General features: G+C 45.1%; 1 long non-coding RNA gene across 1 annotated transcript; it reads left to right on the top strand.

Annotated features, from left to right (window-relative positions):
• The first annotated feature begins 68047 nt into the window (after positions 1 to 68047).
• Positions 68048 to 170664, top strand: LOC147698769 (uncharacterized). The gene is made up of 3 exons (XR_015299225.1): positions 68048 to 68076; positions 78760 to 78916; positions 170037 to 170664. It is a non-coding gene; the product is annotated as an uncharacterized LOC147698769 (long non-coding RNA).
• The last annotated feature ends 117694 nt before the right edge of the window (positions 170665 to 288358 follow it).

The following is a 288358-nucleotide window of genomic DNA, read 5'->3' as shown; positions in this document are numbered from 1 at the left end:
CTAAAGTAAAGTCTAGAGACAATGTTAAAAGACATAGTAACGTTTTAAAAGAATATTCAAAATATGTATATGTTAAATGTTACTCAGGTTCATTTCATATATTCATTTTAGATATAGAAAAAAATATATAAATATGCCACAGCACTATTAACATAATGTTAATTTAAATATGTAATATTAGATTAAATTAACATCATTTTCCAAAGATTTATATTAAAAATCACTTCTAAAGTAAAATGTTTATATTTATATATTATGATTTAAAAATTACAAAATTGGACTATAGAAAGAATGTAATTTTTTTAAATAGTTACATGTGTTTTACTTTAAAAGGTATTAACATTTTTCATTATAAAGTATATCTTTTTAGAGTTATTAACATCACATTTATTATCTCTCTCTCTCTCTCTCTCTCTCTCTCTCTCTCTCTCTCTCTCTCTCTCTCTCTATATATATATATATATATATATATATATATATATATATATATATATATATATATATACATATATATATATATATATATATCCACACTAATATAATAAAGAGAGAGCCCAAACCTTTGGCGTGGGTAATCTCAGGAAACACAGCACCAATCAAAACACTCAATACAGCGTTAGAAAGGGCAATTGCAGCAGAAGGACATAGGCTATGCAGACGCCTACCATATACATTTAAAAGGTAAAAGAACCGTGCCAGCAAAGTAGTCCCTTGTGGGCGTGTCTTTGTTGTGCTGTGGGCGTGTGCTGGGGGTGTGACAAACGCTGGGGGCGTGTGGCACGTTCCGCCCTTCATGCAATGTCTCATATTGTGTGCTAATCCCACCCAGCTCCCTTTAAATACCCTTGCACCCCATAATCATAACCCACCCTTACTCCTTAAAATACCCCAACACCCTTAAACACTAACCCATCTTAACCCTATAAATATACCCTGTACCCCAAAACCCAAACCTATCCCTAAACTCTAAAAATACCACTGTACCCCAAAACCCAAACCTAGCCCTGAACCCTATAAATACCCCTGTACCTCAAACCTCAAACCTAGCCTGAAACCTAAAAATACCCCTGTACCCCAAAACCCAAACCTAGCCCTAAACCCTTAAAATACCCCTATACCCCAAAACCCAGACCTACCCCTGAACCCTAAAAATAACCCTGTACCCCAAAACCCACACCTACCCCTGAACCCTAAAATACCCCTGTACCCCAAACCCCAACCTAGCCCTGAACCATAAAAATACCCCTGTACCCCAAAACCCAAACCTAGCCCTAAACCCTTAAAATACCCCTGTACCCCAAAACCCAAACCTACCCCTGAACCCTAAAAATAACCCTGTACCCCAAAACCCACACCTACCCCTGAACCCTAAAATACCCCTGTACCCCAAAACCCAAACCTAGCCCTGAACCCTAAATATACTCCTGTACCCCAAAACCCGAACCTAGCCCTGAACCCTTAAAATACTCCTGTACCCCAAAACCCAAACATACCCCTGAACTCTGAAAATACCCCTATTCCCCGAAACCTAGCCCTGAACCCAAAAAATAAATACCCCTGTACCCCAAAACCCATACCTATCCCTAAGCCCTAAAACTACCCCTGTACCCCATAACCCAAAACTATATCTGAACCATTAAAATACCCAAACACCCCAACACATATACCTCAGTACCCCAAAACATATACCCCTATACCCATACTTACCTTATCCAAACATTAAAAAAACATGCTTTTACCATTCATGCATTTACAACGAATTTCGTTGTAAATGTATGCGTGGTAAAAGCATATAAAATGCAATGCCATTTGTTATAATGGCATTGCGGAGTCATGGTACTTTCGTAATGAAAGTATGCAGAGTGATGGTATGCAGAAAGAAAGTTGCAGAATAATGGGTGTTTACCCTCCCCGGTGAGTACATTGGTGGGACGGCGGCCCACATCTCCAGCAACATACTCATATTTTTTCACCACCCATTTGAAAAATGCACAGGTCTTTCTCATTGATGGCCAGCACAGACATACACTTTTAGGCACACCTCCCGCCACAAGTTCTAGAATTGCGAACTTTAGAGCTGGGGAGCTACGTTCGAATCTTGGCATCAGCTCAACATCCTGTGATTCCAGGCAAATTGCTTTGTCTCCCCGTGTCTACCACAAATGAATGTGTTCTTCTGTAATGTAAATTGTGCTCATGCCATGTTGTCGAGTTCGCGCTATATAATATTGCGCGGAAAAATAAAGTAGGGAAACTTGAGTTCACAGTGCATCAGCAGTGCACTGTGAATCGGAGCGTTTCACAGGCCTGTCACAGATAAGAAATGCTATCTAAACGAAATCCTACAAAACAATATACTACTGTCCGGCAGCAATTCATACCTGGACAACGTCGGGACGGGCTGCTATATATATATATATATATATATATATATATATATATATATATATACTACTGCTGGCCGGCAGCAATTCATACCTGGACAACGTCGGGACGGGCTGCTAGTATACATGGCGGACTGGTGCTGGGCTAAAAACTAAAATAAAAATATTTGCACCAATTTATGGGTCTTGCTGGTTCCTGTGTCTGCTGATCAGCTGAACTGCTGTGTTGGTTCACTTGCGGGAGCGCCACGTACCTCATATATATATATATATATATATATATATATATATATATATATATATATATATATATATATATATATATATATATATATATATATATATATATATATATATATATTAAAAAGTCAAAATAAAATATAATTGAACGTCATTTCCTATGGGATTCTATTTTAAGTCCCTGGCTCCATTATTTTCTATGCGGGAGGTCGTTGCAGAATCAGGGGTTGGACAAGTTGCCTGTGTAATAGCCTGGTCAGTTTTTTGCATCTGTTTAAATGGTCACAAACCATTTATATAGGTCCTATCATTTCACAAGGAGGGAAGACTCGGCCCTTTACCATCCCCCTTGTCTTACAATTTCACTTCAGTAAATAGTGTTTTGTAACTTTAAGTTTTCAAAGCCTACTATTATGAGGAATACCTGCTTTACAAATGCAAAATCCCTTTAGCAATGCACCCTATCTGTCATCCTTGCTAGTTGCTGCTCCTTGTCCTTTTTCTCAACATCAGAGTTCTTTGCATTACATAAAATATTTTTCACAAACGGGCAGTTTCACGGCTGTGACTTTGGGCGGATCTTGTTGCACTGATGACAAGCTCCCGGGCTAGTTATGAGCTATATATGTGAGCTGCACAATATTCTTATTTGAGAACATTTCCACATAAACGTAAATAGAAAACATGAAAAGGTTATTGACCTGTAATCAAATGCTATACACAAACATTGCCACATGGTGTCACTCCAGTGCCACTGTAACGGCACAATTCACCCAACTGGAACTTAATGATGTCCTGTCGAACTGCGTAAACACGTATGAAAGAAAAGGTAAAAGTATATTAAGCCACTTCAAAGTGACATCTCCAGGATGTTGACCAAGACTTCACGTTTAGTGATGACATTATTACTTGTATGCGCTTGTCTCCTTATTTACACATTGCTTACTAGTGATGCACTAAAACTGTACACAATGTAAACGTGATATGAAACGTACCTGGGTTTTCCCTTTAAGAGACCCAGAAACAGAAGGGTTTTGATTCTAGTTTTGGTGGTTCCTAAAATATGTGACTAGCAAGGCCCACATTTATTTTGTAGCACACTTTGGAGCCTGGCTATTGGGGTATCACAAATGGCACAAAACAGCAGGGGCAATGCAATGCGCAAAACACATTGAAGAGAATGACCGCGCTTAAGATCGCAATGCATAGAATACATAAGGGTATAAAAGATGTACCTTTCCCATAAAGCTCAAGAGCATGGGGAGAAATATCTAAATTATAAACAGAATAGTAAATCATGTATTTTGGGGCTTGGGTAAGAGGACATAGCTAAGCAGCATTTTCAAGAGTTAAAGCTAGGGCCCTCGATTCAAACCAGATGTGCATAAAATTCAGTATTAATTTTGCAGTTAAATGGAAGGGTGCCTAAAATGCACGTGGACGTATAAGCACTTTCCAATAGCAAGTTAAGTGTGGAGCAGAATTGAGGAGTGTGTGAAATGTAGGTGACTTGGAGACTCATTAGAAGAAGGATATGATGCCGAATACTAACAAAGGTGCATGAAATGTAAGTGTACCTGGGAGTACAATTTATGGATGTGAAATATAGGACATGGTTTGGAGTGCAAATCAGGAGTATGAAATGAACAGTGGGCTTTGGAGTAAACTATTGAAGTGTGTGAAATGTAGGGTAGGATTGGGAATAGAAGCAGAGGTGCATACAATGCAAGTTATCCTGGGAGTACAATTTATGGGTGAAAGAAATATCGCATATGCTTTGGGGTGCCCATCAGACGTGTGTGAAATGTATTATGGGGTTTGGAGTAAACTACAGGCGTGATTGAAATGTAGAGTGGGATTGGGAATAAAAGCAGAGCAGAGGTGCATAAAATGTAGGGTGTGCTGGAAAGCGGAGGCAGGAACAGCTTTAGTGCTGGTGGCGCCCAGTGCGACAATCATGATTGGTGCCCCCACACACTGTGACCGCCTCCTTGGATTCTCTCACTACCACAGGGCAAAAGTGCCCTTCAGCTCTACAATCGTAACTTATCACTATACACAGTGCCACCCCCCCCCCTCCCCCTCCCGCTCTGAGGTCACAGTCAGCGCCCGGTGCAGCCACACCGGTTGCACTACCTTAAACCTGGCCCTGGGCGGAGGTGCTTGACATGCAATGTGTACTCAATGGTACAATTGATGGGTGTGTAAAATATAGTGCATTCTTGAGTACATTTCAGGAGTGTGTAAAATGTACAGTGGGCTGTGAAGTAAAATTCAAGAGTGTGTGAAATATAAGGTGCCTGAAATGCAGTGTGTACTGGAAAGTACAAGGAGGGATGCTTGAAAAGGGGAAACATCGTTTACAACTCGGGGACTACATCACGATGCTATTACATCGTGGTTTTCACAACGCAAGTCGTTACAACGGCTTGCCCTGGAGGGCGCTCTAGGACAAGGAATAGTATAATTTACTATCCAACACCTTCCCTACTGTATGTAGACTGGAGTTGGAATAGTAAATTATACTACTCCTAACTCCAGCGCCCTCCAACGCAAGTCGTTGTAACGACTTGCGTTGTAAAAACTGTGATGTAATGTACCCCGATGTAAATGTATGCGTTGTAACGTCATACATCCCTTGAAAACAATGAGTGCATTTGAGTACAACTTAGGGATGTGTGAAATATACCATATGTCTGGGACTATTGGCCACATGTATCAACCTATTTTGCATTCGCAAATGGTGCATATTGCTAAATTTGACCGTTTGCGAATGCAAAATAGCCTTTTATTTATTTTATTTATTAAATAAAAATAAACCTATTTTGCATTCTCAAATGGTGCATATCGCTAAATTTGACCGTTTGCGAATGCAAAATAGCCTTTCAAAATGTATGAAATGCTTTGGCAGTGCATTTTAGGTAATCGCAATTGTGACTACGAATAGGGAATCGCAATTTGTGATTCTCTAAGCACATGTAACAAGCATTTTTCTAAATGCAAACTGTGCGTTTAAGAAATGCTATTACCATCGATTCCAAGTCCATGGTAACCATGTGCAATTTTTTTAATGGCTCAAAGGGAAACATTGAGCAGTATTATACAGTACACTTGGCGGTACATGCATAGGTGCGTGGAATGCTGGGTGTGCCGGGTGAACACGAGCAGGGGTGCATTAAATGCAAGGCATGCTTGGGAGTTAAATTCACAAGTGTGTGACATTTGGGATGGGGCTGGGAGTGCAAGCTGAGGTGCATAAAATGCAAGGTGTGCGGTAGAGCAGAAGCAAGGGTGCATGAAAGGGCGGGTGTGATTGGAGTATAATTCAGCAGGGTGGGTTTAGGAATGCAAGCAGAGGTGCGTACTGTTTGTTTTTTTATCTAAATGTTTCTTCAGTAGTAAGTTTGTAATTATTGGCATATATAATTAATTCGTTGTAGTCTTGATTTCAAGTAATGCAGCCTCGTGATCACATGGCCCATGCTGTGTATTGTGAGTCCTCTGATTATGACAATACTGTGAAGGGAGGTACCCAGATAAAATAAGCCCCCTCCCCCCTGTTGTGTCGGGGCAGTGGACAAGCAGGTTGCTTGTGGGGCGATCTACACTCAGGGGGCACCTGAGTGCTAACAGGCCTAACAAGTGGCTTCCACTATAAATAAGCTACACGGACACTGGGGAACTGTTGGTGGCTCTTCACGTCATTGCCAACTGGCGTACGTGCGTGCGGAGACTCCTTTTATTAGACAGGTCACGTGAGGGCTACGCTGCGCACCTGTTGGGCCACAGGCGTGCATAAGCTGGAACACAACAACCCCCCCCCCCCCCCCCACCCCCCACACACACACTTGAAACAACACCCTGAATACACATGGGAAAGCGAGGGAGCCTTTTTCTCTAAAAGCGACCTGTGGGTGTTAGGCTCCCCTCGAGAATTTTTTTTTATACAGTGAGGCCGATGGCTGCATTTTGCAGCACAACTTTAATAGAATTGGGGCACAAAAGACAGGCTTTTCCTCGTGGTCACTCATGTAATAATCCAAAAATTAAGGGTCTACTTACTGAGGATTGCCTTCTCCGGAGGTTTTGAGTGATTCCTTCCAAGACAAAAATGTGCCGGACAATGTTTCTACAGTAAAATTTCGCTGAGAAACTTGCTAAAATTACCCACTGCTTTGCAATTTGGGTTAGACATATTTATTCAGTGTTGAACCTATCTTCCCTCATTTGTACCTGGCACTTCCTCTCACCATTCACAAATGGTCCGACTGGTATGTGGTGAAATGCCATAATCATGCCACCGCACTGCCATCAGAGGGCGGTAACAAGGTCCTCTACTTTTATGATAGTTTCTATCTTGGAGAGGCCATCCAGTGTACAGAACAACTGTTTACATTCTCAGTTGTGCTTCTCTAACATGCTTTGTTTTATGACTTCAGCTTGGGTGTACAGATGAGGTAGTGTGGCTCACTGGTTAGAGGCGGCAGACCCGAGAGCAGAGGACGGCCCGGGACCAGGGTTCGATTCCCGGCGCGGCAGGTTTCTGGACCAGGGTCAGCGGACTTGATAATTCTCTCGCCTCGGTGCCCACTCTGATCAGCGATCACACTCTGGGCATTAGCTTGCCTCATCTTCACTAACGGCCCCACCAGACCGCCGGGGATGCCTGGTCTCACCCTGGAGATACCCTTTAAGGGACCATCTCTCAGGGAAGCCAGGAAGGGTTTCGCAGCGGTCGAGGCGCCTTGGGACCCTCCGGGTAAGTAGTGCACTATATAAATGCCTATACATTTACATTTACATTACAGATGTAGTGTGACGTCATGCCCCAGGTGGCCTTTTTAATTCAAACTGAGCATCTCATTCCCTCTAGTAGCTCAAATGGTCCGACTGGTATGTGGTGAAATGCCATAATCATGCCACCGCACTGCCATCAGAGGGCGGTAACAAGGTCCTCTACTTTTATTATAGTTTCTATCTTGGAGAGGCCATCCAGTGTACAGAACAACTGTTTACATGGGACCAAGAAAGTATTAGCCGAGGCTAATACTTTCTTGATATTGTGTGGAGAGAGGAGCTAATGTATGAGTTGAATAGAATGAATTGACAACACTGTCTTCCTTTAATTCTTCCAGTGACAGTGCAGGTGATAAGGTCCTGCATGAATCCAACTGTCAAGCCATATGACCACAGTGCTGCAGACACGCCTTGTACACGCGGGTACCATGTATAGAAAGCATGACCTAAATTGTCTATTCTCCCTCCCTCATAGACCCAAGCAAAGAAAGTCATTTCTACAGCTGACCTGTCTGACAGGACCTCTGCTTACACTACTGACTGCAGTTGCAGACAATAGTAAATAGAGAAGGGGAAAGTGAATGAAAAAAAATAGGAAGAGAGCGAAGTGGACAGAAGAATTAGGGCAGAGATAAATAACAGGATAGAGTGGCGATAGAAAGGGGCTTGCATGCAGGAGAGGACGACAGAGAGTGCTCAAGTACCCAGTCCCATGTGTAAGGCGCACTTCAAGTCCTGGTAATTTCTTTGCATTCTGGGATTTGTAGTCCTGGTCATCCAATTATAAATTCAGCACTTTAAATCCTAGAATGTAAAGATAAACCATGAACTAGATAATATACTCACTATTAACCTGGAACACATGAGAGCTCTGGAGATAGTCACAAACAATGGGCAACAAAAAAAAGGTAGAGGAAGAGGTATAATAATGAGGTAGGTATACCGTTCTTTACAGGTGCATTCAACTGTTCATGTGTGGGCACTAAAACGAGATGCATAGGTAGCAGGTGTCCCTGGAACTAAGTAAAACCCATTACATATAATTGTTTGGAACCATCTGGCGAACAGCCAGCCACAGGGCAGGCTCCTGAAGGCTTTACACTGGAATCACAGTGCCACACTACAAAGGTAGAGCCAAGAATTGCCCTCAAGAGGCCAGATTAGATATACATTGGGTGACTTCTCACCGACAGTGCTAAATGCTTATAGCATCTGAACACTACTCTTGTATTTCTGGTATTTGTACTGAAGAGAAAAGGAAGAGATATGGCCTAATGTCCAGAGTTGCCAACTTTGGAGCTGGCCAACCCTGTTTGAGTCGTTGTGCCCAAAAGAAGATAAAAATAAAACCTGACCTTATTTAACGTAATCTCTTGGAGAGTCCTCCAGGGCCCTCTGGGCAGAGTTTGTCTTATATAAAACTGCAAAACAAACATAAAGTCACTGTGACATATGGTTTTCATCTGAGGCCTCTCCACACTGAGTGACTGAGGCCGCAGCGAGCAGAAAGGTATCTCTTATGCCATTGCTCTCGGCTTCATATGCTCTTGGAAAAGCCCTCGGGAGTCGTAGTCTGAAAGATCCCAATCACCAGCAAATTGAATAGGCCTGTGGACTGCAATCCCCATGATGCCACAGTGCATTAAGTGTCACAGTTACTTGCAATCTGAACAACTGTTGTCTGTCAGTGTCAACTCTGACAAGAGAAGTAGAAGTGGATTTGCTGCCTACTGTTCTTGACTCAGTGGGTCTGGGAACCCCCCCCTCCCTCCAGCTAACGTTGCGGGGGTTGACATCCCCACTGGTACTGTGCTCTAAGTTCTACATTAGAAAGGATGATCATTGGGCAGTTGGAGTAGATGCTCTTATTACCAGCACACGTTGGGCTGTGCTCCTATAAATTTTTCTAAGAAACTTATCATTCTTACATGTACCACTTTGCATCTACATAGGCTATGCAACAATTTGCCAATGAGATCGGGATCCTGTTTGTTGGCCGGCACAGCTGGTGGTTTAGTTGGAATGCAGTGTTCAGGAGCACATCGTTGGTTTCTTGCCTGAATATTTTTCTGTTGCTTCACGCTGTTCGAAGCTGTTTGCTTGATTTAGAGTTGAGCAAACCTGTAGTTTCAAGTTGGAGGATATTAAGGTTAAGTCGGAGTCAGAAAAGGGCTCAAGACCTGGCTGTTCAATTGAGCCCCCTGCAGCAACTCTCACAGCATCCGGCTACCCTCACAGGTGTTTTCAGGGGGAAACATCCTTTACTGCGCAACTTTTACAACGCTGTGCCTTTAAAACGCGGTATTTACACCGACAACCATCACAACGCATTGCGCTGGGGGGCGCTCTAGGATAGGGAATACGTTTAATTTACTATCCAACACCTTCCTAGTGTCCACAGGGCTGGAGTTGGAATAGTAAATTAAACTATTCACTATCCAGCACCCCAAAGCACTATGCGTTGTAAAGGTTTTCGTTGTAAATACCGCGTTGTAAAGGCATGCGTGGTAAAAGTATGCATTGTAATGTCATACATCCGTTTTCATGCTATAGAAATCCTGATTGATTGAAAGAGTGCTGGATCCCAGCAGTTGAGTTGCAGCACCATTACTATTGGAGATGCACAATCTCGAGTTCCTTCCTATACGTCACTAAGGAGCAAAACTGACATTCATTTGCACAATATATCTACTGTGCACCTTAACCTTATTAGTGTAAAGTAAAGCACCAAACACACTGCTGGAGTGTATTCACTGTACAAAGTAGTCATTCATATAAGTGTGTGCTCTAACTCATTCATTATAATGTTACAAATTGTAGTTCTCGTTGTTTGTTTGCAGATTTATATAGCGTGACTTATCACCCCTGAAGGTATCCAGGAGCCGCCAGGGGCACAGGGACATTATGTGATTTGCCCAGAATTCACAGTACGTTTCGTTCATATTTAAACTTGTGCATTTCGAGTTACATTGCTTTTACTGATATTTCTTTCATATGTACTCGCATTAAATTGTTAATGATTTGCATTTACTCTGTAATCATAGGTGCATATATCATTATGTATTTACGGTCTACACTGACAGTTTTATTAAGTTAGCTTAACCAAAGTCCTTAAGCATTTTATCTTCAATGTTAACCTTCAACTTGAAAGTTTTGCTTGTAATGCACTGTTCTTTCTTTTGCAGGTGCCTTCATTTGATTTCACAGTTAGTGAAAGGCATATTGTGTATTAGAGATAGTGGGATCTGGGAGGAGAACTTTTTGCAAGCATGAGAGGTGCTAACGAACTGAGATAAGAATCCCATTCATGTTCTATCAGGTCCAGGGAGCTATCCATGGTAATCCTGAAGTTCAAACCGTAGGATGGGAAAATCGAGTGAAGTTGCAGATTTCTACAGAGAAAAGGAGGAAAACTACTGGAGTTGATGACGTGGAATTTGTGAATGTTCTATGGGTTTAATTGGTGTTCAAACTTTAGTCTTTAGAGCAGAGACCCTTTGGACTCGGAGGTACAGATCTCTCTGCTCATATTTTCATTGTGTAGTTTTATGTTTATGTTATACTTTGCCACAATTTGGAGAACTTCTCCTGAAGTCTCCACTCTGCTGACACCTTCTTGCTTTCCCTGATTTAACTAGGTTTCCCTACTTATTTCAATGTTAGTTTACAACTAGTTTAGGCAACTTTAGATTTATTTATGCATAGATGGGAGGATCAAAACCTGTACACTGATCACATTTTATTTCTTATCTGTTGTATTCCCGCAACTGAGTTTCTGCTATGTCTTATGCTACTACGACTTAATTTTCAATTCAATGTTTCAGTCTACCTTTGGTGATTTTGTGTATCTTCACAAACTCCTCTTGAGATTCATATATATCAGTTTGGCCCTTAATATGTAATGAAACTCATTTAACTTTACTTAGCCCTTTCTGGTCATTTATGTGGGGCCAAAGTGGGTTACATTGTAAATTGAATTGTATGATGTTAAATCCCCTTTATCTCTCAGGCAACTATAAATGGTTCATCACAAGATCAATGGTAAGATTAGCCCAGTGCTCCATCGCTATATATGTGTGCCGCCATCTTTGTTCTTTGGGAACTAATCATAAGCATTCACAGGGAAAAGAGCACTGTGGTGAAATTTAAGCTGCTGAAGCCTGAAGCAATGTCACAAGTAGGTAGAACTTCATATGTAATTATAAAAAAAATGTATGGATGTAATATTTAATGTTCTACTTGTATTGTAGAACTCCCAGGAGCTGTGTCTTTAAGAAAGGATTCAAGTTCTGATGTAGGCAGTTGGATGGGAGACTGCTGTAGGACAGCAGCACTTGGGAGTTGCTTAATAAATTTACTTCTAAATGTATACTATGTTCTGGATTGTGTCTTTAAGCAGCAGCGGATTCTCTGCTATGGCATAGGAGCACCCCTCCCCCTTGCTAGCTGTCTCAAAATAGCAGGAATGGTAAATAAAGCAGTAATAAACACATTTTATTATCCTTTTAATTTTCCTTTCCTACTGAGTCTTTGTAGACAGGACCATGGGGATAACAAGCTAGAGAAGGAGTGGTAAGTGCACTGGGGTGAGTGTGCATGATGGTTTGGCTGGCCTGATTCATGTCGGTTTGGCCAGTCGTCTCAGGCCGGCCAAACCGTCAGGCTCACTGAAGCTGTCTCCAACCTGAGCTGTGTTGCTGGGTTCGAAACAGCAGGCACAGGCTCCCAGTCTCACTGGGAGCACAAATTCACAGCACCCAGGCCAATCCTGACGCTGCTTCCAGCAGCATGAGCACAGCGTCAGGATGAGCGGCAGTAGAGTCTGCAAGCCTCTGCCTGCAGAGGAGAGGTGCCGAAGTGCGTGATCAGCCGGCTGCAGGTAAGTTATTTATTTATTTATTTTGTCATTCGTCGTCTGTCCACTCTCTCCTCAACCTGCCGTCCCTCAACAACACAAGCCGCTGTTGCTTTTAAGAAGAGATCTTAACCCCTAAGCGCTAAGGGGGTGGGGCGGCCGCGCAGCGGTTCCGTGCTTGTGACGGAACCGGTCCGTCACGGCTCGCGGGTGAGTTGTGCTTGTGACGAAACGGTTCCGTCACGAACCCGCCCGCCCATTAAAACCTCAGCGCAGGCGCAGAATTCGCGCCGTGCAGGCGCGGCGAGCGGGCTGTGACACAACCGTTCCGTCACAAGCACAGCTCACCCGAGGCTTGTGACGGAACGGTTCCGTCACAAGCATGCAAGGGGTTAACAATGGACCTAGCTATGAGAGAAGAAATTTTTGTTTGTCATTTGTTATTCTTTGTCAACTGTCATCACGACCTTGGTGTGTGAGCCATTGGCACGGTATGCCAACCATCCCAAGAGCAAGAGTAGATTGATTTTTTAGCAAAATGAGTCAGCTATAGTTACGTTTTACTAACAGTTGTGTTTTGCTTGAAGTTTTCTTTGCATTGACAGTATTGAGACATTGTGTCCATTATAGCAAGTAACTGTGGGGTAGAGAAACCAAATTACTTTTTTCACTGTCCATTAAAACCTGCAAACATGAAGCAGTGGCTTCCTGTTTTTGACAGTTACTTAATAGCAATAGATGTTATAAAAAATCCATGCGGAAAGAAGCCTGGCTATCTTATACCACTATTCACGCACAGACGCACAAAGAATATTTGGCCAACTACCTCAGATACAACCTACCACAAATGCTTTTTGGTAGGTTGGATGTCTATTAGGGCGCAATTGAAAGAGTTAAATTACATTTCTGTAAGGAGCCACACATTGTTGCAAGGAGTATGGTAAAAAGTAGAAACGGCCTTTATGTGAAGTATTGTTTTATATTTTGTTACTTCATACTTTATAAAGCACAACTGCAACCGGGGAATGCATCCTGGCACTGGCTAAAGGAAAATACAAGTAGTAAAAGAAGTTCGGGCTGAGACTACTTTGTGTAGAGCCCGGATTTAGGGTCATTTCAAAAGCTACGATGATCGTGATTGGCTCTGAGAGTGGGAGGTAGGCTATTCTAGTACTGAACTGCATGCACCGAGCAGGCTCTGTTTACTCATGCCTTATTGAACAGAGAGGCCTTTAGAAGGTTAGCATTGGTAGGGCTTAGAGATCCTTGAGGGAGGGAGGGAGGGAGGGAGGGAGGGAGTTGCAGGGAGGGACTGAGGGAGGGAGGGAGGGAGGGAGGGAGTTGCAGGGAGGGACTGAGGGAGGGAGGGAGGGAGGGAGGGAGGGAGGGAGGGAGGAAGGAAGGGAGGAAGGAAGGAAGGAAGGAAGGAAGGAAGGAAGGAAGGAAGGAAGGAAGGAAGGAAGGAAGGAAGGAAGGAAGGAAGGAAGGAAGGAAGGAAGGAAGGAAGGAAGGAAGGAAGGAAGGAAGGAAGGAAGGAAGGAAGGAAGGAAGGAAGGAAGGAAGGAAGGAAGGAAGGAAGGAAGGAAGGAAGGAAGGAAGGAAGGAAGGAAGGTAGGTATTTGAATGAAATTTTCCTGAAATACAACTGAGACTTCTGCAGAGTCATCGCCAGACTTTTTGCCTCCCCCCCCCCATCTATTTTTGTGCTGCATTTCTTTTTGCTGGTCTTAGGACTTTGCATATACAAGTGCTAAGGTGATTGTGCTCTCCCGATAAAAATTGTTTAATAGGCTTATACTAAATTGGGATATTTAATTTACATGTAAGTCAATCAATCAACTCCGCAGCTTATTACCCATGAGGCCATCCTGGTGCTAGGTTTTTGCTTGGATCAGTCGAAAAGCGGGTCTTGAGTCCCTTTCCGAATTCCAGGAGAAAGAATGATGTTTGGAGGTGAAGGGGAAGGTCATTCAAGGACTTGGCAGTGAGTTAGGAGAAGGATCTTCCTCCACTGTAGCTTCGGATGATGCAGAGAATGTCTGGAGGGTTGGTGGAATTTCAGGCAGTGGTTGGTGTATGTTGGTCCTTGGTCATGAAGGGCCTCATAGGCGCGTATCAGCACATTGGATTAGCCTGGTTTCAGGATAGGGAGCCAGGGGAGGTTCTTGAGGAGTAGGGTGATGTGGGTCAGTTTGGGAAGGTTGAGGATGAGCCTGGCAGCTGAGTTCTGTATCGTCTGAAATCTCTTCAGGAGTTCGGCGATTCCTGCATTGAGAATGTTGCTGTAGTCTAGCCGGCTGGCGACTAGGGCTTGAAGGATGGTTTTTCTAGTCTGACGAGAGCCATCTGAAGATCTTTCTGAGCATGTGGAGGGTGTGGTACCAGGCGGAGGAGACTGCATTGATCTGACATCTCATGGTGAGTTTGCTGTCCAGGATGATGTGAATGTGGTCTGTCGGTGTGGGTCCGAGTTTGGAGGGCCACTAGGTGTTGTTCCATCGGAGGTGCTGTTCCCAAAAAACAGCACTTCTGTTTTGTCCGTGTTGAGCTTCAGGCAGTTGGTTTTCATCCAGTCAGCAACACTCGTCATGCAGTTGAGGAAGTTGGTCCTAATGGTGGGGGGATCTGGTGAGAGAGAGAGGATGAGCTTGGTGTTGTCTGCGTTGGATATGATGTTGCGGTCATGGAATCTGACGATGTTGACCAAAGGCATCATGTAAGTGTCGAACAGGGTGGGGCTGAGGGATGAAACTTGAGGGATGCTGCAAGTGGTGGATGGTGACTTTTCAAAGTGGTGGGGCGTTAATGTTGATGACAAGTTACACAAAGCGATTGGGCACATCTGTAAACATGGGCACATCTGTAAACACGATTTTAACAGCCATTCGTATATTAAAGACTAATTTAGCTAGGTACGAGCAGACTAAAAACAATGTACCATAAAAGAGAGAACAGGGTTAAGCAAATATTAAACACAAAAGCAGTGGAAAAAGAATTCCACAAAGCGAAGCAAGCAGATAGAATGCACAGAGCACACAAGACCCCACAACACTGAGAAACATAAATAAAACTAGCTCCCTCACCACCTAACAAGAACTCGCCAAACGAATGAACTCACACTCCCAAATCCACCTCCTTTTAAATAAATTGCCAGTCCCATCTGATCTTTATGAGTTCCACAGAACCCCTATTCATCCCAGATGAGGCATATTCATTATTCCTTGGATGACGATAGCAAGCTTTTAAAGAGGTAGCTTAATACGCTCCACATCCAGGTGCTGTTGTTAAAATATGGGGTGGAGCAGGTGGTCACAGCAGGGACAGCCTCGACTAAGTGATAGCAAGATATTGGTAACTTTATGGATTAATGGGCTGCATCTGGGACTTTCCAGGTACCCAGAAGAGCAACAGTCAGTCTTCGGAGAACACATTCCAACTTGTTCCAGGTAGTCTATGTTTACAGCACAGAGAGTCCTTTACACTTAATGCATTGTGGGAGTTGTAGTCTTGAATCTCTGTGTGAGTTAATTGTGCCAACGCCTTATTTCTCAACAGTTTTGCAAAAACAAAGGACAGGGCAGGCATCATGGTGAGGTGGAATCATCCCATCAGCAGCCGAGCGGTTGGTAAAACATCAGTAATCAAAATTTTAAAAAGAACACACAAATCCTTTGTGCAACCTATTAAGATCTATTCTTAATGGTTTTATACCTGCCTGTAAACATGGCTCACACATAATTAGACCTCCTTCACTAAATAAGCGTACTTCCTGTTTATAAGAGACCTGCTATGCCAACCTGGGAGGTGTTTTCTAGATCCTAAATTATAATTCTAAACTGTTGCGTTCTCTCGAGTCTGTCTTCACAGTGGACTTTGGCAGGGAAGGGGAGCAGAGAGATTGGGTGGTAGTTCATGAGTTTGCTGAGTTCAGTGGAGGGTTTCTTGAAGAGTAGTCTGACATCTGTCAGGGAAGGCGGCTGGGGTGATGGATGTGTTGACAATGAAGGTGAGTGTGCAGCTGATTTCCTTGCTCCTAAGGGTAAGGAAGTGGTGGGGGCAGGGGTCCGTGGGTGCTCTGGAGAGGATGGAGTTCAAGATGGCAGTGGTGCTGTGTGTTGTAATCTGTTACCATGCAGTGAGCAGGTGGTTGTGGGTGGCAACAGTTGGTGTGAGGAGGTTGTAGAGGTCAGTTGGTCAGGGTTCAAAGTTACTGTAGATGGTGGATATTGTGTGGAAATAGTCCAACAGGGTATCACAGAGTTTCTGGGCAGAGGAGATCATGTTCTATGTATCCGAAGGGCAGGAGAACTCTCTGATGATGCTGAAGAGTTCCTTGCTGTGGTTGGAGTTTGCTGCAATGCAGTCTGACAGGGTACCTCTTTATGTCTCTTTTTGGCGTTGATGGTATTTGTTGAGGTTAACTTGAAGGTGGCTTGGTCTGGGAGATCTCTGCTGGTGCGCCATCTTCTTCCTAGCTTTTTACAGTTGCGTTTCATTGTCCTGAGTTCTGGTGTATACCAACTGGTTTGTTTGGTGGATCTACTGGTCTTGTCCGGCTTGATGGGGACAACTTTGTCAGCGAAGTTGGTGATCCAAGCGGAAATGTTCTGGATGGCCGGTTCAAAATTAGTTGCAGAGTCAAGATGGGTGGTGTTGAGGGCGTCCATATATTGGGTCTCTGTCACATTGTTCTAACTGTGGTGGGAGGAGCTGGGGGCCTAGCGATTGTGCATGGGGATCCTGCATTGGTGACATGGACAATGATGTGGTCGCTCCAAGCACGTTCGGTGACATGAATGTACTTGACTCTGTCGCTGGGAGTCTGTGGGGTTGGTGACTAGTTGGGTGAGGCCAATGCTGCTCATGCTGTCCAGGAGTTTGGCTAAGTTTGTGTCCTTGGTGCTGTCAAGGTGTAAGTTGAGGTCACCTAGGTAGATGTAGTGCTTGGAGTCTATGGTGAGTGGGGTGATAAATTTGGGGATGGTATTGCAGCAGCCCGGGTGTGGTCCTGGTGGTCTGTAGGTAAGGGTGCCTCTGATGGTAGTTTTGTCATCATTTGGAGTTTGAAGTTGATGGTGTTCCATGATCGGTGTGGTATCATGTTCATTGGTGGTGCAATGGATGGTTTCTTTGTGGATGATATTGCGATGCCTCCTCTGTGTTTGTTGGTACGGTCCCAGTGTATCCCCTTGTAGCCGTTGGGAATCCCAGTGGCAAAGTCGGGGGTGCAAGAGGAGTTGAGCCAGGTTTCTGTGATGAAGATAACATTGGGGGTGAAGGTGGTGATGGTGTCCCGGATTTTGGTGGCATGTTGGCAGTGTTTTCGGGAGTTGAGTAAGAGGCAGTGGGGTAGTTCGTGGTCAGTGAGGTGGGTGTGACAAGGGTTTCTGTGAGGGTGGGTGGTCCTGAGTTGCAGGTGAAGTGGTAGTGGTGGCAGGTAAATAGTCATAGCATTGATCAAGGAGATGCAATGCAGCAGTTGTTGTTGCTGCATCTTGGGTCCAGGGCTCAGAGCTCTACAGCGCAATATCTTTAGGTGGCAGGAGGACCAGGGTTCTTGGAGCTGGGCATGGTGCAGGCGTGGACGGGTGCAGATGGGCACCCAGGGCAGAGTCATACTGCGACCTCCATTTATAGATTCTGGGAGGTGGGAGTGTTGCTGGGAGGCAGTGGGCGGGGCAGGCAGGCCACAGGAAGCGTGAGGGAGAACAAGAAGCACGCGGTCTGCAGGGCAGCAGAAAAACAACAAAAATCAGGAAAAAAGGGAGCAATGGGCAATGGGCAAAAGGTAATCAAGGCAATAATACAGGCAAAGAAAAGCAAGCAGGCAGCAGGGCAACAGAAAATCAACAAAGGAAATCAAGCAAACAGGAGCAATGGGCATGAGACAATTAGTAGGCAACAATACAGTAATAAAGGGTGAGTGTGTGGCGGGGCAACAGACAATCAGCAAAAGGAATCAGGCAAACAAGTAGCAATGTCAAAGAGAGTCAGCAGGCAACAATACAGGCAAGACTGTGATGCAGCAAGTGGGAGCAGACATGAGGAAGAGGGACCAGACATAAGGTCCCTAGTAAAGTGGCACTAAGCCCAGGGCCTGTAAATAAATGCTTCTGATGGGTCTTTAGAACTGATTGTGCCATCCATTTCACTAGTCCTTCAAACATGCATCAGGCCTGCAATTGCAGCCTGTGTATGTGTGCTGTTTTCAACTGCCATTTTGAACTGGCAAAATAAACCTTTTTCCAGCCAACCCTTCCTTTATAATACATATTTATCCCATCGGGTAGACTCTGGACACACCAGAGGGCTGGGTACAGTGTATTTAAAATGTAGAACACGTACCTTTAAGTTTAACATGTCCTGGTGGTGAAAAACTCTTACATTTGTTATTTCACTACTGCAAGGCCTACCTCTCCCATAATATAACATTGGAATAACGTAATTTTATTTTTAAAGTGTAATTTCCAAATGGGAAAAGGTAACTGGTTCATATTTGGTTTCTCTGGCATTCTAATTTAAAATACTAACATGGTGAGGATTTTAAATTACAGTTCTGAAAATACCACTTTTAGAAAGTTGGCCTTTTTTGCCTTAGCATTTGGTGCCTGCAGCCTGACTCTGGGTCATATGACTGGGTATGGCTGATAGTTGGGCTTTGTGAATGCCTCGCAGGCAGCCACACACAATTGGAGCTTAGGTGTGACTAGATAGGCCATCACTGGCAGGATGGTAGTGAGGAGCTGGGTACAGCCCCAATTACACTTGCTTAGACTGTGTCCTGCCTCCACACCAAGGGCTTCATGCCCCCTGTAGTTATTCAGAAACCAGGGCCAAGAAGGCAGTGCATTTTTAATCTCAAACACCTTACCCAACATATGTTTGATTGGAGTGGAATACTAGATTTACTCCCTTCAATGTCCAACACCTTCCACAATGTCGCTTACCTTGGAGTGGCAATAGTAAATATAGTAAGTAAACCCACTTTAGAGTGTGATGCTTTCAACTTCTAGGTAATACTGTAGTTTTGTTGCATTAATGTTTAAGCATTTTGTATTTAATGTCCGCTTTATCTTCACACAATTAGACATAGTTTTATATACACTTTCAAATTTCACCTACTATTAAAGTTTTTGTGTATGTGTTCTACACACTTTTTAACATATATTGTAATAAATGCACATTAATACATTTGGCTTATTATTTTTGTAACATGTTTATATTTTTATGTTTTCAACAAAAACGTTTCACATTTACATTTTACATTTCACTAGATGATCATGTTTCAACATATATTTAAGCAATATGCTTTAAATGTCTTATATATAACAGTTGTACACTTTAGTGGAAAACATAGGCATATTAATTTTGTAGTAATAAGTTGTGTAAAACTAAAACAATATTTTGTATCATTTTCTATACAACCTCATTTTTCAAAGTGTATGGCATTTACATACATTTAAAAAACATTTTTCTTCTCATCTTTTAACTATTTTTTATATCACAATTATTTTTAGAGTGTATTTATTTATTCCCATTTTTTATGGATAGTGGTCTTTTTTGTTTTCATTAAGCAGCCATTTATTTACCACTACCTTACTTTTGTAGTCTATTCACCAAATCTTTAGGTGGTTTGAGGTTCCTATCGGTCGCAGTTTTCTGCTGGTTCTCTATCAATCAGGTAAGACTTCTTTTAGTTACTTTTTGGGAATTTGGTGATTGGGGAATGTGTTTATGATTAGTATAGTTAGGGTAGGTTACTTTTGTGTTGTGATTTAGTGTTTAAGTGTTAGGTTGTAGTTAAGGGTTTTTGTGGTGTACTGTGATAGGCCGTACTATATTATGTATGACTAATTGTAAGTTATGCTTTTTCAGTTATATTTCTATTTATTTATTGTTAATGTTATGTCATTTGTAATGTGTATTGGGTATTTGTTTTCTGTGGGTGGGTATTTCATGATTTTTTACAGATGTTTTTGCTGGATTGGACGACTTTCCCTTTTTTTTGGATTCAATATTTTATAAGATTGGTTATACTATTGTTGCTTTTTAATTTCCATGTTGACATTTCAATCACAAGTAGTAATTCATTGTATGGGTTTTCCCTGAGATTGCTGTTTTTCTTGTCTTTTTCCCTTTGCTTGTATCTTCTTTGTGCTCTAATCTTGACATGAGAGCCACCTCCTCTTGAGTCTCCTCTTTGTGATGAAGCATTTCTAGCCATTCCTTCTTCTCCGTTGCTGATTTTACTTGGTCACAAAGTTGACAGGATTATTGACCTCCTTGGATGTGATTCCAAATGGTCAAAGTTCGTTGTGGTTGGCTTACACTTTTCTTTGGAGTGTAGCAGTTGTAACATCTTGGTATAGCTGGCATGGATAGTCTTAAAAATTACTTCCTCTTTGCCTATGGCCAAACGTATCTTTTTCAGTGTAGTAATAGAATATTGCCAACATATCTATGGGCAGCAGCTCATAGACTTGCCTCTTGGGGCCCACTCTATGAACACTGTTCACTTTTACTGCAGTGCGTTCATCTCCCAGGAGAAAAAAGAACGTCGGCCAGGACAGGCCCCTCTGATCCCTCTGTTTGCCTCAAATTCTAATGTTTTCACACTAATTGGTAAATTAATAGAGAAACATGTAAATGGAGCGCTAACAGCGTTTCTGCAAATCAACCAATGCCTCCATCCCACGTATATGGGCTTCCTTTCACAGCACAGTATGGAATCAGCAATCTTAGTAGTGGCAGAAGAATAAAAAATTACCCTGGAACAAGGTAGTTCAGCCGCTATACTACTTCTTGACTTGGTGCGGCATTCAACAACGTGGACCACTCTATTCTACTAAACAGATTGCTGGCTATCGGCATCCAAGATAAAGTCTTGGAGTGGCTTTCATCTTTTTTGAAGGGCAGAACTTTTCCAGTCATGGAAGCTAACCTTTTCTCTAATATCATGCCACTGACTTGTGGGGTGCAACATTACTCCTCGCTTAGCTCCACATTGTTTAATATCTACCTGAGACCAATAGCAAGGATAGTCCAGGAGTTCGGTATCTCTATGATATCTTATGCAGATGACACAGCTGGTGGTCTCTCTGGACCCCAGAACCAATGGTGAGTCAGATATTTTAGCACTCTGCCTTGAAAGAATTGTAGGATGGTTGACAAGCAGCTGACAAAACGGAGCTGATGGTCCTTGGAAAATTGTTGTTCCCTGGCCTCTGATCAGCTGGCCTAACTGTCTAGGTAGTCCACCAGTCCTGAACGCGACTATTAAAAATCTTGGCTTTTGGCTCGACAGGGAATTAACAATGGAGACCCAAGCTAAGAAACTAGCAAGGTACTTGTTTTGGGTTACTCAGAATGCTCCGCAAAATCCTGGAACATAACCCAGTACAGCTTAGAAAGACAGTAACCATTGCCTGGTTACATCACATCGTGACTATGGAAACTCCCTCTATCTGGGGACACCAAAATATGTCATCAAAAAACTTCAGGTCGTCCAGAATGCTGCAGTAAGACTACTGTGTAAGGTCCCAATACAGGAACCAGCTGGGAAGCATATTAAACCTCTCCACTGGCTCCCGATCAAGACTAGAGTTAAATTCAAGTCATTTTGTCTAACACACAAAGCCATACATAACAAGGGTCCCAGCAAAATCAGAGACTTGGTGAGCCTTTATGTCCCCAACAGAAGCCTTAGATCATGCTCTGAACTTGTTACTAAAAACGACCAGAATCAAGAGAGCCAGATGGGGTGGTAGATCCTTTGCTCATCTGGCACCCAAGCTGTGGAATTCTCTTCCACATCAATTTAGATTCCTGAAAACTGAAGCAATTTTCTGCAAAAAAACTAAAACCGGGCTTTTCCATCAGTACCACTAAACCCCCCTCTAACTTCTGTATCATACGTGTAAGCCTGCGCAGGGAAGCCCTTGGGCAGCTGCACGGTCCATAAATCCCTTAAACATAAACATAAATATCGGGAGCAGCTCTCAAGTTCTTCAAAATTTTTGTGGCCTGTTTGAGCCATTGCGTGAAGTGCTTCATGTTTTTGGGAGACTGAAGTTCCTAGTGCCACAATTTAGTAAACCTTAAATAATAGGTCTAACACAGTGATGCTCCAGGAGTCCCCTTCCTTTATCAGGTTCTCTATTTTAGGTCCTAGATCTTCTTTAAGTTCTTCTAACCCTTTCACGAGACCTCTGTTTCTGTCTTTTCTGAGCTCTTTCTTAAAATTGGCTACGTCTTACATCAGCTCCATATTCGTGAGTGCCATGGCTGACTACTGAGAGTTCTCTTTTGTCTTAGTCCCCATGGGGAAAGTCAATCAACGTCGAAGTGGCTGCATAACTGCAAAAACCCTTAGTAAGCCTTTCTGTGCGTGCTTTTTCAGCACTATTTGATCCTTATCTGAAGAGACTTGATGGCCAGTCCCAGTGAGGCCTTTGTTGTCTTGCAATTGAACAATCGAAATTTTAGTAAGCAAGTTCTTGATTTTCAGAAGGGATTTCTATTTAGCATGATTTTTGTGGAATATTCATTTTTATTTTCTAATTTCGTGTATGCGCTTTAGTCAGCCTTCAGGTCAATATTTTATCATCTGGCCACTACGATATATATCTCCGGCATTACCACCATTACCATCATTGCTGCGTTACATCATGTGGTTCATAGCCGTAGTAGAACTTGGTTCTTTGTTAACTGTGAAGATTCCCCAAAGGGTAATTGTCACAAAGTGTGGTATGCCAATGGTCTCAGTAAATTGACTCAGTGGGATCTTTCCACTTACCACCTCCCGTAGAGTGTACATTATTTTGTCTTGCAGAGCATTCACAAGTGCCCCCTCCTGAAGCAAGCTGTCTCACCCTTTTGGATGAGGGCTCTCCCCACTTCCCTACAGACCGTGGAGAAGCTGGTGATGGTTTAAAATGGCAAACTGAAGTTCAGAAGGGTAACTAATGGTGATATGTGTAGCTCCTGGGTAACTTTGAGATGTTTGTGGACATTCAGCAGAGCAATGATGTGGACTGGTTGGAAGCCTGTCTTTTAGTATCGAGTTGATTTTTTGGAACTGAAATCTTGGAATTGTTTTGTGACAAGGTATTCTTTCATTTTGGTGAAGCAGTGAAGATTAGGCCTGGGTGGTGAACTCTGCTCCATTCGTGGAGTTTGCAGAGTTTTTTCCTTGTTCGCCAATGTTACACAAGCAAGGGAAATCCAATGCCGGACCACCTCCCAGCGAGATTTCTCAACGTGGACGATCGTGGATGGTCGTGACTGCTCGCGTTGAGAAACCTTCCATTCGTGTTGAGGAAGTTGCTGCTTGAGAATAAAATCTACTGGAACATAAGAAAGAAGCAGCACCCTCATGCGGTGCGCATGGTGCAGTTCACGCTAATTTCCCAGCGTGCAACAAACACCTGGCACAAAAAATCTGCGTGAACGGCACAAACTAACACACTCAGCCGCTAGGGGAACTCCGCGTATCACAGAGGAGATTTTTTGTCACTTCGCAGAGTTCCGTAGTGCGGAACTCTGCAAACTCCGCTCAGGCCTAGTGAAGATTAAGGACAGGCTGTAATTACAATTGTGTCTATATGTAATGTAGTGATTGGGCTTGATTGAAGACCATTGGGTACTGAGTACTGGGTAAACAAGGCATTTACAATTCTTGCCTACTATGAAAAGATAGCGGTTTTCTTAAGCAAATGTGTGAAATGAGATACTTGCTTTTAGGAGCGAAGAATGCCAATATGCACTCTGTATGCTCTAGAATGTTGTGTCTTGGGCTTCACTCATTTCCATCATATTGTCTGTCTTGGAACTGAAATGGTTAAAAATGTTATCATGCTCAAGAGAAGGCCGTGGGATGGTTCGACCTGGGTCATGTCGGAGAGCTGAAGATTTTAAATATAATAGTTGTTTTGTTTAAGGCGTATTTAATTTTCAGAGCATAGTCGGAAATTGTCTTTCTGATGAATACTGTGCGGTAGCCCCTGGCAGAATATCTGCAGAGAATTTGTCGTTATGGTTTTCAGACATATGTCATTTTCTTTCTCAAGCTTTTCCTTTTTTCAGTGCAGATAATTCCCTTGGGAACGGTGCTTTTTTATTGCGTTTATATGGTCTGGGAAAAAAGGGTGGGATAATCTGAATGTTTATTTGAGATGATAGATAGGGAATATCGACTATTCCTGCAAGAAAGAAATGTGTCTCATATTATAGCCCAGAAAAGGATGCCTGGTTGAATATTAAGGCCAGCTATTACAGCTCTGGCCATTTCTCAACAGCGTTATGCAAAAAGAGTTTATTTATATTCAGTAGTGCTCCTGTTCATCCACAATATTTAGGGCGATTGCACAATTTTCTCTTGTAGTAGTTCAGTAGAAATGGCTTATATGAAAAGAGATGGTTGGAACACATCATTGTTAGATTTATGAGAAAATAAGAACATCATTACCTGTTCAGCCATTTGTTGGTTTTAAAAGGTTGATAAAAATGATTTCTAGCAGAACAGCACCCTCAAAGCCAAGCAAATTGGCTGCCGCATGTAGTCACAATTGATTTGATTTATCATTTTATAGAGCGCGCGAATGCCCATGGGCTTCTTGGCGCTATGACAGTCAGAGAGATTGTGGGCCGAACGTACAGTCTAGAAGGCAGTGAAAAGCCAAGTTTTCACTGCTTTTCTAAAAGAGAGCAGGGAAAGACTGTTTTTTATAGAGATTGAGAGAAGGTACCATACCTTTGCTGTGTGTAGTAGGAAACTTCTGCCTCCCCATCTGGAACGCCTGTGTTTTGGAACCATGATTAGTTTGGCTTGGCTGGATCTAAGAAGCCTAGTAGGTTCGTACAGTTTCAGATGGGTTTTTAAGAACTGTGATCCTGATCCGTGAAGCGCCTTATAAGCCAGGCATAGCGATTTTAACTGCACTCTTTTGGCAATAGGGAGCCAATGAGGGGTTTATAGTTGATGGGCGATTGGCTCATATTTGATAATGTCCAGCACCAGCCTTGCGGCTGCATTCTGCAAGCGTTGTAATTTTGATAGAATTTGTACCTTGGTTTCAGCGTACAGGGCATTCCCATAGTCTATCCTTGACAAGGCCAGGGCAGTCACCACTATTTTCTGAATGTCTGCTGGAATGTAGGGCAGCAGTTTTCTAATCATTTTCAGAATGTACCAAACTGATGAAGCCAATTTACTGGCCTGAGCATCAAATGAGAGTTTGCTGTCTAGAGTCATACCCAGATTCTATGGCAGGACCGGAGGCTTCTGATTATGCTTTCTCATTTCTTTACTGCAACAACAGCAGCCAATGAAAATGAAAGTACACATGTAAGAAATAACATTTCTCATGAGGCTTTGAACCACGCCTCTCTTACAACAACCAATCACAAAGGTATCATGTCTATAAATCCTGGAGACACTACTCCGGCCTCCTCTTTCTTTGCTGCTCCTCAGCCCAGATAAGTGCTCTTTCCTTTCATATTTGCTCTATTACTTGTGCTTTATGCCTTTTACATTGGTTGATGCCATTGACTATTGTTTCTTATTATTCATGTATATTGCATGGTTTAATTGATCGCTTCACGCTCTCTTGGCACTGTTTATTCATACATTGTCCGCTTTGCTCTTAGATTGGGGCCGGAGCTTCGCTTCGTTCCCCGCTTCCCCGTGGTGGCGCGTGTTGCGCACCTAGGCCCGTCCGATCCTTCCCCCCGACTTCCAGTCGTCGCTGCCCACGGCGCACGCTTCGGCTAGCCGCACTGGTGAGGGGTTAGCCCCCGACTCGGGGACGAGCGTACGTAGGTGCCGTTGAGGCCTTATGCACGGCTCGGGGAGCCCGCGCACGCCGTGTTGGCATGCGCAGTTCTCGAAGGTGCCAGATCTACGCTCTGCCCCCGGCTGAAGTGGGGATCGACGCAGCTTGGGCCAGGAGCCGTGGGCGATTTCCGTGCTTTTGGGCAGCTTATATTGGTTCAGGCGACACCCCTTTTTCCTCCATTAGTCCTAGAGTGGGACTAGGCCTTGCTCTTGTTTTTTCCTGGTATTTCCGGCTCCTGCGCCTGGCACCCCCACCCTCGACGCCCTTGCTCGGGCTGGTCTTTGCTTCCCGCTGGGGATTAGAGTTGGAATTTCGGATTCCTGATTGCGATGGCAGACGCTGAGTACTGCGAAGAGGAGGATGCTGCGTATGGTTATCAGGGACAGCAGGAATTCTATGAAGGGGACTCCATGGAGGAGATCATAGACAAAAAACTCGATGCCAAATTGGATAAAGCCCTTTCCTCTGCCCTCTCCCCTTTAGCTAAGAAGTTGGACCTGCTGGTCCCGGGTAAGCCGATACCCGCTCCGGGCAAATATCCCCTTCACCCCCCTCCCCCGAAGAAGGCGGCTCTTGACCTTTCCTGGCCAGCATGCATAGTCTTACGACAAACTTTATAAGTCCCAGGAGTCTCGATCCCAAGACAAACCTGTTATCCCTTCCCCCCACTTCCCCCCTGGTTATCACCACGACGGATACTGGCACCGATACCGATTCCTCGGATGCCGCTCCGCGCAAACGCACTAAAAAGCGTAAGCACACTTCACCGGTCATTCCCACTCCCTTTTTATTTGATCCGACGGACATTGTCCACCCCAGATCATCCGACTGGGTTCCCCCTCCGGCGGTGGCGACCTATCTGGAGACTCATCTCCGCAAGGGATTCGACAAGGAGGTTCGTGCCCGCCTGAAATCTAAATGCCCGCGCCCTGATTTGCCCCACAAAGTGGCTCTCACACCAGACATCGATCCTTCCATGACCACTTTTCTTAAAAAGTATAAAAAGGACCCAAGAAAGGGATTGATCGCGCGCTCAGAGCGTGCCAAGATAAGGTCCTCGACCTTTCGGGCCTGTAGGCCAAGATCCTGGAATTGGCCCTGCAGGCGCAAGAGACTGGTGCCGCCATACACCCTGAGGTTCTGGCGGGTTGGGCTCAGAGGGCCATTTGTATGCTGGGCAACGCAAATTGCGCCCTTGCCTCGGAACGGCGGAAGACCGTCCTTCTCCGGATCGACCCTCAACTGGTGGAACTGGCTTCCTCGGAGCCGGGTCCTTTGGCGGAAGGACAGTTGTTTGGGGACAATTTCGTTAAAGATATTGCAAAATTTGTGAACACTTTTGCTTCTTTAGACAAGTCTCAGGCATCGCTGAAACGTGTTCTGCAGGTCCCTGGTAGGGCCGGGCGTGGCAGAGGACGCTCGACCGGCCGCTACTCAAATCCCAGTCCTCAAAGAGGCTACGCCCCTAGACGGGGAAGAGGGTACACGCAAGAACCGGATCAAGCCGGATTTTACCCGTCCTGATCACGCGGCTTCAGGGGCCGCTATAACAAAGGAATCAACCGAGGCTACAAGAACTTCGATAACCAATCTTCCGGTCTCTCTCTTCCTTTACTTCCGTTAGGGGGAAGATTGCGCCATTTTGTCAAGAATTGGGCAGCTCTCACTTCAGATGTGTGGGTCCTTCGGACCCTCCAGGGTTACGAGATAGAGATGGTGTCTTGCCCCATTCAGCCCTTCCCCCCCCGTCCTCTCCTTTTTTCCCATCTCGAACAGAGTTTTATAGACTCAGAACTAGACGAGCTTTTGGCAAAACAGGCCATTGCTGTAGGACCCTTCCTTCCGGGAGGCTTCTGCAGCAACGTCTTTCTTGTTCAAAAGAAGGGAGGCGGTCAGCGCCTCGTGTTAAACTTGAGGGATTTCAACCCCTTTGTCACGTGTAGACATTTCAAGATGGAGGGCATCCATCTTTTGCGAGACCTTCTCTTGGAGAACGACTGGATGGTCAGACTGGACCTGAAAGATGCCTACTTGACGGTCCCAGTCTGCCCATCACATCAAAAGTTTTTGCAGTTCCCCTGGAAAGGGCGTTGGTTTTGTTACGAGGTACTTCCTTTCGGGCTGTCCTCGGCCCCTTGGGTGTTCACCAAACTACTCAAGCCGGTGGTCTCCCGTCTACAGGAGATGGGAGTTCGGTTGATTGTCTATCTAGACGATATGCTGATCCTGGCACAGGACCAGTCCCTCCTTCTCACGCATTTGGAGTGGACGACGTCCTTATTGCAGAATCTGGGATTCGTGATCAACACCAAGAAATCGGTGCTGATACCGGATCGGCAGATGGAATTCCTAGGCTTCCTGATAGACTCGGTCTCGGCCCAGCTTCTCCTTCCTCTGCCGAAGATCAGGTCGATCAAGAGAGAGATCGCAGCTACCCTGGCCAAAGAAAAGATTTCTTTGAGGGTTCTGGCACGGATTGTGGGCCTTCTGGCCTCGTCGATTCAGGCCATTTTTCCCGGACCTTTGCATTACAGAGCCCTGCAGAGGCTCAAGATCTTCTACCTACAGAGAAACTTTCACTACGATCATTTGATCCCTCTCTCCTCCGAGTCCAGGGAGGAGCTTCAGTGGTGGTTGGACCACATGTCAGCCTGGAACGGCCGAGCTATATTCGGCACAGCCCCGGATGTGGTGGTGGAATCCGATGGCAGCCAGTGGGGCTGGGGCGCTCGCTGCGGCGAGTTTGCCACAGGAGGACGTTGGTCTGCAGACGAACTATCACTTCACATCAATTGTCTAGAGCTTCTGGCAGGGTCCTTTGCCATCAGATCTATCTCGCCGCTGAAGAGCAATTGTTGTATCCTCCTTTGGATGGACAATGTCTCCGCGGTGCGATACATCAATCGATTGGGCGGGACGAAGTCCCGGATGCTGGTGCACATTGCGAAGGAATTCTGGCACTTCTGCCTGGATCGCAAGATCTCCGTGGTGGCGGAATACCTTCCCGGGAAACTCAATCAAGTAGCGGATTGGCATTCCCGATTTCTCCAGGACTCCAGCGATTGGAGACTCCATCCATCGCTGTTTTCCCGGATCATGTCAGTACGAGGCCCATGTCGGATAGACCTGTTTGCCTCGCGCCTCAATGCCCACCTTCCTCTGTTTTACAGTTGGAGACCGGACCCGATGGCACTGGGGACGGATGCGTTCCTTCATCATTGGGGACATCAGAGGAATTATGCGTTTCCACCGTTTGCACTGATCCCGAGAGTAGCGGCATTGCTGCGCCGACAGGAAGCGACGGTGGTGCTAGTAACGCCTTATTGGTCGACTCAGTCGTGGTTTCCCACACTGTTGGAATTGTCCATAGACCTCCCCTTCCGGCTCCCAGTCTTTACAACGCTTCTGCAGGACCCAGTGCGAGCGTGCCATCCCCTGGTCCTGCAGAACCAGCTGTCATTGATGGTATGGACGCTTTCCGGAGACATGAACGCCTTGCAGGCCTTTCACGAGAAGGCTTCCAGCTTTATGCAGCAAGCGTGGGCTCCTTCCACCCGAAAACGATACTCTGCTTCGTGGAAGAAGTGGGTGGGTTGGTGCCTTTCAAAACAGGTGGATCCCGTGGGATCAAATATAACAGAGGTACTGAACTTTTTGTCAGAGTGTGCGACTTCTGGCCTGGCCTACAGGTCGGTTAACAATTTCAGGTCTGCTATTTCTGCTGGTCACGACCACATAGATGGTAAACCTGTGGGGATGCATCCCTTGGTATGTAAGTTACTTAAAGGTGTGAGTGTGGCCAACCCTCCTCGGCCCAGGTATTCCACCATGTGGGATGTTACTAAGGTTCTGAATTTGTTGGAATCCTGGCCCGATAATGGTGATTTGTCTCTGAAACAGCTTTCTGCCAAGCTTACTATGCTATTGTGCCTTATTTCATGTCGGAGGGTTTCAGATGTCAGGGCTTTGGATTTGGCTGGAAGGATGTTTTCACCCCAAGGTGTATCCTTTGTCATTACTAGACGTACTAAGACCATGTCCCGTTCAGTTGATTACCCTGACTTTCCTCATAACGGCAGGCTGTGTGTTCTTCAGTGTCTTAAATGTTAAGAGGAGCGTACTAGTGTACACAGGGCAGATCCTCTGGGACAGTTATTGATATCCATTCAAAACCGTTCAAGCCAGTCTCTGCTGCTACTTTAGCCAGATGGGTCAGGTGGATCATGTCGGAGGCCGGCATTGATATTTCTGCTTATGGGGCACACTCTGCGAGGGGTGCGATGGCTTCTAAGGCTTACTTATTGGGTTCCCGCTTGGAGGATATTCTGAAGGCAGCTGACTGGTCCTCAGACTCAATGTTTAAGGTGTTTTATTACAAACCGATTCCTCATGTTTCTGATGCTGTGATTGACGAGCTTTAATGTGAGCTTTGAACCAGCATAATCAGAAGCCTCCGGTCCTGCCATAGAATACAACATTTTCTAGCTATCGCAACAAGAATTTTAGATTCTATTATGGACACGGAGGCGAGGATTATCCCACCCGTTGGGACTGTTACACAACTGTTGTTGTTTACGTGGTTTTATCTAACTGTTTTGCCCACCCTTACAACGATCTAGGTTGTGGTGGAAAATTTTCTCAAACTTCCTTTTCTGTTCTAGGGAACGACTCCAACAAGAGTTGAAGACCGCCTGTGGTTTGGCTGCCGCTCCTTCCGGATGGAGGATTTCCTTTTTCGATTCAAGATTTCTCCGTTGGGACTTCTGATGGATCTGTTTTCCGTTGCAGTATTAATCTTTTCAGTGTGATGAGACTGTTATTGACTGTTCGCGCAAAGAAAGAGGAGGCCGGAGTAGTGTCTCCAGGATTTATAGACATGATACCTTTGTGATTGGTTGTTGTAAGAGAGGCGTGGTTCAAAGCCTCATGAGAAATGTTATTTTTTACATGTGTACTTTCATTTTCATTGGCTGCTGTTGTTGCAGTAAAGAAATGAGAAAGCATAATCCTCGCCTCCGTGTCCTTAATAGAATCTAAAATTCTTGTCGCGATAGCTAGAAAATTTTGTATTATTCACCTTTTCTACTGGAGCCGGACAGTTGCCAAGGCTGTCAGGCCACCACTCTGGGGACCAAATGTTTGGATCGCCCCCCAGCACCAGTACTTCGCTTTTCTTGTCATGTGAAAGGATGACAAAAACATGCCATACCTACTTCATGTTGCCATTAAAAGCTGACCCTCATGACACCCATTTTAGTATTAATGTGTCACTGTTGGGTGAATGGCTAGCAATTTCATGCAGGATAAAGGGTTTCATACAAGCAATGAATACACTATGTAATAGTTGTGCCAGCCATCCACCCTGCTGAAATTTCCCTATGGTGTGATTGTATAAGTCAACACTGTGCAAAAAAGTGCATTGAAGTTCAGTATTGCCTCTATTTGGTGTTCTCCACACACTTAGAGTGGCAGGTTATCTTCTAGCAAGGCCGGACTGGGAACCAAAAGAAGCCATTGCAAAATCATTCATTGCAGCCACTCTAAAATCAGGACCCACCCACTTCCTTCCTGACTCGTTCTTCTCTATCTCTTTCTATTTCTTTTTCTCCATCTCTTTCTCTCGCTCTCTTTGTGCTTGCTGTGCATGCTGCTGTAAACCGCAGGGAGATGTATAGAGTGGAGTAGGACTGGGGGTAGCGGGTGCGGGCTGCCCCAGGTTTCATCACTGAGGGTGGTGACAAAATTGCAAAAATATGTGTTTTAAACCCATATGTTTGTCATTTTGTTAAACCAGGGTTGACAAGAAATGTTCTCCACCAGGTAGCACCTGACCTTGCTACGCCACTGGATGTATACCCAGATAGCAACCCACAGCCTACAAAAACTGGATACAGCCCCTAGGGAAAATGCAAGACAAAATAAAGGGCCAACCATCCCCGGTTGCCAGAATGTGGAGAACAGACAAGGGATCTTTTCCCAACACACGTTTAACTGTTATATGTGTAGGCATTAATCTTATTCAGATCACCAGGTTGCCAGATCTAGTCTTGAAATATGGAGGAGACATGCATGCAAGAGAGGCTTGGTCTGTGTATAAAGTAAATGTGTATGTAAGTACTTGCTACTTTCACATAGAATTACTATGATGCCAGTGCTTCAAAAGCTGAAGCTGAAGTCCTCAAAAGATCCCAAGTGCAGCACAAAATGGCCTCCATGACAACACTTGGCTCTCAGGATCGCCCTTCAACAAAGATTCAAGCCGCCTCATTTATGAGGTCCCTTGCGCCGCCAGAACCTCACTGTTTGTGATGTTCCATGGCACAGGAGCCTGCTCCATATTTACAAGGCAGCATGTTATACCTGCTGCTCAGCCAGTGTGACTGTGGTCTGGCGTGTAACACCCATAGGACTTAAAGGGCTTCAGCCGGTCCCCGTCGTGTGTGTCAGCCTGGGCTGAGACAGCTTCCCGGGCTGAAACATAGACTTTCCGCAGCCGCTCTCGAGTACTTCACTGGTCTTTAAAAGACCATTTACGTGTCAATGAGGCTTTGTTGTTTTTTCAACCCTTCATCTCCACTCTGCCTATGAACGCCCCGAATTTTTAGTAGCCGCCCCCGAAATGTCGCTCTCGTTGCGCTTCTGGCTGTGGTGGTTGAATATTAGTGTGTGAGGATGCTGTGGAATGTTTGTGAGCGAGAGAATCAGTTGGAGGATGGGCTGAGCAGCAAGAAGGCAGATCCTGGCGGGGCTCTTCATAATATCTTGCCTAATAAACCAACCTGTCTATTCTACCTTGTAACCAGACTACATTCTTCTGAAACATATTTTAGAGATGATTTTTTAAAAGAACCTGCGAGTGAGAACTGGATGTTGGAAGCTAAGTCTAATTGAAACATAACCTACTGGAAGTGAAGCCTGAAGCAAATTCATCATGCAGAACCTTCTATGAAACTAAGCACAATGTGTGTGTAACAGCAATCTGGCAGCTCTGAGCTCCTCCAGTAACCTCAAGACCAGTCAGCCCCAACCAGACGTGCCAGATCCTGCTGTGTCTACCTGGATTTGTTGGAGTAGACGTGTGCTGAATTAAGCTGCCCACTTTTGATTTTCTTTTACTGGTCTGCCGCAGCCGCAATGTAGGACAGCCTGCTGTGACATTTCCAGCTTTGTGTGTGTGTTTGTGAAACTGACCTACGTCCTTGGGAAGTTGTTTCAACTATTTGTAGCTGTTTGTAACTTCCCCAGAGTACGTGTTGAGAAGAGCGGCAATGAAGAGGGGTGTTACCCCCCACCATTGTGTTTCCTGAACAAGCTGTGAGGTGAAAGTGGTGCAGTGGGTGGTGCTAATGAGGAAATCGTTCTCTCCTCCTGAGGAAGAGAGGTTTGCTCACCTGTCTTCAACTGTCTTTTCTCGAGTGATGTGCCCAGCGCGAGCCTTTGCATCGGGAGCTCACGGAGGGGTGAGAAGCCTCACGATGTACGGCAAGTGCATGCTTAGAGCCACCCAGTGCTCCTTAAGAGTGTTTACTGAAATTTTCTATCTGGCACTCTATACCGAGGAAGTTTTTGTCTGTGTTCCCTGTGGCCAGTAAGTGTCCCTTCTCATTATTTGAAAAGTTGGCGACATGATGTTTACGTTATGGAACAACAACATGGTTTCAGCATATTATAGGTAATTCAGTGGATCCAGTACTGAACAAGTGAAGGAAATCTATCTACTGATCGTTACCTCTGTGCACACATGAGTAAGGGCTACGAAGATGCTATACAACCCAGAGGATTTACCCTGAGCTAACATTGTTCTCTGTGGGGATGTGTATCCTGTTTGCATCTGAGGTAGTGCCTATAGGTAAAGACAAGTCAGTTTTGGTGAAAAGCCACAAGTTGGGAATGAGGAAAAGTAATCTTCAGACAATGACCGACATCGCAGGGAGGTTATTAACGTGCTAGAAACTGTTGAGCATTATTTTGATTTGGTGGAGTATGGGTGGATCTTCATCCTTGTTTTTGGAGCTTCTTTCCTAGGAATTATGCCTACGCTGACTTGTGGGGAAAGTTACTGAAATGTTTGTTTTTCTCCAAGAGGCTCTATTGAATTTTGGTTCTTAAAGCAAAATCATTTTTCACCTGTTTGGGGTTCGTGGCCAGTTCATCATCTAAAGGTAAACAGGAGAGGCAGTCCGCTCTGAAATGTTTACCTCCTTGTATATACTTGATGGTAAAATTATATTCTTGTCGTTTAAATAACATACGTACAAGATGAGCAGAGGCTTTGCCTAAACCATCACCTTGCAATAAATAAACAAGGGTTTTGTGATCTGTGAAAATAACATCATGAGTACCCCAGAGATAGGTTTTACATTTCTGAACTGCCCAGAGACAAGCAAAAGCTTCTCTCTCAATGGTACTGTATTTGGATTCAGCAACAGACAAACACTTGGAAGCAAAAGCTACTGTAAGATCTTTGTTATTTACTTTTTGTCCAAAAATTGCTCCAACACCTTTCAAGCTGCATCAACAGAAACAGTACATAGATGACCAGGAACAAAGGGACTCAAAGCGGGAGCATTAACCACAAGTATTTTGATTCCAGTGAAAGCAGTGTTGACTCCATCAGTCCATGTAAAATTAGTACCTTTCTTGAGTATATTTCTTAAAGGTTGACCATAGGAGGCGTAATCAGGAACAAATCGGGCATAATATTCGCAGAGACCTAAGAAGGATCTCTAGGCGTCCTTATCAAGAGGAGGAGCTTGAACAATAGCTTCCACTTTATGAAATTTAGGTTTAATATCTTCAGGGGTAATGATGTGCTCTAAATAATCAATTTGTTCAACTAAAAAGTTTAACTTTTCCGGTTCAAAGGTAACACCTCTGGCATTGAGAATAGAGAAAACATTGTGCAAAGGTTCTGAATATAGTGCTTTGGTTCCAGTGAAGACAAGAATGTCATCTTGAAATGCTTGGAGGTGGGGAATGTCCTTGAATAGAATATCCATTACTTTTTGGAAGACTGAGGCTGCCGAAGACAATCCAAAAAGTAGCCTTAAGTACTTATAAGCTCCAAAGGGTGTGACAAAATTGATGAGCTCTTGGGATTCAGTACTTAAGGCTATCTGATGTTATGCAGAAAACAAGTCAATCATAGAAAAATATTTAGAATGGCCAATATTAGCGACCATTTCCTGAATGTGGTGAGGGGGATGAATATCCACAATGATATTATGGTTCAGAGACCTCAAATCAACACAAAGGTGAAGACACCACTTTTCTTTTTATCAAGTACAATGGGAGAAACCCATTCTGAGGAGTCAGTTTCTGCAATAATGCCATCATTAGTTAATGTCTCTAAAGAAATTCTAGATCAGACCTGATATTGATAGGAACAGATCTATCTTTGTGAGTGACTGGTAAAGCATTAGCTTTCAATCTAATAGTGTGCTTGAAACCTTTAATAGTACCAATGCTATTACTAAAAACAGAAGAAAAATTACTTTTAAGAGTGGCGAGAAGGTCAATCTCCTTGAGACTACATTGAGGGGTATTATTGATTGAGACTAGAGGAGGCTCTCCTAACACAATGGGATTCTTGTGACCGTGTTTCAAAATGATTCCTAATTTGGCTAAATCCTTCCAACCAACCAAATCTTTACCCTTAATGGCCACGTAAATCTTGGTATTGGTGCTTTTACCTAAAATTTGCAGAGAAGCAATGAAGAAACCCAGAAGATCAATATCCTTCTCACCAAAGACTTTGAGAGATATATCCGGAGATTGTGCAGTAATGGAATGAGACCATAAATAAAATAAAGTGGTGTCTGCTAAAACAGTGATGGGGGCTCCTGATTCAGCCATAATTTCTAGAGACTTGCCGTCAAGAAAGGTTTGGCAAAAAGGACGCTCTATTTCAATGGATTCAAAAGGTTCATCAATAGTGAGAAGAAGATTAGAAAACTTTTGTGTACAAACAGAGGTATTAGCATCCCTAGATGGAACCTGCAAATCCAAATTGTGAATTCTGACATTTTTACCGGTACGTTGAGATGTAGCCACTGCTTGAAAATGTCCCATTTTCTTACATTTTGAGCATCTCTTGCCTAAGGCAGGACTGGAGGGATTGTTGCCAATGTAGGTTTTAGAACCACAACTACAACAAATATTTCAATGTTTGTTTGTCCTAATAGCAGAAATGGCGGCAATATCCGTATTGTCAGAAACATAGATACTGGAGAATGTTCTTCTTGTCCAGACATGGCTTGGAAAGAAATGATGGAGCGTTCAGTGCTCTTGCTAATGTCAATGGCTTCAGAAAGAGAGGGATTCCTACAACTAAGAAGACTTTCTTGCATCTTTTTTGAAAAGCAGTTAAAAACAAATTGATTTCCAAATGCAAACTTTCGATATCAAAGAGGGAGGGAAGAGGAAATGGAGTCCATTCAGTTCCCCTACGTGAGTAATTGGTAATCAAAAGGAGAATGGACACTGGTATCTGCAAAAACCAAATAGTTTTTTATCGAGAACCCTCATAGACTTCCTGGAATCGTGTCGTAGCGGTATATCTTTTATCCGCCCCCTCAGGAGTCATGGCATAGTCATTGGGTTAACGATTAACGTGCAGGGTGCCTGCCTCACCAGAGGCTACTTCCGGTATTTACAGAAGTGTCCAGAAATAAAAAGTGGGTAGAAAGACTGTTAAAATTAATGAGTAGATCAAAAAAGTGAATTTTATTTGCAAAGTCTAATCACTAAGCTAAAAAACATTGTGATATTAAGTAGTCGAGTTATTGAACTACTATATCGTATTCAAAAAGGTGTCGACATGTTTCAGCTCTCGGGGCCCTACAGGGTCAGGGGAGCTTTCGTCAGGACAAGGACAAGAAACAAATATACATGGAGATACACACACTATTTGTGTGGTATGAATGCTGATGGCATGGAATTTCCAAGCTGTATTGAAAGACAAAGAGAAAACACCAACAAATCGTGAGTTGGATAGTGTGTGAGGTACGGCACTATCGGGCACACATTATGTACAGCGCATAATTAATGCTATAACAGATTATTCTGATTGTAGAAATAATCCCAGAAAAAGTTAAAAAATGGAGAAAATAACAGGTCCGAGGTAACTCAGGGGAGTGGGAACAGCCAAAACGCTGTCTAGTTATCAATGTCTTAGAGACGGGTATCATGCAGAAGTCTTTACATGATGACAAGCAGGACATGGATTAGTGCACTAGAATCATGTCTCTGCTATTAGGGACCACATCAAACAGCAGTCAGTGTTTGTCATACATGTATCCGAAGGATACCCAATCATTCATTAAAGATTACCTTTCTGATTGAGTTATTAGGCATCAACAGGGACTCGGAGTCGCTCCTGGAGTTTCACTATGGGGGAAACAACAGCGGGTCTATGGTTATTAGTAGAGGCGTTCTTACCTGGATAGCTGTGTGGAATATCAGGAAACGCCATTCTTACCCATGCGGCCCGGATTTCGTGCCTAGTGCTGACTCTGCCCCTGGTTCAAGGTAGGTCAGAGCTCACTGCACTTATATGCTGGTTGTAGACACTAAAAAAGGACTACTGTTCGGACATGTAATTGACATTCTAAGATGGTGGACTCGCTGGTGGGGTATCTAGGTATGATTAGCTCAACTGATGCCAAGGGATATGGTCATTCATACCTATTACGTCAGTTCTTAAGCGGTCAACCCATCTCTGTTCTTTGTTGAACAAGACTTGTTCAGCATTGTGATCTTTAAAGTCGAGCATTTCCAAAACTGTCCATTTGAGATCATCACACGTATGACCGGCTTCTACAAAATGGGCACATAGTTTGGTCGTGTTCTTTTTCAGCCTCACATTGCTTCGGTGTTCTCCTATACGGAGTTTGACTTTACGGCAGGTCATGCCAATGTATTGTTTTTGGCAAGGACATGTGATCAGGTATAGGAGAACACCGAAGCAATGTGAGGCTGAAAAAGAACACGACCAAACTATGTGCCCATTTTGTAGAAGCCGGTCATACGTGTGATGATCTCAAATGGACAGTTTTGGAAATGCTCGACTTTAAAGATCACAATGCTGAACAAGTCTTGTTCAACAAAGAACAGAGATGGGTTGACCGCTTAAGAACTGACGTAATAGGTATGAATGACCATATCCCTTGGCATCAGTTGAACTAATCGTACTTAGATACCCCACCAGCGAGTCCACCATCTTAGAATGTCAATTACATGTCCGAACAGTAGTCCTTTTTTAGTGTCTACAACCAGCATATAAGTGCAGTGAGCTCTGACCTACCTTGAACCAGGGGCAGAGTCAGCACTAGGCACGAAATCCGGGCCGCATGGGTAAGAATGGCGTTTCCTGATATTCCACACAGCTATCCAGGTAAGAACGCCTCTACTAATAACCATAGACCCGCTGTTGTTTCCCCCATAGTGAAACTCCAGGAGCGACTCCGAGTCCCTCTTGATGCCTAATAACTCAATCAGAAAGGTAATCTTTAATGAATGATTGGGTATCCTTCGGATACATGTATGACAAACACTGACTGCTGTTTGATGTGGTCCCTAATAGCAGAGACATGATTCTAGTGCACTAATCCATGTCCTGCTTGTCATCATGTAAAGACTTCTGCATGATACCCGTCTCTAAGACATTGATAACTAGACGGCGTTTTGGCTGTTCCCACTCCCCTGAGTTACCTCGGACCTGTTATTTTCTCAATTTTTTAACTTTTTCTGGGATTATTTCTACAATCAGAATAATCTGTTATAGCATTAATTATGCGCTGTACATAATGTGTGCCCGATAGTGCCGTACCTCACACACTATCCAACTCACGATTTGTTGGTGTTTTCTCTTTGTCTTTCAATACAGCTTGGAAATTCCATGCCATCAGCATTCATACCACACAAATAGTGTGTGTATCTCCATGTATATTTGTTTCTTGTCCTTGTCCTGACGAAAGCTCCCCTGACCCTGTAGGGCCCCGAGAGCTGAAACATGTCGACACCTTTTTGAATACGATATAGTAGTTCAATAACTCGACTACTTAATATCACAATGTTTTTTAGCTTAGTGATTAGACTTTGCAAATAAAATTCACTTTTTTGATCTACTCATTAATTTTAACAGTCTTTCTACCCACTTTTTATTTCTGGACACTTCTGTAAATACCGGAAGTAGCCTCTGGTGAGGCAGGCACCCTGCACGTTAATCGTTAACCCAATGACTATGCCATGACTCCTGAGGGGGCGGATAAAAGATATACCGCTACGACACGATTCCAGGAAGTCTATGAGGGTTCTCGATAAAAAACTATTTGGTTTTTGCAGATACCAGTGTCCATTCTCCTTTTGATTACCAATTACTCCAAATGCAAACATCAACAGAATTCTGAAAATCACATGTGGAGGCTAGTACACGCAAAGCAGCTACATATTCTTCAACTGACTCATCGCTGGCTTGCTTACGTTTGAAGAAACTATACCTTTTTAATGAAACATTGGGCTCTTCTGAAAATAGTTTTTCAAGTCTTTCTTTAGCATCAATGTAAACATTCTGAACACCATCACCTGGAGGTTGTGGAATGGGAGGTAAGTTATTAAAAATATTCTGTGCAGCAATACCTAAATGGTTGTATAAAAGTGAATTTTTCCTTCCTGCAGTGTATTCTAAGCCATCAATACCCATAAGAAAATTTTCAAAAATTTGAATCCATTGTCTCAACAAAATTTCAGGTTTACCTGGTTTTTGTAGAAACGTGGAGGGTGTAGATCATTGTCCGAGGAAGACATACTGAAGAGAAGCACAGCCTGAAAGGAAAAAGTTGAACACAAGAAATAGTTAAGAATAAGGGAGGAAATAATTATTAGCAGAGTCAAATGGTTGAAAAGGATTTCTGCAAATCAGAAAAAGCTTGCAACAACTGGAGCCGAGCTCCTACAGTAGTGATGGTGAGTAGAAACCTGAAAAAGAAAGAGTTAAAAGTGAACCGAAAGGCTAAAGCTGGAGCTGAGCTCCCACAGCCAAAACGTTCAAATAGTACAGTGTTTATAAGACTGGAGTGGAGCTCCCACAGTCAAAATGCTGAAAGAAATGTTGTTGTGTTAAAAATAGATGTAGAATAACTTTGTTGAGAACCCATGTTTAAATAGTGCTGAACAACACGGTGCGGTTGGAGTGAAACTCCCGCAACCGGAATCCCTTGGGGTTGAAGTGAATAAACAATTTGTTGTGAGGAAACAGAGAGCGGTGTGGCTAGAAATTAATTAGTGCAAGGAAACAGCAACCGGTGCGGCTGGAGCGGAGCTCCCACAGCCGAAATAGGGCAACAGGTTGCTGTGGCAGCGATTGAAGATGTCACAGTAGAAAAGTTAGCTGCGGCAATAAGCGAGAGGTCATTAGGCGTGTGGGAAATCCAGACAATGGAAAACGTTGTTATTGAAACCTGACGCAGCCAGGAACACAAAAGAAGTCAAAGGTTTCTAAAGCAACCAGAAGCGTCAGAAGGAAGGGACGCGTACAAGCGCGAGGATGCACAAGCAGCAAAGTAGAAGATTGTCTGCAGTAACAGTAGCGTGCCATTAATAGAAAGCAGTTGAGGCTTTAGGAAGAGACAAAGTCTTTAGAGAGACTTTGAGGCCCGCACCTTTATGCTTGTGGGTCCTGTCGGAAGCATTCAGCAAAGTCCTTGTTGCTATGTACAACACCGCAATGTAGCCAAGAATTAAATAGCGGTGAAAAGAAATGTTGCTTTCGCCCCAGTTCTGGTACCAAAATGTAGCATGGGGAAAGCAAAGCAAATGATGACAGCTGCGGATGTATCAGTCAGTAATATGTATTCAATATAAAAATAGGATACGAAGGAAGCAGGACCCACAGCAGGGAGAACTGCACAGCCCAAGAGTTAAGGACAGAATGCTCCTTGATACAAAAGGAAACACATTCTAAGAAGGAATGGGGCAGAGAAAAGAACATAGGGATTAAAGGGAAAGAGACAGAGAAAGGAAATATGGCAAAGACAGGATATTACACACTCTTACACGGAGTCTTGTAAACAAATCTATGTTCTGGTGGCCTCTCTGGGGGATCTATGAACAGGGCCGAACTAGGAATCGAAATCGGCCCTGCAAACTGCTTGGCCGGCCCTTCTGGTGGGGTGGGTGAGGATGTGGCCAAGCTGTTTGCCAGGGTTGTTTTCTGCTGATTTTTTTACAGGGGGGCCGAAATTGCTGGCCCCAGGTAACAACGATGACCCCCAGGAGCCCAAAACCTGCCCCCAACATGGCAGCCCACCGGGGAAATGCTAGTGCCCGCTACGGCCAATCTGGCCCTGTCTACGAATGACACACACTGGAGGTTCAGGTGCCAGCACCAGTGTCTCTGATTGTTTTAATCTTACACTGTGTGCTGCACCCACCTAGGCAAGTGATTGCCCCTGAGTGGACAATGGCAGGTGTTTAGAGACGAGAGTTGGCCCTTGGGCTCGGCTGAGGATATTTACCGGCATTGGAGAGCAATCACATATCAAATCAAATCAAATCAACAACATTTAGCTCTCTACTCTCGTAGCCACCAGTTTCCCCCTGGATTTCACCAGTCAGATTCAGTTGTTGTCTTAGCAACAACATGATGGTATTACATGTACTCAGTGTAGAGTACCACCCGGCTTCTATTTTACTTTTTTGCAGTTTTCACACCAAGATCTGGGGGTGGCCTGAGGTAATAAATAAACAAGCACGCAGTCACTCATGGCACCTGCTGACACTGTTACTGTGTGTGTCTAATCATTGGATGTGCAGCGAGTAAGCATACTATTGCCACGTGTTCATGAGGTCAAGGAATCAACACTAGAGACGAGGCAGCGACTGCCCACCGTGGGCTACTCACCCTGCTGCCCTGCTGTGTCATGCCATTGTCTCAGGCGGGCATACCAGATCATGTTACTGACAATGTACGCATGCAGCACGCAAGAAGGGAGAGTAGGCCGCAGTGTTTCCCTAGCGATTGGCTGGCGGCGGAGAAGATCACTCCTGCCTGCCAGTGAGGATCTTCTGCCTGCCCATGTACTGCTCTTGCCCCCCTTCTCGGCGACCGTGCTTCACCTCTGTCGCATCCAAGGCCTGGCCTGTAGTGTGTGTGCTCATCCGCGCACTGTCATCGGGAACTGCAGCACCACCTAGCGCCCGACCCGCGGTACACACCCCAGGCCGCCGCACAGGTGTCAGAGGGATGTTTGAGGAGAAGAGGCTGTTCTGACAGGAATATCTTAACGTGCCAAGCGTAGAGAGGAAATAATTATCTGGTGCTTCAAAAGAAATAAACAAATAAAAGGGAAAAAAATGAAAAAATAGAGAACTAATAAACAACAGTGGAAGGAAGCAGGTGATGGAGAGGTATGATCAATATCTACATGGCACCACTCGCCCACGTCGCACGACAACACAGCCTCAACATCATCTCCTACGCCGACGACACCCAGCTGATCATATCCCTCATCGAAGACCCCTACACTGCCAAAGCCAACCTCCACAGCAGGCTGAAATGGAACTCAGACAAGACTGAGGTCATCATCCTCGGCCCCACCCCCTCAGCCTGGGACGACACCTGGTGGCCGACATCACTGGGAACAGCCCCAGAACCCACCGACCACGCACGCAACTTGGGGATCATCCTCAACTCTGCCCTCTCCATGACCAAGCAGGTCAACGCCGTCTCCGCTTCCTGCTTCCACACCCTCCGAATGCTCCGTAGGATCTTCAAATGGATTCCCTCCGACACGAGGAAAACGGTCACCCAGGCCCTAGTCATCAGCAGACTGGACTAGGGGAACGCCCTCTACGCAGGAACTACAACCAAGTTCCTGAGACGGCTGCAACACATCCAGAACACCTAGGCACAATTGATCCTCAAAGTCCCCCGACGCAGCCACATCACACCCCACCTGAGAGGCCTGCATTGGCTCCCCGTCAACAACAGGATCACCTTCAAACTCCTCATCCACGCACACAAGGCCCTACACAATGCTGGACCAGTATTCCTCAACGACAGACTCAGCTTCTACACACCCACCAGCAGACTCCGCTCGGCCAACCTCACCCTCGCCACAGTCCCACGCGTCCGTAAAACCACCGCCGGCGGCATATCCGTTTCCTACCTCGCCGCCAAGACCTGGAACACTCTCCCTACCGGCCTACGACAGACCCAGGACCTACTGGCCTTCAGAAGACTTCTCAAGACCTGGCTCTTTGATCAGTAGCAGTCCCCCTCTTCCCCCTCTTCCCCCTCCCCCCACCCCCAGCACCTTGAGACCCTCACAGGTATGTAGCGCGTTTTACAAATGGGTTGATTTGATTTGATTTGATCATCATCACAGTAGGGGAACAAGGTCAGCATACACACGAGTGCTAGGGTGATGTAGTAAGCTGGCTGTGCATATACTACACCAAAAAGAGATTTAGGGCCTGATTACGATGTCGGTCGGCAACAGTGCTGTAGATTGGTAACCGGCTAACCCCAGGTAGGTGGTTCTGAATGCATTATTTGGATGCGACTGCACATAGTGCGGCCACAAACTCCCATTTCACAGTGGGAGCTTGTCTGCCCGTTGGACAAGCTCCCATTGAGAAATGGGAGTTTATGAACCATAGGTGGCCCCCAAGCCCAGATTCAGAGGGCCAGGGGGCTCTTCTAGGGGCCCTCAATGTCCTGAAGGAGGAATTGCCATTCTTAAGGAATTATGAGGCCTTTCGGACTGCTGCCTCCAACTGAACGCATCGTAATGCAACAATCATACTGCAGTAGTAGAAGCTGTTGGTTGCGGTCCGAACCTCATAGTAATCAGGCCCATAGTGTGCACAGAGTCCAGTGAGTCCCTAAAGGTATGGCAGAGGTTAAAGTAGATAATACCTTACTCATAATTTAGTAGTAGCTGCAATTAGGCTTATCAGAGGGTAGTGTTAAGCATTTGTTGTACACACTCAGGCAAGAAATTATGTCACACACTCAAAGACTGAATCCAGACCAATTGTAAGTATAAAAAGTTTATACTTTGTATTTTATTAAATAAGGTTTACTTAGTGCAGGTAAATTTGCCGTATCCCAAAGTAACAATACTTTTCAGGAAATGCAGTACTGGTTGAAGAATGTCAAAATATATTTTTACAATCTATTATTACTTTTGTTAATGCCGAACAATAACAGTTTAGGATTTGCAATGCAAAGATAAGCAATGTAAGGTACTGGTTTGAGTTCAATGCAATCCTATGGAGGAAGACAAGGTTAGTAACAAGCAGGTAAGTACTTGACTTAAGAGTTGTCTCAGGTTTTGTGGAACTTACAATGGTCATGAAGACACAAAGGGTGCACCATCAGTGGCACAGGGGTGGCTGGTTGCAGAGGTCAAAGGGGAGGTCAGTGACCAATGCAAGGCTATGGAGACAGGGGGTACTCTGGAGAGCACTGGTTGCAGGTAGGTACCTGCGCTTTCTGGGCCAGGCCATAGGGATCAATGGCTAGCACAAAGGGGCCACAAGTTGGCACCAAGAGTGCACCTTCAGTAGCACATGGGCAGCAGGTTGCAGAGTGTAAAATAGGTGTTGAGCTCCCAATGGAGACCAATAGAGATTGTTGGTCGAGGCAAAAGGCTGCAGGGTTGACCCAGAAGACTGGATGAAGTGAACCGACTGGAGGGTGAAGTTGGAGAGTTACGGGACACCAGGACATTATCCCTAGGGGAAATTAGCCATTGAGTATCATCATAACAGATTAAGAATTTTGAAAGTCCCAATGTAAACCTAGCTTTCAATAAAAACGTTAAAATACACAGATAATCACTTACTCACATAAATAAATATATACATTTCTAAATACTTTATTTACAGTTTCTTTTTTCTTTTCTTTTTTTATATAATGAAGAAAAAAGACCATACCAGATTGGGATGAAAGGCCTCTGTGTCTTTAATGAAATTCGAATTCTCTTGCCATTTTATTTGGAGAATCACTATTTCATTACAAGACCGGAGGCTACCATTTTGCATGTTGGTAGCCCTCAAATACCACATCAGACATGTGTTGAACTGGCATTAGACCAATCGGTTCCCATAATATCTTCCAGACTTCCACCTCTCCAGAAGGTTTGAGTAGCCAAAGAGAATGAGTATGAACCTTTTGCAAATTACCACCAGTCTCCTGCACAGAACCTTTCAACCATCTTGTGAAAGAAACTGTAGTAGCTGCTTAAAAAGGTTTAAGAAATTAAATCAGAAATTGGTCAACATCATCGGGCCGAAACTCACAAATTATATTCTCTCATGCAATCCACTACATACAATTTCTTGCATGAACCAACACTTGGATAAAGTTATCCCAAAGGGGTCATAGCACATGTTCCTTACGTACAATGCCAAAATATCTGAAGCTCTACGATAAGAGGTTAGACATAAACTCTAGTAAGTTTTTTCTAATCTAAATATCTTTTACCTGCCCATCTAGTATATAAGGACAAGAACCAAAATAACATTTCACAGGGTTTCATATCTTGGTCTAGGAGGTCTTCCTAAACTGATGCTCCTATGGACTCTGCAAACCAAAACCATTAATCCGACTGTGACCCACAGAGACTACTGATCTGTCGTAGATAAAGGTTCTATAACTTAGGCCCCTTACAAACTGATGTACCAGGAAGATATCTACTTTAGCTATAGGACCTTCCACTGGATCCACGTTCATGCAACAAGTTAACCACATTTTTCAAATTCTTATATACAAGTAACAGGTTCTGGCCCTGACATCTGGGAACATCTACTGATACTTTCCATGCAAGATAGTTCAAAGTCTCAGACTGTACCAGAGAATGTTCCTCTCTCTCCACGTCTTTCAACAGACCCTCCATAGCAGGAAAACGATAAGCGGAATGCCACAAGCGAGTTTTAAATGGATTGGAAACAGCACTCGAGCAGTCTAAAACGGCGTTATCAGTATAAATGAGCATATCTCTTGTCTCACCTTCTGAAGGACTTTCTGAGGTATTGTGAAGGGTAGGAATGCGTAACCGTTCGTTCCCTTCAAACTGTGAATGAATGCATCCAACGCTAGGGTTCCTGGATCTGGCATCCAACCATAATGCTTGTTCAGTCGAAATGTCAGTCTGCTTTAAAAAGGGGTATACCTTAAGAGGACCCCAAACAGATCTGGGCCTAGATGTATCAAGCCTTTTGCGATTCCTTAAGGCCGAAATTTTGCGAATTTCGGCCTTAAGGAATCGCAAACGGACATTTAGCATCTTTTGGGATGTATCACACATTAGCAAAATAAGGAATCGCAAAAAATTGCGATTCCTTATTTTGCTTATGCATTTAAGGAATCGCAATTTTGCAATTCCTTAAATGGCATGTATGAAACTTTTTTAAATTGCGAATTTGAGTTAAGGAATCGCAAATTAACACCAATTTGAGGTTCGTGTTAATTTGCGAAATCCTTTTAAAAAACTAAATATGACTATTTTGAAGGTGGCATGTGACACACATACATGCCCATAGGGCATGTATGTGTGCCATATGCACACACATGTAAGTTTCAGGGGTGCAGCAGGGTGTCCATGAGACACCCCTGCACCCTTGAAATAATTCGCAAATTGCGATTAGCAAATTGCGAATTCGCAATTTGAGAATTACTGCACAATCATTCCTATGGGCCTCCTGGCCCATAGAAATGAATGGCCCATAGAAATGAATGGGAAAATTATTCCTTAATTGCGATTAGCAATTTGCTAATTGCAATTAAGGAATTTTAAGGAATCGCTAAAAAATAGCGAAATTCTACATACATACCATTTTGCACTTCTCAAATAGCGATTCCTTAACAATCGCTATTAGAGAAGTGCAAAATGGTTTCTTGATACATCTGCCCCCAAATTCCCTGAGACAAACCATGTTCAGGCTTCACTCGCTGTAATCCCTTAAAATTCTTGAAATCTAGTCCAGAGATATGTTCACCTTTCCAAGCAATTACTCTGCCCACAAACTGATTTTGAGTTCTGAGCTAACAAATCCAAGGTTTCTTGGCCAAATATGAAAGATCCAAGGATTATGAGCCTCCTAAGTGATCTTCATAAGCCACCGCACCAGCATAGATGATTCACAAAAATACTGCTCTGCCTTGTAAACAATGTCTGAAACTCTAGAGAGGATAAGAACCTGCTGTTAATTCCAAATAGTTTAAATGATGCTATTTTTGTGAATTTGACCATAATCCACAGGTTTTCTGTACACCAACTGCATGCACCCCAACCAGTTAAATGCGCACCAAATTACAGAATGAAGTCTGGTGAACATCCAAAGATTGCCTATCCTATGTATCTAAATTCTCTAACCACCAAACCAGTTCCTCCTTTGCCTCCTGATATAGATATCTTGTCTCCATACCATAAATCTCACCGAAGGGCCCTTGCCTTATCCTTTGCAATACATGATAGTGTAACAGATCACAAAATATTGCCTGAACTGAAGAGGATAGTAGATCTAGTAGCCTTGCAAGTTCTCCTAGAGTTGTAGCCTGAAGCAGAACCATGTTGACCGTATCTATTGTGAACCCTAAAAACCTCTAGATCGTGTGAAGGAATGAGGAGGATTGATTTCTCTGTGTTCACTATGTACCCCTGACTTACCTGAAAGCTTTCATACAATGATTAAGATCGACACTGAGACAAACAGCATATTGTCCAATTAAGAAACAACATGCATATGCCCCATTCTCTCTCTCTCATAACTTTGGTTAAACACCATGGTGCTAAAGGAAGGCTAAATGGGAGTGAACAAAATTGGTTAATTCCATTTCCTCTAGTGAACTGAAAATGAGGTCGTAAAACTTTTCCATGGGGATTGTGAATAAAGACATCCCTCAGATCCTATTTACCAACAAATTGTCTCTTCAGCAACATATCTCTTAAAAAATGGATCCTTTCCATCTTGTTAAGTCTGTACACAAGGAATCTATATAAATACCTTAGGTTTAAAACAGATCTTCTTCCCCTGTCATTATTCTCTACTTTGAAGAGTGTACTCACGAAAACTCTTCTTTCTTTGCACACTTCTAAAATCACTCCCTTTAATAACATAGATTTTACCTCCTTGTGTACTAATTTATTTTTAATCTGCATTCAAAACCAACTCCCTTGGAGGAGTGTACTGAAAACAAGGGGTTTCTGAGAATTCCAATCTGAAACCTTGGATGGTTTCTGAAAACCCAAGGATCCTGTACAATTGTTTCCCTCACTTGGGTAAAATATTAGAGGCCACCACCCAATCATCCCTGAGAAGAAGAAGAAGGAGAAACATAGTACTCTCCCTGGTATCATGGTGTGACCTTGGCCCCTTGCCCAGGGTTTTCACCATGTCTCCACTGAAAACGAGCCCCTTAGGGTTCTAGGTGATCTCTCTTTCTCTGCTAAATCTCCCAACTTGGGTTTGGTTTTCTTTCGGGTCACCTATCGCTTTCGACCTTTATTCCTGCGTTGGCATTCCTATGAGAACCATAGTGCGCAGGCACCAGCCTACAGCCTCCAAGTCTAATAGAAGCCCCAAAAATATTCCTCTTCGGACATATCAATGATCCTTGTCAATGAGCCGACAACCTCAAGGAGGCTATCTTCACATTTATTTAGGAATCTCTCAAGACCCTTCCTGGGGTCCTTGCCAATTGGGCGTTAGGTCTAATTGTCATGAATGTCTGGCCTAGAACACTCCACCTTGAGGAAATTCCTCCTTTCTTTCTCTAGTGGAGGAGCAGCCATAAGCTGGACTCCCAGGTGGTGACCAGAGGAGCTGGGCACAGCCCCTTCTCCTAAAGAAGTGAGTAAGAATTTAGGAATCCGGATCAACCAGAATCTCACACTCGATGCTCATGCCACTACCACTGCTGGCACCTGCTTCTGCACACAGTTTAATCAGAAGAGTCTTCCCTCTGCTACCTTCCTCTACAAAAAAACATTGATGCAAGCCCTAGTATTAAGCCACCTGGACTATTGTAATGCACTATTAGCCTTGGCTAACAAGGCTTCCTTAAAAAAGTTACAAGTTGTACAGAATATGTCTGCCTGACTAGTAGCAAACACCCCACAGAACTGCTTCTATTCCACTTCTTAACAAACTCCACTGGCTCCCAGTGAGAAAGCGGCTGAAATTCAAGATCGGCTGCATTGTTTATAAAGCCCTTAAGGGTCAAGGGCCCTCCAACTTGTTTGACATACTTAAAAAGTATGCTCCCCGCAGCCCCGCCGATCAGGATCCAAGCTACTTCTTTGCACTCCTAGAATTAAAAAGGCTCGGAAGGGTGGCAAAGCATTTGCATATCTTACCCCAACTTTCTGGAACCAACTGCCCCACCAGCTTCGCGATTGCCAGAGCCTATCTCAATTCACAAAGCTTTTAAAAAACATCCTTTTCTGAGTCCCTTGGTTCTGGCTGCAGTAAACCGTCCGAAGCGCAGAGATACCCCTTTGGGGTGATTCAGGGGTATAGAAATTAATCAATATGAAATATCAAATAGTGGAAATCTGATACAACACTCAATGAATTTGCCCACATGTTCAGCCAGCCATCTTTCAGCACTTCTAGGATGTTTAATATCGTGGGGCGAGAACATTTGCTCTCCTAACAAATTCCTGAGGTAGAAGGAACTTGAGCTTGATTTTCACTGAAGAGGTCATCTCCCTCAACATTCCCTTGGAGGTCGAGTACATACTCCTCATAAAGCTCACAATCGTCTCTCTGGAGCTCCTCCTCCTCATACTCAATTTCTGTGTCTGTGTCTTCTGTATCACTCAGGATACCCATCTCCATTGTGCTGCTTCGGATGCCTCTCTTTTTTGTGCCGCATAGGACACCATTCTTTTTCAGGTACATGGACATCCTTTTTAAGCTAATAGACCCTTTCTCAATATGATTGATCTTCTTTCTTTCATACCTCCTTTATTCCTACTCCCTCCAAAAGAGACCACCATTCACAGTCAGAACCACTCTTAGCTTTCTTATTGAGCTTAATCTGCCATTGGTCTTTTATACACAGGTACACTTCCTATGTTGGAATAATTACTTAAATATCTCCTCATTAACTTTCCCCTCTGGGATCTCAGGATATGCCCTTTCCTTCTCGGGCATACAGTAAAGAAGGCGTAAGCTTATAGGCTGTCCTTACCGGCCATAATGTAAATAAGGCGCATGATTATAAAAAATAGGTGGAAGTTATAGGCGTAAGGTAAACCTAAATTAATAAACTCTCCAACATAGAAAGGGGCTTTAACTGAAAGCTTAAAAAGATAAAATTGGCTTTATTGTAATCCCTGATTTATTCTAAAGAAGTAAAGCGAGACTATTCCCCTATTGAAACAAAGTTACAGAATGTACCCTGCGATGCTGCCGGATGATTACCTGCTTGCCGACATAGCTTGATATGAAGGGAAGTTTTGGGGCTTTTCGAGCTTTTCATGTAAGAGGTATGCATGAGCTAAAGGAAGCCATTCAAAAAATGGGGTTAACCCTATAAGTCAAAGGACCTGGGAATCAATTGGTATAAGTGAACAAAGTGGTCCTAGACATATTTCAAAAAACACAAATCAATGTTTGAATTCTTATTTACACTTGAAGGAACAAATCCTGTTGGAAATAAGGGGAGATAAAGAGACAATAGCCAGCCAGATACATATATTAGTATTTCATAGTACTCAACATCCTTATTGAAGAATGAATCTTTTCATCATACACAATATTTCAATTTATTTACATTATATATAAAACATATGTACACAACTAATATTGAATAAAAATGAAAGAGAACTGACAGGTGCAGTAAGTTCGTGAAAAGAAGATGCTCAAGTGAATTGAGAAGAAGAGTTGAAGGGGAAATTTCAGATAATTTTAATTCAACTAAAATGTCATTCTTCCAGTTGAACTATAGAAGAGGCCTGCCTAAACAATGTTCAAAAAACCAATTATACAGGGGCTAGAATTTGGAAGGTGACAGGGACAAGGAAATATGGAAACAAGGTGCAGGCCTCAATATGGCGGGGGAAAAAAAACGTTGACGTTTCGACCCTGGCGCAATATAGGGTAAATTGACACCTCTGCTGTGGGTCTTCTTCAGGACTGGACAATGGGGAAGAAGGGTAGGGGTGTACCTAAAAGGATTAACAATATAATCAATATACCATCCATTAAAAATTACAAGAATTCAATAATACCAATTTAATTGGTTGGGTACATTACCAAGGTTGGAATGGAAGACAAGAGTCCAAGCAATGGATGAGGACAACCTGTAACCACAAGAAATAATCTGGCTTAGTGCCCATCTCGACGGCACAGTGACAATTTATTTATCACAAACATGAATCAAAGGTCAAAAAAGTATCATGCAAGGCACTCACCCATCTATGGTGTGCCAGATACTAATCCAATGTTCTTTTATTTATTGAAATCAACTGAAAGGAGTTAATCCTGAAATTAATCTATAACGTGGAACAAAGAAACACAAAGGAAACACTAAGTACAACACAAAGACTCGCACAAAGGTTTGAACTAAGAGACTCAAAAAAAATTTAAAAACAAATAAACTCACCCCAAGCGTCAACCACTCGTGGCCAAAACGATTAGAAGATGGTTGGACGACGGAGGGCGGTGTAACAATGCAATTCGCAACTCCACCGGCACAAAAATGAAAACCCTTTCAGAAACATCTCCCTACTAATGCTTTTTTCAACTATTTTTGTATTGACTTTACCATATGATCTAATTTTATTGTCTGTTTGTTATATGATATTTCGATGTTCATTCCTTGTCTATGGATATTTTTGTAAGAAATTGTCATTGTACCAATTAATGTTATATGATATTTAATGTTCAATCCTTGTCCATGTATATCATTTTTGTACGAAATTGTTATTGTGTCATTTAATGTTACCTTCCCTCTCTTTCTGTCACTTTTTTTAATTCATGCTCCTTACACTGATCCTCAACATCACTACGAGATTGATATGCACCAGTGTGAGCAGCATAATTATGTCTATCAAGGTAGTGTGGATGACATTCCATTTTCAGTCGTATTTGTATCCACCGAGTACTTATGCTATTCCTTATACACACTGCTCGTTCAATGGATATACTTTGGTAGGGTTAATTATGTTATCGAGGTACTCGTGGTAGTGCTTTCTTTATTATGCAGACACCCTCGCTTTTTTTAGAGACCATTTGTCATCATGGGACGTGGCTTGTCCATGGTTTGAGTAGGGACACATTTGTCGTTTGCTACGCATTGGGATTCATTTTTATTTTCCCTTGTGCCTAATATTGCTCGCTAATACAAGATTCTTTGGTGGGCTGGTGGATTTCATCGAGATGCTCGGTGCCTGGGCTTCCTAAGTGTTTTTTCTATCTTTAACGGGACAGACGTCCTCCTTAATAGATCACGTGACTTTACGTAACATGCTTGTTTGAATTGCCCGTGAATGTAGTGGGAACCGATTTGGTGCTTGGAAACTTAGTTTTCTGACCCAAGGAATAGATCCGGTATTCAGGTAACAATGATTAACAACTCTTTGTTTTTGCTCGAGGGATCTTTTGGGTGCTTGAGCAAGATACGGCAACACACGTTTCCATTAATGTGTAGCCGGTTTTCATTTTAGTGCCGGTGGAGTTGCGAATTGCATTGTTACACCGCCCTCCGTCCTCCAACCATCTTCTAATCATTTTGGTCACGAGTGTTTGATGCTTGGGGTGAGTTTATTTGTTTTGATAACATTTTTGAGCCTCTTAGTTCAAACCTTTGTGCGAGTCTTTGTGTTGTACTTAGTGTTTCCTTTGTGTTCCTTTGTTCCACGTTATAGATTTATTTCAGGATTAACTCCTTTCGGTTGATTTCAATGAATAAAAGAACATTTGATTAGTATCTGGCACACCATAGACGGGTGAGTGCCTTGCATGATACTTTTTTGACCTTTAATTCATGTTTGTGATAAATACATTGTCACTGTGCCGTGGAGATGGGCACTAAGCCAGATTATTTCTTGTGGTTACAGTTTGTCCTCATCCATTGCTTGGACTCTTGTCTTACATTCCAACCTTGGTAATGTACTCAACCAATTAAATTGGTATTATTGAACCCTTGTAATTTTTAATGGACGGTATATTGATTATATTGTTAATACTTTTAGGTACACCCCTACCCTTCTTCCCCATTGTCCAGTCCTGAAGAATACCCACAGCAGAGGTGTCAATTTACCCTATATTGCGCCAGGGTCGAAATGTCGATGTTTTTTCCCCCCGACATATTGAGGCCTGCACCTTGTTTCCATATTTCCTTGTCCCTGTCACCTTCCAAATTCTAGCCCCTGCATAATTGGTTTTTTTAACATAGTTTGGGCAGGCCTCTTCTATAGTTCAACTGGAAGAATTGCATTTTAGTTAAATTAAAATTATCTGAAATTTCCCCTTCAACTCTTCTTCTCAATTCACTTGAGAACCTTCTTTTCAATAACTTACTGCACCTGTCAGTTCTCTTTCATTTTTATTTAATTGTAGTTGTGTAAATAAATTGAAATATTGTGTATGATGAAAAGATTCATTCTTCAATAAGGATGTTGGGTACTATGAAATATTAACATATGTATCTGGCTGGCTATTGTCTCTTTATCTCCCCTTATTTCCAACAGGATTTGTTCCTTCAAGTGTAAATAAGAATTCAAACATTGATTTGTGTTTTTTGAAATATGTCTAGGACCACTTTGAGCTAAAGGAAGGTCACATATATCTGTCTATATGAGTAATTACACAAATAACCATTTCTCTAGCACTTACTGAGAAGTACTTATTACCATCTAAAGGAACCATTTTTAGTAACCTCAGAATAAAGGAAGATTAAGGAAAAAACTGTAGGTTTCTACTCCTAAGCCTTATGGTTTTCATGCAGCACTTTCATGTTGGTTCATAACTCACTGAGCTATATTACAAGAATGATAACATATGAACGGAAGGTAACACACTCATTTCTGGAGCAAAAGTTGCAGACTCCTGAGCTGTCTACATAAAATACAAACCATTGACCTGCATGTTGCACGTTGTGCATTGCAACAGGCTCATTACTGCTCAATGCAATTTTCATGTAACATCATAACTACTGGGAATTAATGGGAAGATGTTACCATGGATTGGAAACCATAGTAATGGTAAATAAACTAAGATAATATCAATAACAATATGAAAAGCGAGGGAGGAGCTACGACACCAACCAAGATGGCCGCATAGTCTCCCGGCTCCGCTGACCTCCGTCCTTTGCTCTATCATCCTGTTGCTTATCCTGATTACCTGCACCGGATCTGTGTGTGTGATCCGACCCGCACTCCAGTGGTGCAATCCCGGAGTTTCTCCGCCGTTGTGGAGCGGAGCTACGTCGATGGTCGCATTGAGGCCTAACCCAGCAGAGAAGCCGGGGTCTCGAGTGCTGGCTCTGCCGGGTCCGAGTTGAATAACAACGGACTGCTGAAGGTGGTTGGGTCCGGTCTCTGGAACACTCGGACGTTTTTAATTGTTTTGCCTCCATCAGCTGCCTGGTGCCCTACAGAAGGTGAGGTGACGAGTGACGCACGGTGCTGTGTCGCCGGGGTCCCTGACCGGGGGTCAGGCATTCATATCGCCGTTCCCCCAGGTCGGTGCCTCGCTGCGTACTACTGCTCGCTAACCGTCAGTCCCTCATGGCTTCCTCCTGCTCCGCCTAATTTTGCCCTGGAGGAGGCGCCTCTCCGTGGGGTCCACCATGTTGGAGGACGAAACGAATCTAGCGGAACAGGCTCGAAATGGCCCGTCACTGCGTACGGTGCTGGAGGCACTCACGGCACTTAAGGGAACTATTGAAGTCCAGACTTGCAGTTTGTTGTCTGCGACGGACGGACTCACAGGCATGAGACCGGATCTTGACTCGACGCCCGCAACCCGGCAGCCAGCCCGCTTTTCAATGGATGTCTCGGAGGTGTATCTTGACCCGGCGATGGAAGCAGTGTTTGCCCCTATTGAATTGGATCTACCTGACTGTACTGTGCCTGGTCACCCCACGGAACCATTGGAACCCCCGATTGTGTACCCCCCGGAACATTTACATGTCGTCGCCATTTTGGATCCTTCCACTTTCTATCCTTTGCTGTTTCGGACCGTGTCGACTCCCCTCCCCTGTCGGTCTTTCAAGATGGCGGATGGGGTAAAACTTGTCTTCGGAGGCGGGGAGGGTCAACATTGGTACCAGCCATCCACATCGGGCCCTGCCGTTCTTTTCTCATCCGTGTACTCCTGTTCGGTAGACTTTGACAGTACTTTGTGGGAAGTGCTTTCCTTAATTGATGACTTCAGTGAATTTGATCGACGGGGCCAGGGTTGAGGTTCTTCTCCGAGTCTCTCATTGTGGCACTATGTTTAACGGGATTGATTATTATTGACCTAACGGAGTCCGGGGCGGGGCTGGCTACGACGGGGAAAGGAGACCGGGAGCCCGTAGAACTATGCCCTCCTCCGATTTCCTTCATTGTGTGGGGTTCTTTGTCTTTTCCTTTCTTTCCCTTTCTACTATATTTCGGGTTCTGGTTACTGGGCGACAGGCACGCTGCGATGGGGGTGGCCGTAGTCATCAGCAGGGGTGCAGGGTGGGGGGGTGTGGGGGTGGGTGTTTCGTTTTTATTTTTGTTCTATGGCCTCTTTTCTTCCTTCTCTTCCCTTGCCTTTTCTTTCTTTTTCCTTTTCCGGGTTAGTGTAGTGGGTTCGGCTTTCCTTACATCCTTGTTTCTACATCTGTACCTTGACTTTTCTGAGGTTCTGGTGCTGTGGGGCAGACAATAATGATGGCGTAGACGAATAATAGTGTGCTACTTATCCTGATGTCGTATGTCTTAACGCCGCTGACCTACATGATAGCAAACTTACTTTGGACACGTTGTTCTTTTGCTCGCCCCCTTTTGTGATCCGAGACACTGTACGACACCTGATCCTTTCAACTTTTTATATGTAAAATGAAAACCTCTTATCCTGTTTCCGAGTTGAACTGCTTTTGCAACCGATGTGCTTTGTGGATGGAGTTCCTATGCTCCCCAGGGAGGATGGGTCTGACGTTGGATTGTAATAACGTACTGAAATGCCTAGCGGCCAGCCCTGGGGGTTGTAGGCCAGTGTCTGTATTTGATTGCAAATGTTAAATAAAGGTTTAAAAAAAAAAAAAAACAATATGAAAAGCTTGTTAAGAGAAATAAGTACTTATCTGAGAGGAGATCAACATTTAAAAGAGGAAGATTGTTCAGTGCAGGGATTACTCATACTGTGTGGATGCCTAATCGAAATTGCTTTTGTTTTATGATGCAAGGTTCAAGTGCTGCGTGGAGTGGCATTAAAGGACTACTACATACTGGTAGCCTCCGGTATTGTAATGCCATTTTTAATTGTGGGCTTCACCTGTGCTCCTGGCAACCCTAGTGGTGTGCCAGGCTAAGGTGGCCACTCATACTCTGCTTACTAATTTTCCAGCCTGTCGTGCCTCCAAAAGTGGGGCTGGAACAGAGGGATGGACATCTCCACTGGTTGGAGGCCCAAATCAGCTTAACACAAGGTGAGAGCCTTTGAGGCTCACCGCCAAGTGTTGCTTCTCCTGCCAGGGGGAGGTGTGAAGCACCTCCACTCAGAGCAGGCTTTGTCCCTGACCTTCAAGAGCACCAAGACTCCCACCCCACGAGGTCAGAAACCTGCCTGGTGGTGGCTGGCTGGAGGCAATACACTAGAAGTTGGTCATTTTCCAGGGGGCAGCTCTAAGATGCCTATTGAGTGCATTTTAAAATAAATCCAAAAATGGCCTCAGTCTGGGTTTATTATGCAATCTTCAGTAAGGTTATGATGGAGCTGTGGAGTTTGTGTTGACAAACTCCCAGCCCATGTACTCAAAATGGCTTCACTGCATAGCGTCCAAGAATAGACTCAGACACTGTAGGGGCATACTGTTCATGTAGCTATGCCCTCACCTGTGGTATAGTGCACCCTGCCTTGAGAGCTGTGAGGCCTGCTAGAGGGGTGGCTTACATATGCCACAGGCAATGTTGTGTATGCTTGGCACCCAGGAAGGTGTGCCATGTCGACTCTTTCAGTTTAGCCACACCACAATACATAGCCTGCAATGGCAGTGTGTATGTGTTTGGTGTGGGGCCCTTTTGGGTGGCACAAAACATGCTGCAGCCCCAGGGGACACTCTCTGGTTCCAAGGCCCTTGGGACTACTGGTACTTTTTTATAAGGGACCAGAGATGTGCCAATTGTAGAAACAATGGTACCGTTTAGGGGAAAAACACAGGTGCTAGAGCTTGATTTGCAGGATCCCAGCACACACTCAGTCAAAGTGAATCAGAAATCTGGCAAAAAGTGGGGGGTTACTGCAACAGAAACTCACTTTTCTTCCGGTGAATAGTGAATAGGAAGCATGACTGACCAGGCACAGGACCAGGTCTGTCAGCCACACACCTGCACTGTGTGCTCATGCCTCTGTAGCGCTGCTACCCCCATTCGGTGAGCTGGCTGACCCTGTCACCACAGCTCTGAGATGGCAAGCTTGGATTGGATGCCTTCAACACTATTTCTGCACCTGCTGAGAGACCAACAGAGCTGTAAAGAGATCACTACTGGTGCACTTTGGCGGGACTGAACTTTATAATCTGTTTGAGACTCTCGCGAACACAGGTCGGGACACATACTTCGACACCACGGCAGCGGCCCTCAAAAGACATTTTGTTTGACCTGCAGCTCAGTGTGGATTATGAGCATTTCAACCTGCACCAGGCCAAGGAAACAGAATCAGAATCAGACCTGAGAAAACTAGCCAGCACTGCTCCACACGTGAGAAACCTAGCCAGCACGTGTGTGTTCATCAACCAACCAGAGTAATCCATGCCGAGATGACACAGGGGTGTAGGGCAGAGGTGCTACGGTGTCAAGCCCTGCTGCTTCCAGGCATATCTTTGGATGAAGTTCTAGTTCTAGCCCGGTCTATGAAATATTGAATAGCACAGCAGCATACATGGAAGCTGCTCTAAGTCAGGGCATTGCCATGAGTGGGCACCCAAAGAGCACAAAGATAAAGGAAGAATGAGTTGATGCGTTTCAGTGGCACCTGGCTCCCTCTCATCCAATGGGTACCACAAGGACATCTAGCAGTGGATGTGGTAATTGTGGACTGGAACACAAAGTCCCAAACTACTGTCTGGCTCAAGCTCACACCTGCTCAAAATGTGGGAAAGCAAATGACTTTGCCAAGTTATGCTGAAGCAGGAAACAGGGGTACAACACTGGGTACCCGAAGAAGATAGTCAATGTGCTACAGCAGCTGTCCCTAGGTGATCCAGCGGACGAGGATACACAATGCAGTGGACAGGCAAGCACCCACCTAGAAGATGATGAAGACTATGTCTTTGTGGTATTTTTTGCCAGGAGGGATCGCAACTGGAAGAACCCGCCCACCCATGTGCACGGTCGAGGTGGGAGGCACAGCCATCGAGGCCCTCATCGACACCCACTCCTCAATAAATGTAACAGTCTCTGAACAGTGCAACAGGATCACACCGTTCTCTGTGCTTTCCACAATCAAGGCACAAATCTACATGTACGGGGCTACAGAACCACTGCCCCTGAAAGGCACGATTGTAATCAATGTCAATGTCGTAAGTGAGGACCGAAAATCCTTGGTGAGGTTTTACATCACGAAGGGTGCACTGACACGCTGTTGGAGAGCTACATGGCCAAAGACCTTAAACTAGTATTCTTTGCAAAGCAGGTGCACGAGTAACATGCCAAGACAATGTTGGCCAAGTTTCCCCAACTGTTCACTGGTGTGGGCAGGTTGAAAGGAAAACCGCCTTGGCTGCGCATTGGCAAATTATTGAGACCCTTAGCACTATGGCATCCAATTGTCCCTTTTCACATATGGCCGCAAGTGAAACAAGAGTTGCATAATCTGGAGAAGAAAGGGGTCCTCGAGAAGGTGAGAGGGCATACACTGTGGGTGTCTCCGTTGGTTACAGCACCAAAGCAGCCTAAGGCCATCAGACTGTGCATTGATATGACACTCCCGAACCGTGCCATCTGGAGGGTGTGTCACATCCCGCCCATGATGGATGGCATTGTGGCGGACCTGAATGGCACCCAATGGTTTTCCAAGTTGGGTCTAAATGCCAGTATACCATCAGTTAGAGCTTTATAAGGAGAGCTGGTACATCACCACGTTCTTCATGCACGTTGGTCTCCAGAGCAATTGCAGGCTCAATTTTGGCATCTCATCTGCCACAGATGTGTTAATAAACACCATCAGAGAGACCCTTTCAGGACTAATCAGCATCCTCTATATATGTAATGACATTTTGATTTTTTCGGACACCCTTGAAGTGCACCATGTGTGACTGAGAGCCTCCCTGCAATGACTGGCCTGGCGCTACACAAACAAAAATGCTCATTTTAGTTCTTTGGATACATCTTCTCACAAGCTGGCCTAAAGGTGGGCCAGAGGAAGGCAGACAGCATCAGCAGCATGCCCATACTCCAGAACCCAACTGTCAGAACCGCTGAGGGCACTAATGAAAATGGACACCCTGTGGGAATGGGGGCCAAAGGCTGACAAAGCGCTCCGCAAAGTCAAAAAGGCCCTCCTGGACAATGCCACAATGGCATACTTCAGCCTGCAGCACAAAACAGAACTGGTGATTGATATTAGCCCTGTCGGGTTATGACCAGTGCTCTTGCAAGAAAGACAGGAAGGAGATTGGATCCCTATCACCTATAGAAGCAGATGGCTCTCCGACACCGAGACCAGATAAACTCAATTTGTGTGAGGTGTCACCATTCCCACCTGTACGTACTGGAAGCAGTGGTTCTGAGTGGGCACCGACCAAAAGCCATTGGTCCCATTGTTCATGGGGTTGGCCCGACTGCTCCACCAAGGATTGAAAGGTGGACCATGCAGCTGCATCCCTACTCATTCAACATCGTCTACCAACCAGGAGTTACCAACCCAGCAGATTACTTCTCAAGACAGCCTCCACCTCTGACGAAAAGCACCCAGCCAAGGATGAGGCTGTAGCTGAGGAGTTTGTGGAGGTGGTTGTTCAGGAGGCATGCGTTAAGGCACTCACCATTCAAGAAATACAGGAAGTGACAGAGAAAGATGAGTAACAAAAAGTGAGCGACCCAAATAAACCCTTTTCAGAGAAAGATGAGAGCATCTCCTAAGCTAAGGAGGCCCTCAACAGGAGGCAGTGGAACACTTCCTTGAAGGGTGTTGATCACTAACACACCTAAGCAAGCTGCAAGGTTTCCGCTCTGGGAGTATGACATGAGTGATGAGCGCAAATGAAGAAGGCCAGCTGCTCCAAGAGTGGCAAATGTTGATACCGCTGAGTCTGTGGACCCTGTTGATCAACCTGCCCCACCAAAGCCACCAGAGCATCATCAGGATGAAAGCCAAACTCAGCAACAAGGTGTGGTTCCCCGGGATGGACACTCAAGTGGACGACAGTGCGCAGCTGATACTCATGTGTCATCACCAGCAGGGACTTACCGCCAGTCCCAGTTATACAGAGAAACCCAACCTATAGCAATGGTGAAAGATAAGGAAGGATTTTAGGAGCTTCCCAGATGAACATCTCGCTGTAGTCCTCATGGACTCCCATACCAACTTCCTAGTGTTGGAGCTAGTTGAATCGACCGTCTTTGCAAAAGTGAAGTAGCAGGACTTTGCCCTCTTTGGCCTGCTAAATGAAATAAAGTCATACAGTCCCCTATTCCAGGGGCAAGAGTTCCAGGATTACTTTTTGTCCCTAGCCATTCTCCATTGAAAAGTACCCACCAGTGGCCTCAAGCAAATGGGGAGGTTGAAAGATTTATGAGGACTCTGAACCGAGCATTAAGCTCGGCATTGAGCAAGGTGAGGATGCGGAAAGCTGTCTACATTGGTCCTGGAGGGCATAGTACAGCACTACCAACTGTGCCCCAGCCAATCTCATGTGTTGTAGGCAGGGCCACAAGAGACTGCATCCCCGCAGGTCCAGAGTGGCAGCTCGCAGTCTTAGATGTACTGGCCGCCCACGAAAAGAGATAGGTTACCAACATCCAGGCCAGCCTACAAAGGATAGCGGTTATTCCGACCTTCCAGGTAGGGGATCACGTCATCATGCGAGAACGTTACCCGGGGTGGAAGTTCTGATCCCGTTTTGAGGCAGAAACCTGGCAAGTCGTGAAGGTCAATGGTACCATGGTCATGATGCAGCGGGGACCTAACACTGCTGCAAGAAAACTATCCTGGTTCAAGAATGTCCATGGTCCTGCTGGGGACCCTGGTGACCAGCCTGATGAAGAGGGCGACATCGGTTGTGAAGGACCATTTGCACACATCTCCCCATGGGCGAGCAGCCCAGTGGACAACTCCATTGCCATGTCTCACTCTGATAACCACCCTTCAACATCTCTGAAAAAACATGGGCCGTCAGACACCCTGGTGGAGGAGGCCTGAGGTGCACCTCATCTGGGGAGCAGGTATGAAGAAGGCGTACAGAGTCAGGGGTATGATTTCCACCTCAGCCCTGCTTCCAGCCAGAGACTACATTCATGTGTGCGCAGTATGGACTGCCGAACGACTGGCAGCTGTCCAGTAAAAGTTGGAATGGATGTATAGTGCTCACAGGCCGCTACTATACCTTAATGCAGTGTTCACACCGATGGCCTATAGTGGCCCGAGGTGATAAATAAATGGGCAAGTGGTCACTTGTGCCCACTGCTGACACTTTTACTGTGAGTGTGTGTCTAATCATTGCCTGTGCAGTGAGTAACAAAAGGGGGTGGTGATGAACAGAGTGTCTGAATTGAGCAGACCACTCTTACCCAGTCCAAAGATCAGGGCTTGATCCATCACCGTTATTTATCTCACTGCCCCATCCCAGCTCAGAACCTGGCTATATGCAAATCAGTCTGTCCCTGGCCCAGTGCATCATGGGAACAGGGCAGACTAAACTACCAAGCCAATTCTTTACCAGAAAGGAGACAAGCTACCGGGGACCGGTTTCTGGCATTTCAGCCTCTTCGGCCCAGCATCAGGATTCAAGCAAACCGGGCCGAAGACGGCTGTAATGCCAGAAACCGGTCCCCGGGAGCTTGTTTCCTTCCCAGTGTAAGAATTGGCTTTTGTAGTTTGGTTTGCCCTGTTCCCATCATGCACTGGGACAGAAACAGACTAATTTGCATACAGCCAGGTTCTGAAACTGGGATGGTGCAGTGAGCTAAAAAACGGTGTTGGATCTAGCCCTGATCTCTTGACTGGGTGAGAGCTTTCTGCTTAATTCAGAGACTCTGTCCCTCACCACCCCTTGTTGTAAATATTTTTGTCCACCCTAAGCGTGGAAGGGTATTCTCAGATGTGAGACCCTTGCTCATTGCACCATCAGGATTCAAGCAAACCGGGCCGAAGACGGCTGTAATGCCAGAAACCGGTCCCCGGGAGCTTGTTTCCTTCCCAGTGTAAGAATTGGCTTTTGTAGTTTGGTTTGCCCTGTTCCCATCATGCACTGGGACAGAAACAGACTAATTTGCATACAGCCAGGTTCTGAAACTGGGATGGTGCAGTGAGCTAAAAAACGGTGTTGGATCTAGCCCTGATCTCTTGACTGGGTGAGAGATTTCTGCTTAATTCAGAGACTCTGTCCCTCACCACCCCTTGTTGTAAATATTTTTGTCCACCCTAAGCGTGGAAGGGTATTCTCAGATGTGAGACCCTTGCTCATTGCACCATCAGGATTCAAGCAAACCGGGCCGAAGACGGCTGTAATGCCAGAAACCGGTCCCCGGGAGCTTGTTTCCTTCCCAGTGTAAGAATTGGCTTTTGTAGTTTGGTTTGCCCTGTTCCCATCATGCACTGGGACAGAAACAGACTAATTTGCATACAGCCAGGTTCTGAAACTGGGATGGTGCAGTGAGCTAAAAAACGGTGTTGGATCTAGCCCTGATCTCTTGACTGGGTGAGAGCTTTCTGCTTAATTCAGAGACTCTGTCCCTCACCACCCCTTGTTGTAAATATTTTTGTCCACCCTAAGCGTGGAAGGGTATTCTCAGATGTGAGACCCTTGCTCATTGCACCATCAGGATTCAAGCAAACCGGGCCGAAGACGGCTGTAATGCCAGAAACCGGTCCCCGGGAGCTTGTTTCCTTCCCAGTGTAAGAATTGGCTTTTGTAGTTTGGTTTGCCCTGTTCCCATCATGCACTGGGACAGAAACAGACTAATTTGCATACAGCCAGGTTCTGAAACTGGGATGGTGCAGTGAGCTAAAAAACGGTGTTGGATCTAGCCCTGATCTCTTGACTGGGTGAGAGCTTTCTGCTTAATTCAGAGACTCTGTCCCTCACCACCCCTTGTTGTAAATATTTTTGTCCACCCTAAGCGTGGAAGGGTATTCTCAGATGTGGGACCCTTGCTCATTGCACCATCAGGATTCAAGCAAACCGGGCCGAAGACGGCTGTAATGCCAGAAACCGGTCCCCGGGAGCTTGTTTCCTTCCCAGTGTAAGAATTGGCTTTTGTAGTTTGGTTTGCCCTGTTCCCATCATGCACTGGGACAGAAACAGACTAATTTGCATACCGCCAGGTTCTGAAACTGGGATGGTGCAGTGAGCTAAAAAACGGTGTTGGATCTAGCCCTGATCTCTTGACTGGGTGAGAGCTTTCTGCTTAATTCAGAGACTCTGTCCCTCACCACCCCTTGTTGTAAATATTTTTGTCCACCCTAAGCGTGGAAGGGTATTCTCAGATGTGAGACCCTTGCTCATTGCACCATCAGGATTCAAGCAAACCGGGCCGAAGACGGCTGTAATGCCAGAAACCGGTCCCCGGGAGCTTGTTTCCTTCCCAGTGTAAGAATTGGCTTTTGTAGTTTGGTTTGCCCTGTTCCCATCATGCACTGGGACAGAAACAGACTAATTTGCATACAGCCAGGTTCTGAAACTGGGATGGTGCAGTGAGCTAAAAAACGGTGTTGGATCTAGCCCTGATCTCTTGACTGGGTGAGAGCTTTCTGCTTAATTCAGAGACTCTGTCCCTCACCACCCCTTGTTGTAAATATTTTTGTCCACCCTAAGCGTGGAAGGGTATTCTCAGATGTGAGACCCTTGCTCATTGCACCATCAGGATTCAAGCAAACCGGGCCGAAGACGGCTGTAATGCCAGAAACCGGTCCCCGGGAGCTTGTTTCCTTCCCAGTGTAAGAATTGGCTTTTGTAGTTTGGTTTGCCCTGTTCCCATCATGCACTGGGACAGAAACAGACTAATTTGCATACAGCCAGGTTCTGAAACTGGGATGGTGCAGTGAGCTAAAAAACGGTGTTGGATCTAGCCCTGATCTCTTGACTGGGTGAGAGCTTTCTGCTTAATTCAGAGACTCTGTCCCTCACCACCCCTTGTTGTAAATATGTGCAGTGAGTAAGCATACTATTTCCCCTGGACCTGACACTCTGCACCTGTGCGGGCAGGGGTGCATGGTAATATTCCCTCTCCTGTATGGCTGGGGTGGGGGGCTGGGTGAACATTTGCACACATCGCTTCTGAAAGCACCAGCAGCTTCGGGGAGCCAGACACAGCTGACGGACAGATATGACTCAGATCAGGATTTCAACCCTCAGCTTCCATGACAGCTTTAGCCTCTAAGAACTGCAGTAGCCTGGTGATTAGTCCCCCTTCCCTGAACCCGGCCAAACACACTCTTTAAGTACTCTGGACTGCCAGCCAAGTCAGGGGGACCATGCACTCTCTCCAATGAAGTTTGTATAAAAAACTAGTGAACTTACAACATGAGCATAGAGGTTTGCACATACAGCAACAAACTACCATGCTTCTTCCTTCCCACCATATGGACTTATAGTGAGTGCAAATGTTTAAATCAAACATTATGAACATAATTTATTAAACTAAAAGCAATTACACCAACAGAATAGCACATTATCGGTTTTAATTTATCATGGGTTTGCAAATGTTGTTCCTTCTTTCCTAAAATTATAATGTTGTTAAGAGTTGCCAAAGATAGTTTTGTTTAAAGATGGTCTTCTAAACACACAAACTCCCAAAGTGTCCTTTATTGTCAAATGTAGCAGCCACCTCGCTGAGCAGCGAAAAACATGTTCATGGTCCGATAGCAGGCGTGATATGTTCATCAGTTCTTGCTTTTTCGTCTACATCACGTAACTTGTCTGTATGTTTAAACTTCAAACTAATAACAATGTGTTGTAAGGTAAATTCCAAAGATGACCAGAGGTAGCCAGGAGGTATATTTCATGTAGAATGTTTATTGGTAGTTCAGTAGAAGTAAATTACAGGTTTCAAAGAGATCTTAAGGAGGTCCCACCAGGAGCAGCATGATTGCTGCTCAGCCCACTCTCTTCAACTGTCATTCTCTCCACACAAGCAGACACACTAACATTCCACTATCTCTGTCATCAGGCATTCTAACATTCCACACAGTCATCACATTCATTCATTCTGGCTGAACAGCTGAGGAGATGAACTTGTAGGAATCAAGGTATGACACATCCCCTTCTCTTGGACAACAATAAACTACAATAATTTGCAACATTGCAACAAGAACATAAAAATGATTATACTTGCAACATTGAGCACAATTGATATTAGAGGAAGAATAAAAGTACAGTGATAGGGAAGAAAGAGATGAATAAGTAGTGAAAAGTGACTTGAATGAAGGGATGATGAAACAGTGCAATCAGGTGCAAATAGCTACAAGATAGCACATCCCCTCCCCTTGGAGAAAAAACAATTAATAGCAATAAATGAAACATTACATGTAAAACATTCTAGTATAGCATCATAAGAGTGAAGGAAGAAGAGAAACAAAATAGAAACAGAACATTTAATGTAAGTAAAAGGTGCAAGTTAGTAGCGTAACTCAAGGCTGAGAAAAATAGACACGCACCCATGTTTCTACACCCAGCACAATAGAGGAAATAGTGCAGGGCCCTGGAGAGTGAAGGACATAAGGGTGATAAAAATACCCAGACGCTCACTCTCTTCTGCACACCTCAGTAACTATAAAGGGTAGACAACCCATTGCACATAGGCACAAAAGTATTGAGTAAATGACTCATCGCACAAAGGCACAAGAGTATAGGGTAAATAACCCATCACACAGAGGCACAAGGGCACAAAGGCACAAAAGTATAGGGTAGATAAACCATTGCACCAAGGCACAAAAGTATAGGGTAGATAACCAATCGCACAGAGGCACAAGAGCACAAAGGAAGAAAAGTATAGGGTAGATAACCCATTGCACAAAGGCATAAAAGTATAGGGTAGATAACCCATCGCACAAAGGCACAAAAATATAAAAGTATAGGATAAATAACCCTTAGCACAAAGACACAAAGGCATAAAAGCATAGGTAGATAACCCATTGCACAAAGGTACAAGAGTTGGAGGACCTTCCTGCACATTAACAATCATAGGAAATTTGCTGTTTCTATGTGTTCTGCACAAGGAAGCACACTTGGAAACAGCAAAACAAGGACAAATAAAGCATTTCTCCTCGTTTTGCGTGTTTAAGATCAGGTTTTTTCTGGTCTTAATTTTGCCTCTGCCTCCTATTTACGCTGCCCTTGTAAATCGAGGGCAGCGTCAAAATCAATGGGTTTTGCGGTGGAACTCCCACCACAACACCCATTGCTCTCCCCTTTCACATTAAACACAGCATGAAAGGGTGCCTTATTTACAAGGCATTGTTAAACCACGTGAAGTGGCTTAGAGCTCCCTTGTAAAGGCGAGACCCCTATTGCCATCACAACGTCACTGTGACGTTTTGGTGGAGATAGGGGCTTGTAAATATGCCTGTCAGTTTTTATATTAGTAGTGCTGTCACTGACTCTGGGGTACAAAAGGGGGTGGTGATGGACGGAGCATCTGAATCAATCAAACACTCACACCCAGTCAAAAGATCTGGGTTTAATCCATCACCGTTCTTTAGCCCACTCTGCCACCCCAGTTCAGACATGGCTATATGCAAATCAGTCTGACCCTGTGCCTCATGGGAACAGTCCAGCCCGAACTGCCAAGCCATGTCTTCCCTGGACCGGAAACAAGCTTCCGAGGACCGGTTTCTGGCATTCCAGCCGTCTTCAGCCCGGCTTGCTTGAATCCAGTGGCAAAGTGAGCAAGGGACTCACGTCTGAGCATACCCTGCCACGCTTATGGCGGCCAAAAGCGCTACAAAAGGGGGTGGTGATGGACGGAGCATGTGCATTAACCGTACTAGGCTGCCATTCCAGTTACAAAAAGTTATACTGACAAGAGCGATATTTTTCTTTTGAGACATGCAAAAAATACAATTTCAGGTGTTTTGCAGCAGTTTGAACATATTTTTATTGCTTCTCAGTGCTCAAAGGGGTGCAATTTCTGATATTCATCGCTTTCCCTGCACTTCATTGCTTGGTTTGATTCGCGAGAAAATGTCACTCAAAGTGTCTCACATTGGATAGTTGAATGTCACGCATGACTGCACTGAAACCGTGGATATGTCACACATAAGCAATCTGAAAATTTGGCAGCTATGATTACACAAAATAAATTTCACTCACTCATGTGTTTTTTAATATTAGTACTGAAGGTTAAACAAGATCACCGATTGAAGAGTTCAAAGGAAGGTTTTCAAAGAACAGCTCGCTATCTTGTGCCCAGTACAGTGCGTCCAACCCATAAGCTACAATGACAGCAGTGATCAGCTTCCCTGAAATAACTTTGGCCAACATGCAGGCAGTGGAGAAATCACACGACTGTGGAAATGCGTCATCAGAAACAGCTGCCATTACAAAAACACGCATTTTGGGCGGACAGCAGACTGTTTGGCACGGGACTTCAAACTGGTAAGTGTGTCAGAAAATTCTAAACTTGTTTAAAGTTACTCCTGTTTGCCCTGGTTCTTTTGTTTTTTTTATTTCTTGGATTATCTATAGTTTCAAATGATTTATACATGGTGAAAAATTGAAGCCCCCGGCTTACTCTTTGTTCTTTTTTTAAAACCATTGTGTTGTTAAAAAAAAGGGCGAACATAACAAATATAAAATATAAAAGGTACATGTTTGTATGAAAAGAAATAACCACATATAAGTTTTCCATATTCACAGTTATAGGTGGGTAAAGGCATAAATTAGTAAAAAGACAATACGTCTATGAATTAAAAACTTGTGAATATAAAATACATGTATGCGCCAGTAATACAGTTATAATTTCGCCGAAAGGAGAACCAGCCGCCCAGAGGATGTTCTAATTGAATCAGTGCTGCCTAGTACTCATAGATATCTCTCAAGGATAACATAGCTCTATTTTCAAATGGCGTAGGAGTTACTAGAGACTTTACTGCACAGGTGCAATCTTTGATCGCATCAGTGGAATACTGACTACTTGAATTCACTGTAAGTGTATCCATGGAGTCAAAGATAACAAAGTGTGCAAGTCAATCAATATTTGCAAGAGGTGAATATGAGCCCAAATTAGAACCCAAGTGCAGGGGAGTAATTAATGATGGGAGCTGGGGAGGTCTATAAGTTGAATGCCAGAGGGAGTGGGAGAGCTTGTTCTAGCTTCAAGAGCTATCAAATCGTGGGCCATATTCCCATCTGCGAGATAAAGTTCTATATAGTCTAGATGGGTATTGGGGCCGGTTATCCTTTTAGCACCCAAAACGTCATCCCTTATTACTGAACAACATCCCCTCACATGGCAAATTCAATGTATGATTTTGTTAATTAGGGATTCTTTGCCTTTGTTTTTGGTATGGGAAGCAACTTTGGAGACATTGGTCATGAAGACACAGGGGCGTAGGAGACACTAAAATTCTGGGGGGGGGGGACAGGGACAACCTTATGGACTTTCCAGTGACCCTATACAAATCACTGCCCGTTAAACAAATACAATCGCATGCTTTCGAAGTGAAATATTGAGAAAAGCAGGCATGTTGTCACAGTTTTCATGTATGCTTTATTGTTATTTACATTCATATAGTAATCAGACCAAATGTTAAAGAAACATGTATATGAATCTTGCTGCACCACGCAAACATAGGTCGCTGACTTAGGTTGGGGGCATCGTATTTGCAAGTGCATTATGATTTGAAAAGTACCTGCTGCTGCATTCCTGGTCTCAAGCAATTTTCAGGCAACAATAAAAATGTGAAGATAACTTTGCTGATTAATGTTCTTTATTGAGAGAGATCGGAGGTTTGTCCAGTGAAAATTTTGACTCTTGGTAAGGTATTTGCAGTTTATAAGTTAAAATCTTAACATTGAACAGTGAGCTATTAACCGTCATCAAAGAGCTGCATGAAAACTTCAAGATATAGATTAGAACATTATGATTTTTCCCCAGTCTTTCTTTATCCTAAAGTTGGAAAATGGGTTCATTAGGATAGAAATCAATTCTGATTATTAAAGAGAACCCCCCAACCATGGTGTTATGTTTTAAATTGAGTTTGTGCTTCTTTAGTGTTGCAAAGGCATCCTGTGCTCTCCCCAACGTTTTGCTGACTGGTACTAGTGCTACCTGACTCTGACTGACCCTGGCCTCTGCCTGAACAGGCAAAGGGCCAGTGCTATTCTGAAAGAGACACTTAAAGATACTGGGAAACACCTACATACACTAGGGTGCACTATGGATTAGGGTACCCCTATGATTGGCATGGCCTCTTCTGTAAGGCCCTAGTTCATAATAGGGCAGAGAGATTGGAACTACCTTTAAGTCCCTAGAATAGGGCATGGCAGTTTAGAAGCCAGCAGCCCTTTCTGCGTTTGCATGTGTGCACTGCTGAAGCCTGAGGTCAGTTTAAAAGTTGCCACATAATACATCATCTGCTGCATAATCTAACAATTTGACCCAAAACAATTTTGTAGCTCAAACGGATCAAAAATTACTAAAAGAAATGTGACTTATGTTCTGTGAAGTACAGGGCCCTTTGCAAAGGTTGACTGGTCACCTTTCCCTCTTCTGCATTTGTATGTTACACAGGTACTAATGAGGCAAAAGCTTTGCAGAGGCTGTTAGTATGTATAAATATGTTAAAATAATAAAGTATCATAAAATGCACCGCATCACACTACAGCCTTTTCATTGTTGCATCATTTAGTCAACACTGCAACATAATTTTGGCCTCCATTGCTGCATAACTCCAGTGGCCCGAAAGAAGGCTGCACATGTTAAAAGTGTTTGTGCATGAAGCAGAGACCACGAAGTTTGCAAACTTAGGGGCTGATTACGAAGGCAGGCGGACTTCAGTCCGTCCGCCATCGAATCGTGGAATGGGACCGCTGGCCTTCAAGGTGGAGAAGTGTGGCTCACTGGTTAGAGCAGCCAGACCCTGAAGCAGAGGTCAGACCCGGGACCAGGGTTCAATTCCCGACGCGGCAGGGTCTTGAGCTCAAATGTCCACGGACTCGATAATTCTCGCTCCGGTGCCTGTCCTAATCATAGATTCACACTCTGCAACTCTGGGCATTAAGCTTGCTTAACCTCCCCCGCGGCCCCCCGCGGCGGGATGCCTGGCTTTCACCTTGGGGATGCCCTGTAGGGGCTATCTCACAGGGAAAAGCCAGGACGGGTTCCCAAGGCAAGCGCCGAGATGCCTCCCCGGTGATTCGAGCGCTATATAAGAACATGCAAAAAAATAAAAAGTGGCGGCCCCACGATAGGCATTACAATGCGACCGCCACTATGACGTTCGCCGTGCCTATCTTTTACATTGCAGCAGGTGCTGCTGGCTGCATCATCTGCCGCAATGTAAAAACTGACATGTTACATATATCACTGCACTACGTGGCATGCAAAATGTGGTGCATGCCAAACGGTGCAGTGATATATAGGGGGACTTCTTAGATGCCCCCCAGGTCGCATGTCTGGAGGCTGGGGGAAAGGGGCCCGCTATGGGCCTCCAATGTCCCTTTCCACCAAAATGTCATGGTGGGTGTAGGAAGGTGGATACCTGACAATGGTTACCCCAGATTTTTTGCCTAGTGTTTAGCTGGTTTTCAACTTAGTTGGCCTGGGACCCTGCTAATCAGGGCCCCAGGCTATCTGCTCTCTCTGTAAAATGGACTCCATGTACCCTAGGTACATCTCCAATTGGATATTGGGTCACCTTATCAGCCCCTGTACAGTGTACTGTAGGTACCCAGGGCATAGGTGCATCCAAGGCCTACCAGGGGCTGCAGCATATCTTTTGCCACCCCTGGCTGGCTATCCAAACTGACACAACTGGCTGATCACTCAGCTGGGGCAAGGTTGTGTAATCACCCCTTGCTTAGATATAGTATACCTATATCTAAACCTATATCTGGACACATATACACCTATAAGTCACTCCTATGGCAGGCCTTATCAATCCTGGAGGCAGAGTGCTTGGTTGTATGTGAGATGGTGCTCTAGCATGAGCTGAGCCTGTCTGCAGCTTTCGGTACCAACTCCCTTAGCTGTCCTGGGATATTGCCATACCATATACTCTTAAGTGCATTATAATCCTTGCGGTTACTTGCTAACTTTGGTTTGGCTTTATCAAAACATGTCGTGTAAGGTGTCATACGCTTTGGAATACTACCCCCTCACCAGTACTGGCGACAGGGGTAGCATTCCACCCTTCTAGAGGGAGAAGACATGTTACTTTGCTTAAACGCCGTTAAATCTAACCAGAGCCCCAGCATCACAAAATAGATGCTGCTGCCACAGACACAAGTCTGGCCTCCTGCTGCTGACCGAAACTCCGGCCGGGGAGGCCTGGACAAATGATATCCTGTCACAGGGAGGTGTTACACCACCTCAGACAGGAGATAGTGGATTGTAGCAGGGAGGGTTGAATGAAACTAGACACTGCCTGGAGCGCACAAGGCGTCCCATGCATGGCCCAGTTCAAACCGGTTCTGGGGCACTCCAGCCCCAGCTCTGGCGCGAAACTGGACAAAGGGAAAGCGGTGTAACCACCCCCTTCCTGGGTCCCACCCATAGGAGGGACCTAGCAGGTGATCCTGCCCCTTGATTTGGAATAAAGGTAGGAGCTGTGCCAATGCAATTTAGATCATCCTGACTGAAACTTTGAAATTAAACTCTGGACCCTTCGACATCCTACTCGACGTAGAAGACTGAAGAATCTCCCTTGTGGTCAAGGAGTGGCCCCCCTGTGCAAGTAGGCACCATCAGCACGACAAGACTTTCTTTGCCATTGCTCCCGCCGGAGCTCGAATGACAGAGACCAACAAGACCTGGACTCCCAGACTTCCAACAGCCCGATCCACAGTCCTAGCAAAGCTTAGACCCGTGGAGGTGACAAGAGACGTGGGAGCGGCCATCCTGAAAAGTCGACAAAGTGCTTCCTGTACAGCCCCCGAGGTTCTCTCGACGCTGTGCTTTGGGGTTTGAGAAGCCCCAGCCCCGAGCAGCCTGTGCTCCAACGATCATTCTCCACACTCTCCGAGTGCTGCATGGGGCCCTATTGCACTTTTCCTGCTCGACGCGTTGTACGGTCGCTTCCCCGTTGGCGAGTGGCCTCTGTGACGACGAAACATTGAAACTACACTGCTGATCTGGTTGCTCCAGACTGGCCCCAGCTCCCCTGAAAAGGAGCCATCAATCTGACCTCCCCGATCCGATCAAGGAGATATCTTCGAATCCTGCGTGGGTTGCCTTTGCCAAGGCTTGGTGACTTCGAATCGAGTACCGACACCGCCGACAGCAAGAGCCTTTGTGGGACAGCTCGTGTTCACCAGCTGGTCATCCTCGATCCTTCCTGATCCACGTAGCAGCGGAGACAAACACCTCAACATCACCTGATTGCAACCCGACATCTCCTGGTTCCTCGCTGGTCACTGGCTAGTGACCTGAACTCTGTTCCTTCTGCTTTCAGGTACTCTACATCTTCGATCCACCCTTGGATCCAACCGGACTCTTCTCTCCTGGTCGCCTGCAGCATCTTCATCTCCAGGCTCCATAGAACTTCACGACGAAACCCGACACACTTTGGCACCTATGCACCCGCTTCCTGTGGGTGAGGTAACGATCTAACTCCGGTGCTCCTATAGTGGATTACACCTCTAGTGTCCTAGTTTTAAGTGGCTAAGTTCTAGTCCAGTCGGAAGTCTCCGAAACCTATAACTTTCTGATTTTTACGCACCATTGACTTGTATGGTAAACGCCGTTGCCTATAGACACTGCACCCGTATCCTGTGGGCCTCTCCTGACCTAACCTTCATTAGTCCAGTGTAGGCCCAGCGATTCCCAAGGCCCTAGGCCTGTTCATTGTTCGTGACATGGTACTTATATCACTTTCCTAATATATGGTTTGAGTGGCCACCTGACCTATCCATAATTGTGCAGCTTATTGTATGTTATACTGTGTTCTTTGTTTACCGCTTGTGCTCCTGTGCTCATAAAGAGTTAAGGGGATTAGTCTAGAAATAAATACATATATTTTGTAATATATAACTTGTGTGGTGTCCTTTCATTTGGTATTAAAAGGGATTGCATACGGTAAAACAGCTGGATTCACATGCCCTCTTGAGTTTATCCTAAGACTGCTTTGTCCACGCTACCATTAGGATAGCTGGTCTATAAGGTTGACTTACAACCAATCACCATAAGGGTCGTTTGGACTGGTACAGGGTGCTCACTAGAATTAGTGGTCATCATATACCAGGCCAACTTCTCACAGTGGGTGAACTACTGGATAGGCTGGTGGGTAAGGGGTATCGTAATCCTTACTGTGGTGCCTGGTAGGTACCACCAGCATTGTAGGAACCACGAGCCCCTCCGCCGCACTGGCGGGCTCAAGGTTGTCAGTCGGGTGCGTGGCGGTTGGTCTAACTACCACCAGGGAATCACCCGCCATTGTTTATATGGTTGGCATAGATGCAGTCACCGATGGCGGTGGGACCGCCACTGACGAGGTGATGTGACGGTTCCACCTCCATTATAATCACCCCCTAAGTTTGGTGTGCATGCAAATCCTACATTGCAAACCCCTGGTAAGTTGCACCACTACTGCTGAAAAAGGCCAATGGATGCGATGGACTGGCCTCAAGGATCTTGTGACCTCAGTGACAGTCACTGTCAATCTAGGGTGTGCTTCTTCGTATGCCTGCTCGCAAGACTGGAGGTGAACTGCAGTATGGATTGTGGTGGACAGGCCTTAAAGGTTAACTCACACTTGCCACCGTTAGGGTCCACCTGCGGATGCTAAGACACCAGGGCTTCTAAGGTCTATCGGTCCTTGTAAGGTGTAACATCGAATGAGCTCGCTCAGGAGTGCGGTCTGGTGGACTGGTCATGAAGGCTGAAAATGGTGCGCCAAATCCAAATTCAGCAGCTCTGGCCAGAGTGCAACATCCTCTCCCACACTGAACACCATCGTGCGCCACTGAGAGAAACTTGCACTGCCTTCAGCTACAACTCAATTGTGGTGCAACTAAATTCAAATTATGCTCTAGACAACAGTAAAATGCTGCCTGAAAAAAATGAAGAACACCCTGAAAAAAGCAAACACTCTTAAGGAATGCAAGAATAAGCAAATCATGTGAAATGTATTCAGGAACAACATTGTTAGCTTAACAGTTTTAAACTCATTATTCAGAAATTTAAGTGATTTTTCCTGAAAAATTCAGGACATGGCTACAGGACCAGGAAGGACCCGTTTCAATGTCCATTGCTTACATCCTTTCAAAATGTAAGCAGGTTGGATAAAAAAAAATCACATCCCCGAACACAGAGCCGCAGTACACATTTTATAAGCTAAAATAATTAAAACAGTTGAAAACAATTGTATTAAACATTTCCACTTCACCCATCAACCAGGTATTGCAGTCCCTTTATGAATGGTGCACTTCCCCACCCTGGGAAAAATGTTGTTCAAAGAAAGAAGAAAAGAAAGTGCTTTCACTGGCAAACTCTGTAAAGTGGTTCTAATATGTGTGGATGTAAATAACAATCTGGCCTGTCTGCTTACCACTCTGTATTGCTTAATTTAGGTATTTCATTTTTTTTCTCTCCATCCCGAGGTTTTTCTTTGGATTATAAAACATTCAGTAAATGAGGAAATATCCAGCCAAAGTGTCCGCCCAATTTTGGATCCATTTCACAGAGAAACAAATAAAGAAAAGGCGATGCAAGAGAGAGAGTACATAAGAGCTCTTGAAATCAGAACTTGAGCAGGAGCGAGACAGAGACAGAAATGGGTATGAAGGAAAAGAGACAGTTTTTTCCCCCTTCTCTGCCCTTCCCAGAACACCGAGCCTTCCTGCAGCGGGCGGGTGGCCTCTTCGACTCCAGGCAGGTCAAGTGCAGGGCCATTAGGTAGCGCTTTCACGCGCGAATGGCCCTGCCACAGACAGGAGAGAGAGGGGAAATTCTTTTGTCCCCTCGTCCCCCCCACCCTTGTCCCCGTGTCCCCCATCTCCAAAATCTGGAGGGGATATATCCCCCGCGTCCCCCACACTTCCTACGCCCATGAGGAGGCAGTTGAGTCTGCCCGTACTGTTGTTTGCAGGTGATCAGGAAAATAGCCGAGTTTGGAGGTTGGGGGGAGGGTTCATGACTTATGCACAGCCCATACTGTTCATGATGGCTCGTTCCGGCTTGCGGCCATGCTTCACGGGTCCCCCTGGCAGCTTTACAGGTATCAAATAGCAGGGGATGTTCCCTGATGGCAGTATATAAGAGCTGGTGGCAGTTTACTGGCATAGAAAGGATTGGGCAATTTTCAACTTGGGGCAGATTTGGTTGCTCAACAGCTGCCTTTTTGGGGGGTTGAGCTGATGGGGCTCCTCTAGCTGTTAGGAGTCAAACTTGTTCATTAAGGGTTAGAACAGTCGACTTTAGTAAGTCGACTTCCCTCCTCAGATCATTCATGATCCTACGGGTTTCCCCCTGTTGAACTTTCTACTGCATCCTCTGCTCCTGCCTCTATCTCTACTCTTGCCTCTCCGACCAGTCCCTCTACCATATCACCCTTTTGCCCCCTGGTCCCCTTTCCTCCTTATTAGACACAACTCATGTTCTAGAGTGGTAAAAATCTGTTGGATAAGATAATTTCAGAGTCAACAACATCAATAAGGCCCTGGTCCAGTTCCGTGATGGACAATATGACGGACCTCGGCTCAGTTTCATCGTCAATGGGGGACAGTAAAGGATGGTTGCGAGAGGAATTGGTGAAGTATTGTGAACTACGTGTAGCAGGTTTGCTAAACCTCTGGGGGATGCATTTTTGCGTTTTGACTTTTGTGGTAGTTGAAGTATTGATCATATTAGGAAGGGTAGGGGATTCAAACGAGGTGGGATGGGATGATGGTGCAAGAATTTCCCTGCATTCATTAAAAGATCATCAATGGGGTCTAAAACGCAGTTGTTCGCTATAGACTTGCAGAACTGCTTCGCCTTGAGGGTCTTTTACTGAACAACCCACTCCCATTCTTTTTCCCATAGCTTCCCTTAAACTCACTGGGAAGCAGATATACGAATGGGCGAAATCACAGCCAATCAATACCGGACAGCTATAGCCACACTGTATCCCTCAGTAGATTAGTCAAAAGCAGGTATACTTCTCTCCTCGTTTTTTAGGCAAAAAGAGCCGGTCCTTGATCCTGAATGTGTATAGCAGGGGCCCACTGTACCAATTTTCAACAATAAATAAAATAATTTTAAAAATTTGGTAAGTCACTGGAAAACGACAGCACTGGAGATTTTAGGCACAGCAAAACAAGGCATACGCAGAGCAAAATAGGGGGACCAGGTGGAAGGAGAAACAATACATAAGGTGGCTCACTGTTACATAACTGGCATTGCTTTGTCTTCATGTAGTCTTGCCGCACTAGAAGGACCAAAGGGGACTGGTTTTATGCGCCTAATGGCGCTAGCGCTGTTGCTGATGAGCAGGTGAGCGGGGCAGTCTGGGGGCTGGGGTTCTGTGCCCAGCCTCTGTGAAAATCGGGTCTCCTATATAGGTTTTAGGTGGGTGGAGAATGGGGACACAGCAGGAAGTGGGAATGCTGCATACCTCACTAAAGTAGCAACAGCAATGTACAACGTTAGAGATCATGGCAACATGAGGGTATGTAACTGTTACCACGGATTTTTTAGCACGCAGTACCGTTACCACGGATCCATTACCACGCAGGATCCATTACCACGGATACCTTTACAACGCATTTTTTTACAACGCAGGTACTTTTACAACGCATACCATTACATCGTACATTTAGGTAAGTTTAAAGGTAAGTATTGGGGTATTGGGTTTGGGTTTTGGGGTACAGGGGTATTTTTAGGTTTTAGGGTTGGGTATGGGTTTTGGGGTACAGGGGTATTTTAGGTTTTAGGGCTGGGTTTGGGTTTTGAGGTACAGGGGTATTTTTAGGTTTTAGGGCTGGGTTTGGGTTTTGGGCTACAGGGGTATTTTTAGGTTTTAGGGTTGGGTATGGGTTTTGGGGTACAGGGGTATTTTTAGGTTTTAGGGCTGGGTTTGGGTTTTGGGGTACAGGGGTATTTTTAGGTTTTAGGGCTGGGTATGGGTTTTGGGGTACAGGGGTATTTTTAGGTTTTAGGGCTGGGTTTGGGTTTTGGGGTACAGGGGTATTTTTAGGTTTTAGGGCTGGGTTTGGGTTTTGGGGTACAGGGGTATTTTTAGGTTTTAGGGTTGGGTATGGGTTTTGGGGTACAGGGGTATTTTTAGGTTTTAGGGTTGGGTGTGGGTTTTGGGGTACAGGGGTATTTTTAGGTTTTAGGGCTGGGTTTGGGTTTTGGGGTACAGGGGTATTTTTAGGTTTTAGGGCTGGGTTTGGGTTTTGGGGTACAGGGGTATTTTTAGGTTTTAGGGTTGGGTATGGGTTTTGGGGTACAGGGGTATTTTTAGTTTTTAGGGTTGGGTATGGGTTTTGGGGTACAGGGGTATTTTTAGGTTTTAGGGCTGGGTTTGGGTTTTGGGGTACAGGGGTATTTTTAGGTTTTAGGGTTGGGGCTGGGTTTTGGGGTACAGGGGTATTTTTAGGTTTTAGGGTTGGGTATGGGTTTTGGGGTACAGGGGTATTTTTAATATATATTTTAAAAATTTACCATTAAAAATAATTTCATTAATATAAATATTTAATGATTAAATAATAAATAATTAAATTAAATATTTAAAAAATAATTATTTTATATATATTAATGAATAATTAAATTAAATATTACAAAAATATTTTTAAATAAAATATATATACTTACCTATACTTACGTTGTAATGGTATGCGTTGTAATAGTATGTGCGTTGTAGTGTATTGCGTTGTAATGGAATCCGTTGTAGCATGACCTGCGTCGTAAAAAATCTGTGGTAATGGTATGCGTGCTAAAAGTACGCGTGGTAACATGGGGAAAGGCAAATAAACTGGAGATGGAGAGCACCATATCCTCTGAATCACCACATCCTAATTCCTAACGGCCCATATGGCCAGTTTGTTGTCTGTTCTTAATATGAGTTTTGAAAGGGGTCAATACCTTTTTAAGTGTTCCCACCATAACCGCTAATGTGGCTGTTTATCTCTCCATAGAACATTTGCTCCACCAGATCCCAACTGATAATACATAAGGATTTTTTCAAATGTGAGCCACTGCCAATGAAGAATTGAGTGATGAACCTTTCAATAATTGTCGACAGAGTCTACATTCTCCATCAACCAAATCAATGGAACTAGTGGAAGAGCTATGGTAAGGATATCCTTAACGCGTATCAAGACTCTTGTCCAAAATGTGATCATTATCAGACAATCCCACCACATATGAATCATCCAGTCAGAGTATAAATATGCCCTCCAATAGAGATCAGAATTGCCAAACATAGCGTACATTTGATGCGGAGTGAAAAACCTTCTAAGGATAATCTTATATGTTTTTTGTTTGAATTGTAAATATATAGCAGCAGACGCCACTGAGGATCACATACCACTTTGGACCAGATGTTGACCGAGAGTCCTCATTCTTGTAGTCATGTATGAGATCACTGACTCTCCCACCACCCCCTCTACCATATCAACCTTTTGCACGCCCCGTCCCCTCTCCTCCCTTTTGCACACAACACGTGTTCTAGAGTGGTAAATATCTGTTGGATAAGACAAGGTCGGAGTCAACAATATCAATAAGGCCCTGGTCTACTGCCATAGTAGACAATATGATGGACTTCGGCTCAGTTTCATCGACAATTGGGGACAGTGCAGGATGGCTGCGAGACGAATTGGTGCAGCTGCGTGAACTATGTGTAGCAGGTTTGCTAAACATCTGGGAGATGCGCTTTCGCGTTTTGAGTGTTGTGGTAGTTGAAGGATCGATCATATTAGGAAGGGTAGGGGATTCAGACGAGGCGGGGTGGGCCGATGGTGCAAGAATTTCTCTGCATTCAATTAAAAAATCATCAATGTGGTCGAAAACGCAGTTGTCCGCTATAGACCTGCGGACCTACTTAGCCTTGATGGTCTTTGGCTAAACCCCCCACTCCCATTCTCTCCCCCAAACACACTGGATTTTCTTTTTCCCATAGCTTCCCTTAAACTCACTGGTAAGCAGAGATACGAATGGGTGAAAATACAACCAATTAATACTGGACGGCTATAGCCACACTGTAAAACCTCAGCAGACCAGTCAACAGCAGGTATACTTCTCACCTAGTTTCTTAGGCGAAAAGAGCTGGTCCTTGATCCTGAATTTGTACAGCAGGGTCCCACTGTACCACTGTATCAATTTTCAACAATAAAAAAATTATTTTAAAAACATTGATAAGTCACTGGAACATAACAGCACTGGAGATTTTAGGCACAGCAAAACAAGGCATTTGCAGAGCAAAATGGGGGGACCAGGTGCAAGGAGAAACAATACGTAAGGTGACTCATTGTTAAATAACTGGCATTGCTTTGTCTTTGTGTAGTCTTGTCGCACTAAATGGACCAAAGAGGATTGCTTTATGATCCTCCTGGCGCTAGCGCTGATGAGCAGGTGAGCGGGGCATTCTGGAGGCTGTTGTTCTGTGCCCGGCCTCTGAGAAAATCTGGTCCCCTACATAGGTTTTAGGTGGGTGGAGAATGGGAACACAGCAGGAGGAGGGAATGCTGCATACCTCACTAAAGTAGCAACAGCAATGTACAAATTCATAGATCATGGCAACATGAGGAAAGGCAAATAAACTGGAGATGGAGAGGACCATACCCTGTATATCTCCACATCCTAATTCATAATTGCCCATATGGCCAGTTTGTTTTCTGTTCTTAATATAAGTTTTGAAAGGGGTCAATACCTTTTTAAAAGTTCCCACATAACTGTTAATGTGGCTGTTAATCTCTCCATAGAACATTTGCTCCACCAGAACCCAACTGATAATACTTAAGGAATTTTTCAAATGTGAGCTACTGCCAATGAAGAGTTGAGTGATTATCCTGTCAATAATTGTGGACAGAGTCTACATTCTCCATCAACCAAATCAATGGAATTAGTGGAAGAGCTACGCTAAGGATATCCTTAACGGGTATCTTGACTCCTTTCCAAAATGTGATCATCGTCAGACAATCCCACCACATATGAATCATCCAGCCAGGTTATACGTATGCCCTCCAATAGAGATCAGAATTGCCAAACATAGCTTATAGTTGATGCGGTGTGTAACAACTTCTAAGGATAATCTTATACGCATTTTGGTTGAATTGTAAACATATAGAATCAGATGCCACTGAGGATCACATACCACTTTGGAAAAGATGTTGATTCGAGAGGCCTCATTCTTGTAGTCGTATATGAGGACATTGTGATTTGCACCTTAAGTCTATGTAAATAGGAAACCTTCTTTTAGCCAGATTTAGCACACTCAATGTGTAGTAGTTGCTGCCAGTGGAGAAACTGGTGAATTCTAATGCTATAATTCTCAGGAAACTAAAGCCTGTCCCTTACCTTTTTTGGGACCACACCAATAGGGGACACAATCAACTTTAGCATGGGCCAATCGTCAAATGGGCCAGCCATCCAGCCCTCCTATATCTCTTTCAATAACTTATCCTTCATCACTTGTTTGTGAGCACCTACCAATTTGAGATTGTTCACCCACCTATGCACCCTGGGGCCTTCATATCCCAGTTTGAACTCCCATCTGAACCCTTCCATCAAGAGACTGGCATCGTCCTGCGGTCGTGCTGCGTGAGTCAGAATTCAAGCCACTCTAACTTAATTGGCGTATGAGCCTTTTCCCCCAGTTCTGTGTGAACCCTTCACAACCCTGAAACCCGTCATCTGACTGGGCTGTTGAAAACCTGTGGGCCCCTGCTGTTGTTGCCACTGCCCTGAATAGGAACCAGAGTGTCTGCCTGCCCCATAGCAATGGATAAGGGCATGTCGTCCAGCATCTTTGGATCATTCATACTGGAATTTGGAATATTCACTGGTGCTCAGGTCTTTATTAAAGTCCCAGCATGCTCCTGTCTGACTCCCCTGGCCTTTGCCTGTCACACCAACCCCCTCATGGGTGGGGTGCCCCTGAAAGTGCTGATTCCCTATGGGTAACCCACTGGCAGTGAAGATAGTCTTCCCAAATTTGGAGGGCCCCATTGTATGTTGCCAAATGTTAGAATTGATCTCACCCCATTGTGCCTCAGAATCCAGAGTCATGCAGGGTTGAAACTGGTCATATTGGGCCCAAGCATATACCCCCATAATTAATCTGTACCTTTTTGATAACATCCATATATTAAAGAGTGCTACAAATCTCTCTGGATACTTTCCAAAATACATACTGGCATAAATTAGAAAGGCCACAGTCCAGTTTTCTATGGTCAAGGGCACTTTAGGCTGTTTGGGGAATTCATATTCCCCCTCTTTAGTTCCCTCTTTTGCACCCAACTCTCTATGTAGCAGCTTCAGCATTTCCACATACTCTCCCTTCCATATTTTCTCTCTGGTTCCAAGCATTAGATGTGCTCTGAAAAGCTTTGACACCCCTATGTGAAGTAGCTTTTTAATCTTCAATTCTTTGCTCTCTGGCCCATCAGACTTACCCTCCGCTTCCCTCCTCTACGTCCCTCCCTGCACTCTCAACAGCCTCCTTGCTCGATGCTCCTTCCTTCCCTCTGTCTTGGCCTTTTGCTCCATCAGTAGGTGCGGAAACACTTTGCTTACTGCCTCCCAGCACTGTCACTGTGTCAACCTTCCCCCTGTGCTTGTTTCCCCTGTGTCAACCTCTGTGTCCTCAAGTATAAAGCTTTTGTCAATCTGGTCTCCCTGTAATCTTATGAATCCCTCGCATCCACACCAATTGACACCATTGTGGTGGCATTAGCCCTTCCCTGCATGCCCTTACCTGGTGCCAAGATCAGTGCCCTCTCCTGGGTCCACCTCCTCACCAGCTGTCCCTTTTCTTCTGTCACACCGTGGCCTTCATGTCGCTGCCTACCAGCGGCTGAAATCTGTTAAACAATAAGCACAGACTGGTTAACATCTTTACCCTGTACCTTCCCCATCACCTGTTCTCAGCACCTCGTCTCTGCTACATGTGGCACGTCATTATCATCTGACAATTCACCCTCTTCCAAACTCTCCTCATCATAGTCCAGCATGGTCTCCTCTAAGATCTCTGTTCCCTCTGCCCTTTGGTCATCCTTTCTCCCTCACCACTGTGAAATAGCATCACGCTTTGCAAACAAACTCTGGTCCATACTGTGCTAAGGGGCTGTACCTTGCCCTCCCAACCTCTACGCCGATGTGGGGTGCCGCAAGCCATGCTGTGAATCCTCTTACTTTTTGCACCACTGAGGCCACTCTGGACCTTAATCGGGCAGTGATCATGTCGTCCAACACCATCATCCTGCTGGTCACACCGGGCCTTATCTACTCTTCTCCTTGGGGTAGCAGAGCCACACTGTGCTCTCTCTCACTTGTTCCCCTGTGACAGAATAAGGCTGGTGTACTGATAAGTATATTCCATGTGGATTGGGTTGTCCCGATGTCTGGTAACCAACACCCACTGCCCTGCCCTTCACCCTGCCCTGCTTGTGCCTCCCATATGCCTTTCACCCTGGTACTTCCCCCGCCACGCCCCTTGAGTCCCTCAACCTATACCTGATAGCCCTGCTTGCACATGCAGACCCCTGCTCAGGCCTGCTCTGGAGTATACCTTCAAAGACTTCCCTCATTGTGCCCCTGCCCCTGCCCTGGTCAGCTCCTGACTCTATGTCCCTCCTTTTATCTTCCCTGTCACTCAATTCTAACAAGGCTGCCACTAAAGCAGAGGCTGGCCCCTAGGGGCCCACTGCATTGTTGCCTGTGGAACCCTCGCTCCTGCCCCTGCCTAATGCCTGCTCTCATACGCCCCAGCAGCTGTTCCTTCGTCCTCTACGTTACTACTGTGACCACACCCTGTCTCACTTCATCGCAGGTGCCTGTTCCATAATGCCCAATACTTCCTCTACTTCCACTTTCTGCACTGCCATTTCCTTCCCCCTATCTGCCTCCCAGCTCATGTCTGTTGTTCCCAGCAGCCCCATCCCCCAGGTATCTGCACTTGCCGCTTTCTTTTAACCTACGTGACCCTTGCAGACATTCCAGAGTGTTTCCCCAGCCCCCTTCCTCTGCCACACATGTGTTATCGGCTGCCCGCCATGCCCACGGCCCCTTCAAACAAGGTCGTGTTGCAGGGATTCTGCACATACACAGAACTATGCACAGGAAACCAAGACCTTGATGGATAGTGGTGTAACAACCTATCACCTCCGTCCCCAAAATCCCAAAAACCGACTAGCAATAGAGTCTCATTCGTTCTCCGACTAACAGAGAAGCTACCAATGATTAGAAAACCCAGTACACAACACTCCCAACTCTTTCAGGAATCTTGGGAGCAACTCTTTGGCTCACTCACTCATAATTGTCCACAATAAGAGTATTCAGAGTCTGGGTATTGTTTAAAATGTTTATTGTAACTAAGGATCCTGTTTAGGGGGGTACTGGACATAGTCTAAACTCACCATGTGGGGCCTTACATCTGCCCACGACCTCTAGCTATTCCCTCTAAAGCACTTAGAGACCCGGTGATTAGCGCTATATAAATATCAATTACAATTACAATTACAACGCACTCTATGGTACAGTATACGTGCAATTACTAGCAGTGAAATGCATAGAAACAATATTGTCAGCATTGCCACAAGTCCATAGAATACAAAAGGCGATATCATTTTATAAAGACAGAGGAAAAGGGCTAAAGTGCCTAACCATCCTCCCCAGCTAAGTTATAGTTCAATATTAAAAAGAAAACCTCTGGGCTTTGTGAGCAGACCCCATACCTCAAGGCCTAGATGAAAGGTTTACATCGCAGGACAAGCACAGCTCTTCTCTCTGGAAAGGTCCCTCTCCAAGTGTGTGAACATCATGCTTGGCTTGCAAAATTAAAGCATACGTTTTTCAGCAGTGCAGCTGTGTGTCATGTTATGTCTAGGAGCAAGGGACTGACCAGAACAGAATAACAAGGGGCATTGTTTATCGACATTGTACATCGTGTGCAGACTAAACCTCAGAGCACAGCAGAGAACGCGAAAAGCAGACCGTTCTCATGTGAAAAGGGCACCAACAAAGTCTTGCAAAATAAATGTATGTAGTGCCCGATTCACAGAACAAACTTAAGACTCAATCCTAAACTTACTACTATTTTGGTTATCTTGCAAAATAAAGGTATGTCGTGTCGTGCGCAAAAGCAGCCTATGGCAGTAAAGCTCATGCTAACTTAGCAATGTCGACAATGAACCCACCATCCATACTACACCCTCCCCCTGGTAAGTCCATAGCATGTAGACATTAGGACAAAAACAGAGTTCAATCCAGTACGAGCAGAGTTCAAAAGCGTCTTCATTTGTAAAAATAATATATAAGAAAGAGCGGAAAGAAGGGGAAAGAACTTTTATGGAGATTTTTTTTTTAAAATACTTCCGGAATGTAAGAACCTGCAAGATGCTTGTGGTGCATTAACAAGGTTAATCCATCAGAGTATATGATCAAAAGAATGCAACACCCTCCAAAAGGACATCATTGTCGTTTGTAGAAAAAGGGATGCTATCCAATTCAGTAAGCTGAATGAACAAGTGTGCTCCTCACAGTCTGTGGCCCCCTGGAGCATCGTCGGATAACTTGTGTGATATTTGATGTAACTCTGAAGTAGGTGGTTCTGCGTAGCCTCACAGATATCCAATTGAGACAAGACTCCAAGTGCAGCCACACGCGCCATAAGACCAATCCCAGAACAGTCCTGCTCATGGGCCAATATGGGGCCCAAAAACTGTTTGAAATCCGGGTCTGAACATGACGTATTGGAGAGGCATAAATCCAATGCCCATGTAAACGGACATCGTAAGCATTAAAATACTGCTTGCACGAAGGTGAAGTATGCAAAGCGGAAGGACAACCGATAAGACACACTGAGAGTAGCCATTGGTAGTGTACCAAAGCATCCATGCATATGGTCACGGAGCAATTGCAGCTGGCCTAGTCTGTGCAGCACTACAAGAGGAGCAGCCATTGTGCAGCAGGCACAGGAGAAGCAGGCTTCCCGCAGCTAATGCCAGTATCAAAGGGAATCCTCCAAAGACACTGGAAAAGATAGAATGAATGAAGGCAAGTTTAACACCAAATATTGTCTGAAAAGAAGACATAAGGCCAGAGCCGACAGCTTTAAAAAAATATGCTAGGCCTTGAGTATTAGACGCATTAAAGTGCGGTGTCTAAGCTCCCCAAAATGTAGTGGGAGGTTAGTGTTCAAAAGCGTTTGAATTTCGCTAGCATTGCTCGCCACCTGCAGATTGAAGGTCTTGCGCGTGGAAATAAGTAGGGCTTCTTGTTGGAATAAAAGCGCTTTTAGTCTCCTCAACTTGTTGAAATCTGTTTTCAAAGTTGGTATGGAATTCCAAATTGAGGTATTGAGATTCACACGGGGGGGAGAGTTCATTTTTACAGCAAACAAAGCTCTGTGAAACCATTACAATGTACGTTATTCCAGCAAGCTAACCACAGCATTCTGGGTTATTTAAAATAAGATAACTACTGTTAGTAAGCAGAATGAATGTGGGAGTTATTGCGGGAACTGGAATACCTTTTATAACACAAGCAAGGTTCGGAGTGGACATATTACAAGCCCTGTGCAACTTTATGTTTTTACAAACAAGGGAATGGCCTACTGAAGAATTACAGTCTTCCCCCGTAAGGTATACTTCCTTCTCATCCCTTAAACATCTGTATGTGAAAGGCAAGGACCACAATTCATACAGAAAACCTCTACCCAGGGTTTCAAAGTGGCCTAGCTGGTAATGTTTCATACAAGAGCTGAATTGAAACAAAGAGAAAAGTAAAGATATAACTCCATGGATGAGCCAGACAGCAGGGTAAGTCTCCGCCGCAGAAAAAGGCAAAGGGTCTATTTTTTCCATGTGTAGAAGAGTGTAGATTGCATCTTTCATGAACATAAACTGCTTTTTTTCAGTTAAATTAAATGACAAAAATAAAGCAGATGCATTTAAATAATCCCATGGTTCTTTTCCCATTTTCAGAGTGTGCAAAGTCCATGCGAATTGCATCACAGAACGCAATTGATTTTGACCATGATACAACAAAGACACAATATCAATAAGAGAAGAAACAATGTTATCCAACTTTGTGAGCAACATGCTTAGCTTGCAATATTAAAGCATACGATTTTCAGTAGTGCAGCTGTGTGTCATGTTATGTATAGTGCGAGGGACTGACCAGACAGAAAAACAAAGGGCATTGTTTATCGACCTTGTACAATATGTGCAGACTAAACCTCAGAGCACAGCAGAGAACGTGAAAAGCAGACAGCTCTCATGTGAAAAGGGCACAAACAAAGTCTTGCAAAATAAACGCATGTAGGGCCCGATTCACAGAAAAAACTTAAGACTCAATCCTAAAGTTACTACTATTTTGGTTTTCACAGAATGCACTTACTACTTTTGTCATTCAGTGAATGAACGTACTACTTTCGGTATTCACAGAATGAACTTACTACTTTTGGAATTCACAGAATAGACTTACGACTACTAACTTTACGTCCGCTGCCGGGCTGTAAATTCTGCTCCCGGGCCAGAATTTATGACACAGAGGCGGATTTTGTGAATCTGGCCTGATATTTCGGGCTCTGAGTCGGAATTTCCGATTCCCGGCCGGAATTTCCGATCCCGGGTCGGACGATACGATTTATGGCAGTTGATCATGTTAGATAAGGGTAAACACCTGTCCAAGTGCCTCCCATCCTCCACCATGGATCAGCTGACACTGCAGCCAGTCCTAGCCCTGCAGCATGTATAAATGCAGAGCAGACACAAACAAACCCTTTCAAGATGTCACTGAATGTGTTTGTAGCACTGCCCCTTGCCATGCAGCAAAACTACTTTAGGAGGAGGAGGAGAACAGAGAGGATCTTCAGACAGAGGATCAACCTATTTGGAATGTCCAGCCAAGATGTAAGGCCCAGGTACCGTTTCCCTCCAGAAGTCATCTTGGATATGGAATGTGAGTGGGAGCAGGAACTTGACTCTGTGACCTGCTGCTCACATGCAATACCAGCATATCTCAAGATCCTTTCTGCCCTCAATTGTTTTGCCACTGGGTCTTTCCAAAGGGTCTCTAGTGACCATGTGGGCATTTCCCAGGCAAGCCAGTCACGGTGCCTGCATCAGGTACTGAGATGCATCACTGCTAGAACCCCCAACCACTTACAAATGCCACATACACTGGCCATGAGACAAAGGACAGCAAGAGATTTCTATCTCCTTGTACAATTCCCACGTGTGCTGGGTGCATTTGATTGCACCCATGTGGCTCTTCAGCCACCCTGCCACATTGCCCACATCTTCTGCAACAGACACAGATGGTATTCCATCAATGTGCAAGCTGTCTGTGATGCCAGTGGGAGGTTCATCAATGTGCATGCAGTGTTCCCAGGCAGTACCCATGACAGCTTCATATTCCGCATGTCACCTCCTGCACGGCGGATGGCTGCTGGAGAATTTGGCAACATGTGGATATTGGGTAAGTACCCAGCACTAAAAATGAGTGATATGTGTCATTGAAATGTCTGAATGCCCCCCAATATTAACCACTGTACAATAAAAATCATGGCCCAACAGACACTGCATGTACTAACGTATAGATCATGTTCTGTGCAAGTCAAAGAGGGAAATGTAAACAACTGCCCTTCCTTTCCTCCTCAGGCGACGCTGGATATGCACTCTCCCCACATCTCCTCACCCCTTACAGGCATGCAAACACTGTACCTCAGCGTAGGTACAAAAGGGCACACATACAGACTCGAGCCATCATAGAGCGCACCTTTGGTCCGTTGAAGTCGCAAATCAGATGTCTCGACCATACAGGGGGGTCTGCTGCTGTACTGCACAGAAGTCGTGTGCAAGATCATATTAGCCTGTTGTGTTTTGCACAACATTGCTTTAACGCATGGCTTACACATACCTCTGGAACCTCGGCTAGCCTATGAAAACTGGAGAAGTGTAAAAATGTATTGCGATCTGTTTTTTTTGTGATGCGTCAGAGAAGTTGAGGAATTGTCTCCTACTACGTCCTCTGTAGGTCCTTAAAGCACCTATGTTGGATGTCCTTTTGCACCGGAGATGGCCATAATGTTTATGGCGCTCTATGAAGACAGATGGATATACAACAACAATCCATATGAAGGACATATCAAAATTTGGCGTCAATACATCAACGATATTTTCTTATTGTGAAGAGGACAAGAAGAACAACTGAATGAATTTGTAATCTGGCTAAACAACAGGAATCCAGATATGCAGTTTACATCAAACACAAGCACAACTGAAATGAACTTTCTAGATCTCCTCATAAAACATGAAGAAGATCACCTATATACTACATTGTACACAAAAAAAACAGATTGGAATAAATTTTTACACTTCTCCAGTTTTCATCAGAGAAACCTTCGAGAAAATTTACCCCTGAGCCAATTCCTTAGAATAAGGAGAAATTGCTCAAAGAAGGATGATTATTTCGACAACGCGAAAGAATTAATAAAAAAATTGTTGGAGAGAAAATACCCAAAGAAGCTTCTCAAATGGGCTATGAAGAGGGCGTGGTAAACTCCCCGCAAGTCTTTGTTGAGCCCCAGAATAAAACAAGGAAATACACCCCTTGTGTGTGTCTGGTCACCTTAAAGACCTCCACTGGCTACCCGTCAATAAGAGGATCACTTTCCGACTGCTTACCCACGCACACAAATCACTCTACGACATCGGACCAGATTGCCTCAACTCTCGACTGTCCTTCTACACCCCCTCCCGCCAACTTCGCTCTTCCAGCCAAGCCTTCGCCACTGTACCTAGCATCAACAAGACCACCATGGGAGGCAGATCCTTTTCATACCTGGCTGCCAAAACATGGAACTCACTCCCCGCTTACCTTCGCCTCACCCAGAATCACCTAGCGTTCAGAAAGCAGCTTAAAACGTGGATATTTGACAAATAATCCTCCTCCCCTTCCTAAGCGCCTTGAAACCCTCTGGGTATGTAGTGCGCTATACAAATTTTATGACTTGACTTGACTTGACTTTTCAGGTATAACTAACGAAGTACAAAAAATAGTGAGAAAGAACTGGAATACGGTCAAAGGCTTAAAACCCTTTACAAAAACTCCCATTTTTGCACTCAAAAAGAATAAGAGCATAAGGGACAAATTCGTCAGGGCAAACACGACAACCAAAAACAAGACAGATCACTGAGAATGATGTTGACCTTGCCACCAATAAAAGGACACAGGAAATGTGGGAACTGTGTGTCCTGTGACAGTACCCTGGAGGGTGCGCTCTTTACATATGGCAAAAAATATTTGAGACACAAAGACTTCACGAATTGCAACACGCATAATGTGATTTATTGAATTATTTGCCCGTGTAAAAAAGCCTATGTAGGAAAAACGAGCCAACCAGTCAAGAACCGCATCTCGCAACATCGTTCACGCATTAGATGCAAAACATCGATTGCACCAATGGTGGCACATTGTGTAGAGATGGGACATGGCCCTAATGACATAAAATGGACTGTGTTACGCCATATAGCTGGAAACAACATTGAAAACATAATGACCAAAATAGAGGCAAGAACCATCATGTTCCTGAGCACAACAGCAAATGCCCTAAATGAAATGTCTGAATTAATGAACTGTAGTTAATTCACCTGTGAGTCCAATATGTAAGAAACTATTGTGGAAACGGATGAATGTTTTTTTTTTTAAAGTGGGAAGATCTCCATACATAGAGAAATTTGAGGGTAACATCAATAACTAGTAAATCATGCCTTCGCCACGTGGTAAATATGGAAAATGAATAAACACAACTGAAAAGTGGAGGATAGGAGTAAGAGACGAGCCTCCTTGTTATGTGAAGTGAAACTATCCAGCCATTCTGCCATATCAACAAAGCAAATTAAGAACTTCAATAAAAGGTGCCAACTTGAGGATAATATTAAATAAACCAACCTTTTTGTCTGCAACATATTAATAAAGTACATTTAAAATCTGAGGGAGTTAAAATGGAAGCAAGTCGCCAGGTAACGATGACAACGAAAGGTCTGTAGCAGTGCGAGAAGTAATTTAAGATATTAAGTATGTTACAAAAATAGACTGAGAATCTTAATCTACAGCACACTGTAAGGCATGCAAAAGAAATGGGATATACCAAGCAGGAAGAATTGAGGCACTTTGGATCTCGTGGGTGCTCCATGGCAACGGAGCATATAAACAAAGTGGAGATCGGCGTTGATCGAAAGGTCCGCAGCAGTGCGAGTTGGAACTTAAGATATTGCGGGTGCGACAAAAAACAGACTGAGTACCTGAACCTACAGCATATTGTCATGGAAAAGAAATGGTACACAATAAATGTAAAGTATGAAGATTAGAGGAAATTTGGGATCACGTGGTAGCCCCTTGGCAATGGAGGACATAAACACAGTGGAGATTGACGTTGAACGCTTCGCATCATTTCAATTTCTCGAGAAGGACTGAAAGAACACAGAGGATGAGGGAAAACAGGAGATAAAATTGGTGCATAACAGCGAAAGCAAAAAGAATAACAACGGTATGAGAGAGATATATGTTTACCGGACATTTGCCCTTTTAAATAAAAGTAGACCCGATAGTAACTACGGCATGTTGACTGTCTATCTTTGAAAGGAACACGAGCGCTCTATCGCAAATTAAAATAATTTGTTAACCACGCTGGGTAAAAAAAAACGCGAACACGCTCACCGTTTAACAGGTCACAATTAGTTTTACATGAGTGGGGAGCTCGACTTTATGTGAGACTACATATGAATGAATATGGTCGATATTCAAAATACTAAAATGTGGATATTTTATGTCAGGCAGACAAAATTGGTAAAGAAGCGAGAGCCAAGGAAGGAAAGAGTGTCTCCGTTTCCTCCTCCTTGACCTTTGTAGTAGGCATGTGAGCTACAGATATAGAGAAACCGAGGAACTCGGGTAGGTTCCATGAACGTGAGATAATAACAATATGAGCAAAGGCATAACATGCTGGTGGCAGGGCTCTTAGACTTTATACATTTGTGTTTGCTTCCAATAGGTATCAAACAGTGGAATAGGCGCCTTGCAGCATCAGTTCCTGATACGTAAGTACCTTTCCTTAGAAACATGATTGTACAGCTAAGGTACCAAAGAAAGACACATACTAAAACCAATCCATTACCATTATAGGTATATAAGACGTCCTATCAAAAAGTTCCCCCATAACATCTTGTAGAACTAGATCTCCAACCCTATACAGGACCTAGAAATTAGGATATCATGAGGACCAAAGGCAGTTTAGGTCCCAGGAAAGGTTATCAAGAAATATAGGACTAAAAAATCTAATTCTATATGTGTCAAAAAACTGGTAGTGAACTGTAAATACTTTGTGAGTATTGTAAAATACTGTGCAATAATACCTTCGAGAGTTTAATCACATGTGGTCTGTTTTCTAATGTAATAATGTTATATATGTTGTATATATAAGTGTATTTGTATATAATTGCTTTCATGTACTGAAAAGAAAGAAATATCCGCTGTGTAAATAACGCCAAACAAAAAAAAGGTTTTGAAGGAAGAAAACATAAATGATTTGTTGCCCTAAGTCAATAAAAAGGACTGTCTGAGGCAAAGGAAGAATAGTGTGATGAATGGTACTCAGAGGTATTCTGTGTTTATGAATGTTGGAACGCCCAACTGTGGCGTAGGGCTTTACAATGTGACACATCTCCCAGATGCGTCACGTTGAAAATACCCCACAGCATGGCGCTGGCTTTGCGCTGCCGCTGCGTCACAAAAGGGACGCAACTGTGGCACAAATGTGGCATACGGGGCTTGTAAATCTGCCCCCATGTGTCTGTGATATATCCACACTGCTCCACCCCAATGCTACGTAACACATCACACAACTCTGATAATGAGCACTCAATATGGACTACATGTACCATAATGCAAAGTAGGAGAAAATAAAACTGGGGTTTGATGTTGTGTCAGGCAGAAATGTCATTAAATGGTCTGTTTCCCCTTTTGTTACATATTCTTGATTCTCACCTGCACTGTCATTTCCGCTTTTTCTACAACGAAACAGTAGGATGGCAGTGGATTTGATTACTGATTGAGGATGGATCAGGATGAATACAAAATTGCTGCCAACTACTTCCTGTGATGTATTTCCTGTCTCCCACTCCCTGTATAACATTTCCTGTATTAAATTATGTGTTCCGGGTCATATTCGGAGGTTACGGGCCAAAAACGTAATTTCCGGTTTTGCAGCGTAATGCGCGTGCGCGGAAACGACGCTCCGGATCTGGAAACTATGCTTTCGGGCCGTAAAATCCGAAAATAAACTGGAACACATCATTTCATACAGGCAATGTAGACAGCGAGGTCCTTGTTTCAAGTACTGTAATTAGGTTACATATTCTCCTTGCCTCATTCACAATTTTAATGAATGACTAAGATTTAAAAACAAAGTTAACAAGGTAATTCATTATGAGAAGTGACAATTAAATGTCTTTGCGAATTTGAATTGAGAGATGTACTTCACTGTCTTGTGCATGGTTCCCCTACTGCCATATCTTCTTTGCATTATGAGAAGTGGTTCTCAAAAATATCAAATCAAACGCTCATTTTATAGCATGACTCCCAGTCACCAAAGTTAAAGATTTGTTATATTTATGACTTCTGTTTGATTCTGCAGTAAACGGGGGCTATTTACTGAATATAAGAGCACAGCAACTTCATAGGATTTATGTACGGAATATGTTTTCCGCTTTGCATCGATAAGGAGACCAGATAGATAGCTCAGGGCTCTTTGTTATTCTCTGATTGAGGTCATAAATTCTGACCGCAGCCCTGACCCAATCTTCTGCTGTCGGGGGCAGAGTTCCTCCATTTGAGACAGATTCCTCTCCTAGCAATAAGTATAAATAAAAGAGCTACCTTCTATGAGGCCGCCTTAAGAACAAAATTGGTGCTCCATCGTCTCCCAGAAGAATAAGAACTGTATTTAATTTAATCTCATGATCGAAAATCCCTGTAAGTGCTAGTCCTACAAAGTCCCAAAAATTCTTCAAACATGTACAATCAACGAAAATGTGAACATCTTTGGCTCCTATACAGCCACACTTCACACACTCGGGGGGAGGTTGAGGTGCAAACTTAGATATTTTATGTGGAGTCCAATAAAGACGATTAATAGTAAACAGGAGGTTTTGCTTCAAGTTAGCAGGTTTAACCGTTGAGTAGAGAGTCTTCAATGAGCTGTCCCAAATTGACTCGATACCCTCCTCTGGGAGGTTTCCTCTCCATACCGCATAAGGGGGTAATAACTTTCTCTCTTCAGCCACTAAAAGTCCTTCATTCCACCATGCCACTTCCTTGTTCTTAAATCTAATGTCTTGAAGAGACAGCTCTAATTCATAGTCACCCCAATATCCTTTTTTGATGCCAAAATCCAGGAGGATAATTGGATGAACTTAAATCTGGACAGCTCATTGTTGGTTTTGATGTTCAATACTGCCCTGGGGTGCACTCCTTCCGATGAGATCACGTACAAACAAGTTGAGACCCCTGCCCTTCTGAGTGGTACACTGAGGGCATCCTTTAAACATTCTGGTGTTCCTGGGGAATCCCAAACCGGGGCGAAATCAGAAAAATATCCAATACCCCACCTCCTCCTGAATCTATACCAAAGGTCCAAGGCAGCTCTCAATACCTTTAACCAAACCTTCTTAAAGAACTCAGGAGCACCAAATATATATAGAAATCCCTCTACACTCCAAAGCCTTACCATTTTCCCCAAAAGTTTTTCCCAAGTGGAATCATCCATTTTTGCCAGAATCATTTGAATATTTTTACACTGAAAGGCAACTCAATACCAATTAAAATCAGGTAAAGCCAATCCCCCTTTATTCAATTTGCATCTGAGTTTATTACAAGACATCCTAGTTCCTTTCTGGGCCCAAATAAAACTCGACACCCTCCCCTGGATTTTATCAATGCCTTGTTTGGGGAATCCAAGAGGGATAGCATTAAAAAGATAAGTTAGTTTGGGAAGGATAACCATTTTTATCAAATTAACCCATCCATGGATTGTCAACTGAAGGTTTCTCTACCTGAACCACGTTCAATCTCTTTAGAGACCCTGGATAGTTTCAAATGTGAGATTTTCTCTATATCCCTTACTATTGTGATACCTAGATATCTAAACTTGAGATTTACTTCTCTCTCCCATGCACTGAAGTTCCAACACATAACCTCAGTTTTGGCAGTGTTGACTAAATAACCAGAGAGAGAGCAAAATTCCCCCAGTATTTCTTCTACTCTTGGAACCGAAGTTAAAGGGTCTACAGTATAAATTAATAAATCATTAGCATAAAGAGCGACTTTGCAGCTATAAGGCGAGCAGCTAAATGTAACCAATAAGGAATCCAATAGCAACTTTTGGGCAAGAGGCTCTATATAGACATCAAAAAGAAAAAGAGATAAAATAGCACCCATGCCGTGTACCTCTTAGGATATTGAAAATGGAGGACAATGTACCATTAAGAAAAATCCTGGCCGAAGCCGCAGCAAATATCGCCTTAATTGTATTAATAAATTTAGGGCTGAACCCATTAAGCTCAAGACCTTCCAGAAATAGACCCAGCATACTCGATTGAATACCTTAGCGGCATCTAACGCCATTACGGCCAGAGGGACAGATTTTCCCATGGCAAGATCTATCATGCCAATTAACTGCTGGGTCTGATCCTGTATATAGTTCTTGGGGATAAAGCCCTTCTGATCAGAATGGATAAGCTGAGGCACTAGCTTGGCCAATCTCCCCACTAAAATGCTCATAAAGATCTTATAATCCGCATTGAGCAGAGAGATTGGCCGATACGAGTCCGCCCTACCAGGGTCCTTAGACGGCTTTAGAATAATGATGTGAGAGGCCTCTTTCCAGGATTTAGGGACCTTGCCGCCCTGTCTATATATGGACAGGGCTTCCAGGAATTATATCAGCTCAACAATCAAAAGGGTAAATACTTAATTTGGAATGGCATCAGTGCCCGCGGTTTTACCCTTCCTGCCCTTGCCTATGCTCAAACAAATCTCCTCCTTAGTGATTGGATCACCGAGAGCCTTGCAGCTTACATCTGTTAAATTAGGGAGCTGCAACTCCCTCAACCAGCTCTTAATGTACTCCTGATCAGGAGAGATCTCTTCTCAATATAAGCTGGAAAAAAGAGACAATAAACAGGCCTGCATATCCTCCTGCTTCCTTGAGGTGTCACCCCTATCAATGACAACCAGCTCTTCGATAAAGTTCCTTGACCTGTCTGCCGGACCTTCCAAGTGAGTAGTGCACCTGCTTGTTCCCCATATTCAAAATTCTTCATGGACTTTATATCCCACTGGGCTCTACATTTTGTAACAGGAAATACCATATATTTCATCCTTGCATCCTCAAGTTGCTTCCACAACCTTACCTGGACATCAGGGGACTGCATTCCAGCTTGAAACAGGCTGCCTTCTAGTAGGCCTACGCTGTCCTCTAAGGCTTTAAGAGTTGAACGTTCAGCCCTTTTCTGAGCAGAAGTCTGACTTTGCAATTCCCCTCTAAGAAAGGCCTTAAACATGTCCCATGCAAAATCTAAGGAGGCAGAACCAATGTTGCCCCGAAAGAACAACCTACATACGTGTTTTCACACTCCACCTATCTCAGGATCAGATAAAGTGGCTGTCCTTAGAGTCCATCTAGATCTCACAGGGCTAGAATACCCAACCAAAGAGAAAATCTATCTGCATGGTCAGAAATATGAGCTGTATAGATGATATTTTTTCCACCATGATCCTTTCAACAAAGAAATAGTCCAGTCTAGAGAAGTGGCCATGGTTCTTACTATGAAAAGTAAAGCCTGCCTTGTACCCATCTTGTGTCTCCAGACGACCAACAGGCTCAATTCTAACAAGATGTTTTTTAGCATCCTCCTGTCTCAAGGGGTGTTATCATATCGACTATCATTTGATCTATCCTGAACAGGGTCCAGCAAGACATTGAAATCTCCCCCTATTATAACAGGGGCCCTGACCTCCATTAAGTTCCATTTTAGATTAGATAAGTGAGAGGGATCGTCACTATTAGGCCCATAAAATACCACACCAACTAACTGCTGGCGTGAGAGGCTGCTGAGGCTTCGTGTGCTCTGTATTTTAATGACTGCTTTTAAAATTGTACTTTTCTGTTAGAGTGAGCGCTTTTCAGCGCTGTGCTCTCTCGTGTATTTGTTCGTATTTTAAATACGCTTGCTCACCTGCTCTGATCGCCGCCTCCGGCGCAATGCCTGTTTTTGATCGCCACCTTGGCGCAACGTGTTGTACTAGCAATTGTTATTGCTCCTTGCTCCTGGCACCGATCCGCCACGGCTTGTGCCGTTTGTAGCGGCGGTGGCCACACAAGCGCACTCTGACCCCCGCCCTCCATCCTCACTTCCGCCCTGCTGCCCAATTCGCAGGTTAGCGGTGCAGTGATTGAAATAGACAGCAGTATTTAAACCCGGCACTAACGTTAGTTCTATGCTAACTGCTGGCGTGAGAGGCTGCTGAGGCTTCGTGTGCTCTGTAATTTTAATGACTGCTTTTAAAATTGTACTTTTCTGTTAGAGTGAGCGCTTTTCAGCGCTGTGCTCTCTCGTGTATTTGTTCGTATTTTAAATACGCTTGCTCACCTGCTCTGATTGCCGCCTCCGGCGCAACGCCTGTTTTTGATCGCCACCTTGGCGCAACGTGTTGTACTAGCAATTGTTATTGCTCCTTGCTCCTGGCACCGATCCGCCACGGCTTGTGCCGTTTGTAGCGGCGGTGGCCACACGAGCGCACTCTGACCCCCGCCCTCCATCCTCACTTCCGCCCTGCTGCCCAATTCGCAGGTTAGCGGTGCAGTGATTGAAATAGACGGCAGTATTTAAACACGGCACTAACGTTAGTTCTATGCTAACTGCTGGCGTGAGAGGCTGCTGAGGCTTCGTGTGCTCTGTAATTTTAATGACTGCTTTTAAAATTGTACTTTTCTGTTAGAGTGAGCGCTTTTCAGCGCTGTGCTCTCTCGTGTATTTTTTTCGTATTTTAAATACGCTTGCTCACCTGCTCTGATCGCCGCCTCCGGCGCAACGCCTGTTTTTGATCGCCACCTTGGCGCAACGTGTTGTACTAGCAATTGTTATTGCTCCTTGCTCCTGGCACCGATCCGCCACGGCTTGTGCCGTTTGTAGCGGCGGTGGCCACACGAGCGCACTCTGACCCCCGCCCTCCATCCTCACTTCCGCCCTGCTGCCCAAATCGCAGGTTAGCGGTGCAGTGATTATCTCCCTTGGTGTATTTAATGCCTCTATGGCGGAAGCGCAGCGGACGAGCGCAGCGGGAGCGCCGACTTCGCGCCGAAGTCGTGCCAAAGTCCTGCCCGTCTGCGCCCGTCCGCGCCAGCACGGGCCGAGGGCCTAGTCCCTCTGCACATATTCCTACCTCCTACTCACGCTCCACCCTACTGCAGCTGCGGGGACCTTTGTGCCTCTCGCATACCGTTTTAAACTGCCAAAATGCTCCGATATCCTGTTCCCACTGCTCCCTTGCCTTGGACTCCCTCGATTCATGCGTTGACAGTAAGTCATCCACGTTCTGGAATTTCCCCTCCCCTATGCGCTCCCTCCCTCCCACTTTGCACAATTCCTCACCCGCTCTGAGCTTCATTAGCATTAACTGTCGGTCGCTCTCAAAACACAAGAGAGACATTTTCGACCTTTTGGAGACAGTTAGTCCTGCTGCCATGTTTGTCACCGAAACTTGGCTAAATGATAGCTCTGGCCCTGATCTCGCCATGGCTCTCCCCCATGATTACACCTATGTGGGGCGAAATCGAGCGCTTAAAGACGGCGGGGTAATTGCTATCATCTTCAAGAGAGAATTCTCTTGTAAATGGGAAGACCTTGACTTTCCTAACTGTGAAGCGGGCCTGTTTAAATTAACTCTCTCTCCTCAGTTTACCTTAACCGGCTCCCTGATTTACCGCCCGCCTGGCTCAGCTAGCCTTTGGGCTGCTTCACTTCCTGAACTGATTGCCCCTTTCTTAGCACTATCTACCAACTTCATTATTGTTGGGGATTTAAATATTCATTTCAATTCTGCTTCTTGTGCTATTGCTAAACGCCTTATACAGGATCTTGAAGCCCTAGACTTGCATCTCCTCCATTCCGACCCTACTCATAAGGCCGGTAATCTTCTAGATCCCATCATTTCCAACTTGACTGGCATTTCATATCAATCCTCTACCCCGGTTCTCTGGTCAGATCATTTTATTGTTAATTTCTCTATTAAAGCGTGCGTAGTTGACTCTTTCAAGCCAGACCCCCCTCACAAAGCTAGCAGGAACTGGAAACGTCTAGATCTTAACAAATTAAACTCTCTCCTTGCCAATTCTAAACCTTCGATTTCCAACATGACTATCAAAGAGCTACCTGCTGTTAGATCATGGTTAACTACTGCTTGGATTCTTGTCTCCCTACCCAAAAAAACAAATTTCAAATTCCTCACCCCCCGGCACCCTGGTTTAACGACTCCCTCCGTCTTGAAAAATCTAACTGCAAAAAACTGGAACGGATCTGGCGTTCTAATTATAACCCTGAGCATAAAGCAAAATATAGGTCCGCTCTTAAAATCTACCATGAGGCATGTGACTCCGCTAGAGCTAACTTTGCCAACAGCACCATAATGACAGCTCAAAATAGACCCAAGGCCCTGTTTAAAATAGTCAAGGAGCTCTCAGGTGCTTCCTCTGTTCCTAAGGATCCCTGTCTAGACACTGCCCAGTGTAACGCCCTAGCCAATTTCTTCCTTGAAAAAATTAACAAAATCTATGCCATTTTTAATTCTACTCCAGCCGCCCCAACTTATGCTGCTCAAGATCCTTGTAACTCTCCCCCAGTTACTACTCCCTGCTCTCTGCTTCAGCCACACGAGATTACCACCCCCCCACTTCATGCTTGGGATCCTATCTCCCCCACGCTTCTAAAAAAATATCTTCAGGACATCAAATCTGGCTCCCCCCTCGACCCTCTGCCCCCTCAAGTTCTGAGTTCCCTTGACCCCGCCCTACTCCACATTATTTTGGATGTCCTAAACGCTTCCCTAACAGAAGCGACTGTCCCAAATGAATGGAAGCACGCAATGGTGGTACCTTTACTAAAAAAGCCCAACGCAGACCCCAACAATCCTTCCAATTTTCGCCCTATTTCTTTGCTTCCCTGCTTCTCCAAGATTTTGGAGAAACATGTTAATTGTTTGCTTAATTCCTTTGTTGAATCCGCGAATTTTCTTCATGGTTCGCAATCCGGGTTCAGGGCTGGCTTTTCCACGGAAACAACTCTCCTCGGCGTGTCAGAAACCATCAGACGCCAAGTGGATAATGGTGAGATGGTGGCACTCATCCTGCTTGACTTGAGTGCCGCTTTTGATACCGTCTCCCATTCCATTTTATTGTCCACCTTGGAGGCAGTTGGTGTCGGTGGTACCGCCCTGGCCTGGATCGCTAATTTTCTTTCTGACCGCACGTTTCAAGTTTTTTCTTCCACATCCGCTTCATCTATCCTCCCTTCTTCTCACGGTGTTCCCCAGGGATCTATCCTTAGTCCCCTCTTTTTTAACCTTTATGTGAGGCCTCTTGCTTTCCTAGCGGAGCAAGCTGGTCTCACAATTTATTCCTATGCTGATGACACTCAAGTCATCTACTCACTTTCCACTAATAAAAACCTCCCATTTTCCTCTCTCCAAATTGGGCTGAAACACATATCGGACTGGATGCTGAAGCACAAACTAAAACTAAACGGGGACAAAACTGAGCTGCTCCTGTTTGGCCCAGACACCTCCATCTGGGGCCCACATCATTGGCCTCCGGAGATGGGTCCTCTACCCATTCCATCAGTGTCTGCTCGCAATCTTGGTGTGATCTTCGACAACCAACTCACTTTCAAACAACACGCTGTGAAAGTCTCAGCCACCTGTACTACCATCATCAGGTGGCTGAGAAAGATCACCTAGATGCTGCCTGCGGACACCTTGAGGACCATAGTCCAGGCTCTTGTCATCTCTCGCCTGGACTATGGGAACATCCTTCTCTTAGGTGCCGCCAAAGAGGTAACCAGGAAGTATCAGGTGGTACAGAATATGGCAGTCCGCCTGATCTGCCACCTTCCCGCCAGATCCTCGGTTACTCACCATATGCGGAACCTACACTGGTTGCGGATTGAAAGCAGAGTCAATTTTAAAGCACTTTGCTACATGCATAAAATCATGACGGGTAGAGCCCCCCGCTAACTCTCTGCTCTGGTGCAGCAATATATCCCCCCCCGTACACTCAGGTCCTCGACGCAGAATTAATTTAAGATCCCGCGCATCAACAGAGCCAAGATGGGAGGTCGCTCGTTTTCTCTGTTGGCCCCATCCTTATGGAATTCTCTTCCTCAATCTTTGCGCACTGAATCGTGCTTTCTGAAATTCCGTAAGGGAATAAAAACGTGGCTTTTCAACAAGTAATGTTTGATCTTACGTTCCTCCCTCTCTCTCATCATTCAGTTTGCCCTAGCGCCGGGAAACCTCCGGGTAGCTGCGCGCTCAATAAATGTAATTATAAATACCCCCCACCACCCACAGTCTAGAGTAGCTATCATCCACCTCCCAGATTTATCAGACTTGGAGGCCTTGATAGCACAACCTTCCTCTGTTTAAACATCATCACACTTCACCAGACCTCCCCTGCTTTTTCTGTCCACAAAGCGCCAAGATGCTCCTTGGAGTGAACGTTTGTGCTATACAAAAACCCCTTTCATTCATTCAACCTGCTCCTCTCCTACTTAAAATTGCAACTCCCCTACAATGTGCAGATAGTTCGGAAACTAACAAAATGGTCCATCCATCGCCACTTGGAGAATACTGTGTTTCCTTATAGGGTGTCTAGATGGGTCTCCTATATTAGACAGATATGGGCACAGCTCTCCTCCAAATACTTCAATGCCAACCTCTGTCTATGTTTACACCAGAGCCTGTTAACATTCCAGGTTAGGATTTTTAATTAATTAAGTCATCGTAATCACTTATAATACTAGGATGATAGAGGGAAAACAAATTATTTTCTTTTTTCCCCACTGCTCCCCACCTTGTGACCCCACTTAACCTCCCACCCCGTCACCCTCACCCTCACCCTCCGTGCCCTCTGTGCCCCTCCACCCTCCCCAGGGAAACCCCCCAAACTGGAATAGGCATGAAGCCTAGCGGTCTCCAAGTCTGCAAAAGAAACTCAATACATCTGAACTCTCCTCACTCCCCCCCAAACCTACACCCCTTTATTTGTAGACTCCCTTCTTAACTTCCTCAATCAACAAATCAGCTTCCTCCACAGAACGATGAATGTACAATCGATTGTTCCACATTGTGCGGAGAGAAGCTGGGAACTTTACCTGAACTTTTGCACCAAGTTTATTCAGCTCTTCCGCCCTTTTCCCCTGGTCCCACTGCCTTAATGAGGTAGATTGGCACAAACCTGACCTAATCAAAAAGGAGTAGGAGCCTGCTGAGAAAGATTTTTTTTTTAAAGTGGGGGACAGAACCACCTCCTTAGTAGTGAAAGTGAGGAAATTAATTAAAATTCGCCTTGGCATTTGCCTTCCAGGATTTGTTTTAAATGGACCTCGATGTACCCACTAGTTTTAATTTGAGAGGCCAATATCTGGCTGATTTCTTAAGGCTGCATCTTGTAGTAGTTTGATCACAAAGGCCTTAATGTCCGGACCTTCCACATCCTCAGGTATATTAATAAGTCTGAGGTTGTTCCTCTGGCTGTGGTTCTCAAGGCTTTCCAGATCCTCCTTCATCTCCTTATTTTAGCAGGTTAATCGGCTCACCTCAACTGACGTCTTATCAATGGTTTGCTTTAACTTAGGTACCTCATGTTCTAAAACCTCAGTTCTCAGACAAACCTCCTCAAGTTTCTACGCCAACGCAGCGCAGGATGCCGGTATGGCAAGCTGATTCTGCTCCGAGACTGCAAATCTGCCCTTCATTTATTCTTTAAAAGCTAGAAGAATGCCCACCAATGCTTCTGAACTTGTATGCAAGGATTAACTAGCCACAGGTATTACTGGTATAGATCGTGGAGACTCCAACCCAACATGAAAATCTTCTACAGATGCCCCTACTCCCTCGCCTACCTCTAAGGCCTGAAACCGATTTGATGTAGGAATAGAAATTAAAGATGAAGCAACATCTTGGGGTGAATCTAGCAAAGGAGCGTGGACAAGACTTGTCGCGTTAGGGCCTTGAACTGCTCCAACTGGTGATTCCATTCTGGGGGGTCCAGAAGCTTCAGAAGTAGTAGCAGCAGGGGAGGCCAAAACTTCATTGAAGGACTTCAGGGAGGGGGGACCTTGACCTTGGATACAGCAGCAGTGGCTCGTCCATATGGGCTGAGGGGCCTGTCCCTCCACCTTTTACATGACAAGGAGAGTGTTTGTCAGGCTGAAAAAAGTATGTGACGTGTGTGATCTCCGCCCCTTCCCTGCTAAAATTACCAGGCACCACTGCCAAGCAGTCCCTGTTTACATTTCATTTAAACTTCATCTTGCATTCCGAGGGCAGTATTGGTTTTTTCCATATGTTTTTTTTCTTGTCATGAAATCTGGGGGCTTACCAGAATTCATACACAGAGGCTTCCCTCAACCCCCCACAAAAGGCACTTCAGACCCAAATTAACTCAATTTGAATCACAAATACCCAAGGAGAAAGGCAATGGAATAAGAGACAAGAAATACCTGGTGCAAGGCTTTCTTCAAATCAGACAGATTTTGGGAAACACACCTTTCGTATTATGGTCTACAAAAGCAAATATAGTTTTCTTTTGACTACTATCATAAGCTAGTTTCTAATATCACATTGTTTTCAAGCAAACTAATATCTTAGTTTACAAACACTTCTTTCTCATCTACTCTCCTAAAATGTATTATAACGTGTAAGTTTATAGCTAAACAAAAATATCGCAGAGATCGCTTTTTATGCTGACATTCTCTACAGAGAGGAATATGGGGGCACGTTAACAGCATTCAAAATACAGGAATGGTCAAAAGATATGCAGGAAGTTCATTCTTTTACTTTTTAAAAATTGAACAATGTTCTACAGGGTGAATAGAATCACAAAAAATCTTTGGAAGAGATTATTAAAGTTCAGGAAAATACTGTCATCTGTGAAAATACACTCTCCGACCAGAGTCCCAAGACCGGTAGTAGAGACAAGAGAAGCAGACATCCAAGGCAACATAATGAACAAATCGTGGCTCCAAAAACTCCAAGGTTTGCAATACTCCAGCGGCAAGTTTGGGAAGTGATTTGATTAACTCCTCCTTTTCCTTAATACTTAAGATTCAAAACGGCCGCTACCATGAAATTTCAAGAGGAAATTTCCCAGTCTTGCAATATTGTATTTTAGTTTCACTTTCACTTTGTGACACCCTTGTCGACCGTGGCCGCTGTCTTTTCATGAGGCCTCACTACAAACAAATTCCTGCAATGGAAGCGTGTTAAGGAATTTTACAGTACGATTCCATTTCCTTTTAGTATGTGTGCCCCCCTCTGTATTCCTCTTTAATCTTATCTACTATCATGATATTTCTGTAGTTTTTAATGCCACATACGCAAATTGTTTATGTGAACCAAGTTGCCTCCAGGCATCTGGGTGAGTTCTGTTTGTGAGTGAGCTTTTACGGTGGGGCACAAGTGAGAGTTCTGGAGATGATCCTGAAGGCAGAGTGAATTTCTCACAGTGCCTTTTATTAGGTCATAAAGGTGCACATACTTCATGCACATGCAGTCCTTGGCTTCTCTGCAGAGCACACAGAAAAATGATCACATATGTTGCAATTATATTTTTAATGTTATGGAAAAGTGTGTGAATGAGGTACATAGGTATTAAACTATTGTAATGCTAAAAGGACTAAAATGAGGTGCTTAAAGCGGATTTGGTGGATTGTGTGTCAGAAGGAGGGGTGGATGGTGTAGTGTAAAAAGAAGAACAGAAGCATAATCAGAAGAACAGTGTTGCAAAATGTAGGTAAATGATGATGTGTTAAACATGCAGATGAAAGACTTCAGAAACAGTGGGGATAAACAGGGAGTAGGAGTCTAACAGGATGAGAGACGCAGAAAAAAGTGTGCAGAAGGGGAACAAAAGTGATGCAGACACTCTAAAGACCTTCTCCCCTTCAACAGATCTTAGCAATGTGGAATTTAGACTCAAATTCTCTGAAAAGAAACATTTTCATTTCAAATTATACCCAACAAAATTATTGTTCATACTCATTTATGTGATACTGCTAGCAAACAATGGAAAAGCCAATAGGTCTGTCTACTTCTTTAGGCAGATGTCAGTTGTGCTATGTATCTGGATGCCATAACATATATTTCAGAGAGGCAACCAAATGCTGGCCATGTGGCATGCTTTGTGAAGCACAGAATTTTAGTTTTCATGTTTTAAAGCCACACACTTAATTACGTAGACCAAGCCTTTTCGAAGGGATTCCTAGTTGCACTTCTTTGCCAATGCCTATTTTAGGGACTCCCTACCTTAAAGACTAGTGGGTGGTGACCACAGTGACCCGTTCAATGTGCAGCATTGGAGCTCCAAGTCCCGCTGGGAGCTTTTGTGTGCTGCTTTTATACTTGGGGGGCAGTGCTTCAGAAATTGAAATTGGCTCTTGCATTATGTGTTCCGTCCTGTAGCATCGGATTCCTCTCTCTGAATCCTGTTGTTTATATGAGAAGTATCAGACATAGGATCTGCATGCCTGTGATTTTATCTTCTGTTGTTAGGTTCCAACAAAATCCAGCTTTGTTCACTTTCCCATGGTTCAAGTCGGGTCTTCAAAGCCCCCAGCACTTCACCACTCGCTTTCATTAGGCTCTGTGAGGACTGTCGCCCATCTGTCTCTGCAGCATGAAAGCGAGTCCCAGGGCCAGTCTTTGAGGTGGTTCCATAGCTACTCGCTACTAGAATAGCAGCACAAACAGACACACGTTACTGACAGCCTGCGTCACATCTGATAGCGCTTCATTGTGTGTCATTCTTAAAGTGCTGTAAATACTTAATTTTCTGATAAACTGGGGCACATGGTTAACACAATTGCTGGAGACACAATTGCATGTGTTATCTTAGGAGAGAACGTACATGTCGTCAACAACATGTTCTATGTCACTCTGACAAAGCTTGCTGTTATTCTTTCTGTTGGAAGCTGCTCTTATAGCCAGCAGTGGCCAAGTCAAAGTGTCATATCAAAGACATCACAGTTTTTGCTGTAGAATCTTAAATTACTGGAGCATGACTCCTGAGTGCATACACGGCAGCTCTCAGTCACTGTGCAGTAGCAGGATTCATTGGTGAGATTCCCTATCCCTAGACACGGTCGCTCCTCCTCACGCTGCTCCCTAACCTGACTCCAGACTGGTATCGTTATTACAACCCCTCCGCCTGCATTGTAGACGCATATTATAATATTGTAATCAGCATCGTACGCCAGATCGCTAGACATCGCCTTTAAACCTGTTACATCTGACTAATTAGCATATCACCGTAGCGCGAGTCGCCCATAGCGCGCTGCAACGCTCTTGTAATCTGTGCTGCCTTTATTTTCACTGTGTGCCTGACTGTGTCATTATATTGGCGTTTTTACCATCTTGTGTCCCAACCCTGCATCGCTTTTGGCTGTCTGCCATTTTACTTTGTTTGTTGTTGTTTTGCCCTCCCCGGCTCTCCACCCCGCCTCCCTCCTCCCAGCTGCTCCTACCTCGGACCTCCCCTTCCACTGTCCACATATGACAGATGCTTTTTTTGCGCATCGTTGACGCGCAGCGATCGCGCCTCATGCTCACGGAAGGTGCGCCAAAGGTAAGCCCGTCTACGCCCGTCTACGCCCGTCCGCGCCTGGACCGCGCCCAGCGCCAGACCCCCTGGTCCTCGCAAACCGCACTCATCCCGCATAACGTACGACACCGCCACCCTCCTAGCCCTTAACCCCGGACGCACATCACAATGCTACGAAGCTGCCCCAGGACGTACCCACGGCTACTTTGCCTGCCACTCCTGCAAGTTCGCCTGCATCAAGACCCCCACCAAATCCACTAACTCCAAACACAGCTCCGACCCTAATCACCTGAAGTGCATCATGCTAAACACCCGCTCCATCCACAGACACGCCACAGAACTCTGGGACCTACTCGACACTACTTCACCGGACATCGCCTTCCTTACAGAAACCTGGATGAACGCCTCTTCAGCACCCGACATTGCCATAGCCATCCCGGACGCTTACAAGATCCTCCGAAAAGACAGCACCAACCAAACAGGAGGAGGCATCGCCATCGTCCATAAGAACACCATCCGAATCACGACCAGCTCCGACGATAACCTCGCGACCGCTAAACACCTTCATTTCCAGTTCCACACCGACCCCAGGACCACGCTTAGAGGCACCCTCATCTACAGACCACCAGGAACCCACACACAATTCAACGAAGACATCACCGACTTCATCAGCCCACATGCCCTCGCCTCCGAGAACTACATTCTACTGGGAGACCTCAACTTCCACCTGGAAAAGAAAAACGACAGCAACACCACCACCCTTCTGGACAACCTGGCCAATCTCAGACTCAAACAACTTGTTGACACCCCCACCCATATAGCCGGACATACGCCCGACCCAATCTTCACCTCCAGTAAGCACATCTCCTTCGATCACACCACAGCTCTCCACTGGACGGACCACAGCTGTGTTCACTTCAATTACAAAACCACCTCGACCCACAACCCCCACAACCTACTCCACGAAGAAACTGGAACAAAATCACCACCGAGCAACTCCTCACATCGCTCAATCAAAACCCTCCCGCCCTCTCATCGGACCCAAACCAAGCGGCCACCAAACTCAAACAATGGATCACTCACAGCGCTAACGAACTAGCACCCTTGAAAAACCACCAAACCAAACAGGGTAACAAAAAAGCCCCCTGTTTCAACGAGGACCTTAAAAAATCCAAGAAACTATGCCGTACTCTCGAGAAAACATGGAGAAAAAACCCAACCACTGACAACCTTACCACCTTCAAGACAGCCACCCGCAAACACCACCAACTGATCAGATCCACCAATAAATCAGCATTCAAGGATCGACTCGACAACAACGCCCAAAACAGCAAGGAACTATTCAACATCTTCAAAGAATTTACCAACCCCACCGCAGCCTCAAACGACATCCCTCCCTCCCAAGAACTCTGCGACTCCCTATCCTCTTTCTTCTATAACAAAATCGCCGACATACATAACAGCTTTGAGAACATTTCCAAAGAACAGTCCACTCCAACCACCTCCGAACCTAAACCGCCCCCTAACATCCTTAACGCCTGGAACCCAATCACCACTGAAGACACCACCCGCCTAATGATCTCCATCCATTCAGGCTCGCCAACCAACCCCTGTCCCCACTACATCTTCAACAAAGCAGATTCCATCATTGCACCCTATCTCCGTGATGTCATCAACTGCTCCTTCAACTCCGCTACCTTCCCGGAAAGCTGGAAACACGCTGAACTCAACGCCCTCTTGAAGAAACCCACAGCGGACCCCTCTGAACTCAAGAACTACCGCCCCAACTCCCTCCTCCCATTCCCTGCCAAAGTCATTGAGAAAGCCGTCAATAGACAGCTCGCCGCCTTCCTTGAATCCAACAACTCCCTCGACTCCTCACAGTCCGGCTTTCGAGCCAAACACAGCACCGAAACCGCCCTTATTGCAGCGACATACGACATCCGAACACTATTGGACAACGGAGAAACAGTTGCCCTCATCCTATTCGACCTCTCCGCCGCCTTCGACGCGGTCAGTCATAGCACCCGGAGGTTACGGGCCAAAAACGTAATTTCCGGTTTTGCAGCATAATGCGCGTGCGCGGAAACGACGCTCCGGATCTGGAAACTATGCTTTCGGGCCGTAAAATCCGAAAATAAACTGGAACACATCATTTCATACAGGCAATGTAGACAGCGAGGTCCTTGTTTCAAGTACTGTAATTAGGTTACATATTCTCCTTGCCTCATTCACAATTTTAATGAATGACTAAGATTTAAAAACAAAGTTAACAAGGTAATTCATTATGAGAAGTGACAATTAAATGTCTTTGCGAATTTGAATTGAGAGATGTACTTCACTGTCTTGTGCATGGTTCCCCTACTGCCATATCTTCTTTGCATTATGAGAAGTGGTTCTCAAAAATATCAAATCAAACGCTCATTTTATAGCATGACTCCCAGTCACCAAAGTTAAAGATTTGTTATATTTATGACTTCTGTTTGATTCTGCAGTAAACGGGGGCTATTTACTGAATATAAGAGCACAGCAACTTCATAGGACTTATGTACGGAATATGTTTTCCGCTTTGCATCGATAAGGAGACCAGATAGATAGCTCAGGGCTCTTTGTTATTCTCTGATTGAGGTCATAAATTCTGACCGCAGCCCTGACCCAATCTTCTGCTGTCGGGGGCAGAGTTCCTCCATTTGAGACAGATTCCTCTCCTAGCAATAAGTATAAATAAAAGAGCTACCTTCTATGAGGCCGCCTTAAGAACAAAATTGGTGCTCCATCGTCTCCCAGAAGAATAAGAACTGTATTTAATTTAATCTCATGATCGAAAATCCCTGTAAGTGCTAGTCCTACAAAGTCCCAAAAATTCTTCAAACATGTACAATCAACGAAAATGTGAACATCTTTGGCTCCTATACAGCCACACTTCACACACTCGGGGGGAGGTTGAGGTGCAAACTTAGATATTTTATGTGGAGTCCAATAAAGACGATTAATAGTAAACAGGAGGTTTTGCTTCAAGTTAGCAGGTTTAACCGTTGAGTAGAGAGTCTTCAATGAGCTGTCCCAAATTGACTCGATACCCTCCTCTGGGAGGTTTCCTCTCCATACCGCATAAGGGGGTAATAACTTTCTCTCTTCAGCCACTAAAAGTCCTTCATTCCACCATGCCACTTCCTTGTTCTTAAATCTAATGTCTTGAAGAGACAGCTCTAATTCATAGTCACCCCAATATCCTTTTTTGATGCCAAAATCCAGGAGGATAATTGGATGAACTTAAATCTGGACAGCTCATTGTTGGTTTTGATGTTCAATACTGCCCAGGGGTGCACTCCTTCCGATGAGATCACGTACAAACAAGTTGAGACCCCTGCCCTTCTGAGTGGTACACTGAGGGCATCCTTTAAACATTCTGGTGTTCCTGGGGAATCCCAAACCGGGGCGAAATCAGAAAAATATCCAATACCCCACCTCCTCCTGAATCTATACCAAAGGTCCAAGGCAGCTCTCAATACCTTTAACCAAACCTTCTTAATGAACTCAGGAGCACCAAATATATATAGAAATCCCTCTACACTCCAAAGCCTTACCATTTTCCCCAAAAGTTTTTCCCAAGTGGAATCATCCATTTTTGCCAGAATCATTTGAATATTTTTACACTGAAAGGCAACTCAATACCAATTAAAATCAGGTAAAGCCAATCCCCCTTTATTCAATTTGCATCTGAGTTTATTACAAGACATCCTAGTTCCTTTCTGGGCCCAAATAAAACTCGACACCCTCCCCTGGATTTTATCAATGCCTTGTTTGGGGAATCCAAGAGGGATAGCATTAAAAAGATAAGTTAGTTTGGGAAGGATAACCATTTTTATCAAATTAACCCATCCATGGATTGTCAACTGAAGGTTTCTCTACCTGAACCACGTTCAATCTCTTTAGAGACCCTGGATAGTTTCAAATGTGAGATTTTCTCTATATCCCTTACTATTGTGATACCTAGATATCTAAACTTGAGATTTACTTCTCTCTCCCATGCACTGAAGTTCCAACACATAACCTCAGTTTTGGCAGTGTTGACTAAATAACCAGAGAGAGAGCAAAATTCCCCCAGTATTTCTTCTACTCTTGGAACCGAAGTTAAAGGGTCTACAGTATAAATTAATAAATCATTAGCATAAAGAGCGACTTTGCAGCTATAAGGCGAGCAGCTAAATGGAACCAATAAGGAATCCAATAGCAACTTTTGGGCAAGAGGCTCTATATAGACATCAAAAAGAAAAAGAGATAAAATAGCACCCATGCCGTGTACCTCTTAGGATATTGAAAATGGAGGACAATGTACCATTAAGAAAAATCCTGGCCGAAGCCGCAGCAAATATCGCCTTAATTGTATTAATAAATTTAGGGCTGAACCCATTAAGCTCAAGACCTTCCAGAAATAGACCCAGCATACTCGATTGAATACCTTAGCGGCATCTAACGCCATTACGGCCAGAGGGACAGATTTTCCCATGGCAAGATCTATCATGCCAATTAACTGCTGGGTCTGATCCTGTATATAGTTCTTGGGGATAAAGCCCTTCTGATCAGAATGGATAAGCTGAGGCACTAGCTTGGCCAATCTCCCCACTAAAATGCTCATAAAGATCTTATAATCCGCATTGAGCAGAGAGATTGGCCGATACGAGTCCGCCCTACCAGGGTCCTTAGACGGCTTTAGAATAATGATGTGAGAGGCCTCTTTCCAGGATTTAGGGACCTTGCCGCCCTGTCTATATATGGACAGGGCTTCCAGGAATTATATCAGCTCAACAATCAAAAGGGTAAATACTTAATTTGGAATGGCATCAGTGCCCGCGGTTTTACCCTTCCTGCCCTTGCCTATGCTCAAACAAATCTCCTCCTTAGTGATTGGATCAAAGAGAGCCTTGCAGCTTACATCTGTTAAATTAGGGAGCTGCAACTCCCTCAACCAGCTCTTAATGTACTCCTGATCAGGAGAGATCTCTTCTCAATATAAGCTGGAAAAAAGAGACAATAAACAGGCCTGCATATCCTCCTGCTTCCTTGAGGTGTCACCCCTATCAATGACAACCAGCTCTTCGATAAAGTTCCTTGACCTGTCTGCCGGACCTTCCAAGTGAGTAGTGCACCTGCTTGTTCCCCATATTCAAAATTCTTCATGGACTTTATATCCCACTGGGCTCTACATTTTGTAACAGGAAATACCATATATTTCATCCTTGCATCCTCAAGTTGCTTCCACAACCTTACCTGGACATCAGGGGACTGCATTCCAGCTTGAAACAGGCTGCCTTCTAGTAGGCCTACGCTGTCCTCTAAGGCTTTAAGAGTTGAACGTTCAGCCCTTTTCTGAGCAGAAGTCTGACTTTGCAATTCCCCTCTAAGAAAGGCCTTAAACATGTCCCATGCAAAATCTAAGGAGGCAGAACCAATGTTGCCCCGAAAGAACAACCTACATACGTGTTTTCACACTCCACCTATCTCAGGATCAGATAAAGTGGCTGTCCTTAGAGTCCATCTAGATCTCACAGGGCTAGAATACCCAACCAAAGAGAAAATCTATCTGCATGGTCAGAAATATGAGCTGTATAGATGATATTTTTTCCACCATGATCCTTTCAACAAAGAAATAGTCCAGTCTAGAGAAGTGGCCATGGTTCTTACTATGAAAAGTAAAGCCTGCCTTGTACCCATCTTGTGTCTCCAGACGACCAACAGGCTCAATTCTAACAAGATGTTTTTTAGCATCCTCCTGTCTCAAGGGGTGTTATCATATCGACTATCATTTGATCTATCCTGAACAGGGTCCAGCAAGACATTGAAATCTCCCCCTATTATAACAGGGGCCCTGACCTCCATTAAGTTCCATTTTAGATTAGATAAGTGAGAGGGATCGTCACTATTAGGCCCATAAAATACCACACCAACTAACTGCTGGCGTGAGAGGCTGCTGAGGCTTTGTGTGCTCTGTATTTTAATGACTGCTTTTAAAATTGTACTTTTCTGTTAGAGTGAGCGCTTTTCAGCGCTGTGCTCTCTCGTGTATTTGTTCGTATTTTAAATACGCTTGCTCACCTGCTCTGATCGCCGCCTCCGGCGCAATGCCTGTTTTTGATCGCCACCTTGGCGCAACGTGTTGTACTAGCAATTGTTATTGCTCCTTGCTCCTGGCACCGATCCGCCACGGCTTGTGCCGTTTGTAGCGGCGGTGGCCACACAAGCGCACTCTGACCCCCGCCCTCCATCCTCACTTCCGCCCTGCTGCCCAATTCGCAGGTTAGCGGTGCAGTGATTGAAATAGACGGCAGTATTTAAACCCGGCACTAACGTTAGTTCTATGCTAACTGCTGGCGTGAGAGGCTGCTGAGGCTTCGTGTGCTCTGTAATTTTAATGACTGCTTTTAAAATTGTACTTTTCTGTTAGAGTGAGCGCTTTTCAGCGCTGTGCTCTCTCGTGTATTTGTTCGTATTTTAAATACGCTTGCTCACCTGCTCTGATCGCCGCCTCCGGCGCAACGCCTGTTTTTGATCGCCACCTTGGCGCAACGTGTTGTACTAGCAATTGTTATTGCTCCTTGCTCCTGGCACCGATCCGCCACGGCTTGTGCCGTTTGTAGCGGCGGTGGCCACACGAGCGCACTCTGACCCCCGCCCTCCATCCTCACTTCCGCCCTGCTGCCCAATTCGCAGGTTAGCGGTGCAGTGATTGAAATAGACGGCAGTATTTAAACACGGCACTAACGTTAGTTCTATGCTAACTGCTGGCGTGAGAGGCTGCTGAGGCTTCGTGTGCTCTGTAATTTTAATGACTGCTTTTAAAATTGTACTTTTCTGTTAGAGTGAGCGCTTTTCAGCGCTGTGCTCTCTCGTGTATTTTTTTCGTATTTTAAATACGCTTGCTCACCTGCTCTGATCGCCGCCTCCGGCGCAACGCCTGTTTTTGATCGCCACCTTGGCGCAACGTGTTGTACTAGCAATTGTTATTGCTCCTTGCTCCTGGCACCGATCCGCCACGGCTTGTGCCGTTTGTAGCGGCGGTGGCCACACGAGCGCACTCTGACCCCCGCCCTCCATCCTCACTTCCGCCCTGCTGCCCAAATCGCAGGTTAGCGGTGCAGTGATTATCTCCCTTGGTGTATTTAATGCCTCTATGGCGGAAGCGCAGCGGACGAGCGCAGCGGGAGCGCCGACTTCGCGCCGAAGTCGTGCCAAAGTCCTGCCCGTCTGCGCCCGTCCGCGCCAGCACGGGCCGAGGGCCTAGTCCCTCTGCACATATTCCTACCTCCTACTCACGCTCCACCCTACTGCAGCTGCGGGGACCTTTGTGCCTCTCGCATACCGTTTTAAACTGCCAAAATGCTCCGATATCCTGTTCCCACTGCTCCCTTGCCTTGGACTCCCTCGATTCATGCGTTGACAGTAAGTCATCCACGTTCTGGAATTTCCCCTCCCCTATGCGCTCCCTCCCTCCCACTTTGCACAATTCCTCACCCGCTCTGAGCTTCATTAGCATTAACTGTCGGTCGCTCTCAAAACACAAGAGAGACATTTTCGACCTTTTGGAGACAGTTAGTCCTGCTGCCATGTTTGTCACCGAAACTTGGCTAAATGATAGCTCTGGCCCTGATCTCGCCATGGCTCTCCCCCATGATTACACCTATGTGGGGCGAAATCGAGCGCTTAAAGACGGCGGGGTAATTGCTATCATCTTCAAGAGAGAATTCTCTTGTAAATGGGAAGACCTTGACTTTCCTAACTGTGAAGCGGGCCTGTTTAAATTAACTCTCTCTCCTCAGTTTACCTTAACCGGCTCCCTGATTTACCGCCCGCCTGGCTCAGCTAGCCTTTGGGCTGCTTCACTTCCTGAACTGATTGCCCCTTTCTTAGCACTATCTACCAACTTCATTATTGTTGGGGATTTAAATATTCATTTCAATTCTGCTTCTTGTGCTATTGCTAAACGCCTTATACAGGATCTTGAAGCCCTAGACTTGCATCTCCTCCATTCCGACCCTACTCATAAGGCCGGTAATCTTCTAGATCCCATCATTTCCAACTTGACTGGCATTTCATATCAATCCTCTACCCCGGTTCTCTGGTCAGATCATTTTATTGTTAATTTCTCTATTAAAGCGTGCGTAGTTGACTCTTTCAAGCCAGACCCCCCTCACAAAGCTAGCAGGAACTGGAAACGTCTAGATCTTAACAAATTAAACTCTCTCCTTGCCAATTCTAAACCTTCGATTTCCAACATGACTATCAAAGAGCTACCTGCTGTTAGATCATGGTTAACTACTGCTTGGATTCTTGTCTCCCTACCCAAAAAAACAAATTTCAAATTCCTCACCCCCCGGCACCCTGGTTTAACGACTCCCTCCGTCTTGAAAAATCTAACTGCAAAAAACTGGAACGGATCTGGCGTTCTAATTATAACCCTGAGCATAAAGCAAAATATAGGTCCGCTCTTAAAATCTACCATGAGGCATGTGACTCCGCTAGAGCTAACTTTGCCAACAGCACCATAATGACAGCTCAAAATAGACCCAAGGCCCTGTTTAAAATAGTCAAGGAGCTCTCAGGTGCTTCCTCTGTTCCTAAGGATCCCTGTCTAGACACTGCCCAGTGTAACGCCCTAGCCAATTTCTTCCTTGAAAAAATTAACAAAATCTATGCCATTTTTAATTCTACTCCAGCCGCCCCAACTTATGCTGCTCAAGATCCTTGTAACTCTCCCCCAGTTACTACTCCCTGCTCTCTGCTTCAGCCACACGAGATTACCACCCCCCCACTTCATGCTTGGGATCCTATCTCCCCCACGCTTCTAAAAAAATATCTTCAGGACATCAAATCTGGCTCCCCCCTCGACCCTCTGCCCCCTCAAGTTCTGAGTTCCCTTGACCCCGCCCTACTCCACATTATTTTGGATGTCCTAAACGCTTCCCTAACAGAAGCGACTGTCCCAAATGAATGGAAGCACGCAATGGTGGTACCTTTACTAAAAAAGCCCAACGCAGACCCCAACAATCCTTCCAATTTTCGCCCTATTTCTTTGCTTCCCTGCTTCTCCAAGATTTTGGAGAAACATGTTAATTGTTTGCTTAATTCCTTTGTTGAATCCGCGAATTTTCTTCATGGTTCGCAATCCGGGTTCAGGGCTGGCTTTTCCACGGAAACAACTCTCCTCGGCGTGTCAGAAACCATCAGACGCCAAGTGGATAATGGTGAGATGGTGGCACTCATCCTGCTTGACTTGAGTGCCGCTTTTGATACCGTCTCCCATTCCATTTTATTGTCCACCTTGGAGGCAGTTGGTGTCGGTGGTACCGCCCTGGCCTGGATCGCTAATTTTCTTTCTGACCGCACGTTTCAAGTTTTTTCTTCCACATCCGCTTCATCTATCCTCCCTTCTTCTCACGGTGTTCCCCAGGGATCTATCCTTAGTCCCCTCTTTTTTAACCTTTATGTGAGGCCTCTTGCTTTCCTAGCGGAGCAAGCTGGTCTCACAATTTATTCCTATGCTGATGACACTCAAGTCATCTACTCACTTTCCACTAATAAAAACCTCCCATTTTCCTCTCTCCAAATTGGGCTGAAACACATATCGGACTGGATGCTGAAGCACAAACTAAAACTAAACGGGGACAAAACTGAGCTGCTCCTGTTTGGCCCAGACACCTCCATCTGGGGCCCACATCATTGGCCTCCGGAGATGGGTCCTCTACCCATTCCATCAGTGTCTGCTCGCAATCTTGGTGTGATCTTCGACAACCAACTCACTTTCAAACAACACGCTGTGAAAGTCTCAGCCACCTGTACTACCATCATCAGGTGGCTGAGAAAGATCACCTAGATGCTGCCTGCGGACACCTTGAGGACCATAGTCCAGGCTCTTGTCATCTCTCGCCTGGACTATGGGAACATCCTTCTCTTAGGTGCCGCCAAAGAGGTAACCAGGAAGTATCAGGTGGTACAGAATATGGCAGTCCGCCTGATCTGCCACCTTCCCGCCAGATCCTCGGTTACTCACCATATGCGGAACCTACACTGGTTGCGGATTGAAAGCAGAGTCAATTTTAAAGCACTTTGCTACATGCATAAAATCATGACGGGTAGAGCCCCCCGCTAACTCTCTGCTCTGGTGCAGCAATATATCCCCCCCCGTACACTCAGGTCCTCGACGCAGAATTAATTTAAGATCCCGCGCATCAACAGAGCCAAGATGGGAGGTCGCTCGTTTTCTCTGTTGGCCCCATCCTTATGGAATTCTCTTCCTCAATCTTTGCGCACTGAATCGTGCTTTCTGAAATTCCGTAAGGGAATAAAAACGTGGCTTTTCAACAAGTAATGTTTGATCTTACGTTCCTCCCTCTCTCTCATCATTCAGTTTGCCCTAGCGCCGGGAAACCTCCGGGTAGCTGCGCGCTCAATAAATGTAATTATAAATACCCCCCACCACCCACAGTCTAGAGTAGCTATCATCCACCTCCCAGATTTATCAGACTTGGAGGCCTTGATAGCACAACCTTCCTCTGTTTAAACATCATCACACTTCACCAGACCTCCCCTGCTTTTTCTGTCCACAAAGCGCCAAGATGCTCCTTGGAGTGAACGTTTGTGCTATACAAAAACCCCTTTCATTCATTCAACCTGCTCCTCTCCTACTTAAAATTGCAACTCCCCTACAATGTGCAGATAGTTCGGAAACTAACAAAATGGTCCATCCATCGCCACTTGGAGAATACTGTGTTTCCTTATAGGGTGTCTAGATGGGTCTCCTATATTAGACAGATATGGGCACAGCTCTCCTCCAAATACTTCAATGCCAACCTCTGTCTATGTTTACACCAGAGCCTGTTAACATTCCAGGTTAGGATTTTTAATTAATTAAGTCATCGTAATCACTTATAATACTAGGATGATAGAGGGAAAACAAATTATTTTCTTTTTTCCCCACTGCTCCCCACCTTGTGACCCCACTTAACCTCCCACCCCGTCACCCTCACCCTCACCCTCCGTGCCCTCTGTGCCCCTCCACCCTCCCCAGGGAAACCCCCCAAACTGGAATAGGCATGAAGCCTAGCGGTCTCCAAGTCTGCAAAAGAAACTCAATACATCTGAACTCTCCTCACTCCCCCCCAAACCTACACCCCTTTATTTGTAGACTCCCTTCTTAACTTCCTCAATCAACAAATCAGCTTCCTCCACAGAACGATGAATGTACAATCGATTGTTCCACATTGTGCGGAGAGAAGCTGGGAACTTTACCTGAACTTTTGCACCAAGTTTATTCAGCTCTTCCGCCCTTTTCCCCTGGTCCCACTGCCTTAATGAGGTAGATTGGCACAAACCTGACCTAATCAAAAAGGAGTAGGAGCCTGCTGAGAAAGATTTTTTTTTTAAAGTGGGGGACAGAACCACCTCCTTAGTAGTGAAAGTGAGGAAATTAATTAAAATTCGCCTTGGCATTTGCCTTCCAGGATTTGTTTTAAATGGACCTCGATGTACCCACTAGTTTTAATTTGAGAGGCCAATATCTGGCTGATTTCTTAAGGCTGCATCTTGTAGTAGTTTGATCACAAAGGCCTTAATGTCCGGACCTTCCACATCCTCAGGTATATTAATAAGTCTGAGGTTGTTCCTCTGGCTGTGGTTCTCAAGGCTTTCCAGATCCTCCTTCATCTCCTTATTTTAGCAGGTTAATCGGCTCACCTCAACTGACGTCTTATCAATGGTTTGCTTTAACTTAGGTACCTCATGTTCTAAAACCTCAGTTCTCAGACAAACCTCCTCAAGTTTCTACGCCAACGCAGCGCAGGATGCCGGTATGGCAAGCTGATTCTGCTCCGAGACTGCAAATCTGCCCTTCATTTATTCTTTAAAAGCTAGAAGAATGCCCACCAATGCTTCTGAACTTGTATGCAAGGATTAACTAGCCACAGGTATTACTGGTATAGATCGTGGAGACTCCAACCCAACATGAAAATCTTCTACAGATGCCCCTACTCCCTCGCCTACCTCTAAGGCCTGAAACCGATTTGATGTAGGAATAGAAATTAAAGATGAAGCAACATCTTGGGGTGAATCTAGCAAAGGAGCGTGGACAAGACTTGTCGCGTTAGGGCCTTGAACTGCTCCAACTGGTGATTCCATTCTGGGGGGTCCAGAAGCTTCAGAAGTAGTAGCAGCAGGGGAGGCCAAAACTTCATTGAAGGACTTCAGGGAGGGGGGACCTTGACCTTGGATACAGCAGCAGTGGCTCGTCCATATGGGCTGAGGGGCCTGTCCCTCCACCTTTTACATGACAAGGAGAGTGTTTGTCAGGCTGAAAAAAGTATGTGACGTGTGTGATCTCCGCCCCTTCCCTGCTAAAATTACCAGGCACCACTGCCAAGCAGTCCCTGTTTACATTTCATTTAAACTTCATCTTGCATTCCGAGGGCAGTATTGGTTTTTTCCATATGTTTTTTTTCTTGTCATGAAATCTGGGGGCTTACCAGAATTCATACACAGAGGCTTCCCTCAACCCCCCACAAAAGGCACTTCAGACCCAAATTAACTCAATTTGAATCACAAATACCCAAGGAGAAAGGCAATGGAATAAGAGACAAGAAATACCTGGTGCAAGGCTTTCTTCAAATCAGACAGATTTTGGGAAACACACCTTTCGTATTATGGTCTACAAAAGCAAATATAGTTTTCTTTTGACTACTATCATAAGCTAGTTTCTAATATCACATTGTTTTCAAGCAAACTAATATCTTAGTTTACAAACACTTCTTTCTCATCTACTCTCCTAAAATGTATTATAACGTGTAAGTTTATAGCTAAACAAAAATATCGCAGAGATCGCTTTTTATGCTGACATTCTCTACAGAGAGGAATATGGGGGCACGTTAACAGCATTCAAAATACAGGAATGGTCAAAAGATATGCAGGAAGTTCATTCTTTTACTTTTTAAAAATTGAACAATGTTCTACAGGGTGAATAGAATCACAAAAAATCTTTGGAAGAGATTATTAAAGTTCAGGAAAATACTGTCATCTGTGAAAATACACTCTCCGACCAGAGTCCCAAGACCGGTAGTAGAGACAAGAGAAGCAGACATCCAAGGCAACATAATGAACAAATCGTGGCTCCAAAAACTCCAAGGTTTGCAATACTCCAGCGGCAAGTTTGGGAAGTGATTTGATTAACTCCTCCTTTTCCTTAATACTTAAGATTCAAAACGGCCGCTACCATGAAATTTCAAGAGGAAATTTCCCAGTCTTGCAATATTGTATTTTAGTTTCACTTTCACTTTGTGACACCCTTGTCGACCGTGGCCGCTGTCTTTTCATGAGGCCTCACTACAAACAAATTCCTGCAATGGAAGCGTGTTAAGGAATTTTACAGTACGATTCCATTTCCTTTTAGTATGTGTGCCCCCCTCTGTATTCCTCTTTAATCTTATCTACTATCATGATATTTCTGTAGTTTTTAATGCCACATACGCAAATTGTTTATGTGAACCAAGTTGCCTCCAGGCATCTGGGTGAGTTCTGTTTGTGAGTGAGCTTTTACGGTGGGGCACAAGTGAGAGTTCTGGAGATGATCCTGAAGGCAGAGTGAATTTCTCACAGTGCCTTTTATTAGGTCATAAAGGTGCACATACTTCATGCACATGCAGTCCTTGGCTTCTCTGCAGAGCACACAGAAAAATGATCACATATGTTGCAATTATATTTTTAATGTTATGGAAAAGTGTGTGAATGAGGTACATAGGTATTAAACTATTGTAATGCTAAAAGGACTAAAATGAGGTGCTTAAAGCGGATTTGGTGGATTGTGTGTCAGAAGGAGGGGTGGATGGTGTAGTGTAAAAAGAAGAACAGAAGCATAATCAGAAGAACAGTGTTGCAAAATGTAGGTAAATGATGATGTGTTAAACATGCAGATGAAAGACTTCAGAAACAGTGGGGATAAACAGGGAGTAGGAGTCTAACAGGATGAGAGACGCAGAAAAAAGTGTGCAGAAGGGGAACAAAAGTGATGCAGACACTCTAAAGACCTTCTCCCCTTCAACAGATCTTAGCAATGTGGAATTTAGACTCAAATTCTCTGAAATGAAACATTTTCATTTCAAATTATACCCAACAAAATTATTGTTCATACTCATTTATGTGATACTGCTAGCAAACAATGGAAAAGCCAATAGGTCTGTCTACTTCTTTAGGCAGATGTCAGTTGTGCTATGTATCTGGATGCCATAACATATATTTCAGAGAGGCAACCAAATGCTGGCCATGTGGCATGCTTTGTGAAGCACAGAATTTTAGTTTTCATGTTTTAAAGCCACACACTTAATTACGTAGACCAAGCCTTTTCGAAGGGATTCCTAGTTGCACTTCTTTGCCAATGCCTATTTTAGGGACTCCCTACCTTAAAGACTAGTGGGTGGTGACCACAGTGACCCGTTCAATGTGCAGCATTGGAGCTCCAAGTCCCGCTGGGAGCTTTTGTGTGCTGCTTTTATACTTGGGGGGCAGTGCTTCAGAAATTGAAATTGGCTCTTGCATTATGTGTTCCGTCCTGTAGCATCGGATTCCTCTCTCTGAATCCTGTTGTTTATATGAGAAGTATCAGACATAGGATCTGCATGCCTGTGATTTTATCTTCTGTTGTTAGGTTCCAACAAAATCCAGCTTTGTTCACTTTCCCATGGTTCAAGTCGGGTCTTCAAAGCCCCCAGCACTTCACCACTCGCTTTCATTAGGCTCTGTGAGGACTGTCGCCCATCTGTCTCTGCAGCATGAAAGCGAGTCCCAGGGCCAGTCTTTGAGGTGGTTCCATAGCTACTCGCTACTAGAATAGCAGCACAAACAGACACACGTTACTGACAGCCTGCGTCACATCTGATAGCGCTTCATTGTGTGTCATTCTTAAAGTGCTGTAAATACTTAATTTTCTGATAAACTGGGGCACATGGTTAACACAATTGCTGGAGACACAATTGCATGTGTTATCTTAGGAGAGAACGTACATGTCGTCAACAACATGTTCTATGTCACTCTGACAAAGCTTGCTGTTATTCTTTCTGTTGGAAGCTGCTCTTATAGCCAGCAGTGGCCAAGTCAAAGTGTCATATCAAAGACATCACAGTTTTTGCTGTAGAATCTTAAATTACTGGAGCATGACTCCTGAGTGCATACACGGCAGCTCTCAGTCACTGTGCAGTAGCAGGATTCATTGGTGAGATTCCCTATCCCTAGACACGGTCGCTCCTCCTCACGCTGCTCCCTAACCTGACTCCAGACTGGTATCGTTATTACAACCCCTCCGCCTGCATTGTAGACGCATATTATAATATTGTAATCAGCATCGTACGCCAGATCGCTAGACATCGCCTTTAAACCTGTTACATCTGACTAATTAGCATATCACCGTAGCGCGAGTCGCCCATAGCGCGCTGCAACGCTCTTGTAATCTGTGCTGCCTTTATTTTCACTGTGTGCCTGACTGTGTCATTATATTGGCGTTTTTACCATCTTGTGTCCCAACCCTGCATCGCTTTTGGCTGTCTGCCATTTTACTTTGTTTGTTGTTGTTTTGCCCTCCCCGGCTCTCCACCCCGCCTCCCTCCTCCCAGCTGCTCCTACCTCGGACCTCCCCTTCCACTGTCCACATATGACAGATGCTTTTTTTGCGCATCGTTGACGCGCAGCGATCGCGCCTCATGCTCACGGAAGGTGCGCCAAAGGTAAGCCCGTCTACGCCCGTCTACGCCCGTCCGCGCCTGGACCGCGCCCAGCGCCAGACCCCCTGGTCCTCGCAAACCGCACTCATCCCGCATAACGTACGACACCGCCACCCTCCTAGCCCTTAACCCCGGACGCACATCACAATGCTACGAAGCTGCCCCAGGACGTACCCACGGCTACTTTGCCTGCCACTCCTGCAAGTTCGCCTGCATCAAGACCCCCACCAAATCCACTAACTCCAAACACAGCTCCGACCCTAATCACCTGAAGTGCATCATGCTAAACACCCGCTCCATCCACAGACACGCCACAGAACTCTGGGACCTACTCGACACTACTTCACCGGACATCGCCTTCCTTACAGAAACCTGGATGAACGCCTCTTCAGCACCCGACATTGCCATAGCCATCCCGGACGCTTACAAGATCCTCCGAAAAGACAGCACCAACCAAACAGGAGGAGGCATCGCCATCGTCCATAAGAACACCATCCGAATCACGACCAGCTCCGACGATAACCTCGCGACCGCTAAACACCTTCATTTCCAGTTCCACACCGACCCCAGGACCACGCTTAGAGGCACCCTCATCTACAGACCACCAGGAACCCACACACAATTCAACGAAGACATCACCGACTTCATCAGCCCACATGCCCTCGCCTCCGAGAACTACATTCTACTGGGAGACCTCAACTTCCACCTGGAAAAGAAAAACGACAGCAACACCACCACCCTTCTGGACAACCTGGCCAATCTCAGACTCAAACAACTTGTTGACACCCCCACCCATATAGCCGGACATACGCCCGACCCAATCTTCACCTCCAGTAAGCACATCTCCTTCGATCACACCACAGCTCTCCACTGGACGGACCACAGCTGTGTTCACTTCAATTACAAAACCACCTCGACCCACAACCCCCACAACCTACTCCACGAAGAAACTGGAACAAAATCACCACCGAGCAACTCCTCACATCGCTCAATCAAAACCCTCCCGCCCTCTCATCGGACCCAAACCAAGCGGCCACCAAACTCAAACAATGGATCACTCACAGCGCTAACGAACTAGCACCCTTGAAAAACCACCAAACCAAACAGGGTAACAAAAAAGCCCCCTGTTTCAACGAGGACCTTAAAAAATCCAAGAAACTATGCCGTACTCTCGAGAAAACATGGAGAAAAAACCCAACCACTGACAACCTTACCACCTTCAAGACAGCCACCCGCAAACACCACCAACTGATCAGATCCACCAATAAATCAGCATTCAAGGATCGACTCGACAACAACGCCCAAAACAGCAAGGAACTATTCAACATCTTCAAAGAATTTACCAACCCCACCGCAGCCTCAAACGACATCCCTCCCTCCCAAGAACTCTGCGACTCCCTATCCTCTTTCTTCTATAACAAAATCGCCGACATACATAACAGCTTTGAGAACATTTCCAAAGAACAGTCCACTCCAACCACCTCCGAACCTAAACCGCCCCCTAACATCCTTAACGCCTGGAACCCAATCACCACTGAAGACACCACCCGCCTAATGATCTCCATCCATTCAGGCTCGCCAACCAACCCCTGTCCCCACTACATCTTCAACAAAGCAGATTCCATCATTGCACCCTATCTCCGTGATGTCATCAACTGCTCCTTCAACTCCGCTACCTTCCCGGAAAGCTGGAAACACGCTGAACTCAACGCCCTCTTGAAGAAACCCACAGCGGACCCCTCTGAACTCAAGAACTACCGCCCCAACTCCCTCCTCCCATTCCCTGCCAAAGTCATTGAGAAAGCCGTCAATAGACAGCTCGCCGCCTTCCTTGAATCCAACAACTCCCTCGACTCCTCACAGTCCGGCTTTCGAGCCAAACACAGCACCGAAACCGCCCTTATTGCAGCGACATACGACATCCGAACACTATTGGACAACGGAGAAACAGTTGCCCTCATCCTATTCGACCTCTCCGCCGCCTTCGACGCGGTCAGTCATAGCACCCTCATACAACGCCTCAGCAACATCGGCATACAAGGAAAACCTTTAGACTGGATCATCTCGTTCCTCGCCGGAAGAACCCAGAGAGTCCGACTCCCCCCATTCAAATCAGAAGGCACCGAAGTCATCTGCGGAGTACCACAAGGATCATCACTCAGTCCCACCCTCTTCAACGTCTACATGAGCCCCCTCGCATCCATCGCGCGACAACACAACCTCAACATCATCTCTTACGCTGACGACACCCAGCTGATCCTTTCCCTTACCAAAGACCCTAACACCGCCAAAACCAATCTTCATGAAGGCATGAAAGAAGTAGCCGAATGGATGAAACACAGCCGCCTAAAACTTAACTCAGACAAAACGGAAGTCCTCGTCCTAGGATCATCCCCATCTGCCTGGGACGACTCATGGTGGCCATCGGCCCTGGGCACGGCACCCATACCCACAGACCACGCACGTAACCTAGGCTTCATCCTAGACTCCTCCCTCTCGATGACCAGACAAGTCAACGCCGTCTCATCCTCTTGCTTTAACATACTTCGTATGCTCAAAGAAATCTTTCGTTGGATCCCCACCGAAACAAGAAAGACTGTCACCCACGCTCTGGTCACTAGCCGACTGGACTATGGAAACACCCTCTACGCCGGAACCACTTCCAAATTACAGAAAAAACTCCACTGCATCCAAAACGCATCAGCCAGACTCATATTGGACATCCCGCGCAAAGCTCACATTACCGGTCACCTGAAAGACCTCCACTGGCTTCCCGTCAACAAGAGAATAACGTTCCGTCTCCTCACCCACGCACACAAGGCCCTTTACAAACTAGGACCCAAATGCCTCAACACACGAATGTCCTTCTACACACCGACCCGCCAACTAAGATCCTCCAAACAAGCCCTCGCTGCAGTTCCACGCATCCAAAGATCCACCATGGGAGGAAGATCCTTCTCCTACTTGGCGGCCAAGACCTGGAATTCTCTCCCCACTCACCTCCGCCTTACCCAGAACCACATTTCCTTCAGGAAGGAACTTAAAACCTGGCTATTCGATAAATAATGCACCCCCCTCCCCCAAGCGCCTTGAGACCCTCTGGGTGAGTAGTGCGCTATACAAATTCCTGAACTTGAACTTGAACTATCACAGAAATGTCTCATGCCTCGTTGCCCAGCAAGTAGACGTGCATGTCCTTCAAAGTCACCAGCCCCTTTTAACAACGTACCATGTGCACAAAAGGACCAGCACCAATGCAGATGCCTCAAGGTAACTTAAACACATCTATCCACATATACATCCACTGGACTCACGTGCACACTCTAATACAAGACACACCTAAAGGTGCACACATCCATACACAAACTGCAGGAAAACACATACATCACATACACAAAGTGACCTTTAATCTACTAACACACACTAATTAACCATCAAACATCCTTGCACCAAAAAATCCATCCACATATGCATTCTCCATTGATCTACTCACCCATTTGTTAACACAAATTCAGCATTCATCGAAACATAAATGCATGAGTTAGCCAGTCACCCACTCACCCAAATTGTCCAAAAACTGACACACTATCCACTTCTCCATCCATTTACTCATGTATCAGTACAGCTATTTGCCCGTCCACAGATTTTTGACATGACAAATGTATTTTTTAAGCACACGTTCAAGCACTGGACATCTTGTCACCGACATACCATTAGTTTGTACTCAAACACCCATAGTTAACCATTTTACTAGGTCAACCATCCAGGCACCTACCCTACCACCCGTACAGAGAGGTACATATCAAATAGGCATAGGTGTTTGCACTGATTGTTTTTACCATGCTGTACTTTTATTTATTTATTTATTTGCATGTTTATAGGGCGCTGCGAATCGACTCCCGGAGGAGTATCTCCGCGCCTTTGGCAGCAACTAAAGAACAGCAACTCGTCGTGAATTAATTCAAAGCCCTAAACCAGCTAGTAGTTAAAAAGGAGCGTTTTGAGTTTCTTCCTAAAAGGGAAATGTTCCCTGCATACTCTGATTTCCTTCGGGAGTTGGTTCCACAACTTAGGGCCGGCTACAGAAAGGGCCCTACCCCCCTTTCTAGCTTTTATGGCCCTAGGAACACAAAGCAATTCCTGATCTCCTGATCTCAAGGATCTAGATGGGACATAAGGAATGAATTTTTCAGTGAGGTAGCCAGGACCCTTACCCATAAGGCATTTATGGATGACACAGCAGATCTTAAACATCACCCTCTGCCTTAACGGGAGCCAGTGCAGTTTGGCCAACAATGGTTTTGAGGGAGTACGAGGCGGGACGTTTAAAACTAGTCGTGCAGCAGTGTTTTGCACAACTTGCAATCTAGCCAAGATACCCTCATTGGCACCCAGCAACAGACCATTGCAGTAGTCCAGCCTACTTAACACTAGTGACTGGACCAACGTTCTCCTGGTGAAATCCGGTAGCAGAGGGAATACTCTCCTGAGAAGACCAATAACATGAAAACACGAACCCACCACTTGATTAGTTTGTTGTGTTAGGGTGAGCTCATGATCCAGTTTCACTCCCAGATCTTTTACCACTGTTTTGGGCTCAGGGACGGGGCCAAGATCTTGGGGCCACCAGTCCGGAGTCCATAAACGTTTAGCCTCTCCGAAGAGCATCACCTCGGTCTTGGAGACGTTGCACTGCAGGAAGTTGGCTGCCATCCAGCGTGCCACCTCCTTCATCCCCCGGGCAAAGGAGTCACGCACCTCGGGAGTCATGATTTTAAAAGGGAAGAGGAGTTGAGTATCATCTGCGTATGATACTGGAATGAACCCGTGGGATCTCATGATGTTAGCTAGGGGTGCCACGTAGATATTAAATAGCGTAGGGCTCAAACACGAGCCCTGTGGCACCCCCTTTGAGATCGCCACCACCTCTGATTGGTATGGTCCCAAAATGACTCTCTGGGTGCGTTCACTGAGGAAACTCCTTAGCCAGGCCAGAGCCTTGCCTTCCAGACCGATGTCAACTAGTCTGGAGGTCATGATGTCATGTGACACAGTGTCAAACGCCGCTGACAAATCCAGAAGCACCAGGACGACGGAGTAACCCTTGTCCTGTAGCATCTGAAGATTGTCAGCGACGGACAGCAAGGCGGTCTCCGTACTGTGCCTGGGCCTGAAACCCGACTGAGAGGGGTCGAGTCCACCCGTTTGTTCAATAAAGTTTGACAAATATTGATTCACGTATCTCTCAGCAAGCTTCCCTAAAAAAGGGAGAAGAGAGATCGGTCTCAGATTTGACAAATCCGACCAGGGGATTGAATTGTTTTTACGAAGAGGTCTCACCTGAGCCTGTTTCCAGGCTGAAGGGACTTCCCCGGTACACAAAGACAGGTTGACTATATGTCATACTTGAGCCTAGAACCAGCGAAGCTTGCATTCCTGCCCATAATGTACCTGTTCCATGTGAAATGGATGTCTGCACTGCTGATACCCATTGGTACCCATTGGTACCTGTTGTGTGAGGGATCCTGTGATGTGCTTCTTCCAGGGCTGAGATTGAAGAAGGCTGTGCCAAGCATAAGACCTCGGAGCTGGCCTCCTGCTAGCAGGAGGCAAGGGACAAGCAATCAGCAAAAGAGCTGCAGGACAAACTGGCAGCCACAGCACTGAAGGAGAAGAAACTTACATTGGAGGCTGGCCTTGTGTAAGGGTATAAGGCCAAATTAGGACTGTTAGGGCGTGACAGATATGGTAGGAGAAATGGTGAGGTATCATTAGAGGGGCCACACCCCACTCACTTGAGTAAGGGTATTGTGCCTAGCTTTCTGGCGGGGGACGATGCTGACAAATGGTGTACCTCCTATGAAAGAGCATTACGGATGTGCAGAGTGGGTCGGCAGCAGTGCGGAGCCTTAGTGTGGAAGTTAGTAGAATAACTGGGGAGGGCTATACTCCTAGCTCTAGAAAAGGGGGTAGCTGACTCCTATACTCACATGAAGGAGGCCCTTGTGTAGAAGTTTAGTCTCACACCTGAGAAGTCCTAGGAGAGATTGCGAGACATACTCAAAGACACAGAATAATCCTGGGTTGACTTTGTAAATGTCTCTATAAAAGCACTAGAAGGCTGGATAGAAAGCTATACAGTCACCACTTTGTCTAAAAAAAATGTTTTATTGGCATTCCAACATAACCACAAACATGAACAGTAGACAGTCAGTACGGTAGGATCATAGAGTTGCAAAGGATACAGTAGTAGTCTTGCCCATGTTCAACCACCCAACCCACTCCCCCCCGCCCAAGCTTCCAAATCATAAGTAGGAATCATTCGTAGGCCAGCAGAACAGTGCAGAATGTCAGTTGACCCTACGAGATCTATATCTCGGGAAGCCCCAAACATTAGGATTAGTCCCATTGTGTACAGGTAGGAGTTTAATTACCCCGGGCCCTCCCCCGACCAACCAGTGCTAATGAGACTTGTGTTTTTACTGAGAATGGTCTCCATCTGTGGAGTCTATTAGGGTTTGAGTCATAGCACTCCAGGCCAACACATTGTCCCAACTCTTACATCCCTTCGGGACTTTCGCATATGTACCTCCTCCGCTCCAGACCATTCTAACATGTCCCTCCTCTAATTTGCCAGTGTGAGGGCTTTAGTTATGTTATGTTATGTTATATTTGTTTTTGTATAGCGCACGGCTACTCAAAAAGAGTGTCCCGGCGCTTTAAATAAGGAGACCTACAGCAGAATAACACAACACAGTAATAAAAAACAAGGTGAAATGCAGAAAGAAAACAGAGAGGACAGCAGAACAGCCTAAACCTTTAGTGCTCACCCAACCAACAGCAAGTTGGCATTTGGCTACCACAAGACCCAGCATTGCGAAGCATCTGCTCAGTTTCAATTTGGGGTTATTAGGAAGGAGGTCCAAAATTCATTGATTAATATTGTGTGGGATGCCCATCCGGACGAGTGCTCAAAAAGTTTCAGCACAGTGTTTCAGTATTCTCCACCAACTGATCAATACCAGACTATATGTACAAAGTCTACTACTGGGCCCGACATTGCACACATTCATATGACCTGTCAGGATATATTGTGTGGACCTGTTTAGGAGAGAGGTATGCCATAAGTACCATGTAGTAATGTGTAAGCTTGAATCTCGTGCACAGTGCCACTTTACATACCTCTGTTTGTATTTCTAGCCAATCGTTAGGGGAAAGGTGTTCATCACACACCTGCTACCAGGAGTCTTCAAGTGGGAAGGAGTCATACTGTATATCCGCTCGTAGAGCACGATATAAATGGGTTATGAGCTTACGACTCCCATCCACTGAAAGCATAGTCAATGTTGTTTGTGTGGACGCAGAGACCTCTGGAATATAGGCCACAACCGTTGTGCTATCACTGCAATCTTAGCATATTATATAGTCACTACTTATGATGTCGATGTACAACATTACAAATGCATGCAATTACCATGCATGCCTTTACCTTGCACTCTTTACAACACATGCCTTTAGCACTCATATGCCTTTAACATGCAGGTAAGTATAAATAAGGTAAGTAAAAAAAAATATATATATATATATATATATATCACCAGCCCCCTTCCCGCTTGGAAAACAGGCCCCAGCACTCTTGAGATATGTGAACATTTTTGTATACCATTAATAAAGAATTTTGAACACACAACAAGTTTGAAGCAACCCTAATGAATATGAGACATTCTGAAGTAAATTTGGCAAATTGAACAAGTTTCAGAACCAGTGCTGTATTTGAGTAATTGTTGTTGGGACAGAACAGATTACTTTTGAGAACATTGACAAAAAGTGGGTGCTGATCTTTTTTGCATATAGAGAAAACAGTGTCAACAGTACCCACATTTCTTCTTATACTCACTTTTTTGTCAATGTAGATTCAGTGACTGTCAGGGGTTTTATACAGTTAAAGTCTGTCTTTGGTAGAGCATTAGTTATTTATCAGGGCTTCAGTATCTGGAGGAACTTGGTTTTTCCTGAACTGTTGTATTCAGATTGAATGTGCAGGATAAGTTACCCTTTCATCTGTGGTTCATAGTCAACATGATATCGGCTACCCATAAAGTGTATGGTCAATGTTGCACATAGAAGAAAGCTTTCTTTACCTATGAGGGTCGAATGCATGATAGCAGTATTGACACTTCATATTACTCTGAGCTACTTTGCACTTTCATAGCTCTAATGAAAGGTTTTGAGATGTCATCAATGATGTCAAAAATGAAGTTATAGAACATATCATGAGTGTTGTAATATGTGAGGTCATAAGCAGTGCACAGCAAGGAGGCAAGTTATAGTTAGCTCTGCTTACTATAATTGGGGAATTTCTGTGTTTTTTAGCTCTAAAGCTGAATGTTGTCACAGACCCATTCACCTAACAGCAACGTTATTTTAACCTTTGTTTTTTTGAGTGAACATATATATATATATATATATATATATATATATATTTCACAGCAGTTCGCTCCTTCTGACAACCCCTCGCCTTCAGCTGGGGTGGCTCGTTCCCGGCGGAGCCACCGGCACAATATCCCTTCACAAACGGCGTTCCTTAGCGAGCACTCGGGCGTCGTCAAACAAAACACAGTCCACGCACAAGTCCAAAGAAGTTGGATTTATTACTCCATAAATCAAACGGTGTCATGTCATGAGTGATGTCACTGACCATGTCATGAGTGATGTAATATGTGACGTCATCAGCAGTGCATTGCGGGGGCGCGAGTTATAGTTAGCTGAACTAACTATGACGGGGGAATTTCAATGGTTTTGTATGAGAGAAATGTCCAGCTAACTATAACATGTGTGAAACCTACGGTTTTTTCACTGAATTTCTAAGGTTTTTTAAATGCTAATTCCTACTATAACATGTGTGAAACCTATGTTTTTTTCAATTAATTTGCAAGGTTTTTTAAATGCTAATTCCTAACTATAACATGCCTAAAACCTATGGTTTTTTCAGTGTTTTCAGTGTATATATGTGTATATATATATATATATATATATATATATATATATATATATATATATATATATATATATATATGCATATTTATATATATATATATATATGCATATATATATATATATATATATATATATATATATATATATATATATATATATATATACATGTGACCAAGGCCGCTGGGACGGCCGAAACGCGTTATGACTATCTGTCTAATGGCTAAATAAAATAAGAATGCTGAAAAAAGATGGTCCTTGCCTCGTGTTTCGCTAAGGAAGCGCCGCTGCTGCGAGGTATTTGCATATATATATATATATATATATATATATATATATATATATATATATATATATATATATATATATATATATCGAAGCTCCAGCTTGGTCCCAACAGTTGAGAGGCACACTAATGAACAACACGGAGCTTTCAAGCTTAAACTCCATTATTTCTGGTAGGGAGGAGAAACGTCCAGCTGATCTCTTTCACAGCCTAAATCACTGCTGCCTGACGCGTTTTGAAAATTAATTTCTTCCTCAGAGGCTGCTGGTGACAAGGATGAAACACAGTCCGGTCCCCGCCTCTTAAGTACGTGTGATTGCGCGCCCTTGGATGGGCGGTTCACTATGACCCTGCGCAAGTACTTCTGGGAGTTGGAGTGCCGGCAGGAAATGTGTTCCTTTCGTAGTGTTTTATTTTCATACTGCTGACACATTCAAAACCCACAGTTGGGTCTCAGCGGGGCGGGTCTCCTCCTAAATCCTGTGTTGTCACTCCACGCTGTTGGAGATCGTGGCTCAAACCCCAGAACTCTAGGGGGCCATGGGGGTTTTGAATGTATATATATATATATATATAACGTGTGAACAAGGCATTTCGGTGCTGAAACGCGTAGCGTGACTTTGGAAATAAACCTTCACCAGCTGTACCTTTCTGAGTGTGTGTGATACTTACTACGGTAAAACTTGTAATTTATTGAACTTACTCGGCGGTGGGGGCCGCCGGGCTCGACACGCCACCTGACTACGGGAATTGGATCCCAGGAAGCAACCCTCTTGCAGTACTTCTATATATATATATTAGCAGCCTGTCCCAACGTCCGGGTATGAATTGCTGCCGGTCAGTAGTATATTGTTTTGTAGGATTTCGTTTAGATAGCATTTCTTATCTGTGACAGGCCTGTAAAACGCTCCGATTCACAGTGCACTGCTGATGCACGTAAGAGTGCGCGTTCAGTAGTGTGTGAACTCAAGTTTCCTTACTTTATTTTTCCTTGCAATATTATATAGCGTGAACTCGACAACATGGCATGAGCACACTTTACATAACAGAAGAACACATTCATTTGTGGTGGGCACGAGGAGACAAAGCGATTTGCCTGGAATCACAGGATGTTGAGCTGATGCCGAGATTCAAACGTAGCTCCCCAGCTTTAAAGTTCGCAATTCTAGAACTTGTGGCGGGAGGTGTGTCTAAAAGTGTGTGTCGGTGCTGGCCATCAATGAGAGAGACCTGTGCATTTTTCAAATGGGTGGTGAAAAAATATGAGTATGTTGCTGGAGATGTGGGCCACTGTGCCACCAATGTACTTACCGGGGGAGGGTAAACACCCATTATTCCACAACTTTCTTTCCGCATACCATCACTCCGCATAATTTCATTACGAAAGTACCATGACTTCGCAATGCCATTATAACGCATGGCATTACACTTTATATGCTTTTATCACGCATACATTTACAACGAAATTCGTTGTAAATGCATGAATGGTAAAAGCATGTTTTTTTAAAATGTTTGGATAAGGTAAGTATGGGTATAGGGGTATATGTTTTGGGGTACTGAGGTATATGTTTTGGGGTGTTTGGGTATTTTAAGGGTTCAGATATAGTTTTGGGTTATGTGGTACAGGGGTAGTTTTAGGGTTTAGGGATAGGTATGGGTTTTCGGGTACAGGGGTATTTTTAGGGTTCAGGGGTAGGTTTGGGTTTTGGGGTACAGGGGTATTTTAAGGGTTCAGGACTAGGTTTGGGTTTTGGGGTACATGGGTATTTTGGGGTTCAGGGCTAGGTTTGGGTTTTGGGGTACAGGGGTATTTTTAGAGTTCAGGGGTAGGTTTGGGTTTTGAGGTACAGGGCTATTTATAGGGTTCAGGGCTAGGTTTGGGTTTTGGGGTACAGGGGTATTTTTAGGGTTTAGGGATAGGTTAGGGATAGGTTTGGGTTTTGGTGTACAGGGTATATTTATAGGGTTAAGATGGGTTAGTGTTTAAGGGTGTTGGGGTATTTTAAGGAGTAAGGGTGGGTTATAATTATGGGGTGCAGGGGTATTTAAAGGGAGCAGGGTGGGATTAGCACACGATATGAAGGGCAGGAACGTACTACATGCCCCCAGTGTTTGTCACGCCCCCAGCACACACCCACAGCACAACGAAGACACTCCCACAAGGGACTACTTTGCTGGCACGGTTCTTTTACCTTTTAAATGTATATGGTGGGCGTCTGCATAGCCTATGTCCTTCTGCTGCAACTGCCCTTTCCAATGCTGTATTGGGTGTTGTGATTGGTGCAGTGGTTCCTGAGATTACCCGCCTCAAAGGTTTGGGCTCTCTCTTTATTATATTAGTATGGATATATATATATATATATATATATATATATATATATATATATATATATATATATATATATATATATATATATATATATACATATACATAGAATTTTCAAAGGTTTTTTAAATGCTATTTCCTAACTATATATGGTCTATAGCCTATGGTTTTTCAGTGAATATATATATATATATATATATATATATATATATATATATATATATATATATATATATATATATATATATATATATATATTCACTGAAAAAACCATATATATATATATATATATATATTCACTGAAAAACCATAGGTTATAGACCAGGGGTCTCCAACCTTTTGTGTAGTGAGAGCTACTTCTGGTTCATGAAATTTGTCGTGAGCTACTATACCCCAAGCATCTCGCGCATTTGTCCGAGAGACCCCCCCACGCCAAATCTAATAGCTAAAAAGTGGGCAATATTTGCAAATTTGGTTTTAAACTGTAATGCAAAGACATTTTGAATAGTAAGAGGTGTTTTTCAAGGTATGAAGACTAGCCTATTTGTGCTTGCAACACACAATGTTTGGCAATATCAGAAAAATTAACAATAAAACCCAGCCAATGAAATCAGCCCACAAATAGCCAAAAAAAACTACAGTCAAGCATTGGCACAGCTCACCAGCCAAAAAGATCAGCCCACAAACAGCTAGTGGTAAGAAAGTAAAATGCTATAAAACACAACACAAAATGAATTTTACTTTAGAAATAAATTGACTATTCGTAGAGTAGACAGTTTTTGAGGCAGACCTTGCTTTGATAGCATGTGTGTATTTTAACCCCGTCGCACTGGATGCCTGACTAATTTACTTTATATCCCATTTCCAAATTTTATTGCATGGGACACCCTGCCCGTTGACAAATGTAAACAATCACACATTAAAGTTAAACCATTTGATAGCACTGCACAGTAAAAGAATTGGAAAAATTGTAGGCATGGTTTTTCATCTACTTTTCTACAAAAATCACTTTTAAGCAGCTATAACAAAAAAGTGAAACTGTCAACATCACAAACCTAAAACAAATGTTAATGCAGAAATTAATGCATAGGCACGGTTGGCAAGAGGCCATATTCTGTGTGATATTTCCCTTCTGTATTTCAGCCAACAGAACCTGAGGTGTACCTTTTACCATTTTAAGTACTAACTAGCATAAAAACCACAGCATGCAAAACAATAAGACTGACCAATTGGCAGCTCCGTTTGTGTGTTTATATGCGAGTTGTGTGTAACTGTGCGAATTGAGCCCTCTCCTGCCCTCTGCTCATGTCCGCTGATCTGCTGTTGCTAGTGTTCCTGCCTTCACTTGGCTAGATGCCAGCTCTGGGCTGCAGTTTCATTGTGATTGCGTCCTTTACCTGCAGGGGTGTTTCTTTCCTCTGTGTTATGGCCACTCATGAGAGCACCTTGCAAGATGAATGGTGGTGGCCCATAGTGGCTGTGTGCGCGGGTTACTATCACCTCAGAAGCAACATCTATTGGTGTTACAAGCATCTGCATGAGTACCGTCATAGAAAAGAGTAGGTAAGAGCTGCATTTCTTGTGGGGAATCACTCTACCGCTAAAAATATCTGGTAGGCTGACTAAGCTGGAGGTCAGGCAGCGACCCACTGTAGGGAGCAGTGCAAGAACATTTGATGTGCGTCTGGTACGCCTCTAACAGTCTCATGCAACAGAAGCAAAAACGAACACTGACTTTGCAATGGAAAAGGTCATCTGCAAGACAAAGTGCGACACAGGAGCAGGGCAGAATTGGCCTATCACGATACAAATCAATCAAAATCGAGTGCCCAAATAAAAACCAAATATAGCCAAAAGAAAGATGGGCAAAGTCATGGTTAACACTGGGTGCCCACACTACAAAACTGGAGAGGAAAACTAAAGCTGGAAGACACACAACTGAAGGTGAAAATAAATCAAATAACCAGTTATCAGTAAGATTAAAGCCAATTCCGTAGGACATCTGTAATACAATATTTTCCAAATATTTTAATACAATTGTATATGTGCTGCGAGTTGAATGAAACCATTAATTTGTATTGTTTTGCCAAAAAACCAGAAAGCCACTAGACAGCAAACTACATTTGAAGTCGAAAACGAGAATACCACCATATGCGAAATCACGTTACATTTTTCTCCCTTTTCAAAATGGACTAGACGAGTTTAACTTTAGAATATTACTGTGTTGAGCAGGAATTTGTTCATCATTTCAGATTCTGCCCTTTTATTTTGCCCTTACCTAGTGCATGTACAGCAGGCTTCTTTCAGCTGGAAGAACAACTGTTCCGTCAGTCCCCGGTCACCCCGGGGCCTCTGCCTCCTTTCACAGATCACCAACTGCAGACCTGCCTCCTTAGACCTGGCAGGCACAGAAGAGGGCTCCACCTGGATGGGAGATCGCACTAATGATGTGAAGCTAATTGTTGTCGCGCTGCGATAATTGCAGCATCTGAGGTGGATTAAAATGGAGTGGGAGCTCGAGAGGCATTTTCCTGCGTGCGGTACAGGAGCACTGCCAGAGGGTTAACTTCAAAACCAGGGCATGACTGAGGTGTTTATTAGGCAACCACATGGAAAGAAGCCCGAAGTATTCCACGTCTGAGTAAAATCATGTATCTGGTGTTGTATGTAAAGTGTACTCTTGCCGGCATAAGTGTTGAGGGTCCAGGCCCCACGGTGTGCTCTCACGGCTGGCCGCAGGTCTGATGAAAGATAAGGTGGCAGCCGGCTGTACTGCTGTAATCAGCAGATGGCGTGGCAGTTTTGTACTGCTTCCGTGACCTGGAAACTAGCTGGTCTGCCATGCCTGCTTTCACTCCACACTAGCACCTTTAGCGCTCGTGATTCAAACAATGAACAGCGCGGTGCTAGTGAGGAAAAGGCAGAGTGCTCATAGTCGAGACGCTGATCTCCACGTAGAAGAGGAACGTCATCCTCTTCAGCCCAACCCACCCCATCTAACTCAAAGCCAATCAGAGCTGCTGGTTTGGGTGAGGGCGGGCAACGCAGGCTGAAAAAAAGCCTAAAAAGCCCAAACAACACCAAAGGGCTACTAAATTCAGCAGCGTGTCACGAGCTACTTACAGGGTGTCGGCGAGCTACCGGTAGCTCGCGATCGACCGGTTGGAGACCCCTGTTATAGACCATATATAGTTAGGAATTAGCATTTACAAAACCTTATTTTACTCACACAAAACCATTGAAGTTCTCATGTATAGTTAGTTGCACTAACTATATATCGCCTACCCGCAATCCACTGCTGATCATGTCACATATTACATCATTCATGACATGGTCAGTGACATCACTGATGACATCACTGATGACATCTCAAATGACATCACTGATGACATCACTGATGACATCTCAAATGACATCACTGATGACATCACTGATGACATCTCATTTGACATTACTGATCACATCACTGATGACATCATTCATGTGATAATACGATGAACCTCTTCAGACTCTAATATAACCTTAGATACACTCAGTGTAAACAGACACTCACAGACTGTCACTCATCCATGGTGTTACTCACACACCTAGTCAGTCATGCAAAGAATCAATCCTCAACTATACAGTTATACACACCTTACTTATTCAAACATATACTAACACATATTTACTCTCTTATACAATCCCTGATACAAGTTCACAATTATCCATACAGCCACTCACACATTCACTGGCTCTTATGCACAGTTATTTATATATGTCAACTCTCACATGTACTGTGTTTTACATATGTACTTACTTTGACATGCAGCACTGAGATATCCATTCACTCACCAATACACTCATGCACACAGTCAACCACCCATACAGCTGTTTCCACATGCACTTTTGAACCCATACATCTAGTGAATCAACTGCTCACACATCTATGCACAGAGTCATACACCTCCCAGCCACCCACACACACACTCAGTCTCCCATACTAATACTTGGGCAACCAATCAATAACCCATATAGTTACTCATATAGCTACTGATCAACACATGCAGCAGTTTACAGAACAACAGACATAATGATGCACAAATTAAGACAGTTTAGTCACTAACCCATGCACTCAGTGAGACACATTTAATCACTCACTCATACAGTCAGTCATGCACCTACTAAATCCTTCATCCAGACACTTATACATCCACTCATTCTTAAATATGTAAGACATATTTTAACTTTACAGAAACATACAGTCACTGGATGTTGTCATCAGTGATGTCATTTGAGATGTCATCAGTGATGTCATCAGTGATGTCACTGACCATGTCATGAATGATGTAATATGTGACATGATCAGCAGTGGATTGCGGGTGCGCGATATATGCGAATTTCAATGGTTTTGTGTGAGTAAAATAAGGTTTTGTAAATGCTAATTCCTAACTATATATAGTCTATAACCAATGGTTTTTTCAGTGAATTCCAATGGTTTTTTAATAGCAAATATCAAAAGCTGTAAAATGTATTCTTCTTTTAAAGGAAAAATATATTGTATATGTATTTAATATAATTTTTTTATGTATATACATTTTTGGAGGGAACAAATTTATCAACTATCATGCTGAAGAAGAGTGTTGGGGAAAAAAAAACAAAGAGGAGGACTAAGAGGAAAGAACAATCAGTTCAAAAATACAGTTGCTTCAAAGCATGAAGTGCTTTTCCACACATTTACATTTAAATAACTCATATTAGAACATACAAAATATCTACAGAGGAGACGGTGTACATTGAATTTTAGACTCGTCATTGGTACCTACATGTTGGTACTTACATCACCCACACAGCACAACAGCTCTATTCAGAGCTCTATTCAGAGCTACCCTACCTCAAAGCACTCTAAAATATTTCTTTACTATTTCCCTTGGTTTTCCCCTTGTTACGCTTTCAGGAACGCTACCCGGTGCGCGGACCAGGCGCTAACCGTGCGAAAATTTGAAAAACAAAGGTTTTTTTTTTACATATATGGGCCTCCTCAGCCACCCTCAGAAAACCTAGGGGGTCAGGATATGTCTCCCGTGCCCCCTTATACCCATTCCCAACATTGTTTATCCTCCATCTTGTGACTAAATTTGTCCGAAACACAAGATGGCGGACTCCCGTTACGCTACCGGTGAGCTACCCGGTTCGCGTACCGGGTAGCGCTTCCACCGCGAAAAAAAAAAAATATTTTTTATTTTTTGCCCCACGGGGCCCTTTAATAGCCCCCACATCAATCCTAGGGGGTCAGGAGGGGTCTACCTTGCCCCTTTCATTCATTTCCCCCTTCGTTTATTTCCACCTCTTGTCTCTCGATCCTACCGAGAGACAAGATGGCAGCCGCTCCGGACTGTTTAGAATGTTGAGAGTCACCGGAGAGCCAATCCGCTTCTCCTCGCAAAGTTCCGTTACGCGTCTGGTACGCGAACCGGGGCGCTAACCGGGGCGCTAACCGGGACGCTGTCACAGATATATATATATTTTTTTGAAAGATAACTTCTCAAAATCCACTGGAGCACATATCTTGAGACCTAGCAAAGGCACATCAGGCAAACAGTCTCTACAATTTTGCCAAGTTTCATAGAAATCCATTCAGCCGTTCGAGCTAAAAGTGAGTCTAACCACCCTATGGAAAACTCAAGGTTAAAAACACGTTTTGGGACCCCCTTTTTTTCTCTGCCCCTGCTTGACGAAACCCCCCCAAACTTTCGGGGGACGCTCAGAAACAGAATGTGCCATTTTCCTGAAAATTTCAGCCAATTCCGTCCATCAACGCCAAAGTTATTCAACATAGAATTTTCAGAAATCCCTATTCAAAAAAATCCTAACTATATATACCCACTGGCGACCGCCAGTAGGTAATATATATATATATATATATATATATATATATATATATATATATATATATATATATATATATATATAACCTACTGGCTGTCGCCAGTAGGTATATATAGTTAGGATTTTTTCCCTATGGGATTTTTGAAAATTCTATGTCTAATAACTTTGGCGTTTGTGGACGGAATCGGCTGAAATTTTCAGGAAAATGGCACATTTTGTTTCTGAGCAGCCCTTTAAAATTTGGGGGGGTTTCGTCAAGGGGGGGCCGAGAAAAAAGGGGGGTCCCAAAACGCGTTTTCCCCATGTTAATTTCCATAGGGCGGTTGGCCTCACTTTTAGCTCGAACGGCTGAATGAATTTGCACGAAACTTGGCAAAATTGTAGGGACTGTTAGCCCGATGTGCCTTTGCTAGGTCTCAATATATGTGCTCCAGTGGATTTTGAGAAATTAACGTTCAAAACAAGATATATATCTGTAACAGCGCTCCGGGCTGCGCTCCGGTCCGCTTACTTTTCGCGTAACGGAGCTTTGCGTAGCGAAGCTGATTGGCTCTCCGGTGTCTGTCAACATTCTAAACAGTCCGGTGCGGCCGCCATCTTGTCTCTCGGTAGGATCGAGAGACAAGAGGAGGAGAAAAACGAAGGGGGAATTTAATGAAAGGGGGCAAGGTAGACCCCTCTTGACCCCCTAGGAATGATGTTGGGGTTATTAAAGGGTCCCGTGGGGAAAATAAAAAAAAAATTGATTTTTCACGGTAGAAGCGCTTCTTGGGCCGCGAACTGGGCCGCAAACTGGTAGCGAAACGGGAATTCGCCATTTTGTGTTTCGTTTTAATTAAATTACTAGGTATAAGGGGGTGCGGGAGACGTATCCTGATCCCTTATGTTTTCTGAGGGTGGCTGAGGAGGCTCATATATGTTGATATATGTCTTCCAGCGGCTGTGCGGCCGCCATCTTGTCTCTCGGTAGGATCGAGAGAGAAGAAGAGGTGAAAAACGAAGGGGGAATTTAATGAAAGGAGGCGAGGTAGACCCCTCTTGACCCCCTAGGAATGATGTTGTGGTTATTAAAAGGTCCCGTGGGGCAAATAATAAAAATTTGATTTTTTGCGGTAAAAGCGCTTCTCGGGCCGCGAACTGGGCCGCAAACTGGTAGCGAAACGGGAATTCGCCATTTTGTGTTTCGTTTTAATTAAATTACTAGGTATAAGGGGGTGCGGGAGACGTATCCTGATCCCTTATGTTTTCTGAGGGTGGCTGAGGAGGCTCATATATGTTGATACATGTCTTCCAGCGGCTGTGCGTGGGCGTTTTTTTTTTTTGCTGCGTGACGTCTGTTAACGTTCGATTCGATGGAAATCAGGAAGTGTTGACTGCCAATTTGTCACTGCGATAAAATATTTTGTTATAAATGAATCCTTATTGATAAACATTGTCTGCGCCATCTTGCCTTTTTTCCAGTGCCACAATTTTGTCGTGCACGGCAGCCATTTTAGATGCCTTGACCAGACCCACTCTCTGCACGCCGCCGATCCTCAGCACGGCTCCCCACCCTCGCAAGCGGGGAGATGCTTGCACTGGTCACCCCCGCTCTCTCTCTCATGCATGGGCCATAAACTTCCCCCCATCTGCGCTGCTCTTCCCTGAGAATCACACCCTGTGCCCGCCCGACACCTCCCTTTCACCCTATTCACTACCCCATACATGACAATAACCCGATTCAAGGCCCCATTCACCCGATTTTTAAAAAATATATAGTACTCCAACAAAGTAGGATTATAAAACTTTATTAACTTTATAAATATATCGACCGCAACAAAAACTGTAAATACATTTAAACATTTTTTGGTAAAAAGAAGCAACAATGGTCAGTAGCTGTCTTTTGTGCGAATAGTCCCAAGGCAGCACAACGTGCTGAGTTCTGGACGGCACCCAGGTTATGTTACCTGGGTGCCGCACTGGTTTTTGGTTTCCTACAATGCAGCTCAGAAAAACAGCGTGGGGCGTCCCGGGTGGTGCGCGGGGAGGCCTCGTCAGTAGCGATCTGATTGTGCGAATAGTCCCAAGGCAGCAGAACGCGCTGAGATGTGGATGGCACCCAGGTGATGTCCAGTAACTTGCCGCACTGGTTTTGGTATCCTACAATGCTGCTCCGAAAAACGGCGTGGGGCGCCCCGGGGGGGGGGGCGTGGGGGAGGCGGCGTGAACGGGCGTCCCCAGGTGGAGGCTCGTCTGCTGTACTGGGGCGCCCCTTTACCGTTTCAGTTGCCATTCCACCCGCGGTGCCATCCGGATCTCGGCGCGTTGTGCTGCCTTCGGCCTATTCGCACATCGGTCCGCTACTGACGCCGCCTCACGTGCCAACGGATTTTCTACGCTTTTTGTAGCCCTATGCCGCATAACAGGTCATGTGACTTGTTTATAAAACTTTTCATTGGTTCATTTTACTTTTGGTTTCCTAAAGATGGAAGGCTTGGTCATATGACCTAAAAATAACACTTTTCATTGGTTTAGAACATTTTTTTTCCCAAACGATGAAAGCCCCACCTTGTTTCTGGATGTTTCAGACTAAAGCTGGCGTCAGCATGAGAGCACCACCATCTCGTAGCTCCGTCGTGGCTATTCCACGAGCAAACATGGCAGCCGCTCCCCACCAGAAGCCTGCGGGAGTCGGGGGCCCCCAAGACTTTTGTAGAATCTTCACGGCTGAGGGGACGCTTTCGAGGATGGAGCCCAAGCCCTAGCAGGCAACCGTCCGAGTTCCAAGGTGTCCCAGGGCCATTTTAGTGGACCAGGCCCAAATCCGAAGAGCCGTCCGCCATTTTAAGAATCCAATGGCAGCCGCCTATCGCTGCACCGCAAGAGTGGGCGCAACTCAACTACATGGTGAGCGAGACGCTGTAGCCGCAAGAGCGGGCTATAAACAGCTGAATGGAGGAAGAGGCACAGTGAAGCAAAAGCGGGCGGAATGGCAACTAAAACGGTAAAGGGGCGCCCCACTACAGCGTGTCTTTAGGTCAAACGGATTGTGGGACAAGGTCCAGAATAGAAGAGTCATCAAAAGGCAAAAAGTTCCGCCGTACCCCGGGAGCCGGCCGCCTATGTCGGGGGCGATCTCAGGCTACACCAGTGCTATAAGACTGGGGGAGGGGGTCGGAGCCAAGCGTCTTCTCCGAGTCCGTGCCATCACACCGCCCCTCGGGGGCCTCCGTCAAGCGGTTTAGGGAGGTACTATATCACATTGTTTTCAAATGCAGTCAGGTCCACAAACGACCCTCACTTACTTTGAGAATAGTGAAGCTGCAGTAGGTGGAAATCAGCTTCAGACAGTGTTACAAGCGCTGCTCAGAACTCTGAACTATGGCACCCAACATCCAGAACTTATGCCATTTGAGAATGGCAGTGACATCGAAGCAACTTAGGGACCAAAACCATTGACGTACTTTCACGTATGAAAATCTTACTTGGGGAGGGGGCAGGAGCGAAGCGCCCCCTCCCAGTCCGCGCCACCACACCGTATGTGGAAAATCTGAAGCCATCGTTCTACAAACTCAACCAACCTCGGATGGAAAAATCTAGAAAAATGTACAAACTGAAAACCAGTTTTGGTCTGCATAGCATCAGCAGCAACGCTTGCTATCAGAGTGCATGAGTTTCATGCTCGATCGATTGAGCTAGCCGGATCGGGCAACAAAAAGTATAAAATAGTTATGTAAATAGTTATTTAATAAAATGTTTTTCCCTGTTACTTTGCTGGTGTGTTGTATATATTTTTAATATTTGCATAGGGCTTGTCGTTATTTTGGGCGGGGTGGGTGACGGAGCCGAGCTGTCTTGCAGCCCTCATGGTGTGGAGCTCAATTCATCTCACTATTTTCGTATTTCTCATGAAGGGTTGTTCCTAATGTTTCTATTTTAGCGACGTCAAAAAGAGATCCAATTAGTGGCCTACTGATTTTGCTCGATTACTTTTATTTTTTTACACGATTTTTCAGTATCTGCAAAGACTAAACAGAGTATTGCGACTTTGTGCTTGTTTGTAAATAGAGAATGAACCAAAGAGAACCAATTCTAAAACAGTAAATGCTTGGATAACAATCAATCAAATGGAGAGACAAGCAGGCACGACGGATTACAACGGGGTCAAAGGTCTGCGTTAACTACCGTTCACTATCTGCAAAGAGAGAGTACTACTAAGAGTAAAGAGGGGAGGGGGGGGGCAGCGTTCAAAGCACATCAGCGTGCATAAACACGAAAACGTTTTTACCTATCACGTACTTGACATTTGACAGCTTTTGATATTTGCTATTAAAAAACCATTGAAATTCACAGAAAAAACCATAGGTTATAGTCCATATATAGTTAGGAATTTGCATTTACAAAACCTTGAAAATTCACTGAAAAAACCATTGGTTATAGACCATATATAGTTAGGGATTAGCCTTTTCAAAACCTTATTTTACTCGCATAAAACCATTGAAATTCCATATATAGTTAGTTGCACTAACTATATATCGCGGACCCGCAATCCACTGCTAATGATGTCACATATTACATTATTCATGACATGGTCAGTGACATCACTGATGACATCACTGATGACATCTCAAATGACATCACTGATGACATCACTGATGACATCTCAAATGACATCACTGATGACATCACTGACATCTCATTTGACATTATTGATCACATCACTGATGATATCATTTATGTGATAATACAATGAACATCTTCAGACTGTAATATAACCTTAGATACACTCAGTGTAAACAGACACTCACAGACTGTCACACATCCATGGAGTTACTCACACACCTAGTCAGTCATGCAAAGAATCAATCACACCTCCATTTCCTCAACTATACAGTTATACACACCTTACTTATTCAAACATATACTAACACATATTTACTCTCTTATACAATCCCTGATACAAGATCACAATGATCCATACAGCCACTCTCACATTAAGTGGCTCTTATGTTCAGTTATTTATATATGTCAATTCTCACATGGACTGTGTTTTACATATGTACTTACTTTGACATGTAGCACTGAGATATCCATTCACTAACCAATACACTCATGCACACAGTCAACTGTCCATACAGCTGTTTCTACATGCACTTTTGAACCCATACACCTAGGGAATTAACTGTTCACACATCTATGCACAGAGGCATACACCTCCCAGCCACCCACACACATACTCAGTCTCCCATACAAATACTTGGGCAACCATTCAATAACCCATATAGTTACTCATATAGCTACTGATTTACACATGCAGCAGTTTACAGAACAACATATATAATGATTGCCAAATTAAGACACTTTAGTCACTAACCCATGCACTCAGTGAGACACATTTAATCATTCTCTCATACAGTCAGTCATGCACCTACTAAATCCTTCATCCAGACACTTATACATCCACTCATTCTTCAATATGTAAGACATATTTTAACTTTACAGAAACATACAGTCACTGGGTGTTGTCATCAGTGATGTCATCAGTGATGTCATTTGAGATGTCATCAGTGATGTCATCAGTGATGTCACTGTAATATGTGACATCATTAGCAGTGGATTGCGGGTCCGCGAAATGGTTTTTTCAGTGAATATATATATATATATGTATATATATATATATATATATATATATATATATATATATATATATATATATATATATATATATATATATAACATTTCTATGGCAAAATGAAACCCCTCATTTTGTTCCTTTGCAAATTAAATGTTTAAGTGTTAACACTTTATTCCAATCAAGATGACTTCAGGTGTGCCATACTTTTGTCATAAGTAAGACTGTTAGCGCTCTAGTTGCTCTTTAGAACACTCTGGGACATTCTGTCACTGGGCTATAGTTGGGCTACATCTGGCTGATATTTGGGCTACATTTGGGCTCTTTTGTCTCTGGTTGCCATCTTGGGAGACTGCATGTCAGAATTTTTTTATGAAATGGAAGAGGATTTGAGAAGTCACTCAAAATGTGCCCTAATTTTTCTTTCTGCTGCACTAATCATACTTTCTATGGCAAAATATACCCCCTCATTTTGTTCCTTTTTAAATTAAATGTTTTAAGAGCTACCACTTTATTCCAATCAAGATGGCTTCAGGTGTGCCATACCTTTGTAATAAGTAGGACTGTTAGAGCTCTAGTTGTTCTTTAGAACACTCTAGGAGGCTGCAGTAGAACACAAAGGAATCAACTGACAGTCTCTGTCCTTGTTGGATGTACATGTTTTACTGAGAATGTCAGACTTCATTCTCACGTGAATGAGAAAGATAATGTGAATTTACAGAAAATATGTTTTCAGTTTAGCTTATAGATCCCCTTCCAAACCACTGTGGGAAAAGCATGAGATAATAGTTTTCTTTCAAACATGATTCATGGCAAAATGAAACCCCTCATTTTGTTCCTTTGCAAATTAAATGTTTAAGTGTTAACACTTTATTCCAATCAAGATGACTTCAGGTGTGCCATACTTTTGTCATAAGTAAGACTGTTAGCGCTCTAGTTGCTCTTTAGAACACTCTGGGACATTCTGTCACTGGGCTATAGTTGGGCTACATCTGGCTGATATTTGGGCTACATTTGGGCTCTTTTGTCTCTGGTTGCCATCTTGGGAGACTGCATGTCAGAATTTTTTTATGAAATGGAAGAGGATTTGAGAAGTCACTCAAAATGTGCCCTAATTTTTCTTTCTGCTGCACTAATCATACTTTCTATGGCAAAATATACCCCCTCATTTTGTTCCTTTTTAAATTAAATGTTTTAAGAGCTACCACTTTATTCCAATCAAGATGGCTTCAGGTGTGCCATACCTTTGTAATAAGTAGGACTGTTAGAGCTCTAGTTGTTCTTTAGAACACTCTAGGAGGCTGCAGTAGAACACAAAGGAATCAACTGACAGTCTCTGTCCTTGTTGGATGTACATGTTTTACTGAGAATGTCAGACTTCATTCTCACGTGAATGAGAAAGATAATGTGAATTTACAGAAAATATGTTTTCAGTTTAGCTTATAGATCCCCTTCCAAACCACTGTGGGAAAAGCATGAGATAATAGTTTTCTTTCAAACATGATTCATGATATCCCAGCAGAAGGCTTTTTCACATGGTAAAATCACCTTAGAACACACCACAATTCCTAAAATGAGTATGGTACCATGAACAAATGATTTATAATGTAACTAAAGTCCTAAAACCTTCTATTAACTGCAATGCTTTTTAATGAGGTGCTATTATGTATATTGGTCCCAAGATGGCTATATATATTACCTACTGGCGGTCACCAGTAGATAGATATAGTTGGGACCTAGTTGCCATAGGAAATCCACAACATTCTATTTGCAATAACTTTGGCGCTGGTGGACGAATGTCCAAGAAAATGGCCTGCTCCGCTCCGCTCCTTCCCTGAATGTTTTGGGGTGATTCGTCAAGTGGGGGCCGAGAAAAAAGGGGGGTCCCAAAACATGTTTTCCCCATGCAATTTTCCATAGGGACCTTTAGTCAGGGCTACAGCCCGAACGGTTGAACGGAATTACACAAAATTTGGCAGAGGAGTAGAGTTCGGTTCGCAGATTGTGCTTTTTGTTAAATGGTGTATTTCCGTTCAGTAGTTCCTGAGAAAATCATAGCAATATCTAGAGACAAAGTACTGCACACGTACGGAAATCCGTACAATTACGAGCACGAGCATGCATGTCAACTGTCTGTCAACACTCCAAACCAGGAACTGTTGGCAACCATCTTGTGCCTCGGCAGCACAGAGTCAGAAGAAAACAGTAAAACAAAGTTGAAAAATAAGGAAAGCAGCAGGGTAGAAACATGTTAACCCTGTAGGCCTGCTCAGGGGGTCCCACATGGATTTTTAGGAGCGATTTTTTTTTTTTTTAAATAAAAACATCGCGGGGTACGCATATGTTACTCGTACGCAAACTAGAAGTCCGTTTTATTCTTAACTAGCTCCCGGTGGGGGGCAAATCCCGGGGGTAATTTGTTTCTATAATAGGGGGTTTGGAAGTGTCCAACAAGAACAAAAGAATGAAAAATAAATATATAGAGGACAGCGATGCTCCTGCTTCCTGCGTTTTATCAGGTCAATAGACTGTTCCCCATACCACAAAAGTTTATTGCAATAAATGCATAGAATTTTAATTTTTGCAAAATCAGGATCAATTTGTGGGTGTGGACTGATTGCTGAAAATGCTGGTGCAGCAGTTGATGTGCTTGGTCCAGCAGCAGCAGGTGGGTTGTCCTTCAACCTCCGTCTTACAGCTCAAGCAAAGTTGTTGGGGTGTAATTTCTTCACGTGTCGCTCCATATTTGCTGTGCCAAAGGACTATTTTTTAGATGGATTACCCCTTGAAAGAGTTGTTTGGCAAATATTACAGGTTACTTTTGGAGCATTTACCTTTTTTTGCCCTTCTGGAAAAGTAAAAAAACTGCTAAATTAGAGCTTCTTTCCTCTTCTTTGGAGATTCTTCAGGAATGAAATATTCCTCTGAAGAATGGCTGGAAGATGAGTCCATTGCTGTTATTATGGTAAACTTTGTTCTATTTGACAAGATTCTCAGAAGAGATGCTTCTTCTTAGAAAGTCAAAGTAGAATGATTATAATGGGATGGAAGTTTCAACAGTTGTAATAGGAAGTATTATGAACCAATCAAATCTCTTCTTTTAAAGTCACATGGCTTTGCGTACGCTTACGCTATGCTTATGATGCTCTTACGATGCGATTACGCATGACGTTCCACCGCGATTTGTGTAATTACTTTTAAAAGTAATATAGGATTATTGAAACTTTTAAAAAAATGATTTCATAATTATCCTAGATAATGTCTTCTGTTAGTATGTTCATTAAATACATAAATTTATGTTTTAACCAATTAAAAACATTAGCGTCTTTTGAGTACGGGGCGCCGTACATGACGTCACACGGAAGCTTTGATGAGATGCGTAACATGAAAGCGTATTTGTAGCGTATGATGAGAATGATTAGCAGTACAAACTATGGTGCGATCACTCTCTCACTGTCAAATCAGAGCACAGGGCGCGCTATGAGAATAGTTAGAAGTGGTCACTCATTGGAGATCCGATTCAGCTGTGTGGCTTATCCACGGTATCATAACTTTACTTTTTAGCCTGTTTAAGTTTAACGTTTGCATGAAATACTATGCTATAGGCAGATATGGATCTTTAGCCAGCGCTTATCTCCATGAAGCTTGGTTATTACCATTTACATATAGGTGCCTGAGGGAGGGAAAAGAATTCTATCTGAATGGCGAGGATTGCACAATAGCACCAGATCACTCCTTAATTTGTAGACACATACAATTGCATAGCTCTTGTAATGAAGATACGCCTAATTTGGACTGAGTTTTGAAAGGCACTCCGACACTTGCTATCATATGAATGTTCAGTTTACTGGAAACGGGAGTGCTTTACTTTGAAATAATGCAGATTGTTGTGCGATGTTAGCAGGCATCGCTTACATGATTACGGTAACTGAGCGTGTGGTTTGTTATAAAAAAAGTTGTGTTTACTCCTCTGCATGGGAAGCTGGATGTTTCCATCTGGCCGTCGATTCTGACCTTGAAAGCAGAGTCAACCAAATGAGTCGTGTCAGAAAAATTAGGGAACATTTTGAGTGACTTCTCAAATCCTCTTCTATTTCATTAAAAAAATTCTGACATGCAGACTGAAACATGCACTTTGAATACCAGCAGCAGACTTCCCTGATGAGCAGTAGCTTTAATACAGTGATCTAATGAGCAACTAGAGTGCTAACATTCAGAATTTATGGCAAATGTGTGACACATCTGAATGCCTTCTTGATGGAACCAAAGTAAACAAGCATTGAAAATGCAATAGATCTCGCCCTCGTTTAAGTTAAAGCCATTCTGTTTGTAATGAGGTGACTTTTTAGCTTTGCTTTTAATAGTGTTTTTCAAACTTTCATGTAAATAACATGCATATGTATGCATATATGTATATGATTCAAATTCAAATTCAAAAAGCTTTATTCGATATTCAATAATGAATTAATAAAAGCGTACAAGTTAAAAAAGAAACAACAATCAGAGCATATGACAGATATACAAAAAGTGGAAAACGTAGCATATTAAAAAAAGTGAGCAGATCCGGTTAGTTAAAAAACAAGTGCTTTAAGAGCTGTTAAAATATAAAAAAAATGGAAAGCTTTACATTGAATTTCTGAACCTAATCAATAGTTTTAAAAAGCTAGACATAGCCTGAGCCACACAAACATTTTCCAGCTGTTGCAATCTAACATAGGATATTCTGCAAGAGCGGTGGCCCCATGCTTTAAGGATTGGTTTCAAAATAATCCTCCGTGGAAATACATAAAATGTAAAAAATAAAATACAGTATAGGTTTGATTGAGGGGAAAAATCATCACAGGGGCAGGTGGGCAAATCCCTCGACCAAATGTTACAAGATGGAAAAGAGATAATACGAAAGAAACTTCCAAACCTGAACCGTGTTAATAACATTCTTGAGTAACAGGTTAGATCACTTAAAAGATACAATTGAGGCCCTGGATTAATAGTAATTTCCTGAAAGGCCAATACTGTGTTTTTAGGTTTTTCTATGGACCATCTTTTGTTGGTTAAATGTTTCATGGCAAGTTGTTTCAATGATTTTCTAGTGATCATTTCCATGCTAAGTGGTCTAGAGAAAAACTCAGGATGGCCAAGCTCAATCATCAGGGCTTGCACGTAAGATAACCATTTTATATTTCTTACTCCGTCCAAGGTAAGGCAGTCAGAAATTAAATTGCGATTAAAAGCTGTCTCGGGGGTATGTATATGTATGCGTGGATTTATATTTGTATTTATATAGAGATGCAGATTATATATGTTTATATATGATGGTCGATATTTGTTGCTTTATCTAAATATATATAAAGGAATTGATTGGAAATCATTACGTTCCATATTGTCGTTACATGTCTATTGCATTCATGCAGTTAATTGAGAGATTGCAAAAGAGTAAAACATAGATGATATTTTTATATGGTCATATGCCTAGCATCAGGTTTCATGAATTGAGAAGCTTAGATGATTTTAATATGAAATTATTTATAAATATTTATATTTATTTATATGCTATGCTTGCACAGAATATTTTGCATTATTTGCACAATTGCATTTGCACTTTATCTACGCGCATTGCACTTTTTCATGACAAATGACCACCAGTAACACTGTGTCTTTTTTTGCAATCTACTATATAAGCGCATTTATGCGGATATCATGTGCCATTTTCAATGCACACTGACAATAATTGTCTGATATAAAATTTACAAAATATGTAACATGGCAACTCACAATGGAATGTTAACACAAATCTGGGCAACAGAATGTAAATATTGTAATTATACCTCCCGCTATTCGATTTATATATATATATATCAAATTGTGATTTAGAAAACAGACTATCGATGTTAGCTATATGTAGTTGTCCTCAGTTTTCAGTTTCTAATCACATGGTGTTGCAAAAAGAAAAAAATCACTAATTAAATTCGTGCAATGTACCCTTTAAAAAGGGATGTTCTTTCATTTGCCTGACGATCTGTGACCAAGGGCGGACGCCCGAAACGCGTCAGATTTGGTGAACTTGCCTTTTTAAATAAACTTGCCGAAAGAAGACTGGGACTTGCGTGGTTTTTCCTCGTTGCTGCCTGCCTGGCGGTTCTGTGGTGAATGACTTCTGTTTGCGCATACAATTTCGGGAGGAGGTTGCTTCCGAGGCAAGTCCACCCCCCACATGCTGGCTGTCTGCATTCAACCTTCAATTTCTCGCTTCCCTGGAGGGAAACTCTTTAGCGACAGCCCCCGCACAAGTGGGAGTCTTCACTGCACCTGATTTTGATCTGAACAGCAGTGATGTCTGGAGATAACGCTGATGGTGTGTTCTGCGGAAAGCAGCAATTAATCTTTCTCCATCCACGGCAGTAATATTTCTGTCCAAATGCAAGGCGGCTGTTCATGAATTACTGAAAGAAGCCAACTACGGCGGCACGTCTGAACAAAGAGACGGTGAAAAATGCTGAATACTTCTCAGTAAAAGCAGTGGTGAGTGCTCCTTCGTATACGTGCGGTTGGGTGGGAATCAAAAGCGGCAAAAAGCGTTTTTGGACTCTGTTAAAGATCGTTTTTTGGGTCCTACGCTTTGTTCAAAAAATATCTCAAAGGCAAATACAAGTTCACCGCCATGTCAGATGAAATTTTAAGGGGAAGAGAGGCAGCAGCAGACGCCCTATATTCTAATCTCCCCAATGTGACTTTGAATTCTGCAACAAGCAGCAAACATGTGTCTAATGAACAAGATGGTAGCGAGGAAAATCAAATTAAACTGGCCTTGAAACGCTTAGAGAAATGCATGCGTCAAGAAATGACAAAGTGGTGGGAGCATAAATCTCTCACCAAATACCTGGAGGAAGGACGTGTTCCACGCGGTTTGCGCATTCTTCTGGCTCCAAGCTATGAAAACCCCAACCCTGAAATGCTACGAGAATGGGGTAAAACTAACCTAAAATCATCAGCTAAACTGGTTCAAATCCTCATTAAGTATGCCTCCATTGATAGAGAGAATTTAATGAAGGAAATTAGTGAAATCAATGAACTGCTGGCAAAGTTTGGACCAAGAGACATTATTACCAAAACACGCAAAGAAATTGATGAAAGGCTTTCAAAACAGGAGGAGAAGATAAAAGCGCACAAAATATGTAAATTCGCCCGAGACAAGGAAGATTATGCGCAGGGCAGAATCTACACTTTTGCGCGCAAATATGAAAAAGCCAAGAGTAATAACCTTGCACAGTTACAAACTAAAGCTGCCCAACAAACCAGCCAAGCAGTAGCTACAACATCAATGACCACTGACTCCATCAACATTGTCAGTGAAGAAGAAATACTTACCAGTGGTCCATCATCTGAAGATGGTGATTATATTGCAAGAAATCCAAATGCAATGATTCTGGACTTGGGAGAGGAAGTTGATTTTTTAGTCTCGGACCGCCTGCAAACACTTAGGCCCCTAACGAGGCAGCAGAAAAAAAGTCAAGACGTAACAAAAGAAGGAGGGAACGCAGAAAAAAGCACAAAGTCGCCGAAAAAAACAAAAAAGCAATATTGGCGCAAAAAGCGGTAGAGAATAATGCTATAATCAATCTCTCCAGCCTGTCCCTCAATATGGCTGAGAAACAACTACTCAGCCTTGGTCTCACTTACTGCCCGCCATCAGACTTTAACTATGCCAAAACCCGGGTTGATGTTTACTGTTTTATTAGAAAACTTAAGTTGCAAAAGTTTTTTAATATCAAAGATGGTCCTTCAGGCAACACCGCGAATAGCAATACCAGTGGAGTCACCGCAAATTTAAATGTGCCTGCTCGAGACGCCAAAGCATTTCTCACTTTGCATCAACTGGCCAACAATGACACATCCAATTCTGTTCCAATCTCTACCCAGGAAGAACTAAGAGAGGCCTCTGTGGCTCCGATGGGCGCAAACAGCAGTCCATTTAAAGCTAAATCAAAGTTCATGCCTGTAATGCCAAGAGACTCGATAGATGTTTTTCATGACGTTGTTGTGGAAGATCTAAAACAACTGCAATATAAGATCAAGCACAAGAAGCGTTATAAAAGTCAACAAGAGGAACAATATCTATCCTTGGTCTCGAAACTGAGTAAAGACTACAAAAATATTGTTACCACTGCTGACAAGGGAGGCAATGTGGTTATTTGGCCTCAAGATGCCTACATTGAGGAGGCCATGAAACAACTAAATGACTCCTCGTGTTATGTTAAATCTTCAGGCAAGGACTACAATCTGGCCAAAGAATCACTTTTGAAATTGCTCCACAAATGGAAGAGGGAAATTATGATCTCAAAGCAAGAATTTGATTTCCTCTATGTGGAATTTCCTACAATACCAAGACTTTATCTCCTCCCAAAAGTACACAAACTAGTCACACCAGTACCTGGCCGACCGATTATCTCGGCCATCGGGGGAATGTTAGAACATGTTACCGAATATATAGATTACTTCCTACAGGACTTAGTGAAGGAATTACCAACATATGTAAGGGACACGGGAGACTTCACTGCCAAGATTAAGGATATTCCGTGGAGCGACGATTTTTTATTGATCACCCTAGACATTGAGTCGCAATACACCAGTATTGTACATACAACTGGTTTGAGTGCATTAGAACATTTCCTTGGTAAGAGACCTGTTGAATGCTATATGCATAATAAGATGATTTTAGAACTTACTGGTTGGTGTTTAAACAACAATTTCTTTCTATTTGGTGACAACATCTACATACAAAAGCGAGGTGTGGCGATGGGGGCCTGTTTCTCCCCCAGCTATGCGTGCTTGCACGTAGGCTGGTGGGAGGAACAAGTCCTCATGCACACCCATGGTGTAATGTACAGAAAACATGTCATACAGTGGATACGCTTTATAGACGATGTTTTTATTCTGTGGAGAGGCAATTTGGAAAGTGTCAACAATTTCCTGGCTTGTATTAATAACAACCAAGAAAATTTAAGATTCACTTCTAATGTAAGCGCAAATGAAGCTGAATTCTTGGATGTTAAACTATACGTTAAAGATGGCCGTCTTGTCACTAAACTACATAGACAGAAAACTGCTGGCAATAACATCTTGCATGCCAGTAGTTCACATCCTCGACACACGATTGACAACATTCCATTTGGGGAGTTGCTCAGGTTGAAACGAATTTGTAGCACTGATCTTGATTTACAGGCCTGCACAAATGAAGCCCTAGACAGATTCAGATGTAGGGGATACAAAGAATCAGTCTTAAAAACTGCCATCCAGAAAACCAATGCTAGAACCCGTGAGTCTCTGTTTACTAACAGTGAATCAATTGCATCAACTGATTCAAGGGAGGAACAAACTCCCAGGCTTATCACCGGGTATAGCAAACAGGCCAGACAAATTAAATCCATCATAAAACAGCACTGGCCTGTTTTAAAAACAGATTTGGTTCTGGCCCCCAGGCTTCCAGACAGCCCTGTGGTTACTTATCGGAGGGGACCCTCCTTTAAAACCCAGATCAGTCACGAATTCCCTGAGCTAGCAAAACAAGAGGATTGGTTGAAATCCCGGACGGGATTCAAGCGTTGCTCAACTTGCAGAGCTTGTAAATTTGGAAAAAACATTTCCCAATACTTGACACCGTTCAGTCCTATTGCCAAAAACATCAAGGGCACATTTAATTGCAAAACTGATTTTGCTGTCTACATTCTGACATGCACCTGTGGCCTCAGATATGTGGGCAGCACTAAGCTACAGGTGCATGCCAGAATACTCCAGCATTTACGTGCCATCGTTAATAACGATGGCACTTATCCTGTTGCCAGACATTTCAAGGTAAGACATAACAACAACCTACAATGCTTGGAATATTATGTCATTGCCTCGGTCCCTAAATCTAGACGGGGTGGCGATAGGGAAAAAAATGCTCAGAAGACTTGAGTCACAATTTATTATTGAGTTGGACAGCAGATTCCCCAATGGATTGAACACAACGGAAGACTTACATGTTTTTTTATAACCAATCCCTGTTCAATGATTTATTTTGGGCCATTATCTGCTTTCTCTGCCTTTACCCTGTTAATTTCATTATGAATTTTATTACACATACTGTATATCATCCCTTTTTTTAGTATCACATGCACAATTGATTTTTTTCAATGGTTCAATGGATTCACATTACTTTTCCCGTTTAAGTTTTGGGACACAGACATCAAGATAGATTTTCTAGTTTGTTTCCTCCTTTTGAATCACGTATAGAGTAATTTTTTTGGAAGGTGGTCGATATTTGTTGCTTTATCTAAATATATATAAAGGAATTGATTGTAAATCATTACGTTCCATATTGTCGTTACATGTCTATTGCATTCATGCAGTTAATTGAGAGATTGCAAAAGAGTAAAACATAGATGATATTTCTATATGGTCATATGCCTAGCATCAGGTTTCATGAATTGAGAAGCTTAGATGATTTTAATATGAAATTATTTATAAATATTTATATTTATTTATATGCTATGCTTGCACAGAATATTTTGCATTATTTGCACAATTGCATTTGCACTTTATCTACGCGCATTGCACTTTTTCATGACAAATGACCACCAGTAACACTGTGTCTTTTTTTGCAATCTACTATATAAGCGCATTTATGCGGATATCATGTGCCATTTTCAATGCACACTGACAATAATTGTCTGATATAAAATTTACAAAATATGTAACATGGCAACTCACAATGGAATGTTAACACAAATCTGGGCAACAAAATGTAAATATTGTAATTATACCTCCCGCTATTCGATTTATATATATATCAATATCAAATTGTGATTTAGAAAACAGACTATCTATGTTAGCTATATGTAGTGTGTCCTCAGTTTTCAGTTTCTAATCACATGGTGTTGCAAAAAGAAAAAAATCACTAATTAAATTCGTGCAATGTACCCTTTAAAAGGGATGTTCTTTCATTTGCCTGACGATCTGTGACCAAGGGCGGACGCCCGAAACGCGTCAGATTTGGTGAACTTGCCTTTTTAAATAAACTTGCCGAAAGAAGACTGGGACTTGCGTGGTTTTTCCTCGTTGCTGCCTGCCTGGTGGTTCTGTGGTGAAAGACTTCTGTTTGCGCATATATATATATATATATATATATACACACATATATAGAAATGCATATGCATATATATGCATATATATATATATATATATAGCAAGCGAGTTGGAGTGCATATATATATATATATATATATATATATATATATATATATATATATATATATATATATATGTGCGTGTAGAGAGAGGTAGAGGTGGAGAGGTAGAGGTAGAGAGGTAGAAGTAGAGAGGTAGAGACTAGCAGAGAGAGAAGTAGAGAGAGGTAGAGAGAGTGAGTAATAAAGAGTAGAGAGTGAGTAGTAGAGAGTAGTAGAGATAGTAGCAGAGTGAGTAGTAGAGAGTAGTAGAGTGAATAGTAGAGTGAGTAGTAGAGAGTAGTGGAGACTGAGTAGTAGAGAGTGAGTAGTAGAGAATAGTAGAGAGTAAGTAGTAGAGTAGTAGTAGAGAGCAGTAGAAAGTGAGTAGTAAAGAGCGAGTAGTAGAGAGTAGTAGAGAGTGAATAGTAGAGAGTGAGTAGTAGAGAGTAGCAGAGAGTAAGTAGTAGAGAGTGAGTAGCAGAGAGAGACAATAGTAGAGAATAGTAGAGAGTGAGTAGTATTGTGAGTAGTAGAGAGTAGTAGAGAGTAAGTAGTAGAGAGTAGTAGAGAGTGAGTAGTAGAGTGAGTATTAAAGAGTGAGTAGTAGAGAGTGAGTAGTAAAGAGTGAGTAGTAGAGAGTGAGTAGTAAAGAGTAGAGAGTAGTAGAGAGTAGTAGATAGTGAGTAGTAGGGAGTGAGTAGTAGAGAGAGAGTAGTAGAGAGTAGTAGAGTAGTAGAGAATGAGTAGTAGAGAGTGAGTATTAGAGAGTAGTGGAGTAGTAGAGAGTGAGTAGTAGAGAGTAGTGGAGAATATTCCAAAGTTTGGCACAGCACCACTTGCACAACAAGTCCAATCAAATCATATCACTTAGAGTCCTTATTGAAGCGCTGAATCTTGATGTATATTCAAATGCTTTTATTTTCCTTAAGTTTATGTACCACAGCCAGCCGACGTGTTTCGTTCTGTACAACAGAACTTCTTCAACGCGTTCTTATTTCTTTTAAGTTATGTCGGTATCCTGTTGTCATATAACTAGATATTTCTTCCAAATGTTAGACGAGACGTAAGTACATTCTCATTCACAGTGACTAGGTATCAATTTTACCCACACAATTCGGCCAGACTTGAGTAATTTATAGCATCCTCAAAGTCAGTCTTTCAAAAATTCCAAAGTATAGGACATGATAATCCAAATCCAAATGTTTCTCAAGAAAAGTCATTTTCAATCGTTCAGAATATCGGCATTTAGGCAGATATGACCCACGGACACAGTTTATGACTTTTCTTGATACGCACTTTGAAACTAGGCCTAAAACACCCCTTTTCCACCATGGATTTTCTTCAAGCCACTTGCAATCAAAATTAGATCTCCCCAGCAGTGCACCCATGACCCCTCAACCCACTCCCAAAGATATAGAAAACTCCCAAACAGCCCCCAAAGACATGCAATACTGCTACATTATATTTCAAGCTATCCTGGCTGATGACGGCTGATAGCTAGAAACCGGTCCCAGGATGCTTGTTTCCAGTCCAGGGAAGACATGGCTTGGCAGTTCGGGCTGGACTGTTACCATGATGTTTTGACACGACAAGGGAAACCCAAAAGGAATCACACTAGGGTCCTTGGGCAGTAGACTATTGTACAGAACAGGGGACCCTAGAAATTGAGGATCAAATAAATAATAGACATATACTTAATAGTATATATGACCTCTGCCCAGCCGGACAGGTTTTTTAATTATGCAATTTTTTAGTGTTATTCCGTATAAATGACAGTTATACAAAAGTGGGCACAGCCTGTGACCCACAAGGGACAAGGACAAAACAAGTTGATTTGACCTCATAATTTCTGAACAACAATGGGTTGCTATGACTGTAAACTAGTCTGTATTACCAAGGAATGAGTACAGACCGCTTTTGAGCGTTTCTACATAATTGTTTGTGTCACTTGTTTTGTCCTTGTCCCTTGTGGGTCACAGGCTGTGCCCACTTTTGTATAACTGTCATTTATACGGAATAACACTAAAAAATTGCATAATTAAAAAACCTGTCCGGCTGGGCAGAGGCCATATATACTATTAAGTATATGTCTATTATTTATTTGATCCTCAATTTCTAGGGTCCCCTGGACTGTTACGATGAGGCACAGGGTCAAGACTGATTTGCATATGGCCATGTCTGAACTGGGGTGGTGTGTTGAGCAAAATAACAATGGATTAAACCCAGATCTGTGACTTGGGGTGAATTTTTTGCCATTGTGCAACATTCCGTCCATCAATTACTGTTTTTCCACTTGTTCCCACAACATCATGAAGTTAGATGCCACATGAAGTTAGGAACACTCAGCCAATCAGGACACAGCACACACATTGATCACACACTCTCCATGCCAGACATCTGGAAAATGTGGAAAACAATAGTTTAGGAGGGTCAAGGGAACTATATTTATAGACCATCCAAACTCAAATACCCCTAATCAAGCTACAAAGAACAAGAAGAGTTGGAGGGTCTGTGAACCAAAAGAGCCGAGCCTGTACGGTCCTATTTAGAAAACCACACTTTTGGATTGCACTAAACCAGACCAAGTGGTCACATGACACAAGTATATGATAGATATCCTATCAGCCCACCCACTTGGCGGAGCCTCGTCATGTAGGACGTCTAGAACCAGGATGGTGAGTCCGAGCCCAGATGAATTGGCCAGACTACACACACTTCTGGTTCATATAATGGAAGTGTCCATGCCACAGAGTGGTGCTGAAAAAATGCAGTGCAAACAAAAAAGGTGAAGTAAGTGATGTTAAAATGATGGTCGAGGCAAAAGAAAAAGAATTTTTTTTTTATTGATATTCACCAGGACGCAGGTTAAAAAGAGATGTAAGACAGTGTGAAAAAATCACTGTTTACATTGCTGTGTTGTGGATTGTTATCAAGGTAAATTCTCATTCGAGCAATAAGATTCATTTTATGGGAAAAATTACGGCCTGATTATGAGTTTGGTGGTCCACGGAACTGGCCACCGGGATCCTTGGCCAGGTACCGGCCGCAATATGTTGGCAGTGCTACTACAGCACTGCTGAGCATATTATCAGTCGCCTCACTGCGACCCTTTCCGCGGCGGTGAGTCCAGTTATGGAAAGGATAGTAGTAAGGCAACGTAGGTGCCTCTGTGCATGGGGGTGCATGCAGTGGGGGGACATGGTGTGCCCACCTGAATGTTTGCAGCCCCTGTTTCTGCACCAAAAGAAATGCACAACATTGTGCATTTCTGTTTGTGCAAGAACAGGATGTGGCGTGCCTACGGCTCTGCCTTTCTAATGCTCTCCTATGAGCCTTAGAAAGGCACCGCTGTGGGACCGCCCGCCAAGATTATTCCCTTAATCTGTAGGGCGGTCAGACTACAGGTTTGGCGTTCTTGCAACTGGGCACTGCACTGGTGGCCCACTGCGGGACCGATAAACTTGTAGTCAGGCACTTAGTGTGTGGGAGAACATTAGTACACTGTTTGGTGGATTGGTAAAGACTTACTAATGAAAATAATAATAATAATAATAATAATATTAATAATACTTATAATTGCTATCTATAATGAAATTTTTATGGTTTTAGAAGCCATTTGCATTAAATGCTAAGGTTATAAATATAGGAGAAAGAATAAATCCACAATTCAAAGGCAGGAGGAAATTATGCTTAATGAGATGAAAGTGAAAGCATATGATGAACTGAAGGCCTTATAAAAGATGTTGACAAAATCAAGAATTATGGAAAAATGCTATAATATTTAAACGTGGTTCAGGTAGCATGACTAGGCCTCATTTAGATTACATTGACAGCTATTCATATGTGCAGAATAATAGTGCACTTTTGTTTTGCAACCAAGTCATTCTCTCCCTCTCTGCATGCTTGTGTCTTTTTCCACTTCCAAATCGTCAAAAAAGAAGGTTCAACAGTGGTTTCTGTAATGTAACATGTATCTTCCCCTCAAGGAAGCGATGTGCAGGATATTCCTTCTTTCTGTAACTTTTCAAGGTGTCCTGACGATGGTCTGTGTGTGTCATTCATTAGCTTAACAAAACATTGTATTGCTGTGTTACATAAAATTGTAAATGAATTTCCTTAATTATTTATGCATAGCCTAACCAAGAGATGCAGTAGGAAGTAGGTGACTCTAGAAGTATCTTTATTTACTTGAATATTGATTGGTATGTTAGTCTGTCTATTTGGCTTATGCTTAGTCTCCTTTCTTTAGAGGTAGACCATGTTACTCCTCTTGTGGAATATGATTTGGACTTTTTTTTGTTAAATTTGTTTTATTGAGTTTCAGACAATGAGAAATACATCATACAGGAATTATGCAATGCTGTCTCCCTGCATAGGCGTCCCCGGGCCCCCCATCTGCCCTCCTAGCCACATCATGAATCAGTGATGCAGACCGTCTGCGTAGTAAATGTCCCGGGGTGCCTGACTGGGCAAGTGTTCCAGTTGAATTCGCCAATCAGAAACTCAGTTTTACGGTAAGAACTAAGAAACCATCAACTCCATAAACCCCCTTCCACCCCTCCCAGAACCTGTGTGTCTGAGATAGTCCCAAAGTGCGTTGTGCAATCCGTGACGTAAGGACGCCCACGTCCCAGCTGTGTCTTCTAAGTGTGGAGAGTCGGAAAGTCGCAGGAGGCGGAGAGACTTTGGGCATGTGACTTCATTAAATTCCGTCGACAGGATTGCAAGTAGAGGCTGCCATGTAGTAGCAATGGTGGACAGAGAGTGGGTAAGGGACGCATGTGTACGCTCCATGACGGCTATGTACCACAACCTTTGGAGCCACCCTGGGTCTGTGTACCCCAGAGCGATAGGATGTGTTGCACTGCCGCTCATAGTGCTAAACCCATCTGCTTCCTCCGGGTTGATTTCTGAAGGAAAGTGAGTTTGTTAGGTAAGCCCAGGAGTGTGTATGCTGGGAACCTAGGGATCACGGTCTCTAAGTGTGTGTCGATTTCATTAAGGACCTCTGTCCAGAAACCCCCAACATCCCGGCACCCCCACAGCAGGTGAGTCAGTGAACCTTCCTCGTCGCAACCCCTCCAGCAAGTGGGCTTCCGAGAAGGGTTACCTCTATGCAATCGGACTGGCATTAAATACCAATAGTAGGCAACTTTGATTGCTGCTACCTTACTCGCAACGTTCCTGGCAGTGTGATTCGCCCTGTAGTATATGGCCTGCCACTCTTGATCTGAAAGGTCCCTGCCCAACTTAGCCTCCCATTGCCTCTGATACGCTGACCTCGATGTGGGGAGCGGCGGATGAAACATGCAGTAGAGCTCTGAGATCATTTTGTGATCCGATTCTTTAGTGACTAGCCATTTCACGTTAGCCCACAGTTTCCTGCTAACCAATGGGTGCACCTCCGGGTGCAACAGCCAGTGTCTAAGCTGAAAATATTGGTATCTGCTCGGGTCGTGGAGGTCATAGAACTGCCTGTGGTCTGAGAGCTGCATAAACTCCTTGAGGTCGAATAAGTGGCCTGCCGATTGGCACGGGGAGGAACGCCATTGAGAGAAAGCCTGCCTGTCCAACCCAGTTTCAAAGTCTGGGTTGTCAAACAATGGTGTCATAGGGGAGGGAAACGAAGTAAGCCCCCTCTGACAAGCGACTGCACCCCAAACCTTCATTACGGTGCGAGTGATAGGAGCCCTTTTAAGATATGTCGGCCTGTCCGCGCGTTTCAGGAAGGGAACCCTCCAAAGAGCAGTCTGCGCCATAGCCGGGTCTTGAAAGAGCCATCTCTTTTCAGATTCCGTCCGGCTCCACTCAACCAAGTATCTGAGTTGAGCTGCTTGAAAGTATTGTAGAAGGTTGGGAATCCCCAGCCCTCCCTCATCCGAAGTGCCGTGAGACAGATCACTGCGTATCCGCGGCCGCTTCCCCTCCCATTGAAATGCTGAATGGAGTCCTGAAGCTTCCTGAGAGTACCGAGGGGTGGGCTAACGGGGATGGTCTGGAAGACATATAGGATTTTAGGCAGTACGGACATTTTGATTGCTGCGATGCGGCCTAATAAAGAAGGCGGGTATTGCTGCCATCGACACAAATCACCCTGGACTTGAGAGGTGACGCCCGACTAGTTCAGAGAGACCGTCTGCTCCGTGGACAGGGGGAGGATAATTCCCAAATATGGGATTTCTGGGCAAATTCGGAGGGCTTTGTATTCAGGGGGCACGGTCGTCAGCTTAGAGACATTGCGCCCAAGGGGAAGAAGCATGGACTTTCCCGTATTAATTTTATAGCCTGACACTGCATCAAAGGCCTCCAGGTGACTCCAGTGCAGCCAGAATATCGTCCGTGTACAGACTAAGCGTCTGGCACTCCCCAACGAAGGAGACCCCCTTGATGTCTGGGTTATCCCGGATCCTCTGGGCAAGAGGCTCTATGTAAAGCGCAAAGAGGAGGGGGGATAAAGGGCATCCCTGTCTCTTTCCTCTCTGAATGTCAAATGGGTGTGATTGCGTGCTGTTCACTCGGATCGATGTCCTCGGCGCAGCATGGCCACTCGCGACCCAGGCCCTACAGTGATACCCGGTGCCAAAGTGTGCCAGCACCTTGTCTAAGAACCCCCAGTCCACCATGTTGAATGCCTTCTTGGCGTCGACCGACAGGAGCATAGCATTCAGCTTGTTATAATGGGCTTGTCAATGAGGTGCATTAGGCGTTTGGTGTTGTCACTACACTGACGGTTCGGGGACAAGCCAGATTGATCGGGCTCTATGATGCCGGGCAGACTCTGGCCCAGTCTGTAAGCCAGAACCCCGTGAATAGCTTTAGATCCAGGTTGAGTAGGTAGATAGGTCTGTACGTGGAACATTGGGTCACATCTTTCCCCGGTTTGGGCAGCACAATAATATCTGCTGCTAGCATGTCCGGCGAGATGGAGCCCGGTCCCCGAAATGAATTAAAGAGGTGAGTTAAAATGGGCGCTATGAGCGGGCAGAATGATTTATGAAAACCAGCAGAGAAACCGTCGGGTCCCGGGGATTTCAGCGTTTTAATTCTAGAGATCGCTCCAATGATCTCCTCGATCCCGATAGGCGCATCCAGTGCTTCTGCCCCGAGGAATTGAGGGCTGTGGTTGCCGCTTGGCTAAGGTAGGCCTCGCCGCCCTATCAACAGTCAGATCCCTGCTATAAAGGGACGCGTAATACTCCCTAAATGAGTCAGTAATCAAATTGTCGGTCTCCACTGTCACCCACCCCCCCACGTAATAGGAGTGCTTAAGCCGCAAGGCCACTAATTCCGCACGGTCCAGGTCCAGGCCCGCAAGGTGTGCCCTAGCAGCTTTCAATTGGCGCCAGAACCTAGGGGCACCTGTGCGACTATGAACCCGTTCAAGCTCCGTGACCTTGGCCGCGAGCAATTCCCTTTGATCCGCTCGCTCCTTATTTTCTGCGGCGGAAAGCGCTATCAGCTCCACCCGCAAGACTGCCTTCAGAGTCCCCCAGAGTGCAGGGAGGGGTGTGTCGGGCTGATCATTGGTTGAGAGGTAATTGGAGAAACATTTACTAAGCTGTTGATGTACCCCTGCCCTGTGAAGTAGGGATTCTCGTAACCTCCATTTGCCCCTAGTTGCGCATGTGTCAGGGACAGACAGGGAGAGTGTCACAGCATCGTGATCCGAAAGTGCGGCAGGGCCGATTTCCACCTCGTCCACCAACGGGTAGAGTTCCGAATAGCAAAGAAGGTGATCTAACCTGGCCAACTTGTAGTGTGAGTAGAATGTATATTGTGTACTCTTGGGGTGGGCCTCTCGCCAAGCATCCAGAAACCCTCTCCGGCTCCGCCAAGCCCTCCCCTTAGGTGACAGTGCCCCTGTCGTGCCAAATCGGTGACCTGATATATCCTGATCCACATCCATACCAAGATTGAGGTCCCCACCAATGAGAATATGCTTATCCTGCATCAGGAGGACATCCAACACTGCACCCTTAAGAAAGGATTCCTGACCCGTATTAGGAGCGTATAGAGACCCCACAACCAAGGACACGCCCCCCACCGTGAAAGTATGTGCTAGCAGTCTGCACCTGATCTCTGCCACTTTGTCCCCCACCAAGCCCCGGAAATGTCGAGCTACCAGTATGGCAACCCCCCCCCCCCTTTCTTATCCATGTTAGAGGAGTAGTATTGGTGAGGGAAGGCACAGGATCTCATCCTATGCCAGTCCTTAGACAGCAAGTGTGTTTCCTGAATAAAACAGATGGAAGCCCCAAAATTTTCGAGGTAGGACAGAATAGCTCTACGCTTTATGGTGTTTTTAAGTCCCTTCACGTTAAGAGTAACTATCTTCACGGTAGGATCCATTCCAGGAGTGTGGTAAGACAGCGCAATCCCGAAGTCCCCAGTCGCCACCAGATGTCCTGACAAGAGCCCCTCCCGATTGACACACTGGTTGCTGCCCCCCCCACCCCGACCCCCTTCTCCCTGCCCCAACTGTCTCCCCCTGCCGTCAACGGCCCCTCCCCCTTCCCTAGCCCTGCCCAACGCCCCAGCCCCCCTCCCTAACCCCAACTGGAAACCCCCAACACACAAACCGTTGATCATCGTCCCAGACCTGATGTCCGTGCCACATGCCCACGGTGAAGTTTATTAGTGGAATGGGCAGTTGTGGCGACCTCTTCTGCCCCCCGCCCGCCTCCCCCCGGCACCACCCACGCATTAATGTGAAAGAACCCTCCCGTTCTCAATTTTTGTTCTCCGGCGGCGATGTGTCTTTGGCAACCTCTTGGATAGCAAGGGCCCTCTCCTGAGAAATAGTGTGTGAGCTGGGCTTCAAGTCTTTGTTTGGAGAACGCCTGCGCCGAATCCACTGCCAGCCCACTCGGGCAAGTTGTTGAGACGACTCCGATGAGGGGGCTCCTCCGTCTGTGCAATTCCCAGCAGGGTGCAGGTCTCCTGGAGTGAACGCAGCTGCTGAAGGGTACCGCTTAATTTGAAGATGAGTCGAAAGAGGTGCCCCCAGGAATAGGGGACCCCCTTGTCGCACAGGACGTCCGTTGCCACTTTAAATGCCTTTCGTTTCTGAAGAGTGATAGCTGATAGGTCCTAAAATAAAGCCACCGGCTTTCCCAGGTATTGGATGGGCTGTTTCCGCTGTGCCTCCCGCAAGATCCGCTCTTTTCATGGGAAGGCTGGGAGAAAGGCTAGGACATCAGGGGGAGGCGCCGGCGCCCTACGAGCCAGGCCCACTCTGTGTGCTCTGTCAATCCTGATGTCAAAGTCGGCCTTTTCTCCAATAATGTCCTGGAATAAGCCCTGTAAGTAGTCTGTTATGCCCGTCCCTTCTTCCTGGAGTGGTACGCCATGGACCCGAATGTTATTTCGTCGGCATCTGTTTTCTAGATCCTCTGCATGGCCTTGTAAGTCGACTTGCTGATCCCTCAGTTTGATGATCTCTTGTTGAAGCTGTTCCACTTCTTCAGACCTTGCTTGGTCCGCCTCCTCGACTGCCGCCACTCTCTCTCCCAGGCCGTCAACATCGCGACACAGCTCCCGCACCTCTCCAGCTATCTCTTGTTTTAGTGTCCGAAAATCTTCCCGCAGGAAGTTGAACAAAATCTCCAGAAAAGATGTTGTGATCGGCACCGCGCCGTCCCCCAATACATTGTGCGGCTGTGCCACCTTCGGGGAAGAGGCCCCCTTGTCCCCCTTGGGCTGACCTTTGCCCAGCATTACGGTGAGTGTGCGCTCCCCCTTCTTTCTCGCTCCAGCCATGCTTCACCGTCTGACTTTGCTCCGTCGAATCTCAGGGCAAGCCTTGCCCCTGTGCTGTCTCGTGGGGGCCACACACGGCTCTCCGTGCTCCGCCACTTCCTCCGCTGGCGGTCTGTTCCAATTACCTTGTTAAGGCGAATAGGCCTTCTTTGCGGCTGAAGTCGCTGTCTGGACCCTTGCCTGCTAACTCTCCGGGGTCCCCCAGGCTATTCCGTAATAGTGTCCCAGTCCGTCAAAAGTGTATTACGCAACACCACCGCAGACCCTGCAGTGGATCAGCCACGGGTGCTCGGGCTCGTACCCCACAGTCCAACAAACCAACAAGGTCCAGAGTCCAATAAATCACCTGCCCTGCCGCTCCTCCGAATACACAGGCCACCATGCGAACTGCTCCCAGCTACAAAGCCCGGTGCCACCACTGCTCTCCCTTGTCTCCCCCTCATCTCCCTGGGGGCCTGGTGCGCCTCCTGCCGCTCACCTCCACGGGTGTTCGGGGACCCCGCTAGCCGTGCTCGTGTGGGAGGACGCTGCCGCCCCATCCAAACCGCCAGGTCATCCTAAATGGCGTCGCCGGCGCAACTGTGCAGGTGGGGCTCAATCGCTCTCAGTCACCGCCCCGATCTCACCTCTGGAGGCCACCAGCGACCGTGCCAGGCGCTGCGATCCGTCATCAGTAGTAGTGGACCCGGGAAGGGGGCGCTGGACCAGCCCCCCGGCCACTCGCCGCTCCTGTTGCCACTAGGCCCGTATCCCAGGGCTCGATTTCTGCGCCTCTGGGCCAACTCCACACTTGGCAGCGCGGGGCCGCCACATGCACTCCTCGGCCACCAGACCGCCACAAGCTAGGCAAAGTCTTCCCCACCAATTCGGCAAGAAAGGTCAGCAGCGCTGCCGGTGTATCCGCAGGTCCCCGGTCCCCCGGCAGGCGTCCAAGCTCAAGCGGCCCACCTCCGACGAGGATCGCACCAACACGGTGCCACAACAAGGCGGACTGCAGGGGGCTCTCATAATTGTTCCCGCGGTTCCGGTGCTGCGCTCACTGCGGACCCGGTGAGGCACAGGCGCACCCACCTCCCTTACCGTCTCCTGGGAGGGTCACGAAGCTGTAGGCAGGCCCCGGGAGGGACCAGACACTGGGAGCTTATGGGTCTGCTGTCGCCTAAGATCGCGCCGCCCGTGCCACCGTGAGTCCAGGGCTTGACAGCCCCTGGCCGCAGCCCTAGTCACCCCCCAGGAGGCAGCCTCAATCCGCGGGTGCGAGGAGCGAGGCAATCTCTCAGCAGAAGCCCTGGGGGGGCGGCGCTGGACCACTCCCGCAGCCGCTCACCGCGCTCGTTTTAGCTGGGCCTGCATCCCCGGGCTCAATTTCCACGCCGCCGGATCTGCTTCACTCTCGGCCACCTGGGCGCCTCAACACCCCCACCTCGGGCCTCGGATCACCGCAAACTCCATTGTCTGAGGTAAGACCTCTCCGCCAAACTGGGCATGAAGAGCAGCGACCCTTTACAGTGAAATCTGTAGACTTTGGGACCCCCGATGAGCGTCCAGGCTCTTGCCGCTCACCCCTGATCCGATTCGCTCCTCCAGGACGCCATTACATGGCGGTCAGCAGCAGCACACAGGGGTCCCTCTCCACTGCTCCCACGGCTACGGTACAGCTCCCACGGTGACCCTGGTGAGTCACCAGCACTCCCGCCGCCCGTACAAATTACCGGGAGGGGGAATGAAGCTTTTGTTAGGCCTCGGGGGGATTTGGCACAGGGAGCCTGTGGGTTCTGCTGCCGTTTAGGTCGCCATCTTGGCCACACTCCCCGATTTGGACTTTTTTAATTGGAGGATTTCTAGTTAAGTAATTGTTTTTTTGTTTTTTTTTTGTAACAATTACATTTTTGAATAAACCTATTACGTTTTTACTTGGGATCCTGTCTTGCACAAGTTTGTATTTATAGGCTTTGGACTAAGTCTTATGAAGATTCATGAGGTCTTACAAATACTCAGACAGACACAATCTTGTGCATCGACCCTCTTAGTTAGTTAGTTAGAGCTTCAATACCTACTAATTTTGAGGGGAGCCCTTCAGACTCGCATGGATTTGCTGTGTGACTGTTTAACACTGTCTTTGTATTTTCTGTGCCCAGTTTGGACTCGGCCATATGCAAACCAGTCATCACACTGCTCCTCATGGGAGCAGTCCAGCCCAAACTGCCAAGCTGGGTCCTTACTGGACCGGAAGCAAGCATCCTGGGACCGGTTTCGGGGGTTTCACCCCTCATCAGCCAGGTTAGCTTGAATCCAGTGGCATAGCGAGCAAGAGTCACACATCTGGGCATACCCCTCTCACTGAGGGTGAAAAGTGCTACAGCACCAAATGATGGACAGAATGCTGAGTAAATACAACATTCATCCCAAGTCAAGAGATCTGGGCTAAATCCATTGTTCTTTTGCTCACTACGCCCCCTATTTTGGACCCAGTCACTGTGCCACTGGATTCAAGCTAGCCTGGCTGATGATGGGTAAACCCCCGAAACCGGCCCCAGGATGCTTGTTTCCGGTCCAGGGAGAGCACGGCTTGGCAGTTTGGGCTGGACTGTTCCCATGAGGTGCAGGATCAAGACTGATTTGCATATGGCTGGGTCCGTACTGGGGTAGCATAGAGAGCAAAAGAACGATGGATTTAACCCAAATCTCTTGACTGCGGGTGAATGTTTGATTCATTCAGGCTTCCATCCATCATTTGCTGCAGCAGCAACTTTCTGAAAGTGGCATTTTTACAATAGTAACTTAAAAGCTGACATTACCATTAAAGATGTTATTAAATTCCAATTCATTTGAGTTTAAATATAATTTCTCTATCTGGTCTCAGTTTGAAGATTTCACATTGAATTGTAATAAGGTAACCCAGTGTTCGTCTATGTGAGATGTAGACTTGCAGCTGTCAAAAAAACGTTAGAAGGTTTTCCCTGCCAGGGCATGTAAACCTTAAGTACCCAGATCCTACTTTGAAATACCATGCATCCTGCCCTATGAGCCTGATGTAGTGCTAATTTTGCTCTTTTATTTGTAGGAGTGCATCATAATCATGGGTAATCAGCACCCACATATACTCCTTTATTGTATTAACTTAGGACATTAGAATGTGAACTGTAATAATGTGAAAGGTGAAGTATTAGGGATATTTTCAATAGAAACATGAAGAAGGTAACATTGCAATTAGATGTGTTTAGTTGAAAACATTAACATGCAGAATTCATACATGCTGCTGATTATTATTCACGTATTTGATGTGCTTATGTAACATTATAATTGAGATGTGCTTAGTAAATATTGTTCATTTTATATGTGTAATTTTATGAGGTCATTGTGCCATTTCTTATTGTATTTTCCTCTGGAAACTCTCGCATTAGATTTAATAGTGAATTTCACGCACATGTTGGATTTTTTTCTTTCTCACGTTTCTGTTGCAGGTGGATAATTCATCTTTGTTAACTAGAATAATGTCTTTGTTTTAGGAGTCAGGCTTCAGGAGAAAAAGAGACATTAAATGTTGAAACTGATAATGAAGAACTGTTGTACTTTCTCATTCGAGTAAGCTTGGGAATGAAGGTCATCTCGCCAAGGCCTGGGAGCATTGCTGCCTAATGGAAAATCACCTACATGGAGGTGGCTTGACTGGATGGTGTGATGATGCAATGCATCTTGGGATAGCACCTTTGGTATTAATATATCGAAGTTAGGGAAAGTGTCCAGGGACTTCTGTCTTGCCTTGAGAGAGAGAGCATCTTAGAATGAGCTCTGTAGCTTTATGCTACTTGACCCATCTAACGTGAAGAGACTTCTTAGAAAGACTGCACAGTCTAACCCTTAAATGATCTTCCCTTGGGAAATGCTAGGTGGGGATGTTACGCTAGTTGTTGTGCAGGGACAGCCTAATGCTTTAAACCCACAAACTGCCAATATAGGGAAACCTGGATATCTGTGCTGTCATATTTAGCATCTTGGTTCTTGAACTGATTATCCTGTGCATTTTGCTCCACCTTAACTTCATCTGTAGATTTGGCTTTGTATTAATTCCAATGTATTTCTACACCTTCTCCTTGAGGTGCCTGTATGTTCAACTTTTCTTCACTCTGTGATTTGTTGGAGTCATAATAAATCGTAACTGCAATGACTAACTGGCTAACGGGTTCTCTCCCCTCCATGCTTTCATGCTGATATGAAGAGCCATCGACCTGGGGTTCCAGAGCAGACCTAAAACATGAAAACTGGCTCCCTCAAGCCATTAGGGCTTACCTTGTGTGACTTGTAAGTATTTAAAAGGAATGTTTAGGCCTGCTCAATGTTTATCTCAACAAGTTGAAATGACAGTTTAGAACTCCACTACAGGCTGCAATAGCAGGCCTCAGACATGTTTTGCAATCTACTTTAGTGGGTAGCCCAAGGGGTGATGCTTCCTACTAGTATCATTAAAGGTACAGGCCCTAGGCACATGCAGTGCCATTTCCTAGGGCATAAAAGTAAAATAAATGTGCCAATTAGGTGTAGGCCACTTTTAACATGTTTCAGAGAAAGAGCACAAGCACTGTAGCACTGGTTAGCAGGGGTAAAGAGCAGAGTGTCCTAATTCCAACAGAAACGACTTCAGCAAAAATATGGGGTGAAAGAAAAATATATGGGGTAATGCATTGGATGTCAGGTCTAACAGTGTCTGAAGATATTGACCCTTCTAAGACTGTTGTTATGTAACATGTTTTTCACATCCAGTTATTAACACATTTTAGGTTTAATATAGCCCACTTTTTAGTCTCGTGCTCTAACAAGGTTTACTTTGACTCCAACCATGAACTTTGTCCCTGTGAGTCGCGTTCAGTGCAGTCTATACTGCACTTTTTCTTTTTTAGTAAATTATTTGCTGCACATAGGAATTTTTTTTTAATCCTGCTGTTGAGATCTATGAATATTAGAATATTAGAAGATGTGGGCTCGCCCCGCTGTACTTATGGCCAGTAGTGCCCATTGCAAAATTCATGTAGGAGGGTGAAGGGGGGAAACGAGACAGGGAAAATAATTATAATAAAATAAAAAACGTACCTGTTCCGTTGCCGCCAGCCGCCTTGGTGCTCCGCTTCTCTCCTGATGGTGTCCCAGCAGTCCCTGGAACACCAGCACAGGCTCACCACCAAATCCTGGCATTGCTTTCAATAGCATGAGTCAGAAAAGGGGGTGGTGATGAACAGAGTGTCTGAATTAAGCAGACCACTCTTACCCAGTCCAAAGATCAGGGCTTGATCCATCACCGTTATTTATCTCACTGCACCATCCCAGCTCAGAACCTGGCTATATGCAAATCAGTCTGTCCCTGGCCCAGTGCATCATGGGAACAGGGCAGACTAAACTACCAAGCCAATTCTTCACCAGAAAGGAGACAAGCTACCGGGGACCGGTTTCTGGCATTTCAGCCGTCTTCGGCCCGGCTTGCTTGAATCCTGATGGTGCAGTGAGAAAGGGACTCATGTCTGAGTATACCCTGCCACACCTATAGTGCCCTGTTCCCATCATGCACTGGGACAGGAACAGACTAATTTGCATATAGCCAGGTTCTGAGCTGGGGTGGTGCAGTGAGCTAAAAAACGGTGTTGGATCTAGCCCTGATCTCTTGACTGGGTGAGAGTATTCTGCTTAATTCAGAAACTCTGTCCATCACCACCCCTTGTTGTTTAATTATTTTGTCCACCATAAGCGTGGAAGGGTATACTCAGATGTGAGTCCCTTGCTCATTGCACCATCAGGATTCAAGCAAGCCGGGCCGAAGACGGCTGTAATGCCAGAAACCGGTCCCCGGAAGCTTGTTTCCTTCCCAGTGAAAGAATTGGCTTTGTAGTTTGGTTTGCCCTGTTCCCATCATGCACTGGGACAGGAACAGACTAATTTGCATATAGCCAGGTTCTGAGCTGGGATGGTGCAGTGAGCTAAAAAACGGTGTTGGATCTAGCCCTGATCTCTTGACTGGGTGAGAGTATTCTGCTTAATTCAGAAACTCTGTCCATCACCACCCCTTGTTGTTTAATTATTTCAATAGCATGAGAGCAGCACCAGGATTGGTCTGAGCAGCCTGGTTTGCTGTTCAGACAGTGCCTGAGAGTCTGTGCTGTTTTTCCAACCTGGCTATGCAACACAGCTGGGTTGGAGAAACCTAAGGGTGCATGATGGTTTTGCCGACGTAAGACAGCCGGAAAAACAGTCATGCACACTTAGGTTGTGGACTACTCCTTCCGTGCTAGCTGTGTCGACAGCCAAGCCTCGCCCGCCCAGACTTAGCTAGCTCTAGAGGGAAAACAAAAAATAAAATGATAATAACACCAATATATTATCATTTTATTTTCCCTCAGCTGGCTCTCAGCGGGGGCGAGTCATCTCTGCCATAACGGAGGGGACACCATTGCTTACAGCTCTTACAAACTGAATATATCTGTTTGATGATCTAAACATTTATGTCCGCAGCAGTGAGAATGAGGAGTCTTCTAGGGAAATAAGGTTTTAAGGTGATATATCCTGATACCTCTGTGCAATTTTTATGTTACATGTTTTCATTTGTTTATGGCAGTTTATGACTAGCCCTGGGCGGAGTTGGCGGAGTGGGGCTTCGCGGAGCTACGCGAAGTGGGCGAGAAACTACGCCCACCTCCGCACTCCGCGTAGCCCCACTCCGCAAAACCACTGGCCGCCAGCCCCGCCACCCGCCTCCCTCCCGCCCTCCCTAAATACTTTAAAATAAAGGAATGCAATAATTTAAAAAGCACTTACCTTGCCGCCGCTGCCCGCCGCGTCCCCGGGGCTCGCTATCTTCCGTCGGACCGTCTTCTTCAGTAATGCGCATGCGCGGGCGGCCGCGCATGCGCATTTTCTCGTGAAAATGCGCATGCGCGGCCGCCCGCGCATGCGCATTACTGAAAAAGACGGAAGACGGAAGATAACGAGCCCCGGGGAACGCGGCGGCCAGCGGCGGCAAGGTAAGTGCTTTTAAAATTATTGCATTCCTTTATTTTAAAGTATTTAGGGAGGGCGGGAGGGAGGCGGGTGGCGGCCAGCAACGCTCCGTCTGCGGAGCGTGCGTAGTGCCGCCTGGCTCCGCCAGCTCCGCAAAATGCGGAGTAGGCGGCACTACGCACACTCCGTGCACGGAGCGTAGCTGGCCGCCCACCCCTATTTATGACCCCAACTAAAGTTACAGTTTGGCTTGGAGATGTTTTTAATGAACACAAGCCTTTTCGTTTACTTTTTTTTATTTACACTACACACTTTCATGGTTTGATTCGAGCTAGGCCCCCTGATTGCCTGCATCTGTACTGTATCGCTGACTTTATCGCTCCTGTTCCCGGTACTGTGTACTCTGTTGCGAATTGTTGTTTTTGGCCTGATACCCATCATCCTCTTCCTTTTGTGCCACCTGGCTAGTTCCTGCTCTTTTCTGCCGTACCCTCTCTCCCCCCACCCCCTCTTGCCTCCGTGTCTCCTTTGCCCCCGCTCGCTCCCCCACGGCCCGCCCCCTCGATCCTCATTGGTTCTCCCCGCTCCCGCCTCCCAGCTGCTCCTCCCTCCCTCTCCCCTGCATATGGAGACCGCACAGCGGGCTCGCGAAGCGGGTGCACTGCTGGCGTGCCGACGGCGCGCCTAAGGCAAGCCCGTCTGCGCCTGTCCGCGCCTGAACCGCGCCCAGCACCAGGACCCCTGGTCCTCGACGATACCAGCCCACCTGACTGAGGTACGACGCCCCCGCCCTCCAAGCGCTTAACACCGGCCGAAGCACTGCCTGCCACCGAGCCACCCCGAAACGCACCCACAGACCCTTCACCTGTCTAGCCTGCGAATTCACCTGCCTCCGGACCTGCACCGCACCCTCCAGACCAGGCCCCAGCAACAACAACCTCAAGTGCATCCTGCTCAATTCCCATTCTGTCCACAGACACGCCGTCGAACTCTGGAACCTCCTTGACACAACAGCACCGGACGTCGCCTTCCTCACAGAGACCTGGATGAACGCCTCCTCAGCCCCTGACATTGCCATAGCCATCCCGGACGGCTACAAGATCACCCGGAAGGACCGCGCCAACCAAACTGGAGGAGGCATCGCCATCGTCCACAGAAACACCATCCGCATCACGACCAACTCCGACGACACAATCACCGCCGCCGAGCACCTTCACTTCCAGATACACACCGACCCCAAGATCACCCTAAGAGGAACCTTCATCTACAGACCCCCGGAACAATGAGCACAATTCAGCGAAGCCATCGCAGACTTCGTCAGCCCGCTCCCCCTCACCTCATCAGACTACATCCTCCTAGAGGACTTCAACTTCCACCTGGAAAACAACAATGACAGCAACACCACTGCCCTGCTCGACAACCTCGCCAACATCGGACTCAAGCAACTGGTGAACTCACCCACCCACTACGCCGGCCACACGCTTGACCCCGTCTTCTCCTCCAGAAACTACATCTCCTTCAGCCACTCCACCGGACTACAATGGACAAACCACAGCTGCGTCCACTTTAACTTCAAGAAAACCACGACCCACCACCACCCGCAACAGGCCCCCTGCAGAGCATGGAGCAAGATCACCACCGACCAGCTCAGCACCTCACTTAGACAGAACCCTCCCACCCACACAACAGACTCCAACGAAGCAGCCCGCAACCTCACCCAGTGGCTCACCAACTGCGCCGACACCCTTGCACCACTGAAGAAGCCTCCCAACAGACCCGGCAGCAAGAAAGCCTTGTGGTTCTCCAACGACCTCAAAATCTCAAAAAAATACTGCCGCACCATGGAGAAAGCCTGGCGCCACTACCAGTCAACAGATAACATGACAGCCCTCAGGAACGCCATCCGCAAACATCATCAGCTGATCCGCACTGCCAAAAGGACAGCATTCAGAGAACAACTGGACAACAACTCCCACAACAGCAAGGAACTCTTCAACATCGTCAAAGAGATCTCCAACCCCGGCGCCTGCAACAACGACGTCTCGCCCTCGCAAGACCTCTGCGACTCACTGGCCTTGGTCTTCCACCACAAGATCGCAGACATACACAAAAGCTTTGATGCCCAGACCACACGCCCGTCCATCGAACCACCGCCCCCCACCGCCACCCTTCTCACCTGGACCCCGTCTGCACTGAAGACACCACCCACGTGATGAACAGCATCCACTTCGACTCCCCAGCAGACCCCTGTCCACACCACATCTTTAACAAAGCCGACACCATCATCGCAACACAACTACGGCACATCATCAACAACTCCTTCGCATCTGCCACCTTCCTGGAGAGCTGGAAGCATGCAGAGATCAGCGCCCTACTGAAGATACCCACTGCGGACCACACAGACCTCAAGAACTTCCGCCCCATCTTCCTTCCTCTCGTTTCCCGCCAAAGTCATCGAGAAGTTCGTCATCAAACAGCTGACGGCATTCCTTGAGACAAACGGCTCCCTCGACCCATCACAGTCCGGCTTCCGAGCAAACCACAGCACCTAGACCACACTTATCGCAGCCACCGACGACATCAGGTCCCTGCTCGACAACGGGGAAACTGTTGCCCTCATCCTCCTCGACCTATCGGCCGCATTTGACACTGTCTGCCACCGCACCCTAACAACCCGCCTCCACCACGCCGGGGTCCAAGGAAAAGCCCTGGAATGGGTCACCTCCTTCCTCTCAAACAGAACTCAGAGAGTCCGCCTCCCTCCCTTCCGATCAGCGACCATGAAAATCATCTGCAGCGTTCCACAAGGATCCTCGCTCAGCCCCACCCTCTTCAATGTCTACATGAGCCCCCACGCAGCCATCGCACGCCGGCACAACCTAAACATCATCTCCTACGCGGACGACACCCAACTGATCCTCTCCCTTACCAACGACCCCGCCAACGCCAGAGCCAGCCTCCAAGAAGGAATGAAAGATGTAGCAGCATGGATGGAGCTCAGCCGTCTGAAACTGAACTCGGACAAGACGAAAGTCCTCCTCCTCGTACCGTCGCCCTCCCCCTGGGACGACTCCTGGTGGCCCCCGGCACTGGGCAATGCCCCATCCCCACGGACCACGCACGCAACCTGGCCTTCATCCTGGACTCATCCCTCACGATGACCAAGCAAGTCAATGCCGTCTCATCATCCTGCTTCAACACCCTGCGAATGCTCTACAAGATCTTCCGGTGGATCCCCACTGAAACCAGAAAGACAGTCACCCAGGCCCTCATCACCATCCGTCTAGACTACGGGAAAGCCCTCTACGCTGGAACCACAGCCAAACTACAGAAAAGACTCAAGCGCATACAGAACACCTCCACACGACTCATCCTGGACATCCCCCGCCACAGCCACAGCCACATCACTCCCCACCTGAGAGACATACACTGGCTCCCCGTCAGCAAGAGAATCACGTTCAGGCTCCTCACCCACGCACACAAGGCCCTCCACGACATGGGCCCAGCATACCTCAACGACCGCCTCACGTTCTACACACCCACCCGCCAGCTCTGCTCCGCAAGCCTCGCCCTCGCCACCGTCCCACGGATTAGCAGAAGCACCACCGGAGGAAGATCCTTCTCTTACCTGGCGGCCAAGATGTGGAACTCTTCCCCACCCACCTACGGCTGACCCAGAATCATCTCGCCTTCAGGAAGCAACTCAAGACCTGGCTCTTCGAACAGTAACAGCAGCCTCCCCCCCTAACCCCACCCCAGCGCCTTGAGACCCTTGCGGGTGAGTAGCCCGCTCTATAAATGTGTTTGATTGATTGACAGGTCATGTGGGGTAAAGGACATGTTAAACTCATTAGAATTCTATGTTTACATTCGGTCTGAGCAATGTAATTTTATATCTCAACTATTGAAGATGACGTTTTTATGATTAAATGTTATACTAATGTTTTTAGTTGGATCAAATGCCATGATTCACTGTAATGATAATTTTTATGTTGAGCTCTTTTCTTTTTTAACATAGTTTTATTGAGTTTCGATTCCAATATCACACATGGTACAATGGAAAAATCGACAGTAATATATTGGGAACAGATAGGTGTTCCTTTCTAAGTATCGTCTCAGATAGCACCAATATTCAAATGATGGTACATATACATAGAGTGCAATTAAGGAGTTGCCTAAGTAATAATTAGCAAAGAGTTACAGAAAAAAAGGGGGGGGGTAAGAAAATATTTGGTGAATCTCATAGGCAAACTATCATATGAGGCAAAACATGGTAGAATAGAAGAAACTCGAACTTATCTATGTAACTTGAATCTACTTATTCCAGCATTAAACTAAAAGACCCCTCTCCCCCCAAGGCACTGGTCCATGTAGTAACATAATCATTGATTTTGGAGACTGTTGTCCCACAAACTGATGCAAGTAGCAACGGATTCATATGCTGACTTATACATTTAAGTTGACATATATACGTGTGTTTATTTCCCTTGGACAATAAGGGTGACGTAATGGTATAGTTGCATACTGATACAATTGAATGAGTCGGGGAGAGTGCAGGGGAAGTTATTGGCGTGGGTTCAGCTTGAGATGTCAGGGGAGTGACGGTCTCTGTGGCGCTAAAGGTCTCCAGCATTTGATCCCATTCCAGTGAGATAGGGATTCTGCGCTGGCCCCGGAATCCCTCTTGCCTAATAATCGCACTCTCCGTAGTGCCCCATCTGGTCATCTCTGAGTGCCATGTAAGTAGTGTAGGGGGGGAAGTAGATTTCCATCTCATTGTGAGTGCCCGTTTAGCTATGAGCATATCTAGGTCTGCAAATCTATGTTGGACCTTCTGTTGTTTAGAACGCTTATGCAACCCCAGCAGGCAACTTTCTGGCACCGACCACCCATTCGTGCCAGGAACTCTCCGCACAGTATAACCGACTGTTTGCCAGTACACCCGTATGCGCGGGCAGTCTCACAACATATGGCGCTGGTCCGCATCCGTTTCCTGACATCGGGGACAAGTCAGCTGTGAATTGGGGTAAATACTGTTAATACGATGAGGTGTGAGGTATGCTCTATGCAGGATCATCTACTGTATATATTTGAATCTGGCCTCACGGGAGACCCTCTTGGGAAATTCTAAGATTGCAATGTTGAGCTCTTTTAAGGGTTTTTTAACTGAATAAAGATTATTCTGATTCTAATTCTGACATTTTAGGTTTAAGAGGTAGAGTCACGAAGTAATAAAAAAAAACAATGGTTTATTATAGAAATGTAAAGAAGTATAGTGTACACATAAGGCAAAATGTATTTGATTTGTAGATTGCCTAAGAATAATAAAACAGGGGTGTTTAGAATCTCGGAACTAAAAATACTGTGGGACAAAATATTGTGTCAAGAATATCGAGGACAAAACTATTGTGAAGGCAAGATTCTTTAGATAAGTGAAGTTATACTATATATAACGCCACGTATATGTACCCTGACAATATATATATCTTCAACGTACTTAGATGTGGAGTTAAGAATAGTAAATCTAGATTCACCTATTTGCGCTTACATTCTCAATATTTTGGTCCTCGATATTTTTGACACAATATTCTGTCTACCTGATATTTTAGGCTCCGATATTCTGTCAGGCATCCCAGAACCTGTGTTCTCTGATTAATGTTAATGGCTTCAGCTTGTGTGGTTCTCTTTAAGGTTGACAAGAAAGAAGTTTCGATCTTATAAATGGCAAATTCCCCCCAGCACATTCTAATGAACAATTGAGCATTTGTAATGCTCTTCCGCAGTGGTATTATGCTTCCCACTTCTCATAACTAATTGACTTTGGGGATTCTAAAGTTATTCTAAGTTTTTGTCAGGCAAATTCAGAACTATTGGAGTGCTGATTTGTATCAATTTCATCAGGTAAAACTAGTGTAGAAGTGGCATGAGAAGGCTCCTGGGGTTTTAATCCATTACAGGACAAAAGACTTTAAACCTACTCATCCAACCTTTTGTTTGTCTATACACTCTGTATAGCTCGCAGAAGGTATCTACATGTTAACTGGGTTTGGACAGGCTATTTTTGGTATTTGTCCCCGAAGTTTATCAACCATGGTGAACATTTTACCACTTTAGGAGGACATTGGGAGTCACCATGAATTAAACTATTGTGTTTCTTACTTCACACAAGTTAGCTCGACTGTGGGGACCTTTGTGCCATCTGACCAAACTCACAACTCTGTATTTTTTAATTTGTTGCTTTAGATGTTCAATGTTAAGTATAGTTTTGACTAACAAACTATTTTTTTTATGTTTTCCTGGCAAGATACCATTTCTTGCTTCTCCTCATATTATCAATGGTAATATCATCAGGCCTGGTTATCATTCATTATTGTCAACATGGAACCCAGAGAACGTCTATCTACTGTTAGAGCAGTTTGCTGTCTTTTCCTAGTTACCCAATATCCTCCACAGTTGATTGTCTAGTCACTCGGAACAACCAAAAGATAAGCAAGACCAAGGCCCTGATTTCTTGTTTTAGGCGGAGCGGTGGTCCGATGGTGTAAATCACGGTACCACCACTCCGTCAAAGCTCACGTCACCCGCCTGCGAGATTATGACTTTTTTGTAGTCTGGCAGGCGAGCGGCATGGCGGTCCCATGGCGGTGCCTCTTTTAAAAGCGGCGATGCCATTATAAAAAGGAACTGCTATGGAACCACACTACAAGGTTCCTGCACAGCATGGACTTGAATGTACATGTCGTGCAGGAACCTATGTGCATGTACACACGGGGGGAACATGTTATTCCCCCCTGTATGCATCCACATATGTTTGAGGCACAGGGGGAGCTGTGGGGATCCCTTTGTTTCCTCTCTGCCAGGCTTTTCATGGTGGTGGACCGAGGTGGTCCCGCCAAGCATATTGTGGCCTCTGACCGCCGCTCCTACACCAGAGAACCCAGGGCACGAAGGTGGTCGGACCGCCGGTGCAGCTGCGGCTGGATCCACCACTGCTGCTCTGCCACGGTCTGGCGGACCACCAGACTTGAAATAGGGTCCTAAGTGTGAACGAGAAAAGTGACTAGTACATTTTCAGAATGGACAACTTGCAAGGGGTACTGCAGAAGCTCAAGAAATAGGCCTGACCCTTAAAAAGGTGTTAAAATATTGAGGAGTTTTCCTGTGAATAAAATAAGTTTATGACCCAAAACGTTTGCTAAGTGTATTCTAGTCATACTTAAACCATTTTTATACATTTCTACGATCTGTGCTTTGAACAAACAGGGGAAATCAATTTGAAACAATTTATTTTAGCATAATTGCTGAATAATCAAACCTTTATGCATTATTTGCTCTCTACTGAATACCCACCTACATTTTCGTGGTCTGACCTTGTACCCGCATTAAACATTAGTATTTAGTCTACATTCCAACAAGCCATTTATGTATTTTGATGCTACTGCTCATGGTTTATGTAGAAAAGTTGTACAAAATATGCCATAACCCAAGGTTCGATTTGCAAGCACATATAATGCTTCTGTTACTTTTGTGAATCCTACACATTATGTGCATGCACAAATTACACTGGATGTGGGCTGCAATTAGTTGCGGAAGGACATTTCTCTTTTGTGAATCTGGTGCATTTTGCCTTAAATTTTAATTTTATTGCTTTAAAAATCGCCAGCAGCCCTGCCTTGTGAGCTATTAGAAGAGCAGCGCAATTTGGGATCTCTAGTTTGCATCTAGAATTCTTTTCTCCCTTGGTCCGACATATTTTAGTCTTTAATTAAATTAATATATGTCATGGAGTTAGAAAATGTATATGTACACTATTGCTAAATATTGTTTTTCAACTGATATTAATTCATCACATTGATATTTTTTGATTTCTCTTTAAATTTAATTTTTTTATAGCCTTCCTTTTTTCTCAATTCAATGTGACATTTGTTTATATGAACTGTAATACAGTGTAGCGTATGTAACTGTGGATTGACCCTGAAGAAGCGGCGTGTGTTGCGAAAAACCTGTTGGCCTTTCTTGTCTATTCAATCTCTTGAAGAATAAAGTAAAAAGTATTTTAATCTTCACATCGACTCATTAATTGATTCCAATTGACTATAACACCTCAAAATCAAGTCTCTTTTTTGTATATTGGGTGTTATGTATGTGCAGAGTGTATAGGAGAAGAGCATTAGATGTGCAGTAAGTGATAGTATCAATGAAGAACAGGTCCAGGGCCCTGTGCGAGAACTGTGCAGAAGAACAATGGGTGTGTAAGAGGGCGGGTTTTATAAACAGGCGTGGAGGTGATAGTGGTGGTTTAAAGGACGAAGGTTTATTGAAAACAAATGAAAATGTGACAGGGGGTAAAGGTTCCTCTGTATTTTCTTCTTCTTCTGATGTGGTGGAGGGTGATGAAGGTTCTCTGGTGGTCTTCATCTTGTCTTCAGGACTTGGTTGGTCTCCCTGGTGGCTCGTAAGAGAAGGGGGAATAAATGAGGGAACCATGAGAATGGCAGTAACAAATATGTAGAATTAAGCTTCCCTTCACCACACTTTTGTGATAATAAGTAGGGGAGTGACGGAAAAGCAGACACTAGTGAATACCGAGGTAAAGATAGATCCAAACTAGGAAATTAGGGAAAAGGGAGCAATGTTTTATTGTGCCTAGGAAGGAGGAAAAAGGGTGCTCACAGTTCACGGGTCATGGAAAAGAAACAGGAGCGTTTTCAACAGCGTGCCATGCACTTTACAAGGTGTAAATTTAGTCTTTACACAGCCCACACAGCACTACCAAGGCGCGGCACGAGTATTTTGCATCAATCCTCTTCCTGCAATAGTCAACGCGCGGCCGGCACCGATAAAACAACCAAGAAAAAAAAACAACCCTAAACAATCCCTCCCAATTTCCTTTCCCACCCACTTCCCCAAAACTCCCTTGAGCCGATGTCAGTCACCGACCCCGCCGTAACTCTTCCTACAGTCATGGCTGCTCTCCAGCATCCACCGGACACCACCAGTCCTCGCACCAGCTGTCTTCGTCCCCGTCCTGGTTGGTGGGCGTCTCGGTCTCCAACTTGTCGGGTCCCACGTCTTCCTTCACACGGTCCACGTGGTCTTTTATGGCTCCTGCCTCTTCTACGGGTCCCGCGTCTTCTTTCTCCGTCTGCACACTGCTGCTTCCGTCATCGGCGTGTGTGTCAACTTTTTCTGCCCCCGCCTCTTTGTAGCCGCCTCTCATTCGTCTAGCCGTACCACTTCCGGATTGCGCCTCAACCACTTCCGGGTCATTCCCGTCATCGCGTCCGTGTGCCTGAGGAGAGACAGCAAAGGAGCGTGGTTGCAGAAGTCCAATTTCAGGGTATCGAGAGGAAGTTACTCGGGTACAGTCCTCTTCTATTCCGGTATCCTCCTCACAGGGTGAAAGATAAATACTTAATGAAGTCTTTGCATCAGCTGAGGATGCTCAAGATGATCGAGTCATCATGGTCTGAGCAGCAGGACATCACGTGAAAGATGAACAGATCTCCATCGCGATGTGCAGCTTGAGAAGTTCACCAGCCTGCTGTTCAAAAGATGATATGCAAGAGTGGTATATTACCACTGCCATATGCAGGTAATGGATGTATGGCGGGACAACGCGTGCTTTTACAATGCGTACCGTTACGACGCAGGATTAACAATGCAAGTCGTTACAACGACTAGCGTTGGGGGGCGCTGGATAGTGAATAGTTTAATTTACTATTCCAACTCCAGTCCCCGTGGATAGTAGGAAAGGTGTTGGATAGTAAATTAAACTATTTCCTATCCTAGAGCGCCCTCCAGCGAAAGTCGTTTTAACGACTTTCGTTGTAAAAGCTGCGTGGTAATGGTACCTGTAGGAGAGTAGTATCTGCAATCCTATGATCACCCCAGATTTTTGCTTTTTGCTTCACTGGTTTACGACTTCTCTGGCTGTGGGCCTGCTAATCAGACCCACAGCCTTGCTGTTCTCTCACTAAATTGACACGTGTACCTTAGGTGCATTTACCAATTGGTACTGGGCCACCTTATCAGACCCTGTAACTCAGGGCATAGGTGTACCCAGGGCCACCAGGGGCTGCAGCATGTATTATGCCACCCCTGGCTGGCCATCTAAATCTGACACAACAGGCTGCACGACAGCTGGGGCAAAGTGGTGTAATCACCCTTTGCTGTAGATATAGTATTCCTATATCTAACCCTAAAATGGACACATGTATTCCTATCAGTCACTCCTATGGCAGGCCTTAACAATCCGGAAGGCAGAGTGCTTGGAATTATGTGAGATGCTGCTCTGGCATGAGCTGAGCCCGTCTTCAGCTTGCGGAAACAAGTCCTAATAGCTGTTCTATTATAACGTGTACCATATACTCTTAAGTGCATTATAATCCTCGCGGTTATTTGCTATCTTTGGTATCGCTTTTTCAAAACATGTCGGTAAGGTGTCATACGAATTGGAATACTAACCCCTCGCCAATTCTGGCGACGGGGTTAGCATTCCACCCTTCTAGAGGGACACGACATGTATGTAGCTGTGAACCCCGGTTAAAGTTAACTCGAGCCTCAGCATCACAAAATGGATGCTGCCACCACAGACACAAGTCTGACCTCCTGCTGCAGGGAGTCCTTCCAGCAAAGAGAGCTTGGACAAAGGGTTTCCTGTCAGGGGCGGTGCTAGCACCGACCCAGACAGGGTTTTGTGTATCCTAGGTAGGCAGGGCTGAATAGGAAGGTGACTGCAAGTGGCACCCCGGTGCTCAGTATGCATCTGCTGGCTAGAACCAGTTCCAGGAAAGTCCGGCCTGGGAAAGGGGTGTAACCACCCCCCTTCCTGGTCCCACCCATGGACCTAGTCCCGTACCAGCCCCTTTCTTTAGTATAAAGGTGGGAGTGGGGACCCTTCCAAATTAGATCATCTTTGAATCCTGAAACTACTTTCTACGAAAGGAACTCAAGACTTCTTCTCAAGATTTCTCCCTTGTGACTAAGGAGTAGTCACCCTGCATCTGCGGGCGCCAACTAAGAACACTGCGGTTTGCTGCACGTCCTTCCTCCGGAATCCAACCGACCAGCATGACGAGACCCGGCTTCCCTGGCACCTCTGGCCTCTACCTACATCATCAGCCCAGCTGAGATCCGTGGGTGTGACGAGACCTCGAGGGACCGGCCATCTTCAGAACTGCACAACGCTTATCCAGCACAACCGCCGAGGGATCCTCGAGTGAGTGCTTTGGGGTTTGAGAAGCCCTAACCCTGAGCAGCTCCAGCACCGAAGTCCAGCCCCCCAGCATCCACCAGATCTGCGTGGGGCCCTTCTGCTCTTTGCTGCTCACTGCGTTGTCCGGCCACTTGCCTGCTGGCTTGTAGCCCTCTTGACAACGCACCACGACGACAACACCGCTGGTCTGGTTGCTCCAGACTGGTCCTTGCTCCCCTCCAACAGAGGAGCACCCCGGACCCTCCTGGTACTCTCCAGACGCCATTTTGAGTCCACCACGTGGGCTTGCATTTGCCAAGACTTGTTGCCCCAATCCTGGGTCCAGCGACGTCGACAGAAGATACCTTCGTGGGACAGCTCGCACCTCCATCCTGGTCGCCGACAATGCCTCCTGGTCCGAGAGACTGCAGAGCCCAACGTCGCCCACTCACCTGGTCGAGGTGACTTCGTCCGGTGCCATCCTGGTGCCCATCTAATCACTGGCTAGTGATTCAGAACTTGGTCCCCTCTGCTTACAGGTATCCATCTTCACCGATCCAGGCTTGGGTCACATCGAACTTCATCACTGATCGCCTGCCAGCAACTTCTTCTTTCAGGCTCCATAGACTGCAACGAGGATTCCCGACGTCTTTTCAGACCTATGCAGCCGCAGCCACTGGGCTAGGTAACCTGAGCATTTCGGTGCTCCAGCATAGCTTAACTATCTAAGTGTCAAGATCCTTTTTCGTTTCAGCTCTACCTAGTCGGATTCGTCCGATAACACTAACTTTACGAAATCTAACATCCATAGACTTTGTCCCGCATCCCGCGTGAGAGTGCACACTCTGCACCCGATCTCCCTAGGCCTCCTGCTCGTAATCTGAAGGTTCAGTAGTCCAGTCCTAGCGATCCTAAAGTCAGTGAGTGTAGTGCTTACGTGCTAGTAATTTCGCATTCCACTTTTAGAGTATATGGTTTTTCGTGCCCCTCAGGCATTTGCGTAAATTGTGCGATTCTCAGAATTTCTTTAAGAGCTTTGTATTGTGCTTAGCGCCCTGTCCTCATAAAGAGTCCAGGGCTGTTGTGTTCTAAATAAATATACTTTATTTTCATAACAACTTGTGTGGTGTCCTTTCACTTGGTGTTCAAGGGGTATATGTGATGGTATAACAGCTGGCTTAACACGCCCTCTAGAGTTTAGCCTAAAGACTACTTTTGTCCATGCTACTAGGATAGCTGGTCTAAAGGTTGACTTACAACCAATCATCAATAAGGGTCGTTTGGAATGATACACAGTGATCACTAGAATAGTGAGCACTACATATCAGGCCAACTTCTCACATTGGTGAGCAGCGGTTGGGATTTGAGCTTGCTGTTGTTTTACCACACGTATCCTAAGAATATCATTTGAAAGATCACATAAGTACCAAGGTACATATAACATAGCTTAGAATACTCTGAGTTCTACTGAACCAGCTGTTGTAGTTCAACAGGGCCTAGCACACCCTGACTACAACTCTTAGCAAGGGATCAGTAGGCAAACAAATAGTGTAGGTAAGTGCACCACTTACACCTCACTAGAAAAGCATGTCAGACAAAGGAGGGAACTCAGAGGCCCCCCTTGTGTCAGTTGACCCTCCACAGGTCGTCTCAAGATATGCAGCTCTTAGCTTCCAGGAGATGAGACAAGTGTGTACCTCCAGGAAGCTAAAACAGGGTTCTAACCCTACAATTCCCTTTCTGATTGGTCTCTTAGAGACTTATGATGCCAGAAGGACTGCCAACACAGATCCTTCTAATCCAGATGGGAACATGCCCCCCTTAGAGGGAACCCTTGGGGACCCTGACCTCCATCTCAATGGAACAGTTAGTGAAGGAGAGGAGGAGGATCAGGAAGTATCAGGGGATGAGGCAGACAAGGGTCAGGTAGAAGTCAGTAGACTCACCAGGACCAACTTAAGTAGGCATGAGAATGGATTTGGGGGACCCCCAGGGCCACTCTCAGGCAGACTTAACATTGGGAATGGACAAGTTAGGTCTCTATCCAGAGGTTCTAACAGATCCATTCGAACCAATGGCTCTCAGACCTCTTCTCACAGAGGGATGACATCCCCTTAGAGAAGAGAGCATGAAGCTAAAATGAGGGAAGTCAATCTGAGGATTGAAAGGGAAGAACTTGCCCTGGCCAAAGAAAGACTTGCCTTTGCTAGAGAGCAGAAATTGAGTGGGGTAGACCCCACTGGTGGCAGCATTTTACTTCGAGAGAAGGACAGGAGTTTAGACACTAGACACCTGAGTAAGATAGTGCCCCCCTTTAAACAAGGGGATGATATCCACAAATGGATAACTGCTTTGGAGAGGGCCTGCACTGTCCAGTGCATCCCCCAGAGTCAGTGGGCAGCTGTCTCGTGGCTCTCCTTTGAAGGCAAAGGTAGAGATAAGCTCCTCACTACTAGAGCTGAGGATGCTAACAATTACCAAGTCCTGAAAAATACACTGATAGATGGGTTTGGCCTAACCACTGAGCAGTACAGGTTGCTGTTCAGGGATACCCAGAAAACTCAGTCTCAGGATTGGTCTGATTATGTGGATTGTGCCACTAAGGCTTTGGAGGGCTGGTTGCTGGGCAGTAAGGTTACTGATTACCCAGGATTGTATAATCTGATCATGAGGGAACAGATTTTAAACAATTGTCAGAACCAGTTGTTGCATCAGCACCTTGTCGACTCAGATCTGACCTCTCCCCAAGAATTGGGAAAGAAGGCAGACAGATGGGTCAGAACAAGGGTTAAGCAGAACCAGGGCCAGAACCAGGGTGGTCAGAAGAAAGCAGACCAGAAGGGTAATAACAGGAATGAGCAAAATGACCAGAAGTCTTCGACAGGCCCCCAACAAACCAAAGAGGGTGGGGGTCAGGCTTCACAGCAGAAAAAGAAGACTCAAGAAGGCAAGTCAAAAGGTGGTGCCAATACTGTAAAAGTAAAACTCACTGGTTTAGTGAGTGCACCAAGAAAGGAGGGCAAACTCATACCACTGCAGCCCCTAAGGCACCTGCACCCCCTAGTACAGTCAGCAGTGGTAGTGCACCTCCCAAGGGATTAGTTGGGTTAACCTTGGGATCTGAGGGGTATGACAACTTAGTTGGCACACTCACTCAGGCTCTCCTTGTCTGTACAGGGGATATGGATATGTCCCCTGATGCAAGTTCCAATACTTTGGGCAAATACAGGTAGACACCTTTTATGAATGGAAATATGGCTCAGGCCTATAGGGACACTTGTGCCAGTGTCACAATGGTGACACCTAACTTTTTGGACCCTGGACAGATCATACTAGGTACAGACTACCTAGTGACCAATGCCAGCAAAGTCACTACCCACCATAGTATGGCAATTGTGGCTTTCTCCTGGGGAGGGGTAAGTGGCCAAAAGAAGGTTGTAGTTAGTTCAGACCTCCCAGTTGAATGTTTGTTGGGCAATGATTTGGAGTCATCACTATGGTCAGAAGTGGAGCAGAGGACTCACATGGAAATGTTAGGTGTGCCAGCACATGTCCTTGCTGTGACTAGGTCACAGGACAGAAGATGCCCCACTGAACAGGTGCTGGATCCTAGAACAATGGACCAGACACCTTCCAAGAAGAAGAGCAGTAGGGTTGAGGCATTGCTTCCCCTTTGCCCCAGGTTGTGGATCAAGTCTCAGAGGAGGCTGACCTCAAAGAGCTGAGGGAAACTGAGCCTAAAGAACTTGAACCTGATCAGGTTGAGTTTCTGGGTTCAGGGGGACCCTCCAGAGAAGACCTGGGGAAGGCACAGTTAGACTGCCCTTCCCTTGAATCCCTCAGACAGCAGGCTGCTGCTGAGGCTGCAGGGAACGCCACAGGTACCCACAAGGTATACTGGGATGATGGACTCCTGTACTCTGAAGCAAGAGACCCCAAACCTGGTGCAACCGGTAGGCTGGTCATCCCCTTGTCACAGAGAGGTTTCCTTCTTACCTTGGCCCATGAGATTCCCCTTGCAGGACACTTAGGCCAGACAAAGACTTGGGACAGGCTTGTCTTACACTTTCACTGGCCTCACATGAATAAAGATACCAAGGAGTTTTGTCGCTCCTGTGTCACTTGCCAAGCCAGTGGTAAGTTAGGTGGCACCACAAAGGCCCCCCTTATACCAATGCCTGTGGTGGGGGTGCCCTTTGAAAGAGTGGGGATTGACATTGTTGGTCCAATGGAACCCCAGACAGCATAAGGGCACAAGTTTATACTGGTGGTGGTGGACCATGCCACCAGGTATCCTGAAGATATTCCCCTTAGGACCACTACAGCACCTGTTGTGGCAAGAGCCCTAAGTGGAGTGTTCTCCAGAGTGGGCTTCCCTAAGGAGGTTGTCTCTGACAGAGGTGCAAACTTCATGTCAGGATATCTGACTGCTATGTGGAAGGAATGTGGTGTCAACTACAAGTTTACTACACCCTATCATCCACAATGGGCTTGTTGAAAGGTTCAACAGGACCCTAAAAGGGATGATTCATGGACTACCTGAAAAGCTCAGGCGTAGATGGGATGTCCTGATACCCTGCCTTTTATTTGCTTATAGAGAAGTCCCACAGAAGGGGGTTGGCTACAGCCCTTTTGAACTTTTGTATGGACATCCTGTAAGAGGACCCCTGTGTTTGGTGAAGAAAGGATGGGAGAAACCTCTCAAAAAGCCTGCAACCGACAGTGGACTATGTACTTGGTCTCCGCTCCAGGATGGCTGAGTACATGGAAAAGGCTTCTAAAAAACTTGAGGCTAGCCAAGAACTCCAAAAAGCTTGGCATGACCAAAAGGCTGTCCTGACTGTGTACAAGCCGGACAGGAGGTGTGGGTGTTGGAGCCAGTGGCCCCAGCAGCACTCAAAGACAAATGGTCTGGGCCCCACACAATCATTGAGCAAAAGGGAGAGGTCACCTACCTGGTGGACCTTGGAACTCCCAGGAGCCCCCTCAGGGTGCTCCATGTGAATAGGCTCAAGGCATATGTCGACAGGAAGGACATGAGCTTGCTCATGGCCACAGATGAGGGACAGGAGGAGGAGAGTGACCCTCTCCCAGACCTGCTCACTCAGAACCCTGATGATGGGTCAGTAGATGGTGTTGTCTTTTGTGGCAGCCTCTCTGAACATCAGCAAAAGGATTGCAAACAAGTTCTTCAATCCTTTAGACATATGTTCTCTCTGACACCCAGTCAAACCAATTGGTGTACCCATGAGGTTGACACTGGTGACAGCCTGCCAGTTAAGAGTAAAATCTACAGGCAGCCTGATCATGTCAGAGACTGCATCAAATCTGAACTGCAGAAAATGTTGGAGCTGGGAGTCATTGAGCCCTCAGATAGCCCTTGGGCTAGTCCAGTAGTTGTAGTGCCAAAGCCTCACACCCAGGGTGGTAAGAAAGAGATGAGGTTTTGCGTAGACTACAGAGGCCTCAATGCAGTCACTAAGACTGATGCCCACCCAATACCAAGGGCAGATGAACTGATAGATGGATTGGCTTCTGCCAACTACTTAAGTACATTTGACCTGACAGCTGGGTATTGGCAAATCAGGTTAGCTGAGGATGCCAAGCCCAAGACACCATTTTCTACCCCTGGTGGGCATTATCAGTTTGTGGTAATGCCCTTTGGTTTGAAAAATGCACCTACCACCTTCCAAAGGCTGGTGAATCAAGTTCTCACTGGGCTGGATGACTTCTGTGCAGCATATCTTGATGATATAGCTGTCTTTAGTTCCACCTGGTCCACCTGAGGAAAGTGTTAGAGGCACTGCAAGCAGCAGGTCTCACTATCAAGGCCACAACGTGCCAGATAGGGCAGACACAGGTTGTATACCTGGGCCACCTTGTAGGTGGAGGCCAGGTTCAGCCACTGGAGAGCAAGATACAATCCATCAAGGAGGATTGGTCTCCTCCAACCACCCAGACTCAGGTTCGAGCTTTCTTGGGCCTGACTGGTTATTACAGGAAATTTGTCAGAAATTATGGATCAATTGTGACTCCACTTAATGACCTTAATGACCTGACAAGCAAAAAGATGCCAAAGAAAGTTCAGTGGACAGCAGGCTGTCAAAAGGCATTTGATGACCTAAAGCAGGCCATGTGCACAGCCCCTATCCTAAAGAGTCCAGACTACTCCAAACCATTCATTGTCCAAACAGATGCTTCTGAGTTGGGTGTGGGAGCTGTTCTATCTCAGCTGAATTTTGATGGTCATGACCAGCCAATTGCTTTTATAAGCAGAAGGCTGACCCCCAGAGAGAAAAATTGGTCAGCTATTGAGAGGGAGGCCTTTGATGTGGTTTGGGCCCTGAAGAAACTGAGGCCATACTTGTTTGGCACTCATTTCAAGATTCAGACCGACCATAAGCCCCTATTGTGGCTAAATCAGATGAAGGGTGAAAACCCCAAACTGCTTAGGAGGTCCATTTCCCTACAGGGGATGGATTTTACAGTGGAGCATAGACCTGGCACTGAGCATGGCAATGCAGATGGGCTCTCCAGGTATTTCCACTTAGAGCAAGAAGACTCACCTGGTCAAGGTTAGTTTATTGTCCCAAAGTTTGGGGGGGGGGTCATGTAGGAGAGTAGGGTCTGCAATCCTATGATCACCCCAGATTTTTGCTTTTTGCTTCACTGGTTTACGACTTCTCTGGCTGTGGGCCTGCTAATCAGACCCACAGCCTTGCTGTTCTCTCACTAAATTGACACGTTGCATGGGGCGGTCTCCTCGAGGAACTCAATGCTGTTTTGGGACCTAATTAACAAATCTAGGCAACAGAGCTCACAACCATTAGCCACCCATATAACAAGTAAGCAATGGGTCGACGATTTTCCTGCAGTGTATGGCGGAAATGAAGCTGACCTTCCTCTAATGGTAGATACGGGGGGAGTTGGGGGATATGCAAGGGAGCTCGTGGAGCCCTTTGTGTCCTTAGAAGTATTAGCGGCAATTAGACGTTTGACCCCGAAGAAGCCGGCTGCCCCAGATGGGATTCCGGGGGACCTTCTAATAAAGGAACCTAAGGCTTGGGCAGAATTAATTGCCCTCATAATGAATTATATCGCCAGGGGGCACTCTGTGCCGGATTCTTGGAAGGGCGCTGAGGTGGTTACGGTGTTTAAAAAAGGGAATAGGGAGGACCCTGCCAACTACAGACCTATCAGTCTGATAGATGTGATACAGAAAGTGGTTGGCAGGGTCATCATCTCAAGGGTTGGAATCTGGATGGAAGAGGAACAAATCCTCTCCCACCTACAAGCAGGTTTTCGACAGAGGGTGGGGGCGATGGACCAGGTCTTCCGCTTTTTTGGCATCTATTGGAAGTCAGTTACCATCAATAGAGGCAGTCTCTATATGGCTTTCATTGATCTCAGGATGGCTTTCGACCTGGTCCCTCGAGCAAGGCTGTGGGAGACATTAGAAAAGATGGGCGTACCGGGGCCGCTTCTGAGCTTCATTGTAAGACTCCATGAGGGGAATTACGCGAGGATCAGATGGGGGACCCAGGGTCAACTAACGGAAAGGGTGCCCGTGAAGAGAGGAGTGCGACAGGGGTGTGTCATGGCACCGACCCTCTTCTCCCTGTTCGTTAATGGGGTGGTCGAATATCTGAGAGGGGAAGAGGCCGATGCACGATCCCTGGCGGGGGAACGAATCACCACCCTACTCTTCGCGGACGACACCCTATTAATCTCCAAATCCCCGGTGGGTCTCCAAAGGCTTCTAAATCGTTTTAGCATCTTTTGTAAAGACAGAGGACTTACCATTAATACCTCAAAAACCAAACTCATGGCCTTTTCACCCTCTAAAAGATTTAGGAACAATTTCACCCTCAATGGGGCACCCTTGGAGCTGGTGGAATCCTTCGACTATTTGGGGGTACGGGTCAACAGTCGGATGAGTTGGAAGGACCACTTGGCTAAAATGTTACTTAACCACAAATGAGTGGCAGGGGTGACTCTGAGGGCGCATCGGGAATCAACAAGCAAACCCGTGGCCCCAGTTATGGCGATATATGAGGGCCAGGTACTCCCGTCTGCACTATATGGCTCCGAGCTGTGGGGGTTTGAAAATGTTTCTGAGTTAATAAATGCGGAAAATAAGTTCCTTAGGAATTTGGTGGCTCTTCCCGTTTTCACTCCGTTAATCCCCCTGCGACTGGATCTAGGTAGGAGACCCATTAAAGATCTGGTGCGGTTGCGCCCTTTATTGTTTTGGGTGAGGCTGCGGAGGACTGAGGAGCTTGCCAATTATGCTGCCGTTCTGGATGAACTAATAACGCTAGACACCGGCAACAAGATCAGGTGGCTTTATAACTTGAGGCAGCTGGTGATGCATTTGGGCCGAAGGGATGTATGGGAGAGTCAAAAGCCACCTCCCAAACCAGTGATTAAGAAGATATATTGGGAGTGGGCACAGGCTGAATTAATATGTAGTGGGGACGGGGGTCCACTTACCGAGCGGTTTATAAAGACTAAATGGTCTAGGAAGCTAGAACCCTTCCTTGACCTTATAACTAAGCCCTTAGATAGAACCCTGTATTTAAAGCTAAGGTACGGGACCCTCCCAGTACATGACTACATATCGGGGTGGTCTACTGTTGACGGTCCTGCACGCAAATGCCCGGGGTGCGCGGCCCCGAAGGAGACTGTGGCGCACCTATTGTTTGCCTGCCCCGCATATAAAATTGCTAGGAAGGTGTGGCTTAAACCAGTATGCAAGGGGTTGGGTTTGAGGTGCCATCGCATGGCTTTAAGAGTTCTTTCCTCTGACCCAACTTCAACTGTTTTGGTATGCGGGGTGGCAACATTTTTGGGCAGCGCTTGGATGACCCGCATCAAGAGGTTAAAACAGCAAACCCCACCCTGAAAAATAGACTCCTGTCCGATGCCCTCGGCCCTATGCAAACCTGAGTTAGCTGTAGCCTGTTGTATTCTCATCACATTGCTAACATTGTACTGTTGAGAAATTTGATTATTAGTAACACCTGATGTATAGTAATTATGTAATGGTTCTATTTTAATCTTGATACATAACTGTGTAGGTTTTAACTATCGTTTTATCTTTTAATGGATTGTATGTAAAATTGTTGGAAATGTAAATCTTTTATGGTGAATTTTTTTACCGAATAAAGATATTCATTCATTCATTCAAATTGACACGTGTACCTTAGGTGCATTTACCAATTGGTACTGGGCCACCTTATCAGACCCTGTAACTCAGGGCATAGGTGTACCCAGGGCCTACCAGGGGCTGCAGCATGTATTATGCCACCCCTGGCTGGCCATCTAAATCTGACACAACTGGCTGCACGACAGTGGGGCAAAGTGGTGTAATCACCCTTTGCTGTAGATATAGTATACCTATATCTAACCCTAAAATGGGCACATGTATTCCTATCAGTCACTCCTATGGCAGGCCTTAACAATCCGGAAGGCAGAGTGCTTGGAATTATGTGAGATGGTGCTCTGGCATGAGCTGAGCCCGTCTGCAGCTTGCGGAAACAAGTCCTAATAGCTGTTCTATGATAACGCGTACCATATACTCTTAAGTGCATTATAATCCTCGCGGTTATTTGCTATCTTTGGTATTGCTTTATCAAAACATGTCGAGTAAGGTGTCATATGAATTGAAATACTAACCCCTCGCCAATTCTGGCGACAGGGTTAGCATTCCACCCTTCTAGAGGGACACGACATGTATGTAACTGTGAACCCCGGTTAAAGTAAACTCGAGCCTCAGCATCACAAAATGGATGCTGCCACCACAGACACAAGTCTGACCTCCTGCTGCTGGGAGTCCTTCCAGCGAGGAGCGCTTGGACAAAGGGTTTCCTGTCAGGGGCAGTGCTAGCACCGACTCAGACAGGGTTTTGTGTATCCTAGGTAGGCCGGGCTGAATAGGAAGGTGACTGCAAGTGGCACCCCGGTGCTCACTATGCATCTGCCGGCTAGAACCAGTTCCAGAAGCACACCAGCCCCTGAGCTGGGGAAAGTCCGGCCTGGGAGAGGGGTGTAACCACCCCCCTTCCTGGTCCCACCCATGGACCTAGTCCCATACCAGCCCCTTTCTTTAGTATAAAGGTGGGAGCGGGACCCTTCCAAATTAGATCATCTTTGAATCCTGAAACTACTTTCTACGAAAGGAACTCAAGACTTCTTCTCAAGATTTCTCCCTTGTGACTGAGGAGTAGTCACCCTGCATCTGCGGGCACCAACTAAGAACACTGCGGTTTGCTGCACGTCCTTCCTCCGGAATCCGACCGACCAGCATGACGAGACACGGCTTCCCTGGCACCTCTGACCTCTACCTACATCATCAGCCCAGCTGAGATCCGTGGGTGTGACGAGACCTCGAGGGACCGGCCATCTTCCGAACTGCACAACGCCTATCCAGCACGACCGCCGAGGGATCCTCGAGTGTGTGCTTTGGGGTTTGAGAAGCCCTAACCCTGAGCAGCTCCAGCACCGAAGTCCAGCCCCCCAGCATCCACCAGATCTGCGTGGGGCCCTTCTGCTCTTTGCTGCTCACTGCGTTGTCCGGCCACTTGCCTGCTGGCTTGTAGCCCTCTTGACGACGCATCACGACGACAACACCGCTGGTCTGGTTGCTCCAGACTGGCCCTTGCTCCCCTCCAACAGAGGAGCACCCTGGACCCTCCTGGTCCACTCCAGACGCCATTTTGAGTCCACCGCGTGGGCTTGCATTTGCCAAGACTTGTTGCCCGAATCCTGGGTCCAGCGACGTCGACAGCAGATACCTTCGTGGCACAGCTCGCACCTCCATCCTGGTCGCCGACATCGCCTCCTGGTCCGAGAAACTGCAGAGCCCAGCGTCGTCCACTCACCTGGTCGAGGTGACTTCGTCCGGTGCCATCCTGGTGCCCATCTAATCACTGGCTAGTGATTCAGAACTTGGTCCTCTCTGCTTACAGGTATCCATCTTCACCGATCCAGGCTTGGGTCACATCGAACTTCATAACTGGTCGCCTGCCAGCAACTTCTTCTTTCAGGATCCATAGACTGCAACGAGGATTCCCGACGTCTTTTCAGACCTATGCAGCCGCAGCCCCTGGGCTAGGTAACCTGAGCATTTCGGTGCTCCAGCATAGCTTAACTATCTAAGTGTCCAGATCCTTTTTCGTTTCAGCTCTACCTAGTCGGATTCGTCTGATAACACTAACTTTACGAAATATAGCATCCATAGACTTTGTCCCGCATCCCGCGTGAGAGTGCACACTCTGCACCCGATCTCCCTAGGCTTCCTGTTCGTAATCTGAAGGTTCAGTAGTCCAGTCCTAGCGATCCTAAAGTCATTGAGAGTAGTACTTACCTGCTAGTAATTTCGCATTCGACTTTTAGAGTATATGGTTTTTCGTGCCCCTCGGGCATTTGCGTAAATTGTGCGATTCTCAGAATTTCTTTAAGAGCTTTGTATTGTGCTTAGCGCCCTGTCCTCATAAAGAGTCCAGGGCTGTTGTGTTCTAAATAAATATACTTTATTTTCATAACAACTTGTTTGGTGTCCTTTCACTTGGTGTTCAAGGGGTATATGTGATGGTATAACAGCTGGCTTAACACGCCCTCTAGAGTTTAGCCTAAAGACTGCTCTTGTCCATGCTACTAGGATAGCTGGTCTAAAGGTTGACTTACAACCAATCATCAATAAGGGTCGTTTGGAATGATACACAGTGATCACTAGAATAGTGAGCACTACATATCAGGCCAACTTCTCACAGTACCACGTTGTAAAACATTTGTTGTAAAGTATGTTTCCCGCAGGTGATATGTTAGAAAAGCAGGTCACTGTGGTTATCTGTAGCAAAATATCAACTCCAACAAGAACTTGCCAGCAGCTGGTACATATGGTCACTAGTGCCATGTTCATTAAGGGCAATCTAGTGACTTTAAGCACAAAGCGTTATTGTGCGCAGGGAGCACCCGGGCCATAAGCAAAAGGAGCAAGTCTCCATGGCTTTGCATAACAGGAGATTGTGTAGCAGGATATTATGTGAAAGAAGAAGAACAAGAAAGAGAGAGCAAGGAAAAACAAGGGGTACGCCCTTCTCCCCGGATTCACTAGGTAAACAACAAAGTGGACGGACCCAATAGGGAATCCAAAAGCAAGGATGACTCAATGTCATACACAGGGATCCCGTGCAGGACCACAGTAGGTATCGCAGGCGGACGGACATCCTTGATGAATGTGTGACTAGAGGAGTCCGCCCCTCCGGGATCATTATTAGCTGCATTATCCACGTAGCTTTAACCTTATTTCTGACGGTGGGAACTGTAAGTACGGCTACACCACTGTACTCACCTTATCAAGTGTGCTGAAAAATTCACGTGGTCACCATCTTTCATGAAACACTTCTATTGCCTTGGTCCTGAAGAAAGCCTCAGTACCCCTGTTGAGGCTGAAACATGTCAACCATCTAAAGGGGATAATGAGGACCCACTGTATCTTCGCAATATCCCGCTTTGTTTTTAACCATGCCCTAGAACCTCGAGAATAAAATTAGCCTGTGAGGATCCTAGAGGTACTTTTAAACCATACTTTGAGCACCTCTTTCACTCAAAAAACCAAACCCGCGCCACTGTAATTCTGGTGTCGCAGCACAGCTGGGTTGTATTCAGCATCCCACTGGGAACCCAACGATGAAGCATGCCACCAACTAGGTTGGTGAGTGAGGGTTCTACTTTAAAACCACAGTTTTTTCTCCATTCCTGTGTATGACATTCAGTCATCCTTGCATTTGGATTCTCTATTGGGTCCGTAGGATATTATGTGACAGGTCAGGAAATTACCTGTATCGTGTGCAGGAAGGTAAGATCACCGGGTACATGTGCAGAAAACTAACGCCATGTACAGCCGGAAAACATTTACAAGAATGGTAGGATACCAGAGCCATGTGCAAAAAGAGCAAGTCACTAGGGAGTATATTCACAAGGAAATGGCACAGCGCGGCGCTGTGGCCAAATTAAAGCACTGCGCTGTGTCATTTAAAAACTGCAAGGATGCACTGTATTCACAAGAAAACAGCTCACCCCTGTCTTTTTCTAAGCACTAGCACTAAAAATAGCTGCCTAGTGTAAATTATGCACACCTTCACTATGGTGCAAGGGTGACTGCGTTCCAGGGATGATTGCTTATGTGCAGGAGGGTACACCTTAAAGGCGATTTGCTGTTACTTGGTGTGGTGCACAATGCAGCGTATAGAAATAGCAAAAACGAGAGAAATAAAAGTATTTCTCCTCATTATGCCAATCTAATGCCTGCTTTTGCATGGCGTTAGTTTTGGTGCTGCCTCAGATTTACACATCTTTGTAAATCTGGGACAGTGTCAAAAAGCAATGGGTGTTGCCATGGAATGCACACAGCAATAGTCCTTGCATGCCCCTTTCAAGCAAATACCTGTGTGAAAGACTACAATATTTACAAAGTAGCGTTAAGCCATGCCATGTGGCTTAATGCCGCTCTGTAAATATGCTGCAGAGCATTGTGCCACAGGAAAATCAACTAAAATGACATTCCAGTGGCACAGTCCCCTTGTAAATATGCCCCCAGGTTTCTGTAAACCAAGTTAGCATGTGCAAGAAGAGCGAGTAATAAGGTAATTGCGCTGCAGGAGATCCTGTGCTAAACAAGCTTGTCAGTAGAGCCTATATAACATAGCAGGTTGGGTCACTGTGTCTTCTTGTACAGAAGGGTCTCACGTGCAAGCAAATGGTGTAAGACATAATGAGGACGCCCCCTGCATCTTTTGCCTTCTGAAAATCCAGAATCTTCGAAGCTGGAGCGGAGGAGGCAGAAGCACCGGAGAACCGGGATTTGTCAAAGGAAGGAGCACCCTGGCCACGCCCCCTCCCGTGAAAGGGCTGACCAGCAAGACCCCTCCTAGAAGGACCAAAAGCCCTCTGGGAACCAAAGGCACGGAAGCGACCAGCACGTTCAGGAGCAAGGATCTTACGGTCCTCCGCCGTCTTCTTCACCATCTCATCCAATGGGGAACCAAACAGCTTAACCCCAGAAAAAGGATCTTCATCAGGAGACCCTTCTGCGTAGCATCAGCCTTCCAGGAGCGGAGCCACAACTGACTTCACGCAGCGACAGAAGACCCAGCCGCAGAAGCCGCCGCCCCTAATGAATCAAATGAAATTTCAGAAAGCAGGCGAACTTGCTGCTCCATCATAGCCAGAGTAGAAGAGACATTATCCCCCTGGTCCAACAATTCAGACAGAGACTGAAAATCTTTAAGCAAAGACTGGATCGTGTAAGAGGAATAGGCCGCCACTCGGATGGAAAAATCAGCAGCCGCAAAAGTGCACTTCACCACACCATCCACTTGAAGTACCCACTGATCTGACACAGTCTTGCGCCAAGAGTCCATGAAGCAAGTGAGGCGACCCCTAACCGTACCCACTCCAGGAGCGATCCAGTCATGACTTCGAAGCTGGAGCGGAGGAGGCAGAAGCACCGAAGAACCGGGATTTGTCAAAGGAAGGAGCACCCCGGCCACACCCCAACCCACGAAAGGGCTGACCAGCACGGCCCCTTCTAGAAGGACCAAAAGCCCTCTGGGAACCAAAGGCACGGAAGCGACCAGCACGTTCAGGAGCAGGGAGCTTACGGTCCTCCGCCGTCTTCTTCACCATCTCATCCAATGGGGAACCAAACAGCTTAACCCCAGAAAAAGGGATCTTCATCAGGAGACCCTTCTGCGTAGCATCAGCCTTCCAGGAGCGGAGCCACAACTGTCGTCTCGCAGCGACAGAAGACCCAGCCGCAGAAGCCGCCGCCCCTAATGAATCAAAAGAAACATCAGAAAGCAGGCGAACTTGCTGCTCCATCATCGCCAGAGTAGAAGATACATCCTCCCCCTGGTCCAACAATTCAGACAGAGACTTATTTATTTATTTATTTATTTATGGTATTTATAGAGCGCAACACTCATCCCATGGGATATCACGGCGCTGTAAGAAAAGGGGGACTACTGAAACTGTGCGAAAGGAGTTCGTTTTTTGGAAAGAGGTGGGTTTTTATTTTTTGCCGGAATTGAAGGAGGTTTGCAGTGTGTCTAAGATCCATAGGTAACTCGTTCCATCTTTTGGCCGCCAGGTGTGAAAAGGCTCGTCCACCTGTCCTTGCCCTGTAAATGCGCTTGGATTTCGCCAGGGCTGAGTTGTTGAATCTTAGGTTCCTGTTAGGAATATAGAATTCGATTTTTCCTTGCAAGATTGTAGGGCCTGTTTTGTGGAGGGCTTTGTGCGCGTGACAGAGTAGTTTGAAGGTGGCTCGCTGACGCATTGGTAGCCAGTGGAGTTTTTTTAGGCATGCGGATGCCGAATCTCGATTGCCTTTGTTGCAGACCAGTTTGGCTGCCTGGTTTTGTAGGACCTGTAGGCGGGAGAACAGTTGCTCGTTCATCCCTTCGAATAAGACTGAAAATCTTTAAGCAAATACTGGATCGTGTAAGAGGAATAGGCCGCCGCTCGGATGGAAAAATCAGCAGCCGCAAAAGTGCACTTCACCGCACCATCCACCTTACGATCCACAGGGTCAGCAGGAGAGGAATCCTCAGAAACAACAGTCCCATGAGATGATATACTGGCCATCAAGGAATCAACCTTAACAGAGGAAGGGAACTTCACAGCAAAGTCCTGCAGAGGATAGCGTTTATTCAAAAAACACTGAAAAGAGCCTTTGTCTACATACTTCCACTCCGTCTCCAAAACCTTCAACACAGAATAATGCAGAGGCAAAGATTCAGAAAACAATTGAGAAAAAAAATCATCCTCTAGAGGCACAACAGAGTCAGGAAAAACCAAGTTTTTGCGAATGTGACACAGCACCTACTTAAGGTCGGCACCCTGTACAAAGCGACCCTTGACATCAACCTCCTCCTCATTGTCAGAGTCAACAGCAGGAGCGCCATCAATCCTCGCCTTCTTGTCAGGAGGAACTGGCAACCTATCCTGCAAAGCAGCCGCCACAGCAGAATTGATCATTTTCTGTAATAATTCCATAGAAGGAACCGACATCCCAGAACCAGAAGCCTCCAAGGAGTCAGGATCAGCCAAACTCGAAGAACCACCCTCCATGACAGCAAGACACGAGTGAAAAAACACTAGCAATGCCCAGAAACACCTGACCGGTAAAATAGGCAGGAGGTTGCTAAGCAACCAATGTAAACACCCATTGCACGCCCACAAAGGTGCATAAAAAATGAGAAAGTCATGCGCGCACAGCCTAATGAGGCCCCAGACTTCAAACATGCAAGAACCCGTCAGCGCGATACCAGCGCGGTTCCCGCAGCCGGTCACACCTCCCAACGGCCCCCAGGTAAGCATGCCAGCAACCGGCAATGAACGCACCCGACCGCGCTATGTCCATGAAGCAGGACACGCCGTCGGAAAGGGCATAAACCACGAGACAACCTCCTGCTCAGCAGGAAGCGCCGGCGCGGCCCCCACCTGCAGCGGGAACACAAAGAGAACCCGCGGAAGAAAAGCACCAGAAGTCCGCTAGAGCAGGACAAGGTGCCCGGTAAAAGAAGGGGGAATAAAACCATTGTAACAAAAAAACAAAGTACACAAAAACAAGAACTAACATCCCCCCATCCAAATACCCAAGGACATAAGGGGCTGCTCAGCAAGACTCCAGCCCCACTCACCTGTACACCAGGGAGACAGCACTTGGAGCAGTGCAGAAAACAAAGAACAGGTCGTTTAGGTGATTTCTGTATCCCTTTATGGGATTGGCTGGAGCCACTGGGGGCCATCTTGGAGGAGGGAGAGGGAGACTAGAGCGAGAAAAGTTATGCTTGGAGTTTCTGTGGGAGACGGAGGCTCATGTGTTTATACTGTGGCGAGGAAGACGGGCGAGGAGGTAATGAGGGCCTGGGCATGTTCTCCACACAGGCTGTAATTCAGCCTGTGTGGAAAACAGGGAAATAGTAAATGATTGTTTTGGGCACCCGAGATGGCCGGCCAAACAGTCATGTGCACTTAGGGGTGGTCAAACCACTCCTCCCCTGCCCTGCTCCGAGAACAGAACAGCTCTGCCCACTCACCCGCTCGCAAAGCAGCATCGAAACATAACATGTTAATAACTCAACATTATTAACATTTTATGTTTCCTTTATTTTGCACTGCTTAAAAGCAGTGGGGTAATGCTCCTGCACCATGGCAGAGGAGCCATACGATGATTGCCCATCCAGGTCTATCAGTGAGCCGTTAAGAATTGCACTGCTCCCAAAGAATCAACAAATCACACCAAATGCATTTCGGCTCCTTAGCCTTCATCAGGGGTATCTATGATTTAAAAAATGCGTTTCAGGCACATTATTTTACATCTGGACACACATTTTTTAAATCCTAGATACCACTGACGAAGGCTAAGGAGTCGAAATGCTTTGTGTGTGATGTCTGGATTCTTTGGGAGCAGTGCAAATCCTTAACGGCTCACTGATAGGCCTGGATGGGCAATCATCAAGCAAATTATATGCACAAGAATAATGAATTTCGTACCCTTTGACGTGACGTAAAAAAATGAAGAAACTGTGGAATAAATATGGATGAACTATGATAAAATATGGTTGAGGTGGATTACTTTGGATTACCATGTTCATAAAGCTGTGCAACTCGTTGACTCGCTAATCGTGGGCTACATTCTATTTTTTTTCAGAAACTCATGGCACACATAATGACTTTCATTTGCATAGGGTGGATGAATCAGGGCATTATAAAATTTTCAGGCATATGAAGGGTTGATAAGAGTGCATTTTGTTATTGAATGTCACAGAGGGAATTTTTAGAGCACATAATGACCTTAACCATGGGGGGCACCTGGATGACACTGTGGCATTGGCTAGCACATCAATAGGTATTGGATTCACATCATATAATTGTCTTGTATATAACAAATTCGCAGGAGAGTGTCTATATATTTGATACCAGGATCCATGACAATAATGACTTGAATGACTGTGAATAATGAAAAGGAAAGAATATTTAATCGCCAAAACCTTTCTATTTAGTGAAAACGATAAGTTGATATTTGGGGACAACTAATAAAAATGATACGCTGACATTTGGGGACAGCATGAGTGCATTTTCAGAGAACGACAATGTGAAATTTTGGACCAAAATTTGTTTATGTACTGTGCGGGTTTTGGGCAAAATATGTGTAAATGGTAAAAACTGATATTGTCACTGCTGGATTATGTCAATGTCCTATAGATGGGTATTCTTGAATATTTATTCCAGTGTTTGCAGGTAGTGCAAAATATGGCGGTCCGCCTATTGTATAAGCTACCACAGCACTGATGTGTTGCTTTTTAGTGAGGTGCTTCATTGTCTTCCAGTGCACAAGCGCATAATGTTCAAAGCATTAACCTTGACTCGCCAAGCCCTCCAGGACAGGGGCCATTTGTATTTGAAGGAAAGGCTTGAGGTTTACAGACCTGTGAGAAGACTGCGCTCCAGTCAGGCTGGGCTATTGACAGTACCCCGCTTTAAAAAGCAGCATAGAAGGGGGTTCCTTTTTATGCGCCTGGCTGCAGGCCTCGGGAACCAGTTGCCTAGATACCTTAGATTAAAAATTGAGGAGGGCAGTTTAATAAAAGCGCTGAAAACATACCTCTTTAGCAGTTACGATATAAGGGAAACTGGCTAGGTTGGGTTCTCTGTTCAGGCATCCAATGCTGTTGATTAAGCTTGGGGACTCTTCTGGAGTAACTGCATGTTACATAAATAACCTCATTCATTCAGTCAGTTAGTCATTCAAATTGCAATATGATATTTGAGTTTCTTTGGTTATAGAGTGCCCTTTCTCTCTGTCACGGTAATTACATATGTAATCCTGAGATGTTTCATGATCTTTACTGATAACCTACTATTAAAAAATCAAAAAATGATAATACCGAGCACAGCATCTTAGTAGTTTTTAAACTGACCCTGTCATCAGTTAGATTTAATTACAAGTACAGCACCAAGGAAAACAAGATGGACAAGAGGATACAGTCCAAATGCAAATATTGAATTTTATATGCTCTTGATATCCATTTTCATTCTTGATATCATTGACACGTAGTTGTAGCTTGGATGCAAACAGCCGACACGTGTTTTGGACGACTTTTTCAAAGCTCAACCCTAGACTGTTTAAACACAGATATGGTCCAGAATCCCCTTGTTGTATTGGGGATTCCCAACTTCAAACGTCGTCTCTTGAGTAAAAGAGTAGCACTTGGGTATACTTGAAACAGTTGCGCTTGTTGTAATAGACAAGACTGCAAATCTAGCTGTTCAGTGTAACAGTATACCGTCCATTGCAGTGGCGGGAGTAGTCTTGTATGTATTTAGAGCTGGTGCGCTTGTTATGGTAAACGAAACCAGAGTCCAAAATGTTTGTTTACACCAGTATGCCGTCCATAATAGTGGCGGGGGGTAACCCGTGTAGTTGGATGCTTCCCAACTCTGCGTCTAAGTTTTAGCCTTCAAAAAGTCATCTATACAACGAAACACGTGTCAGCTGTCTGCATCCACGCTACAACTACGTGTCAACGATATCAAGAGCTTATACAATTCTATATTTGCATTTGGACTGTATCATCTTGTCCATCTTGTTTTCCTCGGCGTTGTATTTGTAATTAAATTAACTTAAGACAGGGTCAGTTTAAAAACGACTTTGATGCTGTGGTCTGTATTATATTTTTTGATTTTACGAATATATGGAAAATTCTATTTTCCTATACAGGGCAACACTGGTTGGGTGGCACAGTGTTAACATTGAGCACACCTATACATTTAAAAATCAAACTAATTGCAAACGTAACGGAGGTGCTGACCATTTTCTTATTACTACTGCCACTTGGTTCTAGTGCGTGATAACCTACTATGTCCTTATTGTCAGTGTATAAAACTGCTGTCTGATAGCCACGTCTTTATGATTGTGGTAACCTAGCTCCGCCGTCAGAACTCTTTTAATCCCTTGTTGGAAGGATTTTACGTTTCGAGTCCAGGGCTTGCCAGGTACAGTTTATGGTTATCAGGTGCAATAGTGCATTTGATTAGAAGTAAGTAAATTGAAGCAATAACACCCAAAATGAATTACCTAGTCAAATGAAAGCCCATGAGTTGAATCATGGTGATCTAAATACATGGCATGAAATGCCAAACTAGCTGTAGTGATTACACCAGACAAGGTAAGTGTAGGAGCTCATACTTTATTGACTGTTCATCTCCACAGCTTCCAGAAACTGACAACCTCCTGGATTCAAACTATGACATTCCATTGCCAAGACAGTGACATCGTAGGACTGATAGTATGGAAGAACAACATGCTAATGAGAAACTTCTACACTAGCCTTCTTCAAAATGCACCTAAACAAGGTGAATACAACCAACTCAAGATGTTAAGGAAAGTAGCACCACTTAAAATGTCTCGAATTAAGTAGATCAGACCTACTGTGGCATATTCTGCAACAAAAGGCTTTCTAAACTTTTCACATTAAATTTATATGATATCTCTTCGTCATATTTTTCAGTTTAATCTCCTCAAAGGATAAACTGCATGCATAGATTTCCTTAAGCTTCTAATGTCTTCACTTTTTAAGTTATCTTTTACTCAGCAAGAGTAAAAGCATTCATGAGGGCCCTATATTTGTTAAATGTTGTGCTCAGTGCTCTATTTAGAGTTCACTCCCATGTAATCTCTTTGTGTTCCCACAAGCTCTTCCTTACATTTCAGAGAGCCCCAAGCAGGGCAGAATGTCTATGCACAGGAAACAGGCTCTGATGACTGACTGCATGCCAGGAATCCAAAAGCTGGGGATGGGTTGCAGAAAAGAGTCAGAATGTTGAGAGCAATAGGGTCATAGTCATTGAGCTTTCCCCCTCCACAGGCTCACCCCCAAAGGTTTTATCTTCACCTCACCTGCTTTGCTTGATTCATTTTTGTTGGCTTTAGGACTCTGTGCACGTTACCAGTGCTAAAGTGTTTGTGCTCTCTCTCTAAAATTTGTACAACTGGACTACAGCTGATTGGCACATTTAATTTACTTGCACGTCATTTGTATATGATACTACATGGTACCCGGGACATGTAAATTAAATGCTACTAGTACGCCTGCAGCACCCATTGAGCCACCCACTAAAGTAGCACTTCAAAATGTCTCCAGGCATGCCACTGTAGACTATAGTGCAGATGACACACACAAATAGAGAGATGGGGCAGAAACAGAGCGAGATGACACACGCAAAGAGAGAGATGGCGCAGGCAGAGAGTGAGATGGCACACGGAAAGAGAGGGATAGTGCAGGCAGAGAGTGTGATGACACACGCAAAGAGAGAGATGACACACACAAAGAGAGAGATGACACACACAAAGAGAGAGATGGGCATGCACAGAGTGAGTTGACACACGCAAAGAGAGAAATGACACACACAAAAAGAGATGGTGCAGGGACTGAGTGAGATGACACACACAAGGAGAGAGATGACACACAAAAAGAGGGAGATGACACACACAAAGAGAGAGATGACACACACAAAGAGAGAGATCGTGCAGACAGAGATTGAGATGATACACGCAAACAGGGAGATGACACACATGAAGAGAGAGATGGGGCTGAAACAGAGCGAGATGACACACGCAAAGAGAGAGATGGTGTAGGCAGAGAGTGAGATGGCACACGGATAGAGAGAGATAGCGCAGGCAGAGAGTGTGATGACACACACAAAGAGAGAGATGACACACAAAAAGAGAGGGATGACACACACAAAGAGAGAGATGGGGCATGCACAGAGTGAGATGACACACGCAAAGAGAGAGATGACACACACAAAGAGAGAGATGACACACACAAAGAGAGAGATGGGGCAGGCACAGAGTGAGATAACACACGCAAAGAGAGAAATTACACACATAAAGAGAGAGATAGTGCAGATACTGAGTGATATGTCACACACAAGGAGAGAGATGACACACACAAAGAGAGAGATGACACACACAAAGAGAGAGATTACACAGGCAGAGATTGAGATGACACACGCAAACAGAGAGATGACACACACAAAGAGAGAGATGGGGCAGAAACAGAGCGAGATGACACACACAAAGAGAGAGATGGTGCAGGGAGAGAGTGAGATGACACACGGAAAGAGAAAGATAGCGCAGGCAGAGAGTGAGATGACACACGCAAGGAGAGAGATGGCGCAGGCAGAGAGTGAGATGAGACACGCAAAGAGAGATGGCACAGGCAGAGAGAGAGATGACACACGCAAAGAGAGAGATGACACACACAAAGAGAGAGATGGTGCAGGCAGAGAGTGAGATGACACACACAAAGAGTGAGATGGTGCAGGCAGAGAGTGAGATTAATAATGAAACTGTACTGCACTGCCATAAACTGAGAAACAACACTCACTGCATGATTTCCTACTCTGGTGAGACACAGTTGCTGTGCTATAAACTTAGTTATGTTGTAAACTAGTGTTTATATCGTTTACTTACTGTCATTGCTATTTAGTATGTTAGTAGTGGTCTATAATATGTTATTTTTTCTTTACCACAGATTGTAATCATCTATAGAAAGATAAAAGAATATGCCGTCGAAGGGAAGAAGAAGAAAAAGTTATAAACATGCTTTATTGTCCAAGAAAACACAATTAGAAGATTCATCCAAAACACAATCTTAGTGAAAAAAAAGAATGCTCCAGGTAATCAAACAAAGGATTTTTTAAGGAAATTAACGCAATGTAAAAAACATCTGGATATTGTTTCAAAGAAAAAAAAATCATCTGTAAATACAAAGAAAAAGCAGAGCCCCCCCAAAAATGTTAGACCTGTACAAGGAGATGATAGTGTCTATAGTAATAGACGGAGAAATCAATTTATTGACAATCGTTGACGAATGTTTTATAACAGAATTGTTTGATATGTATTAAAAAATGTTAAGAAATATAAAAAGAAAACAGCTTTTTACAAGAAAAAGAAAAGTATAATGAAGATTGTGGATCAGGCTTTTGAAGTGAATTTTTTTTATATATTTTAGTAATCAATAGAATTCGTACACTAGATAAGGTAATCAATGTTTTGAAATCAAAATGTAAGTGGAAAAGAGTAATTAATCGGACTACTTTTTGTGATGTTTTTTCTGGAGAATGGAAGCATAGTTCAAGTTGTGAGCCATTTTTTAATGAAGAGAGTTACATTCAGGATAATGATTTAGTGCATGCAGTTGAGACCAGTGGTCGAGCATATGAGGTGAAGGACGGTTGTCCGGTTGAAAAAGAAAACATTGTGCCTAGAAATGCAGAAGAGGTGTTAGCTGATGAAGTTTTAGGGAGATGTCCTAAGGCTCCAGTTTATACTTGAAATTGTAGTAGTATTTGTAGTGTGCGACAGGATTCAATTGATTTGTTTCACAATTTCTTACGTACATATACAATGAAAAGTCTGAAACAAAAGATGAAGATGTTGCACAAGTTAGATCCTTGCAGAGTGAGAGAAAAAACAGGTTTTCATGGGCATTCACTGGCTTCTCTTTCAAGATAAGTATGTCAGAGTGTTTTTCACCATTTTAGGATGTTAGCAGTGCATCATAATAAAGTGAGGAAATTAGTGAGAAGGTTGTATTATGCAAAAAGTCCAGCACTTAAGCTAAAACAGTTAAACTGTGCTCTTTTGCATGGATCTGAATTAGATGTGAAGAAGGAAGAAGGAAATTTCACATGAAAAGAGTCTAAGTAAGAAATTGTACAGTTATAGTCTGAAGATGTTGTCGCATCGAGAAATTGAAGCATATGAATGTTCTGATCGGTTATCATCAGCAAGTCTATATGCCAAATCTAGAAAAATCATTTGGGTGACTCTAGGTCTTGCTGCAACACGAAACCGAGTTTTGAAATCTGTACAAGAAATTGAGTATTTGGCGGAGAAAGAACCAAACAGTACATATATTTTGAAGACAAACATGTTGGATACATACTATCCAAATAGAAGTAGTCATCTTGAGAACATTTGTCTCTATGAAGTTCTGCAAAGCTATACTTTTAAGAGGAACATCACAGAAGATATCAATAAAGGAGTATATGCTGTAATTGGATGTGAAGGATGTCTGGTGAAACAAAGAAAAGGCCATTTGATTAATCATCCAAAATTGAGTTGCGAATCTCCTGACAAAAGGGAATTTTACTATTTAGCTCTTTTGCAACTCTTTAAGCCATGGCGTACAGAAGAGGAACTACTTGGAGATTTTTTCAGTTATGAAGATTCTTTCAATACAACCAAGGATACCATAGAATGTCCTGTTTTTTCAAATTATCTGCAAATGTTGAATGAGGAAATACAGCAAGAAGCTTCAATTGCAGCAGAGATTGCTAGAGACAGTTCTCAAGACAGTCAGAGTTCTGCTTCATTGAGTCAGGATCCACTAGGAGGACCAATTATCCAAAATGAAGCTGCCACTGCCATGGATAAAGTGGAAAGAGCCATGGAACAAGCTCAGGAGGTTGTAGTTAACTTAGAAGATTCGGAAAAAGAACTAAACGTTGAGCAAAAACAAATATATGACGAAGTCACAGAACAGATTGCGCATGGTTTATGTCATGAGAAAAAAGAGTGCTTATGTACGTAAATTATGCCTGTCTGACTGTACATGAGTGGAGAAGCAGGAACTGGAAAAAGTTTTCTGATTAAAGCAATTGCAACTTATCTGCAGAAAAGAACTGAGTCATCGCTGTCTTGTGTTGTTACCGCTCCAACTGGGTTGGCAGCACATAACATTAAAGGGATTACTTTACATCGTTTATTGATGCTGCCAGTAGAGCATGACAATAAATTACAATACCACAAGCTATCTGGAGAAGCTTGTTGTGAAGTTTCCAGAGTCATGAAGAAAATGAAACTTCTGATTATTGATGAGGTAAGCATGGTATCAAATGTAATGCTTGCCTTTGTGCATTTAAGAATGCAACAAATTCTTAAAGCAGAGTATGATGTGTTATTTGGAGGCAAACACATCATTGTTTTTGGAGATCTGCTGCAGCTAACACCAGTGAAAGGACAACCAGTGTTTAAAATGCTTACGCAGGGGGCGTGGCCAAGATGGCGGTGTAGGCGGACGTGCTTCGCTGAGCTCCCGCCGCCGGTCACTGAATTCAGCACCGCATCAGCACTTACCCGGCCGAGAGTTGGCCCGAGAGACTCCTGGCACCAGCGCCGCAGCAGCGGTGACCATCTGGACCGGTCCTGGGCCCGGAGGCAGCCTGACCCGGGAAATATTTGGCCGCGGAGACGGCGGCCATTGGGGCCTAGCGCGCTCATTGAGACGGGAGCGCAGCCGAGAGCGAGGCCGAGGAGGGCGGAGCCTCAGAGCCGCCTAAGAGCACCCGAGGCGGGCATCGGCTGAGGCGGCGGGTCCGGCCCGCGCGGAAACATGCGAGGCTTCCCACGGCATCACGTGGAAGCTACTGCGGACCTGCCGACACCATCGGAGATCGGAGCGGACACTGCGGTCCCAGCACCGGACCCGGTGGCGCCATTTGGAAGACACGCACAGGCCTTGAGTCCCGGCCCACAGCACAGTGGCATAGAGGTACGGGGGGGATGAGACAGTGACACCAGGCCCCCCCCCCCTCGCTGACCACCCGCGACCCGACCCGCCTGACCGGGGTAGTATTGGCGCGAGAGGCGCGATCCCCAGCAGCGGCCCGCCATCTTAGGCATACAAGCGCTGAAGCCACGTGGGAGCGCGACAGCGACCTAGCCTGCACCCGGCGACCGCTGACTCCGTGGGTGGCACCTGGGACCGACCACCCCCCTGTCCACTCTCTTGAGCCGCTGACCGGCGCACCAGCACGGGACCGCTTGGGGGCCACGTCGGGAGAGGAGCCATCGCGCGGGGGTGAGAGGAACCTGACAACGAGCCCAGCGCTGCTCCCGCGCCCGCACCCCGGGCCCCTGTGACGACCCCTGCTCTAGCTCGGACGCCGGCCGGAGGACACTCCTGAACTCCAAGGCAAGGGGACGGCCCCCACCCCTGACTTGCCCCTAACTGCGTGGTGCACCGCTGGCGGGGCCCTTACACCCAGGCCCACACTGCGGAGGCCGCTCCGCGACGCCGACACCCGGCTGGACTCGCAGCTGGCACGCAGGGCGCACCACCTCCGCGCTATCCACGTGCCAGACCCCGGGTGACACGGCAGCATCTGCGGCCTGGTCCAACGGTACCAGTAGAGGCCTGCTGCTGGGCAGGAAGCACTGCACACGCCATGTCCACCGCCAGGACTAAGAAAGACCGCTCCATCGCGGACCTCTTCACCCCCGGCGCTGTGGGGAAGAAGGCAGACGCCGCACCGGCCAGCCACCGCGTGGGCTCCGAGAAGAAAAGCCAGGCCTCGCCAACCCAGGGACTGACAGACTCAGAGGGCCCAGTCACGCGCTCCTTCCTGGAATCGCTCTTCATGGGGCTACGCGAAGACATCCAGGAGCTGAAGAAAGAACTCCAGGAGGTGCGCCGCGATACCGACGCCATTGGCGAGAGGGTGGCGGAACTAGAGACGAAGAGCGACGCACGGGACATAGAAATCGAGGCACTGCGGCAGGAACTGGTGCGCATACACGACCAGCAGGTGGACCTCCAGACACACGCCGAGGATTTGGAGAACCGCTCCAGGCGGCATAACATCAGGATCCGGGGGGTGAAGCACTCCCCTGACACGGAGGACCTCTTCCGATTTACCCAGGGCCTGTTCAATCATATCCTAGGCCGACCGTCGGACGCCCCCCTGGGCCTAGACAGAGTGCACAGAACGGGCCCACCTAGAGCGGCTACAGCCCATCCAGCGGACATCCTTGTGTGCGTGCAGGACTTTCGGACCAAGGAGGAGATCCTCCTCAGCAAAGCGCGCCAGATGGCGCCGGTGTCCTTTGGCGCACACTCCCCTGCTCTTTATCAGGACCTTGCAGCATTGACCCTGGAGAAGAGGCGCATTTTCCGACCTATCACAGCGGAATTGCGGAAACGCAACATCTCCTACAGCTGGGGACACCCCTTTAGGCTTGTGTTCAAGATGGGCAATAACCTCCACCAGATTCGCTCCCTCAGGGAGGCCTGCACCCTCCTGAACATTGAGGAACCGACTGAGGCCGAGAACCCTGGGGTGGAGGGCACCCCCAGCGAGGAAGCACCGGGACGGTGGCGGCAGCAGCGACGGCGACACAGGCCGCGACGTCCCGCCACCAAAGAAATAGCAGAAGGCCAACGGGCGGCAGTGGAGACCGTCGCGCAAGGCCTGGTGAATAAAGAAAACGACTGACCTCTGGCCACAGTCTCACAGTGCTACCGGGACACGGCCCGGCCGGAACTGCTCACTCCGGCGGCGGGGGCGAAGCCTCGCTAACCCGCGCGATGTTTACACCATCCCTTTGATGGCTGACCCACACGGAGACGTGCAGTGTCCGACGTCACCGTCGCCATCGCCCACACTCCAAGTGTTTCCCTTACCACGGGTCCAGAGGACATTCACCTGGATCTGGGACTATGATGGTTCAGACTTCTTTATGGTTGAGTTGGCAGGGGCAAAGAGGGGGGGTGGGGGGAATTGCTTCGGTGCTTGCACCCTTCTTAGGGATCGAACATTGCACTACCGGGGGTTGGGGGGAGGGGGGTGTTGTACCAGTTGGGGTTGGGGGGGAGTTGGGGGAAGAAGGGGAGGGAGGGGGGGTTCTCCTTGTCCAAGGGATTCTACCACCACTAACGGAGTCGGTTTGACCTCCAGCGCAGTGTCTTCCACGGACCATCGGCCAGCGCCCGCCACCTACAGGTGGGACCCAGCGTTGCCCCTATTGCCTTAGCCATGACACGACACATAACAGTACTCTCACTTAATGTGCGGGGGCTCAACAGCCCGAACAAACGCAAGGCCATACTGTCCTTCCTCGAGCGTTCCAAGGCGGACATCTGCCTCCTCCAAGAAACACACCTGGTCCGTAACGACCAGCACAGACTCAAAACACGCGCCTTTCCATGGCAGTTCTTCTCCTCATCCCTGAAGAAAGCAGCGGGGGTAGCGATTCTGGTAGCTAAGTCATTTGAGGGGAGGGTCCTCCAGAAGGAGGCTGAGATTAAAGGGCGACTCCTGCTTTACAGCTTCCAGATTGCAGGTCATACTCTACTCGTGGGTTCGGTCTACGCCCCGAATGAAGGGCAGGAACGGTTCTTGCACACAGCATTGGAGGCCTCGACATCCACCACACACGCGCACTTACTTCTGGGGGGGGACCTCAACATTGTATTTCACAACACAGCTGACCGCTCAGGCCAGAGATCCGGGCAAGTAGGGGCACTCACTGCTGCAGGACATGCACACATAGCGGACTTAGGCCTCCTAGACCTGTGGAGACATACCCACCCCCAGTCGACGGCCTACACTTATTATTCGGCGGCGCGTAAGACCTACGCGAGGCTGGACTATTTTTTATGCTCCTCTCAACTAGCGACGCAGGTCAAAGCAGTGGAGATAATGCCAGCAGCGCTATCAGATCATTCCCCAGTGGTGGCAACATTTCTAATGGGGGCTACGCCAGCCCCGCAACGACACTGGCGGCTGCGGGATGGCCTTCTGCAGCTGCCTGATACCCAAACGCGGCTCGAGACCGCGATTAACCACTATTTGGAACACAATGCCAACGACGACACCACCAAAGCCACTCAGTGGGCGGCCCTCAAAGCGGTCCTGCGCGGTGAACTAATCTCCATTGCCACAGCCAACAACAAAGAAAGGGCTCTAAAACGTGCTGAGCTCACCCAACGGGTGGCGGAACTGGAACAGATGCACCAGCGCACGGGAGCAGCGAGGGCATGGCGCCAATTATGCGCCGAGTGGAAAATGTTGGCCGCTCTAGACCAGGACGTAGCGGAATATGCCGCTATGCGCCTGAAGCACGCCTATTACACCGGAGGCGACCGTTGCGGGAAGCTTCTGGCGAGCAGACTGCGGGCGCAAACCCAACGACAACAGGTGCGCTCCCTCCAATCTGCTAGTGGCAGCCAGATCACAGAGGACGCCTCGATCGCAGCGGCCTTCGGCAATTTTTACGCGGCACTATACGATGCGGACCACTTGGACCCTAACGCCGGGCCGACTTATTTACGGAGCGCGGAACTCCCCGCCCTCAATCAAGCCCAAGCGGACTTTCTGGAACGGCCCATAGGCCTGGAGGAAGTCATCTCTGCCATTGCCCGCCTCAAAGTGGGGAAATCCCCAGGCCCTGACGGCTTTACTGCTGCCTTCTATAAGGCCTTTTGTCAGCAGCTTGCCCCACTTTTGCGCGACCTGTTTAATACCTTCGACACGCCTGGTGCCATACACCCAGACCTGCTGGAGGCCTCAATCTCTGTAATTCCCAAACCGGGCCGCGACCCGACGGTTTGCGGCTCGTACAGGCCCATTTCGCTGCTGAATGTAGACTTGAAACTCTACACCGGAATACTGGCGGGTCGCATTGCGCCATACATGCAGCAGTTGATTGACCCAGACCAGGCTGGCTTTATCCCACAGAGACAGACCAGCGACAACACCAAGCGAGTGCTGCACCTCATTGAGGCCGGGTCACGCACAAAACCGGACTGCATGCTCCTCACCATCGATGCGGAGAAAGCATTCGACAGGGTGCATTGGCCCTACCTCGAACAGGTTCTTTGCCACTTCGGGTTTGGGGAGAAACTCCGCCACCGCATCTTCAATTGTTATCACCGACCCAACGCCACCGTGAGGGTGAACGGCCATTCTTCCCCGAGATTCGATATCGGCAGAGGCACGCGCCAGGGCTGCCCACTGTCGCCGCTCCTATTCGCACTGTACATGGAGCCGATGGCCCAGAGAGTGCGACAACACACGCTCATCTCCGGCATAAAATTTGGTGCTGACACGCACAAAATTAGCCTGTACGCTGACGACATTCTGCTGTCACTCACCGACCCGATGCAATCCCTGCGCGCTCTCTTTGTGGAGCTCCATACCTTTGCCCTGGCCTCGGGCTTTAAGATCAATGAAGCTAAGTCTGAAGCCCTGAACATCTCCCTGCGCCCGGAAGTGGTGGCTGAGATTAAGTCAGAATTCAAGATACTGTGGTCAGATACGGCCGTCCCGTACCTGGGTGTGCGCTTGGCTCCGACTGTGCGGGGTACTGCGCGAATCAATTACGAGGCGCTCACAGCCAGAATCCGGGAACAACTCCGGCGATGGAAGCCGCTTACACTCTCGTGGCTAGGCAGAATCGCCGCAGTCAAAATGACACTGCTACCTCAGATTTTATATCTCTTTCAGACGCTCCCCCTGAATCCTCCGGCCGGCTGGCTGCAACAGACCCAATCGGAACTGTCGCGATTCATTTGGAACGGCCGCCGACCGCGGTTCAAGCATACCCTCGCCACTTTGCCCCCAGCGAACGGGGGGGTGGGTGTGCCCGACCTCACCCTGTACTTCCAGGCGGCGCAACTGCGCACCTTCGTGGAGTGGTTTCAACTGGAGTCCAGCAAACACTGGCTCTTCCTGGACCAGGCAGTGGCAGGCCGCACTCTCCAGGGCGTGCCTTTCCTGCCACGCCAGCATCGGCCCCCTAATCTGTATGCCTCTGAAATCACCAGCACCGCTCTGAGAGTGTGGGACCGAGTGGCCGTGACCAGGGGACTAACCTCCTTTCCCTCACCTATGACCCCCATTTTCGAAAATCCTGATTTCACGCCAGGCTTGGATGCCGGAGCGTTTACGACCTGGCGTTCGACGACCTGTAGAGCGGCGGGCCACATGTTCGACCTCAATGGGATCCTCCCGTTCCAACGGGTCAAGGCGGACTACGGGGTGGCCGAATCGGAACGCCTACAGTACCTGCAGGTGCGCCACTGGGTGCTCCACCCCTCGATCCGGCCTGGTGCCCAACGACACCTCACGCCCTATGAAAAATGGCTGCTGACACGCACTTCGGATAAAAAGTTGATTTCAGACCTCTATCAGCAGCTGCTCCTCACCCACGCACACACATACAACGCGGGACAGGTCAGGTGGGAAAGGGACCTGGGGCGGCAGCTCACAAGGAAAGAATGGGAGGGGGTGTACATAGGGCCAGACATTCGGCACACCACACCGGGCTCACCGAGACACTCACTAAAGTAGCCACGTACTGGTACCATACCCCTGAGAGACTACACCAGTGGGATGCCCGAGTTAGCGATAGGTGCTGGAGAGGGTGCGGGGAGCTAGGAACACTGGAACACCTGCTATGGAGCTGCAAGGCACTTCGCCCCTACTGGGACCCTATCCTGGACCTTATAGACGCACATCTAGATACACAGCTGCCGCGCTTCCCAGCATACATTATACTAGGCCTCCCGAACGCTCTCATGTATCCTTTGAAGTCCTGGAGGGGGCGGCTGATCGCACTGGCCCTGGGGGCAGCAGTCCAGAACATTGTGGCCCATTGGAGAGCAGCACAGGCTCCGCAACAACTGGGGTGGCTCCACCGGCTCTGGGCGATCCTGGGGATGGAGAAGCTGTCCCTGGCCGCGGCAGGGAGGGGGGCGGACTTTGCGGAGCTCTGGCGACCATTCCTCGCCCTACTTACGGGGGAATTCCGTGAGGTGAGCTGCCCACGCTACCTGCGCCTGCTACGCCTTGCGGAGACGCCCCTCCCAGAACCCAAGACACGCTCCCACAAGCGTAAAGGGCAGGCGAGCGCAGTACCACCAGGCCATTAGTGGAAGACAGTAACCACCCGATTATTCCCAGACATGGACAAGGAGAGGGGAGGGTGAGGGTGGGAAGGGTGGGGGGTTGTTCACAGTTTGATGGTTCTTTCATGTTGCACTAGTACTACTCAGCTTGCACCTTTGTAGCACCTCTTATGACGCGGCCGGCCCGGTTGGGTTGTAGGCGGCTTGCTGTGTTAACGAACAGTGTGGCCCGATGGCCAGGCCATGGGTGTCAATGTAATCTCCGCCTTTGGCCTCCCCGGAGTGGGGTCGGCCCAAATCACAGATCGAGGTGCATATTTTTTGCCTGTGCTCAATAAAAGATTTAATACATAAAATGCTTACGCAAGAAGATACCAGGAAGTGCCTAGGAAGCATTGGAAATGTTAATATATGGTTTAATTTCAAATATGCTGAACTGCTTCAAAATATGCGACAGGCAAAGGATGAAGATTATAAAAATATTCTATAAGATGTAAGAATTGGAAAAGTAAGTGAGCATGGCAAAGAAGCTTTACAGGCACGATTAATTTCAAATTTGTTTCCTAACGAAAATATTCTCCCAGAGAATATTTTTAAGAAAATTGCTGAAAACAAATCTGTCATATGCTTGATGCCAACTCTGCAGGAATGTTTAATCTTCAACAACAAAATGTTAAAGTTAGAAAATCAAGAGATTGTGAAACTGGGAGCTATTAATAAAATAGAGCATGAAGGAGCAACTATTATTTTGTCAGAAAAGTTGAAATCAAAATTGGATTCTTTAGAGAAGACAATATCTAAAACTGCTGCTTTTGAAAAGACTCTGTATGCATGTTTAAATTGTCGTATAATTTTACGACGGAATTTACATGTGGAAAGAGGTTTAGTAAATGGAGCAATGGGTCATGTTGTGGATTTTGTGAATTACCTAAATAGAGATGGAATTGAATTTTTTTAAATTAAATTTGATGGAATTGAAGAAGTACAACAATTCAGTCATTGTTCTGCTCGATTTTTGCTTGTGAAAGATTTATATGTCCGCCGAAAACAGTTTCCTGTTTCTTTGGCATATGCGGTGACTATTAATAAATCTCAAGGTTTAAGTGTAGATAGTGCTTTGGTGAATATTGGAAGTTCTGTGTTCAAGGAGGGTATGGCATATGTTGCTTTATCTCTAATCAGAACTTTGTCTGGATTGTACTTGATTGATTTTGATGAGACAAAGATTAGTGCAGATCTAAATTGTTTAAAAGAATATAATAGGTTAAGAAGAGAGTATGCTCCAAATTTACCTCAATATCCTCTATTTGAAAAGCGTGTGGTAGGCCGAATAAGAAGAAACGAGAAAAATTGTAGCGAGGTTGTAGCAAAAAAAAGAAAAGTAGATGAAGCAGTAATTGTAAGCAGAAAGACAAAGGATTCTGTTGAAGATGTTGTTGGATTTCAGTTTGAAAACAGTTCTGGTGTCAACTGCTATGCTAATTTAGTGGTTAATGTTATTTTTTTCCCCAAACTTTACAAGAACAGATTGTTGAAAATCGGGATCAAAGATTTTGTTGTTTGTTGAATTCTGTGTAGCAGTGATGGAACAAAAATAGAAAGTGTTTCTGAAATTCGAAATGTTTTAGACATATGTTCTGGTCTAAATCAATTTTCACAGGATATTCAGCAAGATTGTCAGGATTTTTTTATGTATATGATTGTTGTATTGCAAGATGAAGGTATAGATGTTGAAAATCTTTTTGTCCTTTCTTATAAATGGCAGCATGACTACGATAATTGTTCCTTTTCAAGTAGTACTACAAAAGACACTGAAAGATTTATATATTTTACTTTACCAGACTGCAAATCAGTGTCTTTTAATAATCTAGTTAGTGCAGCAAATCAAAACCTGGTCTGTACCCAATGTAACTCTGCAATGCTATCAACATTATTTATACAAAGTTATGGACAGTATGTAATTTTAATGTTCCAACGATGTAGACCTGATGGAACTAAATTGACAACTTTATTTAAAAATGTTGTGGCTTCTCAATTATCAATTTCAAGAAGAACCTTTGTAACTGCAGCAATTATTTTCCATGATGGTCCTTCGACAAAATCTGGACATTACACAGCTTATTTAAAATGTCAAAAAGGCTGGACTTATTGTAATGATATTCATTTGACTTTCAAACAACGTTTGCCTTTTGACTTACGAAATTCTTACCTAGTGTTTTTACAACCGAAATTTTAAGGAAAGGTAATTGGCCTATGAAGATTGGAGTAGTTAATAAAACTTAGTCTGCTGTTCAAAATTACTTTGTGAGTGAGAGTGATCAAGATAATAAAAAACTTGTAGTTGTCATAGAGGTAGTGTAAGTGTATCACATAGTGAGTAATATCAGTATTATAGGAAATGTTGATCGTGAGTGTGCCAGAGGTGGAAATATAACTATTGTTACATGATCAAAAAGATGTTGGAGCTTTTCATTCAGAAAGTCGGGTAAATGGAAGTCTAAGAGTACTATTGAGTAATTTCCAAAGAAAAGGACTTTCCATATACTATTTGGCCTTGTGGAAAAGTAAATGAATCAAAAATGAGTTAAGATATGTTTTTCTAAGTTTTACATTATTTATTGAAACGTTGTATGGGTTTTTTAAACACAATCTTTTTGATTGTGTTTTTTTTTGCCCGCTGTCATATGATGAGTAGTATTGAACTCACTGTTTTTAGTGAAATTCAATATATTCTGAGAACAGCAAAAATAAAGCATATAACAAGTTGTACAAGTCATTTTGTATTTTGTATTGTGAAATATATATTATACTCCCCTTGTCTCACGCTCACTCACCTTCACCCCCGTTCCCTTACTCTACTTCCCTCACTACCCCTCATTCCCCATTCCTTCACTCCCTTTCCTCTCTCTCCTCATCACCACTTTCCAACTCTCAGTCCCTCTGCTTCACTCCCCTTCTTTCCCTCCTTTGCTCCCTCAGTAATTCCCCTTCCCTCACTCACCTTACTCCACTTCACTCATTCCTTCTCTAACTCCCTCTGTCCTCTCACATCCTCACTCCCCTTCCCTCACTCCCTCTATCTTACCCTGACTCCCTCCATCCCCTCACTTTGTCACTCCCCCTTCCCTCACACTCACTCCCTTTAACTCACCAACACTTCCTCATTTACCTTTCTAAGCTCCTTCACTTAGTCCCCTTCTCTCACTCCTTCCTTCACTACCTCTATGTCCTCACTCCCTCACTCCCCTTGTCTTACGCTCACTCGCCTTTATCCACCCTCTATCACCCCTGTTTCCTCAACCTCACTGACCTTCTCTCACCCTCCCTCACCCCTGTTCCCTTATTTCACTCCCTCACTTATCCTCATTCCCCATCCTTAACTCCCCTTCCCCTCACTCTCCTCCCGCACTCATCTTCTTTCCTTCCTTTGCTCCATCAGTAATTCCCATTCCCTCACTCACTTTACTCCACTTTACTCACTCCTTCTCTCACTCCCTCTGTCCTCTCACTTCCTCACTCCTCTTCCCTCACTCCCTCTCTGTTACCCTCACTCCCTCTGTCCCCTCACTCTCTCACGCCCCTTCACTCACCACCACTCACCTTCCATCCCTCATTGTCGTAAATGCACCCTCACTCACTCCCCTTTCCTTACTCCCCTTTCCTCATTTAGTTTTGCTAACTCACATTCCTAGGTATCTTACTCACCTTCAGTTCATATCTCTCTCCCTCTCTTCCTCTCTGTCACTGAATCTATCCGCCTCATTACCCTCTTAGTAATTTGCTCTCCCTCTATTCCTTTTTCCCTCTCTCTGTCCTTCACCGTTACTCCATTTCCCTTTCTGTGTCCTTCACTCCTACTTTATCTCTTAGTACCCTTTTATGACTTTTAATCTCCTGCCTTGTCTCTTGTATTTTGAAATATATATTATAAAAATTATAACTTATTTTTTTTCCTCTTCCACAGATATTAAATTTTGTAAAAATATGTAATTAAGTTTACATTACTTATAAGGTAAGTTTGACAAACAAAATTTAGTTTCTCATCACTCTTTTCCTTAACCTTACTACTGTTCTCTCACCCTCCCTCACCCCCGTTCCCTTACTCCGCTTCCCTCACTTATTCTCATTCCCCATGTTTACTCCCCTTTCCCTCACTCCCCTCCCACACTCAACTTATTTCAGTCCCCCTCTTTCCTCTCACTTCCTCACTACCATTCCCTCACTCCTTCTCTCTTAGCCTCACTCTCTCCGTCCCCTTACTCTCTCACTCCTCTTCCGTCACACTCATTCCATATAACTCACCCACACTCCCGCACTTACCTTTCTTTGCTCCCTCACTCAGTCCCTTTCTGTCACTCCTTCCTTCACTCCCTCTGTCCCCTCTCTCCCTCACTCCCCTTGTCTTACCCTCACTCACTTTTATCCACCTCTTTCACCTCTCTTTACTCACGTTCACTGCCCTTCTCTCACCCTCCCTCACCCCCGTTCCGTTAATCCGTTTCCCTCACTACCCCTCATTTCCCATCCTTCACTCCCCTTCCCTTTACTTTCATCCCCCACTCACCTTCTCTCAGTACCTCTGCTTCTGTCCTCTTCCCCTCTATTCCCTTCCTTCGCTCCCTCACTCATTCCCCTTCCCTCACCCACCTTACTCCACTTCACTCACTCCTTCTCTCACTCCCTCTGTCCTCTCACATCCTCACTCTCCTTCCCTCACTCCCTCTCTCCTAGCCTTACTCCCTCCGTCCCCTCACCCTCTCAGTCCCCTTCCCTCATGCTCAATCCCTTTAACTCCCCCACACTCCCTCACTTACCTTTCTATGCTCCCTCACTCAGTACCCTTCTCTCACTCTTTCCTTCACTCCCTCTGTCTCCTCACTCCCTCACTCCCCTTGTCTCACGCTCACTTGCCTTTATCCACGCCCTATCACTACTCTTTCCTCAACCTCACTGCTCTTCTCTTACCCTCCCTCACCCTGTTCCCTTACTCCGCTTCCCTCACTTAGCCTCATTCCCCATGTTCACTCCCCTTCCTCCCACTCCCCTCCCACACTCACCTTCTTTCAGTCCCCCTCCTTCCCCTCTCTTCCCTTCCTTCGCTCCCTCATTCATTTTCCTTTCCTCTATTACCATACTCCACTTCACTCACTCCTTCTCTCAGTCCCTCTGTCCTCTCACTTCCTCACTCCTCTTCCCTCACTCCCTCTATCTTACCCTCACTCCCTCCATCCCCTCACTCTGTGACTCCCCTTTCACTCACTCTCACCCACCTTTAAGGGTGGGCGTAAAATCCGTTTCGCGGGCAAATTTGCGGATTTTCCGCGATTTCGCGATCCGCGAATCTCGCGAAATCGTGGTAAAATCCGCGAATCAGCGGGGACGAATTTTCAGCCAAGCAAGGGTTACAGCAGCAGGTGCAAAAGTTGAACCTAATTTCTTTGTAACCTTTTAGAAAAGGGTTACAAACAAATTAACTTCAACTTGGACACCTGCTGCTAATTGCTTCCTGGCGCCTCGTTGCCTACTTGCAACTATTCTCTGACCCTGCTCTGACCCTTGAAGCAGGGTCAGAGAATAGTTACAAGTAGGCAACGAGGCACCTGTCCAAGTAATTAAACCTCATCAGGAAGCACTTACAGATATAAAAAACAGGAAGAAGGGAGAGGATGGCAAATACACCCATTTTGAGTTGTCAGGAAGGGTTAAACTAAAAGAGACCTTTACAGCACAATTTTCATATGCATTTTGCTAAAAATAAAAAGCTGTATGTTCTGTAGGGGCAACTCAGGAATCTGGCCCTTCAGAGATCTGGCCTCTCTTTCTTTCTCTCGTTCTCTCTCTCCCTCTCTCTTTCCCTCTCTTTCTCTCTCTTTCTATCTATCTATCTCTCTCTCTCTCCCTCTCCCAGAAACAACTGCATGGGTAACTTCGCTATGCAAGTGGCTCGCGAAGATGCAAAAAGCCCCGCGAACACGCAAAAAACCCAGCGAACACACAAAAAACCCCGCGAACACGCAAAAAAACAAAAATCCGCAAATTCGCACAAATTCGCAAATTTTGCGGATCGCGAATTCGCAAATCCGCAAATTCGCGGATCGTTAATTCGCAAAATTCGCCCATGCTTACTCACCTTCCATCCCTCACTGTCATCAACTCACCCTCGCTCACTCCCCTTCTGTCATTTGTTCCCTCAGTCACTTTCTACCCTTCATTCAGTCATTTTATCCATTAATTTATACAGTGCACATTCATTGAAAAAAAGAATGACACAATATATAAGGAATATAGCTCTTTTTGGAGAATTGGAGGTAGTTCTAAAAAGAACTTTTTATTTTCTTCTTTTTTCGATTTTATATTTTTTTTATACTTTTTCAGAACGATTTAATACTTTTTTGGTTTTTTTGGGGGGAAAAAAACAAAACCAGGGAATCCAAAACTGCTTATCAGGAGCAAAAAAAATGGGAAAAATGAGTGCCGGGTGGAGCAGCGGTGTTCCTCCTCTTTGCGAACAATAAGTTCTATGCTTTGCTCCCCATAGCAAAATAGTTCGTCCTTGCAGACAATTTTGAGATCTGCAAAGACCGGCTGCATGTTTGGAATTAGTCTTGCAGCTTGTCTTCCTAAAGGTGTTGCTCCACTAGTCGAGGTGCTGCCGCCATCTGTTGGGGGATTGCGTGCCAGGTCCCTGACACTCTCCATCGCATAATTGTTGGGGTGCCTCCTCTCGACATGCCTAATTAAGGTGGCGTTGCCGAAGCTGTACTTTTTGGACGGGTTTCCACGTGACAAGATGGTGTCACAGATTTTGCAGCACACCTTTGCAGAATTTACCTTTTATTTACCTTTGGGGAAGGTAAAAAATTTCCATATAAAATGTTCTTTCACTTTGCGCCGAGGAGGGTCCTCTGGCAAAAACTCTTCATCAGAGTCACTGCTGGGTCTTTCAGCCATTTTTTTAAATAAGAGATGTTGGAGAAGAAGCAGGGAACAGCTCTTGCTCTCTCAAAGGTCAAAGAGGTAGTGAGGGAAATGGGTGGGGGCTTTCAATAGTTGGAAAAAAAACTGTTATGAACCAATGAAAAGTGTTGTTTTAAGGTCACATGGCTTGACACGCTTACGCTACGCGCTCCGGGGCGCTTACGCGGCACGTACGTAGGCGCTTCTGGAAACGCTTCCGGGGGCGCGTGCGCGGTGCGTCACAATGACGTTTTGCTCGATATTCAGAAATGCGTTTAAAGTTAAAGTACGGTTATTAAAAAACAAAAATAGTACTTTTATGAGTATACCACTGAATGTCTTGCATTATTATTTACTTTAAATACATAAATATATATTTTTTCGCTCGCGGGAATAACGCTCAAGCTACGTTTACGGCTGCGTTTACGGGTGTGCGCACCCTGAGCCCTCCAGGGTTTAAATATAAAAAAAACCAGGAAAAATACATTCAAAAATTAATATTACTAAAATATAGAATATTGGAATAATTTAAAAAAATTATATTAATTCATAGCTATAAAAATTAGCTATTAAAAAAACTTAATAATTCACTTAAAAAACCGTAGGTTTCAAACTTATTATAGTTAGGAATTAACATTTACAAAACCTTTGAAATTCACTGAAAAAAACATAGGTTTGACACTCGTTATAGTTAGGAATTAGCATTTAAAAAACCTTTGAAATTCACTGAAAAAACCATAGGTTTCAGCCCAGTTATAGTTAGCTGAACATTTTACTCATACAAAACCATTGAAATTCCCACGTTATAGTTAGTTGGACTCATTATAACTTGCGCGCCCGCAATCCACTGCTGATGATGTCACATATTACATCATTCAAGACATGGTCAGTGACATCACTGATGACATCTCAAATGACATCACTGAAGACATCATCCAGTGACTGTGTGTTTCTGTAAAGTTTAAATATGTTTTACATATTGAAGAATGAGTGGATGTATAAGTGTCTGGATGAAGGATTTAGTAGGTGCGTGACTGACTGTATGAGTTAGTGATTAAATGTTTCTTAATGAATGCATGGGTTAGTGACTAAACTGTCTGAATGTGTGCATCAGTATGTCTGTTGTTGTGTAAGCTGCTGCATGTGTTGATCAGTAGCTATATAAGTGGCCATATGGGTTATTGATTGGTTGCCCAAGTATTTGTATGTGAGGCTGAGTGTGTGTGTGGGTGGCTGGGAGGTGTGTGACTCTGTGCACAGATGTGTGAGCAGTTGATTCACTAGGTGTATGGGTTCAAGAGTGCATGTGGAAACAGCTGTATGGGTGGTTGACTGTGTGTATGTGTGTGTTGGTGAGTGACTGGATATCTCAGTGCTACATGTCCAAGTAAGTACATATGTAAAACACAGTGCATGTGAGAGTTGGCATATATAAACGACTATACAAGAGTGCCAGTGATTGTGCAGGTGGCTGTATGGATCAATTTGTACTTGTATCAGTGATTGTATAAGAGAGTAAGTATGTGTTAGTATATGTTTGAATAAGTAAGGTGTTGTGTGTATAACTGTATAGATGATGAAATGGGAGTGTAATTGATTCTTTGCATGACTGACAAGGTGTGCGAGTAACTCCATGGATGAGTGGCAGTGTGTGAGTGTCTGTATAGGTGTATGAGTGCATATGATAGTGTTGTATTGATGAGTGACTGTATGTATGAGTGATTGTATGGGTGAATGAGTGGATGTGTTTGTAGACCTAGGAATCAGTGAGTGCGTATGTAGTAACTGGTATTGGTGTGTCAATGGTTTCAAGAATATTATTCTGTATTTAACACTGGGTGTATCAAAGGTTAGATTACAGTGTGAGGAGGTGCATCGTATTATCACATGAATGATGTCATCAGTGATGTCATATGAGATGTCATCAGTGATGCCATCAGTGATGTCACTGACCATGTCATGAATGATGTAATATGTGACATCATCAGCAGTGGATTGCGGGCGCACGAGTTATAGTGAGTCCATCTAATTATAACGTGGGAATTTCAATGAATTTGTATGAGTAAAATGTTCCGCTAACTATAACTGGTGTGAAACCTATGTTTTTTTCAGTGAATATATATATACATGTGTGTATATATATATATATATATATATATATATATATATATATATTTATATATATCTTAATACAGATTCACTAAAAAACTAAAGGTTGCAGGGACATTATAGTTAGGATCAGATTTTATGCACACAAAACCATAGAAATTCAGCAGCTGTAATTATACTTATCTGAACCAATTGTAACTGGTACCCTAAGGTAATTACAACTCACGTTTTCTATGGTTTTATGGTTGTAAAATCTGAACCTAACTATAATGTGCCTGTAACCTTTGTTTTTTTTCAATTAATTTCCAGGATTTGTTTTAACGTTAAGTAATATTTAATGGCCTTACATTAAACCAAATTCTGACATGCATGGTCTATGGCTGTGTGTGGTGGAGGAAGGCCAACCCCTCGCAGGCACTCAACCCCATGCCATGCATGACATTTGGCCATGCCCGGCAGGGGTTGGTCACAGGTCCTGGCCTACAGTCAGGCCCGGTGGCCATATCCCCACATGCAGGCAACCAGGGAGTGGGACAGAACCCCCCTTCCACAGGCCAATTATGTATCCTGGAACTCCTTTCCCCTTGGCCCATCCACATAGTAAATGACCCCCTCCCTGGGCTACTTTCAGCCCCAGGGACCCTATCCTCAGGACCCAGCCATATTGTAAATGGGAGGGGGCACATAGCTCCCAAGCGCCGATTTCAGCTCTGGAAACTCAATATCCCAGGGCCAGACCATCAAAAATGAGGGAGAAGGGGTGATGTGCCCCCAGGCCAATATGGTCCTGGGGACCCCTCCCCATGACAATGTCAGCCCCAGGGACCACACCCCTCGGGACATGGTCAATTAAAAACAGGGGAGGGGCCAATCAGTCCCTCCTCCCCAGACCTATTTTGACCCCGACGGCCCCAAATAACTGGGTCCATCCAATCACTGCAAAGGGAAGGGGGCCATGCAGCTCCCCTCCCCAGACTGATTTCAGCTCCAAGGACCCCATCCCTTGGGGCCCAGCCATGCATAGTGAGTGCCCTAGCCCCACCCATGGCACCCAGTATGTTGTTGTTGGGAGCTGTGGAGGGAGCCTCAGTGCCCCCATGGTCGCAGCTGGCCCCCCCGCCTTCATCAGGTGCCAGCATTTCTTCCACTAGCAGGGAGCAGCAAAACAATACTGCTCCCATGCGCGTGGGAGCAATTTTTTCATCTGTTTCCGTGCCTGCTTCACATTACACAGAACTTACCAAGAACAATTGCGAGAAGTCTATCACAACTTTCAGGATGCCTTTGACCCAAAGAAGCTACTCAGTTGCCCCCACATTGATCGGTCAATTGCAGGATAGACCTCATCCCTGGAGCAACTCTCCCTTGCAGCAGAATATATGCCCTTACTAGATTTGAGTTCTATTTGTCGTTCTATTTTACCCGCCTCGCCGCCATTATTTTTTGTTTCCCCAAAAATTGGGAGTTACAGCCTTGTATCAATTACAGGGCAGTAAATATAGCCACCATAAAAAATTGTTCCCTCTATCTTTGAACCCAGTTTTGTTGGATCAAGTTCCACATTCAACGTTATACGCTAAAACAGCCTTACATGGGGCCTACAATCTCATTCGGGTCAGGGAAGGTGACGAGTAGAAATTATTGTACAAATAAAGTTTGAATTGTTGATACCTAAATAATCATCTGCATGGCGAGCAACATCCAAATCCAGGAGAAGTTCAAAATCTGTGTGGTCGAGGTAGATAGCTGGCTCTCTGGCTGAATTAAGATAAAACTGAGGTTTGAATATTTGGTAATCCCTCGATCTCGTTCTCTATGTGGTGGCCCCAATTGTTAGGAGAATATTTGGAACCAGATTCCACAGCCCGCAATCTGGGTGTGCAATTAGATAGCAAACTCTCATTTGAGTATCCGATTAATAATTTAATGTCTACGTACTTCCTGCTATTCCTCAACAGTGTCTAGATTTGTTGGTGCAAGCCCTGATTTTAAGCAGACTGGACTTCCGTATTACCGTATAAAGAGGATAGAACTTGAACAGAATGTGGCAGCTAGGTTGGGTTTTTGGAGGAGTAAGTTTTGGTAGTGTTTCGCCTTTAGTTGGCTAGATACACTGGCACCAAGTTCATATGTGATGCAAATTCAATGCCCTTTATATGGTTTATAAGGCCCTTTAATCATTAGCACAGTTTTCAGTATATATCTGATATGTTTAAAAAATAAATTCCTCCCAGATTGCTTTGCTCGACCTTCACCTCTCTGATCATGGTGGCCAAATACCGGTGAGCAAGACTGGGAGGGCATGCTTTTCTGTGGTTACAGCTCAGGCATGGAATAGACTGCTGCCTGATTTCTGCCTAGAGCCAAATATCTTAAACCTTTTGCAAGGCTCTAAAACCCCATTTGTTTATATAGGCTTTGCCTGGAGCCATTGAGTGTGCGAGCTGATGTATAGAGTGTATTAGTTTGCAAAAGACAGGACACACTCAGGGTATTGTGCGCTCTATAAAACTAGTAAATAAATACATATTCATCCAAACTTTTTAAATTATTTTTTAATTAATAAATATTAAACTATAAAACAATTTTACCTATAAATTATGTATTAATCCCTTGCAGGTAGGATTCAGAGCAGTCACCCTATACCTTTTGACATTCTTTGTACTTGTTTAACTTTTATTAATAGGAATATGGCAACAATGACAAATACTATAAAATTGAAAATTAAATATTGTAATGTTTTTTGTTTTTAAAAATAACACCAAAGAGTAACAAAATCCTCTAAGAGCACCCATTTCTTTTTTTACCAACTTTTAGTTCAAATGTAAAAAAAAAGCATAAAGCGCCAATCATAGTCTGTGGAAGAGTTAGTTAGGGGCCTAGGTGCTGTTTCAGGTTTACCATGATTGAGCACTGGTCACATACAGTACGTGGGTTCATACCAGTCAAACATTTTACCTTCAGACTATGTTATGGAGCTCAGATATCTTTGCAACAAAGTCCCACTGATGTATTCTGAAGTCTTGCACGTCTGAAAATTTTCAAAGACTTACTTTTGGGCTGCTACTCTGCATGATTTCAAAGGCTCCCAGGATCTCAGGTGCAAGCCTTGCAGGCCAGGATGTACTCCAGCAGAGATCAACAGCAAGGTGCAGCCCAGATTCAGTTGGAACTGGTCAACTGGTCCCGAAAGGAAAAAGGAGTTTTATAAACTTTTGTCCCTGTAGCTAGACAGGAGATCATTCATCTGACCTTTGGGGCATACTTTCTTGTCTTGGATACAAGAGGCAACAGGTGCAAAAGGAACAATTGATGGATGGAATTCTGAGTAATGCAAACATTCACCCCCATTTACAAAGATATGGGTTTAATCCACGTTCCTTTGCTCACCACGTCACCCCAGTTGGACCCAGCCATATGCAAACCAGTCTTGACCCTGTGCCACATGGGAACAGTCCAGCCCGAACTGCCAAGTCAGGTCCTCTCAGTGACTCCAGAGAGCCTGATGAGTCAGGGTTGGACTGAATAGACCTTGGCATTATTTAGAGTAGGGGGAAGAGATTTCCTTCCACCTGAATGGGTCTGGTCTGCCTTCAACAGTGCTGTCTCCCACCTCCTGCCAGGTGGACAGAAGTGGTTTGTGAGGACAGAACTGGTTTATGCTGCGTATAGACACTCTCTGTCTTCAGAGAACAAAGAGTTTTTGTGTATAAAAAAAGGGGCCCAGAGGAACCTTTGACAAGGAGAAGAGCTGAAGAAACTGAAGAGGAATACTGCCACTCTGCTGTTTGCTGTTTGGGGTTGACCTACAGTGGCTGATTCTGCCAAGAAAAGGAGAAAGGACTTTGCTTTGTGTTGTGTCACCTGCCTGAAGATCTCCAAGGGCTTGAAATAGAGCTTGCCTCCTATTAAGAAGTCTTAGGGGCACAAACGACTTCCTGCAACTCTGCTTGTGCTGCTGGACTCTGCCATCTGTGACTCCAACCATTGCCTGAGGTGCCTCCTGCAGTCAAAAGGCCTCAGAAGTGTGTTTTGCAGCTGCTCTCTGCAAGAACTGGCGCAAAGCATTGCGAAACCGCACAAAGCCTCTCACAACCGCCACCGGGCGACGCAAAGCTGCACCGAGTCCCAGCAGGCCACGCAAAGCCTCACCGCACAGCCCCCAGCACTGACGCCCAACGATGCGAAGCCTCGCAAAGCGACGCCTCACCTCCAGTGCGCTATACATCGCACATGGATGCCAAGACTACTAGAACACCGAGACCACAGTAAGAAACCAACGCCTCACTTCCCCTTCAGTAAGGAACCGATGCATCACATCCACCTGCGTTGCAGTGAGGAACCGACGCATCAGCTACCCTGAAGTAAGAAACCAACGCATCACCTTCCATGTGGCTGTTTTTATTTGTGACAAGGTACTTTGTGTTGAAAGTGTTGCATGCCATCTGTGACTCCAACCATTGCCTGAGGTGCCTCCTGCAGTCAAAAGGCCTCAGAAGTGTGTTTTGCAGCTGCTCTCTGCAAGAACTGGCGCAAAGCATTGCGAAACCGCACAAAGCCTCTCACAACCGCCACCGGGCGACGCAAAGCTGCACCGAGTCCCAGCAGGCCACGCAAAGCCTCACCGCACAGCCCCCAGCACTGACGCCCAACGATGCGAAGCCTCGCAAAGCGACGCCTCACCTCCAGTGCGCTATACATCGCACATGGATGCCAAGTCTACAAGAACACCGAGTCCACAGTAAGAAACCAACGCCTCACTTTCCCTTCAGTAAGGAACCGATGCATCACATCCACCTGCGTTGCAGTGAGGAACCGATGCATCAGCTACCCTGAAGTAAGAAACCAACGCATCACCTTCCATGTGGCTGTTTTTATTTGTGACAAGGTACTTTGTGTTGAAAGTGTTGCATCCATAGTTTGCTATGGACAGAACTGTTCCTACCTTTTGAAAGTCATATCTTGAAAACTATATTGTGGATTTTTGTCGTTTGGTCCTGTTTTGGTTTAGATAAAGATTACTTATTTTTTCTAAACTGGTGTAGTGTCCATTTGTAGTGTTTTACTGTATTACTGTATGTGTTCACCAATGCCTTACATACTGCCTCTGAGATAAGCCTGTCTGCTCGTGCCAAGCTACCAAGGGGGTGAGCAGGGCTTATTTTAGAAGTGTATTCCCCTTACCCTGACTAGAAGCAAGGGCCCAAATTTGGACAAAAGTATCTACCTCTGCCAACTAGAGACCCTCATTTCTGAACACTTCCCACTTAGGGCGACAAATGCAAACAGAACAACTGTTGGACGGAATGATGAGCAATGCAAACATTCACCCCCAGTCACCAAGATCTGGGTTTAATCCATTGTTCTTTTGCTCACCACGCCACCCAGTTTGGACCCAGCCATATGCAAATCAGTCTTGACCCTGTGCCACATGGGAACAGTCCAGCCCAAACTGCCAAGTCAGGTCCTCTCTGGCCAAGAAAAAAGCATCCTGGGACCAGTTTCAGGGCATCACCGCTCATCAGCTAGGCTATCTTGAATCCAGTGGTGCAGTGAGCACGGAAACCAAGTCTGGGCATACCCTTCCCACTTAGGGTGAGAAATGCAACAGGAACAATTGATGGAGGGAATGCTGAGCAATACAAACATTCATCCCAGCCACAAAGATCTGGGTTTAATCCATAATTCTTTTGCTCACAAAGCCACCCCAATTTGGACCCAGCCATATGCAAATCAGTCTTGACTCTGTGCCACATTGGAACAGTCCAGCCCGAACTGCCAAGTCAGATCCTCTCTGGACAGGAAACAAGCATCCTGGGACCGGTTTCAGGGCATCACCCCTCATCAGCCACGCTAGCTTGAATCTAGTGGCGCAGTGAGCACGGGACCCATGTTTGGGCATACCCTTCCCACTTAGGGCGACAAATGCAAATTTGATTGGATGGAATACGTTTTACATATTTTTTGTCCCTATAGCTATGCAGGAGATCATTCAGTTGACCTTTGAAGCATACTTCTTTGTCCTGGATACAAGAGGCAACATGTTCAGTCCTTTATGGCACCTCTCACGTCACAGACAGCAGTTCCAGAGCTCTTCTGTTCTGTCACATGCCCAGGAACTGTTATGAGGAGTTGCCATGGGGTAACACTTATGCCTGGTTCCAGCTAGTGGGTGTGGATGACTCCAAGCTCTCCCATAACCAGTGAAGTAAAGGTTCCCAAGGACAACCCTACGCACGTTTTCATTTGTTTATGTTTGGCTCACCAAAAACAGTCATAAAATGCCATGCACCAGGTCAGGGCCAAGGTGGCCAAATCTTCAGCCATTCTAAAAGTGGGATGTTAAGGCTCTGAGTGCATAGATAAACTGACTGTGGAAATTACCAGTATCCACCCATAAGTAACACTAAAATCTAGTTTGAAGCTGGCAGTTACCCACAACAATCCAGGAGGCAGAGTTCTGGTAAGACACATGCAGGGTTCCTCAGCATTAGACAGGCAATACACAGGAATTCTCCTGGCATCCTGCTTGCTCTATTTCAAGAGCGACATAGTGTTATATGCAGCTCAAACAGACCTAGCAGGCAAGATTTGACATTGTGCTGCCAACAGGATTACAGGACCCCACCCAAATGCTAAGCTCAAAGTAGCCATCCTGGCCATCCAGGTTAACCTGTTAATCAGAGTGATCTATTGTAGAACTATTGGGAGGAATTTTACACCTCATTCAGGCCGTACAGGTTTCTAGTTGTTGGAGAATTAATGCATCTTAGCCTACAGGACCTTCAGGTAGGGAAAAGGTAACTTTCCAAAAGAGATTGTTCATAAATATGTAATACAACTCAATTTCATCATTGAATTGGACTTTTTATAATTACTAAAAAGAGTGTTTGGGTTATTTTCCTACCTGACCTCAAACTCAAGATGGCAGAATTACATTTAAATTGGTACTCTAGATTTCTTTTAGGAAAGTCAGGGTTTCCACAGTAAAAATAGCGTTTGGGGGACTTGTCACTGCAGGGATATAGTACAGTTAAATTTCTACATGTCTCACTTTTAAATAGCATGCCTCCTGCTTTGTGGGCTATAAGGTCTAAGTACAGGTGACTTACTAATATATAAACATAATCTATTTCACCTGTCTTTAGGATTCTTTTGACAAGTCAGGATGCAGGTTGAAACTAAAGCAGTTAGGCAATCCTGGTAGGCCTAAAGTCATGTTTTACTGCCCACCCTTGTGGAAAGCACAATAAGGGCAGCAGTCCATAGGTGACATTTAACTTTTCATGCCAGTGGTGTAGTTTCTACACCATATACTATGGCGTTATAAAAAAGGTAAATATGCCAATCAGGGATTAACCCATTTCTACATGTATTAGTGGGCAGAGCACATACACTTGGCATTGGACAATAGTACCTGGCCTGCAGAACCTAGAAAACACTTGTATAAATCCGTGAAAACTGGGAAAGATCACACAAGAAGCCACATTTTCTCAAAGAAACTATTGGCACTTTATTCCTGTTGAGCAGGAGTGAAATATAGGGCTCACAACCCCCTAGACTAGTTCTGACAAAGCTAAACTATCTGGAGTGACCATGCAGAAAAGGGTATTTTGTTAATCATATGGCAAAGTTTTGGTAAGCACAATATATTTTGAAATCAGACCACGGGCTTCTCGTCTGAAATTCTAGGCATTTCTGGAAGCGAACATTCTCTGTCTGTGCACTCAGAGGTTAATCCTCAACAAATGGAAAAGTGACGGGTGTTGGTGACTGACCACTATGGCAAGGGTAGATGGGATAGAGAGAGAGTTACAAGAGTCGTCTTCGGCTGAAGTCGGAATCTCTGCAGGAGAGGGGATGGGCAATGTCTACTACTTTGGGGTTTATTCTAGATCAAGCAGAGGAAAAGAACTCTTTCAGAGGGTGTGACCTAATTGCAAATAAAACCCAGACACTTTAAAAACATGGAATCATGAGCCTAGATTTAACACTACACCAGTTTTTTTATAACAATATTCTGTCTTAAATTCAGTCTATATCAGTTTTGGCCTGAGTTATCTGTTGTATGTATATCTATTGAAACGGAGTATACATACTGCCAGCATAATGGTCTGCCCACCAAATGTATTTGAGCATAGCCAAACTTCTCTGATGGCCAGGTGGAGTAAGAGCTATCAGAGAAATGGCTGTATGTCCACCCACCCAATCAGTATGAGTGGACATCTTTGCTGCCAAGCAAACCCTGGCAGTGAGTAACAGTAAAATGCAAATAACCGTCCCCCAACCATGGGAGATGAATCTCATGGCAAGAGGAGCATTACTTTTTTTATTTTCAAAATATCCTATTTGAATATTTTCTTTTTGAAAATAAAAAAAGAATGCTGTTTGGTGCAGGGCTGCGTGATGCTCATACAGACTTGTACTAAACAGTGATTCACACGACTGGACCCACCATGACGTCTGTTCCTGCTAATGCACTATAGATGACCACCTTGGCAGTCATTTATCAATTTGGCGACTGCTCTCTCCACCATGGGGACGGAGTAATATTCTTCATCTACATGGCTGAACAACAAGCCAGCTGTCAAAATATAAACCTGGCCCTTAATATTTTACTTTAAATAGTTCCTTTCTACTCTTCAGGTTTTTCTCTCTATTTAGAAACACAGAGCCTCAATTACAGCAATTTGACACAGGGCAGCCCTGCACGTCACTTTGATGCGCTGCCCCATCTCCAAAGAAAAGGGCAGGAATGCTGCGTATCTATGAGATATGGCGCATTCCTGTCTCCTTCCACTGTGCTTGCGCACAAATGGCTCCCTTGCGCCAATGCAGACACCCTTGCACCATGGTGCAAGGAAGTCAGCATTGTAGAAATTATTGTTTTTGTGCAGGAAGGGACACGTTCCTGCACTAAAACAATCAGTGTAGGCGTTTTCCTCTTTCTATGTGTGCTTAAGAACGCACCACACATAGAAAGAGAAAATCATTTGGAGAAATTAAGTTAATTCTCTTCGTTACGCATCCCCCGGAGAGACGCATTCCCAGATTTATGTTGTGTTGTAAATCTGGAAACGTGTCAAATCCCCTGGGCGTTGAGTGGGAACACCGATCGCAAAACCCATAGTAGCCTCCCCGATGCAGTGTGAGGCAACGTTGCAATTTGCACTGCATTGCCTTATGCTGTATCTGCGAGGCCACAAAAAGCCAAGCAGGGTGGCTTTTCATGGACTCTAGTTCTGGCTGTGCACTCTGCGTCACCGGAACGTCAAAAAGAGTGACATTGCGACGGAGCACAGGTCTTGTAAATAAGCCCCAGAATATTTTTCTGTTAAATTAAAGTTTTACCGAAATCGAAGTATTTTCTTCTCGGCTACATGCTTGTCTAAAACTACAACCGTGTCTGTGGCCAAATACCCAACACAATGGTTAGACCTAGAAAGCCTTGGCTCTTTAAGGTAAGTTGAATTGAAAGAAATTGAAAATTGGTATTGGTTAAGCGCACGGCTACTCCACAGAGTGTCCCGGCGCTACAGGATTGACTAGGGACAGAGAAGTCAGAATTCGAAACAGTCGCACTAAAATCAGGACAGAGGCATTATAGCTGGAAAAGCCAGGTATTTAGCTGTCTCCTGAAAACAAGTAGGTCTTGGACCAGCCAAAGATGATGGGGTAAACTATTCCATAGGCGGGCGGCCAGCACTTCCAATGAGCGCCCGCCTGCCCGTAAGCGGGAAAATTCAGGAATAAGTATCAGGGCTTGACCAGAAGACCTCAGGGCATGATGTGGCACATAGTGTTGAACCCGTCTCCTGAGATAAATGGGGCTTGTGCCATTAAATGGCACAGAATGCCAGAACCAATCCTTTAAACGGGATCCTTTCGCCTATTGGGAGCCGTTGCAGGGTTTTTAGATGAGTAGACAAGAGTGCTCTGGGTCTCACCATGAGAATAGCTCGGGCCGCTGCATTTTGCGCCACCTGCAAGCGGTTCAGTAAGTACTCAGGAAGACCCAATACATTGACATAAGCATAGACTGATCGGCCTTCCATTTACATGTATTACAAGCAAGTGGGTAAGCCAGGGGGGTCAAGGGACCTATGGCAGCAGTAACTCACCAACTTTCCAATACCCGTCAGTGCAGCCCTACTGTCGTGCATAATGGCGCTAGGGAGAATGGGGAAATTAACAGCGTTTCTGGCCCGGGCCACCATCGGGATGAGGATGGGCTCAGATGGGCTTGCCTTAGGCGCGCCGGCTGCGTGATTGCGTAACGTCCCTCATTAAATAACCCCAGGTTGATTGACGAGACCGCTGACCCCCAAAATGGCGGTACTAGTCTTCCCAGCAGCTAAGGGTTCGATACCTACTCCCACCACCCTTCAATTCCACAATAACAGGACAAATTCAATCAGTGCAAAAAGACTTTAAAACGTTAAAAAGCTCCACAAAAAGATTTCTACAAACGATTGTTATTAAAAGTTCTAAACGTTCTAGAATTTCTGAAAGTTCTAAAAGTACTAGAGAATCTGAGAAGGAAGTGGTGATCCGAAAAAACACTAAACCACTCTGTAGGGAGAAGCACTAGCAACTAATTGCACTAACCCTGGTCCCCGGTCCCAGTTAGTGTTCTGTACATGTGACAATTACCATTATCCAAGTTCGGAAGATTAGTGCACTAACCTAAGTGATTATGTAGGTCTTCATCATTCTGGATTTTTTTTACTGTTTTGACCTTTATAATGTTCGTTCTTTTATTCCCTTTTTAGGTCTCGCCTATTCTATCCCGCAGGGATAAATAGGCGAGATTATAGTAAGTGGAAAAGAGAAGTCTACCTAGCTGCGGATCGCGTACAGTTCATGTGAGCTATGCACGTGCACATCATTGCCAGCCACATCACACACCACCATTTGTCTGTGCCTCGGCATCAGACTTCAAAGGAATGCACTCCCCCACCTCCGCCACAGCAATGATGAGAACTTGGGTTTTTTTGCATCCATTTCGCGGGGAAGCTGTGTTTTGTTCAGCGTTCTCTGCACCTTTCTCGGTTTTTTTCTGGACGAAAGTGAAAGCCTACCGTGCTTGTTTACAGTAGCCTTGCTCCTCAAATGCTGTTGCTGTGTTGCCATCTCTCTAGGGACACTCAGCTTGAAAACACTCGACTTGCTAGCTGCAATGCTACATCCGCTATACTTTGCCTCTAGACACGTTGATCCCTCGCAGACTGTGCTGACTCTGCCCCTCCTGATTCTGAAACTGACCAACGCAGTCACCAAGCAGTCTCTTCTCTCTGTCTTATGATATCTGCCCTGCCACCATTTACTTCGGACCCTCACCCTCACACCTCCTCACCCTCACACACCCTCATTCACCCTCACACACCCTCTCACCCTCACACACCCTCTCACCCTCACTCGCCCTCTCTCCCCCTCACCCTCACACCCTCACCCTCACACCCCCTCACACCTTCACCCTCATACACCCCTCACACAATGTCTCACCCTCACACACCCTCACACCCCCCACCCTCACACCCCCTCACTCTCACCCTCACACACCCTCACCCTATTCACCCTCACCCTCACACACCCTCATGCACTCGCCCTTACACCCCCTTACCCCCTCTCACCCTCACACACCCTCACTCACCCTCACACCCTCACCATCACACCCCCTCAACCTCACACCCCCTCACCCTCACACCCCCTCATCCTCACACCCTCACTCACACACCCTCACACACCCTCACTCACACACCCTCACCCTCACACCCCCTCACCCTCACACCCCCTCACCCTCACACCCTCTCACCCTCACACCCTCTCACCCTCACACCCTCTCACCCTCACACACCCTCATCCTCACACACCCTCATACTCCCTCGCCCTCACTCACCCTCACTCACCCTCACACACACTCACACACCCTCACCAGCATAGCATAACAAAACATAGCATAGCACAACAAAACACAGCATAGCATAGCATAACAAAAAAAGCATAGTATAGCAAAACATAGCATAGCATAACAGAAACAAAGCATAGGATAGGATAGCAAAACAAAACATAACAAAACATAGCATAGCAAAACACAACAAAGCATAGCATAGCATAGCATAACAAAACACAACAAAACATAGCATAGCATAACAAAACACAACAAAACATAGCATAGCAAAACAAAACATAGCATAGTATAACAAAACATAGCATAGCATAACAAAACACAACAAAACATAGCAGACAAAACAAAACATAGCATAACAAAGCATAGCATAACAAAACATAGCATAACAAAACATAGCATAACCAAACATAGCATAGCAAAACTTAGCATAGCATAATAAAACACAACAAAACATAGCATATCATAACAAAACATAGCATATCATAACAAAGCATAGCATAGCAAAACACAACACAACAAAACATAGCATAGCATAACAAAACACAACAAAACATAGCATAGCATAACAAAACAAAGCTTAGGTTAGCCAAACTAAACATAGCATAACAAAACAAAGCATAGGATAGCAAAACAAAGCATAGGATAGCAAAACAAAACCTAGCATAGCATAACAAAACATAGCATAACATAACAAAACATAGCATAACAAAACACAACACATAGCATAACAAAACATAGCAAAACACAACAAAACATAGCATAGCTTAACAAAACACAACAAAACATAGCATAGCAAAACAAAACATAGCATAACAAAGCATAGCATAGCATAATAAAACACAACAAAACATAGCATAACAAAACAAAGCATAGCATTACATAACAAAGCATATCAAAACAAAACACAGCGTAGTATAACAAAACATAGCATAGCATAACAAAACACAAGCTTCACCACAGCATCAATCTGTGCAACAATTCAACAACACCTGGTTCAAATATGTTCTGTTAATGTTTCAAGCTTTATTACAAATGTAACAAAAAGATGCTAATATTTCACTTCTGTTCTTGGATTTTCGTCACAATAAAATATACTGAACATAATCTTCACAAAAGTTATTTACAAATTTTCAAGCTATTGACATTATAAATTACAATAACTTTTATATAAGTATTAATTATTGAAAAAAAATTAAAAGCCATTGTTATGTGTAATATCAATACATGTAAGTCACGTACATACAACACATATTGCATTACAAATGCTATAGGTGTCACCTTTGCGAAAGTTATAACTATTGACATTGTAAATGACAAAGCTATTAATTCCGCTATTTTCAAAAACAAAACATAAATAAAAAATGGGTCATTTACAATACCAATAGCTCAAACTTTCCTAATGTGAGACCTATTGCATTGCAAATGCTTGTTTTCCAGGCGTCCAGATTCACGGTGGAGGGATACTAAGGTGTTGCACGAGCTAGGATGCTGCTGGCAAAGATCGAGGCATCAGCTGGACCGGAACAAGTAGGTTTTCACCAGAGAAGCTTCTCTCTCTCTCTCTGAGAGACTCAAAGCCAAGCGAGGTACCTGTCTTGGGCTCAACCTTTATAGGACCGTGTGCAAGATGGCAGTCATCAAGATAATCTTGCAAAAACCAGTATATATTTTCAGCATGGAGAGACTAACTATGGCACTATGGAGACTTTAACTAATGGCACAGATAGCACATAAAATATGCACCTTTAGGCAGGGGTACATCCATAAAGGTGATCATGGGTGCGTTAATTATGAAACACTTGCAAGATCGATAGGGGAATCAGAGTCTGGGGACTGCACAAGAGGTGAAGGCGGGCCAGAATCTGAGGGCAGATTGATCGGGTATTCTTTTTTAGGGCCATGGGATGGAATGCTGAAAGCAAAGGAGTGCAGCAGTGTTCGAGAGAAACAGAGCTGTTTTTTTTTAATTGAAGTCTTTATTTAAAGAAAATAGAGGATCAAGTTTCAAGTTTAAGTTTATTTGATGTAGTTCTTGACTGAGAACAAATGTTCAAAGAATAAAATGACATTTAAAATAGTAAAATGTAATTCTAGTACAAAATTAACATAGATTTTAAAAATTTCAACATGTAACACACAAATCTGTTAGGCGGTGCCTCACAAAGCGAAATCAAGTTCTGAACCAAATTAATTTTACATTTTCTTTGAATTGGTTGTATAAACCTCTTTCTAGCTTCTACAACTGTCAAGTTTGGGCAGACAAACAACAAGTGTTCCAAATGCACCCCGCCATTACACAGATCACAGGAACAACTAGCTTTTTTCTTTAAAGACTTGAAAGTGAATGATTTTAGAGTAAGTATCCCGAGACAGAGTAATTTAGTGCTTCGTCTGGCTCCATGCTTTAAATTAAAATAAATATACTTCTGCACTTTTTTATATTCAATTGTTTCAGCATATTGTTTATACAGTAGCAATTTGGAGCAGTGTTGGATATCAAGATCGAAGTTTAACCTAGGTGTTAAATGTTTTTAAAAAAGCTTCCAGTGATCAGGAGTCCAAGATTGCAACAAGTAAGTAGTAACATTTGATATTTTAAAAGAAATAGATACATTTCTGTTGAAGACATAATTCGCAGATCCTTGTTCAAATGTCTCTATTTTTAGTAGGGATCGTAGGGTCCCTTGGTCCGCATGGATAAGATTGTTTGCCCATTTTATAATATGATGTTATTAAATGAAGAAGGTTAGCCGGAATGCACATTTTGCTACGTTTTCTCTAAAGTATTGCTCTATCCACCCTGTCAAATGCAGGTGTAAAGTCGACAAAGACTACATAAACAACCTGTGACTTTAAGGTGACATATTTATCGATTATTGTTTGCAGCGCTGCAATGTTGTCAGAGTATTTTTGTCTAAACTCTGCTTGATTCAAGGCAAAAGAACCTGTTGAAAATGCCCACTCTTTAAGATGTTCTAAAACACTTGCCGCAAAGATGTGCATCCAGGAGAGCGATCTGCCGGTAGTTACAGGGGAGCAGCCTGGAGCCCTACTTATAAATTGGGATAACAATGCTCCCCTTCCAAGATTTTTTGAATTTTACCAGTTTCAAAGCTATGGAAAAAAGGGGAACTAAAAATGTGGGGTTACTTTGGAGAACCTTAATTTGAATTTGGTCTGGACCCATTGGTGCCAATGTTCTTGCCTTTTTTACGTAATATTCAATTTGAAGAGGGGATGGAGCTCCGATATCTGAAATTTTTCCTCCTAGCTTACTTGACACTAGAGTCGAACTTTCTATCCTCTCATTTGATTTATAAAGGTTGGTTAAATATATTTTCCATTCTGATGGGGGGACTGGAATGGCTTGTAGCGATTTTTTTGTGCTGTTTATTTGGCAATGATATTCCTATAGGAACGTTAAATATTTAGTTTTTGCAGCGATCTGTATGCCCACCCATTTTGTATCCTGTTTTTTTAGCTTTTTTTTCCTTCTCCTTCCTGCGAGAAATTTTTTAAATATTAATTTTGCATTGTCTTATTTCCGAGAATTGAAGGAATTGCGCACTTATTAGTTTATTTAATTCAGTTGCACCTATGTCTAAGTTCCGTCTTCTTTTTTGCTGATATTGGAATTTGTTGGTTTAGATAATCCAGCAAGGATTGTACCAATGTATTGGTGACTGCTTCAATCAATCAATCATTTGTATAGAGCACTACTTACCTGTAAGGGTCTCAAGGCACTGAGGCGGGGGAGGGGGGAGTGCAGCTGCTGCTCGAACAGCCAGGTCTTGAGCAGTCTCCTGAAGGTCAGCAGGACTTGGGCCTGCCATAGGTGGGCGGGGATGGTGCTCCACATCTTAGCGGCGAGGTAGGAGCAAAAAGTAATGTCCCAGAATGTGAAACCCGCAAGGCACACAAATTACAATCCCAAGAACACAAGACCTGAGGCAGAGTAGGGTGCGAGGCTCGAACACTGCTTGAGAGGGATTGCGGGCGAGCAATCAGCTGGTGGAGCTGCAGGAGGGAGTGCTGCCTGAACTGGAGGTCAAGGCTTAAACCTAGGATTTGTTGAATGAATGATCTGTAGTGATTGTGCCATCTCAATTACGGAAGTAATTTTTAAGTGTTCTCAAATTCCATATCAGCCGCCCTTGGACCTGGTTCACCAGTACTGTACTTTGTAAATGCATGATGTGCCCTGGAGATGTTGGTTTCAGTCTTAACACTGTTGTTAAGTGTAATATTAATATTTAAGTGTGAGACTGATCCAAACAAATCTTGGCTACAAATCATACAATCGAGAATTGAAGCATTAAAATTGCCTTTTCTTGTGCAAGATGAAGGAATATCACCCTCTATACTGCCATTTAATATTACTTGGTTAAGCACTGGAAGTGAGGATGATAGAATGTTCCCTCTTTTATCTGCTTTACTGCCTGTGGGAAATTGTGGAATTGGGATTGCCAAGGCTTCCTCTAGTTCGCATTACCCATTTTTAGGTCTCGCCTACACAATGAGCATGCGTTGCATAGGAGGAGACCTCATGTAATCGGCTTGCTTTTTGGGCCAAAAACATGCATGCCTTCCATTACCATCAATGGCAACGCGTGCACGTAAGGCGATCTACATGCGGGAGCGCACGCCGCCAAATGGCAGCAATTATTGCTCCGCAAGTGCAGGCCCCCCCTTTCTCCCTGCAGCCGCGCGAGCTTGTTCTCCAAGTCTTTTGTTCTTTTCTTGTGATCTTTCGATTCCTCCATGCCTGCACATGGGGCGCAGGGCTATTGTTGATGTCTTCCTGTACTGACACCCTGGGTGTTTCCAGTTCTGCCAGAGGAGACGAAGGAGACGAAGGAGGGGCACTGGGGGGCTTGCAGGGACATTCTTGGCATCGTGAACGCCAATGGTGTGATAATAAACGCGGGAACATTCTTGGCACCGTGAAAGCCAATGGCGTGATAATAAACTCAAACCCTATCGGATTAAGGACATACATGTAGGAATGTAATATAGCCGAGATACCCGCCACCCCCTCTCAACACAATCCCCAAAAGGAGTGAAACCGGAAACAGTTCTTGAAGTTTTTGGAAGTGGGATGGAGTGACCATCCCGGCCGTATTTATTAAAACAAAATTAAAACATTAAACGTTTCATGTTATGTACAATTTCATTACCATATTGCGATGTTTGGCTAACCTTAACAGATTCTCTAATACAGAGGTTCTCCTAGCCGAACTAGCAACCTACAAAACATTTCTTGACATATTGAAATTGTACAACCTAACGTTTAAGGGCCAACAGCAAGGTCATAACCGGTGTCAAGATCCCTAACCGGACTTACCCCTCCCACTTGGGATGGGCGACAGCACGGAGGCGTACCTCAAGTGCAACTACTACCAATTTCCCTTGACTTGATGGGGGCACCTAAAACTCGACGCCAGTTAAAGGTCGTTCGAATACTCGTGTGAGGTATCTAGAAGGTATCGTGGCCCTTATCCCAACCCCACACAACTTACCGCATCTGCCGTCGCAGATGTCACTGGCCCCGGGAAATTCCCCAGGAGGGGGCTGTAACCCCTCCTACAAAGGAAGGGGCCTTGACCGCCTTTCCTTTACTTCCGGCGACCCATCCTTAGAAGGGACCGCCTCCCCATTGAGGGGCCAATGGCCACCTCTCCCGAGCGCTCCCATCCGTGTTGGGTGACGCCCACTCATAGGGATCTACTAATTAGTGCTCACCGATCATGACCTTACCGCCTACCAAAATAAATACGACAGTGCAAATTAACCTAAGAATACATTGGCCACTATGACCGAAAGAGCATACATCAAAATTCGACACTAACTGAATATCTTTAATGGCAAACATACTCAAAACGAACATTCTTTATTAACTCAACATCAACACGGCACTACAACCTGAAAACGAAAAACCAAACAAAATTAATCAACTTTATTATACACAACTGGCTGTCTTCAGGGGCTGGTGGGTGGGTCAAAATTGGCTCTTCGTTCTGTCCCGAGCTCACGTGCAGCGAGGAGGTGCAGCTTCAGAGCACAAGAACAAGAGGATGTCTTCTGGTCTTGCGTCCCTTTTTATCCGTCTTCAGGGCGGGCGTATACCCGCCCCTGCCTGCCCCTGAGGGCGTGGCTGGCTGCGTCGGTGTCTAGGCCAGCCCACTCTAGGGCGGGAACGAGCGCGCCCCAGCTACGCCGCTTCGGGCATACCAGCTGAGACGCGCCTCCCGCCCAAAATGGCTTCCCGGGGGGATCGAGGCACTCGGCCATAAGTTCGGGGGGACCGATTCGGTCGCCCCTTTCCATATAGCCGAGATACCCGCCACCCCCTCTCAACACAATCCCCAAAAGGAGTGAAACCGGAAACAGTTCTTGAAGTTTTTGGAAGTGGGATGGAGTGACCATCCCGGCCGTATTTATTAAAACAAAATTAAAACATTAAACGTTTCATGTTATGTACAATTTCATTACCATATTGCGATGTTTGGCTAACCTTAACAGATTCTCTAATACAGAGGTTCTCCTAGCCGAACTAGCAACCTACAAAACATTTCTTGACATATTGAAATTGTACAACCTAACGTTTAAGGGCCAACAGCAAGGTCATAACCGGTGTCAAGATCCCTAACCGGACTTACCCCTCCCACTTGGGATGGGCGACAGCACGGAGGCGTACCTCAAGTGCAACTACTACCAATTTCCCTTGACTTGACGGGGGCACCTAAAACTCGACGCCAGTTAAAGGTCGTTCGAATACTCGTGTGAGGTATCTAGAAGGTATCGTGGCCCTTATCCCAACCCCACACAACTTACCGCATCTGCCGTCGCAGATGTCACTGGCCCCGGGAAATTCCCCAGGAGGGGGCTGTAACCCCTCCTACAAAGGAAGGGGCCTTGACCGCCTTTCCTTTACTTCCGGCGACCCATCCTTAGAAGGGACCGCCTCCCCATTGAGGGGCCAATGGCCACCTCTCCCGAGCGCTCCCATCCGTGTTGGGTGACGCCCACTCATAGGGATCTACTAATTAGTGCTCACCGATCATGACCTTACCGCCACAGGCCCGGATAGTTGACCGGCTATCCGGGCCCCCCACCAAAACTCCTAGCTAAAGGTCATGTTCCCACGTTTTTAACCATGCTAAGAAGTCTCCTATGAGTAACTCATTTCCCACCCGAGACAAATGCACACCATCCCCCATATACATACTGTCATCATTAATACAACCGTGCGAGATAGAATGCAATGTCCTGGAACGGAACAACCTACTCATTTTGTTATTAAGTTTCCTAACAGAATGGTTCAAAGCAGGGATCGAAATAGCCCCCCGCCACACTTTTCGTGGGATCATATGAGACCACGCAATTATGCACCCCGGAACTTTCCTCGCCAACCAACTTACGGTGGAAAGCATTGCCTCCAGGAGAAGTCGTCTACCGGTGGTGACCAAATCATTGCCCCCTAAATGTACTATGACTATAGACGGCGGTGACCTCATCCGCCCTAACAAACCCTCAAAGTAAGCTTGAAACTGGTCAATACAGAGACCGCCCCTTCCGTAGAAGGACATCCTGTACCCGTATTCCCCAGCTACGTGAATCATGTCACCTGCTTTGAATACGTCTGCGGCACGCCTCACGTATGAGTGGCCCACGACCCACACCTCCTTTCTCACAGCCGGTGATGTCTGACCGCTGGCCCGGTGTTGGGTCGACTGCATAGTCCGCCCCGCCTCGAAGGCTTGCGTAACTGAAAACCAAACAAAAGACAAGAAGCGTGAGTACATTGTTACAGCTTCACAACATGTGCAACCGCACATACCTCTTATAACAATTGGAGGACCAACGCCCCACTCGTTTTACTTGTTCCACATTAAGACCCCTGGCTGCAGCTTCAGTGGCAGCCCCTATCCGAAAGGAATGGGTCCCAAACTCACCCGGGTCCAAGCCTGCTGCGGTAATTGCCATCGCGAGCACCCGCTGAAACTGAAACTTTGTCAGTGGGGTGGCGTCCGCGTGTCTCAACATTGTCCCCCCCCATGATGCCACCCTTTGTGCTAGGTAATCCTCTAAACACCTCACCGGACACATGGAGGACCCTGGAATCCTGCGAATGACTATGCAGTCTCCCACCCCGCTTTGATCGGTTTTTGACTTGACAAAGGATACCGTCATAGTCTCACCCCTGATCTGAACGTGTTCCCGGCACAAACCCCCCGCCACATCCCGCTTGCTCCTTGCCACCAGCTCACTTATCCTCATAGCCCCGTGAAATGCAAGCGTAAAAGCGGCTCGGAACAAACAGGCCTCGAACTGAGACGAGCATATGTCGGGGAGTGTGGCCAGCAACTGGGACAACCTATCCAGACCTATCGGGCGCCTCTCGTCTACTCTGCGACCCTCAAGGCGTTGCCACCCACGGAGCGCTTTCTGTACAGCAAAAGACGCTGTCGGGTCCTGGATATTATGAGCCCTGGCAACAAAGGAGATGGCAGCACGATGCCTCTGGGCTGTAGCCACCGACTTCCCAGCCTTACGCAAGGACATCAGAAAATGTACTACCCAATCCTCATGCCCCCAAAGTCCCCCTCTCTCAGTCCCCAAAAAGGCCAAATAAGCCCGAAACGCCCCTTCGTATGCCTTCCTCGTCCTTGGTGCTAGACTCTCTCCCACGAGGTAACGAAGTTCGGGGCACCGAGAGACCAGAGAGCTTCGGGAAAGGGTGCTGGCTCGGGGTCCGCTGAGGGAAGGAAACCCGAGAAAGCCTGCATTTGAAAACGAGACAGTGCATCAGCAGCCTGATTCATCACCCCCGGGACATGTTTTGCTCTGAATACCACGTTCAGTTGCATACACAGTAAGACTATTTCTTTAAGCAGCCTCAAAATCATTTTACAACGTGCTGCCTGACTATTAATGCATTCTACAACGGTCATATTGTCAGACCAAAATATGACAGAATGATTTTTGAATCCATCGGGCCAGGATCTGAGGGCCACCAAAATAGGAAACAGCTCAAGGAAAGCAATATTACTCGTCAGCCCCTCATCGTGCCACCATGTTGGCCACTTTTGTGCCGACCATTTTGTGCCGAAGATGGCGCCGAAACCCATGCTTCCCGCTGAATCCGTCCATAGACCAAGCTCTTCAGAGGACAAGGCCGGTTTGTTCCAGACGACTCGACCATTGAAATCCGCCAAGAATGCTAACCAAATACGCATGTCTTGGCGGACCTCGGCCGATAACCTCGTGCGATGGTGACCCTCCTTTAGGCCGACCATCGCCTGTGCAATCGAACGGGAGAAGGGGCGGGCCATCGGGATCACCCTTAAGGCAAAATTCAACTTCCCCACCAATTGCTGCAATTGATGCAGCGTAACTTTAGATGCAGTGATACATATTTGCAGGGCTGTCTTGAATTTCGATACTTTGGAAGCTGGTAAACGAAAACAACCCTCACTAGAGTCCAACTCGATCCCGAGGAACTCGAGGCAAGTCGTGGGACCCACAGTTTTACCTGGTGCCAACGGCACGCCAAATTGATTCATTAAAACACAAAATTCAGTCAAGGCCCGGGCACATTCATCATCCCCAGCGGCCCCAAGGAACAGAAAGTCGTCGAGGTAATGCATCACATTCCGAAAACCTGTTTTCTTCGTGTAAACCCATTGCAGAAAACTACTGAATTTCTCGAAGTAAGCACAAGATATCGAGCACCCCATTGGCATACACCTGTCCATGTAATACAAACCTTGAAACATGAATCCCAACAAACGTTGGTCATCCGGGTATACCGGGAGCAAACGGAACGCTGACTCGATATCTGACTTCGCCATCAGCGTCCCGGGCCCCAGGCGATTCAAAATGGCTACGGCCTCATCGAATGATGCGTACCGCACCGAACACATTTCTGGATTAATTGCATCGTTTACAGAAAGGCCATGAGGGGCTGATAAATTGTGAATCAATCGAAACTCACCCGGGTCCTTCTTGGGGACCACCCCTAAAGGAGAACAAACAAAGTTCGGTACCGGGGGGGCAGGAAACGGGCCGGCAACCCGACCTCGGGTAACCTCTTTCCGGATCTTATCCTGTACTACAGTAGTATGCTGCAAGACGGAAAGTTGATTTTTGCACGTCCCGACACCCTGAAAGTTACCCACAAGAATGCGGAAACCATATGAAAAACCGTTTCGTAGCACCCCAGCAGAAGCACGATCTGGGTATTCGCTGAGCCAGGGAATCATCGCCAGGGTATCAATCGGGGTTGGTAAAGGCGCCCCTCGGACTATATTAGACCTGTTTAGCGCCTCCTCTACCCCCATTTTCACCCGATTTGGCTCTGCACGAGGACTCAGGATGGGGTGCCCCACAACCACTACATTCGTGTTTGAACTTACAAGATCCCGGGGGCCTAGTACATTTGCTTCTGTTGAAATTGAAACAGAATCCCCTCTTCCCTGTATTGCCGGCGGGTCTCGGGTAATCGTCCGTACCCGTACCCGACCGAAAGGGTGTCCCCCCATTTTGGCGGGAGGACTCACTAACAGCACTCCCCACCAATGGCACTTTCAACATTCCCGACTCTTTCATCTTATTCCATGTTAAAGAATCGTAACAGTCCCAGGTTAAACTTTTGTTATGCTCCATCGCTTTCCTGAAAAGGTTATCATAACAGAACCATTGGTTACCTTGGTGTGATGTCGAGTACCCCATAATTCGTGACTGATATACTGGAAATTCAGGGAGCAAATCAGGCCTACGTTCCCCCAAAATTGCCGTGAAAATTCCCCAAGCATTCCCCCAGTTACCAATATTTTCATTCACTTTAAAGGCGGCCATTTTTGCGCGCCAAACACTCGGATGCATCAGATCCTTTTGACCCTTAATAGTTTCGACCTCATAGTGATCAACGAGCAGGGAGAAAATGTTAACGTATTCCCCCGCCCAAATCTTTTCCTTTATTGGCAAAGGAACATGTTGCCCCAATCTTTCTCTACGAGAGGGTGTTGACTCATCCCTTGCAATCGGCAATGGCCGCTTACCTGCACCGGACGCTGCTTCCGTCCCTCGTGGCTTGTCTATCGCCGCATCCGGCGCGGGCACCTTGGCTGCACCACGTTTCTCGCGCAACTGCTTTATGAGTGCTTGCGCTTCGGTAGCCATGGCGCCCCCATTACTGTCCCCCAACCATGCTGCTAACTGTGCCGCCAATTCGGGAGGCATATCTTCGGCAGACGTCGGGGTGACTATCACGGGAATCGGATTCCCCTCAACCGGTACCGGGGCCGGTACCGGGGCTGGCGCCTCGAGCGGAGAACAGGGAACCGGGACGTCTCCCCCGACCGGCACCCTTCTCGGCCTCTTTGGCTTCCCTCCGGCCGGTGGACGCCCCGATCCCTCCTCGCCGTCTCGCTCCGCCAACCGCTTCTTAATTTCGGACATGTCCTTCATGAGTGCCCGAACCAACTGGTCAGTCGACATTCCCTTTGCTCCTTTCTTGGGCATCCTTTCAACGAAGTATCTAAAAGATAAAGAGAGAGATTAAAACGCTCAAAATTGGCTCTTCGTTCTGTCCCGAGCTCACGTGCAGCGAGGAGGTGCAGCTTCAGAGCACAAGAACAAGAGGATGTCTTCTGGTCTTGCGTCCCTTTTTATCCGTCTTCAGGGCGGGCGTATACCCGCCCCTGCCTGCCCCTGAGGGCGTGGCTGGCTGCGTCGGTGTCTAGGCCAGCCCACTCTAGGGCGGGAACGAGCGCGCCCCAGCTACGCCGCTTCGGGCATACCAGCTGAGACGCGCCTCCCGCCCAAAATGGCTTCCCGGGGGGATCGAGGCACTCGGCCATAAGTTCGGGGGGACCGATTCGGTCGCCCCTTTCCATTATATCTATTTTCCTATTTACATCATACAGTTGTGATAATGGGTGTGTTGAGGCAATTACTGATCACAGTGGCTGGTGTTATTGTGCATGTGTATGTATGCGTGTGTGTGCGTGTGCACAAAAAGTAGTGATATCGCACGTGTGCATATAAACATTACATTTGTGATAATGTTTGTGAGCATGCTGGTCACAGCGGTGATTGTGTGTCTGCGTCTCTGTGTGTGTTTTATTGCAATTCTATACTCGCAATAACACTTAAAAAGAAAGAGTGAACATACACTCCAAATACCACTCAGTGCCACATAATTACAAGCCACATAATTACACTGCACTCAATGCAAAACACACTCTAAATACCACCCAGTGCCACATAGTTACACGCCACATAATTGCACCGCATTCACTGCAACATACACTCCAAATACCACTCAGTGCCACATAGTTACATGCCAAATAATTGCACTGCACTCAATGCAACATAGACTCCAATTACCACTCAGTGCCACATAGTAACACGTCATATAATTACACTGCAGTCAATGCAACGTACACTCCAAATACCACTCAGTGCCACATAGTTCCATGCCACATAATTACACTGCACTCAATGCAACATACACTTCAAATTCCACTCAGTGCCACATAGTTACAAGCCACATAATTACACTGCACTCAATACAACATACACTCCAAATACCACTCAGTGCCACATAATTACACACCACATAATTACACTGCACTCAATGCAACATCCATTCCAAATACCAATCAGTGCCACATAATTACACGCCACATAATTACACTGCACTCAATGCAACATGCACTCCAAATTCCACTTAGTGCCACATATTTACACGCCACATAATTGCACTGCACTCAATGCAACATATACTCCAAATACCACTCAGTGCCACATAATTACACGACACATAATTACACAGCACTTAATGCAGCATGCACTCCAAATACCACTCAGTGCCACATAATTACACTGCACTCAATGCAACATACACTCCAAATCCCACTCAGTGCCACATAATTACATGCCACATAATTACACAGCACTCAATGCAACATAGACTCCAAATCCCACTCAGTGCCACATAATTACACGCCACATAATTACACAGCACTCAATGCAACACACACTCCAAATACGACTCAGTGCCACATAGTTATATGCAACATAATTACACTGCACTCAATGCAACATACACTCCAAATACCACTCAGTGCCACATAATTGCACACCACATATTTACGCTCTACTGAATGCAACACACACTTCACACAATACCACTCATTGCCACATAATTATATGCTATATAATTACACTGCACTCAATGCAACATACACTCCAAATACCACTCAGTGCCACATAATTACATGCCACATAATTACACTGCAATAAATGCAATAAACACTCCAAATACCACTCAGTGCCACATAATTACACACCACATAATTACACTCTACTGAATGCAACACACACTCCACACAATACCACTCAGTGGCACATAATTATATGCTACATAATTACACTGCACTCAATGCAACATACACTCCCGACAATACCACTCAGTGCCACGTAATTATACTCTACACAATTACACTCTACTAAATGCAACACACACTTCACACAATACCACTCAGTGCCACATAATTATATGCTACATAATTACACTGCGCTCAACGCAACATACACTCCAAATACCAATCAGTGCCACATAATTACACGCCACATAATTACACGGCACTCAATGCAACACGCACTCCAAACACCACTCAGTGCCACATAATTACACGCCACATAATTACACTGCACTCAATGCAGCATACACTCCAAATACCACTCAGTGCCACATAATTACATGCCACATAATTACACTGCAATCAATGCAACAAACACTCCAAATCCCACTCGATGCCACATAATTACACACCACATAATTACACTCTACTGAATGCAACACACACTCCACACAATACCACTCAGTGGCACATAATTATATGCTACATAATTACACTGCACTCAATGCAACATACACTCCCGACAATACCACTCAGTGCCACGTAATTATACTCTACACAATTACACTCTACTGAATGCAACACACACTTCACACAATACCACTCAGTGCCACATAATTATATGCTACATAATTACACTGCGCTCAGCGCAACATACACTCCAAATACCAATCAGTGCCACATAATTACACGCCACATAATTACACGGCACTCAATCCAACACGCACTCCAAACACCACTCAGTGCCACATAATTACACACCACATAATTACACTGCACTCAATGCAACATACACTCCAAATACCACTCAGTGCCACATAATTACACAGCACTCAATGCAGCATACACTCCAAATATCACTCAGTGCCAGATAATTGCATGCCACATAATTACACTGCACTCAATGCAACATAGACTCCAAATCCCACTCAGTGCCACATAATTACACGCCACATATTTACAGAGCACTCACTGCAACATACACTACAAATACGACTCAGTGCCACATAGTTATATGCAACATATTTGCACTGCACTTAATGCAACATACACTCAAAATACCACTCAGAGCCACATAATTACACACCACATAATTACACTCTACTGAATGCAACACACACTTCACACAATACTACTCATTGCCACATAATTATATGCTATATAATTACACTGCACTCAATGCAACATATACTCCAAACAATACCAGTGCCACATAATTATTCGCCACATAATTACAAAGCACTCAATGCAACATACACTCCAAATACCACTCAGTGCCACATAATTACACACCACATAAATGTGGAGAAGTGTGGCTCAATGGTTAGCGGCGGCAGACCCGGCCGGAAGCTGAGATCGGCCCGGGACCAGGGTTTGATTCCCAACGTGGCAGGGTCTTGGGTCAAAATGTCCGTGGGCCTGATAATTCTCCTCTCGACCCCTACTCTAACCTTGGGCTCCACTCTGCAACTCTGGGCAATAGCTTGCTTAATCTCACAACCGCCCCTTCAACGCAGGGGATGCCTGGCCTCACCTTGGAGGTGCCCAGAAGGGACCATCTAACAGGGAAAGCCAGGACGGGTTCCCCAGTGGTATACAGCGCCGGGATGCCAGCAGTGCGGGCAGCTGTGCGCTTTACAAGTATACAACATTTACATAATTACACTGCACTCAATGCAACATACACTCCAAATCCCACTTAGTGCCGCATAATTACACGCCACATAATGACACAGCACTCAATTTAACATACACTCCAAATACCACTCAGTGCCACATAATTACACAACACATAATTACACTCTACTGAATGCAACACACACACCACACAATACCACTCAGTGCCACATAATTACACGCCACACAATTACACTCTACTGAATATAACATAGACTCCACACAATACCACTCAGTGCCACATAATTATGTGCTACATAATTACACTGTGCTCAACGCAACATACACTCCTAAAACCACTCAGTGCTGCATAATTACACACCATAATATTACACTTCACTCAATGCAACATACACTCTAAGTACCCCTCAGTGCCACATATTACACGCCACATAATTACACTCTACTGAATGCAACATACACTCCACACAATACCACTCACTGCCACATAATTATGTTACAGAATTACACTGCACTCAATGCAACATACACTCCAAATACCACTCAGTGCCACATAATTACACACCACATAATTACACTCTACTGAATGCAACATACACTCAACACAATACCACTCAGTGCCACATAATTATATGCTACATAATTACACTGCACTCAATGCAACATACACTCCAAATACCACTCACTGCCCCATAATTACACTCTACTGAATGCAACATACACTCCAACACAATACCATTCAGTGCCACATAATTATACGCTATATAATTACACTGCACTTAATGCAAAATGCACTCCACACCATGACACAATTTCACTAAGCATAATTTCACAGAACACCACAGTTCCAGGCCACACAATTCAACTCCACACATTACCAATACACACCGCACCATCTGAGCACCAAACATCATTCACCACCACCATTTTGCATCAGCGCACCACCTAAGCATCACGTCAGTCTGCCCTTGGAATCTGGCATCTGTTGATTCTCCCCTAGTGTCTGTCTTGTGTTCTAATTACACACCACATAATTACACAGCACTCAATGCAACATACACTCCAAATACCACTCAATGCCACATAATTACACACCACATAATTACACTGCACTCAATGCAACATACACTCCAAATACCAATCAGTGCCACATAATTAAATGCCACATAATTACACTGCACTCAATGCACCATACACTCCAAATACCACTCACTGCTTCATAGTTATATGCAACATAATTACACTGCACTCAATGCAACATACACTCCAAATACCACTCAGTGCCAAATAATTACACACCACATAATTACACTCTACTGAATGCAACACACACTCCACACAATACCACCCAGTGCCACATAATGATATGCTACATAATTACACTGTACTCAATGCAACATACACCCCAAACAATACCACTCAGTGTCCCATAATTACACTCTAATGAATGCAACATACACTCCACACAATACCACTCAGTGCCACATAATTATATCTTACACAATTACACTGCACGTAATGCAAAATGCACTCCACACCATGACACAATTTCACTAAGCATAATTTCACATAACACCACAGTTCCAGGCCACACAATTCAACTCCACACATTACCAATACACACAGCATAATTCCACACCAAACAACATATTTCAACTCCAAAACTCCACAATCCACAACGTACCTCCAATCCACACCATATAGTGTCACCATCTGAGCACCTAACATCATTCACCACCACCATTTTACATCAGCGCACTACCTAAGCATCACGTCAGTCTGCCCTTGGAATCTGGCATCTGTTGATTCTTCCCTAGTGTCTGTCCACTGCTCGTGTTCTAATTAAATTACTGTTTTCAAACATCCACTCCCCCTTTATTTATGTCCCGCTCCCCCATTACAAAAACATTTTAACAAACAAGCATAAGAACAGGCAGGAAGTAGTTGCCAGCAGTGCAAGCACAAAAAAAGTAGAAGACAAGTTTTATGTTAACATCTTTTTTTTATCAGGTTTTTCAGTTGCATATAATGTTGCCTTTGCTTGTATAAGGGTAACAAAAATGCTTAACACTTTTTATTATAAGTTTTCAACATAATGCACAGCAGCCACAATGCTCTACAACATAGCCACAAGTTCTGGCTAAACACATAAGGTCCCAAAGGTGAGACCTATTGGCTATGCCAATGCTTGTTCTAATAAGTAGTTGGATATTTTCCCATTAAAGTCACCTGTTAGGAAAACTGAGGGAAAACCTTATCCTTCTATCACCTTTTCTATTTCCTCAAATATTTCCACGCAAGAGCATCCATTTTGTAACCTGGGAGAATATAAACATTAAAAATGAGAAAGACATTTAAGGTTTCCATAAGGACAGTCCCCAATTTGACCTTGATACATTGAATATTCATTAAACGCATTGTGATGATTTCCTGATACCAGTAAATGCCTTCGTTAAGGAGAATTGCTATTCCTCCTTTCGCGCGTCCCCGACTACCGGTTCAGCTGGAATGTCATACCCAAAATAGCCGAGGTGGTCAAAAGTTGTTATTGACCAAGTTTCTTGTAAGGCCACAATTCCTGGTCTGTCTTCCGTAATTAGTGCTAATTTCTCCTGGGTTTTTCCTGCTATATTCCAGGATTCTCCCAGTGGGTTGTGTCTTGTGGCAATGATCTCTTGCACAAAGAGTAAAAAGTTGTAGCTTAGTATATAGCTTTCTATATTCTTACATTCTATCTCAGTTCCTCTTTAATCTGCAAAGTTTTAAGCAAAGTCGTAAAGTTGCAAAGACCCAGGGCAAGAGTGAATTCAGAGTGAGCACTCAGAAATGCCGCAAACCGCATCCGACCTTGCTGGGCTTCTGCGGCCACCCCCGTCTCCTTCGCCTCTATACTCCAACCCTTACCTCTAACCCCCTTCATTCCTTAGATCCAGGTGGAAAAGAATTTCTCTGACATTTTCCACCTTCCACCTTCCCTCGGCCTCTGAAAGCCTGCTTCGTAGCTGCTTCGTCGCTCGCTGCAAAAAGTTTCTGTTGAATGGATAGGGTTGTTTTTCAAGCGGGGCACTCGAGGCAGGATCGCAGGCTGCACCTGAACTAATAAGGCCGCCTCCTAAAGGCCGCCAAGGACACACACTCACTGCGGCCGCCTACTAATGGCAACCGCACTTGCTGGGGGACTTCAAGTATTGCTGGATGAGAGTATGCTGGCGTGAGCTAAGGAGGATTGAAGAATTTTTGCCTGGGTGCTACTCCTGGCTATTCACCGGGGAAGAGTCCCCAACGATGTTGTAAGTGACAGTCACTCCAATTTTACAGCCATGGAACTAGTCCGCACCACTGCTCTTGATTATGACAAGCCAGTCAAGAATTTTGCCGTCTTAGGGTTGCTGGGTGAGATTAAGACAGACAATGGTCTGCCCTTTCATGACCAGGAATGTGTGTCACATCATATACTGCATTAGCAGTAGGTTTCAGTTGTATGCACCTACATTAGACGGCCCCCGCCACACTAATCTCAGTCAGTGCCAGATGCAGCTGATGCAAAAGTAACAAAAGGATCTATGTCACAAAAGCAGCAACCCACTGAGATTTGCACAGAAAATACAGCTCTGTCAATGTTTTTAGACTTTCTTTGTAACAGGCACAATAACCCTCAAGTGCTACTTTATGATGAGAGTCAAAACTACCAGTAGATATAACTCCGACCTCATTTCAGTGGAAACATTTGTCTGACTACTGGGTAACACGCACACTATTTAAAACAGATAAACAAATAAATAAATAAACAAGTTATCCAGGATATTTGCTTCGCCAGATCACAACAACAATAATCTTGCCGGGTATTCGTTTTTAGAGGAATCAAAGTGCAGAAAATAATTCAGTTTTGGTGGTTAAATAATGGTTTTTGACATTGCAAACTCAAAACCAAAGTTCTCATTATTAGTATAACATCTCCTGATTACATGGCCTGCATATTAGAAATGCTCAATAGTCAAGCCTGACATAGCTTCCCCGTGATGACAGACTGGCTCCCACTAACAACATCTTAACAAATACATACATACATTGGAACTGATTTTCTACTCAGTCAATCAATCTCACTCTGGAATTAGGTGCTCAATGAAGCATTAAGGACTAGTGATTTGAATTGGTAAGAAGTGTGTAAAGAGCCTGGTGCATTCGTTTATTAGTGTGATAAAAGTGTGATAAAAGTCTGAGCTTGACTAATAGTTGAACGGTGAAAGGCATTTCATATTAAATTCACCACCGAATGCCAATTTGTTACCTATAACTCATAAAACAGTATGGAGAATATGTTTTCATTTAAATAATCCACCCTTTAAAATACTTGGAAAATTATTATGTATTTTCAAGTTGGTAGTTGCTACTAATATATTCCTGATCAATTGTCTTGTCTTGTATTTTAGCCTTTCAAGCCCACAAACTAGTCTTACCTGTGAAGCATATGGAAAGGATGCCAGATCTGGTAGAAGAGACAGTCCCACACCAAAGGCGAACCGAGCGATCTTGGATTTCAGTGACAGTGTGGTTTCAGAGAGAAGCGTATCTCCTGGGAAATTCTAATTCAGGACAGAGAAAAAAAGAGTTGTTTGTAAAATATGGTTTTGAGCAGACATGTTTTGGCACTCTTCAATGTGGAACTTTAACAAAGGATATCCTGTGGGTTCAGAGGTGGCCAGTCAGCTCTCTGCTTTCAAATCCATGGCTGGGCCTGGGGCCACCCTGGACCCTCGCTGCACAGACATGTGACAGTTCCAGCTTCAATAATGCAGCCTTGCCGGAAACACCAGAAGGCAAGGCGCCACCAGATCCAAGTGAGAACTGTAGACAGTGCCATGTCTGATGAATGATCCTGTTTAGTTATTTATACACCTGACCACACTTTTCTGACTATGTGGTCCTCCTAGAAAGCCTGAGAGGCAGCCAAGCGGGCTTGAATGATCAAAGAACTTGAGTGCCTTAACTACTGTAAAAAACAATACAGACGCCAGAGCTCACCCCTCCCAGACTGGCTTGATGTGAAACTGTTTATCCAAGGGTCAGGGAGGCAACAGCAGCAGCACCGTAAGCACTTTTGCAAGAACAAGCAATTTTAAACAAGGATATCCACTGTATGCATTTGTTAAATATTGCTACCCGTGGTGCAGGCAGTGCGCCCTTGTAAGAAGTCTGCGACCTTAGTGCCGCACTCTGGCACACTCAGTGCGCTCTATTTGCTGGAAACCCCCCCCCCCCCCAGAGTCCCTCCATGTCTGGTTCTCTTACTACGTCCTTTACAGCACATAGGGGGCTGGGGTCAGGTACTTATACCTGCCCCATCCTGGTGCCAGCCTCTTTGTTCCCCCCACTGGACACGCTGTCCAGAGGTCTTTTTTTTTGTCCTCATTAGCCTCAGATTTCCTTCCACAGCACCTCCATCCGAGACCGCCCTTTTTCCGTGTTGGGACAGAAAGGGTCTAATACGGCCTTATTTATCAGAGACCTGCCAATTGCACTTCAATGGTCATTAGCCCTAACCTTCGACTCTCCAAACCATAAGCCATCACTCGAAGAGGATCCACTAGGAGCGATACAAAACTTCGGGGAGTGGCATGTGCATTATACTGAGGTCCAGTTTAGGCATAATCATTGGACAGTCCCTTCCTACCTCTCCAACCATCCCGCTAACGGACGCCAAAAGGCATACCTTCTCTTTTCCAGGGAGATTGCATCCAAACTCAAAATATATTTCAAAGATGATTTCCACTCTGTATGTAGGAGAATTTGGGCTAGTCCAGTTTTACACAATTCTCTTCGTGCCAGCAACATAGCATAGAAAATAAGTTTTTACTTATCTGTATCAAACTCGCCGTCCACCCCAAAGAACACCAGGAGAGTGCTTACCTGAATCTGTTTTCTCAAGATGTCAGCCAGAGCACTGCACACATCTCCCCAAAATACCTGAATCCTCAAGAACATATGCAGGTGACCCACCAGATTCAAGCTGCATTTAGTATACGTCACCTCTCTTGTGTTCCCAACTTTTGACAGCTTATATGGAGGCCAGTACACTCTATAGACAGAAAAAAGGTAGTTTCTCTTTAAATAGGCAGGCTTGATCACTTTATGAAGTGTAGAAAAGGGTACTTGCCATAATTTTTTCAGCGTTGCTCCTGGTAAGTCAGTAACCCATAGCTCTTGTGGCTGAATAAACTCCCCCTCCACTTCTTCCATCATCCGCCAATACCAATATAATGTTCCTTCTTCTTTGGGCCATCTAAGATCAATATTTCTTCAAGTGCGTTGATACCTCCTATCGTATTTCCTAATGATTGAAACCAACTTTGAATTTGAAGATATTTAAACCTCGAGACTTGATTATTTGTTTTATTTTGAAATCTCTCCCATGGAATCAACAATTTTCCCTCTAGTAGGTCCTCCTGTCTTTCTACTCCAGCCTTCCTTAGTGCCCCAGCCAATTTTTCCTTTGTCCATTCCGGTGATCCGGGTGAGTCCCAAATTGGAGCCATATTGCTATAATATAGCCATTTCAGTCTCCTTCAGATCCTGTACCAGGTTTCTGCTGCACTTCTAAGACTCTTCAATCTAACTTTTTTTTAAAATCTATGGTCTGCATACTTCATCATAAATCCTGAAGCGCCTCCTTTTAGCAATCCAGTAAAAAGCTTCCCTATTTCCAAATCTAGGGGTCTATCCAAAAGCATCTTGCTATTCTTAAGCTGGAAAGCCTATGCATATAATTGCAAGTCCTGAAGAGTCAGGCCCCCTTTTTCTCTCCTCCTCCGTATTTTTTCCATGAGATACGGGGTCCTTTTGCTGCCCAGATAAAACGGCCAATCTTGCCCTGTAACTTCATAAGCCCCGCTTCCTTAAACGGCAGAGGTATAGTGTTAAAGAGAAAGGTCAGCTTGGCAGTAGAATCCATTTCACTAGATTTACTCTACCAAAAATAGTCAGTGGTAGGTGCATCCAACTGGCCATTAAATCACAGATTTCATTTTACACCCCGTTAAAGTTGGTTTCCGCAAGCTTATTAATGTCATGAGTCACTCTAACTCCCAGATACCTCATTTCAGTTGTAGTTTTTACTACCCCTTCATCTAAATTCCACACCATAATCTCTGTTGTCTGCCTGTTTATCTCATACCCTGATACTCTTCCAAAGTCTTCCTCAATTTTTACTACTTGGTCATTGTATTTCCGAGGTCGGCCGTATATATCAACAAGTCATCAGCATATAATGTCAGTTTCTTAACCCAATCTTTACACTGAAAGGGTTTTATCCCATGCTCTGCCCTCAATATTTTTGCTAATGGCACCATGTACAAATAAATAAAAGTGGGGATAACGGGCACCCTTGTCTTGTCCCTCTCCTAATAGTGAATGCTGATGTTATTGCACTAAGACTCTTGCCCTTGGTGACTTATAAAAGCCCGCCCAACTTAGCCACTTCCATAACTGATGATAAAAAAGCCCAGTTCACACGATCAAACGCCTTGGTGGCATCCAAGGCTGTAACCGCTAAAGGTGCATTATTCGCTACCGCCAAATCAATTGCCCCTATCAGGGAGTAAGTTAGATTGTGTAATGCCCTTCCTTGCATAAAACCTTTCTGGTCCTCATGCCCCAAGTCCCCCATAAGACCCTTGAGTCTGTCTGCCAGAATTTTAGAAAAGATCTTGTAGTTACAATTTAGGAGCGCGACTGCCCAAAAGGAATCACATCTGTTTTTGCTCTTTCCTGGTTTTAGGATTAGGAAAATTGTAGCCTCTGACCGGCACTCTGGTTGGGATATCCCTTGCATGAACAACTCGTTGAATAATTTATTGAGGATTGGAGTCAATACCTCCTTTAGCGCACTATACACTTCTAAAGGTAGGCTGTCTGGACCGGGGGCTTTCCCCCGCTTACCCTTCTTCAATACCTGCTCCACCTCCCCCTCCTTAATTTGAGTATTCAAAATAGCAGTTTCTCCTCTTCCAATGCCACCGTCGCGCCCCAACTTAACCACCTATTTCTCTTTTCTTCGAATGACACCAAATCCTCTTTCTACAAAGTTCCAAAATAGTTATAGAAAGCCTCATCAACCTCTTTTCTGTGAGTTAAAACCTTACCAGTATTCTGACACTTAATTCCTTGTATTCGTTTTTTCATCTGATCTTTCCTTGTTACCAAGTTAACAATTTTCTACAATTTTCCCCGTACTCAAATTGCGCTAACTTGCTTGTCTCCCACTTTTCCCTTACCCTCTTGCCCAGAATGGCGGCAAGTTTAATTTTCATTTCTGATAATTCAATCTGTCTAGACTCTCTCTGAGTACTGTTGGCCAGCTCTCCTTCTAGTACTCTTATCCTCTCCTCCACTTCTCTTATCTCTTCCCGAAAGACTCTCCTCTTCCCGACAGCATAACTTATTAGCTGCCCCCTCAAGTACGCTTTGTACGAATCCCACACCACCCCTGCCGGCGCCGAACCCCAATTAAAGTCCAAAAATTCAACTGTATTCTCTTTTAATCGCCTCACAATTTCCTTGTTCAACAACAGGGTACGATCTAACGTCCATCTGGGGGATGAGCTATCTTCCCTAAGACAAATCTCCAATACAATTGTGGAATGATCTGACAGGCGAATCCCAATATGTGTAATATTCTTGACTAGTTCCCGTAGACCTAAGTCCAACAAAATATAATCTATCTTCGACTGGTGAAGATATTTCTTATTTACGCACGCATATCCTCTTTTATACCCCATCCTCCATCTCCAACTGTCATATAATCCTGGTTGTTTCATCATAGATTGTAACTGCGCCTTCATTTTATGATTTGCAATTGCTCTACTACCAGCTGATCTACCCAAGGTACTATCTAATGTCACATTAAAATCACCTGCCCAAATAATTGGGTCTGAGGAGCACCAATAACACCAATAGCGTTTGCAGTGGTGCTATATCAACCACATTGGGCCCGTAATAGCCAGCCAATGTGAAACCAAGCCTCCCTACCTTAAATTTTGCTGCGACCCATCTAACTCATTTATCAGAGTTACTTTCTATAATAGAAATCTTTGGGGCTTGTTTTATTAATATCACCACTCCTTTAGTTACAAAGGTTTTCCTTGGTGCACACCATTTATTGCACCCATTTTTGGGACTTAAATACTTCCTTACACTCTTTCTCAGATACAGGGGAGAACATGCTGGCCGGCTTGAGGCGGGTCGCGGGGATCTCCTCCAGGTGTGTGTGTGACATGGGACGTTTGCAGTGGGCTACCCGGCCAAAAAAGTAAAGGAAGTTGGAAGAGTCAGACTAACGTCACCGAGGATTTCTTTTGGCAGATCGGGAATCGGTGAAATAGAGAGCCAGGAGCTAAGAGCAGAATCAGCTGATCAGAGGTGCTGTCTTGCCCGAGAATAGAACAGTTGAAGGAGTTAGGGGCCTCAGTGCAGATAAAATTCCCAGCAGTGCTAAACGTTATGATGAATAACAAGATGTATAATTTCAGAGCGGTGAGTGAAGTGGATGACTTTATAGGATCTTGTAAACAGATTTGTAAATAGATTTAGAAATGAGGTAGCTAGCTAGGAAGAGCAATAAATAGCGGTTTGGAATGTAATTTTCTAGTTATAAAGGTTGAGATAGAAACACACTTGGGGAAAAACCTATAGACTAAGGCCATTAGAAAGGGGGAAATGTTTTCCATGGGGGGTGGAGGGGAAAGGGTACGGGTCACTGGGTGGAGAGCATTAGGGAAAAGAGAAACAAATTCCTCTGAAGTCTCAGATTCGCTAGTTGAGAAGGTTACTAAGATAGGAACATGGGAGAGGGACAGAGATTGAGCTTGAAGATTTTATCCTGGAATGTTAATGGGTTTAGGGTGAGGCCAAGGAGAGGGCGTATCCTGCAGTATATAGAAGATTGTACTGCCCAGATCTGTGTGCTCCAGGAGATGCATCTGGCTGTCCAGAGGTCTTAATCGAGGATCGTATTGTGTTGCGTGGGGTCAGGTCACCTCGCAGCAAAGATCAGCATCTTCAAAGTGCCATGGTGACTCTGGGAGCCCACCTCCCCTCAGTTTGAGCCAGTATACTAGTATAGCCAGAGCGGCTATATTTTAGGGATATTTGCTACTGGGTGATCAGTCTCCTTGTTATATATATATAACACTGTGAGGCTCTCTGGTGGCCACTTGCCATCACAGCAGTAAAGAAGAAGTGATGTGGATTTAAGGCACACCTGCCAGCCTCTTCCTTTCCCCAGTGAATGAGAAGCGAGAGAAAAAAGTGCCTGCCCAGCCTGCATGTGAGGCCCCCACGTGCCTGAGTGGCAAGCATCAAAGGAAAGAAAAGGAAAAAAAGCCTAAACAACAAAGTAGGTCCAGTGCAAACACATGAACTTGTTTTGCAGCCACATTCCCAAAGAACATTTTGAGCTGCACCCTCTATCTCTCACACCAGAGCGGAGATCAGTCAAGCCACATGACCCCGTGGTGGCTGCCTGTCACTGCAACGAGGACGGAAGAGACTGCCACCCCCACCCAGGGTGCCAGGAGGTACAGAGCTGCCCCGGCCAAGAAAAGTATCAGGTGGCCAAGTGAGGTCCAGTGGGCATGCAGTTTCCTCAGTTGGGGGCCTGATCCCGGGGCGATCATAATAGACCCCTTTATATTTAAAACTTGTGTTAAATTATAACCTTTGACCGGCACATGGTACACATACCAGAGAGTCTAGAATTCATATCCTCTGTCAGATTTACTCCCAGATAATGTCATGCATACATTTATGTATATTGCATGATTTTTCTGAGTCTCTCATTGATAAACCTTGCCTTTTGAGTTGGCTAAAACAGTGGAATTAACTTTTATACCTACCAGCGGGCAAACCAAGGACCCATTTAGCAATAGGCACCAATCTAGAGAAATGATTTTCTGCTTTTGGAGAAGGGGGATGGGGTTGTGAATTTTAGGAGCTGCTGACAGCAAATCCATGCTAATAATAGCAGGAGAATCTCCCTCCCTGAGCAATTGGGAGAGAGATGACTTTGTTTTCTATTGTTTAGAAGGCGGTCCATTTGAACTATGGACAGCGAAAAAGAAAATGCACATGGCAGACACAAGCACAGGAAGCTGATGTAATCTGATTGTTAAAAGATTCACCATAGTAAGTCGTTCTCACCATGCTGTGCGTAAGTCGAGTAGCAGACTAGTTCCTCATACTATTGGAGGTGGAAGGATGATGAAGAATCTCTAGATTGGGTAGGAATCCCTCCAGTGGCTAATTTATCCACTTCTTTAAGAGTCCCTGTGTAGGCAGGATGAGCTGTTGTGACAGTCCTTTCAGCAGCACAGCAGTCCTTATTCCTGGCAGAGTCTTCACAGATCCAGAAGTGTACTGAAGTGGTGGTATCAGAGGTCCAGTACATATTTGGATCTTTGAACTTGTGGGTGCTTCAAAGAAGGGCCCTTGAAGTGAACAAAGGTCCTCCCTTCATTCCCTGGCTCCAGACTCACTACAGGGGGTACGCAGACCTTTGTGTTATGACAGGGCACAGCCTATTCAAGTGTGAGGCTGGTTCCAGCTCATCTGATCCAGCTGAAACATTCAAGAGATTGTAACACTCAGCTAGTTGTTTACGCTATCAAGTGTCTGTGTGGTTTCATTTATGTGAGCAAACAGAGAGGAGATTCAAGGTGTGTATTACAGAGCACAAACGTATGATTAGACAGAACTTCATCCTTGTAGCATATTGGATGGACCACCACCACCACAACCTTTGACAGCTCAGATTTACAGTGCTAGTTTCTATAACTGCGAATCCGGAGATCAATCGCCTGAAGCATTTATCACAACGTGAGACTCATTGGATCAAGTACTTAAACAGTCTTATTCCCATCGATCTCACAACTAGTTGTGTCTTGTAGATCTTTATTCTTGCAGACACTAGTAATCTCCCTTCTCATAAGGATTGTTATGCCGATATTAGAGGCACACATTCAGGCAGAAGTGTACGCCTTGCTACTTGTTTTCAAAAGACCAACCACTACATCATCAGAGAAAAGTATTGCTACCAATAGTGACACTTTACCCAACCAATAACTTCCAGCACCTTCCCAACCGAGAAACAAACTACATCAGTTTAGGATATCGTTTCAGCTAGGATTTCATTTTTTGCCAATGAGACCAGCGTGCAACCATCAACCTATAGCATCCACCAGTCACAAAAGCTCAAGCACGGCAAAACCGGCAAGGGACATGGCAACAGAAAAGGAAGGCATGACACTCAGGAGTCAGAAGAGACGCCAGTGATTAACAAATCGTCCACCAAGCTAACCACCTTGGAGTCGTCAGTCCTTAGCAAGGGCATGTCCTTTGTACCAACATACCAATCAAACTAGTTGGAAACTGAAGTGGCTTTCTTAAAATGGAAGCACAAATTACGCTTACAATATTTTTTTGACAACCTGGAACCTTCCACTTCAGCAAGTGAAGAACCTGAATATCTTTAGTTCAAACCGAGGAGCATATCTTGAGTACCTACATCCCACAGAACCCTTGAGATGTTAAAGTCATTGGTGAAAAGGGATTTCCAGCACATAAGCTTCCGTGATTACAACATCAAGAACATGTTGAAACGGGTGTATGGAGCTCTAATCACGCTCTCCCTGGACAAAGATCAGGCATTTCAATCTGCAGACAGCACCTTTTTTTAAGGATAAAGTAACATCACATGTTTCTGATGAGCATACCTACATGTCATTAGAGAATGATCCAACCACAGCCTTCATCACCATTTAAAAAATGATACTTGACAGAGCCCTGGAATTGGTATAGATCAATGAGAACCCTCTGCACTATCTCATGGCAGAATACCCTGGAAACCATCCCTCTACATGTTGCCAAAGAAACACAAAAGCATTACTGATCCCCCACTCAGGCCCATTGTGCTTGGGTGTAGGTCTTTCCATGAACCCCTGGAGATATACCTTGATTAATTTCCATAAAGCTTTTTTTAAAATGGCTCTCCTATGTTCAGGACACCACATATCTTTTGAAGCACTTGCCACTTTTAAAAATCATTGCAATGGAGGGGTGGCTTTGCACCATAGATATTGCTTTGTTATACACCTCAATACCAAACAAAGAGGGTATTGAGGCTGTGGAATGGGCATTGGGTAACCAAGATGAGTTACTAGCCAACAAAGTTTTTTTGCTGGAAGAACTACGCTTTTGCCTGTTTCATAGTTATTTTATATGGAAAGACATCTATCACCTCCAGAAGAACAGAACTTCTATGGGGTTTTCTGTTATGTTATGTTATTTATGTTATGTTATTTATGGGTCTTGTATAGCGCAACGGCTACTCCAAAGGAGTGTCCCGGCGCTTTGTGCTCCAGACCCAGAAAAAAGACTGAAAAACATAACAGCAAAAAAAGCTAAAACAGAGAATAAGGATAGCAGAGCTCTAACCAGAGAATAACCAAGTCTTAAGACCCTTCCTAAAGGCAAGCAGATTGGATGTGGACCGTAAGGACAAAGGTAGGGAATTCCAAAACTGAGGGGCCAGGAATCTGAAGGACCGACCTCCCAGACGTGCCCTCTTTATACGCGGAACTACCGCAAGTGCTAGAGACTCCGATCTTAAAGATCGCGTCGGACGGTAAAAATCCAGCCTCTTCTGTAGGTATTTTGCACCCGTGGCGTGCAGTGCTTTGTGGGCTAATGTCAAGGCCTTGAACATTATCCTCTTCCGTATGGGAAGCCAATGGAGGGATTGCAGCAGGTTTGAGGCACTGGCTCGACGATGCAGGCCGAAAATAGCTCGTGCTGCAGCATTCTGGGTCACCTGCATACGCTGTAGAAGGTATTCTGGGAGACCCAGATACAGGATGTTAGCGTAATCCAATCTGGATCCGATAAGGGCCTGTACAGTTATTCTCCGATGTTCCTCGGACAATAAAGGGAAAACTTTCGAAGCATCCTGAGGATGCCGAAACAAGTCCCTGTAAGGGTTGTCACCTGGGATTTGAGCGTAAGCCCATTGTCGATTTCTGGGCCCCACAGTTATGCCAACATTTGTGTCAAAATTTGAAGATAGTTTTATTTACAACTCTGAGACTTGATGCACACGTCTTTTCATGTATTTAAGATACATTGTGTTAAGGGAGTAGTCAGCAACAGTATTCCTGTAAATCCTCTTTAATGGCATCCACCACACGTTACACAGTCACTACTGGATCAGCTACACTCCAACTGATCTAGGGGTGCAAGGGACACATACAATTCCATATAGTGCTTATAGAACAATGTAGGTTGTTACAACATTTAGGAAACAGAAGCAGATTACAACACATCTTCTGCCCCTTGAACACAGAGACTGATCACTTGTGTTGACACATGAACAGGAAACATCACAAGCATACATAAGACATGCCTCTGGACAATAAAGTGAGGAAAAGAAACTAAAACGACATGTTAAAAACACTAACGAAAAGATGATGCCATTAAAATAAGCAAGTTGAAACACTATGCAAGAGATTAAGCTAAGGTAACATTATGGCTGAATCATTAAGTTCCTAAAGGGGAAATAGTTGGAGAGGGGAAGGTAGCATAAGGGAAATGTGGACAAGCCAAACAAAACACACAGGGTGATACCTCGCACAACAGAAAATACAAGAACAGAACATCATTTCAAAATGTAATCCTTGAGATACACATGTGACTTCCTGGGTCTGGAAATGTCTAATGAACAGCCTGTGCTGTCCCTTGAGCAATCAACACCACCATGCCCGTCGTCACCTGGTTCAGAACCCCCTTTGTCAAAAGCCAGGCCAAGGTTGTGATTGGATTTAGATAACCTGGACATGCTCCACACCCCACCCCAGCTCACTACCACAGCATTTTTCTTTACATCAATTATCTACTTGGGACGCATGTATTTTGCTTCTCCTTTAGGGGTCCAAACTGGTTTCTTAACAAAGGCCATCTCTCCTACACCCCCCATTTATTATGTCTACACGTTTTTCATCAAAGCATATTTTGTATCTTTCCTGCTCAGATTTTGGGTGACAATTGACTAACCACACCCCAAGTAACAGTCAATCAAGAAGTATTCAATTTGGAACCAGCCATCTTTCCCTTAAGCCTTTGAAGAAGAGTAATCCCATTCACTCTGTTGGGAGTATTACGATGAGCCCATAACTGTTCCAGCTGGACCCCCACTCAGAGGTCTACCATTCTCCACTGCACTTTGCACACATGTCCTCACCAGGCAGTTCATGCTTTCCACCTGGCCATTGGTCTGTGGTGCATAGAGGGCAGTGAGATGATGCACAATGGATAGGTCCTCTAGAAACTCCTTCATCTCCTATGAGACAAACTGAACACTGTTGTCTGTTACAATGGTCCTTGGGATGCCCTCACATTCAAAAACATCCTTTAAGTATTATAAAACACTCTTAGTCACAATGGAGCCAATACAACATTCTGATACCTACTTGGAAGTGTAGTTTACCAGTACCAATACAAAACTTTCACTGGGATGCAACCCCTCAAATAGACACATTATGTCAAGAGCCAGCTTGCTCCAAGGTTTCTCAGGTACCTTCTTCGTAGACACAGGTGTTTGTTCTGATAAATCTAGACCTGTTTTTCCGTGCACACAGCACACAATCTCTGACCACATCTTCCACCTGTCTGCCCATCCCAGGCCACCAGTATAGTTCTCTCACCCTTGCTTTGGTTAAATTATGACCTAAATGACCTTCATGGTCCAAGTTTACAATCTTTTCCCTTACCTCCGCTGGTGGAACCAATTTTTCATCTCTGTATAATTCATCACCTACAATAGTCAGTTTATCCTGCACATTACAAAATGATCTTACACCCTTAGGTACTTTGCTAATGATAGGCCAGCCCTCCACTACAAACTTCAATACTTGTTTGAGTGAGCCATCACTGGATGCCCTAGCATTCCATTCCGACTTGTTAAGGGCTGGTTCTTTGACCCACATAACCGATGGCTCAACCTTGGACTCAGTCACATTATCTAAAGGCATCCTAGAAAGGTAGTCAGCTAGTATATTTCTTGTCCCCGGCAAGTACTCCTTTTTGAAATTGTAATCCATGAGACTCTCAATCCATCTTTTTATTCAGGGTGTAGTCTTCTCTACATGTCTACAAGCAAGCATCTAAACCAAAGGCCTGCAGTCTGTTTTCATTGTAAAGGGCAAACCCCACAAAAAGAATTTTAAATGGTTTACACGTCATATACAGGCCAATGGCTAATGTTCTACCACTGAGTAATGCTACTTGGTCACCTTGACTCAGGCAAACTCTATGACCTTCTCTTCACCCTCAACCATTTGAGAGAGAACTCCTCCCAACCCCATCAAACTGTCATTCTGAGTAAGGTTTGTTTTTCTGGTCAAATCAAAGTGTCCTAGGGTAGGCATACCAACTATTCACCCTTTACTTTGGTAAAAGGCTCCACACATTTAGGAGACCATGTAAACTCAACCCCCTTCTTCAATAACAGTCTCAAAGTTTGCACGACACTGGCAAAATTGCAAATTAATTTCAAATAGTATTCTGAAAGGCCTAAACCTTACCTGACTTGGTCTCTGTTACTGGGTGCACGCGCTTGTGTTATGTCAGCAGCCAACTGAAATTTGGGGCTAACGCCATCCCCAAGATAGTGTGCCCAAAATAGGAGACTGTCCCCACCCTGAGTCTGCATTTGTCTCGCTTGAGGATGAGCACCCTTGCCCTTAACCAGGATAGCACCTCCTTCAGAATGACAACATGGCTTGATTCTCTTTGCCATACACCAAGATGTCAGGTCCTTAACGCTAATTACATTTGCTCCTCCTAGCTTGCCAATGTCTCATTCAGTTCCGGTTGGCGGTCCACCCAAATACATTGGTTAAGGCCCCACCGGTCAACACACATCTTGATCTTCTTGCCGTTGCCCTTCAGGACAAAAACAATGGGAGTCAGCCACTCGAAGGACTCTATTTCCTCAATTACACCTAGACATTATAATCTGTCTAACTCTTCTGGCAGAGGTTTTAGCATAATATTTGGTACACTTCCTACTTTGTGAACTTTAGTTCAGGTTGAGTTTTGGTTTTAAAAATAATTCTATGCCGGAGGAGCCTAGCCTGCAACCATGATGGCCGCCTAATCCCTCGGCTCCGCCGACCAGCTTGTTTTCCTTCCATACCGCTATTAATCCTGCAAGCTATCCTGTGATCGTGTCGAGGTATTGGAACCGGGAAGTGATGCTGACTCCAACGGTGTGCTCCCCGGCGTGCTCCCTGTGACAGAAGCGACAGGGCGTCCTTGTTCCCTTTCTGGTGCTTAATGGAGGTGACCGGGTCTTTGTTCTCGGAGACGGCCGGCAGCGGCCACTGAAGGCAGGGCGGAGTCGGCCGGCAGAGAGCGGCTGCCACACTGAGTTTTCCGCTGCAGCGAGCGATTCAATCCCCTCAACCTCCACGCTTGCACGTCATCGCCGCTGCCAGTGATACATTTGTATCCTTCCCTCTGGACGGCTTTGAGAGTCTTTTCGTCCTCCAGCGCTGTGAAGGGGGCTATTTTGAGCCGAACGCTCGGCACTTGGAATTGACTAGCCGATCTGTTGCTGGGGGTGTTTCTGACGGCCGACGCTGCACTGCAACCGTGTGCGGTGTCAAAATGGAGTGTGCTGCCCCTGTCCCCACGACCTGGCTGTGCTCGTCGGGGCACCAATGGGACGACCGGCTGTTGACAAGTGATGCCGGTGGACAGGCTCGAAGGCTACCACACGTTTGCGAGCCCCACATGCAGGAAGCTGCAGAATCCTCTTCTCCAGAGGTGTCCTTGAAAATCGGGGATATTCTGGCCGCCCTGGGTACTTTGCGAGTTGCTTTGCGTGACAATGCCCAGGACCTGGGGGGCCGATTAGACGCCATTCTGCCCACGTTCTCGACTGGCCGAGTTGGTGTTCGCATGCAGAGCGCTTCGCCACACCCTGGATTCGACTACTGTGAGCTGCCTGTCCAGAGGTACATGGAGGCGCTGGAGATACGAGAGCTGGATGCCGCCGCGAAACTGCCTGTTATGGCTGTGGTGAGGTATGGGATTCCTGGACTAGTACAGTGGCTGGGGAATCGCCTTTGGACGCCATGTCTGGCAACTCCTTCAGGATCTACTGGCGAGTCTCGTTACCGTATCCTGGGCATGCTGCTTATGCTTTGGCTGTTTAACTTTGGAGGATTACTGCTGGGTGTTGCCCTTTTGTGTACAATCGTAGGCCACATGGCTTTGAATTGGACAGATCTTGGTGGACAGCGCCCTGTTCGGTTGTGGTCACTGCGGCAGTTTATACCATTCCAGATGGCTACTTTACCACTGTACCTCGTCGGCACATTGGATCGTTTTTTTTTTTTTTTTTCAATTTTTTTTTATTTTTCCTTTTTTTCTTAATATGCACATTGTATTTTACATCATACATTTGTATATTTTATACATCAAAAATTTCAAATTTTCGCTGGTTTGAAGTTTTAAACAATATAAACAATATAAACAATATAGAGATATCCTGCCATATAATTTACAATTCAAAATTTTCATACTCTGTTACAATATCTTATATTGCCATCCTTTCTTTCCATTTGGCTATAGGTTCCCAAATTTTAAGCCCAAGTCTCCTTCCCCTTTTCCCCTTGCGTGCATAAATAGCTTTCTCAAGGTTATAACTAGCTAGTAAGTTTGCCAGCCATACATGCATTCCTGGGGGTACCTTGTCTAGCCAAACTCTTGCTATTGTTAATCTCATAACTGCAGTAGCTATAAACATGAATTCCTTCTGATCAGAACCAGCTTGATTATCTCTCCCAAACAGTATCATCATAGGTGTCAATTTGGTTCGTATGTCAAGAGTATTACTAAAAAAATCTTCCATATTTTTAATCAGGGAATAGAGCTGAGGGCAGGTAGCGAACATATGGATAATATCTGCGTCCTCTGCATTACAGCGTGGACAGGTGGTGCCAGTGGTGCCTCCCCATTTAGCTATCCTGGCGGGAGTATGGTACAACGAGAATAGAGTCTTATAATGCTGCGATTGCATGGGACCTGAGCACAGAACATTACATCCCATGTCCAGGGATTCTTGAAAATTTCCAGTCTCCCCACCCAATTTTTCAATCCACTTGTTGCTAACTTTCTCTAAATCATCAATTTTACTTTTTGCTAGACATGCATAAAAAGATCTAATTGTGCAGTCCCTACCCATTTTTATTTTCTCCAATACTTCATTAGTACTAAATCCCGCACTACCACCTTGCTTGCGACAGAGGAAGCTCCTTACCTGTAGGTATTTGAAAAAATCCTTCCTCTCAATCCCATACTTGAGAGTAGGATCTGTAAACTGAACTAACGCCTCCCCATCCATTAAGTCCCCAATCTGCCCTATCCCTTTTTGATACCAACTCAACATTATCGAATCTGCAAATACTTCCGCCGGGAAAGATCTGTTCTTATAGAGCCTGATATATCTGTTATATCTTCCCAGGCCCATTTTTTTTAGGAATGCAATCCATACCCTACCTGCTGCCACTACAGTCTTAAATCTAGTCCGTTTGTGATAACCAAACTCAATTCTATTTAAGAAATTATTTTCTGCCTCTGCCCCTAATACTATAGAGTAAACTTCTGTTGACATAGTCGTAACACTGCTATCGCTTCCTCCACCCCCAATTAACCCCTGCATATACTGAAGTGCTGCCGCCATTTGATATAGCCTAAAATCAGGTGCCCCCCAGCCGCCTCTTTCTCTTGGGAGGGTAATATACCTGTAGGCCCGTCTAGTTTTCCCGTGCGCCCAAATAAATCTATTAAGTACCTTCTCTAACAAATTAAACCATCTAGCCTCAAATACTAAAGGAATAGAACGAAAGAAATATAAAAATTTAGGTAAAATTAACATTTTAATTATATTTGTGCAGCCCATAAGGGAAAGGTGCAGATTATTCATCCTTTCTAAGTCTTTTTTGACTTTATCAATCAGAGGTGCCAAATTCTGCTCTACTATGTTATCCAAACTTGTTGTTAAAAGCACACCTAAGTACACTGCTGAGTTGACCACCCTATCATCGGTACATACAGTATGTCTATTTTTGATTATCTGCGTTTTTAATCTATTTAGGCTATACCCTGAGATCTTTCCAAACCTCTGAGCCTCTAACTCCACCTCTTTTATAGCTATGGTCGGATTAGGCGTTAAAATTGCAACATCGTCTGCGTAGGCTAAGGTCTTCACCACACAGTTGTTAATCCTCATTGGTGGTATCTTTTGATTAGCTTCAAGCCTACGCAATAATGGTTCCAAATATAGCGCAAACAGCAGGGGAGAGGAGGGACAACCCTGCCTAGTCCCCCTAGCAATTTTTACTTTATCAGAAAGCCCTCCATTAACTCTTATACTTGCTGTTGGAGCATTATACAGTACCCGTATGGCTTTTATAAAAGGTTCCCCCAATCCACACCACCTCATAACCTGCCACAGATAATCCCAGGAGACCCTGTCGAATGCCTTCTCGGCATCCAGAAATAGTGCTACAACAGGGTCTCCTAGGATATCCGCAGAATCCAGCATTGTGATCGCCGTTCTTACATGTTGCGTGGTCCCTTTCCCAGGAATGAATCCATGCTGGATAGGGGTTACAAGCTGCCTGATTATCCCAGCCAACCTTTTTGCTAATATTTTAGAGTAAATTTTTACATCCGAATTCATTAATGTTATTGGCCTATATGACCCTGGTGTTTCTGGTGGCTTCCCCTTTTTCAAAATAACTATTATGTTAGCCCCTCCCCACGTCTCCGGGCTGGGTTCCCCTACCTGTACTTGCTGCATTATCATAAACATGTCTGCCAAAAGCTCTTTTTTGAATATTTGATAAAATTCAAGTGGAATCTGGTCCGGCCCTGCTGCTTTTCCTGCCGGTAAACTTCCAAGAGCTTCCTCCAACTCTTCAAGCTGCAATGGTCCATCTAATATCTCCCTGTCTTCTACTAACATTGTTGGTGGCGGAATATTCCTCAAATATTCATCAGTCTCTTCCAGATTCGTTGGGTCTTCTGGAGTATATAAATCCGCATAGTATTTTCTAAAGACTTCTCTTACTAGGTTAGTCTCCATGACCATGTTCCCCTGCGCGTCTCTTACTTCCTTTACTCCTGCTTCAGCTGCTCTCTGCCTAGTTCTAATTGCCAGCACCCGCCCCACCTTCTCACTTAGTTCGTATATTTTTTCCTTTTTTGTTAAGAAGTTATCTGCCGCCTGCCTTGCAAAACCTTCCACTGCTTCAGCTTTTAGCGCTATGATCTTAAGCAGACAATCCTCTAAGGGTAGATTGTGTCTTATAGCCCTGCTTAAGTTCTCTTCCTCTCTTAACAACCTCTGTCCTATCTCTTCTCTCTTTTCCCTTTCTCTTTTTTGTCTCCCCATTGCAAAACTAATTGTTTCACCCCTTACTCCTGCCTTAAATGTATCCCAGACCACCCCTGGGGCTGCTGTCCCCCTATTTATATCCCAAAACCATTTGATCCAAACTACCATGTGCTCCCTATATGCAGGATCCTTTAAAAGGCCTCTCTCAAAAGTCCATTGCGCAGGAGTTCTTGGTGTTTGGTTGATTTTAATAGTAAGGACGACCGGACTATGGTCTGAGATTACCCTAGGTAACTTCTCCACCTGTGACTCGACTAGTAAACAATTCGTTATCAGAAAGTAGTCAAGCCTAACCATTACCTTATGAGGGGCAGAATAGAAAGTACAACCATCAAGGTGAGGATGTAGCTTTACCCAAGGATCTACCAGAGCATTATGTGTGACCATATCTGCCAAAGCCCTAAATACTTTCCTTTTCCTACCTCTATAGGTCGCATTTTCTTGTGTAAATGAGCTCTCTAAATCATGTATATTAAAATCTCCACAACATACTATGGGTTCATTCCACTGGGCTAACTCCGCATCAAGAAACTGGAATACATCAGGGTCATCTTCTGTTGATCCATAGATAGTAACTAACGTTAATTTCTGCCCTTTAAAACAGATTTCTAAGATAACCCATCTACCCCATTTGTCTTCCTTCTTCTTCCCTACCACAACATCCCTTTGCCTACCCAAGATTGCTACTCCTCTGGTCCTAGTCTCTTGTCTAGATCTTGCCAACAAATCAAATCCTAATTGCTCTAAAAGGTATGGCCTACTTGACTCTATATGGGTTTCTTGCAGACATATCAAATCTAATCGCAAAGATTTCAAATACGCTGCAACTCTCATTCTCTTATTAGGCTCGTTTAAACCACATACATTCAGTGATACTATCCTACATGCCATTGTGCTGACTTTAACAGGTACCATACAAGATAGACATTATTTAACAGCATCAAACCAGACTGCATATTTTCACAAGTTCTTGAATACATAACAATGTGCCATATCTTAAAGAAAAAATGTTTTCGTTCCACCCCCCCTCCCCTCCCCTCCCTCTCCACCCCTGCTCTGCCCCCACCCCCCTCCCTTTTACAGGCAAATAGGTCAACTGACCTATGTGTGCCCGCCTTTGTTGTTGTGCAAGTCGCTTCCCTCCCTCACTCACTTCAATTGGTTTTGCTGTGCTCCCCTTAATTCACCCTTACTCTTATCCAGATACATGTATAGCCATATATAAATATCTATACCTTTTAACCTCCCTTCTGCATCCTCATTTCTTCTAAGAAGAGCTCAGCTTTTATCTCAGAACTAAACATCCAAGTTTTCCCTCTCACAATTACTTTGAGTCTGGCTGGGTAAAGTAAATATGCTTCCATACCGAGAGCTTGGAATGGAGCAATCAACTGCCTTAACTTCCACCTCCTCTCTACAGTAAAATGGCAGAAGTCGGGTCTAGCGAAAAAAGTGGTGTCTTCGAAAGTCCTCCTACTCTCTGGCTTTGCCTTACTCAAAATCTCCTCTCTGAGCAGGAAGTTCCCAATATACACTAATATTGCCCTGGGATGGTTTTTCTGGCCATCCCTCCCTCCTCCTCCTGCCCACCCGGCTTTTTTTACTGTAAATGGGAACCTATGTGCCCTCTGTATCTCTGTTTCCCACTGCCACTGGGATTCTGGAAAGGCACCCTTCAGTAACTTTATCACGTATTGCCTGACGTCCTGCCCTTCTGCCCCTTCTTCCACACCCAGCAAGCGAACGTTGTTCCTCCTCTGCCTATTTTCAAAGTCCTCCATCTTCCAACGCATATCCTCTGCCATTTTTTCTTGCTCTGTCTTGAATGACTGCCATCTCCCAACATCATCTTCCAGCTTGCCAGTGCGCTCCTCAACCTCTGTGACTCGGTCCACCAGTTCATCATACAGTTTGTTGACTTTTCTTAAACTGTTTTGGATTTTCTTTGATGCCTGCCTCGCCCTGCGACTCTCCGCCCTTGCTTCGCTTTGCATTTGTTTAAGAGTCAAGAACAGGGTATGAAAAGGGTCCCGTTGCGCGGGGTTACCACCAGCAGCTGCTGCTCCCTCCGCCGTGTTTTCATGTACATCCTCCTCCTGTTATACTTGTGAGGTTGCTGAGTAATCCCAGAGAAGTCGTTTCTCCAATTTAGAATGTCTTTTTTTTTTCATTGTGGACTCTTTCTCTGACGCGCTTATACCTGATTCAGTATCATCCTGTTCGTCCTCTTCAGCACTAGTTTCTGACGATAATGTTGAACCTGAATCTTCATTAACTGAGTAGAATTCGCCTTCCCCTTCTTGAGAGGTGCAATCACCGCCCCCCTGAAGGTGTTTGCTACTGTTTACCTCTTTTGTAAGATTCACATTCACTAAACTCTCATGGCTTCCCCATGAACCAGGCTTTTTCTTTGAGGCGTTTATTTCTTCCTCTACCAACATTAGGGCTCCGAGCATATCGGCTGTGGTATCTCCTGTTGTGCCTCCCGTGTTCCTTGTGCCATTAATCTCCTCCCCTCCGCGCTCCCCTTTACCTTCACCTTCGCTGCTTTCCAGCGCCGCTTCGGCAAGTACACCGCCGCCTGCCTGCGCTGCTTCCACGATCTGGCTTGCTCCCGATGTCGGCTCTCCTGGTTGCCTAGCAACCGCCCTCACAGAGTCTCCGCCGTCCGCTGCGTCCTCGAGGACGTTTCCAGCAACCGGAGTGCCAGCGTCTGCTTCGTGAACGGAGACCGGCATTACAGCATCTCCGCATTTCGGCATTTCTGCTGCTACCGCATCGGGGAGTTTCACTGCCACTGTCAAGATCTCTGTCATGGTAGGCTGCCGCATACTCGATTCTCGTAACTTCTGCTCATCCCCCTTTGCTGGATTGTTTTTACTAGTGCAGCGCGCCTCTCCTGGATTGTTGAGTTTGGAGATCAAACTCTGTTTTCGTAGTTCCGCTTTCTTAGCTTTCTCTGGAGGAGGCGGGGGAGGAAAAACTTTTTTAATCGCGCCGGTGTTTCTTCCTGCTGGGGTATCCGATTTTGCGCTAAAGGCTGTCACTGTCTTCATTGTTGCCGAAGTATCTGGCAGCTTTTTAGTCCTCTCGCTCACTTTCTCCTGGTTAGGAGCACGACCGGGTATTTTAGGAGCCATATAGTGTCCTGTAAACAGCTTCAGTAGCACTCCTCTCGCTCGGACCCAAGCCTGGCCAACTCGCAATATTTTCTCCTTTAAAGTCACTTCTGCAAGCCACCAACGCCCAAGCTCCATTAGGGGTATTACTCCGCGTAGCACAGCGTTTTTCCACGATATGTCAACTCATTGTGGGAGAGGGAATTAGATGCGACCTCTCAGCACAACAGCGCAGCGGCCATCTTGCCCCCTCCGCACATTGGATCGTAAGGGACAAGGTTGAAGATGCTTTTCATTTTTGCTTACTGTTGTTTGCATTGCTGGGACTGTGATGGGTAGGCGGGGGAGCCGGACGTTGGTTATGCATCGATTCGGGGTTGGGGGAGGGGCGGCCGAGAATGTCCATGTTGGTTGTTTTGATCACATACGTTTGGCCCTCCTCCGGTTTTACATGTTTCCTTCTTTCTTCCTTTCTTCCTTCTTTATTTCGGGTACTCTTTTTTGGGCGACAGGCACACTGCTAGGGGGGGGGTAGGCCGTAGCCTCTGCATGCGTGTAGGGTGGGGGGTGGGGGGGGATTTTATTTTGTCCGATTCAGTTTCTATGGGCCTTATTTTTTCTTTATTCTTGACTTCTTTTCTATTTCTTTCTTTCCTTAGGTCAATAGAGTGGTTCGATGTGGGGTGGGTAGCGACCGGCACACGATATAATGTGCGATTGCCACTCCTTTTGTGATATCCTTGTGCCGCCATTTTGATTATGCTTTAATGTTTGCTGGATTTCTTTGATGGAAGTCGCCCACTTCAGTCTTGTACGGATTGTTTGGACTCTGATCCTTTCTAGTTTCTACTATTTCAATATGATTCACAAAATTATTATTTTTTAAATTAACCGTAACTTCTCCTGCTTCTCGGTAGTGCAAATACCTCCAGTGTAACCCGGATTGATTGTACTTTGATTTGAGATACTACTGAGTTGCCGTATTGTTTGCAAAAGTGCTCCAAATGATGTCGAGGCCGGCCGGATGGTTGTAGGCCCGTACTTGTTTAATGATACTGTGCAATAAAGGTTTTCAACATTTTTTTAAAAATAAATAAATAAATAATTCTATTCTCAAAACTCTACAGTAACCCTAGCTCATTTTTTAAAACCTCATGAAACTCCTGTACGATATCTGCATCATCACTGGTATGCGCCACCAGCATCACTTGGTCAGGCGAGTTAGGATTTAATTAGCTCTCTAGCGCTCTCTGCTAATGCCAACCTAAAAGATTGTCCCACCAAGGGGAGGGATTCTGGGGGAGATTTATAATTGGCAGAACGGTTCTAGGTTCCCCCCAGCCCTAGAGGGTTGCTGAGACCTCAACGTGTGTATATTTTGTTGGGTGCCTATTAGCCACCTCAGGGATGATACCCGAGGTTATGGTGGGAGTACAATCGTGATCTCGTTGAAGAGCAGGAACAAAGTGGGTGGTAATATGACCTCGGCTTGGAGGGAGCTGTGCACTGGAACATTGAGCGCCAGGTATCACCTGATTATCCCTAAGTATCCTCAAATTAGACTCGGGATTAAAGTTTGGGCCTCCCCCCCTTCCTGGCGAGGATATTACAGGCGGGCAGGATTGCATCTGCCACTTGGTTGCCATAGATGTTAAAGATTTTAATTGTGCAACTAAAGGGGCAACCTCCTGGCTAATTAGAGCACTCACTTGGGTCAGTAGATCTACTAGTAATAACTTAACCCAACCTGGATACTTAGACTCAGAACTAGCCACAGGAATAGATTCTATTGTGGGGTTTTGGTTAGCCAAGTCTCCATCCCTCTGGTCACTCCCAGTTTTTGCCTTCTTATTCATTGTAACTTTCCCAGCTGCCTGCTTACGCTTCCCCTTCTTACGCGTGCTCATACCCTCAACTACCATGTTTGTTCTATCTATTGCAGCATCCGCTTGGGGTGGTACAGGCAAGGGATCAGCTAGGGGTGGTAGCAGCGGGACAGGGGAAGTATTGGAACTAGGCAAATCCATTATAGGAGGAAAAAGATTGGGGTGATTGATAACCGCCTTTCAGTACGTTCAATTTCGGAGGTTACTGCACCTAGGGCTCTTTGCAGCATTTTGTCAATTGAAGTGGGAAGGGGCAGGGAAGAAGAAGAGGTTTGCGCCAGAGTTTTTCTAGGGATATAGGTGCGTTTCCCCATGTTAGACTATGTTGGTACAATTAATAAGAAAAAGGAGAGTACAGCACAACTTAAATGTATTCCCAAATAAACATACAGCACCCAAAGTCAATTAACCAGATAGCCAGCTAAAGAGTCACTAGTTCATAAGTGGCAGTGGCTAAAAAGCATGGGTTCAAAGCATCACCAATAATAACCGGTCTACTTGCTGATGTAGTGGGCTTGCCGGAGTTACAGGAGCGTCCTCAGTGGGGCCGGTCTTCTAAATCTGCCAATGCCTGTAGATCAGACCAATGGGGTGGCCCTGTCCTGTCTCTTCCTGTCAATGACGGGAAAGGACGGGCCCGACCTTGGCCCGGGCTTTGCCCGCGCGTCGCCCGCCCGAGTTCCGTGCTGCAGAGCACGCTTGCCGATTTTGTAGCGCCACCGGGCGCAGGCTGTTTCGTCACGAGTGCGCCTTGAGGTCCTGGGGCTGCTGGAAGTTGTGGTGGTGCAGCCCCGGGTTTCAATGGCCGTTTCCCTCACGGCATGGCAAATGTTGGTGGAGCACTCCGCCGTTTCCCTCACGGCTCCGTGGTTCGTGCTGGTCCTGAAGAGTAAGCAGTTTTGACCCTTTAGAGCGTCCCCTTCAAATTACAATTTATTGATTCCTGGCAAATTACTACAATTGGCGACAAGGAACTTACCCCATCAGCTGCACCCACCAACTTTATTTTTATAAGAATTTGCAGATCTTACTTTGAGGTTTTCGCTTGCCATTGACATATCATATTTATTTCAATGTTCTGTTTCATTTTAATGTGTTTTTAGCTTGCATTAGCATTTTGTGTAGAAACTTCAATATTTGTTTATTTGTGTTATTGATTTCATATTTTCATGCAGTTACATTATTGCATTCATTCATTTATTCAAAAGCTCACTAGTTTTTCTGTTACACTGTACAAGTATCTTTAATCACTTGTTGTCTTAAGATCCAAAAATGGCTTCTTCTCAACAATTTGCTCAGCCGCCTCCTTTTCTACAACATCCTGGGAAGCTCAGCATTTCATGGCGGCAATGGGTAAAAGCATTCGAAAATCATATTGTGGCCATTGATGCCGTTAAGTTTTCACCAGAACGCAAACTTGCAATTTTGTATGGTTGTCTAGGCCTTGCGGCACAACACATTTTTTAAAACTTGCCTAAATTTCCTACTCCATCTGGTGAAGCTGGTGATGCTGACCATTGGGACTGCCATAAAGAAGCCCTGTCACGTCTTGCTAGACATTATGACCAGAAACCAAATATAATTCTAGAAAGACATCATTTTATTAAGAGGAAACAGCGAGAAGATGAGTCTGTGGAAGAATATATCGCAGAATTGCAAGTTCTAGCATCATCCTGCGAATTCGAAGCTGATCCTGAAATTTACATTCGAGACCAATTTGTGTTTGCTTGTTTTTCAAGGAAGATTCAAGAGCGTCTTCTTAGCTGCAGAAAAACGTTTCTTCAAGAAACAATAGACATCACCAAGAGTATTGAGGGATCTATTGTTACATCTAAAGTCCTTCAACAAGAACATCCTATGAATTCTTTTAAAGTTTCTTCACAAGCCATTAACTCTATTAATGCTGTGTCCACACAGAGATCCAGTAAACAGTTTGTAAAGAAAAGTACCTTTTGTTTTAGATGTGGATCTAAATCACATTTAAGTGATTACCCTATTTGTCCCGCCATTGGTAAAAAATGTATTCTTTGCCAGAAAATTGATCACTTTCAAGGGTTATGCAGATCTACAAAGAAAATTACCAGAGTCAATAGTGTTAACTGCTCTGACTCAATTGAAGACTTCTCTGATCACTTTCAAGACATGGTAGTTTCTTTTGAATGTAATTCCATCTCCACTTCTCAATGCATCAAGGGTCCTTTGGGAACTGCATTCTTTGGCCATATTGAAATTCCCATCATGGCTGATTCAGGTTCCCCTTTAACCATTCTCTCTGACGTTATGTTTCATAACAAATGGCAAGGATCTATTTCTTTATTTACCAGCGCATGTCATCCAAAGGCTTTTGGCGAGTTCGACATAGATATGCTAGGTTACTTTAATTACAGACTTGAATGTTTAGGAAGGTCAATTTTCATGAAGGTTTATGTTGCAGTCAAAGGACGCAACATCATAGGTTGGCAAGATCTGGCGAAAATGGGTTTGCGCCTTATCCCAGGTTCTGACAATCCTATTTCTTTAGGTGACCCTCCTTAAGGCTACGTTCCTGCAGGCTCTAGATATGACTTATTTCCCAATAGAGACTGTTTATCTCTCACAGACCACTCATCTGACATTAAAAAGGTTTCAGATAAATTTCCAAATGTATTTTCAAAGAAGTTGGGAACTGTTAAAGGGTTCCAACATCAAATTAGGTTGAAATCTGATGCTCAGCCTGTTGTGCATAAGGTACCTCTTAGCGCCAGGGATCAACTTAAGTCTGTTCTTAAAACTTTATGTGATGAGGGTGTAATTGCTCCTTCTGACTCCTCTGAGTGGGTTTCTCCCATTGTGATTGTCCGGAAAAAAAATGGTAAGGTCAGATTATGTGCGGATTTGCGCACGTTAAATAAAAACATACTCATTGATTGCCACCCCCTTCCTAAAATACACGAAATTCTAGCTAATTTGGGTGGTGCAACATTTTTTTCACTCATTGAACTTCGGTCAGCTTATCATCATGGTACCCTGACAGTTGATTCTCAGGAGTTCACTACATTCGTCACACCTTTTGGTGTCTTTAAGTATTTTAAATTACCCTTTGGCCTGGCTTTTTCCGCCAGCGTTTTTCAGAAAATCATAGACAACCTTTTCAGAAACATCTCAGGAGTCGAGGCTTATCAAGGCTTATCAAGATGATATATTGGTATATGCTGGTATATGCTGATGATTGGGAGTCACATTTAAACAATTTACATTCTGTCCTCAGCAAGCTTAATGATGTAGGCATGACAATCAGGGTTGAGAAATGCAAATTCGGCATGCAACATCTTATTTGGTTCATACACTTCCTCTGAGGGCATTAAGCCCAAAACTTCTCTCATTAAAGCTATTAGCCATGCCACTCCTCCTAAAGATAAAGATGCCCTCCAATCTTTTCTTGGGCTTTCAGAATTTTATGCACGTTTTGTGAAAGGATATGCCCAGACAGTGGAGCCATTACCTGCTCTTTTACGCAAACGATCAAAATTTGACTGGTTTGAGGAAGTTTATTCTTCTTTTGCTCAGGTGAAGAATCTCATTATTGATGCCCATGCTCTTCATATCTGCATGTCCACCTTGAGCTTACATCATCCGATCTCTCTACCAAAGTCTTCAAGAAGCCAACTGATCGTAACAATATATTATTATTCAGCAGCTTTCACCCACTGTTGTTGAAGTGGCATTATCATTTTCACAATTTATGCGGGTGAAATCAATCCCATCTGATGCTGATACCAGTACTCAGACACTTACAGTATTCAAAAATCAGTTCACCAAACGTGGTACCCTAAAAAGTGTTGGAGACTGTGTTTAAAAGCATGTCTACCCTGGGTCGTTCAACGATACTACAGGAAAAATAGGCTGTGACGCCAGCACAGCAGGTCTTTGTGTCTAAATTTTCTACTCAATCAAATACCATCAAATGCATCCTTTCTCCCTGCTGGAAACTCCTCCAGATGGAATTGGATTTCTAGGAGTTTTTATCAAATAAACCTCTATTTGCATATACACATACCCGGAATTTGAAAAAAATGTTGTCATCGACTCCGCAGAAAGAAGTTCCATCACCTAAGAGGAGGAAGAGGTGTCAACATTGCATAAATTGCAACACTGTCATAATGGGCAATACTATTTCTCATCCACAAACTGGCAAACTGATCCAGATGAAACATTCAGCAAACTACTGTAACTCTCAACTAGTTGTTTACTTAATCAAGTGTCCATGTCGTTTAATATATGTGAACAAAACAGAAAGGTGCATCAAGGTGCGCATTACATAGCACAAAAGTATAATTTGACACAAGAACAGGAATTCATCCCTCATGGCACACTGGATGGACCTCCACCAGAACATTGCACAGCTCAGATTTACAGTGCTGGAACTATAATGGCGAATCCAGAGATCTTTACCTGGTAGCATTTATCTCAGTGTGAGACTCATTGGATCAAGTACTTTAATAGTCTTATTACCACCTTACTTAGCGGCAAGTTGGAATTGGCCTTCTTTTTGTAGATCTTTATTCTTTCAGACGTTACAGATCTTCCTTCTCATAAGGATTGTCTTACCAATATGAGATATGCACTCACCACATGCTTATCCATAAATATACAGCTGTCAGAATATATTATGATTTGGTACTTTTTGCTTTAACAAAATTATCGCATTCTCTGCGGTATGGCGTTACATTTTTACCTTGTCAATATGAATTTAAGATGGTGAATCTCACATCATGTTCATTGTTTTTGATTAATGTCATTTAGTGGTCATCCTATTTTTGTTTAGTGTATATATTCTTTTTGCAATTGTTATCACTATTGTTTGTGAATGGTGTCATACATGGTAGTTCAGGTGCGTCAGTCTATGTTCCGTTGGTGATTCTGTTTCTGGGGTCGACCAATCTGTACTGCATCTCCTTTGGCCTTTCTTGCCCTTTGCTCTCTCTTTGCAGCTGTATTAACTCTATGGTTATAGACCAAGGCGTTTTATTTATACTTAATTTCTTTTTTTTTTAGCTCACTGTTTACTTCAGTGCACTTTGTACATATGCTGACCATGCTTCTCATTTCCTTTACAGTCACTTCCGCTAATTGAGAACGCTGGCTGGGATCCCCAAGTTCGCACCAGTTACAAACATCATTAGGGATCTCCATTGGCTCCCGATACGCAGCCGTATCAAATTCAAATCGCTGTGTATTGTTTACAAGTCACTCAATAATCAAGGTCCCCACTTTCTCAAACAGAATCTTCTCCATCATGTCCCAACCCGATCTCTTCGTTCCTCTATTCAGAACTTCTTGGCTGTGCCTTGCACTAGAACAGTCACCTGGGGCGACAGGCGTTTCCTGGTTGCCGCCCCTAGACTCTGGAACACCCTTCCTGCACATATCCGAGCAAGTCCCTCCCTGTTCACATTCCGCAAACAGCTAAAGACGTGGTTATTTGACCAATAGCCTTGTATATCTTCTTTACCCCAGTTGCTGATCCATCCCTTAACTAGCGCCGAGACGCCCACGGGTATTCGCCGCGCTCTACAAATGTCAATAAATAAATAAATAAATATTTTCTTGTCATCTGCAAGTGTGACGCAACATTTGTAAATAATACGACAAGCCTACAACCAACTGATTACATTATTTTGTTCAAGTGATATCATTGTTTCGATCCTCGTTAACATTGTATCGTTTGATTGTTTGGAATATTTTTTGACTGACATTATTTACATAGAAGCCTTAGGGCACCAGTACTGCGTATTGTCTAGTACACTTTGGTGATCTAGTTTTCCCTCAAGTTAATTCACAGACCTGGGCATGGCACGTTACAGCACTGCATGCTAAGTTTGTATCTGAATGTTGTTATTCTAAAAGAATTGGTTACATTTCTGTAACTGAGTGAATAACAACTATTGTCACAAAAGGGTTATTTTGCTAGGTCGAAATGGTAGTTTAAACTGCACACACAGGCTCTACAATGGCAGGCCTGAGCCATGATTAGAGGGCTACTTAAGTGGGGTGGCACACTAAGTACTGCATGGCTACTAATAGCAAGTAATTTAAAGGTCCTTGGCACACGAAGTGCACTTTACTAGGGACTTATAAGTAAATTATATATGCCAAGTGGGATGAGCCAATATAACCATGTTTTAGGGACATGCACTTCAGCACTGGTTAACAGTGGTAAAGTGCTCTGAGTCCTAAGGCCAGCAAAAACGAGGTTAGAGAAAGTGAAGGAAGTAGGTAAAAAGTAGGGAGGAAGACCACTCTAAGGTTGTCAGGTCTACCACTTTGTGAATATCCTAATGATACTGTGGAAGAGTACATCAGTGCTTGGAGTATATGAGAAAGAATGGTTTGGTCGAAGCATATAAACGAAGAGACTAGAGAAATATTACGAACGGTAAATACACAGAGTCTCATTTATGGGGTTTTGGGGTAGGGCAGTGCAGCAAGACACCTTGCTGCACTGCCTGCCTCAAAGAGAAAGGGCAGGAATGTACAGTATGTATCCAATACAGGACATTCCTGACCTTTCCCTTTGCACTGGCACCTTTTCAGTGCAAGAATACCTATGTTGTCGGCAGGATTGTTTTTCTGCAGTAAGGAGCACAGTCCTCCACAAAAACAATCCTGGGTGGGGCTTTCCTCTTACCATGTTTGCTGCACAAATGGAAAGAGGAGAAAAGGAAGAGAAATAATGTTATTTCTCCTTGTTGCGCCTCCCCTGTGCAGGCATAAGATTATGAGCATCCCCAAGTTTACATGGTTTCGTAAATTTGGGGACATGTCAGAACTCCAACATACATAGAACACCTCCCTAGTACAGAGGAAGGCAGGGCAGTGATTTGCGCTGCCTTGCCTTACTCCACATCTGTGCAAAGTGGTACACAATTCATGCCATCCTTGGGAAGGACTTCATAGAGCATTGAAAGGTGGATCATTAGGCCAGGGTGTGTCAATAAAAAAGGGTGCTCAGGGGAATAAAAATGAGGGAAGTTAAGAATATTTATGGGATTCGGCACAGGGAGGGCAGACACCTTGCTGGGATGCCCTGCATCAAAGTAAAAGGGGGGAATGCATTGTATCTATGGCACACAGCACATTCCTGTGCTTACCCCCTTCACTGGTACAATTCCATCAGCCTATCACAGTCGTGGCCGGTGCAGGTAAGCGCGGTGGAGCTGTGGAGTGTGGCCGAGCGGAGTGGGGGCTTAGTCAACAGATGACGGAATGTGTTTTATGTATTTATTTATATTTACCTATTCCGTCGTCTGCTGACTTCCTCCTTCCTGCCCCGCCCGGCCCAACATCCTGCCCCATCCCACCCCACCACGCCTACCTGCACAGGCCGCTGATGCAAGCGCCAAAGCAGGAACCCTTGTACCATGCAGGATTGGTTTGTGCAGGAAAGGGGACATTCCTGCATGCAAACGCTCCTGGGAGGCTTTTTCCTTTTTCTATGTGTGCTGCAGAATACAGCACACAAGGAAAGAGTAAAGAACGAGGAGAAATTAAGTTATTTCTCCTTGTTGTGCCTCCCCTAGCAGGCGTAAGGTTTTGACACATCCCCAGGTTTACATGGTCTTCAAAATCTGGTGATGCGTCACAATCCATAGGTTTTGCATGGGAGCCCACACCGCAATGCCCATAGAACACTTTCATAACACAGAGTAAGGCAAAGCAGCAATGTATGCTGCCTTAGCTTATTCTGTATCTACGAGGCCAGTCAAAGCCACACAAAATTGCTTTGCGTGGCCTCATAAATATAATTTAGTATTCTGAGTCATAATTGTGTCACAAAACATGACACCATGGCGGCGCAAGAGGCTAGTAAATATGCCCCTAAATTTTTTACACAGTCTTGCTGGTCAAAATAATCAGCAGCCGTACGACTAAGTTTGTGTGAAAAGTAGATATGCTTGGTGAATACTGCGATTCTGTCCATATAGTGTGTTAGCCATGCTTAAAAGAATTGGATAGAAAGGTAACTCTTTTTCTCTTAGTTGAGGGTACCTGGATTAGAATAAAGCAGTCAATTGTGGGTGAGACGGAGATGAGAAGTAAGAAAATCTGAGTGATATTTTGATTGTAGCAAGGAAGGGAGTGCCAGTCCTAGGCAAAGAGAACACACTGAGCGGGTTTTGACATGGAGGAGGGTGGTAGAACCTTGGTCTGTGTTAGTCCTTGTGAATGAAATGTTAGACTGGTGTGTTTGAATGTTGGATTGAAACCTGGGTGGTTGGGTGGTGCCATTTGAAACCTGTTGAAAGCAAGCAAGGGAGACTCCGGTCATAAAAACACCTTGCATCTGACCTCTAAAAGGGGACACATATACAACAATTTACTCAACCAAACCTTTGACATTCATGCCAAATTCCTATGTATATGCGATTCGATTCACAAAAAGAGGTAAATTAAGGATAAAGATTTACATCTCTGCATGAACATGATCTTGTGTGTTTTTTTCAGTTCAAACTAATTTTCAGTAGTAGGTATGGAAAGCTATGCAGGATCAGGGTTTCAGGGTTACTACTGGGAATGTCATGTGACATCTCCCAAAAGTTCCTATTCTCCGGTGTGGGAATCTACATAATGAATTTACATAATGCAGATTTTGATCTAGGGAGAAAGGAGCCTGTTGTGAAAATGCCCATTTACATTTTTCTTTCCAGGGGGAAAATATATTTCCTCTTGGAGAAAGCCATTTCCCTACACATCCACAATAGTAGAGTCATGTACACCTTCCAGGAATCCTTTTTAAATTCCAGGTTGAAATAAGTGAGGTATTATCCTCCATGAACTGACTTTTGCGGACATAAATTCCTTTGATAATGGTGCCCATAGTAAATTGTGAAAACACCTCAGACAGGAGAGTTATCTCACTCACACTCTCTTTTTGGAAAAACATGAACACACTCACTCATTAAATGCTAAGGAGCGTATGAGGAGTCAAACAGAGCAAAATTCATGGATGCATTTCCACTCGACCTGATCATGGCTGGCCTGGTGTTCTTACCCCCAAAAGTAACAGCGGATCCTATTTTACAGGAAAATAATTCCAGCCAGTAAAATCCCGATTTTGGCTGCAGCATCAACAAAGTCTCGTCCACTAGTCTGTGTCGGCCTTTTTCTCTGGCAGAATTCTCCTTCCCCTTCCCCCACTCTACCCTACTTTCGCCATCTCCACCCCTCATGTAAGCCCTTGCACAAATTTGCCATCTGATCAAAAGCAGGCGGTAAATATGTATATCAAAAATCGGAATTGGGGATTGTTGGACCTGGGGTAGCCTGGCCTAGGGCAA

The sequence above is a fragment of the Lissotriton vulgaris genome, chromosome 8 (genome assembly GCF_964263255.1).
Source record: "Lissotriton vulgaris chromosome 8, aLisVul1.2, whole genome shotgun sequence".
NCBI classification, from domain to species: domain Eukaryota; kingdom Metazoa; phylum Chordata; class Amphibia; order Caudata; family Salamandridae; genus Lissotriton; species Lissotriton vulgaris.
Note: the sequence above shows the minus strand (reverse complement) of the source record. Positions and strands in the feature narration are given on the sequence as shown.